The sequence below is a fragment of the Siphateles boraxobius genome, unplaced genomic scaffold (genome assembly GCF_051911475.1).
Source record: "Siphateles boraxobius isolate OS27281-9 unplaced genomic scaffold, OSU_SipBor_1 130, whole genome shotgun sequence".
In the NCBI taxonomy this organism is placed as follows: Eukaryota; Metazoa; Chordata; class Actinopteri; order Cypriniformes; family Leuciscidae; genus Siphateles; species Siphateles boraxobius.
The window spans coordinates 21923079-22211436 of record NW_027508734.1 but is presented as its reverse complement, the minus strand read 5'-3'; the positions used below and the strand labels follow the sequence as shown (position 1 = coordinate 22211436).

The 288358-nt window shown below is 40.3% G+C and overlaps 5 protein-coding genes and 2 long non-coding RNA genes across 11 annotated transcripts; 6 read left to right on the top strand and 1 right to left on the bottom strand.

The window, feature by feature from the left end:
• The first annotated feature begins 75185 nt into the window (after positions 1-75185).
• On the top strand, positions 75186-82686 carry LOC143737347 (uncharacterized). The gene is made up of 3 exons (XR_013203647.1): positions 75186-75619; positions 75691-75739; positions 82635-82686. It is a non-coding gene; the product is annotated as an uncharacterized LOC143737347 (long non-coding RNA).
• Positions 82687-93116: 10430 nt separating this feature from the next.
• Positions 93117-94058, top strand: LOC143736603 (uncharacterized). The gene is made up of 3 exons (XR_013203497.1): positions 93117-93224; positions 93584-93717; positions 93951-94058. It is a non-coding gene; the product is annotated as an uncharacterized LOC143736603 (long non-coding RNA).
• A 3649-nt stretch (positions 94059-97707) lies between these two features.
• On the top strand, positions 97708-100152 carry LOC143737849 (uncharacterized). The gene is made up of 4 exons (XM_077229709.1): positions 97708-97713; positions 98324-98521; positions 98613-98721; positions 99001-100152. Exons 1-4 carry the CDS (start codon positions 97708-97710, stop codon positions 99570-99572), a joined length of 885 nt encoding a protein of 294 aa, XP_077085824.1. The 3' UTR covers positions 99573-100152.
• Positions 100153-105957: 5805 nt separating this feature from the next.
• On the bottom strand, positions 105958-188897 carry mettl15 (methyltransferase 15, mitochondrial 12S rRNA N4-cytidine). 2 transcript variants are annotated; one of them, XM_077228681.1, is made up of 6 exons: positions 188763-188897; positions 187986-188253; positions 142203-142339; positions 124207-124398; positions 116741-116919; positions 105958-106525 (listed from the first exon to the last, which is right to left on the bottom strand). In XM_077228681.1, the coding sequence occupies exons 2-6, from the start codon at positions 188244-188246 to the stop codon at positions 106071-106073; spliced, it is 1224 nt and encodes a 407-aa protein (XP_077084796.1). In that variant the 5' UTR covers positions 188247-188253; positions 188763-188897; the 3' UTR covers positions 105958-106070. The 2 variants fall into 2 exon arrangements, with proteins under 2 accessions (XP_077084796.1, XP_077084797.1); XM_077228682.1 differs by lacking the exon at positions 188763-188897 and adding an exon at positions 188418-188651.
• A 763-nt stretch (positions 188898-189660) lies between these two features.
• kif18a (kinesin family member 18A) lies at positions 189661-228278 on the top strand. Its single transcript, XM_077228669.1, has 18 exons — positions 189661-189814; positions 190373-190746; positions 191244-191401; positions 200034-200138; positions 200403-200513; positions 202110-202307; positions 213513-213689; positions 213825-213899; positions 214054-214154; positions 216493-216655; positions 217311-217475; positions 220107-220228; positions 220410-220648; positions 221504-221563; positions 225829-226171; positions 226278-226370; positions 226481-226584; positions 227744-228278. The coding sequence occupies exons 2-18, from the start codon at positions 190428-190430 to the stop codon at positions 227881-227883; spliced, it is 2673 nt and encodes an 890-aa protein (XP_077084784.1). The 5' UTR covers positions 189661-189814; positions 190373-190427; the 3' UTR covers positions 227884-228278.
• A 31226-nt stretch (positions 228279-259504) lies between these two features.
• bdnf (brain-derived neurotrophic factor) lies at positions 259505-268642 on the top strand. Of its 4 annotated transcripts, none has more exons than XM_077228686.1 (2): positions 259505-259801; positions 267586-268642. In XM_077228686.1, the coding sequence occupies exon 2, from the start codon at positions 267607-267609 to the stop codon at positions 268417-268419; it is 813 nt and encodes a 270-aa protein (XP_077084801.1). In that variant the 5' UTR covers positions 259505-259801; positions 267586-267606; the 3' UTR covers positions 268420-268642. The 4 variants fall into 4 exon arrangements, with proteins under 4 accessions (XP_077084801.1, XP_077084802.1, XP_077084803.1 ...); XM_077228687.1 differs by lacking the exon at positions 259505-259801 and adding an exon at positions 262225-262357; XM_077228688.1 differs by lacking the exon at positions 259505-259801 and adding an exon at positions 266389-266448.
• A 3667-nt stretch (positions 268643-272309) lies between these two features.
• Positions 272310-287037, top strand: lin7c (lin-7 homolog C (C. elegans)). The gene is made up of 5 exons (XM_077228690.1): positions 272310-272453; positions 273420-273538; positions 282452-282523; positions 282888-283097; positions 284284-287037. Exons 1-5 carry the CDS (start codon positions 272417-272419, stop codon positions 284446-284448), a joined length of 603 nt encoding a protein of 200 aa, XP_077084805.1. The 5' UTR covers positions 272310-272416; the 3' UTR covers positions 284449-287037.
• The last annotated feature ends 1321 nt before the right edge of the window (positions 287038-288358 follow it).

The following is a 288358-nucleotide window of genomic DNA, read 5'->3' as shown; positions in this document are numbered from 1 at the left end:
GGGGCTCAGTAGCGCCACCTTTTGACAAAAGTGGGGGGGGTTAGTTTTATAGATTTACCTACAATCATAAAACTCGGTACGTATATTGTTCTCATCAAGCCGGACAACTTTCTAATTTACAGTCATTAGCTCCGACTAACAGGAAGTCAGATATTTTGGTTTGAATGTGGATTGATTGGTAAAGTCAAGAATTTTATCTCCCTCTCTCTCTGTCTCTCTCTCTGTGTCTGTCTGTAATTTATATAATTAGTTTATTAATTAAATTTACTTGGTCCCTAAACTTGGTCTGAAAACGTGGTCCATAAATCAAACACACTTGCATGTAATAATGTAAAACTCGGTACACATATAGATCTCATCGGGCCGAAAAACTTTCGTGCTCTAAGTTGTAAGCCAGCCCAACAAAATCGGCTATTTTGGTCTGAATGTGGATTATTTGATATTTCAGACTCTGAGTTTTTAGCTACTTCTCCTAAGTGATTTATTTTATGCACACCAAAATTTTTCAACATGATGAATATACATGAAAGATGCTAAATTGTGAACGGATATTGAATATCTCAAACGGTTTTGCTATGGAGAGGGATTAAAGTCATGTCAAAAAGAGAACAGGAAAAGCTTCATAACTTTTAAAAATTGAGTGCTATTTGGTTAAACAAAAAAATCATACATAGGGCTATACTGCCCTCTTGTGTCCAAAATAATGTCAAAATAGTACATAAAACTCAGGTAGACCTATTGTATTTATATATAAATATATTCCCCTGATCAATCAACGTGTGACACCAGCGATCGCTAATATAAAAGTGAAAGTATAATACGGATCAATGGACATTGATCATGGTGGCGCTCGCAGAGCGCTCGAATGACTTCCTATGGAAGTAGGAATGAACTAAAAAACGCTCGCTCTGTTCTGCTCGCTCCTCACCGTGGACGCGCACCGTTATGAATGCCCGTGCAACAGTGAACTTTTTAGTTTCATTTTAAAATTAGCGCCATTTCGGGGGCCGAATTGTGAGTTCAATAGCCAATTATTCTTCTTGGAAAACTCAACAGCAAAAGAGTATAATGGCAGATTCGCTTAAATTGGCACTTTTACACAAAATATTCTGTTATCATCTTTTCAGTCAGCTCTTCACTCTCATGATTAATGCAATTTGATTTATCAAATCGACAGTGGGGGGCAATGATATATTTAAATCTGCATATTGTAATATCGGCAGGGCACCCTCTAGTCTAGTCTTATTAAATGTATGCTTCATCTTTCATTTTTAATTTCTGAATTTGATCAATAAATTCAATTATTTAGATAAGACACTCTAGGGCTGTTAACATAGGTAGGGCTGATCAAATTAAATCTTTTACACTGAAAAATAACAATGCATTAAATAATGGTATAAGATTGTTTTAAATATATGTTAATTAACAATCGTTGGAAAGAGTGATACTTTTAAACATAACACTAAACCGCCATTAGGTGTCGCCAGGCAACCGTCTTAATGAGCGAGTCATTGATTCATTCGTTCAAACGATTCGTTCAAGTTATTCATAAATGAGACAGTTTACGGATTGATCATTGAATCTTTGAGTCAACCGATTCATTCAAAATGCTGAATCATTCAGTAATGAGAAAACGCGTTGCTCTGAGATGCGCAATGGTTCTGCTCCGATCTTTGTTTAACAATTTTCGCTGCTGAAACAGAACAAAAACAGTCAATATTGCATCTAAAATGTAAGTGACTTAATTGTAATTGTTTATTGTTGTATCAAATCAATGTCACAGTTTCAATCGTGATGGTATTCAGGAAAGAGCACTGGTCATGTGAGGTTGCTTAACTGTATCATGTTAAAATTATAAAAACTCCATATTTTTAATTTTGATAGGCAGTGTATTGCGGCACCTCAGATAAATTTTTAAAATAAATAGATTAATTAATCTCAACGAATCTTGCTGGTCCCGAGATGGACCGACTGGCCGACCAACCTCCCTTTCTCCCCGCTGAACGCGAGTGATTATAAATGCGTGGAAAGCCTCAAGGTGGTTGAGCGCGGTAAAGTTAGTTTAATGTTCGATATTCCGCCGGACATTGCTTTCCCTTGCCACTGTTCGGGTCGGCAGTCTTACAAAGATATCAATAGCAGGATTAGTTTTAACATTATGTAACCATTATCGACATTAAATATTCGTTCGAAATCACCGTGCGTTAATGCTGCATATTTATACCCGAGAATGCTCTTTGACGCGTTTCCACAACGCATGCCTAAGGGAACGTCTGCCAATTCCACTAACTGCGTTAAACGTAGCCTATAATTTGTATTATTTAAAATTACTTTTCAAATTCCAAAGCTTGTAGAAGGTTCCAATTGGCAATGCTGATCTTGTAGCCTTGAGTAAATTAACTTATCTAAGAAAATGATTCATAAAACTCATCAGTTGAGCCTATGTTTACTTTCTTCACTGACACAGACGGAAATGAAAAGACTATCAGTCAAAGTTCAGCTTTCAATATTATCTGTTAACTTCCCCAATAACCGATTAGTGCAGGCTACCGTTGTAGTCATGGTTTTCATGTCATCCATGTATGCTCTGATTGGTGGTAGTCGCATCCCAGAAGCCAAGCGCTCTCCTCCTACTACCCATTTTGATGCCCTAATGATTACTTCCATTGCCATGGTAAAAGCCAGTGGAGAAATGGTGCATCCTGCCATTATTCCAACCTCTAAGCATTGCCATGTAGTGCTGAATTCTGGAGTTTAGAAACTAAATTGCAAATCTCCAAAATAGGCTTTCACTAAATTTGTTATCGACATCGGTACCCTGAAAAAATCAAATGATGCCCAAAGAAGCTCATGTGGCACTGAACCATATGCATTAGCCAAATCCAGGAATGTCACGTGGAGCTCCTTCCTCTCCTTTTTAGCTGATTGTATTCATTGCCAGATAACACTGATATGTTCTAAGCATCCTGAGAATCCTGGAATGCCCGCTTTTTGAACTGAAGTGCCAATGAAGCCATTCTTTATTAGGTAGGTTGACAATCTCTGAGCAATAATGCTGAAGAAAATTTTGCCTTCGACGTTTAATAGTGAAATAGGGCGAAACTGACTGATGCTTGTAGCATCTTTTCTTTGGGTATAAAGACTCCCCCTGCTCGGCGCCATGATCTAGGTACAACCTGCTTTTCCCAAGCCACTTTTATCAATTTCCACAGAATCCTTAGAACTCCTGAAGCACTCTTGTACACTCTGTACGGAACTCCATTAGGCCCTGGAGATGATGAAGCCCTTGCCTTTCTCACAACCTGCTCTATCTCTTTCCACTTAGGTGCACAGACCTCCATTTGGTATTCTGGTGGATTGACAGGTGGGATGTCTGACGGAATTGACATAGGCTCATGCCTTTTTGCATCTGTATGCGTTTCCTCCAAATATCTCTCTAGCTCAACCCTAGATGCTTTTAAAGTGCCATTCTTCTCACTGGTGAATAACTTCTTTATGAATTTGAATGGATCTTTATAGAAATTAGCCCTCGCACGTTCCTTCTTTTTGTAGCGTTTCCGTAGGCGCTCAGCTCTGCGTAATGTTGCAAGCTTATCTTTTATGGCCCTTTGTAAGAGATTGAGTCCATCCTTCTGACTTTGTTCCGCTCTTTTCCATTGCTTCCTCAGCTGTCTCCTTTCTCTAACTAACCCTTCAATTTTCTGCTGCCGTCTAGACAATCCAGGAGTAGTTTGTACTTTTTCCTTCCTTTTTTCCACACCAAACCTCTCACTTCCATATGCGTAAATGATGTCCCCAAATTTATCCAGCTTCTTTTCAACTGTACCAGTTAATCTTTCCAATGCAAAGCATAGATCTGTGTTTACCGTGTCCCATGCAGTTTTCTCACTAGCTCTTGGCCATCTAACTCCAGGCCTATGCCCGTTGAGGTTCTTTTCTCTCTTATGCTGGTTAGTCTGACCAGGTTCACAAGAATCAATGTGTTCATCATTAACTGTGCAAACCCTCATCTCCTCTATGACAGGGGTGCTGATATCCTGCGAACTGTGGTTTGCTTCCTGTCGCTGGATTTCATTCGACTGACTTGACAGACTCCGTAAGAAGTACTGATCAATGCGAGGCCCTTGTCCCTTGTCCCTCAAGCATTTCATTTTCCCTTGATGAATCTTCAAACCCCTGACCGTTGTCGCCTTGCTCCAGCCACAGACACAAGCTTGGAGTTCAATGGCTTTGCTAACTGCTGAACCTGAACTAGTCTTTTGTGAAGTACTCTCCATACTCATATCCGTTTCCATTCCAAAGTCGTTAACCATGTTGTCCACCATTGAGTCATCTTCCGCCCCTGCTCTCGCAGACTCTAGGGGTATTTTCCTCTTTAATTTTTCAGAAGCCTTTGGCGGGTGTCTCCAGCATCCTGTAAACACAGAGCTGGATACTGCCGACAAGGGTAGCTAACCATTACCAGCCCCATTGGGGTCTCTTTCCTCCTGTCAGCTGTCTCTCCAGGCTGTCACAAGGTCTTTCCCTTGTTGCCAGCAGCACTATTCACCGCAGTCACTGGACGTATCCAGATCTTCATGATTTCCATTATACGAGAGTAGATGTTAAAACTTCATGCTGATTTGTACTCGGCTTTCGCCAAGATAAGCACCAACTAAGATGTAGCTTTACAGTAACCTATGCTTCTCCATCCATTTACGCTTCTTTCCATCAGGATACGTGAATCTCCTTCTGTCTGGTGTTAATAGTGTATTTGCGCGTCAGCACACACAACGGCTGCAACCACAGTGCGGTCCCCCCATAACAACCCTCTGGATTGAGCGGAGTAGGGAACATCTCTAGGGTCTTCAAGTGGGCACCTTCCGTCCTCAGTGTTTCGTCGACTAGCCCACGACACCTCAAGAGGGCTCGACAGTGACTCTGGCGTCCCAGAGTCACCCCCCTCCGTCCCCCACTCAACTCAGCCCAGCTTACTGACCTCTACTTCCCTCTTGCTGCTGAGACCTAACCACAATCTCACAATCTCTCCGCAACCCAACCATACGCGCCAACCCGTTTGACTAAGGCTGTCGAGCCCCACTGGTGCGTTAATATGCAGTTTCAGTGGCAACGGTAGGATTATTTATTATTATTATTATTAGGGCCCAAGCCTTGAAAAGGCGAAGCCTTGAACTCTGCACACGGGTCAGAACCCGCGGCCATCAGGGCCGGGCTTTGCACACGGGTCAGAACCCGCGGCCATCAGGGCCGGGCTGAAGCTAGTACCCGGGCGTGGCAGGGGGGCTCGACAGCGCCCCCTGGAATGGGGTTTGAACACTTGTCCATATATCAAACACGCTTGCATGTAATAATCTGAAACTCGGTACACATATAGATCTCATCGGGCCAAACAACTTTCGTGCTCTAAGTTTTATGTCACCCAAACAGGAAGTCGGCTATTTAGGGTTGTTTGGAAACGCACGCTCAGGAATTTGAAACACTTCTCCTAGTGAATTCACCCGATCATCACCAAACTCGGTGTGCATGAAGTCAAGACATTGAGGATGAAAAATTGCCAGGGGATTTTTGATATCTCTAACGGTTTGGCCGTGGCGAGGAAACAAATTTATGGCGAATAATGGAAAAAGAAAGTGTGTTTTAACTTCTTTATACATTAATTGATCTTGATCAAACTTCAGCAGTGTGTTCGTTGTAAGAGGCCGGTCACATGGATGTGACTATTGTGAGTAAAAGTTATAGCGCCACCAACTGGCAGCAGGAAGTGTGTCACTTTCAAAATGCTTTTAAATCACCCTCTTATTTTTACCCGATTTGCTTCAAACTTTATGTGTATAATGTAAACACACGCCAGATGTAGACCTGTGAAAGGATTATTGATATCTTAAATACTGTTGCCATGGCAACGCATCAAACTTTAATATTCTTTTGGATGCTTTTGAGACTCTTAACATTCTTCAGATTGTGTGAAACTCGACAGACACATCTCATTTATTACCTAGTAGACATGAGCAAAGTTTCAGAAACGGGCGTGGTACAGGGGCTCAGTAGCGCCCCCTTTTGACAAAAGTGGGGGGGTTTGTCTTATCTGCAGTAACAAAACTCGGTATGTATATTGTACTCTACAAGCCGGACAACTTTCTAATTTAAAGTCATTAGCTCCGACCAACAGGAAGTCAGATATTTTGTTTTGAATGTGGATTTTTCAAGCATTTTCTATCCCTCTCTGTCTCTCTCTGTCTCTGCCTCTGCGTCTCTGTGTGTGTGTCCGTGAGATTTGCTTTTATTTTTGTTTTTCAAGGTTTCGGGGGCTTTTGGGGCCCTTAACGTGCTCGAAAACTCTTGAAAATTTGCAAACAGGTCAGAACCCGCGGCCTTCAGGGACAGGATGATGCTGGTACCCGGGCGTGGCAGGGGGGCTCAACAGCGCCCCCTGGAACGGGGTTTGAAAACTTGGACCATATATCAAACACGCTTGCATGCATTAATATGAAACTCGGTACACATATAGATCTTATCGAGCCGAACAACTTTCGTGCTCAAAGTTTTACGCCAGCCCAACAGGAAGTCGGCTATTTAGGGTTGTTTGGAAACGCATGCTATGGAATTTTAAATACTCCTCCAAGAGAATTTATCCGATCGCCACCAAACTCGGTGTGCATGAAGTCAAGACACTGAAGATGAAAAATTGACAGCGGATTTTTGATAACTCGAATGGGTCGGCCGTGGCGAGGAAACGAATTTATGGCGAAAAAGAGAAACAGAAAGTGTGTTATAGCTTCTGCATACATTAACTGATCTTGATGAAACTTCAGATGTGTGTTCGTTCGTTGTAAGTTTATCACTTTCTAAAGGCTTTGAAATCACCCTCTTATTTTTTCCCGATATTCTTCAAACTTCACTACTATAATGTAAACACACGGCAGATGTAGACCTGTGTATGGATTATTGATATCTTAGATAATGTTGCCATGGCAACGCATCAAACTTTAATATTCTTTTTGGATGCTTTTGAGACTCTTTGCATGCTTGAAATTGCTTGAAATTGCATGAAACTCAACAGATAGATCACATTTATTAGCCAGTAGACATGTACAAAGTTTCGGAAACGGGTGTGGTGCAGGGGCTCAGTAGCGCCACCTTTTGACAAAAGTGGGGGGGGTTAGTTTTATAGATTTACCTACAATCATAAAACTCGGTACGTATATTGTTCTCATCAAGCCGGACAACTTTCTAATTTACAGTCATTAGCTCCGACTAACAGGAAGTCAGATATTTTGGTTTGAATGTGGATTGATTGGTAAAGTCAAGAATTTTATCTCCCTCTCTCTCTGTCTCTCTCTCTGTGTCTGTCTGTAATTTATATAATTAGTTTATTAATTAAATTTACTTGGTCCCTAAACTTGGTCTGAAAACGTGGTCCATAAATCAAACACACTTGCATGTAATAATGTAAAACTCGGTACACATATAGATCTCATCGGGCCGAAAAACTTTCGTGCTCTAAGTTGTAAGCCAGCCCAACAAAATCGGCTATTTTGGTCTGAATGTGGATTATTTGATATTTCAGACTCTGAGTTTTTAGCTACTTCTCCTAAGTGATTTATTTTATGCACACCAAAATTTTTCAACATGATGAATATACATGAAAGATGCTAAATTGTGAACGGATATTGAATATCTCAAACGGTTTTGCTATGGAGAGGGATTAAAGTCATGTCAAAAAGAGAACAGGAAAAGCTTCATAACTTTTAAAAATTGAGTGCTATTTGGTTAAACAAAAAAATCATACATAGGGCTATACTGCCCTCTTGTGTCCAAAATAATGTCAAAATAGTACATAAAACTCAGGTAGACCTATTGTATTTATATATAAATATATTCCCCTGATCAATCAACGTGTGACACCAGCGATCGCTAATATAAAAGTGAAAGTATAATACGGATCAATGGACATTGATCATGGTGGCGCTCGCAGAGCGCTCGAATGACTTCCTATGGAAGTAGGAATGAACTAAAAAACGCTCGCTCTGTTCTGCTCGCTCCTCACCGTGGACGCGCACCGTTATGAATGCCCGTGCAACAGTGAACTTTTTAGTTTCATTTTAAAATTAGCGCCATTTCGGGGGCCGAATTGTGAGTTCAATAGCCAATTATTCTTCTTGGAAAACTCAACAGCAAAAGAGTATAATGGCAGATTCGCTTAAATTGGCACTTTTACACAAAATATTCTGTTATCATCTTTTCAGTCAGCTCTTCACTCTCATGATTAATGCAATTTGATTTATCAAATCGACAGTGGGGGGCAATGATATATTTAAATCTGCATATTGTAATATCGGCAGGGCACCCTCTAGTCTAGTCTTATTAAATGTATGCTTCATCTTTCATTTTTAATTTCTGAATTTGATCAATAAATTCAATTATTTAGATAAGACACTCTAGGGCTGTTAACATAGGTAGGGCTGATCAAATTAAATCTTTTACACTGAAAAATAACAATGCATTAAATAATGGTATAAGATTGTTTTAAATATATGTTAATTAACAATCGTTGGAAAGAGTGATACTTTTAAACATAACACTAAACCGCCATTAGGTGTCGCCAGGCAACCGTCTTAATGAGCGAGTCATTGATTCATTCGTTCAAACGATTCGTTCAAGTTATTCATAAATGAGACAGTTTACGGATTGATCATTGAATCTTTGAGTCAACCGATTCATTCAAAATGCTGAATCATTCAGTAATGAGAAAACGCGTTGCTCTGAGATGCGCAATGGTTCTGCTCCGATCTTTGTTTAACAATTTTCGCTGCTGAAACAGAACAAAAACAGTCAATATTGCATCTAAAATGTAAGTGACTTAATTGTAATTGTTTATTGTTGTATCAAATCAATGTCACAGTTTCAATCGTGATGGTATTCAGGAAAGAGCACTGGTCATGTGAGGTTGCTTAACTGTATCATGTTAAAATTATAAAAACTCCATATTTTTAATTTTGATAGGCAGTGTATTGCGGCACCTCAGATAAATTTTTAAAATAAATAGATTAATTAATCTCAACGAATCTTGCTGGTCCCGAGATGGACCGACTGGCCGACCAACCTCCCTTTCTCCCCGCTGAACGCGAGTGATTATAAATGCGTGGAAAGCCTCAAGGTGGTTGAGCGCGGTAAAGTTAGTTTAATGTTCGATATTCCGCCGGACATTGCTTTCCCTTGCCACTGTTCGGGTCGGCAGTCTTACAAAGATATCAATAGCAGGATTAGTTTTAACATTATGTAACCATTATCGACATTAAATATTCGTTCGAAATCACCGTGCGTTAATGCTGCATATTTATACCCGAGAATGCTCTTTGACGCGTTTCCACAACGCATGCCTAAGGGAACGTCTGCCAATTCCACTAACTGCGTTAAACGTAGCCTATAATTTGTATTATTTAAAATTACTTTTCAAATTCCAAAGCTTGTAGAAGGTTCCAATTGGCAATGCTGATCTTGTAGCCTTGAGTAAATTAACTTATCTAAGAAAATGATTCATAAAACTCATCAGTTGAGCCTATGTTTACTTTCTTCACTGACACAGACGGAAATGAAAAGACTATCAGTCAAAGTTCAGCTTTAGGATGGGAAGAAATACGGCAGGATAAGGAGACAGAGAAAAAGAAAGATTAAGATGAGAGAGGAGGTATTGACAAATAATCTAATGCACACTGACATGGTTTTAAATGTATTATCCTTTTTTTTTTTGGCCTTCAAAAGTCTTAAATTGCACATATGTAGGTCAGAGAAAACAACATTTTCTCGCGGGGAGCATGCCCCCGAACCCCCTAACTACCTCACATTTAAATGCACATGTCTGTGTCTGTGGGTGGGGCTGTGCTAATGTGGGCTGAGGTGGCTACAATGCCAGGGCTAAATTTTTGGCCACGTGTTCAGCAATTTTAACATAGTATCGTCATCATATCAGTGTTGATGGACCAAAATAAAACCATTAAAATATCAAGTAAATAAGTATTGTGATATGTGGTGCCACAGTGAGTGACACTCTTGTCCCAAAAAGTATTACTATACCACGATACTCAATATGTTGTCCCACGGTGAGTCATTTTTCCCTGTTGCACCTACACAAAATTTGAGGGTTCCCCCACGTACCAAATCCCACTTTAACCACTGTGTATATATATATATATATATATATATATATATATATATATATATATATATATATATATAAGCTATACGCTTTGGAATTTGAAAATATCTGTTTTTAAATATTAAAAGTAATTTTAATAAAACAAATTATACATTTTAACAAAGTTAGTGGAATCGGCAGAGGGTCCCTAATGCATCATGTGCCGTGACGTCAAAGTATTCTCATGTATAAATATGCAGCCATAGGCTACTACACACTTAGGGCCTAGGTGATTTTCAATTAATTTTTCATGTCGATATACAATGGTTTTATATTGTTAAAACTTATCGTGCTGCTATTAGTGTATTTGTAAGACTCTATAACAGTGGCAAGGGCAAGGGTCAAGGGAAAACAAATATCTTGCGAAAATCGACTTTCGACAGGAAGGAAAATGCGTGAAACTTTGCACGTCGCGTTCATATAGGCTCTTGTCTGTAGGCTATATTTTCCCCCCATAGAGCCTATTATTATAAAGAAAAAGCTTAACGTCAATGCAGTAAGACGGTGATATTAAAACTCAGTATCCTACACCTTATTGAAGATGCAACGCGCTATTGCACGTTAAGCGTTTTATAATGGTTTTCTATGGGTGTTGTTCATAATCTGATTTAATCTGTTTGCCTCTACAAAGTATGGTTTATTAATAAGGTAGGCCTATATTGTGTACTAAATTTGGTGCTTCAATATCTCTCACATTAAGCGTCTTAAATGGGGAAGAACCATAGGGAAGAACGCTCGATTACGGTGCCGTTGTCTTTTTTATCAGACTACTGCCATCTATTGTAGCAGGTTTTCTCAGACAGTGTGTGTGGAGCATGCAAAGCTAAACCGGCTAAATGAAAGTCTCAAAATCCAAATGAATCAAATTGGATCGACTCAGAAACGAGTCAATGAATGCACGCGTGTCACCTGATCCACAAATGCACAACTTACTTACAAATTCTGAGCTACATTAAAGCTCCAGTCGACAAGTCTAGCAGATTGAGTGGACTTAGGCAAAATTTTGAATGATTACAACTCTCATGCCCCTCCCCCACTATCAACGAATACCCTCCCACCGAGTTCGTGGCTTCGTGCTCGTCAGTGCCTGTGCACCAGATTTTCTGTGAACGCGCCCGTCTCATCAGCATCCATCAACACCATGGAGTATTTTGTTATTGTTGTTTTGTCATTTTGGAGTAGATTGTTACGAAATGGATTACCCACCAATTAAACGTAAATAAACACCATTGTCTGTCTGAAACGCTATTATTGCTGTATGTGGCAGACATGGTCATTGTACATGTTTCTATTGGTTATATATCAGAGCTAGTAAGATAGCACATACAATAACAGTAGCTTTACTACTGTTCTTACTCTCGTAAGAAAGATAGAGTAGCAATGATTCTTCCAAAAAGCCTAACTTTATCCCTTCATCTGGACATGTTTATCCACCTAACGTTACGTTCACAAGGATTTCAGTGTAAACAAACGAACCTGCCCAACAAGTGCTAACGTTAGCTATCCATACCAACACATTTGGGCAAACATACTTAGATTACTAACATAACACTAAGAAATAAAGTAACTGGTTGATAAAGCACAATTACCTGTGGAGATTACTAACATAACACTAAGAAATAAAGTAACTGGTTGATAAAGCACAATTACCTGTGGAGAAGAAATGTTGCAAGCTCTGCATCCACCTTGAACCCAATTAAATCACGTAAATCTCTCCACCTTTCAAATGCCGATTCGATGTTTATCCTGGTTTATTTACGCGCTTTCTTTCTTTACTTCTTTCTTTTCAGCAGGTGTTCTCTTTTCCTGTGTTGTTTTCGACCTCCTAGCTCTTGAGGTTAACCGAGGAATTGGAATCTTTTCCGCCATCACTCTTCATTACTGCGCGAACTTCAGGCATGTGCATGTGATTGTAACGTGCGTGAGGGGCGGCGTGTGCACGACCTGTGATTGACAGTCAGATCTCACACCCCCCTGCGCTGATTGGACCCGATGATCCGGGACGGGTGGATTTTTCCAAAACAAATAACACGCTCCAGGTGGAGTTAGAAGCTCGGGTTTTTTTCTAAAACCATAACACTCTATAGCCTTCTATAATTCAATATTAGGCTGCTTAGATTAGGTCAGCCGGAACTGGGAACACTTCCCTCATATCCTAATGTACTTGTTACATCATAAGAAGAATGGCATCTACGCTAATTTTAGTTTCTTTGTTTATCCCGAGGTTTTCCCGCAGCCTGCTGGATCCAGGCCGTTTCCAGATCTGACGAAGGACTTTCGCCTCGACCTGATGACAATGCAGTGCTGAAGTGCCAACTAGCCTCTCCCTATGGAGGATCCCTATACCACTCTACAGATAAAGCGTTGTGGAATTTTTCGGTTCGCGTACCTACCCAAAGTGATAAGATAAAATAAAAATTCTGCATCAAAATTTATAGACAAGTAGTTTGTTAGGCATGGTTTGTAAGGAATTACAAACCTGCGCACATATATTCAAACGCACAAAACTATAGAATCAATTCTTAATGCACATGTGAACGCCATCAGCGTCTATCACAGGTTCACGTTTAAAGTCTGTTTAGAGAGAACGGTGTCGTCTTAGCGGCCCCTAATTTAATAACAAATGATCATTTAGACGGAAGTGAATCAATCAAAACTAACTTTAGCTGGAAAAAACATTTTTCAAGAGCCACTATAAAACCAAACCAATCTCTGTTACCTTAAATTATATGTTTATCTCTGTAAAGCTGCTTTGAAACTATCTACATTGTTAAAAGCGCTATATAAATGAGGATGACTTGACTTGACTTGACTTAAACCACTTTATTTATGTTGTTCTGTCGGAATATAGTGTCGATTTCACTGAATATGATCAAAAAAAATTGTCGACGGCAGCTTTAATACAAAATCGAGGTTTTGTATTAACAACTATGTCTCTATTTGTACAAAATGAATCAGAATCTGAATCAGAATCAGAAAGAGCTTTATTGCCAAGTGTGCTTGCACACACAAGGAATTTGTTTTGGTGCTGAGGCTTCCAATGGACTATACAAATACAACAAGAAACATGAAACATAATACTACAAATTATAAGAATAAAGAATAAAAATATAAATATATGAGAATAAAAAGTATCACAGTTAGGTTTAGTCAGAATAGACATTTCCAGATTTACAGATTATGAACATATTTACAGTGTTTTGAATATTATAATAAATAAATCTAAATATAAGTATAAGTATCACCTGAGCTGTAGGATATTGCACTATACAGTGGGAGTATTGCACTTAAAGGCATATGCCTTGGGAGGTGTGTTAACCGTTCAGAAGGGAAATGGCCTGTGGGAAGAAACTGTTCCTGTGCCGAGATGTTCTTGTGGCCAGTGATCTAAGTCTCCGTCTTGACGGTAACCGTTCAAACAGGTGGTGTCCTGGGTGAGTGGAGTCTGTGATGATTTTACCTGCTCTCTTCCTCACTCTGGAAGAGTACAGGTCCTGGAGGGATGGCAGGCGGGCGCAAATGATCCTCTCCGCAGTCCGGACTGTCCGTTGTAGTCTCCTGATGTCTGATTTGGTAGCTGAACCAAACCAGACAGTGATGGATGTGCATAAGACAGACTCGATGACGGCTGAGTAGAACTGAATCAGCAGCTCCTGTGGCAAGTTGAACTTCCTCAGCTGGCGAAGGAAGTACAGTCTCTGCTGGGCTTTTTTTACAATGGAGTCAATGTGATTGTCCCACTTCAGATCCTGAGAGATGGCAGTGCCCAGGAACCTGAATGACTCCACTGCTTCCACAGTGCTGTTCATGATGGTGAGTGGGGGGAGTGCTGAGCTGTTCCTCCTGAAGTCCACGATCATCTCCACTGTTTTGAGCGTGTTCAGCTCAAGGTTGTTGTAACTGCACCAGACAGCCAGCTGTTCAACCTCCAGTCTGTAAGCAGACTCGTCAACGTTCCGGATGAGACCGATGACAGTGGTTTCGTCTGCAAATTTCAGGAGCTTGACAGTGGGGTCTTTAGAAGTGCAGTCATTAGTGTACAGGGAGAAGAGCAGTGGGGAGAGAACGCACCCTTGAGGGGCGCCAGTGCTGGTGGTGAGAGTCCTTGATGTGTGTTTCCCCAGTCTCACTCGCTGCTGCCGGTCCGTCAGGAAGCTGGAGATCCACGAACAGATCGAGGATGGTATGGAGAGCTGGGTCAGTTTGGCTGTGAGAAAATGCTGCACATTCACGTGATTCTGGATTTTCACACACAAGTTGTATTGTATTAGTTTAAATGTAGTGAGGCACATTTGTGAATTTGTTCAATAGATGGGTAGTTGTGCACACATTAATAATTAGCACCAGGCCTATTCATTTGTAGATGTTTGTGTGTGGGTTGTGAAATGCTTAAAAACAGCGAAAAGAAAGTCTCAAAATCCAAATGAATCAAATGAGATTGACTCAGAAAAGATGTCAATGAATGCACGCGGGTCACCTGATCCACACATGCACATCTTCTTTGTTGCATGCGCAAATTATGATACACTAATACAAAAGAAAAAATTTGTATTCACAAAAATGTCTCTATTTTTACAAATTGCTACACATTCATTAAAATATGAACTTTGCACACGCACGTTGAAAGGCATTTGGTTGGGGATAGTAAAACCTCTGCAACATTAATCAAGTTTATTGATAATTGTGCTTGCATGTGTTAATCATTTTGATACTATATTCATCCCATACATTTCGAGTCTGCCAGATAAACCTTCTTTTTATTTAAAAAAAATTTTGAATCAGTTTTGAATAATAACACAAATTATATTACACTATCACTAAAAATAATGCTTTATGTATATTTAGGGGGAAAAAATATGCAAAAGATTAACTAAATGACTCCCACTCCACCTATTATAGACTGTCTCTGCTTCCTGATTTATACATTCAACTTGAATTATCATGAAACCATTAAGTCTAATTTTCAAATATTTTTTGTGTTTACTCTATTAAGTTATATAAACAATTGCATAGAATATATATTTTCTGTATTATTTGTCATTTTATTAATAAAAAAATAGATTTTGTGTCTGTCCCTACGTTCTGGTCAACTCTGTTACCTCTGTTATAAAACAACAACAACAAAAAACTCCAAAGCATTTGTAGAAAAAGCATGTGACTTGCACCAAGTTATGTCACTTCCTCTGGCGGGAAACTCTGAAAAGCAATGATGACAGTCATTATTCATCTCTCATTAATTTGAACAATATGTTTAGGATACACCAATAGTAGATTAATTATTTGTCAATTCTATTATTGTGATATTGCAGTGAATCTCTCATTCACGTTTTAAACAATGATAATATGGCGAAAACCCATAAAATTCATTTTTTAGACATGCCATGTGGTATCTGGTTTGAGGTTAGCATTTGAGCTAAAGCACAAAATGGTGGAAAATGTCAACTCTGTTATCGTCAACCGAATTTGTCTATAACAGAGTTGGCAGATTTTTCTGTTAGTACATTGATGTTCAGTATTAATATTTTAAATCTTACACGTTTAAGATCAGCACATAATGAAAATGTTGCATTTAAAGTGCATTCTATGAAAATAAAAAAGTTTAACATAAAAAAAATCCTATTTTTTGTTTTCTTTCTCTACTTGAAATGTACCCTCAATTCTAGAATGAGTCATATATATATATATACAGGGTGCAATTTGCTGGGGGGGGGGGGGGTTCCCCCTTTCTGGTCAATGTATCCCTGCCTCTGCTTAATTATTTTGGATAGGGTGCTGTGCCACCGGCTTGGGCCCATCATGCTCGCAGCTATATCTACAATTAAAATCATAGAGGACATTTATACATACAGAAGTCACTGTATCTACGAATTGCATTTTAATGCATTTTTGAATAAATTAACAGATAAAACTACAAATGGGCCTGATGTCATTGACGCAAAATCAAGCAGAGGGAGTTGGAAAAGAGGACTTTGACAAAAGGAATATGGAAAAGGCGTAAGCAGTTGAGGCAGCTGTGAACTCAGGTCATGAGCAGCAGCTGACAGAAAAAGTCAACGTCAGAGTGATATATCACAAGTGATATATACCCTGTTCAGGCCTAAATATAAACCACATTAATGACAAATTATGTAGAATTTTCGAGCAAACATGAATCATACATTTGTTGCTACAAGAAAGTGTGCTTCGAGTTACAGACTTAACAAATGTAAAGGGTAATTCTTTCCTAAGGAACTGGGTTTTAAGGGATTCTTTGTACACAGCTTTATGCTCACAGCTGAAAAACAAGCTGTGTGAACACATTGCCATAAGAGCAGGTTGAATGTTTCATTTGCCATTCATAGTCAACACCCCCAGCTGTGAAACAACAGGTGGTCAGTCAAGAATTAATATGTGATTACTAATGAAATGTGACTCATTCCTCCAAAGCTGCTCGCAAAGTAACTTTTAAACCATCTCCCACTTGAATTTCAACTGTTTCCTCAAATGTTCTCTTCCCAAAAGTATCACATAATGAACTACACTCTCAGAGAGGAATCAAAAGGGGTCCAATTTTCGAAGCTTGAAATTGGAATACGCTGACATTGTGTGTTTGTGGTCTTTCCTGTAGCTTATTTCAATGGATGTAAACATCTCATTCACAGTATTCAATTCCCATAGTCAAGAGATGCTTTGAGTGCCTATCCTGAACCTTGTTGTTTATATTCTTTTTTTATTGTTTGTGTGATTGTTTCCCACCCCTTTATCTCCTCCTGTTTAGCAGAAAAGGTTGAATGAGCCATTCATGGGCCTGGCCAGCTTTATTGAGACACCTATTTGTGAGTAATAGCCTCTGTCACAGGGGTGAGAGCCTACGCGCTGCACTGACAGGATCATTGAGCTGTTGGGGCAATTTGTCCCACGATGCTGCACTTTTATCAGGAGATTGTTGGCCATGGTGGGGAGATAAAAATGAGGGGGGAAGCAAGAGAGAGAGAGATGTACTGTAGCCGAAAAGAGTGCTTTCTGGATAAGGCCCTGCAAAGTACAGGAGGTATAAAAGGAAGTATAACATACTATTTTAAAACTATGACTGGATGCCTGGTGAATCATCACATGTAACAATCATTTATGTATGTATACAGATGCATAATGAGGGACAACAACCATCTGCTGGATCTGTACATTTCCATTGCCATATATCAACAACTTGGAATGTCAAGTTTGTTCATGGATCATCATTGCCCTCTAAAAACAGTGGTGTCCTCAGCTGAGAGATGTCCTATAATCTTCCCATACAAGCTCATTCTCACATAACTCTATACGTGCTTTCCTGCCACCATAGAGTCTGTGAAGAGCTACAGAGAACAGCTACCCATTTCTGTGGCCTGTCTTAAGGAATTGTGATGGACATGATGTTGCACTTTACAATGCTAAGCCTTAATGCAATGCCCAGAAGTGGAGCTGATGGGGGCCGCTAGTCTGAAAATGAATGAAAAGTGTGAGGGCAGGACTGTTTTATATAGATGCTGCTGGTAAAGTAAGATCAATAGTAGTGCGTAGGTGGCTCAAGGTTGCCGTGAACGCATTGCATTCGATTTGATGTTTTTAATGTTGGTGTGGGAGCACCATTCACATCTTTGTTTATTTTCACATACAGTCACATTTTGGTTAGGGATGCACAACCAATGATTTCATTGTTTCTGCCTATTTTAAGATTTAGATAATCATCTGGTACTAAAAGGAATAGTGATATTGTCACGAAGTCTAAGCATTGGTGTGGTCAGACGACCGGACGATGAAGATGAATACAAACTAAACTTTATTAAACACTGAAACAAGAGAACTTATATACACTGACAAAGGAGAACTAATTGGACCACAGTTGAACTAGATGAATAATCAAACGAGTAACTATGGTGACAAATTAATTAAGTAACCCAGGTGGGGAGGCTGTGAAAACAGAAAGCACAGACAAAACAAAGTCCAAACACAACATGACAGATATATTATGGTAAATATTTAAAGGGATACTCCACCAGAAAAGAAAGGGAAATTCTCTCATCATATACTCACCCTCATGCCATCCCAAATGTATATGACTTTATTTCCTCTGCAGAACACAAAAACAGAGAACAATTATCCATTTCTGTGAGACCACATAATGCAATGTACGAATGCCCCAAAGTTGACACTTCAAAAACCACACAAAGTGAACATGATGGGAATCCAGAACTTAGTTGATGAGTCAATGTCTTCTGAAGCGAAAAAATACTGATATTTTAAACTGTTTTAAATATAAACCATAGTGTCATACATGGGTTTCTGAGTTAATACTTGACATAAGCATCAGCACATTGTGAAGTGTGATGAATGAGCATTGTGAAACTCGTACAAGAAGTGATGGCCCTCAATGATTATTGCTTGAACATTGAATGATTATTATAACATTCAATGATTCAATGATTATTGCTTGAACATACAAGAAGTGATGGCCCTCAATGATTATTGCTTGAACATTAGAACGCACTTACGTCAGGCTTTACAACATGCTGACGAAGCACTTCACATGAACCCATATTTTGGCCGGATGTGATAGTTTATAAACTTTAAAACGAAATATGTTGACCCAGGAACGCAGTGGCGTCATGCCCATTCAAAGTGAGGGGGCACGTGCCCCCTCAGATTTTTCCTCCCTGATAATTTTTTTGTCACAACTTTATTCCTATTATGCTCCATAATTACCAGAGCCTATAAAGACTCAAATGTATTCTCAGGGATGTGATTTTTCCGGATTAATTGGATTAAAATACATAAATTGGTTATGTCTAAACTGAAAGCAAACCGAGAAAATTGAGAGAAATCTGCTTGTCAAATGCGTGTATATTAAACGCGTCGCGTACAGGTCTTAAAGAGACAGTAGCCCTAATAATAAACATGCAGCCGCTTGTCCTTAAAGGGATAGTTCACCCAAAAATAAAAAAATTGTCATTATTTATTCACTGTAATGTTGTTCCAAACCTATATTAATTTATTTCTTGTGCTGAACACAAAAGAAGATATTTTGAAGAATGTGAGTAACCAGACAGTTGCTGTTCCCCATTGACTTCCATAGCGAAAAATATACTATGGAAATCACTGGGGTACATCAACTGTTTGGTTACCCACATTCTTCCAAATAACTTCAACAGAAGAAAGAAACTTATTCAGGTTTAAAACAACTTGAGAGAGTAAATGATGACAAGTAACATTTTTGGGAGATCTATTTAATGTTAATAAAACAACAAAATCGGTATATTTTCCTGCTTTTTTGTCCTTAGCCAATCACATGCCTGATTCTTCTGGATGTGTAATAAATCGGTCAGCATCAGCCTGCCCCTTTTTCCTAATATGGTGTCTGTGTATATCAAATCAGCGCTCTAGAATCTTTGCTGTGTATGTTCAAACAACTCACTCGTCTCGCACGTTGAGCTGGCAATGTTTTACAGATGGTCTTGAAGTGGTAAGTGGGCAAAGCAACAAATCGGCATTGAATTAGTTATCGGATGATATTAAAAGGTAGTGGGATTATTTGTGGTTGACCTGGAAATTTGATCTTGATCAAAAAGTTATGGATTTGATATTAGCCGCGAATTCAGAGCATTAACTTAAGTTGTGTCAGTGTAACGTTATCGATAGCTAGCCTAGTCTAACCTTCCGAAAACAATTGCCTCAGATTGTGCCCCCCCAGAATTTTGGCTTGCATGGAACGCAGGAACGCGTCTAACTCGGCAAAATCAGGAGTACTTACTAGGACGCAGCCGTCCTATATGCATGTGTGTATGCATGTGACGTCACCGTTGGCCTGATGTGACTGTGGTTACACCGTGGGTGGTAAAAAGACTGAGTGGCAACATTGGTTTTCAATGCGAATGCAGCGAAAAACACACAAAATACATCTAAAACGGGAAAGAGCTTTGATATTGACTACAAATATTTGAAAAAAAATCGGAGGGATATTTTACTCTACTGAAAAGAGAAGCAATGGATCGCTGCAATTCACAGAAACAACTGGACTATCATTTTGTGTCAATATGTTGAATTTATGGGTAAAAAAAACCCCAAACTATATATTATACTGTTATATTGTGTTGACAACTCATCAATTAAATATTTACCAGCTTATACATGTCACAGTGTCTGGTTTGTGTTTCCCTGGGTATCCACCAGAGTTCCTCTTCCACCACGGTGTACTTCACTCAGACTACACTTCCCATTATCCTGCTTGTCACTCATTGATTATTGCACACAGCTGTTTCCCATCACCTTGTTAGTATATGTGTGTATATATACCCTGTTTGTTTCTGTGATTGTCGTCGAGTCCTTGTTTTATGTCACTGGCACTTCGGAGAGCTGTTCATGTTTTGTTTCTTGTTTTTGACTGCTCTGTATGGATTTTGAACCTTTACCTGGCTGACTACGTTTTTGGATTACCCCAAATAAATACTGCACTTGGATCCTAACCTTTTATGCCTGTGTCGTGACAGAAGGACTCGACCATGAATGGATCCAGCAGTACGGGGTTTCGTATCCTTTCCCCCAACACCCCTACCTACAAACAGTCCTTTGAGGGAACACGTCTGGCCATATTCTCAGGGACTCGTGGAGGCCGCAGGAGAGGAGGTGGTCGTTGTGGACCCCATCGTCGTTTCCCACTGCAGCTTCTCTTCGACCCTGGACCGGTGCGGTCCAGCGGCCCCGAGTCTGAATCGGAGGCCGTCCCCAAGCAGCACGCTGTCATCCCGGAGGCCGTCCCCAAACAGCCCACTGTCGTCCCGGAGACCGTCCTGGAGACCATCTCTGAGCGCCCTGCTCATCAGGTCACGGTTGAAGAGATTACCCTCTCCTTCTATGTTGCTGCTGTAACGTGTGTCTGGGCCGCACATGCCTCCCTGTTGGCTACCTCAGCTCCATCCTCTCCGGTACCAACCATTGCCACCATCAGTCCCGCTATGGCCAAGAGGGCTGTCTTCACCTTTTATGCATTGTCTGTCTTGCATGCGTGGAAGAAGCACATGGTGTCTGCTGATCCAGAGACCGTTCAGGTCACCTTCGGCCTGGGAGAATGGGATCGCCAGCGCCCTCTCTGAGCCTTCCATAGACAGTAAAAGAAATGGACAGAGCGACCCCGTTGATTTCAACGGAGAGAGTTGAAGCCAAACATGGGTACTCACTTCCTGATAGCCAAGCGTTCTGCGCAGGCTCCAACTGAGCTTGATGACGTAGATGTCACGTGAGCAACCTGACTGGGAGTTGTAAATCTTCTAGTAGCTGTGCCAAGACAAATCTTAATCACCCGTAGACAGTCACCCAACCGCGACCTGCAGCAACTTTTGGTAAGTATTCTGATTAATTATTTTGTCATTTTGCTTAATATTTATTTATTTAAAATTTAACGTCAGTACGCCAGTTAATGCTTTATATTAATAAGTTATGTAAAATGATATTCAAGAACTTATTAATTCATACCCAATATGTATATGTAAGGAGATACTAGGCAAAGGCTAATTATATATATATATATATATATATATATATATATATACACACACACACACACATATATATAATACAATCAAAAATAACAGATAAATAAGTACATGTACATCTCAGCACAATCTTCCAAAATTATTAAAAGTGATTCAAATAGGCACATACATACATAAACGCACACATTTACAATTGTTCTTTTTCGTTTCCTTCTACATCAAACAGAATAATAACCCATCCAAAAAAGACTTATTAGTATATAAGCCCAGGAACCATACTATAAAATACTATCCCCTCGCGTCATTTTCGTATATTCAATGTGACCATATAATATTCCAAAATATAAATCATGTAGTTTTGGCTAATAAATCATGATCAAAAACACTTGAACAAAAACGTTTTTCTTTATTTCACGTTATGTAGGCTAGGAAATTTGTACATGGCTTCCGAACGGGATCACATTCATCTTCAAGCGTAGATCTATAAATAAATAAAGGAACAACGTTAACCGCGATAGACATTGAGATGGGTTTTTTCTTCTTCCATTGCATGTATAATTTCCTGATAATTTCCCCATCCCCCGTTAATATATATAGGTGAAGTAGATAAATAATTTAAAGTTTGTGGATATATGTTACTTCATATGTATTCACTTGCCACATATCAAATTATTTCGAATTATTTAAAATTCATCAAAAACGTTGTTGAAATATTTTGTCGCGTTGCTTTTATGGACTCTATCTATGCCATGGGCTGACTTTAGACAGTAAAAGATTGCCTGCGAGCTTCTCCTCCTGTCTATACGGTAATGTCTCTATTGTGCGACATAAAGTCGCGTGGTTATGACGCAATTTTTAGCCTATTTTTACAAGAATGGCTTCTACGGGGCCATAACGTAAGATACAAAGTAATGGAGCCTTTTATACATTGTCGTGTTTCTTTAGAAATAAATAATGGACAAATGGAGTCTTTGGACGCCTCAGATGTAAAGTTATTCGCTGTCAAAGTGACGCCAAAATGAATGGGAGTCAATGGGATGCTAACAGCAGGTGATAGCCAGCTACAATGGCGGCCCCCGGAGGCAGCTTCAACTTCCGGCTGATGGATTACCCCCTTGGAGCCTTCACCGCTGGTCCCGTCCAGCCCAGAGCCTTCAACGCTGGTCCCGTCCAGCCCAGAGCCTTCACCGCTAGTCCCGTCCAGCCCAGAACCTTCACCGCCATGGCCACCCGAAGGGTCTTCACCACCATGGCCGTCCGAAGGGTCTTCACCGACCTGGCCGGCCGAAGGGTCTTCACCGCCCTGACCGCCCGATGAACTGTCTGTTCCGCCCTTGCCGCCAGATGAACTGTCTGCTCCACCCTGGTCACCTGTTAAATCATCCATTCCTGTTCTTGTTCCCCTCCATGGACCTGGATTACATTATCCTGTTTGTCACTCATTGATTATTGCACACAGCTGTTACCCATCACCTTGTTAGTATCTGTGTGTATATATACCCTTTTTGTTTCTGTGATTTTCGTCGAGTCCTTGTTTTATGTCACTGGCACTTCGGAGAGCTGTTCATGTTTTGTTTCTTGTTTTTGAATGCTTTGTATGGATTTTGAACCTTTGCCTGGCTGTCTACGTTTTTGGATTGGCAATGACAATACAGGTGCTGGTCATATAATTAGAATATCATCAAAAAGTTGATTTATTTCAGTAATTCCATTCAAAAAGTGAAATTTGGATATCATATTCATTCATTACACACAGACTGATATATTTCAAGCGTTCATTCCTTTTAATTTTGATGATTATAACTGACAACTTATGAAACCCCCAAATCAGTATCTCAGAAAATTAGAATATTGTGAAAAGGTTCAATATTGAAGACACCTGGTGCCACACTCTAATCAGCTAATTAACCCTCTGGGGTCTAAGGTGTTTTTGGGGTCCTTGAGATGTTTTGACATGCCCTGACATTTGTGCTTGTTTCAGTTGCTTATAAACATATTAACGGCAAATGTGTAATTACACTCTATTTAGCACAAACAGGGCTACCATAATATGTGAGCAACATGTATGTACATGTTTGTATTTTTGAGAGAATATTGTTTATGCATGGTTATTGATAAAACTAAAAACTAAAGTTTCTGAAATAAGGCCACAAAACATATACTAAATATGTGTCCACAATACTTTTGACTAATGGCTTTTGTGCCCTTGCTTTTTTTTTTTTTTTTTGCTTCAAAATGATCTGAAAATCATCCTGCCTAATCATTCACATAAAACAATAAATTGATTTAAATTTTGTAAAACACTTTTTGTTTGGAAAGGCAATATGCGTGTGGGCATGAACGGCCCAACCCTTATCATGAATAATTCACACCTGAGAAGACAATGAATCACATAATCAGCCTTTCATTCAGGTGTGTCACACAAGAAATAATGTGAGGAGAAAAAAATAAAATTATATATATATATATATATATATATATATATATATATATATATATATATATATATATATATACATACATATATATATATATACATATATATATATCAATACTTTTATTCATCAAGTCATTCAAGAAGGAATTAAATTGATCAAAAGTGACAGTAAAGACATTTATAATGTTATAAAAGATTATATTTCAAATAAATGCTGTTGTTTTTAACTTTCTGTTCATCAAAGAATCCTAAAAAAAAGTGGTACACAACTGTTTTCAACATTGATCATAATCATAAATGTTTCTTGAGCATCAAATCCTTATTAGAATGATTTCTGAAGGATCATGTGACTGAAGACTGGAGTAATGATGCTGAAAATTCAGCTTTGATCACAGGAATAAATAATATTTTAAAATATATTAAAATCGAAAAAAGTTATTTTAAAATGTAATAATATTTCATTATATTACTGTTTTTTGTTGTATTTTTAATGAAATAAATACAGCATTAGTGAGCATAGTGACTTCTTTTAAAAACATCAAAAATCGTACTGACCCCAAACGTTTGAACGGCAGTGTATATATATAATCCAAATATAAATGAAAGTCAAAAGCACATTTTTATTCCTGGAAACAAATCCTGTTCAAATAGGCTATATGGGCCATTCTACAGAATTTTTTCAAAATTGTCATTTCCCATAAATTTCTTATAAAGTATTCTTTTTAAAAGTAGGCCAATACATTTTATCATACATATTTTAAAGTTAAGGATTCATTAGTTTGATATAGCTTACATTGGAGCAAACACTATCATAACATCTTAGTTGATGAGTTTATTTTTGACAGAACATACTATATATTTAACATATGAGCAGAAACTGGATAATAAACGCTTATTTGATATTTTAGAATAAAAACTTTATAATCTATCCAAAACTACGAAATGTTGTCTTTCATATTTCATCTGTAACATAGTAAACATAAACAACCGTGCCCATCTGTGCCGTTAATACATTCACACACAGAAACGTGATTCAAATTCAAACAGTCTTTTTGCCTTTACAGACACTATTCCATATCGCGATTAGAAAAAGCACAAGAATAAAAAACGTACTCACAATTCTCGGCTAGATCCGTCGCTCCTCGAAATGAAAATAAACCAGCACATGTTCTGAGGTAAATGTCCCAGGATTATTCCTCACAGCCTCGCAAGACGAAATAGTACATCAATCTGATGATTAAATTTGTTGTGTTATCGCGTTTATGAGGGGCGTTTACACGTTTGCATGTGTTGCTTCAGATCATTTGCAGTTGAATAGCGCGCGCTCTCCGTGGGCGTGTCACATTAGCAGAATAATGAGCTGAGAGAACGATAATGAGATCGGCTGACACCTCTCTTTTTTTATAGATTACATAAACAGAGAATATTTATTTTAGTTTTGAATTAGATATTTTAAAAGTACAAACTTAAATGATTATAAAGATATATTGCTCAAGCCTTGGTGAATAGAATTCGCTGAGTTTTGTTTGAGTTTAGAGACGTGCTCAAGAAAAAAAGGTTAACGGAGTTGGAGAGACAGGAAAATTATTTTCTTTATTTTACAAAAGCACAATGTTTTATTTTGATTGTAAGTGGACACATAAAAAAGTAGACATTCAACAGTTTATTTTTTTTATATTTCTTAAGTCTGTATGACCAAAAATGACAGAGTATTTTAAGTCTATTTTCCAGCTATGTGAAAAAAATCAAGCAAATGCGCCGACGCGTTTGTCGACCTCAGAGGGTTAACTCAAAACACCTGCAGAGGCCTTTAAATGGTCTCTCAGTCTAGTTCTGTAGGCTACACAATCATGGGGAAGACTACTGACTTGACAGACGACCATTGACATCTTGCACAAGGAGGGCAAGACACAAAAGTTCATTGCTAAAGAGGTTAGCTGTTCACAGAGCTCTGTGTCCAAGCACATTGATAGAGAGGTGAAGGGAAGGAAAAGATGTGGTAGAAAAAAGTGTATAAGCAATAGGGATAACGCCACCTTGGAGAGGATTGTGAAACAAAACCCATTCAAAAATGTGGGGGAGATTCACAAAGAGTGGACTGCAGCTGGAGTCAGTGCTTCAAGAACCCCCCCGCACAGACGTATGCAAGACATGGGTTTCAGCTGTCGCATTCCTTGTGTCAAGCCACTCTTGAACAAGACACAGCGTCAGAAGCGTCTCGCCTGGGCTAAAGACAAAAAAGACTGGACTGCTGCTGAATGGTCCAAAGTTATGTTCTCTGATGAAAGTAAATTTTGCATTTCCATTGGAAATCAAGGTCCCAGAGTCTGATGGAAGAGAGGAGAGGCACAGAATCCACGTTGCTTGAAGTCCAGTGTAAAGTTTCCATAGTCAGTGATGGTTTGGGGTGCCATGTAATCTGCTGGTGGTGGTCCACTGTGTTTTCTGAGGTCCAAGGTCAACGCAGCCGTCTACCAGGAAGTTTTAGAGCACTTCATGTTTCCTGCTGCTGACCAACTTTATGGAGATGCAGATTTAATTTTCCAACAGGGCTTGGCACCTGCACACAGTGCCAAAGCTACCAGTACCTGGTTTAAGACCATCCCTGTTCTTAATTGGCCGGCAAACTCAACTCACCTTAACCCTATAGAAAATCTATGGGGTATTGTGAAGAGGAAGATGCGATACGCCAGACCCAACAATGCAGAAGAGCTGAAGGCCACTATCAGAGCAACCTGGGCTCTCATAACACCCGAGCAGTTCCACAGACTGATCGACTCCATGCCACGCCACATTGCTGCAGTAATTCAGGCAAAAGGAGCCCCAACTAAGTATTGAGTGCTGTACATGCTCATACTTTTCATGTTCATACTTTTCAGTTGGCCAACATTTCTAAAAATCCTTTTTTTGTATTGGTCTTAAGTAATATTCTAATTTTCGGAGATACTGAATTTGGGATTTTCATTATTTGTCAGTTTTAATCATCACAATAAAATGAAATAAACATTTGAAATATATCAGTCTGTGTGTAATGAATGAATATAATTTCCAAATTTCACTTTTTGAATGGAATTATTGAAATAAATCAACTTTTTGATGATATTCTAATTATATGACCAGCACCAGTATTCTCCATAAATTGGATGCTTTAAACAAACACTGACAAAAATTATACAAGTTTTAGGGCTGGACGATATGATGATAACATTGATAAATCATCACCCTGATTTAGACTTACATATATTGTATTTATATAAAACGTTCAAAGGCAAATTTGCTTTATGTATTTCCACAGTGTCGAAATCGAAAATTCATGGGAGTGTGCGGGGCTAAACAGATCTTTTGGCATACTTTGCTTGATTCGATTCTCTAATTGGTCTTGTACATTTGTATTTTTGTCCGATTTTCCATTTTTTTTATATACAGTATTCTTTATATTATTTTTTTTATTTTTTTCTTCAAACCAAAGTTTGTAATGTTATGATTCACCATGTAGCTGGTTGACTTGGTTCACGGCTTATAACACTTTAACAAATAATTTTTTGAAATCCCTATAGGAGAAATTAATGGAAAAATATAGACTTTATGTAAATAGACCTATAGCCCCACCACTTTTCAGCGATGAGCTTCTTGTGTTCTGTTTTTCGGTCTGTATTTCCACAGCATGAAGGTAAGATCTTACAGATTTATGAATGAACTGCACATTTTGAAATCTTCCTGGTCCTCTGAAATTTGTTATGACATCCGATTCAAACATTACAATGTTCATAATAACTTTCATTACACTACAACAGTGGTCGTCAAACGTTTTAGAATTGTAGAATTTTGCAGTGCATTTTTTACCTTTATTATTACCTTTATAAAATAAATAATGATATCAATAAAAAATGTTAAACAGAGAAATATGCAATGGTGGTAAAAACGAAGTGATGCTTTTAAATATTAAATTAAATAAATGCCTCAGCTAATTTCTCTTCGACAGTGATGCCATAGAAATATACAGGGCTACCACAAAAATGGAAGTTCAAAAAAAAAAAATTCTCTGGCACATAAGGTCTATTGAGAAGCACTGTCTTAAGAGTCTTTACTAATAAGCTGATGAGATGAATCAAGTGTGTTTGATTAGGGAGACATCTAAAATGTGCAGTGCTGGGGGTACTCCAGGACCAGGATTGGGAACTACTGAACTTGTTTAAAAAAGTACTGTACACTGTTTCAGACCCCAAACACAAACTCTCATGTATACTATCCAACTAATCATTACTTCAGTGAAGTTGGCACCCATTAAACAAAATAATATCTAAAACTATGCCATTCGTTTGTGCAGGCCAGAATAACAGGCCAGAATAGCGCTTGAGAGTGCTTATAAGTGAGTGATTATAAACACATTAAACGGAGAGAGTAAAATCCTATCGATTCACTTTAATACATAATTTATTCCCAAATTTAAGTGTTTATTAAGGCTTTCAGACTGTATTTTTGGTGGCACTCAGCCTGATGGTTTTGGCTGTAGTGCTCATTGGTGGGAGAAAAAAATAAACAAAACAATTGGTCAAATTTGTTCTAAAACATTATTGATTATTTAACTTTTCAAACAAAATTTCGTTTAACTGTATAAGTTATATAACAGAGTTTGAGTTTGTATTCTTTTCTGCACTTTTTCTTACTCACATCTTACTCACTTTTTATTAGCTTATTACTGTTGCCTGTGTTTTTTTTACTTTTTACGCAGAGCTGGGTTGCCAAAATTACTAAAATGAATTGTTTTTACCTCACCATTTTTCAAGTGTAAATTGAAATAATCACAGAAATGTACTGCATGCATTATTTATTTATTTTACAGTATGGCTTTAAAGTAATTTTACGGTATTAATACCATAGAATGACAGTATATTGCTCAGTACAGTAAGTCTCAACAGTAGTCTCTGCTGCCTGTATTTTACGGTAAAATAATAAAAACACTGGAAAATACTGTATTTCATTTTACGGAAATACACTGTTAAGCTATTTCACAGTATTCATACCGTAGAATTACAACAGATTGCTGGCAACTCTGCTATTTTACAATTCTTTTAAAGATAACACAAGGTCATAGGTATGCTATTCACTGCATTTTTGACTAGGCTGCTCAAGGGGCCATCTGAAAATTCCATTCACAGTCCAAAAATATAGGCTAAACGTCCAATCATTCATTCAAATGAACGATATTTACAAAGTTATAGTATATGCCTAGTGGGCAGAATGACTTACTGTATAGGAGCTGTAAAAAGTGTTATAGCTATAATATTATTTTTCATGTTCCAAAGGTTGTAGTACGTTCTTAGTGAGCAGACTGTCTTACTACTACAGGTGAAATTTCCCCAATACCTCCCTTAATGTACGTACAGTAAACAATTATTCTTAGAAAAAATTACTGGAATTCACCAAAGGGTTTTTTGATGTGCCAATGGTTGTAGCTCGTTCCTAGTTACCAGACTGACTTACTACAGGTGAAATGCCCCCAGTACCTCCCTTAATGTATGTACAGTAAACAATTATTTTTAGAAAAAAAATACTGTAATTCACCAAAAGGGTTTTTTCATGTTCCAAAGCTTGTAATAGGATCCCATTGGTAAGACTGACTTACTTCAGGTGACAATTGCCAATACATCCCTTCATGTATGTACAATTCACACTTATTATTAGAAAAAAATACAGACTGCTTCACTGTAGGGGAAATTTTGCATTATTCACCTGTAGCAAGTCAGTCTGGTCACAAGGAACATACTACAACCATTAGAAAACATGAAGAAAACATGTTTTGGTGAAATATAGTAATATAATAGTATTTTTTCTAAAAATTATTGTTTACTGTAAATACTTGAACGGAAGTTTTGGAAAAATTTCACCTAGTAAGTTAGAGAGGTCACTGTGAACATACTACAAGCTTTGGAATTTGAACATGTCTGGTTTTAAATGTTAAAAGTCATTTTAATTAATACAATTATGCATTTTAATGTAGGCTACTTGGTGGAGTTGGGAGACGTTCCTTTAGGCATCATGTGCCGTCAAAGTATTCTCAGCAGTGGCGTAGCGCTAATCCACGTGTCAAATCGCGGGGCCCTCCAACAAGCGGTGACACTTATTCTCAGGTATAAATATGCAGCTATATGGTATTGATATCAGTGGCAAGAGAAAATGAATGTCTGACGAATATCAAACCTAAAACTAACTTTACTTAGTGGTCAAGAGCATTTCCCTTGTGTTGTGGCTTGATTTTGTTGTGTTGTGACTTATTTCTGTTGTTTTGTGGCTTGATTTTGTTGTGTTTTGAACTTATTTTTGCTTTTTAAATTTCGTTGTGTTGTGCAATGCTGGGCCACCGTAGCTTCCCGTTTCCGCAGACTGAACTGAAGAGTGCAGCACCCGGGGAATATACCATTGATCGAAGAAAGGGGGTTATACTAAATCTTTCTTATCAAATGCATACATTATATGGCAAGTGCAATTTAAATTTTCGATAAGCAGCAAGACTATTACATTAAATTGCAATTTTCATACTGCGTAAATTTAATTCTCCTAACCCCCTTTGATGAAATCATGGATCATCCCTTGCTCAATCTCAATGCACCTGGTTGAGAAACAACTTATCTATTTAACGAAGTTTGATGAATTATAACATTTTTACACCATTGCAAAAGGAACGGCACTGGTAACTATTTAGACTACATGAGGTGAGAAGTTCCGTAACTCTTTCTATTTTTTTCCGTTAAATTAAAATTTATTTTAAGTACAGGCAGGGTTTCTTTAAAGGGCTCAAATCGACACAAATAAAGCACAAACGAACAGCACCATTTTGGAACAATTTACATGAAATGGTGTGGAAAGTGGGGGTTTTCGTTAAGAAGGGTGGTTACAGGGTTTCATTTAACTGTTCCTAAAAATACATGTTTCCGTTATATTTAAGAAGGGATCGTAGTTACAGGGTTGTTTCAACGTCAAAACTGGCAATAATCGAGCACAAATCAATGGCACTGGTTTGGAGCAATTTGGACGGCATGGGGTGGAGAGTGACGTCATAGCTCCCGAATAATATTTGTTATTTCTAAGAAGGGGGGAAAGATACAGGGTTCACAAACCAAGCACAAACAAACGACACTGGTTTGGAACAATTTAGATCTAATGGGGTGGAGAGTGACGTAAAAACAAAAATAATTACAGACGGAATTACGGAAAAAAAAAATTACGGAAAGTAATTACAGTGTTTGTTTTTACGGCACAAACTTAGCACAAATGAATGGCACTGGTTTGGAGCGATTTGAACAACATCGGAGCATGGGTGGAGAATGATGCCACACAAGCAAATAAATTATGTTCAATATCTAAAACACTGAACCAGTACAAATGCTTTTTTTGTGCCACAAATCAGCACAAATGTAGCACAAATGGATGCCATAGTTATGGGAATTATTTTTTTTTATGGGGTGCCAACTTCATGGAGGTTATTCATATCCATTGGTGTCAGCCTCACCCATAGCATGAAAATAATTATCTTTTTGGCTTTTTGGTATCAGCCATAATTTCAATATCAGTGCATCCCTAATTGTGTTCATTATTACTTATCACATTTACACTTCAGACAAAGAGAAGCAGAATAATAATTCAATTTACTTAAATAAATCCTGCATACATATTCATGAATGAAACAATGGAAATAATTATATTTCATAATTTACATAGATTGCATTATATTACCTAGGCACAAAAATACATGCTATCAGAACACATATGTCATCAGCAGCCGACAGTTCTCAGAGGTAATTCCAGCAGTTATACTTTCCAATTTGAAGAATTCCACACCTCACTCTCACTTCCTCTGTCTCTATTTCTGTCCCTGTGTTGGGAACTGAATACAGATTTCCCATGAGAATGAGGAATGAAAGAGAGAACAAAATCTAGCAGAGGTTGGCCAGATGGCAGCTCTAATGGCCACTTGGCAAGTTCTTGCCTATGCCTTGCTTCCTCACTTCTTCCTACCATATGAGTCGGCACTTCACAAAACAACAACTCAACTGCTTAAATCAGACGTGCACTTTGACACAGCCTCAGGTACAGCTTACGCAAATGTGTCTAATGACAGTGACGTGAATAGAAAATTGCACTGCTTGCTTTTGTGGCCTCTCCGTGACGTCCTTTGTGAGCAAACAATCTTCTAACACATTATAGAAGAAAATATTATATGCAGCATTACTCATTTCATTATCCATAAAAAAAATAGGTAAACTGAACTGAGCAGATAAAAACTGGCCTTGGAGAATAACAAGGTGTGAATATGTGTAGGCAAGGCTTATATCATTGATGTATTCACTCATAATCTCCACAAACTTGAGGCTTGAGCCCGCTGATTAAAGCACTAATGTAGCATAGAAAGACACACAGGCAGATGGGCTGGGCTGTACGGAGGAATGTGAATGGGAATGTGTGTGTGTCTGTGCGCGACACTGGCAAAGCATTGCGGCCGCAGCCCTGTCTCTGACTCAGCCTCCTCCCTAGAGACCCCTCTACTGACGTCACTTCTGCTCAGCGCCAGGCCCGGCAAAGCTCTTGCCACCCAGACAAAAACAGGTAGACTAGCGGAAGATTTATCTCAGGATCTGAGCAGATCACATCCACACCCCAGATAATACAGCATATATGTTTGCAGTGTATGTTCCGTGCCGCGGTTAAAACAAACAAGTCACCAACGCATCATAGACCGCAGGACTATGACGTCAGCGGAAGCTTTCATAATGAGTGTTTAATTATTAATTTAATTTTCATAACAAATGAGGGCCTCGCTCACAAGACTCAGCCTGACAGATCATGACAAGCCTATGTTTAAATGAGATGGAATCAATACAAAAACATGTCTGTGCTCTTTAAACAGATATAAAGCCAGACTTGGTGCTACTGACTCATATTATGTCTCAATATCTGGACTGAGTGATGATGAAGCTGATCCACTGACGTGATAACACAGAATGTAATGGCTTGTCCCTCCCATAGGTATTAATACTCCTACAAAAATGATGCCCAGTGCTAGCAAGAATGGAGGAGAGGATAATACAGAAGATACATAAAGGCAGGGTTTATACTGAGTGCAATACAGTGGTCAACTTTATTGGCAAAAGCTAGCTACGCCCAACCATAGCTCAGACAATTTACCCTTATCCATACCCTTACCCTTACCCATATCACTTCTATTTACACTTCAGAATGGCATCTACAGTATCACTATTTTTACTTTATCTGAAATAATATTCCAATTCCTTTAATAGTAGCCTTGCTTACTATAGCCTGAATGTATGCAAGGAACAATTGATGTTGGGCTGTTAATTATTATAAAATAATGTACACTTGAGGTGGTAATGTGGCAACGAAGCGAAGCTTGGTTATGCATTATTTTCTAATACTGCAATGGCCCGTTGTCAATTATATATTTTTTATAATAGTTTTTTGTTCTTAAAATGCTCTTGTGTGTAAGACATTTTTTTACGCATCTCATCCCACGCCTCTGTTGCTAATTACGAAACTCCAAACATAATTTTAGAGCTAGAAATGGAGGCTTTAGCCATTGATAGCAGACTAATGCAGTAATTAGTGCTGTTACAGTTACTAGAGAGAGAGAGAGAGAGAGAGAGAGATAGAGAGAGAGAGAGAGAGAGAGAGGGGGGGGGGGGAGATTAAGTGTGTGTATAACCTGAGTCTGTGTGTCTCTCAACAGTGTTCAGCAGCAGCATCTCTACTAATAGCGAAACTGTAAGTTCCCTTTCGAATGGGACCTCGCACTGCATCCTAGGACACTATGGGGGACGCTTCCAGCATGACTGGTGTCTGAAGCACGTGTTTAAAACACGAAAAGTCATTGGCCAATGACAATCCATGACGGCACTCTCAGTGCAACTGTGTGTACAAGAGGGCACCTCTTGTTTATACCACCACAAGATCTGTGCCTCAAACCTCTGGGGGACCCGGGCCTGTATTTCTAGGAATACCTTTACCTTTAAAGCTCCTCCTCCTCCGAGGCATAGAGCTCAAAAGATCTGAGAGAGGTGACCCAGAGCGGTCTGGTCAGCAGCCTCATGGTTTCCAAGGGAAAATACATCTTCCCTCCTCTCTCACCCATTAAGTAGGCAGCTCCCATATGATTCGTGTTGTGGCTGCCTTCCTCAGGGATTGGGGTCCCCTAAGTAGGTGGCTCCTTCATAAGTTATTAGTTACCTATGTTTATTGAAGTTACTAACACCTCCCACTAAAGGTTGGGTTTTTAAGCAGGCAGCTCCTTCATGGATTTTTTATAACTCATCAAGGTTGATGTGCCTCCCCCTGATAGCGGATCCCTAGGCAGCTCCTTTATCTTGATCAAAGTTACAGGGCCTCCCCCTAAAGGTGGGGTTTTTAACCCTTTGGCATGTACGATCACACCAGTGTGATCAGTCTTAGCTGGTCCCTGGAGCGTACGATCACACCGGTGTGATTAGAACGGTCAGTGCATCACGTGATCAACTGCTAAATTCAAACGTGCTTTCGCGCGTTGACTGGCGCTGAGCCAGAGGCGGACGCACTAAGTGCTGTCATATATCTCAAATATTTAGTGTTTTCAACCACATAATGTTTATTTTAGGTTTCAGACACTTAAATACACATAAGCAGGGCCTGAAATTAACACCTGACCACGCGCCAAATGCGGGTGAATTTTGCAATTGGCCGGTAAAACTGTCAATCTACCTGCCACATTGGCGGGTAGCCAATGAGAATTGAGTGGTTCATTAGTTTTTGGGTTTTTTGCGTCTGTCCGATAACATCAGCAATTTTCATTCAAGCAGCTGATTTCTGTGAATGCATGTACAACTTAATGCAAACAGGGTGAAGTCAGTATATACATTAACGACGATTTGAGACAAATAAATGTACATTTAATGTAAAACTATGTAAACGGTGCTCTGTGGCACGGCAGGATTTTGAACAAGGTCCTGAGCCGTTGCTGGGCCCCGCGTACAGATGCCGAATGGCGCCGCGCTGCGCATCCGGTGTGCGACCCCCTTAAGAGTTATTATTACTTATAATGATTTCGTTAATAACTTGACAGCACTTAAATGTGTATTCTTACAAGTTAAAGAACAATGTTTGTGTGATTTCTATTTTTCACCTTTATGAGAAAAAAAAATTGGCTGGTAAAAAGTTACTGTGGCCAAAATTTTTTACTTCAGGCCCTGCACATAAGTACTACCAAAACAATGATTTTGAGTTTGTAAAATACACTGATGTCTATGGAAGCGGCAATAATAATCCTTTCCATTATAATAAGACGACACTTTTATTCATATCAGATACACATTATGTAAGTAGCTTTACATTTTACCTTATTCTTCTCCCAGTTCACCGGCCACTTACTTTCATGTATTTCGTGAGAAGTGGAGGAATTGACGTGTTGTAAATCCAACAGATCCGATTCTCTGAACTGGGAAACAATCTAACATGGCTCCGCCCATTGCGCATACAGCTCAACTAACGCGATCGTTATAAAGGTGTTTAAACAACAAAACACATCCACTTGCACATATTTGATAATCAGAATATCAGTGTTTCATGCTATAGCTAATACATTTGTATATATTTTTAATAAAAAAGGAAAAATTACATAAAGGCAGATCATCATTCATTCAGCGCTGTGTTGTGGTTGTGCTGTGTCACGTGACAAGTAATGACGCGTCACCATGGAAACATTAAAGTGACAAGTTCTAAATAACGGTCGCCTTGAAAAACTCACGCTGGGGGGTCAGTTAGAATATTTTAAACTTACGTGTGAAGTAGGCGGCTCCTTCATGTTTTCCAATTTCAACGCATTAAGGTTGACTGCCTCACCCTAACAGAGGGTCCCTAAGTAGGCAGTTCCCTTACATCATTTGAAGTGCAGCTGCCCCTGGGGCATCTGGTTCGACATTCATGAGTTCCCTTTCGAAAGGGAACGTCTACAGGTGCCCTCTTGTACTCACGGTCACACTGATATTGACGTCATGGACTGTCATCGGCCAATGACATTGTCGCATTTGAAATGTGCTTCAGACACCAGTCACGCTGGAAAGCGTTCCCTATTGAGTCCTATGATGCAGTGTATCATTCCCCTTCTCAGGGAAACATGGTTAGCCTACATTCATATCCTGAGTAGGGATGTGCGCATTGACTAATTTGACAGTCGTTTAAATGGAAGTTTTGTAACTGACTAGTTGACTAGTGTAAAAGTAAGACACCCTTTAAAGACATGTGTATCCATTTGAGCACTTAATCTATGAATCAAAAAGTCAAATCCCCAAATAAACGCAAACTATTGAACGCAAACTTGAACGATTCAGTCCGATTTGGTGAACTGGTTTGACCGGTTTAGTAAAAAGAACCGGTTCAAAAGAACGATTCGTTCATTAACTGGACATAACTAGGTCGTGGAGACTCGCAGTGCGGAGCCAGGCAAAAGTATTAGACGTCGCGGCTCTACAGTATGCAGCGAGCGAGGGGTATCTCAATCCAGAAGCCTTGGAATATCCATTACTTAAGCTTGATAAAAAATGATTCAACTCATGTGTCTGTTAATTATCACTCATCTAGTATTTAAATTGTGATTAAACTAATCAGAAAGTGAGCAATGAATAATCATTCGAGTTCCACCAGGCCCGGAGTGGCCATCGGGAGAATTCCCGGTGGGCAGCTCATGAATTGGTCCGGTTGTACCACCTCGACATAAAGGCAATTTCTCACAGGATGCTTTTAAATATAAATGTTACAAAGTTCAAGGCACAGGGAAGAAGGGGAAGGTAAACCGAAGTTTTAAATAAATAAATGAATGAAATAACTTAGTGTAGTTACGTCATTTCATCCAATGACGACTATTCAAAAGTGTTTTTAGAGTAAGACTAAATAAATGATTATGGAAGCAAAATAAATCGTAAATGTTGGTATTTTTTAAACACTAGGCTATATCAGTTTGTTGTTGTAAGGTTATTAAAAGTCTGAATCTCTGAAATGTATATTTTACCGTTTACTTTCATGATAGCCACTAGTGAAGGGAATAAGATTGTGTGTTTTTACAGTACCATCAGCCAATCAGCATAATTTACGTCATTTTATTTCCTGAGGTTCTGAAGTGATTACTCATGTAGCATTTAGATTTTTTGGATGCGCATGCGCGTGCGATCTGTGTTTGTGTTTGGAGCTCCGTCGAATTGATTCATTAATCCCTGATTTTCTTCTTTACCACTCATTTATAAACAAGCACTTTCTATTTTTATATCATGTGAACTTATCCTCGACACTATTCCTTATAAAAAACAATCGGATTGCTTTGATATCGCTACTTAGATCCAACTTTCCGAATCTCGGCTACTAGCCTTTAGCCCGCTAGCATTTCACGCGTGGCCTCGCGCCTATCGACCCTCTCATTTTACACCCGTTTGACTGAAAGGATACGGGTTATATCCATCATTTCAGTCCTAAATTAGTAGTGATATTGGTAGTATCACTACTAATTTACTGTTCATCTGTTATAATGGCGAACATATCGGATGTGTGTCTAACGTTACCTCTGAGTGCAGGTGAGGACACATTCGAGCTGGTTTCGGTACGATTGGAGCTGGAGTCGGTGGAGAAGCAGATCCGCGTTCTGCTGGTGAAGCAAGCTGAGCTGCGAGATCGGCGATCAACGCTTGAAACATCACGCGCCGATGCTCACAAGTCAGTGGTTAGTAACTTTTTGACTCCGACTTCGTCTACTCCGTGCGTTTCTCTGCCCAGGAGGACGCGATCATCTCTGCCTTCATTCACTCCGGCACCGAGGCAACACCATGGACCCTGGGTGATCCCACAGCGGAAGACACGAGCCAGGACCAGACCAAGGACTTCCCCGCCCCTCCCGGTCTTCGAGATCTCCACCCGGAACCGCTTCTCCCCTCTTCGCGAGCCGGAACGTGGCGCCGCCGTGATCATCGGCACTTCCATGGTCCGTCATGTCCGTGCTACCTCAGGTAAGCGTAAGGTGCGCACTCACTGCTTTCCTGGTGCTCGTGTTCTTGATGTCGCTGCACAGGTTCCCGAGATCCTGAACGGTGACGAGCGCGTCGGAGCTGTGGTACTACATGCGGGGACGAACGACATCAGGCTGCGGCAGACGGAGGTTCTGAAGAAGGACTACAGAAGCCTGATCGAGACGGTTCGCAGCACATCGCCTGAAGCAACGATCATCGTGTCTGGACCGCTTCCCACGTACCGACTAGGACAAGAAAGGTTCAGTAGATTATTTGCTCTAAATGAATGGTTAATGTCATGGTGTAATGAACAGAAACTGCTCTTTGTAAATAATTGGAATCTGTTCTGGGAGCGACCTAGGCTCTACCGTGCTGATGGCCTGCACCCCAGCAGAATCGGAGCGGCTGTTCTGTCGGACAACATCTCCAAGACGTTACACACCATATGACTAGTAAGTCAAAGTCCAAATCACAGTCTTTGCTGTCCCAACTCAATTGATATAAGTAGTGTAGAACATTATATAGAAACTGTGTCTATTCCTCTCTTAGTGAGGCCAAACAATAAATCTAGTGTAGGATCTAGCAAAAATCTTATTGTAATTAAACCAGAAAATCTAAATATCAGTGAACAAAAACAGTTTCTAAAGCTAGGTCTTCTAAACATTAGATCGCTCACACCTAAGGCGGTTATTGTAAATGAAATGGTCACAGATAATAGTTTCGATGTACTTTGCCTTACTGAAACCTGGCTTAAACCAAATGATTATTTCGGTCTAAATGAGTCTACTCCACCAGGATACTGTTATAAGCATGAGCCCCGTCTGATCGGTCGTGGCGGCGGTGTTGCAACAATCTATAGAGATATTCTTAATGTTACTCAGAAAACAGGTCACAGGTTTAATTCGTTTGAAGTACTTGTGCTAAATGTTACGCTCTTAGATGCAAGAAACAAATCCATATTATCTCTAGCCTTGGCTACCCTATATAGACCTCCAGGGCCCTATGCTGATTTCCTAAAAGAGTTTGCATACTTTCTCTCAGATCTATTGGTCAATGTCGATAAAGCAATAATTGTTGGAGACTTTAACATACACGTAGATAATACAAATGATGCGTTAGGGACTGCGTTTACAGATTTATTAAACTCCTTTGGGGTCACGCAAAACGTCAGTGGTCCCACTCATCGTCTAAATCATACACTAGATTTAATTATATCATATGGAACCAATCCAACTGATATAAATATTATACCGCAAAGTGATGATCTCACTGATCATTACATGGTAACTTGTATAATACGTACTGCTGAAATTTGTCATGTTGCGCCACGTTATAGACCAGGCAGAACAATCCTTCCAACCACTATAGATAGATTCTCAAATAGCTTACCTGATCTATCTCAGCTGCGCAGTGCACCCAAACAAACAGATGAACTAGAGGAAATGACTAGCAGTTTGAGCACCATGTTCTCTAGTACACTAGATATTGTTGCACCAATTAGATTAAAAAAGGTTAGAGAGAAAACTAAAGCACCATGGTACAACAGTGCTACGCATGCAATCAAGAGAGAAACTCGTAACTTAGAGCGTAAATGGAAACAAACTAATTTAGAGGTCTTTAGAATCGCGTGGAAAGACAGTATGTCACGTTATAAAAAGGCTCTAAAAGCAGCCAGGGCTGAGCATCTCCGCAAACTAATAGAAAATAACCAAAATAATCCAAGGTTTTTATTCAACACCGTGGCTAGACTAACAAATAAACAAACATCACCAGAGCAAAATATTCCATTACAATATAGTAGTAATGATTTTATGAATTACTTCAATGAGAAAATAGAAAGCATCCGAAACACAATTGTAAATATACAATCCTCTATGATGTCTTATGATTCAGCCTCTATTATCGCCCCTCCAGAACAACTACACCGCTTTACAACTATAGGACAGGAAGAGCTAAATAAACTTATCATTGCATCTAAACCAACAACATGTTTATTAGATCCAATACCCACTAAACTACTGAAAGAAGTGTTACCGGTAGTGGAAGAGCCTCTTCTTAATATTATTAACTCGTCTTTATTTTTAGGTCATGTACCAAAAATATTCAAGCTGGCAGTAATAAAACCTCTCATTAAGAAACCGCAATTAGATCAAAATAACTTAGCAAATTACAGACCCATCTCAAATCTTCCATTTATGTCTAAAATACTAGAAAAAATTGTGTCCGCTCAATTGTGCTCTTTCTTACAAGAAAATGATATCTATGAAAAATTCCAGTCGGGATTCAGACCGCATCATAGCACAGAAACTGCGCTAGTTAAAATAACAAATGATTTACTTTTAGCCTCTGACCAAGGCTGTATCTCAATACTAGTTCTACTCGATCTTAGTGCTGCGTTCGATACTATCGATCATAAAATACTCTTGGATCGACTACAAAACTACACTGGTGTTCAGGGACAGGCATTAAGCTGGTTTAGATCGTACTTATCAGACCGCTACTATTTTGTCTGTTTAAATGGGGAAAAATCAAAGATAACGTCAGTAGACTATGGAGTGCCGCAAGGATCGGTGTTAGGCCCTCTGCTATTCTCAATATATATGCTGCCACTTGGTAATATTATAAGAAAACATGGAATTAATTTCCACTGTTATGCTGATGACACTCAATTATACATCTCATCACGACCAGACGAAAACACTAACTTATCTAAATTGACAGAGTGTCTAAATGATATAAAATGCTGGATGACGTGTAATTTCCTGCTATTAAATTCAGATAAAACGGAGGTACTACTTATTGGTCCAAAAAACTACCCACAAAATCCCTTACAATACAACTTTAATTTAGAAGGATGTCCTGTTACTTTATCCACTACAGTAAAAGACCTGGGTGTTATACTAGACCGCAATTTGACTTTCGAAAATCATATTTCATATATTACAAGAACAGCCTTTTTCCACCTTAGAAACATTGCTAAGCTACGCAACATGCTATCTGTTTCTGATGCAGAAAAGTTAGTTCATGCATTCATGACCTCGAGACTAGATTACTGTAATGCTTTATTAGCTGGTTGTCCTGCATCCTCAATCAACAAGCTACAGTTAGTGCAAAATGCAGCTGCTAGAGTTCTTACTAGATCAAGAAAATATGATCATATAACACCTATTTTATCATCTCTACACTGGTTACCTATTAAGTTACGTATCAATTACAAAGTATTCCTACTGACCTATAAAGCCCTAAATGGTTTAGCTCCTGTGTATTTAACAGACCTTCTATCGCCATACAATCCATCGCGCTCTTTAAGATCACTAAATTCGAGGCTTCTGGTCATTCCTAGGATATCTAAGTCCACTAAAGGAGGGAGGGCGTTCTCGCATTTAGCTCCTAAACTCTGGAATAGCCTTCCTGATATTGTACGAGACTCAGACTCGCTGTCCCAGTTTAAAACTAGATTAAAGACGCATCTCTTTAACCAAGCATTCACTTAATCCTTAACCTTTGATACTACTGCTGAATCAGTTCGAATGCATTAACATTATGAACATCAGCTATGCTAATTATTTCCCATCTGCCTTTCTGCTGTTATCTCGGGACGCTAGTCCCGAGGTAAATAGCGTTCGTCAGCTCCAGTTTGTATCCAGCCTCTTGTATCCAGACTTCAGATGCCCCAACGCCTGTGAAGAGACGACTCGACGCCTGTGAAGAGACGACTCAAAGCCGGCGATATGTTATGCCATAAATTAATACTTGATTAACTAACTGTATTTTTCTATGTACATTTCCGAAATGCAATTTCTGTAAAGCTGCTTTGAGACAATGTGTATTGTGAAAAGCGCTATACAAATAAATTTGAATTGAATTGAATTGAATTTACAGTTTCGTTGGTTGGCTCAAAAAATGTCTATGTCCAGAACTGAGTGCCCATGAGCAAACATAGCCAATTTCAAATTGTGTACTTTCGAGGGGTCAGGTACCAGTCAGGCAAATGATGTTCCATTAACAAAGTTCAGGAGGAGCATGTTCAAATTATCTATCCAATAAACATGTCATCAGCAATTATCACGTCTATCCTATCAGCTTTAGAGGAGGCATATGCTCAGTAGACTCTCCTACATTCCTCGAGAGTTTTCAGCATCCCTCCACTACCCTCCTCATTCTTGGCTGTTTCCTACCACAGCCAGGAATACAGGGGGTGTACTCTAGGTTCAGGCCAAATACAGAGCCCGGAGCCCTCTCCTCAGACAGCACGCCAAATATGCATACCATTTACTCTATCTGACCTATTTGTAAGCGTGAACTTGTTAATGCCATTGAGATAAATGTGAACACTAATGGATTGCTCTATCCAAATGTAGTTCTCATCAAGTGTAGTAAATAAATTCTTAGTCTATTGCTGTTTTCATTAAGGGGGAGATCAGAGCAGCATTTTTTTTCAGGTTATGTAGACTATCCAACAGTGTGGATTGATTCAGCATTTGTTAATTGGACAAACCCACTCAATATGACAGAGGAATGGTCAGAGACCATTAGTAGGCAATTGAGCCAAGTAGACATGGACAGAATCATTTTGACATTTGCATTTAATAATCTAAGTAGCTCTTACTCCTTCAGAGTACAATCACTATGGAGCTTATAATATGACAAAATTATTTGAATTGGGTAAATTTGAATTATTGACTAGTGTAATCTAACAAAATTGAATATTATGGGGTATTTTAAATAGTTCTGAATTTGATTTCTTTAAGTGAATATTGAACATTTGAAATTTAACGAATTAAAATGTTTTTATGGCTGAATTTTATAGACTAAACAGTTGTTGTTTTTTTGTTCTGAATTCTTAGACTGTAAATGTCCAGTTTTGATAGATAGATAGATAGATAGATAGATAGATAGATAGATAGATAGATAGATAGATAGATAGATAGATAGATAGATATTCTTAATAACTAGAACTATTGGTGGAAGTACCCAGATTTTGGCGCATTCTCACCATAGACAGTAAAAGAAATGGACACAGCAACCCCCTTGATTTCAACGGAGAAAACTGAAGCCCATTAGAAGTACTCACTTCCTGATGGCTGAGCGTACTGTGCAGGCTCAAACTGAGCTTGACGACAGTCTGACAGTTGTAAATCTTCTAGTAGCTGTGCAAAGACAAATCTGAATCACCTAATTCCTCAAAAACTTTGTTGAAATATTTTGTCCCGTTGCTTTTATGGACTCTCTATCTATGGGCTTCTCCCTTGACTTTATGCCTCTATGTCCCCCCGACTGACTCATAGACAGTAAAAGATTGCCTGCGAGATTCTCATCCTGTCTATACGGTAATTTCTCTACAGTGCAACAGAGATTCGCGTGGTTATGACGCAATCGTTAGCCTATTTTTACAAAAACGGCTTCTACGGGGCCATAACATAAGATACAAAGTAATGGAGCATGCATTGTCGTGTTTCTTTAGAAATAAATAATGGACAAATAAAGTCTTTGGACGTCTCAGATCTAAAGTTATTCACTGTCAAAGTGACGCCAAAATGAATGGGAGTCAATGGAATGCTAACAGCAGGTTATGGTCTGCTACAATGGCGGCCCCGAGGGAGGCTTCAGTTTCCGGCTGATGGATTACCCCCTTGGTTCTCACTGCAGAAACTAGGAACTTTTGGAGGAACTAATTTAGCTCCTGCTTCAGAGTCAGTCTAAACCAGCGCTATAGGAACTAAGTTCCCTTTCAGTCGATAACGTCGGACATAGTCGACTCGACTGAAATGGGATCACGCCAGGGAGCCTATTGTCTTTGAGTATTATTGAACGAGCCAATGCACATTGGCGTGCGAGATTTGCATCTCACACTCCGCCCCGCGGCGCGGGTATAAATACGGAAGTAGATGCACGCACCATTTGCCTTTCGCTTCGGAGCCGAGCTTCATGTATGGTCTTCTGAAGAGTGTTGTTATACAAGGAGCGCGTGTGTCAGTGCTTCTTTGGGAAGTCTCTCCTGGTTTCTGTGTTTACAGCGCGAGTGCAGCGGTGACCATGAGCTTTCAAGCTCTCAACTGCTGTTTTCACAGCAACCAAATTTCTGTTAGTGTTTGTTTGTCTGACGGTCGGTTGAGGGCGAGAGAGTGAGTGCTTCACTGATACAGGCTGCACCATTCCTGTGTCAGTGTTGCCGCGGTCATTCCCCTGTGTGCTCCGGCACTGGTGAGAGGTTTTCACTTCCTAAAAGAGCAACTCGGGTGTGTTTGCGTCTTTTTCAAGATGTCATTCCACCTGTGCGTTTCTGGATGCGATCGTTTCCTTTTCCTCTCTGACGGTCACAATTGTTGCATCACGTGTTTGGGCTGTATGTTTATGTGTATATAAATATGTATGCATATGGATTTATATGTTCAGCATGCTGAGGCAGCTTTTGTGGATGGCTCATGTTCTCATTGCGGGAATATGACTGTCGCAGTGTTGAGATCAAGACTCGCCTTTGTCCGCGAAGCGCGAGTCCCCATTACCATGCCCCACCCCCGGGTGCCGTGTGGGATGTGTGATCGGAGGATAGTGATGGATGTCTCGCCCGGTAACCATTCCCTGTGGGCTCCTTACTCCTCCATCACACCTCCATCAGGTGGTGAACGGCACCTTTCTCTGCCAGAAACTGCCTGAATAGTTTTTCCCCCTCACTACCCTTGATGGAGGAACGGTGAAGGGTGGCGAGGTGTCCCTCCATTGGAGCGGTCTGTCATGACACAGGTGCACCTGTGTCTGGCGGCCGCTGCCTTTTGGGGGGATCCTCGTCCCCCCTTAAGGCCTGTGAATTCTCGTCCATTCCGACGGGCAGAGTTTACAAAGCCTCTGGGCAAGCCGCTTCCTTTTGCGTGCCATGGCGCTGCTACAGGTCTGTCAGGCCAAGGTACCCATGGCATGCACAAGGGTAGCCCAGACCGTGAGCTCATAGGTGAGCACCGCATCCGACCTCGCCCTCCGGGGCATGAGTGTCGTGGCATGTGCGATCGGTCTGGCGATGTCCACCTTAGTGGTCCAGGAGCGCCATTGTTGGCTCAGCCTGGTTGATATGGCGGTTGTGGACAAGGTTCGGTTCCTGGTCTCCCCAATTTCCCAGGTTGGGCTGGTCGGCGACGCGGCGGAGAACTGCTTCCTAGCTTCCTAGACCTAGTTTGGATCCATCAATTCTAAGCAACTATCGCCCAATTTCACATTTACCTTTTATTTCTAAAATTTTAGAAAAAGTGGTTTTGAGCCAACTCCAGTCTTTTTTAACTGATAGTCAGATTTACGAGAAATTTCAGTCTGGTTTTAAACAAATATGAGCGGAACCATTCCAACACCATGCCCCTAAAACCTGTAGATGCTTCAAGGCGAGAGATTAAAATATCATGGTCGACCAGGTCAAAAGAAGAGCTGAGGTCCAACAGGACCAGAGCCACAGATTGCCCTGTATCAGTACTGAGCAAAATGTCATTCATGACTTGTAGAAGTGCAGATTCTGTACTATGATGTAGTTTCACAGAAGTTATTCTTTTCGCATTGGGAAACAGTGCTCATCTAAAATGAAACTTGGGTCCGGCGTTCCGCAGGGTTCTATCCTTGGGCCAGAACTATTTAATCTTTATATGTTACCTTTGGATTCTATTTTTACTAAACATGGGGTTTCTTTTCACCTGTATGCCGATGATACCCAAATTTACTTGCCCCTAAAACGTGATGACAAGTCTGCCTTAAAGCCACTACTGGACTGTATAGATGTACTGAAACTATGGCTTACTGATAACCTTTTGAGTCTGAATGAAAACAAGACGGAAATTATCCTGTTTGGCCCCAGTGATCGTAGTACACATGCTTGTGACCTTCAAACGTTGCCACCTTATAGTACCACCTGTATTCGGAATCTGGGGGTTTGAATTGATAACAACATTAACCTTGAAAAGCAGATAAGTGCTGTGGTAAAATCCTGCTTCTTTCATCTTCGACTCTTAGCTAAAGTTAAGCCATTTTTGTCTGGTAAACACTTTGAGATAGCAATGCATGCATTGGTAACATCCAGATTGGACTAGAGTAATTCTTTATATATTGGAGTTTCTCAGAAACATATCACCCGTCTACAATTAGTCCAAAACGCAGCTGCACGCCTCCTCAAAGGAATTCGTAAATTTGAACATATTGTTCCGGTTCTCATCTCGCTTCACTGACTACCGATTAAATTTCGAATAGATTTTAAAGTTCTGCTTTTCGTTTTTAAATCTCTACAGAATCTAGCTCCCCAGTACCTATCTGAACTGCTTCACCCAGAATTTAAGTCAAGATCCCTAAGATCGGGGGATTCAAACTTACTTTCTGTCCCCAGGACCAGATTAAAAAACAGGGGTGACCGTGCTTTCGCAGCTTATGGACCCAAGCTATGGAATAGCCTACCCTCAAATATCAGATCTGCCCAAACTCTGACATTTTTAAAAGCAGCCTCCACCCAGGCCTCAGCATAGAGCCGGCCGTAGGAGAGACGCCCAGCCCGCTCCAGGCGCTGCCAAGCCAGGTGGCAAGCGACAGCGAAAGCATTCCGGAGTGGCCCAGGGATGGATGAGGATGCTTTAGGAGTTGGCAAAAGCGATCACTCCCTCCCCCCAGGTGGAGTCTTTGTTTGTGTGTGTGTCTGTTCCGCCGCTGGCTCCCTAAAAAAAAAAAAAAAAAAAGCGGAGCAATCTGTACCCACACTTCAAAGAAAGAGCAATTTCATCTGTTCCTGGGTCCCAAGAGGGCCAGTCTGGCGGGTGTTACCCTGTATAGCCTTACACCCGCTCCCCCTTGTATAGTTCCCCCTTGGTCGCCAGCAGGCAGCTTGGTGCGTTCGAGGACCTGGTCATCCGCCTTCTCACGCGCCCCTGCCAGTGGAGACAGGTAAGTGTTGCACAGCACACCTAAGGCTTTCCCGCTCAAGTCAGTGATAATCATCACATTCGGTGTTGAGCAGGTGTGCTCCTGAAATCCAGTGATATTCATCACACCTAGTGTTAAGCAGTGCTCCTGACTTGTGCGTGATTATCCTGGCGAAGGATTTGATATAGCCGCTCCTCCAGCCGGTATGAAGGCCAGTTGTAAACTCGTTCTTCATACTACTAGGTGGTGGGTCATGACCATCCTGGCCCAACATTGGTCTGCAGCTCCGACCTGAAAGACATGTCCTTCAGATCTCTACCTTCCGCGCCACAGGCCATCCTGTGTGTTGCGTGTGAGGGTTGAAGTATCAGTACAGAGTCCTTCCCTTCGAGTGCTCCAGAGCCCGTTGGGTCTTTAGGTCAACTGGGAGAGAGTAATCTCGCCCAAGGGTTGAGTATCTCTTTTTTATTTTTGGAGATGGACGCGGTCCAACACGTCTCTCCAATGAGAGTGTGTTCAGCTGGTGTTTGAAGTGAGAAAGGGTCCCACTGAAAGAATTTTCAGAGGCTCCTGGGGCATATGGTAGATGCATCCATTGGTTTCCTCCATATGGTGACCGCTTCAGCGCTGGCTTCAGGATCGGGTCCCGAGGTGACCGTGGCAGAGCAGCTCACCCTGTGTGACTATAGTTCATCCTGGTCTGCCGCCAAACCCTCCTCAACTGAGGGGTTATGTGAAAAGGGCGTGTTTTAACGGGGGCCTGGGCGAGCCTCGACTACACGGACATTCATGCTTCGAGTTGTTAGACATTGCGACCGCGGCGCAATCTTCCCTTGCATGTCACATCTCAGCCGTCACCTCCACCTTGGAGTCAGAAGCTTCTGAGGACGCTTTGTTCCACTCTTCCCGCTTTACTCAATCGTGCCACCAACGAGCCTCACGACAGTTATAGCCAGGGCAAGTGGAGACTCCATTCCCTGGGGTCCAGCTGGGTCATGACCATTCCGGGGCCGCTCAGTTGCCTCTCCGGTTTCGTCTCCCTGCCAGTTGTGTTTCTGTACAGACACTGGCTCTCAGCTGCCCCAGGGGCCCAAATAGTCCCCAGTGAGCCTTCCAAAAGCGACTGCGACTCATGGTTGTCTAGCGCCTGCTCAAGTCAGTGAATTCATCACACTCATGTTGAGCAGAAATGCTCCTGAATTTCAGTGAAGTTCATCGCACTCACGTGCTGAGCAGAAATGCTCCTGAAACTCAGTAATCTTCACATGTAATGTTGAGCAATGCTCCTGTCTTTTTGCGCCCTAGGAAAAGTCGCTTGCACTTACAGTGCCAAGTCAGGAGGGAACAGGTCTTCATAGTTGCCCCTTATTGGCCCAACTCGACCTAGTTCCCATCGACAGCCTTCCTGACTTCCCCTGAACACATTCTCAGGGACAGGCACGATGGCACCCGCGTCACTGAACGCGTAGGTTCAGATGGTTATCACAGGTACATGTGGTAGTTATCATCACTTCTGCTAGCACCCCCTAGAAATGGGTAGCGTGCTCATGCCTTTAGAAGTGGAACCTAGTCGTTGAGTGTGTCTTCTCTCCAGAGGAGATCCTGAAAGCTTTCGATCATTTCAGTGCTCTCTTTCCTGCAAGATGGGTTGGAGTAGGCTGTTTTCCTTCACCCTCAAAATGATTTTGCCTAAAACGACGCTCATCATGATCCAGAAGTATGGAGAAGCACGTCCTGATCGTCAGGTTCCTGAGGAACAAGGTAATGTAAATCCTTGCTTTATCCTCTTGGGCCTTATCTCTGGTGCAACTGCACTGCAGAGACCGCCCCTGAGCCACTGCAGGCAGTGAGTTAAAAATTCTGTTATATCAGTTCTCCTGCTCGCATGGTCTCTACTAGAGGGTAGGGACTTGCTCGCTTTCGGTCAACGTATTGTGCCTGGAGTTCGGGCCGGCTAACTCTCACAAGCTGAGACCCCGGCTTGAATTGTGCCCAAGGTTCCTACCTCTCCCATAATAGGAGTAGGTGGTGAGCCTGCAAGCGCTGCCCCGGAGGAGGCAGATCCAGCCCTGGCTTTCTCTGTCCATTCGCTTATAGCGGTTTGAGGTGTACAGAATGCAAGCCATAGACCTCAGACCAGCTCTTATCTGTTAGGAATTCAGCAGAGAGGGAAGGCTGTTTCCAAGCAAAGTTGGCCACTTACTGCCTACTTTCATTTCGGTAAAAAATTCCGAGATCCAACATGTCCACTTAGGTATTGAGCTCCTCGATGATGAATGTAAAGTGCTCCACCTGGGTGTTGACGATGTGCTTTGCTAAACAGATTCTAGAGTTGGGGGCTGGACGACATCTAGTTGAACCGCTGCTTCCCGTGGGCTCCCTTCTCATGAAGCCAGTTTCACCGTGAGCCCGGTTCAAGTGTCGGCTTGCTGCGCCATTCCCCTCCTATGGACTGGATACGTGCGCCTTTCTACTCCAGTTGAGTTCCCTTATATCTGAACCGGACGTGCGGAACGTCTGGTGTTAGGCCTACCAGTAAACAGTGTGGAACCTGTATTAGGCTGGGTCCATATGTTGCGGTCCCTACGGCGACCCAATATGTGTATTCTTCCACGATACGGCTCCCTACGGTCGATCCCGTGTCTTCCCTCGGCAGAGTCTCTCTGCCGTCACTGTCAGGTGAGTCTTCCCCCGTCTTAGGCTGGAGCCACCCCAGTGACATTCCATATGTCATACTGCCCGGTCATCCGCCTAGTTCATATGTATATTCTCCACGTTACCTCCCTCTGGGTAGGATGTGGCTTCCGCAGCGTCCCTTCCTTCCAATGTATGGGATCGCTTTCCCAGTGTTCCTGTAGGAACAGCAGTGACTTCCCTGGCCTAAGCCCTGTCCTTCCCTGCCTAAAATCTGCGGGGGCATCAGGTGGCTTTTGTCTAGGCACTGTAAGGTGGCAGCGTTAGTAGCGTTATCAATGGGTGATCCCATTTCAGTCGAGTCGACTACATCCGACGTTATCGACTGAAAGGGAACGTCCTGGTTGCGTATGCAGCCCACCGTTCCCTGAAGGAGGGAACGGAGGACGTAGTCCCCTTGCCACTACCGCTGGACCACCGCTGACTCCGAGTTACGCTCGGCTCCTCAGCGAAAAGCAAATGGTGCGTGCATCTACTTCCGTATTTATGTCTAGGCACTGGAAGGTGGCAGCGTTAGTAGCGTTATCAATGGGTGATCCCATTTCAGTCGAGTCGACTACATCCGACGTTATCGACTGAAAGGGAACGTCCTGGTTGCGTATGCAGCCCACAGGGAACGGAGGACGTAGTCCCCTTGCCACTACCGCTGGACCACCGCTGACTCCGAGTTACGCTCGGTTCCTCAGCGAAAAGCAAATGGTGCGTGCATCTACTTCCGTATTTATACCCTCGCCGCAGGGCGGAGTTTGAGATGCAAATCTCGCACGCCAATGTGCATTGGCTCGTTCAATAATACTTGAAGACAATAGGCTCCCTGGCATGATCCCACTTCAGTCGAGTCGACTACGTCCTCCGTTTCCTCCTTCAGGGAACGGTGGGTTGCATACGCAACCAGGACGTTATCCGTGACGTTAGTGTTCGCTGATTGGCCGAATGCATGCGAAACACGAGCACCTGGCATTTTTAAAAAGGCTGTGTAAACACACAGATTATAGCCTGTATATTTTCTCCAAAAACTAACTCTATGAACATTGAAAACAGTGATAGATGGACCTCTTAACATTTACGCGGAGAAGAAAATCCAAGCAACTTTGAGGGGACCAAGCAAAGCATGATTATATATTTCTGCTCAGCGAGCAACACTGTAGGCCTATATCAACCACACAGGATACGCTACTAACTTTTCATTACTGTCTACTTTCTATGTATAATAGATCTATCTAATAACATATTAGACAGGACTGTTAGATAGATCCAGATCGTAAACTAATTAACACGGAGAATGCGAGCACTGTTTGCTCAGGCTCTGGCGTTCTCAGCGCCGTCAAAATAAAAGTCACAACAACAAGCGCGGCTTACGTAATTTCAGAATTCCTACCAGCGGTGCAAATGCAACCAGAATACGTTCCTAGGGGAACTATTAGTTCTCTGGGAACCACCCTGATGGTTAGTTCCTAGAACTATCCAGTGTGAAAGCCCCTATAAACAGCAAGCCAACAAGCGCAAGGTTTCAACTGAACTAACCTATGCATTTTAAAATACTTACATTATGTGAGTGCTACGTCCAATTAATAAATGCAGGTTCTTAAATGAGCAAGGTTTTCTTGCTAATTTCATCTGAGTTTGAAATGAATAAAAAATCAAATCAGTGCAGTATATTAATATTTAAGTTTACATAGATGACAAGTAATTCTCACCTAGTAGCCTACGCAAATTTTTTTTTTGCCTGTTTGCAAAATGTATTTGCGTTTTGCCCGTTTTTGCGTGTTTGTCAGCCTCTGCTTTTCTGTTACAGATTGAAGCATGTGACGCAAATTTCTGGTGTTATTTTTGTGATTGTTTGAGGCATTCATTAAACCTTTTGATGCCCTTCAAAAGCATCAAATTAAACCTTTCACTTTTTTCACTTGTTTAACTTCAGCAATAATCTGCCAAGGGTCCTCTTAAAAATGAGACCACACTTAAGTCTTTGCACCCAAATATAACATTTTTATGACAGTTTTTTGACATGGACATTTTTGTCCTCTTTGTAGCTGTGTGTAACTTTTTTCTTTTTGTTAATGTTAACTGCATGCATTTTGGCACAGGTGTGTATTTTTATTGTAATTTTACTATTTCACCCCCATTTCCTTTAAAAAATCTTTTTTGCATTATGTCCACAAAATACTTCCCTCTCAGCGCCTTCTGGACAAAAATGTCCCCATTGAAACCCATTAAAACTGCAATTTTTAATCTCAGGGCCATTCAACTATAAAATGATGGAATCCTTGTTTAGAGGATTTCATTCTGTTGGCAAGGCTTCAAAATTTTAATTTTTACAATATTTTTCCTGTTTTCTGCTTCTGCATATTATAGAGCCAATTGGATAAATTATGTAACAATATTTGTGTGGGTGTGTTGGTATGGATGTCAGAGTGTGGTTAGTATGTGTGTTATTAAAAATATGTGTGTGTGTGTTTGTAATATTAAGAGAGAAAAACTCAACTGCAAATAACAAATCCAATCACTGTGTGCACCAGTGGAGTTTTGCTGGCACTCAATGGGGAAAATATGTTACTGCGCCCAAACAAACTCTTACCGAAAGCTAATTTTTTTAAGATATCATCCTCAAATTTGGAACACAATTTATTTAGATTTATGGCTTTTATTTTCTTGCCTTTTTAGAGTTCAACTTGATTTATAAAATATATATTTTGTATAAAATAATTTTCATAAATAATTTTCATAAACTTATACCTATATAACTTTATTTTGTATTTACTTATTACAATATTTTAACTTCAGCAATAATCTGCCACGGGTCTTCTTTAAAATGATACCAAACTTAAGTCTGTGCTCCCAAGCTTCACATTTTTATGACAGTTTTTAAACACGGACATTTTTGTCCTCTGTGTACCTATGTGTTACTTTTTTTCAAATGTTTAATAGCTTATTCATTTAAAGAATCAAATTCATAACTACTTAAAATACCCCATAATATTAAATTTTGTTAGATTACACTTGTCAATCATTCAAATTTACACAATTCAAATCATTTTGTCATATTATAAGCTTCATAAATGACTTAGCATCAGTCATCATAATGCAGATTGCAGGTAGATGCTGATAAATGAACAGCACAGTCAGCAGTCATTACTGAAAAATTCACCCTGACAAGGTGACCAGGCTATCACTTTGAAATGCTTTATTTTGGATCTAATTATATCACGATAGAAGATGCGGAAGCAGAATGCAAGTAAAACTCATTTAATTGTGTAACACACACACAGTCAGAGCACAAAACAGGCTGGTAACGCAGGGACAAGATGGTCAGTAATCCCGAGTGAAATTCCGTGGTGATGATGTGATGAATAATCCAAACGTGAAGAACCGAGGAACCAGACTGGAAACAGGACAAGACGATGATGGGGAAACATCAAACAACGATCTGACAAAGAGAGGAAAGTTCAGTGAGTATTTAAAGGTGAGATGATAGGTCGCAGCTGGGGAGGTGATTGCGATCAGATGGATTGCTAATCGACCTGATGAGAGTGGAGCCGCCCACTCACGCACACCCACACATCTAACAACAGAAACACGAGACTAAAAGGAGACAATGAATATATAAACCATGACAGTACCCCCTTCCCTAGGAACGCCTCCTGGTGGTCCCAGGCTCCCCTACCTGTCGATTGTAATCGTCAATAAGGGAGTGATGCTGGATGTCTCTAGCAGGTACCCAACTTCTCTCCTCCGGACCGTAACCTTCCCAATCCACCAAGTACTGGAATCCGCGTCCCATCCGCCTAGAGTCCAGAATACGGTTGACCGAATAAGTGGGTTCCCCTTCTACGAGACGGGACTGGCGGATTAACGTGAGATTGAAACACGGGTTTGATTTTAGATACATGAAAGGCGGGATGAATCCTCCTGTACACTGGAGGCAAGTTGAGGCGGACTGCCACCGGACTAATGATTTTGGTGACAGTAAATGGGACAATAAATTTGGGAGCAAGTTTATTAGAGACAGAGCGGAGAGGAATGTTCTTAGTAGAAAGCCACACTTTTTGACCGACGACATATACGGGAGGCTTCGACCGGTGGCGATCGGCCTTGGCCTTGATGCGCGCCCCCACCTGGAGTAGAGTCTCACGGGCTCCAGTCCATGTGCGGTGACACCTCTGGACGAAAGCGTGAGCGGAGGGAACCGCGACCTCGGACTCCAGACTGGGAAAAATAGGTGGCTGGTACCCTACACTACATTCAAACGGAGACAGACCTGTGGATGACACTGGTAATGTGTTGTGGGCGTACTCCACCATAGACAGTTGTTGACTCCATGAGGAAGGGTTCTTGGAAACCAAACATCGCAACACCCTTTGCAAATCCTGGTTGGCTCTCTCGGTTTGGCCATTGCTCTGGGGATGAAACCCTGAGACAGACCCATTCTCGGACAGACTATCAGTCGCTCCCAGTAGCCTACAAAACTCTCGCCAAAATTTGGACACAAATTGGGTTCCTCTGTCGGAGACCACGTCTATCGGGAGGCCATGTAAGCGAAAGACGTGATCAACGACTGTCAACGCTGTCTCCTTAGCTGAGGGCAATTTGGGTAAGGGAATAAAGTGTGCCGCCTTCAAGAATCGGTCCACCACAGTTAAAACAACCGTGTTACCCTGGGAGGGTGGGAGGGCGGTGATAAAATCTAGAGCGATATGGGACCAGGGTCTCGAAGGGACAGGCAGCGGTTGAAGTAACCCATCTGGGGGTCGATTGGAAGTCTTACCAGTGGCACAAACCGAGCAAGCCAAAACAAAACTGTGAATGTCACGAGCCATGAGTGGCCACCAGAACCGTTGCTTGACTAAAAAACTAGTGCGATTAACTCCTGGATGACAAGCCACGTTGGAGCAATGACCCCACTGAATAACGTCAGACCGTAATCCCTCCGGCACAAATAAACGATTCGGTGGGCCACCGGGCGGAGGCGTTACTCCTTCTAGGGCCGTTCTGACACTCGATTCGATCTCCTATACGAGTGTGGAGATGAATAGATTCTCCGGCAAAATGCACTCGGGAGTAGACGGGCGTTGGGAGCGATCAAAAATGCGCGACAAAGAATCAGGTTTGATGTTTTTAGAACCCGGGCGGTACGAGAGAGTAAAATCAAAACGTCCGAAAAAAAGTGCCTGCCTGGAGTTCAATCTTTTAGCAGTTCTGATGTATTCCAAATTCTTATGATCAGTCCAGACGATAAAAGGCACCCCTGACCCTCCTAGCCAGTGACGCCATTCCTCCAACGCTAACTTGACTGCCAACAACTCTCGGGGTTACCAATGTCATAATTACGTTCGGCAGGGGATAAGCGATGTGACAAAAACGCGCACGGAGGAATCCGGTCGTCTGTGGGAGAACGCTGGGATATCACTGCACCTACCCCCACCTCTGACGCATCAACCTCCACCACGAACTGACGTGATGTATCAGGGGCGGTGAGGATGGGAGCCGAAACGAAGCGGCTTTTTAGTTTGGCAAACGCTGCCTCAGCAGCGTCTGACCACCTGTACGTAGTTCTGGGGTAGGTCAAGGCGGTCAGAGGAGCGGCCAGTTGGCTGAAATTGCGAATAAACCGCCGGTAAAAATTGGCGAACCCCAGACACTTCTGTAGGGCCTTACGAGATTCTGGACTTGGCCAATCCACCACAGCCTTAACCCTCTCAGGATCCATGCGAATTCCCTCAGTCGACACAATGAATCCTAAAAACGGAACAGTCTGTGCATGAAAAACACATTTCTCGGCCTTGACAAAAAGCCCATTCTCTAGCAACCTCTGAAGCACTCGTCGGACATGCTGAACGTATTCCTGGAGAGAAGATGAAAATATCAATATGTCATCCAGGTAAACATATATGAACGGGTCAACCATATCTCTCAGCACGTCGTTGACGAGTGCCTGGAAGACTGCTGGGGAGTTGGACAACCCGAAAGGCATGACCAAGTATTCAAAGTGCCCCCTAGGGGTGTTAAAAGCAGGCTTCCATTCATCCCCCTCCCTGATGCGAACCAAATGATAAGCGTTTCTTGAGTCCAATTTAGTGAAGATAGATGCTCCCTGCAACCTCTCGAAGGCTGAAGACATCAACGGAAAAAGATAGGTATTCTTTACCGTGATGCTGTTCAACCCTCGGTAATCAATACAAGGTCGCAGTGATCCATCCTTCTTCCCCACAAAAAAGAACCCAGCCCCCGCTGGAGAAGAGGAAGGGCGGATAAACTTTGTTGCTAGAGAATCAGAAATAGATTTCTCCATAGCCTCCCTCTCCGGGACAGAGAGCGAATATAACTTGCCTTTAGGCGGAGACTTACCTGACAATAACTCTATGGCACAGTCATAGGGACGATGCAGAGGGAGAGAAGCAGCGCGAGACTTACTGAACACCTCCTTCAGGTCTGGATATTCTGCGGGCACTTTTGATGAATCCACTACCTCCTCCTGAAACATAGAGACAGAAACAGACGAACAAGCAGACACGAGACAGGACTCTGCACATTTACTACTCCACTCCATCACAGATCTTTGCTGCCAGTCAATTCTTGGGTTATGTTTAATGAGCCAGGGGTGTCCTAAGACAACAGGTGCGAGTGGAGAGTCCAGTATGTAGAAGGAAAGTGTCTCGGTGTGGGTGCCTGAAGTGGTAAGTGCGAATGGTCTGGTAATGAGGGAGATGGTGGGAAGGTCTTGACCGTTGAGTGCATGTACAGATATCCTACTGGTGAGAGGGAAAAGGGGAATCTGAAATTTGCGAGCAAATGAATGGTCCATAAAGTTCCCTTCTGCCCCTGAATTCACCAGTGCTTGACAGTCCTGCTTGTGTACTGACCATCTTAGTCTTACCGGGAGGAGCGTGGATGTAGATGAGGTCTTCTTGGCGGAGATCCCACCCGACAGTAGCCTCATACTTACTGCCGGGCTTGGCCTTTTACCGGACAACTATAGGCAAAGTGTCCCGCGGCCCCGCAGTAAAGGCAGAGGCCTTGGGATCTCCGCCTTTCCTTCTCCTCCCGGGAAAGCCGAGCTCACCCCACCTGCATGGGCTCGTGATCGTAGGTAGGGCTGACCGCGCTCCCGCCGCTGGACCGCTGGCTCTGAGTACCCTCCGGAACCTGGCTGTGTAGTGTCCGACGTTCGCTTCTGGTCAGTCGTGCGTCTACTTGAAGCGCTAGGTCCACAAGTCCATTCAAAGACGGGGGCAGGTCCAGGGCGTAGATCTCCTTTTGAACGCGGTCAGCCAGCCCATGCAGGAACATGTCCCACTGCGCCTCCTTGTTCCAGTGACACTCAGCCGCCAGGGTCCTGAACTGAATGGAGTAATCAGACACCGATCTCTCTTCCTGTTTGAGTTCCGCAAGCATCCTTGCCGCCTCTCTCCCCGCGACAGCGTGGTCAAATACTCTTTTCATCTCGGCGGCAAGTGTCAGGAATGAGGCGCAGCATGGCTCCTGGTTCACCCACACAGCCGTTCCCCAGAGAGCGCCTTCCCAGTCAGTAATGTCAGCACGAATGCCACCTTGGCGGGTTCGTTTGCAAAAGGCAGAGGCTGCAACGAGAAGTGCATAGTACAACGGTTCAAAAATGCTCTACAATAGCTGGGCTCACCGTCATAGGGTTGCGGGACTGGTAGTCGAGGCTCTGACTGGGATGCGCCCTCTGATGGTCCGGGGGGAACGGCTGTTGCGGGTGGCGCAGTGGGAGCTCGTAGCTGATGTACTTGCTGGGTGAGCTCGGACACCTGAACGGCGCGCGCCGTATCATTTAGGTTTCTTTCTTGACTGTCCATACGCTGAAGACTGGACTGGACGAATCCTTCCAACGTCGGAGATTCACCTGCTGCTTCCATCGTTGGTCAGATCGTTCTATCACGATAGAAGATGCGGAAGCAGAATGCAAGTAAATCTCATTTAATTGTGTAACACACACACATTCAGAGCACACACAGGCTGGTAACGCAGGGACAAGATGGTCAGTAATCCCGAGTGAAGTGCCGTGGTGATGATGTGATGAATAATCCAAACGTGAAGAACCGAGGAACCAGACTGGAAACAGGACAAGACGATGACGGGAACAGGATCACACACAGGGAAACATCAAACAACGATCTGACAAAGAGAGGAAAGTTCAGTGAGTATTTAAAGGTGAGATGATAGGTCGCAGCTGGGGAGGAGATTGCGATCAGCTGGATCGCTAATCGACCTGATGAGAGTGGAGCCGCCCACTCACGCACACCCACGCACACCCACACATCTAACAACAGAAACACGAGACTAAAAGGAGACAATGAATATATAAACCGTGACATATTATTGAGGATTGCATCATAAAATAAGTGCATGGAAAAAATGTGAATATTAAACCTTTAATTTAATCAATCCGAAACAGACTTTAGTCGTAATTATTATATTAGGCAAGGCAAGGCAAGGCAAGTTTATTTATATAGCACATTTCATACACAATGGTAATTCAAAGTGCTTTACATAGAAGAAATTAAAATAATCAAAAGAAATCAGAATAATTAAAACAGTTTAGAATAAAAGATAAAATACAGAAATCAGAATAATTAAAACATAAAATAAAATACAGTGCAAACAGTCGGACGAACAGTGGCACAGTGCTCTTTCAGTAAATGCACAGTTAAACAGAAGTGCTTTGAGTCTGGATTTGAATGTGACTACTGTAGGAGCACATCTGATCTCTTCTGGAAGCTGGTTCCAGCTGCAGCTGGCATAGTAGCTAAAAGCAGACTCGCCATGCTTAGAGTGAACCCTTGGTATTTCTAGCCGATGTGATCCTAATGATCTGAGTGATCTGTTGGGTTTATATTCACTGAGCATATCTGCAATGTATTGAGGTCCTAGGCCATTGAATGATTTATATACCAGTAATAACACTTTAAAATCAATTCTAAATGTAACTGGCAGCCAGTGTAAAGACCTGAGGGCTGGTGTGATGTGTTCATATTTTCTGGTTCTGCTCAGAATCCTAGCAGCAGAGTTCTGTATGAGCTGCAACTGTCTTATGGTCTTTTTGGGAAGGCCAGTGAGAAGTCCATTACAATAATCCACCCTACTGGTGATGAAAGCATGCACAAGTTTTTCTAAGTCTTGACTGGAAACAAAGCATCTAATTCTTGCAACATTTTTCAGGTGATAATATGCTGATTTAGTTATTGCTTTGACATGACTACTGAAACTAAGGTCTGACTCCAGAGACACACCCAGATTCCTGACTTGATTTTTAGTTGTTTGACCCCTAGACTGAAGGTATGCGTTCACCTTGAGAACTTCATCTTTGTTTCCAAACGCAATGACTTCAGTTTTGTCTTTGTTTAACTGAAGAAAGTTTTGGCACATCCAATTGTTTACTTCATCAATGCATTGGCAAAGGGAGTCAATGGGGCTGTAATCGTTAGGCGATAGGGATAAGTAGAGCTGTGTGTCGTCTGCATAGCTATGGTAAGCGATTTGGTTCTTTCTCATTATTTGGCTCATTGGGAGCATGTACAGGTTGAATAGGAGTGGCGCAAGAATTGAGCCTTGAGGGACTCCGCATGTCATGGATGTCCACTCAGACTTATGGTCTCCTATACTCACATAATAACCTCAGCCTCCTAAGTATGACCTGAACCATTTTAGGACTATCCCAGAAAGCCCGACCCAGTTTTCCAGCCTGTCAAGAAGTATTTTGTGATCGACAGTGTCAAATGCAGCACTGAGGTCGAGTAGTACCAGCACTGATAATTTGCCTGTATCAGTATTTAAGCGAATATCATTTATTATCTTTATGAGCGCGGTCTCTGTACTGTGGTGCGGTCGGAAACCAGATTGAAAATGGTCATAGTATCCATTCGAGCTTAAGAATTTGTTCAGCTGATTGAAGACAACTTTTTCAATGATCTTGCCTATGAAAGGAAGATTTGAGATCGGTCTATAGTTGTTTAATATGGTCTTATCCAGATTGCTCTTTTTCAGGAGGGGCTTGACAACAGCAGTTTTCAGGGAGGTCGGAAAACTCCCAGAGAGAAGTGAGCCATTTACCACTTCTAGGAGATCTGCTTCTAAGCTGTGTAACACATTTTTGAAAAAAGATGTGGGAAGTGCATCAAGGGCGCAGGTTGATGTTTTTAGTTGCTGTACGGTTTCTTCCAAAATTTTGCCATCAATTTCTTCGAAATCAGACATAGTGGCTACTTTCTCGCGCTGTTGTCTGATCTGCCTGACCCCGGCGCAACTCAAGGATGAGCTGATCACTTTTCTGATATTATTGATTTTCTCAGAGAAGAAAGAAGCAAACTCACTGCACTTTCTCACTGAGAGCATTTCACTGGGAATCTGGCTTGGGGGGTTTGTCAGTCTCTCTACAGTAGCAAAAAGAGTGCGCGTGTTGTTTATATTGCTGTTTATAATATTCGAGAAAAAAGTCTGTCTAGCTTTGCTTAGTTCCTTATTGAAAGCATGGATGCTGTCTTTGTAGATGTTATAATGGACTACAAGTTTTGTCTTCCGCCACATGCGCTCTGCTTTTCTGCATTTTCTTTTCATATTTTGCACTGCTGTTGAGTTTCTCCAAGGTGCTTTTTGTCTGCCACTCTTCTTCCTGACTTTCACAGGAGCAATATCATCAATTACACTCTTAACTTTTGAGTTAAAAGAATCAAGGAGAAAATCAACAGAGTCAGCAGATATGCTTGGTGTTAAAGATATAGCCTTCATAAATAGTACACTAGTGTTCTCATTTAAACATCTCTTCTTGACAGACACAGATCTAGCTTCAATGGCAGGAGAGATCAATATATCAAAGAAAATACAAAAATGATCAGACAGTGCTACATCCTTAATAGCAATTGATGAAATGTTTAGACCCTTACTGATAAGTAAATCTAGAGTGTGTCCACGATTATGTGTGGCTGCATGTACATGCTGAGTCAGATCAAAAGTTTTTAAAACAGTTTTGATTTCTTTTGCCATATTGTTTTCTGCATTATCTATGTGAATGTTAAAATCTCCAGCAATGGCAAAGCAGTCAAACTCTGAGGAAATTGTTGATAACAGTTCTGTTAAGTTCTCAGCAAAAGCTGGAGAGTATTTTGGAGGCCTGTAAACAATGATAAGTAAAATGCGTGGAGCACCTTTTAACACAATACCCAGATATTCGAAAGACGGGTAATTCCCAAATGATATTTGCTTACATTGATAGACATCTTTATAAAGAGCAGCTAAACCTCCGCCTCTTCTGACAGCTGTGCAGACACTCATAAAAGTAAAGTGAGGAGGGGCTGTTTCATTGAGGACTGTTGCACTGCAACTTTCTTCTAGCCAAGTTTCATTTAGCAACATAAAATCCAGGTTGTATGTGGTTATTAAGTCGTTGACTAAAAGTGATTTATTTTTAAGTGAGCGGATGTTTAAAAGTGCTAACTTAACAGTCTTACTTTTTGTCCCCACAGCAATCTTGGTATGTCGTGTAATAGGCACCAGATTAGATGGGTTTGCTGTACGGCTTTTGAAGGCCTTAGACTTTCTATCATGTAATCGAACAGCAATAGAAAAAGATACAGGCACACTGGGTTCCCGCTTGTTCTGTAAACATTTGAGAAAGTTATTGTTATCATAGCGGGGACCCGACACATATCACTGAGAGCTGGTATCAGTTGTTTTTGGTTCACCTCGAGCCGCTGGAGGAGGGTGTGGGCCCTGGTGCTGTGGCAGAGGCCGAAGAGCTCTCACAGGAGGAGGGGGAGGGCGAGCTGGGCCCGTAGGCTTTGGTGGTTGTGGGGCCTGGCGTTTTTTGGTTGGTATCTGGGGGCTCGCAGCAAAAGAGTGGGATAGTCTAGTTCCAGCATGCACCAGTTGTTCCATTTTCTCTGAGAAGCACAGAAGTGGAGATGCTGGAGAGAGTGATAATGTTTCCGGTGAGAGTGATTTTTGCTCTGGTGTTATTGGAGGCTGTAATATGCTGTCCTGGTTTCCCTGGCTGTTTTCCAGAAAGTCGTCCTTGGGTGCTGTATATTGGAGCAGTGCTGGTATGTCACAGTCTGTCTGTGGTGAGCTCTGTGGGCAGGGCTCAGCTGAGATTGTGTCCGTGAGCAGAGGTTGTTGTGGCTGAGTGGTGTTATCACTGTCCTTGTGTGATGTGTCAACCGCATGTCCATTCAGGGGCTGAAGTGAAATCCTGTGGTCATTCATACTGTGTCCAGGTGTGTGTGTGCCATTCAGGTTGAGTGGATTGGCACACATTGCAGAAGGATGACGGAGGGAGAAGTAGATATTGTCCCTTAGCACTCTTGAACCAAGTTTGTTTGGGTGGTGGCCATCCTGTTGAAACAGTTGCCTCTGACTCCAGAAAAGATTGAAGTTGTCAATAAAGTTCACTCCTTTTATATTGCAGGTTTTTTGCAGCCATGTATTAAGCCCAAGCAACCGTGAAAACCTGTTTGTTCCTCTTGCTGGGAGTAGTCCACTGATGAATGTTTGAACTTTCAGTCTTTTAAGTGTTTCAAAAAGTTCATTGAAATCCTTTTTAAGAAGTTCCGACTGCTCTTTATGAATATCATTCTTGCCCACATGAATGATGAGTCGATTTGCAGTCTTATGTTTCATCAGAATGTTCTGAAGTTCCCTGTTTACATCAGATGTTGTTGCTTGTGGAAGGCAGCACGTTGTTGTATCCCTGCTATTAATGTTTCTGATTACGGAGTCGCCCACTATCAGAGTCCTGGGCTCGGCTGCACTGTGAGCTGAGTGCCGCTGTCTGCTCGACCTTGAGCCCCAGTTAGCATCAGTGTTAGCTACTGGCTGATTCTGTCTGTGTGTGATCACATTCATCAAATTTGGGGATTCCTCATTCATTAATACTTCAAATCTGTTCTCAAGATGTATAGGCGGTGGTAGGAGACCAGTGTTTGCAGTCCTTGTCAGAGCCGTATCTGGGCTAGAGGATGCTACTGCAGTAATATGTGATGCTCGTGACAATCTGATGTCTCGAGTGCCTTTGGGTCTCGCACCCTGTTTGTGCCATCGATTAGTAAAACGATCGGCTTGTTTCTCTACACTCAGTATGGCCTGTCGAGAAGCACTAGTTTCATGGGACTCACCGGCTGTATGCTGAGGGCGTCCATGACGAAGCTCTGTTGTGTGTTCCGTCTGGTTTGGTGGTCCCGCAATTAACTTTGTTTCAAGAATTGCAATCCTTTGTAAAAGTCTGTGGCAGTTGGAGCAGCAAGTAGATTCCAGAGGAGGCATTTTCTTATCCTTATGAATGTAGGCAGTTTTGTTTTCTCTTCCCCGGAATGTAAGCTTTCAGTGGGAGGCTGGTTGAATAAAATAATTCAGCTTTTTTTTGTAGTAATCCAAACGTTTGAGCACTGTGCTGATTTGCTGAAGTTAAAATTAGGTGATAAAAGGAGATAAAATATAGAAATATAAAAGCGATAGAGCAAAGCGCGGAGCAGTAAGCGAGAGCGTCTGAACAGTAGCTGAGCAGGACATATTAAAGGTGCTCTAAGCGATGGCACAAGTTTTTTAGGCCAAACCATTTTTTGTCACATACAGCAAACATCTCCTCCCTATCCGCTAGCTGCCTGTCTCCTGAACACACTGTAAAAAAATGCGGTCTCTGCAGACACCCCAGGCTCCAAAAACTGCAACAAAAACAAACTGGGCTAACCCGCACCACAAAACATAACAAACTTTTCCAGCCAATAACCGACAAGAAGGATTTGGGGGTGGGGTTTGGGGGTTAGTGCGCGGATGAGGAGGAGGGAGGGTCTAGCTAGCCTCCGTTTTGTTTGACAATACTTCAAACGTCAACAAGAAGTGACGTCACCCAACATCGCTTAGAGTACCTTTAAGCTTTGTAATTGTAGTGCACTTTAATATGATCTGTTGTTTGTATCGTATTCTTGCAGACTCTGAAGTATTGCACATACATATACTGTACTGTACTGTACTGTACATATACACCACAGTCTGTGGTGGCAAACAATTTTGCATCACTGAATAAGAGACAAACATGTACCAATTGTCTTTAAAGGTTATTTATTTTCTTGCAAGAAAAGGCCAGCGGCCATACAGTCATACAGAATGTCTGCAGAGAATAGCAGCAGAATGGTCTTTTCTTGCAAGAAAATAAATAACCTTTAAAGACAATTGGTACATGTTTCTCTTATTCAGTGATGTAAAATTGTTTACCACCACAATTTGGCGTTATCGGCAGGATTCCTTGGATGTGCCTCTTGGACCTGAGAGCTGACGGTGTTTGGCCACCTTGACTGAGAAGTTTCAGCTCTACCTCGTAAGCTTGAGAGAGAGGGGCCGACCACCAGAGTCCAAGAGATACACCACTGGAATCATCAAAAGAACTGAAGTGGCGTAAGCTGAGACTGGTAAGAGACAAAGTCTAAATTGTTAAAGGGTACCTGGAGGGGATTGACAGATTATTAGTCTGGTGGGTTCAGTTAATCCACAGGAGTGTATTGGGGGAAACCCCGAAGGGGTCTGTTTGATCAAATTTGTGAGCAAGTTGTGAGTGCTCACCTTTTTCCATTGAAGTGAAAATTGATCTCTCTAGAGATGTCTAGACTTATATAGGGGCGCCAGGGGAAAAAACACAGAAAAGAGGGACCATCATGGGGAAATCTCAGAGTAAAATGCGCAAAAAGATCAATATGATGAACCAGTGTTTTGTCTGATGTCTGTTTTGTCTGTTGTGTGAGATGTGTTTGTAGATTGTAAGCAAACAATCATGTAATGGTTAGAGGAGGCAAAGTGCAAAGATAAAAAAAGTCGAACTGCCAGGAGAAATAAAGTTTTTACTTTTTCATCCAGTAAATGGATGCATGACATTAGAAATCAAGAAAACTTACATTTGTATAGTAAGGATTGAATTAGCAAGCAGTTATAAGGCTGTCTGTGTGAACTAGGGGATTGAGATATGTAATATGATATTTTGGTTTCTGCAAAACAGTAGAGATAAGTGGGACTGAGACAATAATGATAATACTTGTTGTATCTGCAGACTTACCATTTGATAAATGAAAAGAGATATAGCAGAATAAATTATTTTATGAAAACAAAATTTATGATAGAATTTATGGGACTATTTATGAATAACGTCTCGGTTACGTATGTAACCCTAGTTCCCTGATAGGGAACGAGACGCTGCGTCAAACGCTGCGGGAACGCCCCTGCGTTGTGCGTCATGAAGCACGTATGGAATCAGCCCAATGGAGAGATGAAACGTCATAGGCGGGTGACGTCATCGACCAGGAAACTATAAAGCACCCCAAAAACACAAGCGCATTAGCTTCTGATAGGCTTGAAGGAAGCGCTAACGGGAGTGCCGGGAGTATGGCGGAGCGACGCAGCGTCTCGTTCCCTATCAGGGAACTAGGGTTACATACGTAACCGAGACGTTCCCTTTCAAGGGAACTTCGAGCTGCGTCAAACGCTGCGGGAACGCGAATACCCACGTCGCCATAGGACCAAATGACCGTCATGTGAGACTAGCGCACAGAGGACGAGAGCACCTGTGCCCCAGGGGTAGAGCTTAAGTCTAGGTCATAGAACTTAATAAAAGTATGCGGTGAAGACCATCCAGCCGCATCACAAACATCACTCAGGGAAACCCCCGACAAAAGAGCTTTAGAAGCAGCCATACTCCTGGTAGAGTGAGCTCGGACAACCAAAGGTGAAGGCTGGCCAGCCGACTCATAAGCAAGTGAGATAGCCTCAACCACCCACTTGCTCATTCTCTGTTTAGACGCCGGACACCCTTTCCTGGGTGGCCCGAAACATACAAAAAGTTGTTCTGATTTCCTCCACAGGGCAGCTCTGTGGACATAAGCGTCTAATGCCCTAACAGGGCAGAGTGAATTAAGTTTCTCCTGGTCCGATGACATAAATGGAGGAGGACAGAAAGCCTGCAGAACCGTAGGTCTAACAATATTAGTAGGAACCTTAGGAACGTAACCTGGTCTAGGATGCAGAAAAGCTTTAACCATGCCAGGTGCAAATTCCAGGCACGAGGGTGAAACCGACAGAGCCTGCAAATCTCCGATTCTTTTTAGTGAAGAGATAGCAAGCAAAAAGATAGTCTTAAAAGTGAGAAACTTCTCGGGAACTTCTTCGATAGGTTCAAAAGGAGCTAGGGAAAGACCTTCTAATACAATGGCCAGATCCCAAGTCGGCACCCTCGTACGAACTGCTGGCCTCAGCCTCAAAGTGCCACGGAGGAAACGAGTTATAAGCGGGTGTCTCCCAAGAGAAACTCCACTGAAAGGGACGTGGTAAGCAGCTAGTGCCGCCACATACACCTTTAGTGTGGAGGGGGATAACCCTGTGGAGAAGCGCTCCTGCAGGAATTCCAGCACTGCACCCACTGGGCAGTTAACTGGGTCCTGCAGGTGTTCTCCACACCAAGAAGTGAAAAGTTTCCACTTCAAGGCATAAAGCTTCCTCGTGGATGGAGCTCTGGAGTTAAGAATGGTCTCAACAACCTCGGTTGAGAGACCGGAGTCTATGAGCTGGGCCCCCTCAGAGGCCAAGCCCACAGTTTCCACAATTCTGGGCGGGGGTGAAGTATCGTGCCCCCCGCCTGGGAGAGTAGATCCCTCCTGACCGGGAGCTCCAAAGGAGAACCGTCCAAGAGAGAAATCAGGTCCGCAAACCATACTCGGGCCGGCCAGAACGGGGCTACTAGTAGTAGACTGACCCCGTCCCGGCGGACCCTCTCCAGAACTCCTGGTAACAGAGCAATCGGGGGAAAGGCGTACAGACGTGACCTCGGCCACGGCTGCACCATAGCATCCAACCCCAGGGGGGCTGGAAGAGTGATGGAGAACCACCGATGACAATGAGTGGTCTCCTTGGAAGCGAATAGGTCCACCTCGGCGCGACCGAAACTCAACCAAAGGAGCTCCACCACCTCGGGGTGGAGTCTCCATTCCCCTGGCCTCGGCCCCTGCCTCGACAGGGAGTCTGCTACCACATTCAAATACCCAGGGAGATACATTGCTCTCAGAGATAGTAGCTTCCCTTGGGACCACAGGAGGATCTGACGGGCCAACTTGTAAAGCCGGCGAGACCGCAGGCCCCCCTGATGATTTATATAAGAGACCACCGACGTGTTGTCTGATTGAACTAACACATGATGGCCTCTCAGGTCTGTTAGGAAGTGTTTCAGAGCCTGAAACACAGCCAACATCTCTAGACAATTTATGTGCCACGAAAGATGATGATCCTGCCACAGACCTTGGGCTGGGCGACCACTCATGACCGCCCCCCACCCTGTGAGGGAAGCATCCGTCGTTAGCGTTATGCGACGACAAAGAGCCCCCAGCACAGGACCTTTGGATAGGAACCAAGTTTCTCTCCACATGACCAGAGCACGAAGGCAGCGCCGCGTGACTTTGAACGTGCGGAGCGGATTTCCCCTCGGGGAGAATCCCTTGGTCCTGAGCCACCACTGTAGCGGTCTCATGTACAACAGGCCGCAAGGTATAACGTTGGACGCTGCTGCCATCAGACCCAACAGTCTCTGAAACTGCTTGACAGTGAGTAGCTGGCCTAGCTTCACTTGTTTCACAGCTGAGAGAATCGAAGCGATGCGGGTCGGAGAGAGTCGCGCCCGCATCGATACCGAATCCCAAACGACACCCAGAAAAGTGGTCTTCTGGGAAGGAGATAATACACTTTTCTTTGCGTTCAGCCTCAACCCCAACTTTCTGATATGAGCGAGGACGACATCTCGATGCCGAACCGCCATCTGCTCGGTCTGAGCTAAAATCAACCAATCGTCGATGTAATTGAGAATACGAATGCCCTGAAGCCTCAGAGGCACTAGTGCTGCATCCATGCATTTCGTGAAAGTGCGGGGAGATAAAGCTAGGCCAAACGGAAGAACCCTGTACTGGTACGCCTCGCCCCCGAAGGCGAACCTCAGGAACTTCCTGTGTTGTGGAAGGATGGACACATGGAAGTATGCGTCCTTCAGATCTATCGTGACAAACCAGTCCTCGGACCTGATTTGAGACACGATCTGCTTGATAGTGAGCATCTTGAATTTTAGCTTCCCTACCGAGCGATTCAATATGCGCAGGTCTAAAATTGGACGCAACCCCCCATCCTTCTTTGGAACGATGAAATATCGGCTGTAATAACCTGACTCCAAACTGGGAGGAGGAACCCGTTCTATAGCCTCTTTTTGAAGGAGCGTTTTCACCTCTTGTTCCAATACCAGAGCCTGCTCGGGGCCCACCACTGTGTGCAGAACCCCTCTGAATTTTGGTGGACGACACCTGAACTGGATAGCATAACCCTTTTCTACTGTCTGCAGGACCCAATGAGATATTTTTGGAAGGCTTTTCCACTCTGCCAGAAATTCTACTAAGGGTACCAGCCTCTCGAGACTGGCCTCTGGTGTAACTTGAGCAGCAGACGCAGCGCCCTGTAACGGCGCACCGGCAGGGAACAACTGGTCTGACCGCTCTGAGACCCTCCTCAGAGGGAGCGAGCGTCCCTCGGGAAAGCGCTCGCTGGGATCGTCTGTGCCCCGGCATAAAGGCGGGGTTGGCAGAACGAGCCCCTGAGGGCACCGAGGAGGAATGGGCACCGTAAAAAGAGGTGAACACCTTTCCGCCTCGGTGGGGACCACCCTCAGCATCCTGAACGGCTTGGCGTCAGGACTTCTTCTTAGCCGAAGCCTTCTTAGCCAATATAACTGTCCTCAGATCAGTTCTACTGGGAGAAGGCTTCGGCTGAGAGTGTCGCGGCTGAGCCCACTGTCCAGCAGGGGGAGCACGAGACGCGACACTCTGCCTCTGCTGCGCTCTATGTGATGAGCTCGAAGACGGCCGGGGCTGCTCCCGCCCAGCAGCCCCAGGGACATGAACTTTAAGGGGAAGAAACTTTTTAAAAGCTGCAGTTTGTTTCTTTTCTTCTTGGAATTTATCGATAACTGAATTCACAGCATCACCAAACAACCCCATGGGAGAAAGAGGAGCATCTAAAAGAAAAGCTTTTTCTCTCTCTTTAATATTAGTCTGATTTAACCACAAATGTCTTTCTGCGGCCACCAGAGCTGCCATAGAACGACCCATTAATTTGGCCGATTCTCTGGTGGCACGCAGGGATAAATCAGCAGCCTGACGCAGTTCGCGAACTACGTCAGTACTGACCTCCTCACTCTCACTCATGTCCCTTAGCAGATCAGCCTGGTATGCCTGCAAGATTGACATAGTATGCAGACATGACGCAGCCTGACCTGCTGCCGAATATGCTTTACCCACCAAAGCCGAAGTGTTTCTTAAAGGCTTGGTGGGTAATGCCGGTGCCTTAAAAGATGATGCTGCTTCGGGGGAGAGATGGCTCGCAAGCGTCTCTTCCACACGAGGCAACGCACCATAACCATGAGCCTTGGCTCCCATAATATTAGCGTATGTTGAAGTCTGGGGACTAAACACTCTATATGACACCGGTTTTCTCCATGATTTCGACACCTCGGTGTGGAGATCATGGAAAAACGGCAGGCACCGGCGTGGAGGCTGCACACGTGACGGCAAAAATCTCTCATCCAACTTTGATTTAGAAACAGACTCCTGTCTAGTCACTGGCCATTCAATATTAAGTTTTTCAACAGCTCTTGTTAACACCTCCAAAAGCTCATCACTCTCAGGAGTGTGGGGTGGCGAATCCTCCACATCTCCCTCAACACTAACAACATCAAGTTCCTCAGAACTGGATAGCATAGGTGCCTCAGCCCGAGCGGAAGAAACCGCAGCGCGTGCTTCCGAACCCGGGACTGAGGCACTGGATCTCACAGGTGAAGGGAGAGATAAGGCAGAGCCCGTCTCAAACCCCGCTGTGAGATCCATCTGCGATCCCCACGATAAGCGCCGCCGCTCTGCCTCGGCAGAAGCGGGACCCGAACCGCGGGGAGCGCGCACCGAACCGCTCTCCTCAAAGAGCGACCGGCGGGAGCGGAGCGTCCTTAACGGCAAACGCTCGCAATGCTCACAGTCTGCTCCCTCGAGAGCAAACTGGGCATGCTGAACTCCCAAACAAACAACACAAAGATCATGTGTATCCCCGCTCGTTAAATAACGCGAGCAGGGAGGAACACACTTTCTAAACTGCTGTTCGTCCGCCATAATCTCTCAATATATATATATATAGGGATAAATTGTTTGTGTGGTGCAGGGTATGTAAGACAGACAATATCACACAGGGACAGATTCACATGTAGCGCGACTGAAAGCACAGAAGCTAATGCGCTTGTGTTTTTGGGGTGCTTTATAGTTTCCTGGTCGATGACGTCACCCGCCTATGACGTTTCATCTCTCCATTGGGCTGATTCCATACGTGCTTCATGACGCACAACGCAGGGGCGTTCCCGCAGCGTTTGACGCAGCTCGAAGTTCCCTTGAAAGGGAACTGTGCTTTACAAAAAAAGCAAGACAAGGAAATTATGGATCGGGGATCATTTCCTTGGACAAATGTGACTAAAGTTAAACAGTAACTTTGTGAAAACCGCTTAGAATATTTTGAGCATTTCTGTGCTGCTTTTGAAAATTAACGTGCTGCTAATGATAATGATGAAGATTATGATTCGGCTATTGTGATTGAATCCGCCACTGGTGGACTGTGAAAATAATACAGAGAACTGCTTATCAGTGGCTCTGTTTGCATTCCTGATTGGGACACACTGCTTCAATGGTGTGCAGTAAATTGGAGCCGTTTGCAAGCTCAAAATGATCAAACTATAGGCAAGGTGTGTGCTGCTGTGAGTTGAGGCTGAAACAAATTCACCAGATGAAAGAGAGTGTTTTAATTATGGTCAGCAGGGCCATTTAGCAAGTAATTTTAAATGCCCACTCAGAAATTTTGACAGAGACAAAAAATTCTGGTGTCAATGTGGGTTTGAAAGTATATCAGTGTTAAATATGATGATAATAATGGTTTCGTCTGAGAAAGAATAAGAGAAAAAAAGAAGGTCAAAATATTGAAGTCTTAAGGAAATCCTTTTCAAGGAAAAATCTATAATAATAATTTTTATAAATGAATTGATGAAATACAGGTTGATGTAAAATTAATAACTCCAACAAATGTGAGTTGCAAACATATATAAAAATTATTTTTGTATTGAAAACATATGTCATTTTTTTGACCCAGAAATGTGAGTTCCTCCATACCACTCACCAGAAACCGCATTCATTGTATGGCTTGTTTTTCATTGTGACAAGTATCTTCAACTATGCCAGGGGACAAGACCCTGAAGAAAACAAGATTATAGATAAAGAGCTAATGGGAATAGGCTTTCAGGAGCCAGCTGAGACCATGAGGTGATCGGCATTATTTGTTGTGGAGACAGTTACAAAACTTCTTAATTTATATCAGGAACATGATGTTGGTTGACTTATTGGCAAGACAAAATTTATAGAAGTGATGATATTGAACTAATATGTCTATAACATATTTTTAACTCCTGAAGGTCGTTCGACATGGTGGTGGCTAAAGATGAAGACAGCTTTGGTAGATTCGAGAAAAGTCTGTATAACAAAGGTAAATGATCAATGGTTATTTTAATGAATTTAATATTACATTCTGTATAATTTACAGTCTTAGGAGGCTTATAGTGAAAGAGACTGCTTGAGTGGAGGAAGGGTTGGTAATCTGTCTGTCTGTTATCGGCCTGGTAAAGCAAGCTTAAACAAAATAATTATTGATAATGAACCAAAACAACACAGCTGACTTTTCTAAAATCAAATGAATAATGAACAGACATGCTTTGAAACTGGTTAAGAGATTATGTAAAATTAGGTAAAACCTGAAGAAAATGTGAAGTAAATATTTTTAGAGCTAACTGCAATAAAAAACCTTGACTATGAGCAGTTTATAGTCATGCGTATCTAGTATGAGTGTGTGTGATGGTGACTGCACTGTATGTTTCGTATGTGGGTGTATATTGTGTCATTAACCTCTGGAATGAGTAATTATTTGAATTACTCTCTGAATTAATGTTTAAGTATTTATGTAAATTGGAATTGGGAAGTTGAAGATTGAGTCCATCATGGGTTAAAAACCCTTGTCTAGAAATATGAGGAAATATATAGTCTAAATTAAAATAGTCAACTATGTGTGATCAGAATGATAAATGTAAAATAATAGACTTGACTGCATAGAAAAAAGTGACAAATTGGCTAAGTCACCATAAAAATTATCAAGAGAGCCCCGTCAAATTTGTGAATAAAGGAGGAGGATGGGAACATCACTGTTGTGTGACTATCCTTGACTATGTCTGTAGTACCGGATAGACACATGATTGTAGTTGACTGTGCCTTCAGAGACAAAACAACAGGCCTGAATAGAGCAAGATAGACAGTGACCACTGAATTTGAAGTGTTAGTCTTAATGCCGTTGGCATTAATTATTATTAAGGAGCTGAGTTTGTGTCTTTAACTGAAGCCTGGAAATTAATGATAATAAACCTTTATTTAACCAGGAAAGAAAACTCACTGAGATTAAAATCTCTTTTACGCGAGTGTCCTGGCCAAGATAGGCAGCTGAGTTTACATAGACAATTTATATCAAAGTTACAACACACAAACATAAACAAACATCATTATATTAATATAAAAGATGCATGTTGTTAGAAACAATTACACATCATTAATTTACTCTGATGATTGTTTAATAAATATTTAATTTGACCACAAGATACTAGATTTTTTAACTTCATCTCAGTCAGGAGAAGATTCCACTCCGAGGCCGCAGCATATTTAAAAGAGGTTTTACCCATCTTGGTTCTGGCAAAAGGCACACAGAGATTGTGGGTCGATTTAGAGCGTAAAGAATAATTACCAGGCAACTTCTGTTTAATAAGACAGCAAAGATAAGAGGGCAGATAACCCAACATAGCTTTGTAAATCAAAAGATACCAGTGCTTTTTTCTTCTAATATTTAACGATCACCAACCAACCATTTTGTAAAGGTCACAATGGTGTGTTGAAAATCTACAATCAGTTATAAATCTCAAAGCACCATGGGACAAAGCATCCAGAGAGACAAGAAGATAAGAGGGCACGTGCTGATACACTACATCCCCGTAGTCAAAAACTGGGTAGCTGGGTAGTGTAGCAGACACTAGTTTCTTCCTCGCATTAAATTAAAAACATGATTTGTTTTCTAAAATAAAATCCTAATTTTTTGCCTCAGATATTTGATATGTGAACCAAAATCTAATGTGTTATCAATAATAATACCAAGATATTTGTACTCCGATACTGATGTAATCAAACTACCTGGAAAAGTCAAAAGAGAGACTGAATTTTCAGCAGAAATTTTAGAGTTTGAAAATAGCATACATTTAGTTTTTTTCTCATTTAATACCAGCTTCAATGCACAAATCCTATTTTGGATTATATCAAAAGCAGACTGTAATAAAGCCACAGATTGTTGCTTAGAGGAAGCTGAACAATATATAACAGTGTCATCAGCATAAAAATGAAACCTTGTATTTTCACTATTAAAATCCAGACAATTTATATATATGCTAAATAATAGCGGTCATAGCAAAGATCCTTGAGGGACTCCCTTAACGACCTCCAATGGATTTGACTGAATACCTTCCACCTGAACACATTGGGTTCTTTCCTTTAAATAAGAACTAAACCATAAAATAACATTTTCTGATAGTCCTACTGATAGAAGCCTTTTTAGTAACACATCATAATTCACAGTATCGAAGGCCCTTGATAAGTCAATAAAAAGACATGTACAGTGTTTCTTGTCATCTAAGGACTCCACTATATCATTTAAGACCTTTAAAACGTCTGTAGACGTACTGTATCCTTTATGGAATCCGGATTGGTTAACAGACAAAATATTATGAGTATTTAAATACTGTATCAATTGCTCACTAACTAATTTTTCCAAAAGTTTCGAGATAATACAAAGTCTAGATATAGGTCTATAATTGTCCATTAAAGAAGGATCACCCCCTTTGGACAAAGGAACAACAAATGCTGACTTCCAGATAATGAAAGGAAAATGTGTGACGATTTAGACAGATTATTGAAATTCATTTAGAGTTGCTTATGATTTTGGGGCTGTGGTCAGATGGTCGACCTATCTTTCATGCTGGGTTAATATCAAATTTGCTGGATGTTATTTTGTTGCCTAATCGAATTTCTATTTGTAAATGCACAGCGCATACTAACAAAAAAAATATTTTATTTTTATAGGTAATGCAGGGCAGACACAGCTGAAAAGCTGATGCCAAAGAAACAATGGAGATTGTGTAACATGTTATCTGAAAGTAACCGTGATTTTTCTGACTCCTTACAGAGCATGCAGTTTTTGATTAAAACACAGAGAAGTCTGTTTGGAGGAAATCTGGCTGCAGTGTTAAAGAAGCGTTTGGTTTAGTGTTGATGGCAAACCTTGTTTACCGAAATATTTCTTCAACCAATATGATAAATTGATGCACGGGTTGGACCCTGCATCAAAGGGGAGATGATAACTTTTGTTTGTAAAAAAAGAAAAAAAAAAGAAAAAAGGTTTTGTCACAAGGTGACAAATCCAGCGGAACCAATTTCCGCTGGGAGTGTGTTTCCCCCCCGGGACGATTTCACTGACACACCGTGCGGGTTTGCTTGTTGTCATTTGCCATGACAGTGGCAGCTGATTTAGCTAAGCGGTACCAGGTGCGGGCGTTTGGTGTGGGGATTTGTGATTGGGAAACACGGCCTAGAGAAGCAGTTAAAAGGAAAAGGCATTCGGGTGTGGTACTTCCCCGGGAGAAATCGATTCTTTTGGCAGTGGCTTGGATTTGCTGGGATTTTTGGAGCGGCTGTGAGGATCTGACTGGAAAGGGGTGCAACAGTGGTTGTGGGAGTACAAGCTGGAACGTGAATTGGATGTGAAGTGAGTGTACTTTGGAGATTGAGTCAAGATTGGAGAATGTCATCACTCGAGAGAGAAAGATAAGTAATGAAACACCGGATCCGTGTGAATGCATGTTGTGTATTGAACTGAATAAGGAATTGTGAAGTGTATTGATCACAAATATAATTACCATCAAGAGTGTGAACTGATTCATCTGTGAAACCCTGATATCTTCTGCTGAGTGTGAAAGAGTGTTGAAGACGCTGTGTTCCATGCGGTGTGAAGTCCTCTGCATCTCTTCAGCTTCTGAGTATTGATCCAGCGCAACAGTGGAGGGATTGAACAGTGGGTGAGTGCTGGCCTTATTGCACGAAGGTTTGAGAGTGGATTGCGGTGCCTGAATTGAAGTGTCACACAGTATTGGACTTGACGTGAAGTTGCAGTGTGTACACATTTACTTAACCGCCAGTACTCTCCAGTCCAAGTCCTCGCCCAGTGTTGCGGAGCAAAGCCCTCAGGTTGAATGTGTATGTTCCATTTCGGCCACCAGGTCCTGTGATATGAGAGAGGAGTGTGATTGTCCTGTTTAACTTGTCTTGTCTATTTAAATAGAACGTTCTTCTGCCGCCGCCTTCGTGTGTGCTGCCTGTTCGGAGGAGAAACACACCCCAGCCTTAGTGTTGCCGTGGGAACCACCCAGCCCAGCCGTAAGCCTGAGTCTCCATTATACGGAAGGATCATGTTTGCTCTTGTATCAAATGCTCCGTCTATTTAAGATTCTCCTGCCACCGCCTTCGTGTGTTCTGCCTAGTCGGAGGAGGGACACATGCCAGCCTTAGTGCCTGTGTGGAGCAACCCAGCCCAGCCATTCTCCTGCCACCGCCTTCGTGGGTGCTGCCTGGTCGGAGGAGAGACACATCCCAGCCCTAGTGCCTGTGTGGAGCAACCGAGTCCAGCTGTAAGCCGATTCTCCATTATACGAAAGGATCATGTTCGTTCTTGTATCAAAGGCTTTGTCTATTTAAATAGAAGATTCGTCTGCCTCGGCCTTCCTGTGTGCTGCCTGTTCAGAGGAGAGGTATATCCCCGCAGCAACGCTGCTTGTTCAGACCCACCCGCTCCAGCCGTAAGTCCTTACTTCACCGAAATAGAATTGAACCTAAAAACTTGTCTCTATCTTGGGTTAGAGGGGACCCTTGTCTCTGGGTGGAGCCGTCAAGGGCGGAAAGGCATCCGGAGGACCAAACACCTGCTGCTCAGCGACGCCACGGAGGAGAGCACCCTACACGGAGAGGATCTGCCTACCCGACTACCTACCTGGCCGGCAGCGAGTCCCCCTCCTGGACTCCATCGCCCCCTGTGCCGGACATCTACCGAATAGTTGACGCTTGGGAAAAACTTACCTGCTACCCACCTGTCCTGTGGAGAGAGTCCCCTCCTGGCCCGTGGCCCCGGCCCTGGTTTGCGCGGGTCGCTGCCCGCCTGTATTACGCCGAAAAGAGTCTACTTACCACGGTACTTGACTCCTTCGTTTGACTCCTTCCTCCTCTGTGGCGGCCAGTAACCCGGGCCCTCGCAGTGAACCCCTCGGCCTCCTACTACCTGGAATGAGAGACGAAGCCCGCGTTAAGACTTTTAATTCTTGCTTTTATTCAATAAAGATTGTTACTTTTAGAAATTCTTCTTGTCTGCCTGGTCTCTGGTACGCTCCTCGAGGTGGTCCTGGGTTTGAGGGGTGGGCGCAGTCTGGCTTGGCCCCCCCGACCTGTGACAGATTTGGCGTAGTCGGCAGGGTTTACCACCTTGAGTTGAGCGGCCAGAGACCAAGATGGCGGACGAAGAGGCACCTGTGGTGCGGCAGCCGGTCATGCCGATCTTTATGGGAGCCCCATGGGCCCAGAAGTATGGAGGCCCAGGATCGGAAGTGAGTTTGTCGGCCTGGAAGACCCAGGTTGAGTACCTGGTTGGACTCCAAGGTTTAAGTGCCCCCCAAGGAGTGCAGTTTGTTTTAAATTCACTAGAGGGAGAAGCGAGAAGAGAAGTGCAAGCGGCACCGGAAGCAACGAGAACCACGGTTCGGGCCATCTTTGATTTCCTTACGGAGCAATATGGAGACACCACCCCGGTTGCTGTGTTGCGAACACTGTTCTTTAATTGTAAGCAGGGGCCGCGACAAACTATCCGGGCATTTGCACTGCAGCTGAGGGAGCAGTTCTCCCGGTTGAAGAAGAGACAGGATCATGGCCTGGGAGGTGAGGAAGTTCTACTGAGGGATCAGTTCTTATTAGGATTGCTGGAAGGTCCCGTACGCCAAAGTTTACGGATACAGTTCCGACGAGAGCCAGACCTTACTTTTGAAGATCTACGGAGGGAAGCCTTAGCACTTGAGCAAGATCATGCCGAGAGTGTAGTTCCTCCCCACTGCATGGCCACGAATGCTGTGAGTAGACCTCCGTCCCCCGTCATGTCTGATTGGAAGCAGGCCTTCCGTGAAGAACTGAAGAGGGATGTTCGTGATGAAATGTCCTCACTGACCAAATCCTTTATGGAAGAACTTCGCAGAGAACATCTCCATTCCTTGTCTTTGCCGAGGGAGCGAGCCTATTCAGAGGGGAATCGACCTCCAGCACATCGTCCATTTCGGCCAGCCGGGACTCGATTCCAGTGGGACGAGTAAGGGCGTCCCATCTGCCATGGATGTAGGGAGCCAGGACACTACCTTCGCCAGTGCCACTCTCGCCGTGCCTCACAAGGGGGTTTTTAGTGTCACCGGCCACTGTGGGTCAAGTGGTCGGGACCTCCTCATCAGACCCATGTTCGTCTGGGACTTCCCAGGAGAGTTTGGGGGGGCGTTGCCCCGTGGTGATGGTCCAGGTAAATGGCCGGAAAGTACAATGCCTCCTGGACACCGGGTCGCAAGTCACTCTCTTCTCAGAAAGTTTGTCTCGGGAGTTGTTTGGTGCCCAGGGCCGGCCCATGACGGAAGCCCCATGGCTCACCTTGCGGGGAGCCAACGGCCTCGACATCCCGTACGTGGGATATCTAGTAACCGACCTGGAGATACATGGGATGGTTGTGCCTCAGAAAGGAGTGGTGATCGTACGGGATGCGTGCCTGGGGTCCCACCGCGCACTTCTGGGCATGAATGTTGTCTCGGAGTGTTGGGAGGAAATATTCCGGAATGGACCCAGTCAAGCAGCATCGACGTCGGAGGGCCGAGAATGGAGGCGTGTGAGAGCTGATTGTCGTCGAGTCTGCCTGGTGGAGTCACAGGGGAACCGCGAGGGCACCGGGAGAGTAGCTTGTCGGTATGCTCTGGAAATTCCAGCTCGGAGTGAGGCCGTAGTCTGGGCCAGGCTGCCTTCCCGACTTTATCGCCCAGAGGAGTGGGTCTTGGTGGAATCCCATCCAGATTGTTCCAAGGTAGAAGTCGCTTGAGGATTGGCATCTGCACGGAGAGGCCGGGTCTGTGTAAAAGTCAGAAACATGAACTCCTTCCCTGTCCACTTATATCGCCATCAGCGTTTAGCCCGAGTTACCTCGGTGAAGGCACAGCAAGTTCGAGAACCAGGGGAAATCAGGTTCAACCGGGTGAATCCGACAGTAGTAGAAGTGGCCCTGGCACAGGCAGATCAGCATGTGCAGGGAACCGGGGAGGGAGTCCCAGCCTATCTCAAGGGAGAGTCACTGTGGGGAGAAGGTCTGACAGGAGGTCAGATAAAACAGCTTCAAGGCTTCTTGTTGAAATGGCAGCACTTGTTTTCCACTCACGACGAGGACTACGGTCGTACCAACACAGTCAAACATCAGATCCCTACTGGAGATGCTGCACCCAGTAGAGAGCGCTACCGGCCTGTACCCCCAACCCTGTACTCTGAGGTCCGCACCCTCCTTCGGGGAATGCTGGACAAGGGAATCATTCGTGAGAGCAGTAGTCCCTGGGCTGCACCCATTGTCCTAGTAGGGAAAAAGACCGGTTCATGGAAGTTCTGTGTGGACTACCGGAAATTAAATCTGGTGACAAAAAGAGATGCTTTCCCGTTACCCCGAGTAGAGGACTCCCTCACGAGCTTGACACAAGCGGCCTGGTATTCCACTCTTGATCTGGCCAGTGGGTATTGGCAGGTGGAGGTGGATGAGCGGGACAGGGAGAAGACCGCGTTCACTTAGGGCTCTATGAGTGGGACCGGATGCTGTTCGGCCTGTGCAACGCCCCAGCCACCTTCCAACGGTTGATGCAGCGTTGCTTGGGCGGCCGCTTGATGGAGTCCACTTTAGTATACCTGGATGACGTGATTGTCTACTCCCCAGATTTCGAGTCCCACCTTCGGCACCTGGAACAAGTCTTTCGCTCTCTGGAGAAATACGGGCTGAAGCTCCAGCCAGATAAATGCCAGCTCTTCCGGAAGGAGGTGAAATTCCTGGGCCATATAGTGAGCGCTGCAGGGATTTTGGTGGACCCAGAGAAGGTATCGGCTGTCCAGGAGTGGGCCGCGCCTAAGACCGTACGCCAGGTCAGATCATTCCTGGGCTTCGTCGGGTACTACAGGCGGTTCATCGAAGGCTTCTCCCACATCGCCAAGCCTATCAACCAGCTGTTAGGGGGCACTGGACGGTCCCGGGGCCGGGGATCTCCCTCGGTCCAGTGGGACTCAGCCTGTGAGACTGCGTTTCAGTGACTCAAGCAGGAGTTACTGCAAGCACCAATTCTGGCCTACGCTGATTTCACTCAACCCTTCATCTTATACACCGATGCCAGCAATCTGGGTCTGGGAGCTGTACTGGCTCAGAAACAACAGGGCAAGGAAAGAGTCATTGCATACGCCAGCCGAAGTTTGCATCCGGCTGAGAAAAATGACGCCAATTACAGTTCCTTTAAGCTTGAGTTGCTGGCGATGAAATGGGCGCTCAGCGAGAAGTTTAAAGACTATCTGTGGGGAGCGAAGGTGCTCGTCGTGACTGACAATAACCCCCTGGTACATCTACAGACCGCCAAGCTGGGGGCGGTTGAGCAGAGGTGGGTGGCACAGTTGCCCAACTATGACTATCAGCTGCAGTATCGCCCAGGAAAAGAGCACACCAACGCTGATGTATTGTCCAGACTTCCTGAAGTGCGATCTGTGGGTCAAACATCAGCGCTGAACGAGGGACGCGAGGAGGGATTGATGGTGGGCATCGTGGAGGCACCGGGCCAACCATCCGTCGAACCCCCTGCAAATTGGGGTTGGGACCCCCAGCGTTGGAGGATGTGGCAGGAGGAGGATGAGGATTTGAGGCTGGTACGGACCTGGCTGGGTGAAGGGGCTTGGTCGAGGAACGCCGGGCCCAGACACGGGTGGTGCGGGGACTGCTGGGACAGAAAGAGAGGCTCATCCTGAAAGAAGGGGTGATGTGCAGGTCCCTCCAGGACTCAACTCTGGGTGAAGAGGTCTGCCAAGTGGTGGTCCCCGAAGGGAAATGTCATTCCCTGCTACAGGCTTACCATTCCAAGTTGGGACATCAAGGGCAGGAGAGGAGGTTGTCCCTGTTACGGCGGCACTTTTATTGGCCTGGGATGGAGGGAACTACGAGGACTTACCTGCAAGGATGTCCACGCTGCATGCTCTTCAAGGCGAGAAAAGAGGTGCGGGCCCCACTGGTGCCAATTCGGGCTAAGGCCCCACTGCACATCGTAGCTATGGACTATCTGACACTGGGACGACCGATGGATTGGATACAGAACATCCTTGTCGTCACAGACCTGTTCACTAAGTATGCTTGGGCCATTCCGACTTTGGACCAGACTGCCACCACCACCGCAAGTGCCTTATGGAAGTATGTCATTCAGCCATTCGGGTGTCCCGAAATACTCCATGCTGATCAGGGGCCCAACTTCGAGTCCCGAGTGATTCACGAATTGTGCCAGCTGTATGGGTGTAAGAAGACCCACACCACTCCTTACCACCCTCAGGGGAACGGGGGTTGCGAACAGCTGAACCAGACACTGTTGAGTCTCCTGGGGACCATGGAAGGAGAGCAGCAGGGACACTGGGTGGACAAGCTCCCAATGCTTGTCCAGGCATATAACAACTGCGTGCATAGCACCACCGGGTACGCTCCAACCTACCTGATGTTTGGGAGACACACAAGACTGCCTATCGACTTGCTGTTGGGAGCCACTCCAGCGGAGGAGGGGGGTAACTTGACAGAGTGGGTGGCAGGACACCACCAGCGCCTTCACACTGCCTACGAACAGGTCTCAGGCCGGATAAATCAAGCAGCAGTCAAGAATAAGAGGCTGTATGATCGAACAGCCCGGGAGGCACCATTACTACCGGGAGAAAGAGTACTGGTAAGGGACAATCGCCGCCAAGGGAAGGGTAAACTGAGAGACCGCTGGGAGTCCCAACCATACGTGGTACAGCGGCAACCTCGCCCAGACCAGCCTGTATATGCCATTCGTCCCGAAGGGAAGGCTGGCCCAGAGCGAGTGTTACATCGGAATTTGATCCGTCCGTGTCCCAATTACCCGAAACCAGTAGAGAGAAACCCCCCGGTTGAAACACCATCGATGCCCTTGCTGTTGGGTTGGGCAGTGGTCCCAAGGGGACTGGGCGCAGAGCCGCGCCAAGTAGATCCTGCCTCACCGCCGAGGCGATCACAGCGGGTTAATCGAGGCCAGCCCCCAACATGGTACGGAGACTGGGTGGCCGAGCCCCGTTCTAGGGACTAGAACGGTTTGGTGGGGGGCGTATGTCACAAGGTGACAAATCCAGCAGAACCAATTTCCGCTGGGAGTGTGTTTCCCCCCCGGGACGATTTCACTGACACACCGTGCGGGTTTGCTTGTTAGTTGCCATGACAGTGGCAGCTGATTTAGCTAAGCGGTACCAGGTGTGGGCGTTTGGTGTGGGGATTTGTGATTGGGAAACACGGCCTTGAGAAGCAGTTAAAAGGAAAAGGAAAAGGCATTCGGGTGTGGTACTTCCCCGGGAGAAATCGATTCTTTTGGCAGTGGCTTGGATTTGCTGGGATTTTTGGAGCGGCTGTGAGGATCTGACTGGAAAGGGGTGCAACAGTGGTTGTGGGAGTACAAGCTGGAACGTGAATTGGATGTGAAGTGAGTGTACTTTGGAGATTGAGTCAAGATTGGAGAATGTCATCACTTGAGAGAGAAAGATAAGTAATGAAACACCGGATCCGTGTGAATGCATGTTGTGTATTGAACTGAATAAGGAATTGTGAAGTGTATTGACCACAAATATAATTACCATCAAGAGTGTGAACTGATTCATCTGTGAAACCCTGATATCTTCTGCTGAGTGTCAAAGAGTGTTGAAGACGCTGTGTTCCATGCGGTGTGAAGTCCTCTGCATCTCTTCAGCTTCTGAGTATTTATCCAGCGCAACAGTGGAGGGATTGAACAGTGGGTGAGTGCTGGCCTTATTGCACGAAGGTTTGAGAGTGGATTGCGGTGCCCGAATTGAAGTGTCACACAGTATTGGAGTTGACGTGAAGTTGCAGTGTTTACACATTTACTTAACCGCCACTACTCTCCAGTCCACGTCCTCGCCCAGTGTTGCGGAGCAAAGCCCTCAGGTTGAATGTGTATGTTCCATTTCTGCCACCAGGTCCTGTGATATGAGAGAGGAGTGTGATTGTCCTGTTTAACTTGTCTTGTCTATTTAAATAGAACGTTCTTCTGCTGCCGCCTTCGTGTGTGCTGCCTGTTCGGAGGAGAAACACACCCCAGCCTTAGTGTTGCCGTGGGAACCACCCAGCCCAGCCGTAAGCCTGAGTCTCCATTATACGGAAGGATCATGTTTGCTCTTGTATCAAATGCTCCGTCTATTTAAGATTCTCCTGCCACCGCCTTCGTGTGTGCTGCCTGGTCGGAGGAGGGACACATGCCAGCCTTAGTACCTGTGTGGAGCAACCCAGCCCAGCCATTCTCCTGCCACCGCCTTCGTGGGTGCTGCCTGGTCGGAGGAGAGACACATCCCAGCCCTAGTGCCTGTGTGGAGCAACCCAGTCCAGCCGTAAGCCGATTCTACATTATACGAAAGGATCATGTTCGTTCTTGTATCAAAGGCTTTGTCTATTTAAATAGAAGATTCGTCTGCCTCGGCATAAAATCTGTCAAATGTATGTGGTGAGGACCAGCCTGCCTCATTACAAATGTCCTGAAGGGAAACCCCCGAAATTAAAGCCTAGAGGCAGCCATACTCCTTGTAGAATGGGCCTGAACAGCCATAGGTGAAGGCTGTCCGGCCGCTTCATAAGCAAGGAGATAGCCTCAACTACCCACTTGCTCATTATCTGTTTAGATGCAGGGCAACATATCTTAAGTTACCCGAAGCAGACAAATAATTGTTCTGATATACGCAACTGAGCAGCTCTTTGGACATACGCATCTAAAGCCCGGAAAGGGCATAACAGATTAAGTTTTTCCTGATCTGGGGTATTAAGGGTGGAGGACAGAAGGCCTGGAGCACAAATGACCCGCACATTTAGTAGGGAACTAAGAAATACAACCCGACCTGGGGTGAAGAAATACTACCACCAAACCAGGTGCAAATCCAAGTACGTGCAGGCCTCAGCCTCATGTACCATGGAGAAGACGAAATTAAAGATCTCTCCTCAGAAATAACCCAGCAAAGAAACATTCATTACAGAAATCAAGTACTGTACCAACAGGGCAGAAACAATATTCAGAAGGCGTTCTTTGCACCAGGCAGAGAAAAGTTTCCATGTCAATGCATATTTAGTCTTCTCGTGGAGGGAGCTCTGGACTGGAGTATGGTCTCCACGACCTCGGTCGAGAGACCTGAATCTATGAGCTGGGCCCCCTCAGAGGCCGAGCCCACAGTATCCATAACTCCAGAGCTCCCAGGAGCAAAGATATCGGGAATGCGTACATGTGTAGCGTCAACCACACCTAATACATCACGTCCAGTCCAAGCGGAGCTGGATGCGTGAGGGAGAACCACAAAGGGCAATGCATTGTACAAACGATGCGAAAGGTCGACTTGAGTTGACCGAAGTTCTCCCTAAGAAGCTCCACCACCTCGGGGTGCAGTCTCAATTCCCCGGGCCACAGCCCCTGCCTCAACAGGATATCTGCTCTGATATATGAGACCATCAGTGTGTTGTCCGGACCCTTTGCCGAACGACCACTCATGATTGCCCCCGACTTGTGAGGGAAGCATCCGTCGATAGCGTGACGCTTTGACAAGAAGCCCCCAGCACTGGGCCCTGGGCGAGGAACCAAGGTTTCTTCCACATGACCGAGGCACGAAGGCATAGCCGCGTGACCTTGATAATGCGAAAACGGATTTCCCCTCGGAGAAAACCCCTTGGTCCCGAGCCACCACTGCAGGGGGCTCATGTACAGAAGGCCAAAAGTAACTACGTTGGACGCAACTACCATGAGCCCCAACAGTCTCAGAGACTGTTTTGCAGTGAATGACTGACCGAGTTTACATTCTTTACGGCTGAGAAACGCAGAAGTACGTGCAGGAGACAGACGTGCTTGCATGTTGTCGAATCCCATATTACACATAGAAAAGTGGTCCTCTGAGCTGGGAGGAGTACACTTTTTGGTGTTGAGCTGCAACCCCAACCTCCTTATGTGGGACAGAACGACATCTCGATGTTGAACTGCCAAAAGCTCGGACTGAGCTAAAATCAACCAATCGTCGATATAATTTAATATGCGAATGCCCTGCAATCTCAGACGAGCCAGAGCTGCATCCACGCATATTGTAAAGGTGCGAGGTGATAACCTAGGCCGAATGGAAGAACCCGATACTGGTATGCTTCGCCCCTGAAAGCAAACCTCAAGAACCTCCTGTGATGAGGATGAATAGATAAGTAAGCGTCCTTTAAGTCTATTGTGACAAACCAGTCCTCGGACTGAGTCTGTGACACAATCATATTTAGCGTAAGCATACTTTGAACTTAAGATTCTGAAACATGCTGTTTAAATGATGCAGGTCTAGAGTAGGACGCAACCCCTCATCCTCTTTCGGAACAATGAAGTAATGGCTGTAAAACCCTGACTGTCTGCCGGGAGGAGGAACCCCTTCTACAGCTCCTTTTGCAGGAGTGTCAGTACTTCCTGCTCCATAACCAAAGCCTGCTCGGGGTCCACCGCAGTGGGGAGGACCCCTAGAAATCTGGGCGGACAAGAGCCGAATTCTGAACCGTTTCCTATAGTGTGCTGGTCCCACTGAGAAATATGTGGCAGTAGTTTCCACGCTGCCAGAAATTCTACTAGGGGAACCAGTCTCTCAAGACTGGCCTCTGGATTTGGTTGCACAGTCACTACGGTGCCCTGAAGCGGCGAACCGGCAGGGAACAACCGAACTGACCGTTCTATGACCCTCCTCGGAGGATCGTATGGAGACGTTGACACCTCGGTGCCCTGAACGGCAAACCGGCAGGGAACAACCGAACTGGCAGTGCTGTGACCCTCCTCAGAGAGTCGCACCCCAGAGGGCGCCGAGGAGAAACGATTTCTCAAAACCGTCCCTCCCCCGGAGGAGCCCTCAGAAGCCTGATAGCCTCGTTTTTTGCGACAGGACTTCCTGTCTAAGCTTTATTAGAGATGACGATAATCCTCAGATCTTGCCTACGTCTAAATAGCTTAGATCCTACAACCCTCCTCGGAGGATCATTGGAAAAAGCAGGCACCTCGGCACCCTGAAACGGTGAACCGGCAGGGAAACCGAACTGACTGCTCTACGACCCCCCTCGGAGGATCGTTTGGGGACACTGACACCTTGGTGCCCTGAACGGCGAACCGGCAGGAAAACCGAACTGGCAGCGCTGCGACCCTCCTCAGAGAGTCGCACTCCAGAGGGCGCCGAGGAGAAACGATTTCTCAAAACCCTACCCCGGAGGGGACCAATCTTAGTAGCCTGATAGCCTCGGCGTCAGGGCTTCCTCTTTTTTTCTGTTTTTAGATATATTTCATCTAATAAACTCTTTTTATTTTCACTCTCATAATGTTCAGCTGGCCAGTAAATATTTAACTAGCAACAGCACTAGATAAACTTCCTTGTAAAGCTCCTCTTTATTCAACAGAGTTATGAGCTGACTTATTTATTTATTTATTGAAAACTCAAACATCTACCTTTTTCTTAATATCTTTATTTGGTTTGTTCTCTTTTTTCTAAACAAAACACTAACGATACCAATTCCTCTGAACTGGAAATCGCTAGCACTGGATCTGACAGGTGAAAGCTGAGATAGGGCGGAGCCCGTCCCAACCCCCGCTGTAAGATCCGTCCCAAAATGGGAGTCGCCGCCGTGCCTCGGCAACCGCGGAACCCGCGCGGGGAGCGCGAACCGAACCGTCCTCCTCGAATAACGCCCGGCGGGAGCGGAGCGTCCTCACGGACAGCTTCTCGCAATGCTCACAGTCAGCTGACTGTGGCATGCTCCACTCCCAAATAGTAACAAAAAGCTGATGTGTGTGTCCCCACCCGTGATATAACGTGGGCAGGGAACAAAACAAAGCTGCTTGCTCTCTTTTGCCATAATATATATATATATATATATATATTGCAACTTGACAGACAATAATAAATATGACAAGAACAGAATACACAGATCGCTTGCTGAAGGCACAGAAGCTGTCGCGGTCTGTTTTCTGGTGTGCTTTATAGCTTCCTGGTCTATGACGTCACCCGCCTATGACGTCTCGCTCTTCCATTGGACTGATTATACACATGCTTCACGACGCAATCACGCAGAGCATTCCCACCGCGCCTCAAAGCAGCTCGAGTTCCCTTGAAAGGGAATCAAAATGTGTTCATATTTACAAAATACAATTATGTTGGTCAGTGAAAACATTGGAAAACGTTTCTTTGTACTTTTATCAGTTAATAAAAGGTTAAATAGAATGAACAAACCACAGATTCTTGATTTTATTGCATTATACAAAATGTCCCAACTTTTTCTGATTTGGGGTTGTACATTCCAGACTATAGTGACAACATAAACAATATTATTGAGAACATGATAATGACTGTAAAATAAGAAAAGTGATAACTTATTGGTTTGAATGGTTCACCAACCACTGGGGAGGGTGGGAATATTGGATATGACACACAGTGCTGCTGATAATGATAGGAGTTTTGGTGATGTATGTCGAAAACCAAAGAAATTTGATGATGATACGACTAGCGGAAGTTACAGTGAAACGTATTAATTGAATTAAGATAAGGTTTACCTATTTTGAACATCTGTTCTATTTCTTCTTTATACTGAGGTAACTGCGGGTCTGATTTTATGTCAGGAGTGCAATAACAGTGTTTATTCATTTAGCCCGGCTTCAGATAAAGTCTTTACTTGCCAGCTAAACACTTAAGGGACTATCCCCATAAAAAACAGCCTAACTTTCTTCTTTTAAAAACCTTATTTCACAAGTTTAATAGAGTGATCATGAGAAAATCAGAAATGAAGAGTATAAGTGTGATGTAATGATTTAAATTTGCTGTCTTATTGTTTTAGTTATCAATGAATGATAAAAAGAGGGGAATTGTGGGAGAAATTTAATGTTATATATGTATGACTTTCGTATACGTACAAATGTGTGACTAATGTACGACCGAGACAGAGGGCCTCCACTACAAGGGTAGCATATGATAAGCAAAGCTAACGAAGATAGTTATGGCTAAGACATATCTTCATTTGGCCTAGAGAAATAACCTTCGGGGGAAGTCAGGACTATAAGGAAGGAAGGATGCCCTCCTCTCATGTTCACACTCTGCAGCCATTCTGTATGACTGTATGACCGCTGGTCTTTTCTTGCAAGAAAATAAACAACCTTTAAAGACAATTGGTACATGTTTGTCTCTTATTCAGTGATGTAAAATTGTTTGCCACCAAAATTTTTCAACTGAAACAGTTGTGCACTCCCCTTTAAATCACGAAATATGATACTTGAAGCTTCCCCTTTTTGAACGCGGAAGTGTGATGAAGGCCTATAACCCCAGCAAGACCCGTCATAATGCAGCCACTGCAAATATTTAAAATGGGTGGGTGTCAATCAACTCCTTAGTTCAGTAATCAGTGTAATGATCAGGGAGACTGCCATTTAAAGGGCTGTCTCAATCTCAAAATCCTACCACTGACACGTGTAATCCCTAATAAAATAAATAAAAAAAAGTCCCACAATGCACATTGAAAACTATGAAGCATCTATGCTCAATATGGCTGCGTCTGAAATCTTAAAAATGCCTTTGGAGGATGCATTCTAAGGTAGGAAGGCATCAAGGCACGTCCGAATCCAAAGTTAACTTCACTTCCTGTCTCCTGAGATACCTTCATCTGGTTGATATTTTGATAGATGTATCCTTCACTGATTTTGATATCCTACAATCCTTTGTGTTGCATTCTTTGACAGTTAAGTTGGACCTGAAAGTTGTGGTTGGTGTTCAGGTCGTGTGCAAATGTACATTTCTGACCAATATTTATTTAATATAATATGTGAAATTATTATTGTAGTAATTAAATATTTGCTTAAGTATCACCACAGCTCTCTCTATTTCGCCGTAAATCATTGAACCGTTACACTTTCCGAATTCAGTTTTATGAAGTACCTTTGTGCGCAAACGCTGCCTGCAAAGTCATTGCCTGATAGGGCAATGAGGCAACAAGTCAGCTGCCTAAGTTTTAGGACGTAGCCTATGTTCCTTTTACGGAAGCTCTGAAGCATGAAACATAAATCGCGTGAGCCAACTCCATACACATAATGACACCTGATAGACATTTTTAAAGTACAAACCATTATTTAATTATACTTCAGCATAAACATACTTCACTAGACAGGTAATGAAAATAATGTAGCTAACATTAACAATTTATTTACAGTGGAAATGTTGCATGTATATGTAACAAGCAAACTATTTATCATTATGTACTTTAAACAACATTAAAAAAAATGTCAGAAAGATATTCATAAAATCCAGTGGTGATGTTGTAAAATGAGAATGTTAAAATGTCGATGGAAAGAGTCATCAGTAAGCTAGGGTCCTTTCTGTCCTTACCAGTGCCCAAATTTGTGTTCACATTCATGACCTAGGAAGCTAGGGAGCTGATTGAGATGTACCCAGTTAAACTTATTGGTCAGTTAACAGTTGCCGTACCCTTTCTCTTTTTTATTGGTTGTTTTTAACAACATGCAAGTGAAATATATTTGAATAAAATTTGCATTTTAATTCAATGGTTTCTTATTTATTTTTTTACTAACTTTATTTTTCTACTTTTGTTGCATATCATATATATTTGAATTAAAAACTAATTAATTTAATTAAATTAAAAATTAAAATTAATTTATTGTTTGCATTTATTGTTCATTGTCTGGGTTGTCTTACCCATAATGAATTGATGCCCCTGGGATAAATCATACATTTGAGTAAAAACATTACATTTATCCATAATGTTCTTTAACAGTCGTTCTCAAATGATAATACTATCATTGTCAGAAACTCGTATGCTTAATTGAGTACACAAAGATCTAATGCACTTAGATCATGTTCATAATGTATGGACTGGACGAGTATATTTGTGCATGGTAAATCTTACTAAAAGCATTTCCAAACATCCCCTATTAACACAGCACTACAGAAGGAGGGTAGAGGGTGCCTTTTCAGTGGCAGTATTATTATCAAATTCAATAAGTGAGCCCCTTCAGACAAGAAAAATGTATATAATTATCTTTCCTGTGAAATTACCCATTGGATGTTATTGGAATGGCACTTGCAACTTGTCTTCAGCATGCCAGATGCACAAAAAAACACTTTGATACGGCAGTAGCTTGTGATACTAAATAGTTGCAGTTGTTAATATGTAAAAATGTATTTCAGGGAGAAAAAAAAGAAACAAGGCTGAAAACATGAGATGAGAGACGTGGTTTCACTCAGCTAGCTAATTACATGATAAAAGGCTTATTTTAAAACAAACATGCCTAAGGTTTAGCTGGCTGCTAAAGGTTTGAAATAACATAAAGTCCCAAGTCAATAAGTCTAACTGATTCAATATGAACTAATTCTGGGAAAAAAAGGCAGTATTTCAGTTCTCTGAAAATCAATAAGCCGATGGCGAGCAATTTAATTTCTTTCAGAATGGCCAGCCTTTAATGTAAGTATGCAATGAAAAACTGATTGTAAATCCTTTATGATGGGGGGGGGGGGGGGGGGGGGGGGGGGGTAGGTACACCCCATTCACTGGAGGTGAATGAGGCCTAATGTCGCTCCTACACTCTTACTCACCCCATGCAATTTCCCCTCGCATACCTACAATTCCCATCCCCCCATCCCTCACTGCCCCGTCTTTGGCACACTCCCTGTTTCGAAATGTCAACCATGAGGTAAAATAACTGACTGGCTGACTGGATGGTAATTGTATTGCTTAATAATTGATAGGCTGAGTGTTGATGCTGCTGCTGGCCTGGCGGAAGGGGAGAGAGAGCACTATGCTGGCCTTTCACAGTCAAATTTCTATACAACACCACAATGACTACCATTTCACTACACTATCCCTGATGATACTGATGACGATATAATAAATAAAACGGCTTGAGGCATTAAATGTGAGTTAAATGACTTTACTTCACTATTCATAAAAACAACCCAAGGTTTTAGGCTTTATTTGTGGAGCTTTTGGAAGGCTTGTATTTATGTAGTCTTAACTGCTGGGAAACTGCAATGGAACACACTGGACATGCTAGACAAAATGGAAAACCGCATGACTTAGTTTAAGGAAATGTGAACCAGTGGAATCGCATGGTGCTCCACTGAATTTAGCATTCTTGAGAGCACAATTAGTCTATTAAATTACAAATTGAAAGACGCTGCATGAATAATTAAAACACTTTAATTATAACTGGCAGGTCTGCTTAATCAAAAAAATTATTTTATACAAAATAAAAAAGAAAGATTATATTCAATACAAGAAATGTTTTGGGGTTTTTTTTTGGAACAAGACACTATCCAGGAATTTTTTTTATAGGAACAGATCCATCATTTACTCTAAGAAGCTCTCTGCATCTAAATTCAAGGACTTCTCCTGATGACAGTCCCGCCGAAACTCAAAAAGAGAGTCTAGAAATTTAAATGAGTTTCCCATTAAATTAATTATTAATTTACAGCATTATATCTGAATGAGAATTGACCCATGAATTTCCATCTAGCACATGACTGGTCAGAGCCCTGGTAGCTGACTAACTATATGGATGACAAGCAATACAACATCCAAAGGGCTTAAATACCACAGTAACGATATCCATAAAGGATGAAGAGGGTATAGGAGAGATAGAGAGAGCGAGAGAGAAAGCAAGAGGGGTCCCGCTAGGTGAGTGGTTGACTTCCGGTTGGGCAGCTGTTTAATTGTGAAATGATTCAAACCTCTGATGATCTGAGGTCGGTTGACCATCTGTCCAAGCCAACAGAGTAAACAAGAGGGAAATGCTGGCCACTGTTTACGTCATTTTTCAACCTGACTGTCCGCACTGTCAGTCAGACCTTCTTTGTGGCAGCCTGTTTATTATTTTAGTAGTTAAAGGGCTTTTAGTTAGTTATCCTTTATTTTGTCTATATATAACAATTCATTTATCTGTCCATCCATCCATTCTTCTGGTTCATCGCCTTTTCATTTAGCAATCTGCCAAAAGGCGTTAAGTTTTCCAATACAGGTCAGGCCCGTTGATTGGTCACTGTCATTATGCAGCTTAATTTACAGAGGGAAGGAGACAATTACACTTATTATGACCAATTGATTGGAGGTACTTGCATGGCTGCCAAGAGCACCATACCTCTTTGAACAATGCAGGGTGGGTATAGAGAGAGGGTCAGGGGTTTAACAGCCTATAATGGGAGCCAGGTCAGCCATTAAAAACCCCTCTGGCCGTCAGCCAGGAGGAATCTGCCTGTTTCCGCTACTGCCCTCCAGTTCTGTCCCTGTCTGCAAAGCTTTAATGTGCTAATGCACAAACGCACAAATGGGCCTCAGGGTGGCACAGAGCAGTTTACCGGATCTAGGAGGTGGGTGGATGTGTACTGGAATACCACAGCAGACTGGGAAAGTATGGGATCCAGATTAGTGGAAAAGAGAGCCATAGTCAATACCCGGAAAGGTAATCGTGACAACTTTACCATAAGCATTGCATAATCATCTTTACTGAAAAAGAGGTCTTAGGTCTGACAGCATAAGCGGAAGAACCAACGAAATTATATCTGATTTGTGAACGAACAGTTGAATTGAGTCAGATCTTTTCAATGAATTGGCAGGTGCACACGAAGTGGAACAGATTTATCAACAGAAAGTACAGATTTGCATTTTAATAAAACATACAAAAACTTTTTTTTCATCACACAGATTAATACATTTTGTATGCAAAATAGGCTTTCATGTATATATTCATGTAAGTTGCTTTGGATAAAAGCCTCTGCCAAAAGAATAAATGTAAATCTTGTAAATTACTTCAAACTAAATCATGGCTGCAACTAACTGATCTGGGACACATTAAATTTCAATAACCAACTTTGTAAATAGAACTCAAAAACGTACGTAAAAATAATGTAAAAAAAAAACTTAATTTGTTTTATTTTTTATTTTTTATATACACTGGGATGTTAGGGAGCTTTATTAAATGTCCCGACTTAAATTAATCACTGAATCAATTTATTGAACTTTATAATTGAGTTAATCAAATCACTGCTGATCCAAAACAGGATAAGGGGAGTAATGACATTGCAATTAATGTTTCTACCTTTTTTAACTATTGATTTAAGCACTTGGTAAATATGCTTAATAGTTATTATAGTTTCACCAATTTACGATATTGGTGGTTATACTCGGGGTTCCTGACTACACTGTTCTGCAACCTGCTGAAATTCAGGAAAATGAGGTCAGCACAAATTAATAAATCAGTAGCTTGGCGATGTATCTTCAAATCTAGGTTCGTAAGTGTTGAACCCACCCTAATAATGCTTAACCCAAACAGTCCTAATTTTGTCAGTAGCCTCTATAGTCTGATCTACAGTCATCTCATCTAATGGCGAGGTTCATTTGCCACTGCCCTGGCTGTGTTTCAAATAGAGCTGTTACTACCCCCTCCTTCTCCTCAATTGCATTAGTGCTTAACCAGGCAAACCCTGAGAGGCAGCAGCGATAACCATTACAGACAGTCAACAGGCCCCTGCCTCAGTTCTGCCACACAAGCCGTCTGATAAAACAGACGTCCCCCCACTCCAGCGATGTGAAATACAGCGAGCGATGAAACCGCTTCATTCAGGCGGCCTGTTCTCATCCTTGGTTGAGTGAGCACAGCAATAGGAGGGGTAATTTACACCCCAGCCAAACCTGTTATTACCCGAGGGCACTTGTTATGGCTGCACCCGATGTTTTTCCAATTCACCTCCAACCCCTGTGACTGTCAATCTCCTGAGTGGATGTAGTCGGGGGGAGAGAGGCAGGGGAGCGGCACTGGGAATATTCCAGGCTCATGCGGACAGCGGGTAATTTTCCTCGGAGGGGATAATGGGAGTGGAAAGGCAAGAGGCAGGACTGCCACCGTAAGCAAAACGATTCTGATTGTCTAGCATGCCAGCCTTCCAAACATTCCAATGCCGGTGTTGTTTAAAGTCTTGCCAACTGCTTTTCAAATGTGCTTCCCCTACTAACACACACACAAGCTCTCAACACTCTTTATTCTTTTCCCACGAGTAATCCACTTTATTCATGTTTTTGCACAGCAGTTTATACAGAAGTGTCGCTAAAATTGCAAGATCCAAAATTGTGTTGCAGTATGTGCAACGTGACTCGGATGCTTACGCGGTTCTATTCGTTAAATTTACCATTTTAGGGATAGAAAAACAGGTGCACTTTCTTTTCCCTGCATTACACCCGCTGAATCTCCACCTGGGAAGTGCAGATGGTTGTGAAAATTTCTGTGCACTGTACTCTATGGATCCTGAGACAAACGCAGCACACACAGAGATAACTCAACACAGCACAGGTCTTCCTCTAATGTCGCTCTGGGACTCTTTGAGGTCCTGTCCTCCAGAGGTGGGTCCAGGCTGTATGCATTTCCCTACAACAATTGTCTATGAGTGTATGTGTGTCTCTCTAGCAGGCTGCTCTATCTATCTATCTATCTATCTATCTATCTATCTATCTATCTATCTATCTATCTATCTATCTATCTATCTATCCATCCATCTATCTATCTATCTATCTATCTATCTATCCATCCATCTATCTATCTATCTATTCTTCGATCGATCTATCCATGTTGACAGATAGCCCCGCCTCCCTGAGATTTGAAATCAGACATCCAGTAGAGACCTGCTGATAGCAAGGTGAGGCTTGTCTGATTTTAGAAAACCTGAAAACAACTGTTTTATCCACTCTATAACAAGAGTGAGAATGATCTTTCTGAATTATTTGGTTTAGGTACTGAAAAACAACCTCAATTGGTTGACTCCTTTTAATTTAACCATCTATGATAATCTATGACAATATTTCAATAATCTATAATTACTTAACTGACTGTCTGTCACAAGTGCACTCCCTCACTGCTGCACTCCCTCACTCACAATCAGAGCTACAATTCCCAGTATTCCACCTGCTCATCACCTTTTACTCAGCCATAATCTGCACCTGCACCTGATCAGCACGCTCATCACCACAGTATTTAAGCTCACACCTCAGCCTCAGTCATTTGACTGGTCAGTGACTTGGAATACTTTCCCCATCTACTCACCTGAGATATTTACCTCCTGCGGGTTCCTGTCTTCCTTGTCTGTTCCCCAGCTCCAGCATCCCTCCTTTGTTCCTGTAAGACAAAGACATTGACATTCAATCCTCTCTCTCTCTCTCTCTCTCTCTCTGTCTCTCTCTCTCTCTCTCTCTCTCTCTCTCTCTCTCTCTATCTCTCTCTCTATCACTCTATCTCTCTCTCTCTCTCTCGTCTGTTATCTGACAATGACTAAGTAAAATAGAGGAAATGAGCAACCAAACTGAAATATGAATATCCATTATTGATTGATAATAAAAATAGCATCAGCTCATCATTACCAATATAGTTCAGATTTATTGTGCATCCCTACACTTAAAATTTTTAGATTGTGATACGATGCAGAATAATTCCCATTGAGTTCTCAGTGCAGCAGAGGCTTCAGGATAAACTAGATCTAATGCTCATTACCCATTATAGAAAAATGAGCATTAAACAGCATGCATGTGCATATTAATACGTATAAAGAACTTAGGACATTCTGTTCTGTTTTATGAATGCGTCGGAGAGGTTATCTCCTCAAACTACACAGACGGATTGTTCCATAAAAGATCAGGAATATGCAGAGTGAGTCGGATATGTGCAAAGTCTTTTTTTAAAGCCTGTGTTTTGAGATTTATTTATTTATTATCTTCATATATTTTCCTCTCTTTGTTATCAAAGTTTTAATTGAAAGTCAGTGAAAGGTGGCAGAGCACCTAGCTGAGCTCTCAAAGCTGTCTTCTCCTCTGGGTTAGATATTCCTCCCATGAGGCTACGAGCCTCTGCGTCATTCACAAAAATCATTCAAATAGCTTCGACCTCAAAGCTTCGTCTTCATTCAGAAATCTTTTTATAGCACAGCCTGTGCCGGAGAAGGGCGGATGATGAGAACGGTTGGCCGGAGGGGGAATAGAGGTGGGTATGAGACTGTGTGTGTGCGCTAGGCTGTATTGGGCGGTGGCTGCTTACATAGCACCTGACACCAGCCCTGCTTCGCTGCCTCACCTGTCTGTCTCCTCTCCAACACGTGTGTGATTGGAAGAAGTGGGAGCCGTTGATGTGACGAACTGCTGTGAATGTGTGCTCCAGCAGCATGAAGGATCATTGGCTGAGAGTAAAGACGTCACAGCACCTTGTTAGTGAGATGCTGCAAACAGAGCAGCATTGCTGAGGAAACAGAACTCGTCACTGAGAGAAACCTTATTCACAGTATACGACACACCCACCAACAGCTCGAGCTGTAAATAACTTCAAATTATGCATGGAGAAAGCTGCAAAAAAACACTGAACTGAATGAACGAAAAGACCAAATCCTGAAACTATCCTAAAACAGGCTACATGCAAGCAGTAAATATAGCTTTTATATTCAAGGCTGCAACCAAATATCCAAATGTAGACAATTATAAAATGTATGGCAGTTATGACCATTCCTATATGTTTTAATAGCTCAATCTAATATATATTTAAAGGGATAGTTCACCCCAAAATGAAAATTGTATCATCATTTTGTTTTCAAAAATGTTGTTCCAAGCCTGTATGACTTTCTTATGCAGACCATATATGATGATGTTTTGAGAAATGTCTCCGGGTCCAATGTTGTTTTCTTCTTCAAAACATCTTATTTTGTGGTCCGCAGGAGCAAGAAAATCATACAGGTTTGGAATGACATGAGAAGACACATTATTAGTCTCCCTGCTCTGGTTAGTCTAAAGATGTCTGGAGAAATAAGAAACGAAAGCAAACATTTTCAAAACTTGAGTTATGCATGAACTCGAGTCTCTTAGACTATCTTAGACACTAAGTGTGGTTAACCATTGCTCAGAATCAGATCTATCAAAATCCAATCAAAGAACTTAGAAGCAATTTAGGTGTTGCTATAGTTACTGTGTTTTGCCTTTTTAGGACAGAACACCCCATGAGGCACTTAGACTACCTCTCCATCCATAAAACCTTGCCGTCCCAGTACATACTAGCTGATAAGCTTGGAAATCCATTGTAAGTGTTAGTGTATCGTTAGTGTACAGATCTGAGTGGATGGGAACAAGCACTGGGATGGGGATATGAACATATTCCCACAGAGGAGACTGCTGGGAAATTATTGAGGTGGCACTAATCAGCCCCTGTGTGTTTATTGGGGGCTGGTGGGCAACTGGAGTGCATTAAAAGCCATTAGTTGCCTCTAACATGTCCACGCTCACTTATTTTGACAGATTCATACAGCAGGCTGATTCTCTGCACAGAGGGGGTATCTGTATGCACGTGCTCACACACACACACACACACACACACACACACACACACACACACACACACCTCCCGATCCTTCACATCCTTTTCAGTGTGCGGCCCATCCAGCCGTGACTGCACACAGTCAAATTGGTTTGGGATGGGAGGGGAAACTGTAAATAAATATGTTTGTAGTCAAAAGCAGATCGACAATTGAGTGATGGGAAGAAAGAACAGAGGAGAAATGGTGGTGTGTAATACTCTTGATAAACAAGGTGATAACAGTACTTAGTGAAGATTTTCATATTCTTGAACCTGGTGTAATGCTTTTATAAAAATATAAGCATATTTATAAAAATTATATTATACATACAACCATGTGAAAAAGAAAGGACACCTATTTGAATCAGGGCATGATAAAAATCATGTCCCCAGGTTTCACAGACAAGGCTTAAGCCTAGTCAAAGACTAAATGCATGTTATGAGCTGTTTTAACTGAAAGCTACTTTCACATGTCTTAAAATAGGTCTGTGCCATTGTTTTGTCTCAAGATGCACACCAGTAATGTTTATTCTAAGGAAAATTAAAAACTACTTTAATGTCCTATTTAAGCTAAAGCTTAATCCTGGTTCAACTGAAGCCCTGTATGTGACACCAGGCCCTAGTCTTTAGCAGGTCTTAAAATTAGCTAAATACAACCTCACATGAACAACAACACATGACATATTACACTGTGTCATTATTTATTTAGAAAAAATAAAGCCAAAATGGAGAAACCATGTGTGACAAACTAAGTGCACCCTATGATTGAATTACCTGTAGAGCCAACTTTAGCAGCAATAGGCCCTTTTCACATGACGTCACACAACTTCCGTTCTGACTCGAAGCAGGGTATCTCTACTTCCGGAGCATGGAGTTTACACAGTCGCTACTACATCTGCCACAAATACGGTTTGATGATATACAACGACTTGCAGACAAGTTTTCACTGACAACGCGTTCAAAACTTGATAAAGGCTACAAATTCTTTATTGAATAGTACCTGTTTGATTATGGAGGTACGTGTTTTTGTCTTTTCTATCCGTTATGAATAGGATAGCAGTAGCTAGTTAACATTACGTGACGTTTCTGTTTTGCAAATATAACGTCTTTAGTCTCTAATCTTGATTAGGTTAATATAGTACAGACTGTAAATTATTTTTGCAACCACTTTCTATATTACTGCTTTTAGCTATTGAGTCTGGTTTGTAAGATAAAAGTCAGTAACGTTAATGAAATGTTCACCCAAATACTGTACTGGAACAGTCTCGATTGCAGTTGAGGGTGAGGTGTCAGTGAGAGGACGATGTCACAGGTCAATGAAGAAAAACGAGGAGGCTCATTACCTTCAGGTTTCTCAGAAGAATAGTTATCTAACGTTATGATTAGGGGGTTAAGTTTTCTTTTTGTTAGTTTTGCTGCGGTTGCAGACTTGGTAATATCCCACTGTAGTTACATGCGTTTCTCAGTCTGATGTAAATTACTTTGTGTAGCTAGCTAAAGTCTTTGTAAATATTTTTAAAACAGTATTTGGTTGTTTGAGGACAAAAGACTGACAGATTATGTGTGATAAAATAAAAATAAAAATAATAGAATGTTCAGCAATAATACTTATGTCCCTGTTAACAGTTTACACTTGATTCTGCAAAGGTTCCTGTGGACCTGAAGCGCATGTCATGTTCTTGCTCAGCTGGGAAAGCCCTGTGCAATCACATGGTGGCACTTCTGTTTCAAACTGCTCACTACAGTACTATGGGCTTCAAGACAGTGCCATTGCCTCTGTCGTGCACCAGCTCACTGCAGACCTGGCACCGGCCAAGGACACAGGTCAGATATTAATATTAGTTATACTTAGTGATGTTGGACTAAAAGTTTTTATCGACTTGTTTGTAAATTAATCGTTTATGATTCATTACAGGGAATTGCACCAGAGGCTACAAATGATATGGCGGTGTGTAAACCAGTGGCAAGGACAAAAAATAGGGTCAGGGCTGGTGTGAAATTTACACTGTACAGAGCATATGCTGGTGAGTGAATAAGCCCCCAGCTGTTCAAACATTGTAATGCATTTCTAACATATACAGGCCTTCTGTGAAATTATGTTTGACAATTTATGATACAATTTTAGTATTAAAGTTTGGGGCTGCTTAACATAACACTATTAAAGGAGTTATTAAAGGAGTTATTTTGGACATTTTGCATTACAAACATGCACAGGGAGGTGATTAGTATGACTGTGTTATAGTTTGAAAGGCCATGTGACAGAATTAAATCTAAATTAAACTTGATATATCTCACTTTGTCAGGTCCTCTTCCAGATCGTCACGTCATGGCCAGCGGGGAGAAACTAAAAGATATACGTCCACAACCGGGGATATGCAAATTGCTGCACGGGCTTGAGAACCTTACTTTGGTGGACTCTAAATTTGGCCCTGTGCCATTTGGATCTGTGCTTTCTTATCAGTGCCCTCCTGAAATAAGCAGAGACATTATTAAGCATCCAGGTGCCCCGGAATTTCCTCAGTTGCCTGTTGACGGTTACAACTTTAAGTTTCCACTAGATTTTGAGCCCAACTACAAGCAACATTGCCACTTGGAGAGCATAAAGGTATCACACAAAATTTGTGCTGCTATTGAAGCAGAAACCCGACAGCAATCAGAATGCCAACTGTGGACCCAGCTACGCAAACCCCGACTTACAGCCAGCAGATTCCGTGAAATATGCCATGTTCGCGGGGAGTCTTCCGCCAAAGCCTTGGCAGCCCGGATTCTGAGAGGAACTCCCCAGACAAGCGCTATGAAAAGAGGGTTGGATCTGGAACCTGAAATACTGAGGCAATATCCACCCCGATGCACCTCACCTCAGAGCCACTCCTGATGCTAAAGTCTTCAACCCGAAGGAAACACCGCCGTTTGGGTTAGCTGAGGTGAAGAGTTGTTATGTTGAAAATGTTGCACAAGTTAAACACCTGATCACACTTAAAGGCCAGACCTGCCTTAAGAAGAGCCACAAGTACTATTATCAGGTTCAAGGCCAACTGGCTGTAAGCGGACTTCAGTGGTGTGATTTTATTACTGATACCCGGACTGACTTCACAGTTGAGAGAATCTTTAGGGATGAGGAGATTATCCACTCAATGAGACAGAAGCTTGATCATTTCTATCATAACATCTACATGGATGTCTTCTTGAGTTGTAAACCCTGAGGAAAGTTTTAGGTTAATGCAGAAGGTGAAATTGATATTCCTTTTATAAATATTTTTTTTCTTTCAATGCAAAATGGACCAAATTTATAAATTGATGAGAATTTAATTTAGATGTGTGTGTATACACAGTATATACACACAGTATGCTTTTTATATCTGTATGTACAGCTTTTTTTGCTCACTGTTTCTTATGCTCCATGTACAATGCTTAACTGAATTATTAAATGTATGTTTGCAAGAAATTGCAACAAACCTTGTTTCTGCTTTGTTCCACAATGGAAGCTTTAATTTGGGTATTTCCTTAAATATATTCATTGCCAAATGTGTAAATACAAAAAGATGCAAGTTAAATGTAAATGATGTACAAATGCATTCTACTAAGGACAAGCTATTTACAAAAGTTTTTACAGAATGCGAAACCTTTACCCCAGTCATTCCAGAGGAATCTAGACGGCACTGTTCCTTGTTTAATCCGGATTCTTCCACTGGCTGACATACTTAGATCCTCTGGGGCAAAGTGCTGACTACACACATGGGTACTCCCACGAAGGATTTTGAAACTCGGCCCCTCATCTCTCCTGATCGCTCTCACCCAACGGGCACGTATTTCTGCATCCACAGGAAAATCGTGGAAACTCAAATATTTTTCAAGTATTTTTGTAGTCTTTTTCTTGCAGTACACACTTCCGAACGTAATGTTCTGGTATGCTATACTGCTTGGGTGGCAGAAGTCAACATCTACTTGTGTGTTCCCTGAGTATCCGTAGCGTTCCCCCTCTCAGATACTAAAAGTCAAGTCACGGATGGTTCTGAGATCTGAAGGAAAAGTTTTGTAAAGTGAATTATGCTACATGTCCATGTGACGGCATCAGTACTGCCAACGCACACCACAGCCAGAAGGGTCAGCCTGAAATAAACTGGCACCAGAGCCAAGAAATCCTCTTTAGCTCTCTCTCTCTCAGTGAGAGCTCCATCACAGTTCACAAAGTACTTGCTTTTGTTTTTGCAAAACTCTGCAAGTAAAAAAAGATAATGCATGTGAATGCAGTGCGATACAACCATAGCTGTCCATATTAACTTAGTTCACTTACTTTCAGGCCTCATTTTTACAATTCACACTTTAATATTAATTCCATTTTACAATGGAATTAAACCATTTTAACCATTTTACATTTGGATGTATTTAGAATTACCGTGCAACTATCTTAAATCTCAAACTTTCGATCATCACATAACATCTTTCAGCAGGATCAAGCTTCACAGTTGACACATTAGTATGCAGGCAGCTTGTGAGAGTGGCTGTGACGTCAGCAGGAGTAGAGAGGGTGGAAAAGGTGTCTGAGGGAGAGCAGAGGCTCTGGCTGATCGCACCATTATTAGAACAGCAAACACGCTTAAACACCATTAAGTTCTATGTTACATGTGCCATTTAGTTTCCACGGTAACGACAGGGAGGTGTATATTTAGAGCTGATGGAATAAGATCGTGAAGGAGAGGTAGAGTTTTGGTGGTGGAGTAAGAAGCAGATGCAATTTATCAAAAAGTAAAAAAGAAAATATCTTTGACATGATTTAGTCACAAAGTATTCAAAGCCTCTGCTGATTCATGCCAGGCTGACCAATCCAAACTTAATAAAAAGAGATCCTTTAATCTTCTCTTTTTCTCTCCAACAGTCATTCTGGTAAGAGATTACAATAAACTCACTGGAGAACAGCTTCTTTTTTTGTTTGAGAATTTGTTTTAGGTCTATAAATCTTGACCAGTTGGAGGCAGCACTGTCTTCAATCTGAACTCATGTTACTTTATTGAAAGGTCACTGTTCCTGGCAATATTTAGCATACTTTTCTGGGAAAATAAACATGAATGAATCAGCGTGTAGGTTTAAAGAAAGGATATTGATTGTAACATATTTGGCAAATAAACAGACTATTGTATATAAAAGCTAGTTTCTATTAATTGCATTAATCTAGTATTTCTGGTAACACTTTAAAATAAGGTCCCAATAGTTAACATTAGTTAATGCATTAACTAACACTTAACAATACATGTTTTATTAATGTTTGTTAATAAAAATACAACTGCTCACTGTAAGTTCATTTGAACTCAGCCCATTAATTAATATTAGCACATACAACTATTGATTTTAATAATGAAGTAAATGTTTAACAATTGGTAAATTATAAAGTTAGCATTAACTTAGATTGATAATGCTTTAGAGGTAATTTTCATTGTTAGTCCATGTTAACGAATGTTTTCAAAATCTGTATTTAAAATGTCATTAATTACCTTATTATTATAAATAAAGTAATATCAATATTTTTTATTATTCATAGTAATTAAAAAAATTAAACCATAAACATTTTCTTATTCATTGAAATGTAATTTTTGTTTGAAAAGTTAATTCTTATTTAGGACATAAGAGGTTCATACATTCTCATTCAGAGTGAAAGGATATAATGATGTGTTAAAATCAGAGGCTGTGAGCTCAGAGGAAATATTTTGACATCACACCTGTATCACACTGCTGGTGATGTGTTGGGGTAGATGCATGTGAATCAGATGTGAAGCAACTCAACGGCTGGAGTACAGTACACAAGGCGCTGAGTATTACCATGGCAGCTGAATCCCACCCGAGTCCTGCAGGTGTGTGACTCACCCCCACTAGCTCAACAAAGGGAGAGAGGCCACCGCATAGAGACACACTCTCTTAGTGTATCTCTCTCTCTCTCTCTCTCTCTCTCTCTCTCTCTCTCTCTCTCTCTCTCTCTCTCTCTCTCTCTCTCTCACTAAGTCACATGCTGCATTGCCAACTTGCATGTGGGCTGTACGCATCCCCATGATCGCAACCCAACACTTTCACATACCGTACCGATGCAAACGTTTCGACTGTGGCAAACTTTTTACGTACATTACATTTGAGATTAAATGTTTCTCTGTTTGTTCTGGAGAAAGAGTGTGTTATGTGGCTGATAATTTTCTTATTCTAGCTGTTAATGGGCTGCCGAATTTCATGAATGCAGCAGAAATGAGTCAGGAAAAGGTGAGAGTTGGGTTGAATCCATGTGTGAAGTGATCCTGAATCTGTCTATGAGCTGAAAAGATCCAGTTATGTTGTAAGGTCTATTATTTATTGGTGCAATGGGAAGAGGCGGCTCAGCAGGTATAAGATGGATAAAACCTTGAGTGCCTCCATACAGTTAGCTTTATCGAAAACTATACATGGAAAAAAAATTTCCGTTAGAAATAAAGTTAAAATTGTAGGAAATGGGTTTGATTTAAGCAGACTAAGTGATTGGAGAAGTCCAACATATGTCACCAGAGAGAAGTCTGACATATCACCGGAAGTTTGAGTTACGAAAGTTTTATGGGGTCCAAAAAAAAAGAAAAAATTAAATGTGCATAAATAAATTGTGCACAATGAACAACATGCATTTAGAAGATAGATGTGAATTTTCATTTAGTGCTGACTTTAATTTTGGTTTTAACGTTTGTATGTTATAAAACTTGAAACTTTACAACCCATCTTAAATTAAACATTAAAATATCGTTAGATAGCAATAACACTAGATAGTTCACCAAAAAATGTAAATTTTGTCATCATTTACTCACCCTCAAGTTGTTCCAAACCTGTATGAGTTTGTTTCTTCTGTTAAACACAAAAGAAAATTTAAAGAAAATTGGTAACCAGACAGTTATGGTAATGACGGTAGCCATTGACTTCCATAGTTTTTTTTTCCCCCTACTGGCAGTAAATGGCTACCATCAACTGTCTTGTTACCAAAATTCTTCAAAATAGCATTCCAACCAGAAAACAGGTTTAATCATTTCCGCTTTTCACTTCTGTACACATCTGCAGCGGTAGGTGATCTCTGAGGTAACTATTAATTTTCGCTTAATATAATAAAATTCTTATTACTGATCAAACTTTAGTGTATTTGTTTTAATTAAAATGTCACGAATGTTGAAATATCTGAAACGGGAAAATCCGAACAGCAATTTTTTGTTGTGTGCCGATCTGCTCTGTGTCGGGGAAAATTAACTCTGTGGTAAGTTTCCACCAGTTCCCAAAGTATGAGTCAGTCAGGGCGATAAGGGTCCGAAACATTAGGCGTGATAATTTCATTATGAGGAGACACACCATTATCTGCAGACGGCATATATATAATTGAAGATATAATTGAAGGGGGCCGATGCCGTTTGAAACCCGGGGCAATTCTGCATGGACCTGTGACAAGCTGCTCTGACACTGACAGTACCTATCAACCTGTCTTTGTTTGAAACTGGTGGACAAGAAGATACAATATTCATTCATTCATCACATTTGTCATTATTCTAACAATGTTTTAGAAATCCGAAACACTTGCCAGAACATCAGTCGACATTAGACCTACAGCCAGATGGATTACCTAACACTATTGAAGGTTGACAGCATAAACACACAGGACATCGTAGTAATTATACTGTTGGTACTATAACCCCATCACTGAAATGCAGTGTTCATTTGATTGTTTTAATCGTCTGCGAGCAAAAATAAAAGGCTAACTACTTATAGCATACAAGTCTAAACTAACTACTGGTAGTTAGCTAACGCTATATCGGTCGCCATTAGCAAAAGCTACATATACTACATACCTTCATAATTATGAATAAATGAGGCGGTGTAAAACTTAAATCCCTTGTCTAACAGAGACCTCGGGCTCTGGACGTCCGTTTGGCAATACTGTGTACATTGGAAATTGATATTAGGGGTAGCTCCTGTAAATACTGGCTATAGAAGGTCGCCATTACTACGCTGAGTTTACCTCATAGACAGTAAAAGAAATGGACACAGCGACCCCTTGATTTCAACGGACAAAAATTAAGCCCATCCGAAGCACTCACTTCCTGATGGCTGAGCGTACTGCGCAGGCTTAAACTGAGCTTGACGACGTAGATGTGACGTGAGCAACCTGTCTGACAGTTGTAAGTCTTCTAGTAACTGTGCCAAGACAAATCTGAATCACCTAATTATTTCCAATTCCTCAAAAACGTTGTTGAAATATTTTGTCCCGTTGCTTTTATGGACTCTCTATCTATGGGCTTCTCCCTTGACTTTACGCCTCCATGTCCCCCCGATGGCCTCATAGATAGACAGTAAAAGATTACCTGCAAGCTCATTTCTCTACGGTGCGACAGAGAGTCGCGTGGTTATGACACAATCGTTAGCCTATTTTTACGAAAACAGCGTCAAAGGGGCCATAACGTAAGATACAAAATAATGGAGCCTTTTATACATTTTCGTGTTTCTTTAGAAATAAATAATGGACAAATGAAGTCTTTGGACACCTCAGATGTAAAGTTATTCGCTGTCAAAGTGACGCCAAAATGAATGGGAGTCAATGGAATGCTAACAGCAGGTGAAGTTCTGCTACAATGACGGCTCCCGCGAGGCTTCAGTTTCCGGCTGATGGATTACCCCCTTGGTTTTTACCTCAGTAGTTGACGGCCGGAAGTAGTCAAATCTGTTTTGTAAAACCCGGAACAATGTTGCGCATAACCCGCATTATCACTTTAAATAATTTGAAATGATGCCAGTTAGCACATTAACTTTGGCACCCCTAAACTAGTAAAACTAAATAACTAAATACATCTAAACAACAACTAACTATATACTAAAGATACTAAAGGTCCAACTAAAGATATACTCAAATATATTTGATTGTGCTAAAGTGGAACTATTGCAGGTACACTTTAAATATCTTGCATTTAAAGAATGATATTAGACAGAGATCAAACTATCCTTACTAATAGGGATATTAAAACACATTTTAGGCTTAATATTAAGAAATGTGCATTGTACAATAAAAAAGTACTCCAAATAAACTTAATTATAATATTTACATCAGTAAGCCTCAAGCGATATGTCAGTAAATATGTTAATGGATTTGTAGTATACTTAGTATGAAATAAATGTATTTTAAACACTTTGGTATAGTTTTTTTTCACTACCCTCTGCCAGATATGCTGTCCAGTATTCATGGCCACGCCACCAACATTTTCAACAAGTCACAAAAACAATTTCTGGAGATCTAATATTTATTTTGTACTGAAACTACACATGAAAAAAGTTAAATGAGCAATCTAGTAAAAATTGTCAGTTTCAGTTACTCTGGTTGAATTTTCACCACTGTCTATCGTCTTACTGCTGTTCTGAGTTTAGCTGATCGAGCTCTTGGGTTCTCCTGCACCTCTTCCTCACATGGCTTTGTCACTTTCTTCAGACTGACCCAATGTGCGGTCTCTCGCCCCCTCTCCCCTTCTTCATTCTCTTCCTCCTCCTCGTGCTCCTCTCTCCCCAATCCATGCTGGGCTTTGGCTCGCTGGCGAATGCTGCGGCGTGGTGGGGCAGCCAGGTCCTCTCCACGAAGAAAACGCTTGGTCAGCCGGTCCTCCAAGGAATGGAAGGTGAGAACACAGAGTCGCCCCTTGGGACGGAGCAGAGTTTGCGCCACATGCAGGCCGGCGTGCAACTCATTGAGCTCGTTGTTTACAAATATCCGCAAGGCCTGGAAGGTTTTGGTGGCAACGTGTGAAGGCCGCTGCAGGCGGTCACGCCGGGCGTACAGCGCACTGGCTGGAAATGCTCCTAAAATAAGAGAGGCAGTTGGTTAAGTTAGTTATTAACGCTTTTTCAACATTATTTATTAACACAGTGTCTTGCAAGGTTCTTTTAAAAAATCCCAAATTTGAATTGTTTACTTGCATTAGTCTATTGTTTTATTGATATTGAAGATATTTAAGATATTGATTCACATATATTTTCCAATTTGTTGCCTATTTAGTTCAAATATCTGTCAGAGCAGTGTTTCTACACCTTTTTGCCTTACATATCCCCTGGCCCCATCAAAATGCTCAAGTACCCCTTCATCAACCCCAAACCCATTTTATTAATTATCAGTTAGATCAGATGTTCTTCACTTTGGCCAAACCTTGATCAAACTCAACTGCCTGTAACTTTCTATGGAACCTTTTCACATTACCAGAGTTCTCAGAAGCAGAATTCCCCATAGTCCGGTGCGACAGCAAATATCCTTTTAGTATTTCGCTCCAATAGCAAAAGAAAAATCTGTGATAGAGTTTCCACGACTTTCCAAAAGAGGGAGAAAATATAGAGAGGCTGATTACGCTGGTCAGAAGAGAGAAAGATATCAAATTTGTCGCAAATCCCTAAGCTGTTGTACTAGAAACACCCTCGCACCAGTGTTAATTTGTTTTTTTTTTGTCATTTACTGACAAGGTAATATAACATATAGAGTTTTAAAAAAATGAAAATATATAAAACTTTACTAGTGTCGTAAGGTATGCTGTTAGGGACCAATGGAGGTGATAGGAAAGCATAGGTGTAAACCAGGATAATTCAAAGAGAGTGAATTTTATTAATCAAATATCAAAAATTGGGGTACAAATTTCAAGTCTGTGAATACGAATTAAGAAAAAGAAAATTGAAAAAACATTTTTTTTACAAACGCTTTACTCAAAGAAACGCTTTTCTAACAAAGAACAAAGTAAATTTGCTTTAAAAAGCACAAACGCAACCTCAGCTTAACTCACTGACCCCCTTCTCCCTCAAAGGCTGAGAAGGTCTGGTTTAATGGGATAGTTCACCCAAAAATGAAAATTACCTAATGATTTACTCACCCTCAAGCCATCCTAGGAGTATATGACATTCTTCTTTCAGACGAATACAGTCGGAGTTATATTAAAGGGGTGGTAAAACACGATTTCACTTTTCCCGGAACCCGGAAACCATCCGACCGTTTTTACAAGGAGGGACAGAGCAGTTTAGAATAAAGGTAAAATATTGAAAAATAGTGATTTTTTTTTAAAACAAAGCATGAACACGTTACAGTGCACCCTACAAGCACAATCAAGCCTTCGAAAAAATGTGTTTTACCACCCCTATAAAAAATGTCCTGAATAGTGACTGGACTCAACCAACTCTGTATCCAGATAGCGTGAGAAAAAACATTGATCTCTTGCTTAAGGCAGAACTAGACATTTATGGCAACAGAAAATATACAGATAACAGATACTGAATATACAATTATTAAATAATCATTGAAAAGTTTTCTTAAACAATACATTTGGTACAAAATACAAAAACACTTGATAATTTCCAGATATTAAAATACACGACACTGGAAGTGCCCACCCCTTTGGGAAATCCGCGATCTAACCCAGAAGTAAACGCTAGAGCCATGGCAGCCGACAAAGGAGGTATTAAGTGTATAGTAAAAAACAAACAAATGTGTAATGTCTTTATTTCATGAAAAATGAAAACTGTATTAGTAAGTTGATATGTGCACACCAAACATACACAACAACACTGCCTTCATTCATCCTTTAATTTACTCTTACCAAAACAATATAGCGAATGACAAAAACAATTAAACCTCTTGAAAAATACACTGCATTATTGTAGAAACAACTATAACAAAAAAATGTTTACCCTGCCGCTATAAACAAACATATAAACAAAGAGACAAACACACTGAAAGATGAACACAACTGGGGACACACAGGGGCTTATTCCAGATCAGTATGTGCGACGATAGTGGTTTTGAAAATAAACAGGCTGTTCTACAAAGCTCCCAAAGCTCATGGAGAGATCCATGCTGTATATTGTGCTGAGATGAATTTGCTCAGTCTGAGCAAGGGGAGGTGACGTTGTTCCCTGAACTGACAACATGCAGAGCTTTAAGTTGCAGATAGAAAGGACACAGAGACTCTGCTCATGGTGTACACAAGTTGTCTTATTAGAGGGTATTGAACATAAAAAAATATGGGCATACACTATATAGTATTTATTCACTGTAAATACAGCCATGAAAATAAACATATGATAATGCTTTAATGGTCCAGATAATCATATGGATATTGTTTAACATTATTTGAGCTAAAAAGTGGTCAAAATCAAACATTAGGAACATTGTAGACAACTACTGGTTGCACATTGCAATAATACAGTACACTTGACATTGGCTTATTATTAGATATTTTTTATACATTTTTAACTATTACCTAACATTTAATATATTTAATATATTAATATCATTTAATACATTAAAATGAGAATAGGTGACTAAAAATAGTCACATCTACAGCACTTACTGTGATTCACATTTCATGCTATATGTTAGCATTAGCAAGTTGGTCATTGATAATGTTTATTTCTTCAACCTCGCCCTTCATGGCTTCTGATAAACATGTTTTCCTAATATTTTTTAGTAGTTTACCAAAATGTAAAATTTCTGTCATAATTTATTCACATTCATTTCTCCTCAAAATCATCAATATATTTTGAAATTGTACTTTCAAAAATGAGACTTTTGAAGAAACAGTCATACAGGTTTGCAACAAAGAAAATGTTGGCAGAATTTTGGGGTGAACTAGAACTATCCCTTTAAAGGGCATCTGTATGCAAAAAAGGTATATATAAAAAATCTGAAATTATTCAGAAAAAAGATTGTTACACACAGCAGTTTTTAAACCTTGCCCTTCAGAGTTTCAATATGAAACATTTTATTGAAAAAAAAGGTTAACGATTTATAAAATTATTTCAAGTAAAATGTACCCACTTATGTTTGTGCCATATAGCTTCACGCTGACGAAATGAGTTGAGAAGATGGAGAGACACAACTAAAGAAAAAGAGAGGTGTTGCATCTCTCAAGTCCTGCGCTTCTAGGCTTGGAGGAGCGAAACACTGGCCAATCAATAAGACCACATGCCTCTGCCCAGCCTTCCACCCCCCTTATTTTAAAATCCAGTCATAAGGGAGTGAGTGAGGAAGAGCTAAATGAAAAGGAATAAAAAATGAGCAGAGAATAAATAGATGTATAGACAGAAAGAGAGGTCTGGAAACAGGCAGCTAAAAAAGCAGCTTAAAAGATGGCTATAGTTTATTTGTATAAAAAGTGAAAAGAGTAATGCACAAACAAATAAAAACAAGATCAGGTTTGGCAGGCAGTAAACATTAATCATTAAATACAATGTTTATTGCAGCAATGTAAAAAACATAAAAATAATTAAATCTCAATAGCCTAACAGATACAAAGAGAATAAATAGACCAATCAGTCTGTTCCTGTTACCTCAATGGGTGCTCTCCTCACATTCCAAGCAGCAATCGCTATTGATTATACATAATTGGCCATGAATCCTGATGGGTGTGACAATGAGAACAGCCTCTGCCTAATTGCCTCTACATTTAAAATTAACTTACTTTTTTTAAAACAATGTTTACACAGAAGCCTAATGGGCTGTACCCCCCTCCCCTCCCCTCCCATCCCCTCTCCTACTTTTAAACTTCATTTAAAGCTAATTTTAAAACATTAAATCATTTAAACAATTTGAATAATTCCCTTAATAGGTCATATTTATATTATAATAAACACTGGCTATTAGAAAGTCAAGTCAAATGTAGTGAAAATGAGACTTTGTTTAAATGGAAATGTAATTGGTTGTCAGTCTTTTATGAGAGAGCAGGGTTTAGAGGGTAGCACCCAGCTGCTCATGGTTCTGATAATTGGCAGTATCTCTTTATTTGGATCAAACTGATTACTGCATGACATCCTTCTGTAATGAAGGAAGGGGAAAAAAGATCTCTCTGCACAAGCACATTTCAGCTTGAATAGAGGGCTTATTCTTTGTCTGAGTGTGAATTGAATTACGGATTCCCTTTTGTAATTCCTCTCTATTAATCACTAGCTTGAGTTGCTTTAAGGAATGAGCAACGGGCAGCACTATCATTCTGAAATTCAAAGCTGTGTTATTCAGAAAATAATTTGACTGATTGAACAAAGAATAAAAACAAAGGCAAATACTTAAAAGATGCATTAAGAGCATTGTTCTGATTTTCCAGTCATAAGCGGAAAACATTTTAATTTAACTTGTATGTACAGTATATAATGTATAAACACTGCCCGGCCCAAAAATAAAGTTGCGGTTTGGATTTAAAAAGGCAAATACTTAAGAGTCTATGATTGGATAATTATTGCAGTGATTATTATGTTTCTAGATCTTCTAACCCTAATTGATGGATTGTGTAGCTTTTAATTTCTTAAACAACCATGTAGGAAGACACATCATGCCATTATTCCAAGATAACAATCAGTATGTTTACATGGACAACAATATTCCGATATTAAGCCGATTAAGACAATACTTTGATTAAGAAACTACCATGTAAACAGGGATTTCTGATTACCTTAATCTGTCAAAGTCATACTCGAATAAGACACCTTAATCACATTATTAAAGTCGTGTGGGAATTTTTGCCACATTTTGTGACAGGACACACACATGCCAGTGGTCAACCATTTGATGGCAAACAAGATGGCTTCAGAATTTGTATCTGCCCTCGTCTAATTGCACGTATAGCATGACAAGTAATTAACTACACTTGAAGCTTTCATAAAATTAATCATGAAACACCCAAAACTGTATACAGTATGTTACCATAACGAAGACGAACTGTGTGTTGATATGGAGGGAACGTTGGACGGCGTGGCATGGTGACGTAATGACATGTGCCATTAATCGATTTATGTTCTATAACATGTAAAATGGGAACATGAAAGGAATATTCTAAAAGTAATTCATGTAAACACCTTAATCAGAATATTGTCTTATTCAGAATAAGGTCAATAATTAGATTACTAATTACTAATTAGTAGACTTCACAGAGTGCTCGACTCTTGCTTTGTCAATACAAGATCTTGACCAAAAATGTATGTTCCTCTTAATGGAAATAAAATCACAACACTCACTGTAGGTACACACCACCGCCGACATGAGCGGCAAAGAAGCTCTGGCCGCCCTGTCAAGGACGCTTGTCAAAAAGTATGAGGAAACTTGTTGACGCTTTGGTCATTCTGATGTAGCAGGGAGAAGAGAAGTGTCACAACATGAAATATCACATGAGATTGGTGTTTTTGCATTCCACTTCACTGCTTTTCTATTTAACTATGTAAACACGCGTCTTGCGCCTTGTAAAAGACATGTGACAATGTAAAGTGACAACTATATTTTTTTGCTGATGGAGTGAGCATGGGGTTCTAGGGTGGGGGGAGGATTTTTCTCTTTTTTTTCTTTTTTTTGTATGTTTGAAAAACATTTAAAAATTAATAAAGATATTTGTGAAAAAACTATATAAACACGTGCTAGACTGCGCTTAAATATGTAAGTCTTGTTTCAGTACAACAGAGATTCAGAGTGAACTACCATGATATGTAGGCCTGATCCTGTTAAAAAAGTATATGTCCAAATGTCATCAAACTCCCAAAGATGAATTGATTAAAACGTTCCTCACATTTGACTCATCCACCGCTTCTAGCTTGAGAAAAGGAACAGAAAAAGAACATAGGTCATGTGAACACATGGGTCTGGCCAAGACACACTTAGCATTTAAATGTTAGGTTGTACACCCAAGCACTTGATTGATTTTCTATGCGCCATGTTTGAAAACACAGATATGGCTAAAGGGTGAATATGTTTGTTGAAAAGACTAAATCCTGCATATGCTATGACAACACACTGATGACTCATTTCCAGCAAATGTGTCTCACGGACACTTACATATTTCTCCTTGTTCACCTCTGGGAAGAAAAGAGCAATAAGTGAAAGAGAGAGACATAACTGAAATTAAAGCCTTCCATCTTCTTGTTTACCCCGAAGAGTTAACTAAAATCTGCACAACATTTCCTAATCTATGCTGATCACATCATGTTTCCAGTAAGAACGGAGATGAAGGGTCTTATATTTGTCTGTAGTGTCAATTTACGCTGCTTTTTTGACAGCTCAGAAAGGGCCATTACAAGTGCCTTGTTCCTGGGTGAGGCTGGCAGTAGCTGTTATGCACAAGACTTTCAAAGAGTATGCTTCCTTATTACCTAGTAAATCGCCCTCTATATAAGCAACAGGCTGCATAGGGACACAGAACCTCATGAATGTTATTTAAGGCTGAAAGGGCAGCACTGCTATTGGCTGCTAGGGAACTCTCTAGAGACAATGGTTTGATTTTGTTAACGGTCCAGAAAAATTACTGTTATTGGAAAGTTATCAAGAAGATCACAATTATTACATATAGCTGCAAGCAGAAATTAACGGGGTTTGAGTGTTTTAAGACCAACAAAATGTTTACTGCAAGATTCCTCTGTAGGAAACTGAACACCATTTTCAGGTTTCACAATCATAATGTGGCACAATTTTTTGTACTGTTCTCAGTACAAATTAAGTGATAAACTATGACAAGATGTGATTGCATTATAATAGTGTATTTTATAATGTCTAAATATGAATGCAAAAGCAAAACATGTGAAAAGAACTGTATTAGTGAATATAATGAAAAAAATATGATTATAACTAGCAGATGGCAGAAGATATTAATGGGCTCACTTTCATTTTAAAAGTGTTTGTTTCCAACAGTACACACACACACACATTTTCAATGTTATTGGGATATATTGTGAAATTATCTTTTAATGGTCTATATACATTTCACATATTTCTTTGTAAACTTATTTACAACTATATTACCAGTGCATCGTAATAAAACAAAAATGGTTTTAAACATTTATTTATCAGTCAATGCTATAAATTGACAGAAACATTAGATTTAAAAGATGTCATGTTCTCAATATGGTCACAGTTTTGATAAGTTTCTACTTTCTGCACACAACATATAGACAAATTACTCATAATGGGCCATACAAGACATGCCTATATATATATATATATATATATATATATATATATATATATATATATATATATATATATACATATACGTGTGTCTGCTAAATGGTTTAATAGATCAAAATTCTTTTGATAACTTTTTGCCATGAGGTTGCGGGCAAATCGGACAAACGACCTATGGGGAGATCAAAAAAGTCAATTTTTCAAATAATTTAACCAATGCTTTTATTGACAGCAGTGGTTCTAGAGGCAAAGTCATTCAGAATGAAGAGATTTAACATATGATATGAATATTGTGTGTATGTGTGGTACGTTATAAACTGTGATGTGTAATATATAGGGTCTAAAATGTGATAGCGCCACCCGGTGGCCGTTTTCTTTCAAACTTCGCACAGACTTATAGGACCATGAGTCAAACAGGCCCACAGAGTTTCGTTCCGATCGGCTTTATAAATCATTATGGCAACTTGGACAAAGACACTGCATGCCAATTTTTCAAGTCAATCGGACCACCCAGCACATTCATTTAAAATATACAGTGAGGTCCAAAAGTCAAGTGGATATATTATTTTTTATATCACACTATATTATCAGTGTAACAATTTGAGCGGAAAGTTGAATTTAAAAATAAATAAAACAAATTTCATAATTGTGCTTCAAAGAAAGAACAGATGGTCAGTGTCACAATCCTAAAACATGGCTTTTATATCTATGTTAGAAATTACTTTTTGAATCCCAGATCTTTAATGTGTTCTCAGATATTTGAACCGAAGTGTCCATTACTTATTTGTGGCAATCAGTGCAGCCAATTGTGTTTGTTGTTTACAGTCTCTTGCAACATGTCGAGACGCATTGTGATATTGTTCCTTGTATTTTCATCTTGCAGTCTCAATGCCAGAAATATGTCTGAAATTGAATGAGACACTAAATCCCAAGTTAATCAAAGACAACAATTGACTGCTTTGAATAAAACGATTCCGCTAAATACTAATTGAATAGCTAAATGCTAAGCTACACCAGGAAGCATTATCCGCATTCTTAATGCAAAGGAGGTAGCAGTCCTCAAAAGATACTACAGGGATTGTTCAGCCAAATATGACAATTCTGAGATCATTTACTCCCCCTTATGTCATTCCAAAGTTAACACAAATGAAAATATTTTGTGCAATTTTTTTTTCTTTTGTCCATACAAAGAATGTCAGTGGGGTCTTATTTTGGGGTCTAAAAACTGAGACATTTTTCAAAATGCATGTTTTTTTGTGTGTGTTCCACAGAAAACAGAAAGTCCAACAGATTTGGAATGACATGTAAATTATGACATATATTTCATTTTAGGGTGAACTATTCCTTTAGGTTGAAATAAAACTAGATTTTGTGTAAAATAGCCAGTAAACATACAAACGAATAAGCAAAGAGAAAATTTTTTCCTGTTTTACAAAAGTAGCATCATGGAGAGCGAACTCCAGCTAACACGAATATAAACATTAAGGGCTTCCTTAATTCCAAAACTATGATGTAGGCCTCAGAAAACTTGGGAGTACACAAAAGATCAATTTTCATCAGTGCTCCAACAAGTCTGCTTCTCAACAAATGATCAATAGTGGGCTGATTAGCCTCTCTTACAGTGATATTAAAGCATGACCAGCAGCTTAGACAACTGTTTAACCATGCTGTCAAAACCTGTGAGCTGCTACAAATGAGTCTGAACGTTTTATGGTAAAGCTGGATAGATGGCTTCAAGGTGTATGAAAGGGGTTGGTGCGGCTGTCTGGGGTCAGTGAGGGTGCGATTTACTGGCTCTAAGCCAGTTTTGTTCTGACGCTCATTATGATTCAAAGTGGTCTGATATGTAGAAAGCTGATCTGAGCATTGGGATTGAGGGACACTTTCCTTAGGGAATCTGGATAATCTTCTGTCACGCCAGCTGGGTTCATACTGATGAGAATATTACACTGCCGTGACCTCGTCTCTTCTCTAATGTGTTACACTAAATAGAGCGGATTCCCCGTTTTAACATGGAATAAACCGTTCCATCCAGTGATAAATGATGCTAAACAAAGGAAACATGTTTATCAAAAGGACTGTGACTAGTGACTATTACGATACACCGTAACCAACGTGGAGACAGGTTCTTGAACTCGCCTCCAAAAGCAAGGGCAGAGAGGTATTGTGGTGCTTTGGTTGCTCATGTAAGGAAACAAAGAGCTCATAAGAGGGAGAACTCCCATGATGCCCATTGTTATGGTGTCTAAACCCCTCCCTTAACTCCATCATCAGCACTGAGAAATATACACGTATACAAATGCACACATCATCCCACCTCCTGGTCCCTGAATTGCTTCCCTTGGCAACGGTAATGCCAGCAGCCCACCGCTGACCCCCAGGGACCCTCGGGAGTCAGAAGCTTCCAGATTGATTGGAATAAACATTGTTGTTGACTCGCTCTACTCTTCAAAGAAGATCAAACAACTGCCCTTAGTCACACCTGTTCTCCTGGCGTGACGCATGTGCTTGCCTCGTGCTACCGTCATCTTCTGAAGTGACTATCTATCTCGTCGCCAGCGTCGGGCTATGGAAACAGCACCGGCAAAAAAAGCAGACGATAAATATAATATCAAAAAGCATCGAGCTGCCGCAATGTGGTGCGTGTGACGCGTGCGTTTGGAGAAGTGTGTTGGTGGGGGTGCAGTGAAGGGCACGAAAAGGGAGGGAGCGAGTGTGAGAAACAAATCAAATGGTACAAGGAGGGGGGAGTCTGGGGGAGGAGAGGATGGGAGTGCGAGTCTAAATACGAATTAAGAAAAGGCGCTAAAAAACGCATTGAACCTCACCTGCAGGTTTTCCCTACTGCTCCCTAAATCGCTTCGGTTTTTATTAATAAGAGCCTTGTCAATCACAAGGCATGTGTTGCTGATGGATACTCAGACAGTGAGAAACAGGCAGCAGAGTGGGGGGAAGGAGAACGGCAGAGATTTCGGATTAGAAAATGCCATCTTTTCTCCCCTTCTCTTTTTCCAGGACAAATAGGTCCCATAGGGAGAGTTTGCATTAATATCGCTCTCTCTCCTATTCTCCCACTAGTGTAGGGAATTAATGAGGGGGGGTACCTGCTATGATGCTGGCCAGTTGCAGGGTCCGGCCGATGGGGTAGATGCTGCGTGCCTGTGCGATGGCCGCCACAATTTTCCTGGTGTGCCGCTCCTCCCCATACGCAGCCAATATGGACGCAAGCGCCTGTTGATCTAAGGCGTTGACCACGTCAGCAGCGCAGGGCATGTCGGGGTACCTACGCACAAAGAGGAGCCCAATTAAGCAGCTTGACGTCACAAGTTCCTGGCTGACAGAAGCCAAGCCTGACAGCTCTAAGACACCAGTGAAAACCCCTCCCACCCTTCCCACTCTGGGAGATGTGGGCTTGAGATCTATAATAAGAGAGAGAGCCTGTGTGTACATGAGAGAGAACAGGAGGGAGAAATATAAAAAAAATTGTCGGTTAGCGACAAATATAAAAATATCAAATCATGATCTGAATTATGCATTCGCTTTTGCTTTCTTTAGGAAAATGTGTGTGCACACTCGGGGAAGAACAAAGAAACCAGGGTAAATGAGAAAAAATTACACACCTACATAAAGGGGACATATATCAGTTATATATATATCAGATAATATTTCATCTAGTCAGTTTCATTCGGCAGCTGTTCAGCACACTTGTACGTACACATTGTACTGTGATTCATATACTCACAGTAATTATTATATTCCCTAAACATCTTGACTCAGATGTTCAAGTCATGTTCATATTTGTACTTATGTAATTATTTCCTGAGATTTAGGTTTGATACGTTGGATTCTGAATGACACATCTCTTTGTCTCTGTACTGATTGTAAGGGAAACAAAGAAAAACTGAGCTCTCAGGTACACAAAAACAAAATGGTGTAAGATTTACTTTCAATCAATTTTCACCCAGAAATTGATCTGACAAGTAACACAATGAATTTAAATGCGAAAATTTTGAGGTAGAAATACTCAAACAGTATTTTCTTATAAAACATACTGAAATTAATTTTTGTTTTATTTACAAATTCAAAATATATTTTTTGTGTTTAATCTCACTGACACTGGAAAGTGAGCATGGGCAAAAACTGTTTCAATCATTAGTCACTTGGAGTCAAATTTATCCATAAAAGGCAACACACTGAAAGATGCATGATGAACCTATCATAACCTTTCTTTTGGAACCAACCTCGTTCTGAATCTCACAGTATCCTTGAAGGTTTTCTCTCCTATTTAGTTTGTCATTCATGTGGACACAACTAAAAGCACAGAATGAGTAACTCAAACAGGGAGACATGCTGATTAATGCAAGGTATGCTCTGTTCTTCTTGAAGGCCAGCTAGATTCGTCTGACAGCGTCATGCTTTCGTAAAGTTTAATTCTCACGTAAATAAAGTGTATCCAGATACCGTGGGCAGGACCTGGAACGACCTGCACTATATCTTGCCCTTTCTCTTTTTCCTTTGGGTGTCTCTCTTTTTTCAACCATTTCATCTCGCCCCCAGAAAAAAAAGTTCAGAGTCAGTTACAGGGGGTGGGATTTCCACCTCATTATCACAGTAAAAACTTTGACAAAACTTCCTAATAAGAGAGGAAGGTTTCTTGCTCTTCTTCAAATCAGAAGGAAATGGCTTTGCATGTGAGGTGTAATAGATGATGTCGATGTCAAAACCACTCTAGGGCTGTGTCTGAAATCGCCCCCAATATCCTTAAATAGGGCACTAGGGGTCACTAAATTGAGGGGACAGCAATTTGTAGTTGTGTCCAAAACCATAGTGGACGTTATCAAGTGCACTCATTCAATCCAACAATGCACTGCAATAACGAGTGTACAAACCGATGTACGCTAAGTGACTAGAGAATACCAATAATGCACTGTGTGAGAGTCGCGAGCTGGATGAATTCCCATGTCTGGCTAGAAGATGGCGCCTGAAGCTGAATCATCCATCAATCCATTTTCCCAACCACTGGTCCAATGTGGGTACAGCGTAATACCATACAGGTATAAATTACTTTTTAATTGATTTAGAATTGTTTAATTAAGGTTTATACATAGTTTCCATGACAGAGTTCAAGATAAATCTTTTCATCTTACTACTGGAGATGTCAGTTTGCCAATTTTCAAATAATTATTCAACAGCAAGCACAAACTATGCAAAAGAGGCAGCCCTTCCGGCGCACTCAGTATCCAAATTCACTCCCTAAAGTGAACTATATTAGTGGACTTATGTAGGGAATGGTGAATGAGGGTAAAAGGGATGATTTCAGATACAGCATAGTCCAGTGTTTCCCAACCCTGGTATTCCCTGGAAGCCTGCAAAGTCTGTGTGTCTCCCTAATCAAACACACCTGATTAAACTGCTCTGCTCATTGGTAGAGACTCCTTGACATGAAATGCGTTTGTCAGAACTCTTTTTTTATTAAAGGGAAGGTTTTATTAAAGATAGCAGATCAAACTGTTGACATGTGGTTCCCAAGCCTAAATAGTGATACCACAGATTATAATACAAGAGTATTATTTATTTAAAAATAATAACAAGTCTATATAGTTGAACAATTATTCTGCGTAACACATGAGAATGAATCTCATTGGTTCTTGCGTTGGTGATTTGATGAAAGTTTATTAATAAAAGCCTAAATTTAATCTGTTCATCATTTAAAGTGACCGAGTCTCTTCAGAAAATTTGGACTAAACCGCTCAATGTTCATTAGTTTACAATCAATCTTTTCATGAACTTTTTAAAGCATCAAATTGGTAGTTGTGTAGCGGTCAATGAAGGGACAGAAATCTCTCAGATTGAACTCGAAAGATGTTTGGAATGACGAGGGTGAGTATTTAATGACAGAATTTTCATTTTTGGATGAACTATCCCTTTAATAATTGTTAAACTAAAATTGCTCACTTGTATTGGATTATGGGTATAATAAATATATAAAAAGTATATAAATCACAAAACAATTATAAACAATCTTTACTGAAAGAGGCAGACGAGACGATTTGTTTCATTAAAATATTTTAGAGCTCTTTAGAGAAACTGGGGGGTGACTATTGCGTCAGAAATATGTCACTTTGCTCACAGCTGATCTATTATTGGTTTGAGATCTTTTACCCAAGTCATAACCTGCCCCGAGCAGGTTAGCCATTGAGTGCAAGTTACTATGGTGATGAACAACGAGCCACTTTCATGGAGCCATTTTCACCAAACTAAACAGAAGCATATCTGGCTAGCCACCTAAATTGGCTTATTGTAAAGGCCCCAGGATTGAAAACCACTTTCCAAAGAAATACCTGATCTTTGGGGGTACTTCTTGCTACCTAAATTAGTTCTGTTCATTCACCTACAATCTTAAAGCTAACATTCCATGTGTTCCACAAAGCTCAGTCTCTGAATAACCAGGCTCTGCAGTGCTTAGTAATCTTTTCATTATATTAAGCTGTAATTAGGTTATGCCTTACACCTGTTCAGAAACAGTTTTGAATAGCTATAATAGAGAAGCATGGAGAGTGAGACTCTGTAGATGTAATCAATAGCTGTGTCCCAATGTGAAGGCTGCATCCTCCGAAGGCCGTATTTGAAGGCCGATTGGCCGCATTTGAAGGCCGATTGCGTGACAGCGGCGCGACGAAGGCTGTCCCAATTCAAAGGCTACATTCTTCGAAGGCCGCATTTGAAGGCCGATTGCGTCACCGCGGCGCGATGAAGGCTGTCACAATTCAATAGGGCTTGGGTGCCGCGTTGCCTTCTGGGACGTGGCGGCCATGTTGATGGCCTCGCGAATGTAAACATAGAGCAAGTGGAACGAAGAGAAGAAGCAGAGTTGGGAGAAAGAAAAGAAAGAAAAAAGATGTTAAAACCCCTAAAAGGATGTGGAATTTACCAGGATACGTTAAATAGGGAAGCCAGGGACCGGTATGTGGACAAAATCGGCACTATTAACGGTTTGGATCCATATGAAATTTCCAACAAAAGTGGAGCACCGACGACGACTCGCTGCCGCAGTTTTGCAAAACAGACATCTTTGGGTACCTTGTTTGTGGTGTGAGCGCCTACACTTTAGAACAGTTCTGAAGCTACAAGTCATTGGAGTCTCATGTGCAGTTCACAAATGGATGGGTTCAGAAGCTGCAGATCATAAAGCCAGCAAACAGTGGGAACACAGTAATCTGGACAAAGGTAAGCTGCGCTCCACCTAGCTGCTAGTTTAGTAACAGTTAGTGCTAACAGCCATTCACACATGTACTTTTAACTATGTGTTTCAAAAGTGTAGTTAGTAGCTGGCAACCCTGCAGTTTTTTATGGTTTTCTCACGTATTTGAGCTCTTTTCCTGCTGTCTCCCCGTTTTAGTATTTTCCTGTAAAATATCTCGTATTTTAATACTCTCATTACATTAACGTTAGCCCTTCCATCGGACCTGTCAGTCTCTGTACTGTTGTCCAATTCAACAGTACAGAGTCCTGCTACTCGGACTACTGTGCACTGTTTATAGACGTACTCCCTCAAGACACACGACTGAGAGGGAGTACGTCTATAAACAGTGCACAGTAGTCCGAGTAGCAGTAAAGGAGGCAATCAACATGGGGGCTACACCAAAGTAATGACGTCAAGACGCCGAAGCCCTATTCTCCACCATTCGAAGGCCGCATTCGAAAGTCGGTTGCGTCATCGCGGCGCGACGAAGACTACCCTGATTCAAAAGTGCACCCTTCGTTTCCCCCGTGAAAGGAAGGATACATAAATGCATCCTTAGCGGCCTATCCTACCCCATAAGTCATTGCACGCCAGTGACGACAGCATTTTTATTTTATTTTTATGTTACAGCTACCGATGACGAGCCGGAGTAACATTTGAACTGCACTTTTTTATATTCAACTGGGTTTTATATTCCCGTAGTACGGAGCCCCGGAAGTCACACCTGTGGGGGAAAAAAACAATCCGTGGCGACGGTTCTGCAATACGTCCCCTCAGTTTATAAACTGTAATTCTTAAACTGTTCCCTCGGTTTAACAAATCATGCCCACGATGATTCAACCAGGCCACCTGTTTAGGTGCGGGAGATCATGAAAGCACGCCTGATTGTTTTATTTTATTTTACAAAAGCACAAAGTTTTCTTGTTATTGTGAGTTTACACAGATAAAATTGTGTATTTTTATACATTTATGTTTACACATAAAAAATATTGTGAGTAGGCTACAGTTTATAAACTACCTGAGGGGACGGATTGCACAACCGTCGCCACGGATTGTTTTGTTTGTTTTCCCACAGGTGATTTCCCGGGCTCCATAATACAGGGTTGAAAGATATATTCACCATATTCATATTCATCATTTATATTGTCCATTTATGCTACATAATAAAAAGAATACACTAACCTACAAAATCGCATCAAGGTAAGATATAAGTGAACATTTGAACCTTTATATGCCTATTTATGTTTTCTTTTCTTTACATTATTTACGTAAGTGTCAGGTGGAGAACAGAGAACCCAAGTGCGAAGTGCAGGTAAATAATGTCTCTTTAATGTAACAAAGGTAATTGGCCACTTAACGGGCAAAAGGCAGTTCAACAAAAATATTCTTCTTGAAATAGTAACAAAGGTAGATAGAAGACCCTGGACTGGACAGCAGAGGTCAGCGGGCAGTCACTGTTACAGTAGCGGGCAGCGGGAGACTGGACCAGCCTTCAGCAACAGGGTAACTGGGCAGAACACAGATCAAGTAGATAAAGAGCTGTTAATGAGAAAAGGCATCACCAAACGGGGATCCGGCAGGACACAGACAGGACTCAGACTGGGTTTGAGAAAGTGGGTCTCAGACATCAGGTTGATACGAAATAATCTCGCAAGGAAGCAGACAGAGAGAAGGCAAGAAGTAGCAAACAAAATCAAGAGGAAAGGGAGGACAGGTGTGAGAGAATCAGAGCAATTGCTGGTAATTATGAGGAACAGCTGAAGTAGATGAAAAAGGGCATGAGGAAGAATGTGTGTGTGAGTGACTAATTAGGAGAGCGAGAGAAAAGGAAAGGACAGAAACCTGGTTCATGACAGTAAGTTAACACCCAATACTTGAACAGTTTAAAGTGTAATCTGGCAATTCAGGAAGCAGTAGGGATGGGACGATTGCCGGTTTTACTATAAACCACGATAAAATGTACTGACGGTCAGTATTACCGTTTAAATTTAATTATCATTAAAACCGTGTTTGATTATCGCGATTTTAATAACATTACTCCTGTCCAGCCAGCAACAGTTTGACACAGGCGCGCAGCGTGCAATGTTGTTTTTTTTTGTTTTTTTATTCGAGAAGGAATTTACGGAAGGCAGTGACCGTGCTCGGGAGATTTTTCAGCCTTTTAAGAGGACCAAATTTGAGGTGTGGTCATATTTTTGCTTTTACAAAAGACCTGAGGGAAACTTAATCGAGGATGGTCACCCTGTCTGCAGAACATGCACAAAAAATTTGCTGCAATAGTGGGAAACACCGAGTCGTCCTGTGTGTCCATCACACACTGTTGTAGCTAAGCGAACGCAAGGCAACTTAACTTTGACCTCAATACCAAAACTACGTCTGGGAAATAATTGGGCACAAAATGTTGTTTTGAGTTGAAATATTTTCTCACTCACTTGACATAAACGTGAAGCTTCCGTGAAGAAAAGTTTGCAGCAAGTGGCTTTGAGCCAAAGACGAACAAACAAGTTCAAACAAGACTATTAAGAGTGACATTTAAGAGATAATAATCTATATTCATTGTACACTTATTACACAGATTTTTTTTTTTACCACATAATTTCGGGACATATTGAATTGAGATTAATGTTTTAAATCTTACCTGTTAACGTTAAATCCATTTTGTACAGTGGACAAAACTCATCCAGACAAGATGATCGCAACAATATTATCAAACTCTGTAAACAATAAATCAACTCTGTTTTCATTTTCAAAACAATCAAAAATGGTGACGCAAGACGGCAAGATGTATTTTAATGAGAGCGCGCGTCCGTTGTGTGATATACATGGATGTGCGCTGAGTTATAATGCGTTGCTATTGACGACGGTCATTATAAGGAAGGAAATGCCTCAGAATCTTGCTTTAAAAAGTGCATAGAGCTGCTTGTTTTATTTGTTGTTTGTTGATTTTCAAATATAAAACTTGTTGAAATGTTTCCAGTGTGAGCATCAGTTCTTTTTGAACACTTTCATCTCGTTTTAACAAAACCGTGATAATACTGATAATCACAATAATTTTGGTGATAATTAATTATCAGGATGGCAGCTGTACTCTCGCACCATTGCTTGGTGCCAGGAGCGGTAATCGGGAACACCTGATTGCGCAATTAGGAAATCCTACAAAGGCTACATGGTACGTCCTTCGAAGGACGAATAGGCTGCATCCTTCGAAGTCCGCGGGCCTTCGGAGGATGCAGCCTTCACATTGGGACCCAGCTAATAAAGCGTGTTAGCCAAGAATAATAACTTTTACTTTAACTGAAAAGAAGTGAGCCAAGGTAGTAGTCGAACCTGTCTCTGTCCATCCTCATGTCTAGCGGTCCATCCTTGCTGAGGGAGAAGCCCCTTTCTGCTGAATCCATCTGCATGGAAGAGCAACCAGCATCCAGAAGAGCAGCATCCACACTTCCTGGACCCAATCCCAACACTGGGAGCAGGTTATTCACCTCACTGAACCTTCCTAGTACTGGCTTCACCTGGCCCCTTAACAAAAGAGAAAATAAGATGGAGATGACAAGGAGTCACAATTTTACTTTTCATACGCTCTTATGCTCACCAAGGCTGCATTTATTTGATATTGTGAAAAAATAAAATAACTTTATTTTATTCCAGTCTTCAGTGTCTGTAACATGATCCTTCAGAAATCATTCTAATATGCTGATTTGATGCTCAAGCACACATTTCTTATTATTATCATCAATGTTGAAAACAGTTAGGCCATGCTGCTTTATATAGAAAGTAATGTATATATATATATATATATATATATATATATATATATATATATATATATTTAGAGAGAGAGAGAGTTCAGCATTTATTTTTAAATAGAAATTATAAAAGCATTTGCTGTCAATTTTGAATTTTGCTGTTTCAATTTTCCCAAATTGTTGAAAGGTAGTGTATTTTCTTTCTTGAGGTCCAGATATAAAGTTACTCAAGGTTTCCAACACAAGAACAGTCATAACATACAACATCATTTAGTTCTCCATGATAATTTTTCACTCTCTCTCTGCTAAACATTCTGATTTCTGCTGAAGTACCTTCAAGACTTAAAGCGTGAAGTGAGTGTTCACTTCATGTGAAATGAGTAACAGTGCTTATGGGTTGTGTTTGCTGTCAGATCTGACATAATTTGTGGTGCTGCATCTTTCAGTAACATTGTTTGCAAAGCCTGCATTCATTGTGACACTGATATGTACCTCACAAACTGTTAAGGTCAGACTAACATGGGGCCTTGTTAAAAATAAACATAAGCCACTCATTTATAATGCTGGAAGCCAGAAACAACAAAACCTTTGGTGAACTTTCTCCATATCTGATTCTTATCATTAGTTACAAAATAGAAAAACGGCTTCTGGTGTTTAGAATAACAGTATCTGTTCTGATTCTTCTTTATAAATTCACATTGGGCCAAGCAGTTGAATAATAACTCAGTGGCGTACCGCAAATGCTTGAGTGATAGTATTGGAGATAAAGCATGGGTCTTACACCATGTCTACACCACTACACAGCTTCAGGCTGTCAACACAGGATGCGACAAAGCACCGTTGCAAAATCCATTTGTTCTTCATGTCAGAAGTAGCGTATAAAGTATGTCAAAAATAAAACAGGGCATCGGTTTACTGTCAGGAATTTGTTGTGCCGCTTTCTGTCACGCCGCATCTAATGGAGACAGCATCACAGATTTTAATGGGTTATATTTGCTTTTGTCGAGTGTTCTGTTCGTTTCTGGTGTAACTGATTCATATATGGTAACTGAAACTAAAACTAATAAAATATTTTTTTTAAATAACTGAAATATAGCTGAAATAAAATACATATATTAGAAGAACAATTTACATTAATAAAACATTAGATTAAAATATTTGAAAAATTAAAATATTTGACAAATTAGAATATGTTGTCTTGGCAAGTTGAAGTACTAAAATTATTAAAAATAAAATAAACTAAAGCTAAATAGAAATATTTAAACAAAATCTAATAAAAATGATAAAAGAACAAAATTACTGAAAGTAAAATTAAATGACAACTAAAATGAAGTAAAAGCCAATTCAAAATTTTCATAAATACTGTAATAGTATATAAATAATACTAAATGATAATAATACCAATAACAAATACTAAACACTAATAACCCAGATATGGTGTATGGTACACTTTTTGCAATAAAAAATATTTGCTGCAAATTTGAAGCAAACAAAACTTTGAAAAAAGATGAAGAAAGTGAAAATGTAATTTAAAAATGTGTAAGAAACACATGTGATCATATATTACTGAACATACAAAATTCATAGTATATTCTTTTAGTATTCTGACTTACAAAGGCAACCAATATTAAACAGAAATGTTGTAAGTTTCCTATAATTTTCTATGTTTAAATTCTTAAATGTTATAATTTTGTCTTCTTTACATACTGTGAGGGAAAAAACAGGAGGATGCAATATGCAAGTAAAATCAGATGTTTGACACAGGTCGGGGCAAACACTCAGGTGGTAGGTGAAGCAGGGACGAGATGGCAATCCGGTGGTGGTTCTGCGGTGAGCGTGCTCGAGTGAAACCCAGGAACCGTGGAACATCCAGACGACACAAGGAACTGACGAAATCCAGAAGAAGAACTCTACAGACGAGGCACGAGAAGAGGAACCGCACCGAGGAACAACCACAACGATCTGACAACAAGAGAGAGAAAATGCTGGGCATATAAAGGAACTGGAATTGATGACAGCTGGTGACACTAATCAACACAACGAGTAACCACACCCACACAATTACACTTACGCAGACACTTCAGCATGAGACAGCCGATTCATGAACCGTGACAGTACCCCTCCTCCTAAGAACGCCTCCTGGCGTTCTCAGACTCCCTTACCTGTCGATTGTAATCATCGATAAGGGAGTGATCCAGGATCTCTCTAGCAGGTACCCAACTTCTCTCCTCCGGACCGTAACCTTCCCAGTCCAACAAGTACTGAAATCCGCGTCCCCGGGCTTGAAAACACGGGCTTGATCCTTGATAAGTGAAAGCGGGGTGAATTCTCCTGTACGCTGGAGGGAGTTTGAGTCGGACTGTCACCGGACTAATAATCTTGGTGACAGGGAACGGGCCGATAAATTTGGGAGCTAACTTGTTAGAAACGGAACGGAGCTGAATATTTCTGGTAGAAACCACACCTTTTGACCCACGACGTATACGGGAGGCCTTGACCGGTGGCGATCGGCCCTGGCCTTCATGCGCCCCCCCCGCTTGGAGTAGAGTCTCATGGGCTCTAGTCCAAGTGCGGCTGCACCTCTTGACGAAAGCGTGAGCGGAGGGGACCGCGACTTCGGATTCCAGACTCGGAAAAATTGGTGGCTGGTAACCTAAACTACAATTAAACGGAGAGAGGCCCGTAGATGACACTGGTAAGGAGTTATGGGCGTACTCCACCATAGAAAGTTGTTGACTTCAGGACGAAGGATTATTGGCTACCAAACATCGCAACATTCTCTCAAGATCTTGGTTGGCCCGCTCAGACTGACCATTGCTCTGGGGATGATAACCCGAAGACAGACTGACCGTAGCCCCCAATAACTTACAGAACTCCCATCAAAATTTGGACACAAATTGGGAACCCCTGTCAGAGACCACGTCCGTCGGGAGGCCATATAACCGAAAGACGTGATCAATGACGTGACCGCTGTCTCCTTGGCTGAAGGTAATTTGGGCAAGGGAATGAAATGTGCCGCCTTCGAGAACCGGTCCACAAAACAACCGTCATGCCATTGGAGGGCGGGAGGGCGGTGACAAAATCTAGCGCGATGTGGGACCAGGGTCTCGAAGGGACAGACAACGGTCGAAGTAACCCATCCAGATGTCTTACCAGTGGCACAGACTGAGCAGGCCAAGACAAAATCGTGAATATCGCGAGCCATTAACGGCCACCAGAATCGTTGCTTAACTAAATAACTGGTGCGAGTCACTCCTGGATGATAGGCCACGTTGGAGCAATGACCCCATCGAATAACGTCAGACCGTAACCCCTCCGGAACAAACAACCGATTCGGTGGGCAACCGGGCGGAGGCGTTACCCCTTCTAAGGCCATCTTGACCTTCGACTCGACCTCCCATACGAGTGTGGAGATAACTACTTTCTCAGGTAAAATACACTCGGGAGTCACCGGGCGTTCGGATGGATCAAAAATACGAGATAAAGAGTCGGGTTTGAAGTTTTTGGAACCCGGGCGGTACGAGAGAACAAAGTCAAAACGTCCGAAAAAAAGTGCCCACCGAGCCTGCCTGGAGTTGATACTCTTAGCAGATCTAATATATTCAAGGTTCTTGTGATCGGTCCAAACGATAAAGGGTACCCCTGAACCCTCTAACCAATGGCGCCACTCCTCCAACGCTTACTTGACCGCCAACAACTCTCTGTTACCAATGTCATAGTTACGTTCAGCAGACGATAATCGATGAGAAAAAAACGCGCAGGGATGCATCTTGTCGTCTGAGGAAGTGCGTTGTGAAAGGACTGCTCCTACTCCCACCTCTGACGCGTCGACCTCCACCACGAACTGACGTGTGGGATCAGGGGTGACAAGAATGGGAGCCGAAACGAAGCGACTCTTGAGGTTGGTGAACACTGCCTCGGTAGTGTTCGACCACCTGAACGTCGTTCGGGGGGAGGTCAAGGCAGTCAGAGGTGCGACTAATTGGGTGAAATTATGAATGAAACGCCGGTAAAAATTGGCGAACCCCAGAAACCGCTGTAGGGCCTTACGGGAATCTGGACTTGGCCAATCTACCATGATCTACCATGTCTCTCAACACGTCATTAATGAGTGCCTGGAAAACCGCTGGGGAGTTGGAAAGCCCGAAAGGCATAACCAAGTATTCAAAGTGCCCCCTAGGGGTATTAAAAGCGGTTTTTCCATTCATCCCCCTTCCTGATGCGAACCAAATGATATGCATTACGTAAGTCCAGTTTCGTGAAAATGGATGCTCCCTGCAACCTCTCGAAAGCTGAAGACATCAACGGCAAAGGATAGGAATTCTTTATCGTGATGTTGTTCAGTTCTCGGTAGTCAATGCAAGGTCACAGAGAACCATCCTTCTTCCCAACGAAAAAGAACCCCGCCCCCGCAGGAGAAGAGGAAGGCTGAATGAACCCAGAGGCCAGAGAATCAGAAATATATTTCTCCATGGCCTCCTTCTCGGGAACAGAAAGAGAGTAAAGTTTGCCCTTAGGCGGAGATTTACCTGGCAGTAGATCTATCGCACAGTCATAGGAACGATGCGGAGGGAGAGAAGCAGCACGAGACTTACTGAACACCTCCTTCAGGTCCAGGTACTCCGCGGGCACGTTAGACAAATCCGCTGCCTCACTCTGAAACACAGAACCAGACACAGAGGGACAGGCAGACACTAAACAGGACTCATGACAGTGGTTACTCCATGTGGAAACAGTGTTAGTGCACCAGTCGACACGAGGGTTGTGTCTGGAAAGCCACGGGTGTCCCAAAACCACTGGTGCAAGTGCTGAGTCCATGAGTAAAAATGAGATGAGTTCTGTGTGATTGCCAGAATTGATGAGAGTGATGTCTCCAGTAGCATGTGTAATCCGGGGAAGTTCTTGACCATTAAGTGGGTTGATGGTAATCTGGTGCGAGAGAGGAGTGACGGGGATCTGAAGTTTGAATGCAAGTTTGAAGTTACCCTCCGCTCCCGAATCCAGTAGTGCGTTGGTGCAGTGCGTCGACTGTCGCCATCTCAGTCTTACTGGGAGGAGGGTTGATGATGGTGATGAGGTCTTCTCGGCAGAGATCCCACCCGATAGTAGCCTCATACTTACTACCGGGCTTGCTTTTTTACCGGGCAGGAGTGGATTAAGTGGCCCGCCCGGCCACAGTATAGACAGAGTCCTTGGGATCTCCGCCTTTCCCTCTCCTCCCGGGAAAGGCGAGCTCTCCCAACCTGCATGGGCTCGTGGTCGAATGCGGGGCTGACCGCGCTCGCACCACCGGGCTGGAGGTCCTCCGTGCTGAACTGTGGACGGCTGGGGCGCGTCAATCTGGTCACACGATTCAGTCGAGCGTCTACTCTCAGCGCAAGTTCCACCAGTCCGTTCAGCGTCTCCGGTAAGTCCATCGCATGAATCTCCCTTTGAACGCGGTCAGCCAGCCCATGCAGGAACATATCCCACTGTGCCTCCTCGTTCCAACGGCACTCTGCGGCCAGGGTGCGGAACCAAATGGAAAAGTCCGCCACCGAGCCTTCTCCCTGTCGCAGTTCGGCGAGTAATCTGGCCGCCTCCTTACCCGCCACTGCACGATCGAACACTCTCTTCATCTCCTCGGAGAGTGCCTGGAACGAGGTGCAGCAGTTGTCTCCGTTCTCCCACACCGCCGTTCCCCAAAGCGCTGCTCTTCCTGACAGCAAGGTTAATACAAATGCCACCTTAGCCTGTTCGCTCTGGAAAGTGCGTGGCTGTAGAGCAAAATGCATGGAACACCTCGTGAGGAACGCTCTGCAAAACTCCGGTTCACCGGAATAACCCTCTGGTGTAGGTAGGCGTGGCTCTGGTCTCTCCGCTGCTGCAGACGCCGGTGGTGGGGTAACAGGCGGTGTGGGGGGCGCAGTGGGAGTCCGTAGAAGTTGTACCTGTTGGGTGAGCTCGGACACCTGCTTCACGAGTGCTTGCACCGCACGACCTGTGCCCAAGATGCTCTCCTCTTGTTGGTCCATACGTGAGATGCTGTGAGAAATAAAGTCGTTGAGCTGGGACGTGCTTGCTGCATCCATGGTTGTGGTCAGATCGTTCTGTGAGGGAAAAAACAGGAGGATGCAAGATGCAAGTAAAATCCAGTTTATTAAAGAGTAATCAGATGTATGACACAGGTCGGGGCAAACACTCAGGTGGTAGGTGAAGCAGGGACGAGATGGCAATCCATTGGTGGTGCTGCGGTGAGCGTGCTGGAGTGAAACCCAGGAACCGTGGAACATCCAGACGACACGAGGAACTGACGAAATCCAGAAGAAGAACTCGACATACGAGGCACGAGAACAGGACCCACACCGAGGAACAACCACAACGATCTGACAACAAGAGAGAGAAAATGCTGGCCATATAAAGGAACTGGAATTGATGACAGCTGGTGACACTAATCAACACAACGAGTAACCACACCCACTGTGGTTGGTTTACCCAATTAAACTCACGCAGACCCTTCAGCATGAGACAGCCGATTCATGAACCGTGACATATACATGATAGATATAATTAATATATGCCGCTAATCGTTTTAACATTTTATAATGGGCAAATTTCATAAAACAATTGTCATTAAACAAAACCGATCAGCAGTGATATCCATCATATATTTTTGTATATTTTCTTATGAGTAAACGTAATGGGTAAAATGTGAATTCATTTTCATTTTTCTTATTTAAAGTTGTATAGGACCACAATATAATTTTATAATCTTCTTTGTACATGGTAATTTCTGCTTTTATATATTTAGTTTCCACACAGAAACAAACTTCATATTTTACAGAGCTGAATAAACTGTGGCAGGTGTTCTGCCCCTGTAAGGCTGGTTACCAAGGCACTAAGTTCTTAGTGGGTGTCCAAAGACTACTGCAGCTCATAAGCTACACAGGGAAGGAAAGAGAGATAGACCAAATAATATGTGTCCCACAGGGAAGGTAACAAAATATCATTTATTTATCACCTTGGAGACCAGAAGATGAGAGTTGTGAGAAAGCACTGTCACAGCTTAAACTTAATTGAAACACACACAAACACACACACAAACCAATGAAAATGCAAGGGGAACTTGTACAAAAACGCCTGCATGCAAAGGCTACACGATTACTGTGACCATCGACGCACGCATTTGTAGGGGAGTATGAATGTTAGAGCATGTGCCTGTGACGTTTCATTTGACTTGAAGTGGAGGTGTTGGTTTGACGTGAGTATTGACGATGCCTCTTTAATCCTCAGTCTTTCAGATGGAATCGTGGGCGGGTTTTTTTTCCACTATTGCTTTAATTCACTTTCTTTGCTTTATCTGAAGGGACTACACAGTTATGAGTAACACAGGCACAGTCTCGTCTCAGACAACACACACACGCACACACATTATAGCTACAAATAAATGAATACAGTTTAAAAAGATGAAGCTCAAACATAACACATAAGCATTCAGTCCCTCCTGACTCTCTTTCTCCCTGCATCTCCTCCTGAGTTCCTTCCCCAGCACTGAAGAGCCATCCATTTTTCATGTGACCTTTAGACAGCCTGTGTGCAGAGAACAGCCCAGGTAGGCAACTATAAATCAGACAGGAGAGAAGCAAATGAGGTAGAGAACACTAGGGGTCCCATGCAGAGGCAGAGGTGGTTAATTTGACCGCGTTGGCTTTGCAGTTATGCTAAACGCGCGGATTCCCCTCCTTGACCCATGCTAAACTCTCTACAGATTAACAAAAAAAGTGCAAAGGATGGGGGAGAAAAATCACCTCCTCCACCTCGGAGGTCATCAAAGGTCTTCTTCACCCACTCACGCGGCCGGCTGAAGGCTTTACCCATAGGACTCTTGGGTGCCTGCGTCCACACACCCACGGCCAGCTGAAAGATCAAGGGTGAGGGAGCTGCTCGGCTCTCGCCCCCGCTGCAAGGGCTTCCCTCAGTTCTCTGTGAAGGGGCTTTCTATCTCTCTCTCGCTCTCGCTCCTTCCCTCCTCCTTGTTTGCTCAGTACCTTCATTAATTTGCTGGAAAATCTATAGTGAGGCATTCTCTTGCCCGCCCACACATACACATAGACTCCGCTAGAGCGGTAAGACCCCGTCCTCCCTCCCGGTCCATGGATTGGTGAGTTCGGAGGGAGAAAGAGAGAGGTTGTGACAGACAGAACGCTGCCACTGCTGTTGCTTCCCGTGTCAATACGCAGTCAATTTAGGGCCTCACAGGAGCCATACTTCACTGTAGTAGTTTATTTTCATTGTTAAGTGGTCTTCATAATATGTAGATGAAGTTCAGGCGTCTATATATGTACCAAAACAGATTTACCACATCGAACAACATAGCCTGAAACCACAGGCAATATGATCCTGAGCATTGAGTACAACCATTCTGAGTGGCCACTCAAGCTAATTAGGCTTCGGCACAGCAAGATTGTAATGTGAAATATACAAAACGCGAGCAACCAAATGTATTGTCTGAATGCATAGACCGGTAGCAGTGCTTCTGCAAGCAAGATTTTCATTACAGAATTTTCATACTATACTCAAGATTTCCACTGTTGTATCTTGAGAAGGCTTATGAATGTTCTGTTTGGGTTTGATGAAAGATACTTATTTCTTATAAAAGATCACAATATTTTGTGGACTAGTATACTTTATTTGCTGCTGGCAATGTACACTGTACTTTATTAGACACATTATAATGAATCTATACAAGATCTATTTTTAATAGATCGATAAACAATGTTTCATTTTTGTTGTTCATTTCACATGCAGAGTGAAAATGCAACAACATGGCTTTACACCGCCTGATCAATAATTGAGCAAAAACGCTGATTAAATTCCCTCGGCCCTTTCTCTATCCCCTGTCTTCAAATGCCAACCTTTTCCCTACGCTACACAACTAAATCCAACAGCAAGAAAAGTTGCATATCTCGATAAAATGGAACAAAACAAAAGATCTCACAAAAATTACTATACAACTCAAACATAATCACACAAATACATCATTTTTGATCATCAGATTTCTCTTTGCACACACACACACACACACACACACACACACACACACACACACACACACACACACACACACACACACACACACACACACACACACACACACACACACACACACACACACACACACACACACACACACACACACACACACTGTTCATACCCCTCCAGAGTCTGCAAGAAGTTCATCATGTACTGCCCTGATGAACCATATTTACTTGATATTCACATTTATATACACATTTTTATAGTTTGAAATATATGTAAATATCTGTTATGCCGCTTCTTCAGGCATATTCATGTTTTTAACTAAAAATATTGGTTAAACACAGGAATTGATTACTGAGGACAGATTGTTGTGACACAGACTGCATTGGCTGGTGTTGTTAATGACACATCAGCAGGAATTATGTCAAACGTTATTGAATGAAATGACAGATAAATTATCTGATGTGCTGACAACTTGAACAAGCCCGTTCTCTTTCTCTCTCTATCTCTCTCTCTCTCTCTCTCTCTCGCGCACTTGTCAGCATGTCAATGCCTCGTGTGAACAATCAACTAACAACCATCTCCCAGATCACCAGCATTCCAGTCACCATGACAACCTGATGCTTCACCAAGGACCAAAAGTCTTTACTAAATATTCAAAAGTGACCTTTAGTTTTAGAGTTTTTCTTTTTTTTATGAAAACAGAAATAACACATTTGAAAACGCAATTTTAGACCACAAATTATTACAAATCCTTTTCAATTATTTCATCAAGTATAGTGCAATAGGGAAGTTTCCTGAGTAACAACAGGCTAAAGTTTCATACTTGGGCCTTGCTTCCATATAAACAGCTAATGGTACAAAGGAGAGAAACTTTGCTGAACTGAAGGAGATATATCTTTGTGCATGACAATATGACAATAATGCCTAGCAACCTAGCCTGAGTGGGAGGTGCAATCTCAGAGTGTCATTAGGTGTAGAAGAGCCAACCACTTCTTGGTGGATGATTTGTCAAGTACTGCACGAGAATAAGGTTCAAACCTAATGGGTGACAAACCACAGGTGCTGAAGATGGGGAAAACACACCCTTATAATAGGTTCGAAAGAATCATTTTCAACATAATAAAAAGTTGTGCATTGACAGCATTGTGAACCCCTTCACTGAGGTAAAGTCATTATAATGCAGAACCCCGTTCTAGCTGTAAAATCGGATTAGCTAATCCATGTTTGAAGACATTGTAATATGACCAATATGCACACATCAGTCGAGTTTAAAATGATTGTGGGACGTTGTTATAAACCATTAAAACTATCTACATTACTCATTGGAAGCACTGTTTATTGATTGTTTAATTGATTATTAAAAGGTGAGGCAAATCATTTTTATTAGGTGAAGCAAACCATAATGTGTCTCTTCAGTTGTTCTGCTTCATTCCACTTGTGCCATAAACCAGTTTAGGCATCAGAGACCGTAAATCACAGAGCCCCCTTTTTTCTGAATTATTTTTTACATGCATCTAGAAACTTCTAAAGTCCATGTATCTAAAGTCATCAAAATATATGTTCATATATTGTTTCACAGACATAAGGGAGTTTCTTCAACTTGAGGCAATTTTATATCACAGGGGCTGACTATTATTACAACTAACAGATTTTAATAAAATAAAGACAACTTTTTATTTTTGTAATATAAAGATTATAAACTTGTAAACAATGTCACGTAACATTAAATTTACTTCAGAAATGCCATTCCATGTCCATAGCTTGATAATTAGCTAGGAAAAAAAAATTCTAGAGGGATATTTTACTAAAAATATGCACTGATGAATACACTAAATGAATCAATATCTAATCTAACTGAATCTACAACGGAATTTAATCGAGAGCTTGTAAATTGAAAAAATTGAATTGTTCAAAAGGTCACAAGGTCAGAAATGCCCATAACTGAATAGTTGTATCATTAGGATATGAAACACAATAGCTTTTTTGATACACCGTCTGGTGCACCTGGACATATCATCGGTGATGTAACCTAGGATCACGGGGGGTTTCGGGTCTTTCAACAATCAGACCCCCTCCCCTAGGCGACCCAGCCGGGGTGATCAAGTCCCAGCTTATGTCCAGGTAGCGCTACTACCCTACACGCCATGCCTCTCCTCTCCTGATCCACAGCCACCTTGATGCTACTTCTGCAGCATCAGTGGCCAACTTGATGGCCCTTCGCTGACTCGCCCCTGTGATGCCAAGCATTTTGTAGGCCCTGCAGAGGGAATGGCCGACAAACCCTCGACATCCCACTTCGACAGGTTGGCATATTGCCCGCCACCCATTGCTCCGGCAACCCTCCACAAGCTGGGAGTACTTTGCCCTTTTTCTTTCATTGGCCTCCTCCATACGGTCCTCCCAAGGCACTGTTAACTCTAAGAGGATTACCTGCTTGGAGGCCTCTGAGGTGAGTATAATGTCAGGCCTTAATGTTGTTATGGCAACTGCTTCAGGAAACTTCAGCTGCTTACCCAGATCAACTGCCAGCTCCCAGTCGCGCGCTGTTGCCAACAGGCCAGAGGAGGTGCCCCGGGCAGCTGGTGTTGACTTCTCCCCAGCTCTGACAATGGCTGTGGTCTTCACTGGGCGAAGGCTCTTGCTGTGGCTAATTCCACTGCAGATAGAATCCGCTACGGCTTTTAGGACCTGGTCATGCCGCCAGCGGTAACGCCCTTCACCCAGGGCTTTTGGACAGCAGCTCAGGATGTGTTCCAACGTTCCTCTCCTCTGGCAGAGGGGGCATGCTGGTGTCTCCACTTTTCCCCAGGAGAAGAGGTTGGATGGACTTGGCAACACGTCATAGACCGCCTGGATCAGGAATTTTATCCTGTGGGGTTCAGCCTTCCAAAGCTCAGTCCATGTGACTTTGCGCTCCACTGTTCCCTCCCATCTTGTCCAGGCGCCCTGTTGACGCATCCCAGCCATCTGGCAAGCTCGCTTCTCCTCAACTCCTGCACGCACTTCCTCCAGGATCAGGGACCTCCTCTCTTTCCCTTCTGCCTTGTCGTAACGAGGAGTTCTTCTGCTTCCCAGGCCAGCTCTCCCATGTGCCACTGCACCCACCAACACCCTTTGCCGTAGCCTTGACTCTGCGTCGTCCACTGCCACGGCAGCCCTCCACTTCCGCCCTGTCCTGACCTCAATCCCAGCCTGGGCAACCTTTGGATCACTGGAATCCCGATACTGTAGGACCTCCCTGGACCGTGTCACCATGAACTCCTCGCTCAGGCTGGTCATGGGAAGCTTCAGCTTGTTGTTCTGCCCATATAGTGCGATGCTGCTCAGGCTTCGAGGCAGTCCCAACCACCTGCGCAGAAACCTGCTAATCCTCATCTCAAAGCCTTCCACCGTTGAAATGGGGACTTCATATACCAGGAGGGGCCAGAGGATCCTAGGGAGGATGCCGTGCTGGTAAATCCAGGCCTTGAACTTGCCAGGAAGGCCAGACTTGTCCACCGCGGCCAGCCAGGTCTCCAGGTCTTGGTTGGTCGCTTTTGTGGAAGCTGCGTCTCTCAGGCTACAATTGAACACCTTCCCCAGGCTCTTCACAGGTTCCTCTGTCAGTGATGGTATCTTGATGGTGCCAAGTGAGAAGTGGAACTTATCAGTGACCTTCCCTTTCTTCAGCACGTGGGACCTTGACTTGGCCGGCTTGAACTTCATGCGAGCCCAGGACATCAGCTCCTGAAGGCCATTCAGGATCCACCTGCAGCCTGGGACAGATGTTGTGGTCACTGTCAGGTCATCCATGAAGGCTCGGATGGGTGGCTGTCTAACTCCAGACTTCGAGAGGGGCCCCCTACACTGCATCTCCGCAGATTTCACCAGCATGTTCATGGCGAGTGCAAAAAGGATGACTGAGATTGTACAGCCAGTGATGATTCCCTTCTCAAGCTTGTGCCAGTCTGAAGTTGTTGTTCCGGAGGAGACTCTCACATGGAAGTTGGTATAGTAGTCCAGGATGAGGTCTCTGAACTTCTTCGGGATATGATGCCGGTTCAGTGCCTCTTCGACCAGTTTATGGGGTATGGATCCATAGGCATTTGCGAGGTCCAGCCACAGCACAGCCAGGTCCCCCTTGTTCTCCCTGGCTTCCCTGATAAGCTGAGTGACCACCCCTGTATGCTCCAGACATCCAGGTACCTCTGGGATTCCTCCCTTCTGGACTGCTGTATCGATGTAGGAATTCTTCAGGAGGTAGTCTGTCAGTCTAACTGTCCTATCTTTTTGGTAACACTCTATTTCGATAGTCCACTTTAGACACTCTACCAATTATCTTTGCATATACGTGTCAACTACCATTCCTTAGAGTATTAGTAGACAGTCTGCTTAATATCTGCTAACACTTTATTTTGATGCTCCCCCAACAGACATTACTCATAGACTTTAAGTAATACTGTACGTCAACTAATTCTACTAACCCTAACCTTAACATAACAGTCAAGTTATACTGTAATGAGAGTTAGTTGACATATAGTTGTAAAGTTACTTATAGTTAGTAAAATGTCTAAAGTGGATTATCTTTTTAACAAAGTCCAAACTTGGTAAACAGACAACAGGTCAGTTATGGTATTTTTCTCTACTTGTCCATTCTGCTTGGATTGCTGCCTTTACGGCCATATTTAATAAATTCAATTATTTAATGAACATTAAGTGTCAAATACCACATTTATCAAATTACAGTACCATTTTTGTACAAAAGCACATTCATTACCCCTGCCTACATACAGTAATCCTCTCTCTTTCTGTCGGTCTTCTGTTATTCAGCACTCTTACTCCCGTCTATTTTGCCTCCTAAAGCACTGTGGGGGTTTCCTAAGCTTCTCTGTGGCTCTGCAACCCACAGAATGATTTGAGAATATGCAAAACACTTACATAACAATTTTAAATTATTAATGTCTTTATGTGGTTAAAACAGAGCATCAGAGGTAGCAATGCCTTATGTAAGATCTTACATTATTTAAAAAAGACATGCTTCATGGGTGTGTAGATATGTGTGAGCGAGTGAGCGTGCTCCAACTATGGCTTCATAATTGCTAAGAAACTGATCTATTTATAGTTTAGCAACCCACAATACTGACATCATCTAAACTTAAAAGGGTAAAGCAAAAAATATAAAGTTAACTGGCACACTCTGTTTCATAACAATAGAGATGGCCTCAGTTCCTTTAACTTCAGACTATAAAATTATTTAATGAAAAATGATCTGACGAAACCATCTAATTATATACTAGTTTCAGAGACACTCAGACTCTCAAGGCTCTGTTATTTAAGTAGGACAGGTAAACTGCCTGTTTCTGTGCAAACATTAGAGTCGACATGAAAGGGACTTTAAAATTACGCACAGGCTACTGATAAACACTTGCCTAGTATTTCATCCCAGAACTAGCTGTAAATGACGGGCAATGATGCTGAACACCCTGAAATCCCCCATGACGTAGTATGACGTGGACCAATGACAAAGCCAGTGAGCTTTATAACAAAGATGTACAATAGCACTTTCTTTTCAATGCAATATGAAGACCAGTAAAAGCCCCCCAAAATATATTTTATGTTGGTAAAATAGGTAATTATTATATATTAAATTATAATTATTCCAATGTAATATAAATAAAACACTCATGTAAAATAAAAATAAAAATTATGTAAATTTTTTTTTTTAAAGTTGAGTATCATTTCTCTTTTGTTTGTTGTTTAATAACAGTAATACGCTGAATTATTTATGAGCTTTTACTTTTTAAGCAAGACTGCTATTTAGCTAAACTTATAGCAAAGCTCACATAATCCTGCTACCTTTACTCTTGGTTTTTTTTCCGACTGTCTGTGATTGTTGTGTTCTATGTTAAAAGAATTGGAGGGAGAAATACTTTCTTTTCCTAACAATGTCCGTTTTCCTAACAATGTCCCGTTTCCTTTTATCACCTCTCTTTATCCAAGAATTCTTGGATACGCATTTTTTTTTCAAGATATATACTGTACATCAGATACAGATCAATCTGTCCACTAAATAGTGACTCTGTATGGATGAGGAAAAGTGGATTGATGCAGAAACTTGCTCAACTTAACTTCTAATCAAAGAGCAACATTTCCCCCCGGGTCGAAGAAGCCTGTGACCTTGTGATATGAATGAGTCCATAATGTCATGTTCAGATTGACCCTTTTCTTGAAAATACGGCACAAGAGGACACTGACAGATTAGTTATATGTGCAGAATGTGGATGTGACAGAATATGTGGTGAGGATGTGCTTAGACTCTGGCTGGATTACTGGTCACTAAAAATACCACATTTGGCTAAAAACAGAGACAATTTTTTGGAGATTAAAGCATAACCAATACTAATTTTAAAGTCGATAGTAGTAAAGGAAGAGAGAGAAAGAGTACACTGTGACCTGACATTTTCAAACAAATCAAGCCAGACATATTCCACAGCACCAAGCTGCCTGACTCCTGTATATACGTCACTGAGGTTCAAGGCAAGATGTTGATCGATTGCATTCAGCAGGGGAGCAAAGATGGAAATGTACAAGGGAAAAAATGCAGTCAGTCATACAAACACACAGAGAGTCAAGGTCTAAAACCTATCATGTACAATATGTGAGTTTGGTTTGGTGAAATGACCAATGCCACCTGGGCCTGGCCTCAAAAAATTTTATCAAGAAATTTTAACAAGACATTTTTACAACAAGAAAACTGAGATGAAAAAATATGATTATGTGTCCTCCAATGCGAGAGAAAAACAATGGCATTTCTCTTCTCTTTTATTAAATGCTCTATCTCTTTTTTTAGTATGTAGTGAAGTGGGAAAATGTTTCTTCAATGGGTAGTCACCCAGAGAAAGACTTTATTAGCAAACCTGGCAAACATCATAAATCGAATAGCTTGTTTAAGCACTAACAGATGCTGTAAATTATTACCAGACACAGTTAACATTTGTAAATCATTTTATCTTTCAGTTTCTACCATCAGAATCCAAAGGAAAAGTGGCAATCCTACAGTAAATGTGTTCATCAAGTCTTGAAGGACAAATGTCAAGCATATCACATGTTTGTAACACTGTTACGTGTCTCGCTCATGTGAGCTGAAACACAAAGATAGGACGACAGAAGGCCTGTATTCTGACAAAAGTAAAACATATCTAGATGTTATTCATTTATTTACTTAGTAAGTGTTAAAGTGACAAGGAGGTACTGAGGCAACAGAAGGTATTGAAATCATCAATGACGTGGTTGCCTTGGAGCATGACTGTAATTCTGTGTCTGATTAAGACTGTTTAAGGGAACAGATGCCAGTGTCTTAACACCTTTTCTATCCTCTAATAAGAACTCAGAAAAGCAAACATTCAACGAGAATGAGAGAAGAGTAAAAAGGATTCAGAGGGATGTGAGAAGATGAAAAAGAGAAAAAAGGAAAGGAGAAAAAGAAGAGGAGAATCAGAAATGAGAGAAAAACATACAAAAGACCAGAGGTGAGAAAAAGTGAGATGAGATATGAGAGAAAAGGAGAAAAGAAGAGAGATGACAAGAGAGTAGACACAATACGAGGTGAGACGAAGAGTAGAGAGGAGAGGAGAAGAGATGCGAGAAGATGAAATGAAAAGAGAGGAAAGGAGAGAAGAAAAGAACTATGAGGAGAATGAGAAATGAGAGGAGAGGATACAAAGTGAGACAAGAGGTTAGAATTAAGGAGACAGGAGAAGACGAAACAAGAGGAGGAGAAAGGAGAGAAGACAGGACGAGAGAAGAGGAGGGGAAAGAAGAGGAGCAGAGAGAGAAAGAGAGAAAGATGATTGCGTGGGCTGCCTGCTCCTCTTACACAGCCATCCAATAATATTGGCTAATTGCATGATTTCTTCAGCTTCTTCAGCCTCTCATCATGAGTGGGAGTCAAAGGCCTCATTGGTGGAGTATATAGCTGCTGACAGAATAACTTGTACTGATTCTCTCGCTCTCTCCCTCTCTTATTCCTCTCTCCGACGTTGGTTTCTGTAGCAGTGGTCCCTCTGAGACAGGTTTCCCCAGAATCCACGTAAAGAGGTATCTCTACCCACGCTGCAGAGTCAGGAACATCTCATTTGGAGCTTACTTCACTGCTGCCTCATGCACACGCGCACACACCGCAGAGCCCTCATGCTTTTTCCTCTGGTTCCCTTTTATTAAACACTAGCTCTATTTCTCCCTCTCTCTCTCTCGTCATCCTACACTCTCTCACGCAGGAAACAGGGGAACCTGCGTGGGCGGCAGCGTCTCTCCCTGTCATTGAAGCCTCAGGCCCCGTTGACAAATGAGACGCTGGGGCCTTTCGACTAAGCGTGGGTGAGAGCGGGGATTCTTTATCTGCACTGGAGGATCTCTCTCACACACACACAAATAAAAACCAAAGAGCCCCGTGACCGCCACCCACTTGATTGCAACAGAGACAGAGCAGGTCACAAGCAGGTATTAAGACACATGTCGAGTTCCTCTGGCAGTTTAGCCCTTGCACCATGTCCAAATTTGATTAAAGAGTAAACTCACGGGTATTCTTCAGCTAAACGCTGAGCCATTTGGAAAGCTGTGGGGTCACGATCTGCCGCCACCACCATTACATCAGGAACCGACTGCAGGATGGCCTTCGAGTGACCTCCGGCCCCAAAGGTCAAGTCCAGGACAACCTGTTGGAATACAAAAACAGAGCAGAAAGAGAAAAGTAAAATATTTTATCATGATGAAAACTACTTGCGGCTTGAACAAAGCTACTTAATGTTCAACCAAACATTGATTTTGCTCTAAGTATGAGGCCACTGTCCATAAAGTTTGTTGCTACTTTTCAAAGAGGAAACACATTTGCGCATTCTCCCTCTTTTTCTTCTCTACAAACACGCACACTCACACTAGAGACACTATCCTGTTCTCACTCAAAAGTCAATGCATGAGTCATCATCTCTCCTGTTGAAAGGGTCTCAGTAGTTTCTTAGAGCCACAGTAGCAGCTACACCTCGGGTCCATTTCCCAGAGCCATCCACCCACCCACACATCATACCCTAAACAATAGGAATCCATCCTTAATAGCAGTGATACAAAAAAGTTGTCATTAAAATGCCTGATAATCTCACCAAAACGACTGATTCATTCACATCTTTAACTCAAAAATATGTGTGAAGAAGAATCTCCTGAGGTCAGAACGTTCAAGGTTTTTTTTTGTTGGTTTTCAACCATTTTGTTTACCATTCTTTCATTTCGGTTACTCGTCTGAGAAGCGTAGAGCAGGGGTTCTCAAAGTGGGGTCCATGCCCGATAGCCAAGAGGTCCACAAAATAAACGTTGGGCCCTATGATTCCCACAATGCAGAAAACACGGACGGAATCGCCAAATTCAGTCATAAAAATTTAATTTTACAGTATAACTGTAATGTCACAGAATTTGGCCAATTTTGGATGAATATATCAAAAGTATATGCTATGCCCAAAAAGGCTGCTATTTAAATATGAAGTCTGCATGTTCTGCACATCTCTGTGTGAATGGGTGCTGCAGGCGAGCAGTTTGATCTGTTCACATATAGGGCTGGGTTTCGATTCAAATTTCAAGAATCGATTCGATTCCGATTCTCAAGATCCTGAATCGATTATCATTATTCGATTCGATCCGATCTGGTCCGATCTTCGAGATTTAGATAACTGTTTTTGGAAAAAGCATTTTTTTCCAGCTGTTACCTGAATTACAGGTATGCAACATATTGATACTATTATTATAGACTTTCAACTGCAAATTAATGGAGTCGGGGTTGCCAACTCTCACGCATCTGGCGTGACACTCACGCATTCAGCCTCAATCTCACGGTCTCACGCTCAACAAAGAAATCTCACGCTAAATTAAACATTCTTCTGTGCTGTATTTTTTTTCCACTCGTGCACTAATTTCCGAATTACTATAAGCAAGTTCAGGCTCTTAACTACTGATTGGACCACTGCATTTTCTCATGCAGAGAAAAATCGCGGACAAAGAGGACACTGACACCGACAGACTAGACAGAGAAGGTTACTTTTGATATGGAACAAATTCTCAGCTGTTAAATGTGACAGATCTCTGTAGCGCGTCAGTTCAAACGGCACGTGATACAGTAGCCTAGTAGTAAATAAAATTTTAACTTACAAAACCTTTAGAAAACACAAGTGTGTCACAGTTTTGTGAAAACCTTCAAGTAGTCCAGGTAAGACAGATCGCAGCTTTGAGCGTTTCTGGAGTTTTCAAAGCAACCGCTTGCTTAACGTTACTGACCGCCATGTTCATTGTTTTAATGTCCTTCCATCTTGCGCGCATGCGTGAATTCAATGACGCGGGAAGTTAAAGTTAACGGGGAAAATGTAGGCCTATTATTAAATCGATCCTCTGAGTTACGGATCGATCTTTAGAAATTAAAATGAAAATCGATTCAGAATTGGTGAATCGATTTTTTCAACACAGCCCTATTCACATACTGAAGCACGCGAGATACTCGTGGCATTTTTAGCATCTGCATTCTCATTATATGAGGACATGAACTTAATCTCCAGAGCTGCTCTGAGAGTCACTTAATCAGTATTTTACCATTTAGTTCGATAAAACTATCGTCATCATATCATATGTACACAGACACTCAAAGGTCTTCACGACAATAGGGGTGGGGGAAAAAATCGATTCTTAGATGCATCGCGATGCGGACGTGGACGATTCTGAATCGATTCACAAATGTCAAAAATCGATTTTCAAAAAAAAATTTTTTTTTTTTTTTAGATATGTAGCCTATTTATAATGACGTAATATTGACGGAACGCAAAAGACGGAACTCTGAAGCGCGGAAGTGCAGTGCCCGGACCGTCTGTCTGTGGCGTGCGCACATAACAGAGACGCGATGGCTGAGCGCAAAATCCAAACACCCTCCTCGTTAAAAGCTTACGTGTGGAAATATTTTGGCTTCTATGAAGTTGAAGGGGGAAAGGAGCTGGACAAGAGCCACACTAGTTGTAAGCTTTGTAGAATAAAACTAAAATATTTCGGCAACACGACAAATATGAGAAGCCATATGACACGTTTCCACCCAGAGGAGGAAAAACACTCGGCTGTACCAGAGCCGTTTCTCTCTATGGCTCTGGGCTGTACCGGTGTTCAGACGATTTCTCCTGCCTTGTCGAAAAATGCTACCCAAACGCGAATCGATCATAGATAATGTTGATTCATTCTCTATTGTTTCCATAATGGTATAAATCTCACAATATTATGACATTGTTATTTCATTTTAATCAGGGTAAGTGTATGGGGAGCATATTTGGATATTTTAAATGAACTAGCAATTATCACATTTGATATAACAAGTAAAAATGATATTATTATATGAAATAAAATTATAATAAAATTCGAAGTTAAGAGTACAGTATAATATACTGTTTTTATTTTTAAAACGGTGTGAAAAGTAAAAATTATCATCAAATATTCATCTTTGACCTGTCAAAGTTTCCTACAAGTATCCACAGCAAGGATGCATAGATTTATGGGCGTGTTAAGCATAAGAAAAATTAGTCTGCACATGCACCAGTAAGTAGCACATCTCGATGGGTAGCATGAATCGTCAGAACACCTGTTGTTGTTATATTATTAATTTACTACAAGTATGCTGCTAGTTCAGGCACTGAATCGTAATCGAATCGAATCGTGAGGGGCCTAGAGATTCCCACCCCTACACGACAACCAGTTAAACTAAAAGTTCTCTTTAACTTGAAGAAATTATAACAGAAATATATTACTATTGTACAGAAGAATGTACTCCTCACAGTAATAATACTAGTAGTAATAATTATTAATCACGCATTTTTCTTCCAATAATCAATAACCAATTTCTTCCTTACATATTAACAGTAAACCTCTGTTGTGCAACACTTTGCAAAAAAAATAAAAGGAGCTGTTTCATTTTCATTTGATTACATTTTAAAAGATTAGCCTTCATTTCATTACCGCATTTTTTGATAATAAATTTATATTAAAACGAAAAAAATTAATGTTTTATATTGTCCTGTTATTGCAAACATTTAAAAAATGGTTTAAGTTTGATGAATTCAATTGATTAGACATGCTTCTTGGGTAAAAAAATAAATTAAAATTAAAATTAAAAAAATAAATTGGTTTTCTATTTGGCCCTAAAATTCAGATTTCGTAAAGATATATACACTCACCTAAAGGATTATTAGGAACACCATACTAATACTGTGTTTGACCCCCTTTCGCCTTCAGAACTGCCTTAATTCTACGTGACATTGGTTCAACAAGGTGCTGATAGCATTCTTTAGAAATGTTGGCCCATATTGATAGGATAGCATCTTGCAGTTGATGGAGATTTGTGGGATGCACATCCAGGGCACGAAGCTCCCGTTCCACCACATCCCAAAGATGCTCTATTGGGTTGAGATCTGGTGACTCTGGGGGCCATTTTAGTACAGTGAACTCATTGTCATGTTCAAGAAACCAATTTGAAATGATTCGAGCTTTGTGACATGGTGCATTATCCTGCTGGAAGTAGCCATCAGAGGATGGGTACATGGTGGCCATAAAGGGATGGACATGCTCAGAAACAATGCTCAGGTAGGCCGTGGCATTTAAACGATGCCCAATTGGCACTAAGGGGCCTAAAGTGTGCCAAGAAAACATCCCCCACACCATTACACCACCACCACCAGCCTGCACAGTGGTAACAAGGCATGATGGATCCATGTTCTCATTCTGTTTACGCCAAATTCTGACTCTACCATCTGAATGTCTCAACAGAAATCGAGACTCATCAGACCAGGCAACATTTTTCCAGTATTCAACTGTCCAATTTTGGTGAGCTCTTGCAAATTGTAGCCTCTTTTTCCTATTTGTAGTGGAGATAAGTGGTACCTGGTGGGCTCTTCTACTATTGTAGCCCATCCGCCTTAAGGTTGTGCATGTTGTGGCTTCACAAATGCTTTGCTGCATACCTCAGTTGTAACGAGTGGTTATTTCAGTCAAAGTTGCTATTCTATCAGCTTGAATCAGTCGGCCCATTCTCCTCTGACCTCTAGCATCAACAAGGCATTTTCGCCCACAGGACTGCCGCATACTGGATATTTTTCCCTTTTTACACCATTCTTTGTAAACCCTAGAAATGGTTGTGCGTGAAAATCCCAGTAACTAAGCAGATTGTGAAATACTCAGACCAGCCCGTCTGGCAACAACAACCATGCCACACTCAAAACTCCTTAAATCACCTTTCTTTCCCATTCTGACATTCAGTTTGGAGTTCAGGAGATTGTCTTGACCAGGACCACACCCCTAAATGCATTGAAGCAACTGCCATGTGATTGGTTGATTAGATAATTACATTAATGAGAAATTGAACAGGTGTTCCTAATAATACCTTAGGTGAGTGTATAATATATATATATATATATATATATATATATATATAGCTTAGGGGTATATTAGGGGTGTAAAAATAAATCATTATATCGAGATATCGCGATATAAAAATGTGACAATATGTATCGTTAATCTAAACAATATGATTCACGACATAAGAGTTAGGCTACTTTCACACTGATTTACAACAAAATTTACTTACAAGTGAGTCTCGAAATGTCCAATTCACACAGCAACTTACAGTAACGTCTCGAAAATGTCTGTATGAACGTGCAACAAGAGCCAAGCCTGTATTCTCTTAACAGTAACCACACACACACACACACACACACACACACACACACACACACACACACACACACACACACACACACACACACACACGTATGTATGTATATATATATATATATATATATAATTTAAATTTCTGTATTCCAAATCAGAAAAAGTTGGGACATTTTGTAAAATGCAATAAAATCAAGAATCTGTGGTTTGTTCATTCTATTTAACCTTTTATTAACTGACAAAAGTACAAAGAAACGTTTTACAATGTTTTCACTGACCAACATAATTGTATTTTGTAAATATGAACAAAGTTTGATTTTGATGGCTGCAACACACCCCCAAAAAGTTGGGACAGAGACAAAATAAAAGTGAAAAGATTTTCCAAATTAGATTATCCAACTATTTTGAAACAGTCCACAATGAGCAGGTGAATTGGTAATAGTTGAGGGTATCATGTTTGGGTGTAAAAGTGCTTCTCAGTCTTTTTAAGCAAAGATGGGTCATGGCTCATCACTTTTAGCCAAATATCTTGAGAGAATTGTCAAACAATTAAAAAATCACATTTCTCAATGCAAGATTGCAAAGTATTTATGCCTTTCATCATCTTCCATACATAATATTGTCACAAGATTCAGGGAATCCAGAGAAATCTCAGTCTGTGTTGGGTAAGGCAGTAGACCTCTGTTGAATGTGCGTGACCTTTGAGCCCTCAGATGGCATTGCACAAAATACCATCACGCTACTCTGTTAAATACAGCCACATGTGCTCAGGAGTAATTTGGAAAACAGTTTTCACTGAACACAGTCTGACGCTGCATCAAGAAATGCCACTTGAATCTCTGTTACGCAAGGAGAAAGCTTTACATCAGTTCTATGTGGAGATGCCGGCGAGTTCTCTGGGCCTGAGCTCATCTCAGATGGTCTAGAAGACAGTGGAAATGTCTGCTGTGGTCAGATGAGTCCATGCTTCAGCTTGTTTTTGGGAGAAAATGGAAAATGGACCAACCAGACTTTCACAGGTGCAAAAGCAAACATCTGTCCTGGTATTGAGGTGCATCATTGCAAACGGTATGAGTAACTTGCATTATGTGAAGGTACCATTGACATGGAGGCATATATTTGGATTGTACAGAGACATAAACTGCCATCAAGATGACATCTTTCCTGGGAAGCAAGACAATGCCAGGCCTCATTCTGCACATGCTAGAACTGAGTGGTTTCTAGACACTCTGCACCATATAAGGGATGTGCCTGCCTCTCTTACTGCAGTCCAGATATGTCTCTTATGGAAAATGTATGACCCATCATGAAAAGGAGAATCAGGCAATGATGACCACAGACTGTTGAGCGGCTGTCTTGTATCAGACAAGATTGGGCAAATATTCCACTAGCAAAACACCAACAATTAGTATCCTCAACTCCCAAATGATTAAAAAGTGTAATTAAAATTAAAGGTGATGTGACACAGTGGTAAACATGTCTCTGTCTTTTTTGTTGCAGCCATCAAAATCAAAATTTGTTCATATTTACAAAAAACAATTATGTTGGTCAGTGAAAACTTTGGAAAACTTTTCTTTGTACTTTTGTCAGTTAAAAAAAGGTTTAAAAACAAATACTTAATTTTATTGCATTTTACAAAATGTCCCAACTTTTTTTGATTTGGGGTTGTAATTTATCATATTTTTTTACAATATTTTATACATTCATAACTTATGCAATAAATGTCATTTGTAATTTTGAGATTTATTCAAAGGATAGCTCACCCAAAAATGAAAAATGTCATTTATGCACCTACAGGTACTTCATAACTTGTATGGCCACAAAAATGAAAGTAAATGTTGACCAGAGCTATCAAGTAAGATTTTCAAGGCAAGGTTTTCCTTCAACAACAAAATTCCAGTCTATTCTAGACACAAGACTTGGGATATAGCATATTAGTTGTATTCGTATACTGACAGCTCCTGGTCATTGCTGGTTTGTTTGTAATGCAAAAAGCAGCTTCTTCAGAAAAATATTTCGGTAAAATATTATTATGCATAATTAAAATTCCTATTCAGCTACATATGAAACATTAGAAACACAGTGAATTCTGTGAAACAAAGAAATCTAAAACTACATTTGCTTCCTTGCTGGCACAAACAGGCAGTGTTTGTATTACAGCATGTGGGTTCTTTTTGTTCTTCCTTCATTCCACTGCACACTGATTAACTTCTGAGACAGAGACAACATGCTCTAAGGCAGACGTCATAGGCCTACAGTTCTAATCCACCGCTGGGCAGCACACCACAAAGACAGAGTAATTAGTAGCTTCTAATGGATACGTGTCATTAGAACTAGCTGGGAAAATACATTGGGGAGAGAAAGAGGAAGGGCCTGGCATCAGAATGTCACAAGGCATGATTTTCAATTTAATCTCATGCTAAGAACGAGAAATTTGGTTTCTGATCACCTCATGGGAGAGACGCCTGTGATAGCGCCTGAGTTCGTATGTGAGTCAGTCTCTTTTTCATCTTCATGAACATTCATCATGTTCCTATTTTATATTCCACTGCTTTTCAACATGTTTTTTTTTTCCATTTTCTTTTTATAGTTTTATCATTTACAAATTAAATAGCTGCAGATCGATACTTTTTGTGCACAATACCCTCAAGTACATGAGGTCAGAGCCTTTAAATAATGATGCACTATCAAGCTTTCACTCTATGTGTCCATAGCAACCACAAAAATCTTCATCCTTCATGCTCTTCTGTCACGAAAAGCCACAAATTAACTTATGGTTCGGAAAGAATTAGATACTGTAAGAAAACTGGATTAAAGAAAGGACTGCATGAGGAAATTCTTGCAATTGTAATTAATAAATCCAGTTTAATGACAGCAACTTTACCTGATTCAATGTCCAATTTTACATTATTAAATGAAAGTGGTTTTGATTATTTTATGCAGACATTTAACAAATTTAACAAATAGCTGAAACATTTAACAAATAGCTGAAAGAGTGAATGAGACATATTTTTAAATCATGTAATGGTTTAGAAGCACTTTGCCCTAGGATATACAAAATTATTTCCTGGCACACAGGCATCACTGTTTTCTCTGATTCAATTTCTTCCTGTGTTTTAGAGCTAAATCATTATTCCTCAGCTGATGACTCACTTTCAGCCCTCAAATTCAACTGCCCCCTTTTGATACTGACAGGAACAACAACAACATATGCTCTTGTGTGGCTCTAGCATACCATAATATTATAGTTGACTTGCCACATTATATTTCGACTGTAAAAACAAACATTTCAGAGGTCTCGTGTCTGTGTATTAGAACTGCTCGTTCTTTTGGTTTACCAAAAGAAGCAGGAAGAAAGCTCCAGTTGGTTAAAATGGATCATCTCCACCCTGAAACATCAGTACAGAGATGGGGCTTTTTGGGGGCAATCGGCTTAGAGAGAAGGAGACAGAAGCATGCGAATCGATAGTGACGTTGGTGGAGAAGTGCGAGCGTGCATGAGCAGAACAGGAGGTCATCAATGGTGGAGGGGCTGCGTCTCCCTCTCCCGTCTGAAAAACAGGCAGAGCTAAAGGGGAGGGAGAACAAGACGACACGATGAGTCACAACAACCAGCTTCAGTATGCCTGGTGTGCCATTCAATACCAGTGAGAGGTAGATACACAGAGAGCATGAAAACATGTAGATAAAGAAAAAGAATACAATACAAAACAGAAACCCTGTGTTAGGTTGGCCTTTGCTGAAAGGGCTCCTGAGGCTTTTGACTGCATTTAGTCCCACTTCAGTATTATCTGGCATCTAATGAGTTCAATAGATAATCATTACAACACTTCATCATGCCTATTTCTGTGATTATCTTTTATAAAATTGTTTTTAATATATTATAAACCCAGAGCAATCAAACTACAGTAATATTGAATACGAAACTTTATTTTTTAGCATTTAATTTTTCGCAAATTTTTAAATATGTTCTCCAATCCCAGGTAATATGAAATATGAATACGACATTGTGTTGTTTGTTTAAAGATCCAAAGCAGACCAATATAGCAACATCATTTTTGCAGTTCTTTTCGATGACGTAAGTCACACAGAAATTACACACTTCAGTGTTAACAACAAAATGGAAAAGTTTTGCTATTTTTAAAAGTCATAAAATAGTTGACTAATGAAATAAATGTAATTTTTTATAATAATTTATCATTAATTGTTTTGGTGCAAGTCAGGAGGCTATCATACAGTAAACATCGTGATTATGATTGTAGAAAGGAAACATGCTATACACTAAGTAGGTCTATGTATATAAAGATGCTTAATAATAATAAAAAAAAAAAACTTTTCCTCTTTTAGGCTAACAGTTTTTATTTATTTAATATTATTTCTAAAACAATGCTATTTCCCCACCATGTTTCTTTCTTTTTTAGAAGCATTAAATTATCAGTGATCAGATGATTTCTTCCTGAAAGAGTAAGATAAAATAAGTCACCTTACCATAATAGTGCATTTAGAATGGGCATTTCAGTCATTTCCACCCTTCGCATTGAAACAAGCCATTTCATGTTTACTGCTGTGCCTTAAAAGGGTTAGGTAACCCAAAAATTAAAATTCTGTCATCATTTACTCACCCTCTTTTTGTTACAAACCCAAAGAGTGGAACACTTATAGTTTTAAAGAAATCTGAGAGATTTCTGTCCCTTTATTGACAGTCTACACAACTATCACTCAATTCATATAGATTAGTGTTACGATCTCTTTATGAACTTTTTGAAGCGTTAAAGTGGTAGTTGACACCGTAATGTTGGATGGGGGGGGGGGGGTCATTTTTATCCAGACATCAGTATCAGTAATAGTATCAGTGATACTGACCTTCATTCATAAAAATATGCCATTAAACAAGTATTTTAAATTATACTGTCTTTATGTAGTCTCTACATTAATTTGGAGATTAAATTGAAATTATTACATTATAAAATATTTAAACTAATATAAACCTATAAAAATGTAAGCGTTTTTAATTGCGATTAATCTTATGGAGGACCAGCTCTACCATATTTAAAAAAAAATACAGAAATAAATAAATGCTCAATAAATAAATAAGCATACAATTAATTGTATGCTTAAATATGGTAGAGCTGGTCCTCCATATAATCTCAGAAAAAATGTGTGATTAATCGAGTAAATTTTTTTAATCGCTTGACAACACTAAAAAGAATACATTTTTGTACATAAATGATTAAATAAAAACGAAATATAAAATAAACAAAAAATAAAACAAAATAATTAGATATATTAAAATAAAAAATAAAACTAAACAAAAAATAGCATATACACATATGTAAATACTGTATATATGTAAAGTAACTGATTTCATAACTGATTTCCCCACCAGTGTGTGTGTAGTCACTTGATTATAGTAAAAATACAACTGAAAGCTCCAATTTATGGTGAGTCAGTAGAAATCAACTTGATTCAATCAGACCCTGGTGCACTTGCGTTCATCTTTTTTTATGTCATCACAAACGTTTGGTGCAATTATGTGCAGCTGAGTAAACAACACTTGGGTTTACTGTATGTCCGTGGCATAAGGTGAATTTCTGCTGCTTGCAAACAGATTTAATTGATTTCCATTCATTTACCGTTCCATTCCATTAATTTGCCATCCCGCCTGCACTTGCTATGCGCAAATAGACTGCAGGCTCACTTTCGCTCGTATCCACGGAAAATCATCAACACTTTCATCCCTTACATGAGTTTTATTGAACTAAATACATCGTAATTGGCTAAACCGTGTGCACTGCACAGGTTACTTTCCTTCCTGAAAATATACGCACCTGAGTCAGTGTTACTTTCACATTCTCGCGAATCGTGCCACAGTTCGAGTGCAACCAAACTCAGACCATCTCCGTCTCGGGTTCGATACCCAACGCACCAGGGTCCGCATGACAGCTTTCACATTACCAATTTTTATGCGAGATGTGCCCCGTTCCGAACTGAACTGCCAGTTTGAAAATGCCCTAAAAAGACCATTGACTACTTACAAGCTTCAATAGCTGAGATTGGAAAGCAAACAACAGTCTTTGGCTGGCATGTGGGAGACTCTGAAGCAAGCTAGAATAAGGTTCTATAGACTGATAAGACCAAAATTTAGATTTTTTGGTCTTATCAGTTTGGCATAAAAATCATCAGAAACACACCCTCCCTATGGTCAAACATAATGGTGGGAGCCTCACACTGTGGGAACGTTTCTCTCCAACAGGTCCTGGAAGGCTTGAGATGGTAGTGGGGAAAATAAAATGCAGCGATATACAGGGAAATCCTGAAGGAAAACCTGATGGAGTCTGCAAGACACCTGTGACTTGAGAGAAGATGATCTGCCAAAGCTTTAAAGGATTAAAATGTACAAGAGGGGCTAACTCAGAGTCCACAATCCAACTGAGAATTCATTGGTGGACAAGTTTTCAAATGATCTTCATGATATCTGACTGAGCTTGAGCAATTCTGCAAAGAAGAACGGAGACTAATTTCAGTGGTCAGATGTGCAAAGTTGTTCCACATAGGGTTAGTCCTATAATTGCAACCAATTACAAAACAGTGACAAGGAGGACATGAACACATATACAATTTGACCAATTTGTTGAGACTGAAACAAAATAAGAATTTTTCTGTGGAAAAAATGGCAAAATGAATCCACTCTGTTTCAGTGTTTTAGGAGCGAACACTTTTTAATAGGGACAGTGTGTAGGAAAAAGGTGAAAATAAAAATTGGCCTAAAGAATTGACCCTCACCGCCACTTCAGAGATTGTAAGGGTTTTTCAAGCCATTGAGCCGTTAAGTCATCTCTGCTCTTTGGCTTGGTTACAGTGCTGGAGTCATGAGCGGATGAGACAAGGGCGCAGTGTGCAACGATTGTGGGTTAAGTGCCTTCCTCCAGGGCAGAACCACAGGGACATCAGAACTAGCTGCTCTTCTGCGCCCTTAAACAGCGCTCAAAATGAAGGATGAAAGTAGCACTCAAATCGCATTCACAAATATTCAAACAGGGTACATAAAGATGGTTGCGCCAGGTTTGACATCAATGATGTGAAATGCCATTGGTTCTTGTGTACAATATGGTAAATGGTAAATGGACTGCATTTATATAGCGCTTTAACAGACCCAATGGCCACCAAAGCGCTTTACATATTGCCTCACATTCACCCATTCCAATATAATCTGATGAAACTCACCAAGTTCCAATATCTGGAACATTATTATTTTCAGTAATTTTTTCAGATAACATTTCAGTCTGTTCCTCACACAGAGTGGATGATACTTATATTGTGATTTTTGTCTGCTCAACAGCAGCAGTCCACACACACTTTCACGGAATGGATAAGAGCAGCGTAAACAATCTACCCAACATTTCCTTATGTGCTACACAGAAGAAAGTAACAGGTTTGGAAGGACATGGGGGTTAGTAAATGATGACAGAATTTTGCACGGACTGAATGTCATTTTTTCAAAGATCTTAATTTTTAATTTTTCTGTTATTAGTTAATCCATATGTCTAGCCAATGTCATAATGGCATATGCCTATGGGCCGAGACACTGGGATAGGATCAAGAATTCCTACAACACTACATAGGAAGAGTTGTTTGGAAAATGGAAGCAAATATATTGTGTAATATATATATAATGTAATATGCATATTATAGATGTCAAGGTCAAGGTCACTTCTCCGACAAGTGAACTAAATGTTATTTGTTACCAAGTTTTGTAAAACAACATAGGAGCCAACTGTCACGGTGGATACCCATCTTCACCCAATAAAAGTAAATACACAATTCTTATTTAACTTATGATTGTGTTTATACATTTGAGCTACTATAATTATTCTGTTTATACTTAACTGTCCCGTCCATACAAAATTACAATCTGCATATATTTTTCATTAAACTAACATTGAAAAGTGAAGCTGCTACTGTCCCTGATGTATTTACCACCAATGTAGGACGTAGGTTTACTCACCAAAGAGTAAATAAATGGGATGTAAATTATGTTTAGTGTTCTTATTTCATTATATTCAAGAGGGTCTACCTTTCCTCATTAGATAGCTTCATTAGACATCCAAAGATTTCACTGGATAGCCAATAGGATGAAATGGGACATTTCGCTGTACGCTAGGAGCATGACAGTAAAGGAGGCCGAAGGGACACAGAGATTTCCGTGGTGTCACTGCGCACAGTTAATTACCCACAAGTGACACCTTGTCAGCTCACCTGTGGATTTGTGTAAATCAGTGAAAGGTTTCTCAGTCACTTGGCTTGAGTAGGCAGCATCTCATTGTGCATTTGCCACAATGTTTCATTAACAACTCATATTGGTGATATGAGTGATATGTAAATTAATGGTGATTATTTATTATTATTATATTAGAACTTACACAACATTCTATGTGTCCAAAAATAACATTTTAAAATTAAGCTCTCACAATGGTTCAAACCATGCTTTTCAGCTATTTCTAAATTTAACACAGGAGCCATAAAGGTATTCTCCTCTTCGGGAGCCTGATCAAACAGTAACATCCTCCAGCTAAACTTTATAACCTTGATGGTTTTGAAAGAGTTGTCTCTTCTTCTAAAACCATAGTGACGCAAGATGCAACATCCCAGCATCAAATGCGACAACCTCTGACTACCTCTACCATGACGAAAGCACAGAGCAAGCCCAAAATAGCGTACCGGTCCCGTGGGACAACCACTGGGTGTTGGCTCGGAGCATCTCTGTTTTTTTTACCCAGTTTTCTGTGAAGCTTTCTTTTCTCTTGGTCACCGGTTTTGTTTATGTGCAGGGCTGACGGTTGAATGGGATTAATGCAAGAATCTGTTTTTAGCTGGATCAAATAAAACGTGACTAAAAAATTCATGACTCCTGCAGCATAGTCAGACAGCAACCTTTTTTTTTTGGAACGCTGCCCCTTTAAGAAACCATCTTTCTCCACGGCTGGAGATGGACGTAACAACTCCCTGAAGGATTTGGCTATAATGGGCTTGGCATTTGCAATGGTGATTGACACTGAAGACGAAGTGAGTCATCTGCATTGATATTTCATACAGAGTGGTGTTGAAGGCCGGGCTCCCTGGTCTTCCAGGACCAATGCAGCTTTGGGAAGAGAAGACAGGTGAGACGTATAGCAACAACATGAGAGACTGCAATGGAAGGGCACAGTGGTCTTTCACAAAGGGAAGAAATAATGATAGCAATAAATGAGAAAATAAATGAGAAAATAGAAACCTATCAATGAAAAAGCACGTTTTTGCAAGTTTTGCAAAGTTGCTTTGTATGCTAAAAAGATTAGGGATAAAACTAGGCCTTGCATTCTGCATTTTCTGCCTTTGCCAGCAGAGGGGACAGGAGAGTAAGGAGTTAGTCTGAATTTCAAAGTACACTCAGGAGGGTCACTGCCGCCAGACAAAGAGTTTCCAGTCAAGCACACTCTGTCACGGCCTGCCAAACTACTGTTTGTGTGAAAAGCGCAAGGCACGCATCAACAAGACAAAGCCGTTGCAAAGAACAGATGACCCACGTGTATTTGCAAACAGTGGCAGTCGAGTACCTCTTCCCGCCTTGGCATACAACACCGGCAAACATGGAGTAGGACCAGAGACAGATAGAGGAGTCAATAGACCTGTCTCTCAACTACTTGCTGCAATAAGTGAAGAAGGCCAGCAACCTGAGAGATGGTACAAATTCTACCCGTGTCTCCCATGCCCAGTTCAGTTACAGCAGGGGATCTAAAATGTCAACCAGGGGAAGTTTTGGAAATATCTCCTTACACCAACAGACGCACCATTAAGGAGAGAGACCGACTAGAACAGGATCGCTTTTCCTCATCATGTGGTTGCCATGGTGCAAGGGAGATGGGGGGGGGGGTTGGCTTGTTACTTTTTTTTCCATTCTGTGTTCAAGCTTGACACAAGATTCAGTTTACATGTAATTGTAGGTGCTCTAATGAAGCACATGTATCTGTAGGGCACCCCACTCGCAAGCTTGTGGTACAATATCTAGGTGGATCTAGCCTGGCTCCGCCCTCCTACGTACTTCCGCTCAATTTTCATTTTCCTTCAGTATTACATCTGGGATTGTGCTGTAGTCTTTAGTTTTCTCCGATCAATTTTTTACCGGGCCAAACAGCGAACAGAGGGAGTGACTGAGAACGATGACGCTGATGTCGTGGGTTATTTTGAGTTGTAGTTCAGTAATGACATACGTCACGACCAAACGTTAGCGATTGGTTATGACAGATCCAGAGTGACTCTGGGTAGATCCAATAGTTAATAGAGTAAATATATATATATATATATATTCAATAGAGTACCCGCCTACAAGGAAGTTAACGCTTGTCAATGGAGCGGTGCCAGACTCTATGTACAAATGAAATTTACGAGAGTCTGGTGGGACCAGGCTATCTCTGAACATGAATGTAGTATAAAAACTACAGGCATCAAAGAAATGCCCTCTCTGTCCATAACATGTCATTCTCACAGCACACTTTCATCAGCATAATCTCACACTTCAACCAAAGACTAGTTCATTGACCGGACTAGGCTTGAGAATGAAAAAAAAAGAAAAGTAAAACCACATGCATTCAGGCCTCCAGGCCTTAGAGAGGCTGTCAAACTCTAATGAAAAAAAGGGAGTTTCCTCTATAATTACCCCCCTTGTCACTAATTTGCATAACTAGCAGGATGATTGACGCCCACTGACAAAATTCTGCAATTTAATAACTATATGTCACGTTACAATTACGCAGACAGTCCATCGGGCGGCCAGGGCGAAGCAGACGACCCATCGGGCGGCCAGGGCGAAGCAGACGACCCATCGGGCGGCCAGGGCGGCGAAGACCCATCGGGCGGCCAGGGCGGCGAAGACCCATCGGGCGGCCAGGGCGGAGACGACACCTCGGGCGGCCAGGGCGGAGACGACACCTCGGGCGGCCAGGGCGGAGACGACCACTCGGGCGACCACGGCACAGGAACAGAAACCGGCCCAGGAGCAGACACCGGCACAGGAGCAGACACCGGCACAGGAGCAGACACCGGCACAGGAGCAGACACCGGCACAGGAGCAGACACCGGCACAGGAGCAGACACCGGCACAGGAGCAGACACCGGCACAGGAGCAGACACCGGCACAGGAACAGACACCGGCTCAGGAACAGACATCGGCTCAGGAACAGACACCGGCTCAGGAACAGACACCGGCTCAGGAACAGACACCGGCTCAGGAACAGACACCGGCTCAGGAACAGACACTGGCACTTGCTCCGGCTCTGGAGCAGACACTGGCACTGGCCCCGGCTCTGGAGCAGACACTGGCACTGGCTCCGGCTCAGGAACAGGCTCTGGCTCAGGAACAGCCACCAGAACAGCAACGGCCACTAGGACAGACACAAACACAGAAACAAACACTGGCTCCGGCTCAGGAACAGCAGGCACTGGCTCCGGCTCAGGAACAGCAGGCACTGGCTCCGGCTCAGGAACAGCAGGCACTGGCTCCGGCTCAGGAACAGCAGGCACTGGCTCCGGCTCAGGAACAGCAGGCACTGGCTCCGGCTCAGGAACAGCAGGCACTGGCTCCGGCTCAGGAACAGCAGGCACTGGCTCCGGCTCAGGAACAGCAGGCACTGGCTCCGGCTCAGGAACAGCAGGCACTGGCTCCGGCTCAGGAACAGCAGGCACTGGCTCCGGCTCAGGAACAGCAGGCACTGGCTCCGGCTCAGGAACAGCAGGCACTGGCTCCGGCTCAGGAACAGCAGACACTGGCTCCGGCTCAGGAACAGCCGACACTGGCACTGCCTCCGGTTCTGGAACAGCAGAGACTGGCATCTCCAAGATCCGAGCCAGACGCTCCAGATAGTCCGTCACAACCTTGGCGGCCACGCCAAAGGGGATCTCTGGCTCTGTCCCAGACTGGACAGACGGAACGTGATCAGTCTCTCGCTGGGCAGACGGGACGTGACCCGTCTCTCGGTGGGAAGACGGGACGTGAACAGTCTCTCGCTGGGCAGACGGGACGTGAACAGTCTCTCGCTGGGCAGACGGGACGTGAACAGTCTCTCGCTGGGCAGACGGGACGTGAACAGTCTCTCGCTGGGCAGACGGGACGTGAACAGTCTCTCGCTGGGCAGACGGGACGTGAACAGTCTCTCGCTGGGCAGACGGGACGTGAACAGTCTCTCGCTGGGCAGACGGGACGTGAACAGTCTCTCGCTGGGCAGACGGGACGTGAACAGTCTCTCGCTGGGCAGACGGGACGTGAACAGTCTCTCGCTGGGCAGATGGGCGTTTCCTCCTCCTTTTCCGTCCGTGACGGCGAGAAGTAGGCTCTAAGCTGTCCCTCACTGGCCCAGGATCGAAGGGGGGCCCGGATGGAGAGTGGTGTTGAGCCTCTTCTCGACCCTCTCCTCCTCCTCTACGACATCCACGGGTCCCCGAGAACCCGGCCAGACGCTCCGACTCCTCCCTTTGATGAACCATAAAAGCGAGGGCCTGAAAAATATTCATTCTGCCGGATTCGTTAGAGGAGGGAGTAATTCCATCATGAAAGATAGTGGAAAACTGGGTCGATCCAAATGTAGCGATTGTGTAGTCTGGACAATCCAAGTCATCGTCGTCCATGCAAGCGTCTTCATCCATCCAGTCAAAATCATCGTCATCCATGCTGCTGAGTCCTCAAATGGTCGGATCGTTCTGTCACGTTACAGTTACAAAAAGTGGAGAGGAGGACTCAAGTGCAGCAACGGATGATTTATTAACAAAACAAAACAAAACACAAAGCAAAAACCCACAAGGGGGAAAACACAATAAATGAGACATTAAACAAAAACTGAACCTGAAGAACAAACACTGACTCTGAACACGAAGACCATCACACAGAAACTGGGAAAACATATGACAACGATCCGACAAAGACTGCAAACAAGAGGGGACTTAAAAAGGGTACAAATCAAGAGGGAACAGGTGGAAGAACTCAAACACTAATCAGGTAACAAGGGGGAGGGATCAAACAATAACTAGAGCACATGGCCCAACATAACAAAGACACCCAAGTGCAATACAAGACAGGACAGACACGTGACACTATATGTGTACACCTCAATGTTGAATAGCTGTGTGTCTAGCATAGCAAATGTAGCTGTGAGCACACAATGTGGGTAATGAATAAAATAAAACAGTGCGAAGCACAGATATGCACGCTGAATTTTTATTTACACAGCATTACTTTGATTTGAATTATTATTACTTTTTTATTTCAATCAACAGGGATGCACTGATTACAATTTTGGCCAGTATGGACCATTTATTTATTTTGTGTAAATAAGTAAAACATTACTCAAAAATCAATCATTTCAAATGCTGGAAATGAATTTAGGCATTGCAATATAAGGTACAGTATCAAAAATATTTTCATTTTGCTAAAATAACACTAAACAGTGTCATTAAATTATGCGTGTTTTTAAAGATTAATTTCAAGGAAGCATTAAAGGTAAGGTAGGCAACTTCAGAGAGGCTTGCTTCCCATCCTCCCATAAGATCCCATCCTCCCTTCAGAGCGTATTTCAAAGAAATTTCAGTGTTAATAGTGTTGCAATAGAAATGCATTATTCCATGTCCGAGGTCATGAACAGCTCCGGGTAGAACGTCACAGGTTGCCATCTCTTAATTACGGTAGCTATGACGTGAACGCAGCACGTGAACGTTTTGGTTCCGGAGGAACTGTAAAAGGTGACTGCTGTTTGTTTGTGGTGCTCGGTAACTGTCTGTCTACAACTCTGCAGCATAGCATCATGAAACATGCTGATGAAGTGTGACGTCTGCAAAAGCAGGTTTGGAAATAGGTTGACAGGCAGGTAGGACCACCTACAGTGCCGGATTAAGAATTCAGAGGCCCCTGGGCATAAATTATTGTTCTTTCCCATAGGATTTTGTAAAACTCTGTCGGGTGGACCTCTGTCCCTCTAGGAAGGTTCGGGGACATGCTCCCCCGCAAGAATTTGTTTTACATTTTAAGGTTAAATGCATCAATCTGGTGCACTTTGAGAGCTCAAAATTAAGAGCTTCAACCGGCTTCAACCCATGAACTGTGCACATTGAACAAAGAAAAAGCATTGACTTGTACCTGAACATTAAAGAGGGCTCAAACATCTTTTTAGTTATGAGATAGAGTCTCAGTCTACATTTCATTAGCACTGTTTTTTTAGTATGCCAAACCATTATTATAATAATGTAATAATGATTTATATAATTATTCCTATGACGTATTGAATATTTCAAAAGTATATTTTACGTTACACTATTGTATAGGAAAATTACAATACGTTTGCCCTAAATTCAACACTTTCAAGAAATAAACCTTTGAGCTTTTATTTGAGAAAACAGCAGATTTCCATTCTGATTGCGTGAGCAAAGTGCCCACTTTTCTTTAAATCACACAGCACAAACAGAATGCCTATATGGGCTACTTAATTAAAGTCTTGTGCTGTTTTATAAAGGCACAAAGCCATATCACGGTTTCGATTTTCGTTTGTTGGAAAAATATAACACTAGAGACTTATATGTTAAGCTATACATTTTACATCTCATATGTGTCTCATAATCATAAGCACACTGGGTTATAGCGCAAATTTACCCTTTACTGCACTTTGTTATTATTCTAGTTATCTACCTATAATGGCTAACGAATAAGAAGTCATGCACATTCACAGGAAATAGCTTAAGGTGGATTGTGCATCCCTAAAATTCTATTTTAAAAAAATCAAACTATGAAACTATTAGGGATGGGCATGTTTAATCGACGATCGATTATTGATCATTAAGAATTTCGTCGATCACGTTAATTTGTTATCGATTATCATTAAACTAATGCTGCTGCGGAAAGTGAACGTGTTCCCCGGGCTGGTCAAGTTAGCGCGGAGGTACCTGTGCATCCCGGCAACGTCAGTCTCCTCAGAGCAGGTGTTTTCAGCGGCTGGACTGAAGCCTTGTTTACACTCGAGGCGTCCGCACGAGCGCGAAGGTTAGCGCGGCAAAAATGACGTCATTGCGGTATTCGGTGTTTCACAGGCGAGCGCGTCGAGTATAAACGCCTCGTCTGTTTGGGGAGGTGCGCGCGCAGTCTGCGGAGACTCGCGCTGCAGAGCCAGGCGAAAGTGTAAACGAGGCTTGACGGTCAGGTTGCGGTCGCGTCTGACCCCAAATCATGTAATCAACATGCTTATCTTTCTCAAAAAAAATCAGTAGACTGGTGTAGAAGTTGTATGTGAGTTACTAGTTATTTTTTATGAGGCTTTGTTAAGTAGCCTAGCCTAATTGATTGTTACAGTCATCTCTCTCACCCTCTTTCTCGACTTCGTTCTTGGATAGTTTTGAGTTACATTTTGACAAAACCGGTCAGATCTAAGTATTATTATGTTTTTGGTTAAGTTATTGTTTAACATGATTTTTTATTATTATTTATTATTTTGGAACAAACAAGGGTCTCTGTTTAAGAACGCCAACTCGCAGCTGCAGGTTCCGTTGCTTTCGAGCACCGCAGCGCATATATATCTTCAAGTTTAGCCTAACCGAACGTCCAGTTTTACTGCCACAAGTTGATCATCTTGTAATAAAGATCTAATCGAGGAAAAACACGCTGTATTTTTGTATTTTCATTGCCTTTTTAATTTATAAAAAGTTAAATAAATAATGAATTTGAATAAAAAAATATTAATGATTAATCGATAGTCGATCGTTAATTCTCCCGACGATCGACTAAGAAAATTTAATCGAATGCCCATCCCTAGAAACTATCAATCTCAAATTTACAAAACTGTCATGGTAGTTTTCACAGAAAGTCATTAGAGCACCTAAAACACTCAGGACAGAAATTCATGAAGTGGAATCCCCATTATGTTTTTCTCCTATCCATTTAATGTTAACCACTACATATTTATGTTGGTCTAAGCTACAAGAATGCATGTCAAAACATGGTCCAAAATGGCTTCCAGTAACATACTTGGCAAGCTGAAGGAATTTGAGTGATGGACGTAGACCAGGTGAATGCTCACAATCTCAGCCATGTTCTTGAGAGACAAAAGATTGACCCAGAAACTATTAATACTGGAGAGGGCCACTGGACTCCTGCCAAATACTATACCACAAAGATTCTGGGCCAAAGAGAAAAAGAGAAAGGGGCTAAGCAACCAATGAGGTGCCGGCCAAAGGACAGGAAAAGCTTCTGAAAATTACTCTGTCAAGTTGTGCAGTTTATTGTACCCATTGAAGTAGACTGCCAAGAAGCATGTGTTTTCTTGCTCTACAACGTTTGTTTGTATAGCATCCAAGAAGGACCAACCTGACATGCTTCCACGAGTCTACGAATGGACACGAGGAGGAGGAGGAGAGGGATAACAGTGGGAAAACACTGTTGCAGATGCAGCCCCTGCCTCCTTAACCACATGTTGTGTAACGGATTAGTCCAAACCCACACAGACAGAGTGCTTTGTGCCAAGGCTGTTTTTAGCTGCCTCTGTTATTTGTCGAGCTCATTTGTCTATTGTTAGTCTGACTAAATAGTAAAGAGCGACAAAAAACACACAACATTCCTTGCCTATTGAAGTCCTTACAGGAAGGCCTGATCCAGCAAAGAGCACAACAGAGGCCATGCAGTCAAAACAACACTTTCACGTGCCACCGTAAAGCCTCAGAAGCGAGGTTGATGTTTGCAGAGTGTCTCACCACCACCTTGAATGATGGCTTTAGAGATTGGTGTTGACGTTGGCTTGACTGGGCGTGTGTGGGCAGTTTAAGGTGACTATATCTACCTCGCAGAGGGATGAGAGAGAAAAAGCCTAAGGCTACCACGGCTAGAGAAACTAACCCAAGCTGTTAAAAGTTGTTCAGAGATATGTTGCCTGTCCCATGGACCACCCCCGTGTGAGTCTGAAGTAATGTATGCTGCTGTCAGTGGATGTTTTAATATGGATGTTTCTGTACTGTATGGCTGTGTAGTGTGCTCATTTGCTCCCAAGAACACTGTCAATGTTCTATCACACTGTGCCCGACAGCCTCCCTGCCCCCATGCCACCAGCTCTGCCCCCCATCTCTTGAACTTTTTATAAGGACGACAGGGACATGTGTTCATTGGAGGTCTGCAGTGATACGATAACAGCTCTTTGTGCGCTACAGTCTGGTTGCGTCCTATATCTTAAACTATTTTAAACCTTACTCTCTTGCAAACTTGGCCATTGTTTAGCTATTTTTTCCTGCTAGCTCATACCTGATTTAGCCTTGAATTAGTCTTTATGCCAAGCTTAAATCCTATAATAATTTAAAAAGTTGGTCTAATTCTGTTTGAACAGCCCAAATCATCAGCCATGATAAAAAATGGATAAAGACAAAAACAAACTAAAGCCATCTCCCTCCCCCGGGGAGGTGTTTAACACATTACCCTCGGCATTAGCCAGCATGTCTTATTCAGAAGCTTTGTCTGTGTTACAAGGATGTGAATATTCTAGCACCTCCTGGGTCGGAAGAAGGGGGAAAGAGGGAAAACATACAACACTTGGATTTCTGTTCTGTAATCAAACCACGAAGTGGCCGCAGATATCATTGTTTATTTATCTTTGAACCCAATTTAGAGCAAAAGGTCTTTACATATGAGACATTGAGTTATGAGGTAGGAAGGTTTGTACTTCTCCAAAATCTACCTTTCGTACTCCTGTCTGACTGGCATTGATAATAGATTTATCTCGAGTCACTGAGGCCTTGAAAAGGCCAAGATCCTTCACTCACGTCGGCGCGCTGTGAGAGAGAGAAAAGTGCGAGACAGGCAATAACAGAGATAACTTTTGAAAAATTAGCTCTATTGATTTCTACCACGCTTTAGCATCTGGTTAACTGCCTTGTCGGGTGGTAAAGACTTTAATAGGCCCGCAGTCAGTCATGCAGTGACAGATTGTGGGCTCGGGCCCATTGACTAAGCAGAGTTTGGGGAGGGAAGATCTGATGAAGGACCCATTCTATCCTGCAGGGAGGAGAGTTGGAGGGGGATAAAGATATGTGATGGATAGCCCAAGGAAGGGATTTATGTCTGGATGGACGCCTCCGCAAACGTCACAGGGTGTTAGCTATGGCACATGCAGCTCCTGTCTCTACCCACCCCTTTCTCTGACAAGTCCTGCAAAACTTTCCCCTGCTTTGACAGGCCTTTTTTATGCATTAGACAGGGAGTGAAATCTTTGCTCGTGTCTGGGAGAGAAAGCTCCTCAGAAAATGTCACTGTTGGGGTGTGTGGCAGGGTCTTTATTAATTAACCTTCATGTACCCTTATAACATATTTCCTGGCCAACATGTTCCCTTGTAATTATGACCAGGTCTCATCATGAGCTTGATAAAAATGTGTGACATAACAACAGGGTTTTTCATGTAGTACAGTCCAAAAACTCTGAATTTCAAGGATTTTTCAATGGGTAATGGAAGTATCAAAGGTCCTTGGTAAACATTACTTGTAAACAATAGGTTGTTTTGTTCTACAACATATATTACACACAGTCGACTCATAGCCTAAATGTTCATTTTGAATATTTGAATCGATAATTTAATAAATGGAGATATTAAAATTTTATACCATTTAAATAAAATTAATCATTTTAAATGCTACTTGTGAATTTAACCATCACAACATTCCAATGTAGTGTATGAAAAATGGATATCCATTTGGAGATTACATTTAACAGTGTTATTAAATCAAGATATAAAAAACAAAAATTTTCTCATAATATACACTGAAGCATCACCTCTTTTCTCACAATGTTAAAACAGTTCGATAAAGGGTTCTGTCTCTCTAAACCCCTTCATTCCGAGAACCTACTCTGCTCTGAATGGTGAGATGGTCCAGTCTGTTGTGATTGGTTTATTGCTTATAGCGCATGTCGGAAACAAAACTTCCATATCGGAAATTCAGCTCCGAAGAGTTCCCCGGCACTTGAATACACAGTGATACAAACATGTCAAAAAAAAAAAAAAAAACTCATACAGGCCTCAGCTTAAAACTACAGTGTTTGAGGGCAGGTCAAAGTGCACGTTGTAATTTGTTTCAATTGAACGTTCGCAAAGACCCGCCCCCTTTAGTTACTGTTGCTTTGTCCGACAAGCCATGGTTGCATTGGTTGTATGTTCTCACGAAGTGAAAAATACATGGCTGAGCAAAGAGGACACTGACAACGCGCTGACAGACAGGACAAACCAGGTTACTTTTGAAATGAAAAGAAACTTTCAATTTTGGTCCTTTTTTAAAGAAATTTAAACAATAAATACCACAGTGGCTCTTTGTTCAATTTGTGGCTCTTTAATGTGTCGTGACAGATCGCTGTAGCGCCTCAGTTAAAGCTGCTCGTGAAACGATCATCTCTTCCTTCTAGTCAATTTATAGCATCAAATAAACATGAATGAACATCAGAAGAAATGTTGATTCAACCGCGGAAAGATGTCAGTACACACCATTTTTCAAGTTCAAATCGACCGAAATTAATCTACTAACTCTCCTGACTGCTTTGTGGGACAAAATTTCAGATTCAGTAGATGGTGGATTATGATTGGTCAGATTGCCTGTCAATCAAACTCCCTGCAAACGGTGAATTTAAACCTACGTAGGTTCAAGCAGGAAATAAGACGACATACTGACGACTTGTTTCAGGCAGTTTATAATCGGTTCTTTATTTGGGAAACAATAACTCAATTTGTCCTGAACTTTGATCTTTGAATAACTTTTACATTCACAAACAGCTATAAAAAACATTATATGAAAAGTAATCCGAAAGAGCATAAAAGGGGCACTTTAAGTGAGTGGTAGATAATGGCAAAGTTAATCTATAAGTAAAAGTATAGGAAATTTGCATGTACAATTAAATACCTAGTATCTACCAATATTACAGATATCTATCAAGTATCTTCAGGTCATTTCTATCACAGACATTATTTTATTCATAAAAATTGAAGGAAATTCCAGAAGGAGTCATGGTGACTTAGCTCTTCAGGTTTGCCTACAATTTGACACCACAACTAAACGGCTCTACATATATGCAATGAAATTTAACATGTTAGCATCTTAGTCCAAACAAAACTTCAGAAAAGCACAGAGAGCGCGAGAGCAGATGTCTTCCTCACACAATAAAGTATGCTAACAAGCTAAATTTAGCCCAAACAAGACTTCCTTTGCCGCTGTCTTCCTCAGGTTTTTTTCAGATGTTTACTTTGGCTACTCAGTCACTAGGGGCGAAAAAAGGGACTGAAGGGACAAAATGTAATGAATACAAAGCCAGCAGACACAATCTGCACAGTATGTTCAAACACAGCATGCATCACGACAAATCAATATGCGCAGAACAGACCAATTGTGGAGCCCTCGGTGACATAGACTGTACACACACATACCCACACCGACCGTTTTAAATTATTGAGTATCACTGCGTGCGGCATTGGCAATAATGAAATGTTGGAGAAAGGATACAGCGGCGGTGTAGCTCTGACTCTGGCAGTAGAGAATGACAGCTGATAATGAGATGTTTTGATACTGAAGGTGAGGGAAAGCTGTAGAGAGCCTCTATGACTCACACACCTATCTGAGAAACTATAACACCTCTCTTCTTTCTTTCACCCTCTCTCTGTTCTTTCTCTCTCCGCAGGAACTTGGAAGCACTACCTTGGTTTCATCAAAACGCTTATTTATAAGCATGGCAGGCCAACTACATCCTTCAACATTGTTTTCATCAGAGATGAAAAAGGATGGTGCAGTACTGTGGTAGAGGTCTGCTACCCGACCCGAGCCTGACGGGCCCAAAAGAACTCACGGGTTTCGGGTCAGGTTCGGTTCATATTTTTAATCTGTGGTGAGAGATCATCGTTTTCTACATCAATGGTTTAACCATACAAACGTCTAGAAGATGGGCACGATTGTAAGGAGTCTGATTGTGTGAAACACTAAGAAAAGTAACATGCAACAAAACATTCTATGGTTTCAAAATGTTTTCTTGACCATGGTATTCTTTAAAAATACTATGTAAATAACGGTATGGAAACAGGATACATTTAACATGATGCAGTGAGAGTATCCGATGATGATACTGAAATTCATTTACCACGGTATTTACATGGTAGTACAATGGTATTTATTGTAACCCTAATCAATAAGTACCATGGTATATTATATATTACCATGGTATTATCATTTGATATCAGCACTGTACCACATCATCACTGCAGAAAGACAGACTAGCATTAAAGTTGCAATGTAATGGAAATAGAGGCAAAACTTTTCTTCTGTATATTTAAAGGTACAATATGTAAGAATTTTGCAGTAAAATATCCAAAAACCACTAGGCCAATGTCATATATTTTGTTTAGTTGATTACTTTCAATATCCCAAATATTTCCAACTATTTGTAAATTGTGAGAAAATTGCGATTTTAACCAAGGAAACGGGACGTGTGAGCAGGGGTGAGGAGTCGCCAGTCAATGACGTCATATCCGCATTACCCTCGGTTTCCGCCAGGTTTGACCTTGCACTGCCATAGTAACCATGGCGACAGACGTGGACAACTGAGTTATGCCCGATATGCCTAGCAGGACGCTCACGCTGTTGTTGTTTTGTTCAAACATTATGGACCATGGCAAGCAGACTTTGAGACAAAAAAAGGACTAAAATGAAGATCAGCATATTTCGAGATGCCGAGAGCTCCACGTCCGCGGCTAACTTCGACTTGACAGAGACGCGGGTGTTGCATGTACTTCATTAGACAGGTGAGCAAATGTACATAAAACTAATTAATGTTATTTAGTTCAACATGATGAAATGTTAGAATATGATCTGTATGTTACTCTAATGTTGATCTAGCTTAGTTAGTCTCATACAGCCAACAAACAACCTAACTAGCAACATTCAACACGTGTTAAAATTCCGTTTAGTGTGATAGTGTAACTATTAGAGCAAGTGAAACAGCGCTGCGTTACCTCAAGTTTAATTCGTCTAATATACTGACCTGTGTGAGTATTAATTCAGCACTTGCGTGTAGTTCGGTAGAATTAAATGTCCTTATTCGTTTATATCCGCGGGACTCGCGTTGTGAGTGGCACTGGTATACGTCTAGCAATCGTGCCCTGCTTCATACCACAGTCATGTTAAAACATTAATGTATTCACTCATCCATAAAAGATCCATAGGCTTGACGACAAGATCCATAATTACGCTTAATGTGGAATATACGTCATCATTATACGCCTTTGTTATTGAAAGAGGTTAGCGACCCCTGGTGGCGAAAAATCCTGCATATTGTACCTTTAAGTACATTTGAAACAGATTATCAAAAACAAAAATGTAACCTGGAGTCTTAGACTAAGTTCACAACCCGAGCCTTAGTGCTCAATTCCGATGTACTGCTCAGATCCAAATTTTTCACATTGTTGTTTTAAATGTGGCCAATATCAGATTCCAGTGCAAACAGATAATGGCCCTGAACTGACCAGCATGCGCAAAAGTATGATAAAAAGACGTCAAGCAGTCAAGCTAGTACGAACGTAGACACAGAGGACATTAGGTAAGCGACTATTTTTAAGCGAGCGTTTATTTATAACGTGATGTGCCAGCGGATGTATGCACAGGTAATATTTAAAAAAACAAAGACAAGGATGCGAAAAAGAAGAGAGCAGAGTTTTTGAACATTTATTATACAAACATTCATGTTTTGCTTGTATATAGAGCTGACACTGTGATACTTATGAGCTCTGACACATCACTGTCCTTCACTGACTACCTTTCGCAACTGTCTTGATAAGTTCGGGTATGTAAAATCTTTGAAGTGACTCCCATGAGCCCAGAATTGTGACGAACGTTGATCTACAATGACATAAAAGTCGCATGAATTCCGATATGACTGTTCAGACTACATTGCAAAACATCTGACCTCTATCAGATTTGGTGCCACATATGAAGGCTACGTTCACACTGTCAGTCCAAATCCGATTATTTGTGTATCCGATTGGAATCTGATCTAAAACTATTAACTGTCCACACTGTGTATCGCAACTGTTCAGATCCGATTTGTGTGTCCATGCAGCTCTTTCGTTTTCCAGAATATCTGCATTGGTTTCTATGGCAATGATAATGCAATGTTAGGCATACACCAACCACAACAACAACAACAACCACACCATGGAGGGGTTTGCATTGCAATACAAATGTTGTCTTATTTACAACATGACAATGTTAGCCAAAAAACAGATCTGGAATACTGTGTCTAATCAGGCAGCAGCAGAAACATAGGAGTCTCTGCCGGTTACAAAACATGTCTCCGTAAGGCTATATTGTCATTTTCTGCTCATCCGGCACTTTGCAACAAGACAACCTTGTTTCTGCAGCGACTTTCAGCATGTTTCCTATAACAACGTCTGACGTTTACGTTTTATGTGGCTTGAGACAGTCACATAAACCACACCAAATCCTTTCAGAGCAGTAAGACTGAAACAGATTTACAGAAATGCGATTTGAATAAGATTTCAAACCAAATATGGATGTAGCTTGAAACGGATTTGTAAAAATAGCATTTCATGTGATTTTTTGCCGTTCACACTTATTAAATCTGATCAGATTTCATTTGGATATGCATACAAATCGGATATGAACTGACAGTCTGAACGTAGCCAGTGTGAATGTATCTGAAGTGGCACAAATCGGAATTGATTCCCTTGCAATACATCAGATTCCATGTGGTTTGTGCTGTTCACACTGGCATGAAAAAAACAGAGTCCCATTTGGGCCATATTTGCCTCCAACCTAGCCTTAGTTCTGTCCATCGGTTGTTGATTGGATGGATGCAGATCTGACTACGAGCTTGCAATCAATTGCAAGAAAGGTGCAGGGTTAAAGTGGACTAAAGCATTGGAGAAGTTTGACATACACCACCAGAGAGAAGTCTTTCGTTTCACTACAAGATCGAGAAGACATTTTTATTAAAAATTACACGGTCATGGTAAAAAAAAAATAATAATTAATATGTGGATGAATCACTCACAATAAGATAAATAAGAAAATAGGGGGAATCTCAATTTATTGTTGACTAACATTTTAAAACAAAAGAAAAAGAAATTTAGAAAAACTGAGTCAGGCTATGAGTAAATCTCTTGTCCCACAAACAGAGCAAATTTTTTTTCCCGTATGTAGACAGGCGTGCTCTCTATTCAGAGTGGATAAGGTTTAAAGTCTAGCCGGCAAAACTGGGGTATGATTCAAAAGATCTGCCGATACCAGAGGGCCTCCTTTAATATGCCTAAATGAGAGCAAGACAAAAAAACAAGGTCATATCTGATCTAGCACCCTCTATTCAACAGCAGCCCTCGATAGAGCCGGCCCTGTATTTAAAGAGCTCTGCTCGCTTGGATGAAGCAGGGAGTATAACACTATTGTCAGTAAGCTATAGGACAGAAACAATACATGCTATATTTAAACTCTAGTGAAACAAAATTCAGAATAAATGCTCACGGTGGGAGGGGGGAAACAGCTGGAAGCCTGGAAGTAACTCTTAAAAGTAAGAGAGAGAGTGAAGGGAAAGAAAAATAGGGAGAGAGATGGAATCCATCCTGAAGGTGAATTTCATGCCAGTAGATGTGGACAAAGGAGGCGCTGATCTGTGACTATTAGGACCTGTAAAGAGAGGTCTAGTTAAATGAAGACAGTCTTGTAAAAGAGTGATGATAGAGTGAGAGAAAGAGAGACGTGAAGGATGGGATGAGGAGTTCAAGTCATTTGATTATGTTTTAGAGAAAGGAGGAGGGAGATGAAAGGAAAGAGAAGTATATAGGGATGGAAGGATGGATGGGTGGAGAGGGACAGATATTGCGAATTGTGCTGTGGATAAGGCCTCTGACAGAGGGAGCCCTGAGGCACAGCATTTTAAGACAGAGAAATTAGCAGTTCATAGAGGATTTTATACAGTAAAGGCCGCTGGATGGGGGAAGAGTGCACAAATGCAACCTACTTACAAAGAAATAGTTAAAGGCATGGTGTTAAATCGGGCTGGAACAATCCAGAGCGGCCCAACACCCAGAGTGCTGCAACTCTCAGTTCCATGTTCACCCCTACTTGTTTCCATATGGAGGAATAAAAAAAATCCCATTCCCATTGATTTCTAGCGATAACATATTAATCTTTTAAGACAGACCTACCAGGAGCTCCGTGATTGTAGGGCACAATGTGCTTCCGTATAAACCACAAGTCAGCATGTCTTCATTTAAAAAAAAAAATTTGTTCACAATTTACATTTTACCCAATACGCATAATCCCGAGAAGAGATTCACCAATCAAAGAAGTCTGTTTCTGTGGAAACAGGAATTTCTGCAATGGAGCTCAACAGTGACTACCCACTCCCATAAATCATTACGAATGACGTAATCGAGTCAGTCTCTCTCAAACTATAGATGTGTATATGTTTGGATATCTTCCAATAAACTTTAAATATATGGAATTTTATACTTACAATAAATTAAGGTGTTATATTGCACTGTCGTTTCTGATTTGATTACATCATTCGTAACGCTTCAAGGGATGGATGAGTATTTCAATGTCTCATAAAAGGCAGTCTAGTGCTTTTGTCTTTTTTCAGACTTTCAAAAAAAATTGGCTTTGAATGAAAGGTTTAATGTTGTGAATCATCTCAGAGCTGGTTGATTTGGTTCAAGAACGTTTTATTGAAAGATTTTAAAATGCCTATGGAGAAAATATTTACAGAACAAAGACCGCTTAAAAGTAGACAGTCACAGTTGAGCTACTTTACTACGAAGAACCAAAAATCAAACTTGATTGAGGGCCGTGGGCCAACAATACAGTAAAAGCTGCAATATATACAATTATGTATGCTTTGTTGCATTTTTTAATCAAGTCACTTCTCTACATTTCAATGCAAAAATAAAACAAACAAAAAGATAAATTAGAAATGAAGATACGTTTCAATGGTATCCCTCCCCCCATCCCCCCCACCCCCTATTATTTCCTGCCCAGTCATCACAGGATATTTTTAATTTATATATACATCGAAAGAAATACACTCTTTTAAAAAAAGTTTCAACCAATACAGTTTTTTTAGCCTGATTCTTGACTCCAAGAACCTTTTAAGCTCCACATAGAACTTTAGAAAATAATGTGTGTTTGGTGCTTTAAACAACATATAGCCATATAATCAAATCAACCCATCATAACGAACATCAATAATCTCTAAAGAGGATTATTTGCTAAATCTAAGATTCAAAAATGAACCATTATTTTTAAGAGTGTGTTTGTCAATTGACAGGATTTTCAGGATGTGATGGGTGTTTAAGTGTTTAAAAATAATAGTTAAGTGGAAAAAAGCCAGCAAACAACAATACAAATATTTTTAATACAAATTCTAATTTATGAATTACAAACGTTTCTTACTTTATTTTACCTACTTTTACATTAATTTCTTTCTGGGCTCTCTACAACAGCTGAAATATGACTCATCATTCATAGTGGAGTATATCCCCATTGGACCCCAAACATGATGTGCTGAGAGACTTCAGCCTTCCCTCCTGAGCTTACCACCTGTGCAGGTAATTCAGAGTAAATTTCCACTGCCTCTTCTGTTAAGAGTCCGTCATCAGCACCACCCGAGGAGTTTCTTTTTCTGACAAAGTGTTTCCTGACAATAGACAAGCCCAGCACCAGCACCAATGACACTGATGTGGGACATGCACAAAACTGAAAGCTAGACAAACTGCTTCAAAACTGGATCAAAATGGGCAATTATGCTAGCTACAAATAAAAAAAATAAAAAAAATTTGAATAGGGATGCACCGATATTAAAATTCTGGCCAATACAGATAATTGTTGTCATGTCATGGCCAATAACAAATAAATGGCCACTATTTAAATTCGTTATTATTTTGCATAAATAAATAAAATAACATAAAAAATTTAAATTAATAATTTAAAATGCTACAAGTGAAGCAGGCATCACAACATTATAATGTACATTATGAAAAACTGATATTTATTTTGATATCTGCTAAAGATGACATGTAACCGTGTTATTTAATTATTCATTTTTTTTAAAGATTAACTTTAAATGAGTGTAATGATGCCAAAAATAGGTGAAATATTCAATATCAGCTGATATATTTCCAAAACCATCTAATAACTGAAATGAAACGCATAAATTGTCCATCCCTGATTTCAAAATTCAAACATTTTAGCAATCAACATGTTTGCTTCTGTGAGCATTTACAGATCAAAATTCCTGATTGACTGAACCCAAGTCATTTTCTTTTTTCTTGTTTCTTTTTCCCCAGGTGAGGGCCATCAGGTGAAACCCTGCACTGCACAGGGTAATGCATACAGCCCACCTGACCCATGAGCTTCTATCGGTGTCTCTCGACTGCTTCCATTTCAGTCAAAGCAGATGAGAGCCCCAGCTCCGTTGTAACCCAAACACCCCTCACTTATAATACATAACCAGAGTCTTTTCACTGAAAAATGCATACACATGCCTGGTCTGGGTGTGTATATGCTTGTCAGACTGTGTAACAGATATGTACCTACATGTAGTCAGAGGCTATACAAACAACAGGGGTATGTTAGAGTTTCCAGGTTTTGCACATTTCACACTATGCTAGAACCTTTTTGACATTTTGTAATATTTGAAAGGAAACAGAAAAATCTAATAACCTAAAAGAAGATATAAATTAACAGTTGTGTGAAAAATTATTTAAGATGGATGTTTTAACACCCAAGAGGGGAAAAATAATCATTCATTGAAAAGAAAAGAGAAAATATTTAAATAACTTAACTTTAAATCTTTCATGTTAACACTAACCAGAAAAGTGACAAATCAACATTGTGATAAATGATCTAAACTGAATGTTGTAACAAATAAATCAAATCAAATATTATTAAATATGCATTTGTCTTATATGGAAAATGCTTAATCTTCTTAACTAAATACTTTTTTTTTGTGATCATCAAAGCTGAGATTGGCATAGTATTAGACCTTATGCACAGGATGAACCTATATTATTATTTTTTAATGCAAAAATCCACATGCAATGAATCCAAAAATATAACATTTTAGTTGGCGGGTTAAAAAAGGCTTTGGCTACGGCTCTGGCTCACCGTTCTGCCCTCAAGGCATTTATACATCTTATAGGCAACCATAAGCAACCAAGACACCTGCTTCACAACAGCAAAATGAAATGCCATACATTACAATTCCTGTCACTCATAAAACCAGAATGGGCCCTCATCACTATTACATCCATCCATTCAGGAATCAGCAGGAGCCGGTCACAAGCTACCTCAAAGCATGAGTCTGTGTCTCACAAGGACATCAACACATATAGACCTAAACATTTAGCATTACGTATATTATGTACCGGACTGCATTCATCAGTCTGATACATAAGGCCAAAGACAGCACTTTAATTAAATCAGAAACAGCTTTCAATTAGTTGGTCTAGGCTACAGCTGGGCAGTAAGGCTCTGTGTCTGGAAGTTGACTCATAAAGCACAAAAACTTTTTGTTTTTTTCCCTTTCTCCTTGCCTCTCCTGCCTTTAGGGGAAGATGTGTCTGCTGAATGAGATCTACCAGTGATTAAAAATGAAGAGAGGGAGCGGACGAAAAAAAAAAAAAAGTACAGGCCATCTGACCTTCTGTGAAGCGATTGCGCTTCCGGCCCTGGACACAACCAGTGGTGCCTATTGACACCTGGCTCCCCAGATGCCCCCTAAAAGACACTGAGGATCAGCAAGCGACTCTGAAAGCATCCCTACTCTGAAAACTTTGCCTTCATATTTTGCGTATAGTTTATTCAGTATGTGCATTTAATTTAGGAGTTAAATATTCAGATTCCAATCCCAAAATTAGCATTTGTTCAAATTTCAACATGCGCTCACCAGCAGAAAACAGCAGCAGCTGTTGCTGAAGCCTCACCTCCAAATCTCCACTTATGGTAAAGTTTGACATCAAAACCGCGAGTCGTGAGAGGGAGGCTAACAATCATGAATTCATTCTCAGAGCCTCGGTTTTACAAGCGAGAAAGCAACTGTCAAGGAGTTTACCAGAGAACAAGGATAACGGTGTCGTAACACAATATCTAGTGTTGCCCTTAACCCCAGTGCCCCTATTAGTGCACTTGCATTAAATGCGGTCATAATGTTTCACATCCCGACAAGTCAGGGGCCAGGCTTCAGCATGAAAATTTGGTGCAATAAATTATAGAGAATCATAATTCAAATGATAGCATGCCTGCGGTTTCTGAGCTTTCATGCAAACCCCAATCAAGGCCATGTTGCTGTGATGAGTCATCGCTCTATCCAGCTGTCCATGGGGCATACATCTGATTAGCAAGCCCACGCTCACCCGGTAGGCGCAAATGTAAATATTGTAATAAAACCCTTAGTAATAACTCCCGTGTCTTGGAGAGGCTTCACTTTATTTATTTTTCCCCACATTTCAGCAATATTGTTTGAAGGAGACTGCATACTTAAATATCAGTTATTTAAGCAAACGTTCAGGTGTGGGTTTCCAGAAACCATTCTTCAATTTCAGGCTTTTTTTAAATCTCCCATGAGGAGCTACTTGCATCATTAGTGTAATTATCCTTCACATCATTGTTGGAGTTATTTACCATCAAAGAAGTGGGTGTTTCGTTTCACCTACAGAGCTGCAGAGTGGCACACTGCTTGGTGACTAATACGCCGCAATATTTACAGTTTTTTTCCCCCGTGTCCCTGAAGCGAGAATAGAGATTTTTCAAAAAAGAAATACAAAGAAATAAAATAGCAAATGGCATGGAAATCAAAGTTCAAAGGCTGCTCTAGAGGTTACGTTTCCTGCAGTGGATCAGAACGATGCATTTCTTAAAAGATATCCAAACAGGAAGCGCAAGTGACCAGCATCGCCCTTTGGGGGGTGTTGCTGTGGCGACGCAGAATGCTTGAGGGCCTCAGCTGAGCTCCCACTTAGAGGCTGTCCCCTCTTTGCCAGCTTAGCCACCTGGTACAGCCATGATACATTTGGCTAATGATGTCACAGACTTCCTTTCATGCCGCGCCTCCACCACCATGGCCCAATTGTCTATTCATGAGAGTAATGAGAAGTCAGGGAGAGGGAGAGTGAGAGACAGACAGAGAGAGACTTTGCTCATGGCCACTGATAACCCCAGACTAAACTTGCAACCTTACGAGGCTCGGGCTTAATATCTGGCCGTCAATCAGCTCTGCCATCCCTTGCTGGAGTGTTTAATTACAGAGATCAATTATTCACCAGCCTCGTCTTTCAATGGGCCACACTCCTCGAAAAAAATACTGCCACAGGCTGAAGGAGGAGACAGCGGCTTGCCAGAACAGACCAGAAATATCCTCAGTACAACATGTCGACCAGGAGAATGCAGTCTGCACCTTACCTAAGCACACGGACCTATTTGCCATGCATGATCGGTGCGAGTGTAACATAACATGAAAATGTATTGAGGTCTGCCGCCTGTCCTACTGGCCCTGTCAATGCGCTGACGTCATGGCTTGTTGATAAAAACCACAGCGTCAGCATTACCGATTGCCGTCTTCGGGTCTTTCACGGCCGGCAGTTTTATACAAAGTATTAAAGGAGTAGTTCACCCATTCAAGAAAATTCATGTCATTCCAAACCTGTGGGGAACACAGAAGATGTCCATACAATTAAAGTCAGTGCGGTTCCATGTTGTTTTGGACCACATTGTCTTTCACTGTTTGAACAAAAACAGTTTAAACATCTTCAAAATATCTTCTTTTGTGTTCTGCAGAATAAACTAAATTCATACAGGTTTGGAACAACATGAGGGTGAGTAACTGAAGATAGAGTTTCCATTTCTGCCAAATCTATGTCTTTAATTGTTGGTGCCACCTGTTGCATTGGCAAAAAAAAAAAAAAAAGTAAATTCATGTTGGTGGTGTTAACAAAAGAGATGGTCGCATATGACAGCAGGTGATATTCTACCTCAGTGAAAGAGGAGAAAAGAAGGTGTGGCCAGGATGGGCATCTTGTCAGAGGGTCACTTATAGCAGGACCCCAACTCTAAGAGCTTAACATTCGCCATCTAATTCAGAATCACTGAAAGACTGTTCAACTGAACTCAGATCAGCCCGAAAGGTAACTTCAGCCAATTCCCGAATCCTCCCCCGTTCTCCAGACTGACAGCTCATTAATCTCCCTTGGCTGCAATCCTTCTTCCCTGGTGACAGAGCCTGAGCCAGTGCAGAGGATTCCCCTATGCCTGGCTGTGTCCATCCCCGCTGGTCCACCTGCCTGGATCAAACACTCTCCACAGGGAGGGGACAAGACAGTAAAGACTAGAAAAGGGGGGCGGTGGGGATTTCGACAGGCAATAAAACAAAACAAATCACTTCCTGTCAGGGTGTGTCTTTACTGAGTGGGTGTGCAAATGTGTGTAACCAGGCGCTAAGAGCAGGACCAATAAATGAGACAGGACATGAATAAAGCAGCGGCTGGCTTCGATTGTTCGTGGGCAGGCTCCAGGGGAAAGCCAGCACCGAGGTATCTATCACAGGAGATTGGCTAGGTCGTGGGTGGACGTCACCAAGTAAAAAGGCCCTTTGGTGAGATCTGAGAACGGCCCACCAGATCGCAGTGTATAAATCTAATAGACAATAACGTATGCCCCTTCACCAAGGAAACTGGAGAGAAATACACATTACAAACTGTCAATAAGAATGAGTCTTTTGTTTATAAAATCACCTTAGGACATTCTAACACCATTATGTTCCTCAGCTTGGGTTGAGGGGGGCGAGGTGAAGTTTAAAGTTGAAATACTTTCTCAGTCCGTTTAATGTGCAGACAACTTTAGAGACAACATTGCTCTATTTGTTTAAGCTGCCTGACGTAGCAACACTGACTCAACCAATAGTGTGATTTGGAAGGCGGGGCAGTCTGTTTGTCTAACCAGTCGCAGATAAGCTGAGTGTTCAGGGAATCCTGTTTAAAAACAAGCAAGCAATCATTTTAAATGATAAAAGTACATTTAGGCATCCCAGGATTATAATATAGAGTATAAAAATGAATGTTAAATTGGAGATTTGGTAAAGATTTAACAGTTTTATTAAATTTGTGGTTTTATAATATTTAAGTCAATGTTAGACGATGACAAAGGTAATGTAAATAAATGTAAATAAAATAAATTATTATGCACAATTAAAATCTCTAATATTGGAAAACTAGTCTGGTACAGATATATTGTGCTTCCCTAATATCATATGCATTACATTATATCCACATAATGCCCATTTGTCATGAAATGCCAAGCCTCTGTCCTGCCTATTATTCTTATATGCCTTTGAAAATTCAGTGTTCCGATGATGAGCAGTGACTAAATCCTGTTAGTGAAATGTGAATGAGAAGCAAGAGGACAAAACATAAATGTACACCTGCAACGATGGTATAATGAAAAGCCAGAGAGAAATTCATGGCAACACATGTATACAGGCCTTTTGGCCTTTCCAATTGGCTCTAACACTATGAGACAGCAATAGAATCATTCCTAAAGGGTCACATCTGGTTTTGAGATTGGTCTGAAATGGCAAGGAATGAAAAAGCTGAACCTGTGAACCTCCTCATATCAATCTGTTACACTCAGTTAAGCTCTATGTGCACTTGAAGATTCTGACAAAGAAGAAAAGGCGGAAAATGAAATGAAGAAAAAATGAAATCTCTCGCTTAATTTTTCATTTAACGCAAACTATGCACACGCTCGTCCAGAAAAACTAATCCAATTGAAAGAAACGTTTAAACCATTTTCAACTTATTTCCAAACAGAAGGGAGCAAGGCATCCATCGCTACCTGGTCAGGTCACGTACAGTGCAGTATTACACACGGCTGTAGGTCTAATGTGGACAAACATGTCTATTCCCCTTAGACAGATGGAAGTTCCACTCCCCCATCTCCTACTCCGCTGCTATTGTCATTCTCAAACGGCTTCCACATTACACCCCTGTAATCAAACTGTAGGATTTACACTGCTCATTATTCAATTAGCCAAATGCTACAATCGCATCCTGATGGTTAAGATAATTAGTGTAAAATGGTTATTCAGCCGGCAAAGTGGATTTGCAATTCAAGGTAAATAGAATATCCAGTTCTACCAAACGTAATTTTTTTCCAGGCTAATTTGGTGGCTAATGAGGCTGCTCTAGTTTGAGTAATTTATGGGCGAGTGGAAGGTGAAAAGGCCCAGAATGGGAGAGAATAGAGAGAATTCCATCTTTTCCTCAGCTCTTTCCCTCAGTCAATGGAAGCTTCTATAAGAAACAAAACAGGATAATGAAACACTGAAAGATTGAGAATGAAAAATCCCCAGTCACTTAATGTACCATAGTTCCCAGGTTTCATATATATATATATATATATATATATATATATATATATATATATAGTACCTACTTTTACACACTTTGATATCTATGCTGTAACATCTTCACATTTCAATAGAGCACACCAATTCCTTTTCTCCATACAAAAAGACTTGCTATTAACTTACATTTTGATTTACATTGTAACATTTTATTTAATTATGTAATTTGTAAAATTTAAGCAGACAGTACCTTTGTTGGATTTTCAAGTGTTTATTTATTTATTTATTTATTAATCAAATGTTGTAATGTTATGATTAATCTCAGAGCTGGTTGTTTTGGTTTAATGACTCTTTTCTTATTAAATATTTAAAACCAAATTGCCTAATGGAGAAAAATGAATGGGAATAAAAACATTTAAGAAGGAAACAAAATAAAATACTTCTAGAAACGAGACTGCAGAAAAAAAGTCAGTGGTCACTTTTATGCTCTATAGGAAGATGCTGAAGCAGTACAATGTCATGCTTGAAATCCCCAAAATATCACAAAAATCAGTTTTGCATTGGCTCTAGGTGGTAAGCTAAATATGGGTAACCTTCCCTCAACTGTTTCAACAGTTCCCATGGCAATAGGAAAGTTGGCGTGGGCCACCACTCACGTTGGTGACACCTGTAAGCAGAATGAGAAATGAAGTGTGCAGCCGTTCTTACTGGAATTTTTGCGCTAATTATGCTGTTGCAGGGACAGTAGCAGTTGTGAATTGGGTGCACAGGAGAATAAAAATGTAATACGTAATAAAAAAATAACGTGATTGTTGTCATAACCGGATGTATACAGGCAAAATGTGATTAAACAAGTAAAGCATCAGTCCCGCTTACAGAACCAATTTTGATAGTCTGGCTATCACCAGACCAAGCTCAATCTTTTAAGATTGAACATTAGTCTGGGGAGTCTGCTCTGTATTTTCTACTGCACAAGAGGCATAGTTCAAACGACTCAATTAGATAGTCCAATTGAGTGGTGTTGTGCCATCCTGCTTCAAGCATGCAGTGGTGCAACCCCTTTTAAAAATCCCAATTTGGACTCATCTGATTTAAAGAACAATCGGTCAATTAGAGAAGGCTGTCTTTCAACAGCTTTATACTTATTTAAATGGAAATGGTAGTTCCAATCGGGATTTAGGGTTCAACACAGTACAGAGACAGCCCTTCTCAAAGTGTCAAATGACTTGTTTTTGGCTGTCGATTCAGGAAAGTGTGCAATTTTAGTTTCAATCGATTTGACTGCTGCATTTGATACTATAGTGCATGCTATACTATTGGACTGTCTAAGAGAGTGGGCAGGGATTCAAAGAAAAGCTCTTAATTGGTTCAACTCATATCTTTCTGGGATAAAGTTTTCTGTGGAATTAGAAACATTTTCATCTCCTTCTGCTCTAATGAAGTGTGGGGTTCCACAAGGATCAATATTGGGTCCAGTCTTATTTTCTATTTACATGCTTCCATTGGCTGATATTTGTAAAAAAGAACCATAATGTATATTATCATCTTTATGCCGATGATACTTTATCGGACTTTATCTACCTACAAAAATGGGGGATAATTTAGCCCTGCAGTCTCTTTTTGATTGTTTTAATGATATTAAGGAGTGGATGTTAGCCAATTTCCTCCACTTCAATGAATCAAAGACTGAAGTGATAGTGTTTGGCCCTCCGAGTTCTACCAAACATATAATTAATCAATTAGACCTTTTTAAATCGAAGGTACATAATCAAGCTAGGAGTCTTGGAGTTATTTTTGATGCTGAGTTAAAGTTTGATAAATTCAGTGGTTAGAGGTGGCTTCTTCCAATTAAGGAACATAGCGAAATTGAAACCTTTTTTGTCTTTTAATGATTTGGAAGTTGTTATGCATACTTTTATTACGTCCAGATTGGACTATTGTAATTCATTGTACTATGGTATTTCTCATTCATCACTTTCACGTCTGCAGTTGGTTCAAAATGCTGCTGCAAGGCTTTTAACCAGGACAAGGAAATATGAGAGTATAACACCTGTACTAGCATCCCTTCATTGGCTTCCAGTCAAATTTAGGATTAAGTTTACGATTTTATTATTTGTTTTTAAGGTCTTAAATGGGATGGCACCAAGTTACATTAGTGAACTTCTTCAGCAACATACATCCTCTAGGCTTTTAAGATCTGTTCAAGTCTCGACTAAAATCAAAAGGAGACAGAGCCTTCTCTGTTGCAGCTCCTTGTTTATGGAACAGTTTACCCCTCCATATTAGATATTGTGCCACCCTTGATGCATATAAATCTCTTTTAAAGACTTATCTCTTCTCTCTTGCATTTAACTGTAATTCAATTTTTGTAATTGTTTTATACTTTGTTTTATGATCTTAGATTACATGTGCTGGGCTATATGTAAAGCACTTTGGCCAACGTGTGTTGTGTTAAACGTGCTATATAAATAAATGTGATTGATCGATTGATTAATTGAGTCCTTCAACCAATCAGACCAACCTGGGTGACGCAAAAACTCCAGGCAGGAAACGTGTCAACAAACATGTTGGTTTGTAGCATTGATCAGCAGTTTGCAAAAGCAGCAATGGCATTGAGCAATTTTTGCAGGTTGTGCAAAAAAAACATGAAAGTGAGTGGTATTTACACCCACTCGAGCGATTTGTTTGCTAACTAAAGAAGCCATTGAGCATCGTCGAGAGGTTAAAAGGAATTTGATTGATGGTAGCTTCCCTATCGTCATTGTGTCAAACCCACCAATGGCAGGTGGATAAGCCAGTTTGTGATTGGTCCCCGCAGATTTGTATCGGAAGCAGGATAGAAAAATGTACAGGTTTCCAGCCTGAGCTGAAGGGCGAAATCAAATCGCCGGCAAATCTGGCTGGGTTACCCAGTCTACAATTTTGATAGATTATCAGTAAAATCTCTACTCTACAGCTGCCGTTCCAGGGGGTGACACGTGAAAACCCTTCAACTGTGCTACTATCCATTCCTGGATAACTGCGTGGGAGGTGACCGGCAGCAAGCCTACATTTACCCACTTTGGTGTAATTGCTGCGTTTACTCTTTGATTGCCTAAGAGCTCCATTCATACTCACTCCTGCCTCGTTGGACGAGAGCTTCTGCAGTGGGGTTGATTGCTTTACAATGGCAGATCAAAATATTGGAGTGATCCCTCTCAGCAGTCACAGTAAGCGTTTGACTAACAGTTATTATTACGCTGTCTGTCAGAGTAATAATAAAGGAGGCTAAATTGGTAATTATTAGAAGAGCATGAACCAGCTCTTGTTTTCCACATTGAACAATTTGCTGCTTGATTTTACATTTTGAGACTAAACACTTCAAGCAATAGAACAGATCTCTTCTGATTAGAAGACTAAAGTCATGGCAATAAAGGCGCATCTTGAATTTCTGCTGTAACTCCCACTTAGCATTAAAATGAGCACAGTACAGTATTTTAAATACATTAATACCCACATCATTTTTCCACATATCACTTTACTCTTATTGTCTAATCCCAAATTCATAAAAAGAAATTGCTTATTTTATATATACAGTCACCTAAAGGATTATTAGGAACACCTGTTCAATTTCTCATTAATGCAATTATCTAATCAACCAATCACATTGAAGTTGCTTCAATGCATTTAGGGGTGTGGTCCTGGTCAAGACAATCTCCTGAACTCCAAACTGAATGTCAGAATGGGAAAGAAAGGTGATTTAAGCCATTTTGAGCGTGGCATGGTTGTTGGTGCCAGACGGGCCGGTCTGAGTATTTCACAGTCTGCTCAGTTACTGGGATTTTCACGCACAACCATTTCTAGGGTTTACAAAGAATGGTGTGAAAAGGGAAAAACGTCCAGTATGCGGCAGTCCTGTGGGTGAAAATGCCTTGTTGATGCTAGAGGTCAGAGGAGAATGGGCCAAATGATTCAAGCTGATAGAAGAGCAACTTTGACTGAAATAACCACTCGTTACAACCGAGGTATGCAGCAAAGCATTTGTGAAGCCACAACACGCACAACCTTGAGGCGGATGGGCTACAACAGCAGAAGACCCCACCGGGTACCACTCATCTCCACTACAAATAGGAAAAAGAGGCTACAATTTATAAGAGCTCACCAAAATTGGACAGTTGAAGACTGGAAAAATGTTGCCTGGTCTGATGAGTCTCGATTTCTGTTGAGACATTCAGATGGTAGAGTCAGAATTTGGCGTAACAATGAGAACATGGATCCATCATGCCTTGTTACCACTGTGCAGGCTGGCGGTGATGGTGTAATGGTATGGGGGATATTTTCTTGGCACACTAAAGTGCCAATTGGGCATCGTTTAAATGCCACGGCCTACCTGAGCATTGTTTCTGAGCATGTCCATCCCTTTATGGCCACCATGTACCCATCCTCTGATGGTTACTTCCAGCAGGATAATGCACCATGTCACAAAGCTCGAATCATTTCAAATTGGTTTCTTGAACATGACAATGAGTTAACTGTACTAAAATGGCCCCCACAGTCACCAGATCTCAACCCAATAGAGCATCTTTGGGATGTGGTGGAACGGGAGCTTCGTGCCCTGGATGTGCATCCCACAAATCTCCATCAACTGCAAGATGCTATCCTATCAATATGGGCCAACATTTCTAAAGAATGCTTTCAGCACCTTGTTGAATCAATGCCACGTAGAATTAAGGCAGTTCTGAAGGCGAAAGGGGGTCAAACACAGTATTAGTATGGTGTTCCTAATAATCCTTTAGGTGAGTGTATATATGTAATTGCAATTCCTTATATACCGGGGTATAATATGCAATGTAAAACACAAATGAATTTAAAAGACTGTTCTGATATAAATAGTCAATATACTTTCACCATGTTCTCTGGGAGGAGCAATTTTGTTAGGAGCTCTTTTGCCAACAAACCAAGTGCCACTGCATTCCAGGGTAGGGCAAATTCAAAGTTGAAGAATAGGCTTCCTATCATTTCACGTATGTTTGAATTTGAATTTAACTGGCCATAAGTTGAAATGGATTTTGAATTGGAATGACAGGAAGATGAATTTACTCAATTGCAATTCAATGAAATTCAACAGGTAATTATGGGAAATTCTATTTAAAAGACATTTTTTTTACAGTTTTGAAGTTTTTGAAAACAATTTGTTGACATTTGTTAACATGCATCATTAATTAACAATGATCAGTACATTTTAGGGCTGTGAAAAGATTAATCGTGATTAATCGCATCCAAAATAAAAGTTTGTGTTTATATAATATATGTGTGTGCACTGTGTATAATTATTTTGTATATATATATATATATATATAAATAATCACACATGCATGTATACATTTAAGAAAAATGTGTTATTTATATATAAAATAATATAAATAAATATATACATGCAAATATTTCTTAAATATATACATGCACGTATGTGCATTTATAAATACAAAATAATTATACACAGTGCACGCAAATATATTATGTAAACACAAACTTTTATTTTGGATGCGATTAATCACGATTAATCTTTTCACAGCCCTAGTACATTTACATCATTTGATAATCAAGGCTAATGGTAATTTCTACACATATTAATTCATTTTAGAATATTATCAAATTGTACAAATTAACATTAATGAATGAAAAAACATGAATTACTAATGAATAATAGAATATTTGTAAACTAACATAAAACTAGATTAATAAATAATATAGAAAAAGTTGTTTATTGTTAGCTAATGCAATAAATAATGTTCACAAATTTACTTTATTGTAAAGTAAACATTTCTAAATTTTAGACACGGCTGTCATGCCAACATTCAAAGTTAATCTTAACAAACTTTCTTAAATTACACTTATTTGAGTTTTTATGAATTTCAATTAATTTGAATTCTACTTAAATTCAGTTTTCAATTCTAGTTCCTGTTTGCCACTTCAATTCAACTTCAAATTCAGAATATAAAAAGCATTCTCAATTCAATTCTAAATGCCGCACAACCCCATTGCATACATAAACACATCTGTGAGATGCATTCCTTATTGAAGCACAGACAGTCTCATTATTTTTTATTTGATTATTTGGTTAAACGCAGGCCTTTGGCAGGCTGTCTCTGCACCAGTTGGCCCATGGGCGGATAGTGAAGTTAAGAGGTGCAAACCTTAGTCAGGAGTGGTGCTGTACTGTGGTGCCCCACGATCTGCCAACAACCTAACAGTGGAGCCATCACTGACTCAGTCACTGACCCGGAGCCCCCACCTGCATAAGCACTGATTTGAGCGGTAGGACCCAGCGATGCCCATCTCAAGCTACCCACTAGAGCAGAAGGCCCTTTGACTCACGCCCATCTGGCCTGCTCGCACGTTAGAGTACGCCAAGGTCTGTGAGCACTCTGCTAACTTCCCTACCCTTCCCAAGAGGGGACAGTTAACAAATCGGGAGTCCTAAAAGTTTTGGTGACGAACAACTTTTTTTTTCTTGTCAAGACGGCATGTGGTTAACATGGCGATGACAAGTCAACATTCCGCCTCCAGGTTTTCCCACATACATACACAAATACACAAACACAAAAGTTCAATGTTGCACCCTGTGTAGGAGTTAAAAAGGATGCACGTTATGGTCTTCTTCATGAATTATTTCCATCTAAACGTGTCACAAATCATATGATATCTGATGATACTGCTATTCGAAAAGATATTTGGTAGAGGGTAAATAGTCGTCAATATCATGCATTTATTCATTAGGCAATTTGTAATCTTATCTCATGAAATCAGACTTAATAACTAAGCATACACTCTCAGAAAAAAAATTGCAAATATTGTACCTTTAGGGGTATAACAGCTTGTCAATGGGCAGTGCCATTATAGGGAAATACCTTATTTACCCCTAAAAGATTAATTCATAGTAGTACCGAAGGGTACATACATATTACTACTCTAATGTACTAATATGCACCTTTTAGTGCTAGATAAAGTACTATGTTGTACCACTAAACGTACAATTTTGCACTTTTTTTCTGACAGTGTAGTTTTTTTTTGCACGGAATCATTACAGATTCCGCCACAAAAAATATAAATCCAAGATGCAAATGACACAAATGTGACCTCACAAACTGCTAGATATACATCTATAGCCAGTGTAAACACTTTATTTAAGTGAAAGCTGACTTCAGATAAAGAACTGACTGACCTGCCTGGGTTTGATGTCCAGAAACTGCAACACTTCCTTCACCATGACTGGTGTGTGTAAGGGTTTCTCGCTTTGGGTTGACATCTCTGAATTTTTTAACTCAGAATCAGGGCTTGAAGGCACTGAGCCAGTATAGGGCCTCAATGGATGCCACAACTTCCTCCATCGTCTGAACATTCTGGAACCCTGGTCAGGAATCGCGTCTTTACACAGTCCCAATGTCCATTTGCAAGGTGTAACCATGAAACGATATATAGGCATTTGGGTTCTACACAGAAAAGAGGACAAAAAAGGTATGAGATATAATGAGAATAATACTGTCAAGCTATTTAATCCAAGAGATATAATTTTTTCAAACATGATATCTGTTTTTATCTACTTTGCAAGTGTCATTAAAGGTTTATTTAAATAACGGTATTGTTTTAAACTCACAATCAATTGGAAATGCAAATATGGTGTGAACAGTCGTAAGAAAAGTCATAAGATAAACTACTTTCTTATCAATTTAATATTACACATCATTTTTTAATTTGTAAATTTAGCAGCATTTAACATCTATTGAGATACTCCCGCCAATATGATACGAGACACAAGGACACGTGCAGGACGCCAGAGCAAGGGTTTTTCAGGGACGTGTGTTTGTGATCAGATTTTCAGATTTTAAAGGAAGTGCATGTATTTGTTGTCATGTCTGTCAACACGTGATGTATTTACATACGTCTCCGCACACCATACAGTATATAATATTCAAAGGTCATTCGTAAACATAGAACTTACTATGCAAACAGATAAAACAATACAGCAGGCTGTGAATGAATGATTAATCGCTATTATACTAATAAGCAAGGTTGCTTGGTCCTTTATTCAGCGTGGAGTTTCATGAGTGTAACAGTGACAGCTCCCGGAAGAAACAAGAACATACGATTTTGTGTTCCTCCTGCAACAGGACGAGCACAATACACATGCAGAATGTGACTAAATTCATATATGCGACACTTCAATTAATGTTCATCAGTTTAATCACAATTTCTCAAATTATACACATATATTTTACTTCATACATAGTTTAGTGATGCATGCATCTAAATAAGTATGTGTATGTGTTTTATTAACAACTGTGAGTCTCAAACTACAGAGTCAAAAAACGGTTGTTTATTTTATAGATCCAATAGAAAGATACAGCAGTAAATTAACATAATTGTATACATTTGCAGGCATAGTGTTCGGGAAAGTGAAATGTTTTTTTCATTTGTTTCGTTTAATATTACAATACAATTTAAAAATCTTGTTAAATCAAAATGGGGCTTAGGGTTTTTCCACATAGCATAAATGTGACCACTGCCATATTTACATGTTTCGAGATCATGAATATAATGAAAATTGGTAGTATTAGTATTATACAGTAATCAGTATTTTTTAAAACTCTTAAATCCTTAAAGCTGAGAAGCTAATTTTAGTCGCAGGATTAATGAGGAACCTAAATTACATTCCGCGACGTAACATTCAAAGTACGCTCATAACTATTACTTAACTTAAATCTGCTATATATATATAACATGTTTTCGAAATCATATTGTTCAATGTAATTACCGTATACATTTTATGCAATATTCCACCGTGATTACAATTCTCATTCGCCGATACGTCCCTGACGTAAGAACGCGCTCATCCAATCAGATGCAGGGACGGAACAGCAGCTTGTGTTTGAAATATTCGCGCTTAAGGTTTTGTATTTGTTTACTATCAGCTCAAATGTAGGCTTTAAACGTACAAAATTCTCTTAATACCATAGCCAAATCATTCAGCGTGGATTCCTATTGTATCAGATGGTAGGTTATACACATTTTATAGCGTTAACTTAATCTTATGTGATTGAAATGAAATGAATGAGCAGTTAGCTGCAGCTTTTAGCGCAACGCTAGCAGATGCTACTAACCGATGCTAATGCTAGTTTTAAAGTTACTGTAACTGGCCTTGTGTTTTTGTGCGATTAAATGAATTGGCACCAAATGTGGTTTGCAGTATGCTGGTTTGGTTTCAACTATGGCCTTATACTAAAACATCCTGCGTACGTTACAGTCTATGAGAGAATTGTATTGGCTGATATGCAGTATGAGGCTCAACGTTAGTTTTATTATGTTGAGCCCCCTTCTGTTAGAGTTTATTTATAATGGTACCAAGTCACAATAAAACAAACTAATGTATGTTTCCAGCATGTCTTGACACTTAAAAGTAAATAAGTGTCATAGGATTTGTTTTTGCTTTTCCCTACATAAGTACTGAATAATTATTTGTAACTTGCTCTTTTTCTTGTATTTTATTTCCATTACTGTTAGATTGTTTGAAATCACCCTGTTTATAAAAAATGATTATATTGTGTTGTACAGATACCACAAACATCAAGAAGTAGAGATTCTCAGTGGGAAGCTGTAAAACTAGACAATGTCAGATGTGGAGGTGTGCAGCCACGTGAAAGTGGTGGTTCGTGTTCGTCCTTTAAACAACAAAGAAAAGGATGGAAATTGCAAGAAGGTTGTCCACGTTGTGGACAACCACATGCTTGTATTTGATCCTAAAGAGGAAGAAGTGACATTTTTCCGGGGACAGCGGGTAGGCAACAGGGATGTGCGGAAGAGAGCCAATAAGGACCTCAAGTTTGTATTTGACAGCGTGTTTGGTGAGGACTCTTCACAGCTGGAGGTTTTTGAGAACACCACTAAAGCAATAGTGGATGGTGTCCTGAATGGCTACAATTGCACTGGTAAGACATTTTATTTCTCTTCACTCAAAGTAACTTTCTGTACTATGTACTTGGTTTCACAGTAAAACCAGGATTTATTATGCAATTTTGGGCTGACAGTCTTTGTCTTGCTAGAAGTTGATACAAAATGTGAATCCATGTCAATAGCATAAAAGTTTTTGAAGTGCCTGATGCCTTTCTCACATTTTGTTACTGCTACAAGAGCAAGGCCTGTGTTTTTTCCCATTCCACCATGCTAGTGGGATCTTTTTCTCAAAACCATCGTAAGCCTAAATAGATTGTAGAACTATTGACACCAATGGTCTCTACTCAACTCAGCATACGATATGTTTGAGAAACACACCCCTGGTCATTTATAAATCTGTCATTTTTAGAGCAATTTTTTTCACTATTTGATACTTCTCAAGATATCAGACTATTCAGATAGCTCATGTCATTATGCCAGTGGTATAGCTGATCAAGTTTATTCTTAAATTTGTGTCTTTTCATTTGGCCAGTGTTTGCTTATGGAGCTACTGGAGCAGGAAAAACGCACACCATGTTGGGCACATGTGATACCCCAGGAGTGATGTTTCTCACTATGAAGGAACTGTTTGCTCGTATGGACCTCATCAAGGAGGACAAAGTATTTAACATTGCTTTTTCTTATCTTGAGGTGAGGTTTCAAATTTCCACTGACTAGAAACAGTATTGTGCATTTATTAATTTTGATTTATTGTATTTTTTTTACTTCTTGATAGGTGGAGGATTTTAGTATTTTATGTCTCCTATCACTGATATACACTACCATTCAAAATGTGAAGTCTCTTATGCTCACTATCAGCAAGGCTGCATTTATTTGAACAAAAATCCAGAAAAAACAGTAATATTGTTACAATTTAAAGGGGACCTATTATGCCCCTTTTTATAAGATGTAATATAAGTCTCAGGTGTCCCCAGAATGTGTCTGAAGTTTCAGCTCAAAATACCCCACAGATCGTTTATTATACCATGTTGTAAATGCCTGTTTTGAGTGGAAGGAAAAATATGCTGTTTTCATGCCTGTATCATTAAATGCAAATGAAGTAGGCTACATCTCGTGCCTTGGATACTCTGCCAGAAACTAAAACATCTATTTGGTTTTGGTTATCATCTCTATCGCGTCACGCTCACGTGACATTGCAGTTCTGAAAGTTTATTATCTGCATGGCATGCGTTTTAAAGCTGTATCAATTTAATACGCACTTATTAAACTTAGCTCTCTTTCGCGTCTTATTGCGATTAAAGCCCATGTTGCAGGTTAACCACCACTGTCGATTAATGGGTACATAAATCCCTCAAGATATGTATATCATTTTTAAAATGTCTCAAAAATGGTCTTAAAGACCAGTTTTTTACGTTTTTGGTATTAACAGGGTTTTTTTTTTTACGCAATTCTGTGATGACGTCACGTTAGGGAGAAGTGGAGGAAATGTAGCCTCAGCCTAGTATTAGAACTATGGCGACTGACTGGGATTAGGAAGAGGTGGCAACAGCCAACATGTATGATAGCCCGCAGCCGTATAATTTCGAACCTGCCAGACGTGAGAGGCCATATGATGAATTGCCAAGAACTGATGGCCGTCAAAGCCAATTAAATGCATGGTCCTAGGAGAATGAGTGGAGAGTTGGTGAAGTGTCCTGGTGAGCTGCTATCATTTAGCAACGCAGCAATGAGCACTGGAGCTAGTCTACGAGCAGCAGTGCACAATAACGACACTTTTTTTTTTTTTACTGTCATTGAATAGCACCGAGTGAAAAATCAACGTTTTCTTTATATCTAGTGGCAATGATCATGACGTTAGTTCACATAAGTACCTGTAACCTTTGTCACATTGTCGTAGTACTGGTAAACTTTGTCTTTGTCATCTAGAAATAGAAGGCATCATGCTAGCTATATGGGCGTTTCTAAGCGTTTATCTCTTCCTCTGGTGAAAATGTTGTTGCAAACGTAGCCGTCGCGTGTGTGTCGCTGTGTTTGGCAGGTGCTTGTGTGGGCGGTATAGAGAGAGATAGGCAGATAGAAAAACATTAGCATAAATAGCTAGCAGCTAGATAGATAAATGGACAGAAATATACAGGTCCTTCTCAAAAAATTAGCATATTGTGATAAAGTTCCTTATTTTCCATAATGTAATGATAATAATTAAACTTTCATATATTTTAGATTCATTGCACACCAACTGAAATATTTCAGGTCTTTTATTGTTTTAATACTGATGATTTTGGCATACAGCTCATGAAAACCCAAAATTCCTATCTCAAAAAATTAGCATATCATGAAAAGGGTCTCTAAACAAGCTATTAACCTAATCATCTGAATCAACTAATTAACTCTGAACACCTGCAAAAGATTCGTGAGGCTTTTAAAAACTCCCAGCCTGTTTCATTACTCAAAACCGCAATCATGGGTAAGACTGCCGACCTGACTGCTGTCCAGAAGGCCATCATTGACACCCTCAAGCAAGAGGGTAAGACACAGAAAGAAATTTCTGCACAAATAGGCTGTTCCCAGAGTGCTGTATCAAGGCACCTCAGTGGGAAGTCTGTGGGAAGGACAAAGTGTTGCAAAAAACGCTGCACAACGAGAAGAGGTGACCGGACCCTGAGGAAGATTGTGGAGATGGACCGATTCCAGACCTTGGGGGACCTGCGGAAGCAGTGGACTGAGTCTGGAGTAGAAACATCCAGAGCCACCGTGCACAGGCGTGTGCAGGATATGGACTACAGGTGCCGCATTCCCCAGGTCAAGCCATTTTTGAACCAGAAACAGCGGCAGAAGCGCCTGACCTGGGCTACAGAGAAGCAGCACTGGACTGTTGCTCAGTGGTCCAAAGTACTTTTTTCGGATGAAAGCAAATTTTGCATGTCATTCGGAAATCAAGGTGCCAGAGTCTGGAGGAAGACTGGGGAGAAGGAAATGCCAAAATGCCTGAAGTCCAGTGTCAAGTACCCACAGTCAGTGATGGTCTGGGGTGCCATGTCAGCTGCTGGTGTTGGTCCACTGTGTTTTATCAAGGGCAGGGTCAATGCAGCTAGCTATCAGGAGATTTTGGAGCACTTCATGTTTCCATCTGCTGAAAAGCTTTATGGAGATGAAGATTTCATTTTTCAGCACGACCTGGCACCTGCTCACAGTGTCAAAACCACTGGTAAATGGTTTACTGACCATGGTATTACTGTGCTCAATTGGCCTGCCAACTCTCCTGACCTGAACCCCATAGAGAATCTGTGGGATGTTGTGAAGAGAAAGTTGAGAGACGCAAGACCCAACACTCTGGATGAGCTTAAGGCCGCTATCGAAGCATCCTGGGCCTCCATAACACCTCAGCAGTGCCACAGGCTGATTGCCTCCATGCCACGCCGCATTGAAGCAGTCATTTCTGCAAAAGGATTCCTGACCAAGTATTGAGTGCATAACTGAACATAATTAGGTTGACTTTTTTGTATTAAAAACACTTCTTTTATTGGTCGGATCAAATATGCTAATTCTTTGAGATAGGAATTTTGGGTTTTCATGAGCTGTATGCCAAAATCGTCAGTATTAAAACAATAAAAGACCTGAAATATTTCAGTTGGTGTGCAATGAATCTAAAATATATGAAAGTTTAATTTTTATCATTACATTATGGAAAATAATGAACTTTATCACAATATGCCAATTTTTTGAGAAGGACCTGTATAGTAGGTAGATTGACAACGTAGAGTTGGTCGCACGTCAGAGGCGCCCGTGCCATTGGATGTGCAGTTGCCGCATATACTAGCCTTTCTATCTATATCTATATATCTGTCTGTCTATCTATATATATAGTCTATCTATCTATCTATATCTATGTATTTATCTATAATCTGCGCTATCTGAATACTCTCGTCTACTACTCATCTCTCCAGTCACTCTCAATCATAAACATCATATAGATAGACGCCCTATCGACCGCTACTGCCTACTGGCACGGACGAGCCGTGGGGCCGCCATCTTAGACCGGTCACCCGCTCCACGGGACATTTTGACTATCAATCTGATTGAAAAACCTAATGTTGTTTCTTAAAAAACAAAACGGGGACAGAGGTAGTTTTTTTCTGTATTTAGCCAGGGACAGGCAACCAAAAACGGGGACTGTTCCCTGAAACCGGGGACGTCTGGTCGGATGCTCCGATCGATCGGCCGGAGATCGGTATCGGCCGATAATCACATTTTATGACTCGACCGGTACTCACTAAACTTGGCCGATCTCACAAACCGATCACAATTTGATTACGTCAAAACGTGAGAAGGTGCATGATGCGTGGGGACTTAAATGATTTGGCAGTCATGTCACCGCCGGTGTAGAATTACTATGATGTGTAGAGAAACAATGAAAAAAATGAGCTATTTGCCATGTATGTTTCAAAGGAATCTCATGTGGAGGAGAATTGTCCTCCAGAGACATCGCCTTTCTGAAGAGTTGCTTCGCTCGCTCAGTCCACACAGCGCCGCTCGCTCAGAACGCACGCAGCTGGTTAAGAAATATGTGAAATAAGTTGGGCTGCCTGTGCACGACTAATGTTTTTTTCTAGTTGACTAGTAGTAGTTAATTTAAGCCATTAGTCTAATCGCATATTTATATTAATTTAATTACTTAAATATATATGGGAGAAAATACTGAACCATAATGAGCGTTATCGTAATATTGCATATTCCGCATATCAAGCGCATGCATAAAGCTTGCTACAAAGAACTGGCAAAAGTAATGTTTATGCAGCATTATACATTTTAGTTGTTTATTAATAAACTAGTGTTTTCTGGCTGCAAAGATACAGTTGGCGATGTTGAAGCCATCTTTGCATGTAGTGAACGCGCCTATAGAGAGAAATGCACACTTCACGGATTAGCCTACATAAGCAGAGAGTACCCCATTTCTTTTATTAACGTTTTTTTTTTTTTTTTTTTTAGAAATTTCAAGCTTTCTATACGTTCTCAGGTCTGTGAGGCAAGTCGTTTATACTCTTTCGGTTCATTTATCAGACACGCTCCAGTTCAGTTCATCCAGTTCGCTGAAGTTCCATCAGATTTCTCTATTTTAGGTGATTAAATGTTTATGTTGTCCTCCAAAGTTTACTATTGGACAATGTTTAATTAAACCTTGGGAGCTGCATCAGACTGCTCCATTTTGTTTGTATTTATCTTGGTCTGATATTAAGGCCCCGTTTACAGGAATGAAAAACGCAGATATTTCCCTGCGGTTTGGCCTCCCATTTACACGAACACCCCGTAAATATTCGTTTCTCTAAATACCCGGCTATGTGTAAACGTAGCCTAAGTATATTAAGCATCGGGATCGGTATCGGCCGATCACCATGACAAGAAATCGGCTATCGGTATCGGCTGCAAAAATCCTGATCGGAGCATCCCTACTGGTCACCCTATGATATGTGATGTAGGCTATGATAACGTTATGTATTTTGCAAATCACACACTAAATATGAAAGAGAAGCAGAAAGAGATAGTGGCAGTAAAGTCAGATATTTTAATAAGTTGAATAAACAATATATGATTATATTATATTAGTCTACTTGAAGCTTTTTATATTTGTCTCTCTCTGTCACACACACACTGTACTACCGCGTTCTTCTGCATCCATCTCTTCCCAGCCCTTGACATTTAGCAGCCCGCCTCCCGAGTCCCAACACACACACACACACACACGTGAAATAGTGAAGCTACCACCAAAATACTAAATTACTAGTTAAGCTACAAGTATACTTACTATAGTGACTGCCCAACACTGATAATACAGTCTGTGCCACTTGTGTAAAATTCGCAGGCCAAAGTAATATTTGTTTTATTTCTACAATAGCATTATTGTGTCAGTCTAAGTCAGTGTTATGGAATATGACTTATCAAGTCTCAGTTCATAGCCGGATGAACACCGGTCGGTGCAGTAAACATAGCCTAGCTAGCTGGCCACGATTTCAGTACAGTAATATCAAAGATCCTTGCTCCTTCTTAACTCTCTGGTAATATTCTATTCACAAAATACAACCAATAGTATGGTAATGTTAAATTTTACTTGTGAAAAGTAATCCCCTGGGCCCTATTTGCGATGGTCCGCCAATTAGAACAGGAAAATGCTCCACAGTGCTCTGGCATCTTAACTGCTGCCACGCAACGAAACTAGGAGTAAGACCGTTTTAAGATGGCGGCCGTATTTCTCAGTGCCCAGCGGCCAATAGGGCATCTAGTCTCTATATAATATCTATGCTCTCAAGGCGGAATTTGGTAAATTCTCTCCCCAAGGTGACGTAATGCAATGCATTGTGGGGGAAAAGAGAATCGTTGCAAACCGTTGTAAGATAGTACCTACTTTTTTGTATTATATTATATTATATATGTGATACCCAACAACATAAAATACAATGGATAACAGTTTAAATGTTTATTACCAACAAGCAAATTGTACAAATTCGTTCAAAAATTAACCCTGCAAAATGGCCTTTAAACTGTCAAATGCACATAAGGTTATGTCACATGACTTATTGGGTGGTTGTGTACGTGCACTGCCGACACACATTTATGTTCAAACACCATGTAAAGGTGAATTTTGCATAATAGGTCCCCTTTAAAATAACATATTTTAATATTTAAAATGTAATTTATTCCTGTGATAGCAAAACTGAAATTTCAGCATCATTATTACAATTTAAGTCTTATTGTTATGATCATTCTGAAATTCATGAGCCAATGTCTGAATGATTTAGTTTAATTACCTCCCATTATCTTACACAATTGCGTTCCCAAACACCAGGCATCTGAACGCAACGTGTTTCGTCGTCTCCCCTGAGATGGAAGTCATTTATGATGTTGGAAAAAAGAGCAAAAATAGCTAAGTGTCCTTTACCCTTCAAATTGAAAATACGCCGAATGGAAACAATTTTTATTTTATTTTTTAAAGTCAAAGGTTTTTACGCTCACATGAGGTGGGTTTTCAGGCAATTTGAAAAAAGAATATTTCGGAAAACTGCAATGGAAACAATTTTTTCGAATTTACAGGTCACCTACAGATATCATGCCTACGTCTTCGATTAAAAATAATGGCTGGTGTGGTGGCTGAAATATACTGAAACCTACTAACACAGGGGTCTCCAACCTTTATTCATTTGAGAGCTACTTTTTAAAAAATATAGTGGCCGAGAGCTACTCATGTAGGCTAATACAATACTTAAATCTCTTAAATAATGTCTCATAACTCTCATATTAACAACTATCTAAACTGTTTTAGACCTAAAAGAGTTTTTGTAGGCCTATATGTCACCCTTAAATGTCAGAGAAAAGAACAGAATTAGAGATTCATTTTTTAAAAGAAAATTGTACTTTGCATATTATACTATAAAAACACATAATTATAGTTGATTTTATAGTGCATCTTAACTAGAGATGAAATGGCCTGAAAATTTCATTTCATGATTATAGTGACCAAAATGATCAGTTATCACAGAATCCTGTTCAAAAAGTACTAATACTACACAATAAAATCCATTCACCAAGGTTTATGTTGAAAACCAGCAAATAACAAATATAATTAGAATTCATTTGCACTTTTGGTTTACATAAACAAAATAACAACATTAAAAATAATGGTCAGATTTTAAAGGAGTGTCTTGCGACATGTTATCTACTAACATGTAGCCTACAAGTTCAAATAAAGTTTTGACAAAAAAAGATTTATAAAAAGCTCGCATATTTCAGCCATTAAATCATTTTTATAAAAAGAATGAGTCAAAAAAGATAGATTACTGACGTTCACAATGCACATTAGCTTATCTTTCATTATTAATAGTAAAATTCGTTCCGATTTTCCCGTGGCGTCTCTCATTGCTATGCAACCATGCACTGCGCTCTCCACAATGACAAAGAAGTTTTAGTAGCTAATGGATTTTTCATCTTGCTGCGCATGGAAAAAATGAGTCCGTCGCTTCAATTATGAGCTTCCTACACTTGAAATAACGAACTTGAGCGCGCAAAAGATGCGATATGTGAACGCCCCCTTGGTGAGCTACCTCCAATCAGGCCACGAGCTACTGGTAGCAGGCGAATGACGTGTTGGAGACCATTGGCAACCGCAATGCGTGCTCCACAGATGAGGCATACAGCTTTATCTTTAACATTAGTGAAGAGGAATTCTGTCTCCCACTCCTCTTTAAAATAATAAGTCTTCTTTTTTGCATGACCTGCATCGTCAGCCATAATTAATCTTTTTTTTATTTTTTATAGTTCAATTTATCTTATGTATAAATTTATCGGTCTGCGCGCGACCGCCTCAACTCACTGAAGTTACGTTACGTTTTTTTTTTTTTAAACGTGCTCGACGTGCAGATTCTAAATATTTTTAATTATTTTATTATGTTTTAATGGTATATGAAATGTTACCATTAGTTATTTTCTCATTTTATGCCATCATCATAAATAATAATAAAAAAAAACTAAATGAAAGACAATTCAGGCTATTTTTAGAACGTGCTCGGCAGGCGACTCAGAGACTCCATGCGGGCTACCAGGTGCCCGCGGGCACCATGTTGGAGACCACATCTTTTGTCATGATTTTTGGAATTAATTGTCACGAGAGGATAATTACGTTTTATTCACATAACATCTTTGAATGGAAACACCATCGTTTCACAATAGTTTTTTTTTTTTATCGACATTTCGAAAATTTTGCAAAAGTTTAGCGCAAATCTGTTATTGAAACCTGGCTAATGGCTTCCCTGATTGCAGCAATTTTTTTACAAATTTTATTTTACCGATATTATTTTTCATTTGCATTGCAGATATTTTTGTGCCAATTCCCCAGGAAGTCACAATTTTGTTCTCTTCCAAGACATGGAATGATAACGCTGCTTTATTTGCGAATGTTTTAATGTATATTCCAATTTTTGTAACAGTTTTGTTCAATTTAGTTAGATCTTGAATATATAGTCTTACTGACCTCAGCCTATTGAATGGTACTGTGCATGTTTTAAAGGTGCACTCTGTTTGTTTTTTGCACTAGTCAAAATATGGCAGTCATCTACTGACACTTAGCAGCGTGGATGCAGAATCACACAAAAGCAAAATATTTTCGTTACAATGCTTTTTTTTAAAGTACCTTTATAATAAAACTGAGTGCACCTCCGAGAGGAAAAACTGAGTGCACCTTACAAAAAGTGCTATATTTGTGTTAGCTCTAGTTCATTGTTCCTTGTGCAGTTTGAGTTAGTCAGCCCTTTTGTGTTCTGCACTGTCTCTGGAACAGGTTTATAATGAACAGATTCGGGATTTGCTTACTAACTCTGGTCCATTAGCGGTGAGAGAGGATGGCTCCAACGGAGTTGTGGTTCAAGGACTCACCCTGCACCAGGTGAAGTTGCATGTGTCATCTGTGCATTTTCTGTGACCCTGATTCATGTCACAATAGACCACAAAGAGTTGTCATTGGTTTGCTTCGTCTGATTGTGTGTGTGTGTGTGTGTGTGTGTGTGTGTGTGTGTGTGTGTGTGTGTGTGTGTGTGTGTGTGTGTGTGTGTGTGTGTGTGTGTGTGTGTGTGTGTGTGTGTGTGTGTGTGTGTGTGTGTGTGTGTGTGTGTGTGTGTGCGCGCGCGCGCGCGCGTGTGACACTTTGTAGCCCAAATCTGCAGAGAACATCCTTGAAGCTCTTGACTATGGCAACAGAAACAGGACGCAGCACCCCACTGACATGAACGCCTCGTCTTCCCGCTCCCACGCCGTATTCCAGGTAAAAGGCTTCTCGCTATTTTGGCTCTTTTCTCTGTAAATATCACATCCGGTTCTGTGTAACTGTTTTTATGCTGTTAGGCCTCATTTTGTGTGCGGGCACCCCTATGGGCCTGAGCAACTTTACATTAATCCTCTCGTTTTGATATTGAGTGTGAGCTATCAGTTGGCTTGCGTGAATGGACAATTTGATTTTTATGCTATTTGTGTATTTCCTGGAAGATTTGACAAGGCAATAACAAATCAAGCTGTTTGGCTTCTCTGATTATTTTATTCCTATGCTTAGGACTGTGCGATATAGCTAAAAAATGTGGCACGCACAATATAATGTTTCATATTGTTCGGTATTGATAAACTTTTTTATAATCTTTTTTTTTTTTTAAGACAAGTAGAAAAGTTTGAATTTAAACCACTGTTTTTATTTTATTTATCTTCATTTTTAAGGCAAACAACAAATGATATTACTTTTAGCTGTCAAAAATGTAAACAAAAAATCTTCTTTGTCTTATATTAAAATAAAAAAGTAAGTGTTAAAGAAACTCTTGAACTTAAATAAAATGTTACAAAAAGTGTATTTACACTAGAACAATCAAGGCAAACTTTGAGGTAGATCAACATCTGTAATAAGTAGGGGTGTAACGGTTCACAAAATTCACGGTTCGATGCGTCACAGTGGTGTCACGGTTAGAAATGTTTTCGATACAGCAAAAAGAAAAAAATGCCATTGAAATTTCCTTGATTTAATTATTATTATTTTTTATCAAAAGAAAATTTATTTTTAAATAAGTGTGTTTTCCTACATCTTGAAACTTTTAGTTTTATAAATGGGGTAATATTTGAAGGATGAACAAAAAAATTTTCGGTCATCACATTAAAAATAACATTAAAATATGATAATATTTGAGTTTTCAAGTGCTGGATAATGATGTGTGACGTACTTGAAAGCATTTACTATTCCTGCCAAACTTCCATGGTTACATTTAGTGTTACTACACTAAATTCATGGTGAATGTTGCTGATCTTAAAGCCTATAACTAGTTCATTCATGGGCATGGCACAATGTTTCTCCTGGTTTCCATGTCAGCGTTGTTTGATCCGTTTATAACGGAGAAATTTGAATGCTTCTCACTAGATCTCGATGTTATTACTTATGTGGCAAATTCAAATGCTTTCTTTACTGGATATCTTAGCGCTGTGTAGTAACTGTGTTGCTTGATTAAGATCGGCTCACGCTGCATTGGTCCAAACTGATAAACAGTCTGTGAAGCACGAAATAATGAGTAGCGCAGTTTCGTTCCGCTTTCATTACGTTTGCCATTTAACGTTACCGACAATGATGTACTGTTGATAAATACCGATACCGTTTTATCGCCCAGCCCTACCTATACTCATGAACATGTAGTTTGTGATTTTCTAAAGTAATAAAGCTTTGATCTTCTCTGCAATCCAACATCTCAGTCATCTATCAATTGATCTGGGTGTTTCAGAGATAACTGCAAAACTTAAACCAGTGTCAGCTGGCTTATAAAGTTGTCAGGTGAAAATATAAATATTCAGTCTGCCTGAGAAATGTTCTCGCTCCATCTTTTTTCTTCAGATCTACTTGAGACAGCAGGATAAAACAGCCAGTCTCAATCCAAATGTTCGTGTGGCCAAGATGAGCTTAATCGACCTGGCCGGCTCAGAAAGAGCCAGTGCGACCAACGCCAATGGGGCTCGTCTCAGAGAAGGGGCCAACATCAACCGCTCACTCCTCGCCCTGGGGAACGTCATCAACACGCTTGCCAACCCCAAAGTAGGTCTACACCTCCCATTAAGATTGAGGGATTACCCAGATCTTGCTGAAAAGAGATCTGTTTTTATTATTTCATAATTAAATTGAAAACATTTTATGCCATTTTGAGGTTGTAAAAATGGGCTGCAATTTAATGAAATGTGTACATTATTAGTTTTACTTTTTAGGTTTTTTTCTCACTATCTTAAGTCTTTTAATCAAAATTATATTAGTGTCCACATTAACACATGGCAGCGTTCTCTTTATTGCAAGTGCATGCTGCAGTTATGTCAACTTTAAATGATCAAGCTTGTCAAAGTCGGTTGGATTCTGATCGGCTGTCAATGTTTTTATCAGCTGGATAAAAATTCTGAAAGTGATTCCAATTATGTTGTTCCTCTGTATTGTTATCGTTATATTTGTGGTGTGGACTGCCCTTAGGGGTGGGGGGGAAAATCGATTCTTAGATGCATCGCGATGCGGACGTGGACGATTCTGAATCGATTCACAAATGTCAAAAATCGATTATTTAGATATGTAGACTTTTTATATTAACGGAACGCAAAAGACCGAACTCTGAAGCGCGGAAGTGCAGTGCCAAGACCGTCTGTCTGTGGCGTGCGCACATAACAGAGACGCGATGGCTGAGCGCGAAATCCAAACACCCTCGTTAAAAGCTGACGTGTGGAAATATTTTGGCTTCTATGAAGTTGAAGGGGGAAAGGAGCTGGACAAGAGCCACACTAGTTGTAAGCTTTGTAGAATAAAACTAACATATTTCGGCAACACGACAAATATGAGAAGCCAAATGACACGTTTCCACCCAGAGGAGGAAAAACACTCGGCTGTACCAGAGCCGTTTCTCTCTATGGCTCTGGGCTGTACCGGTGTTCAGACGATTTCTGCTGCGTTGTCGAAAAATGCTACCCAAACGCGAATCGATCACAGATAATGTTGATTCATTCTCTATTGTTTCCATAATGGTGTAAATCTCACAATATTATGACATCGTTATTTCATTTTAATCAGGGTAAGTGTATGGGGAGCATATTTTGATATTTTAAATGAACTAGCAATTATCACATTTGATATAACAAGTAAAAATGATATTATTATATGAAATAAAATTATAATAAAATTCGAAGTTAAGAGTACAGTATAATGTACTGTTTTTATTTTTAAAACGGTGTGAAAAGTAAAAATTATCATCAAATATTCATCTTTGACCTGTCAAAAGTTTCCTACAAGTCTCCACAGCAAGGATGCATAGATTTATGGGCGTGGTAAGCAGAAGAAAAATGAGTCTGCACATGCGCATAACCAGTAAGTATCACAGCACATCTCGATGGGTAGCATGAATCGTCAGAACACCTGTTGTTGTTATATTATTAATTTACTATAAGTATGCTGCTAGTTCAGGCACACATTTATTTTCCTGTTGGTTCTTTGCAATGTTAATAAAATATATTGTACGTTAATTCTTTATGGGTCACTACTTTGTACTTTTAAAGCAAAGTATTTATATTCACACACACACACAAAGATTCAGATAATCGCTTTAGAATCGAATCGCAGGCCTCTGAATCGTAATCGAATCGTGAGGTGCCTAGAGATTCCCACCCCTAACTGCCCTATTCTCCTAGAATCAAACTTTAATGTTTTGTCCTTGGTGTAAACTTTTCTGATTTAATTGTGTGGGGGGGGTTTAGGCTATAAAATTTGATAAAAATTGTGGCCTTGTATATATTTGTTTATCTTTTTTTTTGGTGTCTACGTTTTTTGGTGTCTAGGGTTGGGTAACGAGTTCGATTTAGGAACTGGTTGTAAAATTCCAAAAGCTTGGGGACTCGATAATATGTGCGCATTTCGATTCCTCTTTTTGATTCCTTTTATGTGCATTTTTTTTTTAACCTTCACAGGAAGATCCGTTCACTGTTTTCTGTGCTGCACACACATTCAAAGCACACTCACAAAAATGTATCTCATACTTTATACTGCGCAATACTGAACTAAGTTCTCTTCTGGTTCTTTTTGCACTTGAACGGAAAAATATGTCAAAATATCCTCGTAAACAGTCGGCTATGTCTTAAAGGGTCATGAAACCCCCCTCTTTCAGCTCAAGTCTGGCTCACAATCTTTTTGGAAAAATGCAACTTAAATGGGCGTGAATGGCTGTGAGAAGAAGGGAGGGAGTGGGTGTGGTATGGCACGGCAGGGGAGAGGGGGGGCACTGTCATTGCCAGTGGCCCATGCATATCGACTGTCACTAAAAATCAGTGGTAAAACGTGAGGAAATGCTCGATTTTTTTTATTTTTTTATAACTGGCAAAGTTAAAGTCTAATGAAATGCACTGCCACTTTATTACTGTCCTTTCAAAAGTAGCTGAATGCCCTGCTACGTAATTCTATTTAAAACATATTAATGTACATATATAATTATAATATCATTATAAAATATATAGTTTTTTTATATACACACTATAAATGCATATATTTGAATCATATATTTTACGCTTAAAAAATGTTCCATGCATAGCCTAGATCTACGCACCCCCTGAACCCCAATGACATGGGATATATTTAATTACACGAATTAAGCATACAATTGAGCTATTATCGAAATATCTAGAATTTTAATAACGAGAGCTTGTTTAACAAAAGGCAAGTAAAACGATTAGGGTAACATTTTAGACACACACATACCTCTGATGGGATAGAAAAGTCCTCGGGACTTGTTTTATGGTTTCATGACCCTTTAAGTGAACATAAACAGTTGAACATGAAAATGCATATGTAACAGTATGCGTGCAGCTCTTAAAGTGACAGCAGCCAACCAAATACAAAGAAAAAGTTAACTAGCTGTTCTTGACTGAATAACTTTTGTAACTATATTTGTAATGTATATTTTATAAAGTGCTGTTATTTTTCATTTAATTACAGTTTCTGTACCTGAATACCTGAAAATCTTATTACACTGTTTAAGTCATATCTTATGGTGTGTTCACACCGAACGCGAATAGAGCGCCAAATACGCGTCTATCGCGTTTAGTTAGATGCTTGAACATTCGCTCGTTCAAATTTTTCAACTTGCGCGAAAGACGTTTGCAGCAAATGCGTTGCGCGGGCGTCGCGAATGACGCGTCTATTCGCGTTTTTGCATTGACTTTGTATGTAATCTACACGCGCAAATAATTAAATTTTCGTTCGGTGTGAACACACCATTAATTCAGTTGTATTTATTTGTGCAATTGCTAGTTTGTTTATTTGTTCTTTTTTAATTACTGTTTACTTGTCTTTAATAATGCTTGAAATTTAAATTAGTTAGGCTAGTTGTTTTTGCTATGGTATTTTTAAACCATTGACAAAAGTTGCTTTTGTTTGTGTTCTTTAGCTTTTTATATTCGTTCACAGTATACAGCTACAATGAAATGTTTTGCAATAAGACTTAGAATAAATGTGAATGATATCTCAGTTCAGTTTGAGCAGCGCCACTTTTAGTCGAACACCTGAAAAAAAATTGTGGCAGTACATATGTCTCTGACCAATTGATAGCAACATTTGTTGTTCACTATCAATGTTTAATTAGTGTATGAAAGAGTTTATCAAAGAATGTCTTACTTTTAGCTTCATTTAACACAAACTTAAATGCGTACAATCGGCATGCAAATTCTGTGTGGGCCTACCTCAAAAGCAATTACTTGCACCCTGCTGTGATTTAAACAAATGTATTTACTGTATCAAACTACTATTACTTATCTTAACTTTAACCTTTCTTGGTCTTTATCCAGTCTGGGTCAGCTTGGTTCATAATGTGCTGTGGCACATTTCCTCTGATGGTATTAGTCTTCCCCTCTCTTTGCTTTTGGGACAAACCCAAATGTTTCACTGGTATAGTGGTTCAGGAACTGATGCTATCAGAGTTAGGAATCCTACTACTCAGACTCTGGTGTGTGTGTGTGTGTGTGTGTGTGTGTGTGTGTGTGTGTGTGTGTGTGTGTGTGTGTGTGTGTGTGTGTGTGTGTGTGTGTGTGTGTGTGTGTGTGTGTGTGTGTGTGTGTGTGTGTGTGTGTGTGTGTGTGTGTGTGTGTGTGTGTGACTTGTGCTGATTCCAGTAGGCCTCCACCAGAGACGCTGTGTGTGAACTGTATCCAGATTTTCCGTCTCTGAGGGTAATTTACCACCCAATCCCATTACCCCGTGACGGATATAGAATGTAGTCTTAGAAAATGGCTGTTAAATCTGCCTTGCGGTGTTTGTTTCATGCCATAAGCTATTATAAACCATCCTTTTATTATTGGGTGTTAGGTGGGAATTTGCTGCGGTGTATTCAGATTATTCAACTTTTAACTCACGTTGGTTATGAAAAATCATTGAATGAAAGCTGATGTTTCATGTCTGCTTTTTGAAATGTATTTCTTCAAATTTCTGCACTAAATTAAATGCATGGGTTTAGGTGATTTGAAAGGAGGAATCACAGTCAGTTTTGTGATTAACTATCATATTTACAGGTTTGACTCAAATTTTATTATAGGGTACAAATCAATTTGAGTTACACCTGTAAATACAGTTTAAAGTTTGGGTTCAGTAAAATATAAATTATATTATTATTATTATTAATTTCTTTTTTTATATAAGAAATGAATACTTGTAGTTAGCAAGGAGGCGTTAAATTGATCAAAAAAAGTAAAGCCTTTCTTAATCTTAAACAAGGTTTCTTTCGAACTTTCTGCTTATCAAAGAATCCTGAAAAAATTGATCAGTTCCACAGAAATATTAACAGTCACTGTTTTCAACATTGATAATAAGAAATTTTTCTTGAGCACCAAATTAGCAGCATTAGAATGATTTCTGAAGGATCATGTGACAATGCTGAATATTCACCTTTACCATCACAGGGTAGCTCCCTAGTTCAGTAGTCAGAGCACTGATCCCTTAACAGAAATTCTGAAGCGCAAAAAACAAATCGCATGAGTTGGTTCAGCGCACATAATTATATGCAATAGGTGTTTTGAAGAAAAAAAAACATTAAAGGGGTCATGAACTGCATTTTTTTATTTTAGAATGTTTCCTGAGGTGCATAAAATTAGTCACTTTAGAAATAAATGTCCATTTTCTACACTGATTTTATCCCTCTTATTTGAACACTCTGTTGAAAGGGGCGTGTCTGCTGTGATACTTCAGTGTAAAAAACGTTAGATTAAATAGCTGCACAGTACTTGTTAGCCTTATCCGACTAAATGAATTATAAATAAACATAAAAAACTAGTAGGCTATTAATTTGCAGTTTATTAAATCGTTTTTGACCTAATTATTTTGCACTGAAATGATACTCAAGTCTGTCGGCGCTGACAGCGTTGCATCACGTGCACCTGCGCAATATCATAGCCTATGATTTCTGAAAATAGTACACTTTAGTATGTCAATAGTATGTCAACTAGTGATGTCAGCACAAAAACTGTTGAGTAATATGCAACATAATTTTGACAACTGTTTTTGTTATATTTTATAATAACTGACAAACACACTCTCATTTCAGCCGCTCTGTGCATGTCCTTGCACAGAGCGAGGCTGAAGCTCAGCTTCGCGGCAGAGACACGAATAGACTATTAACATTAAAGCTTTTACTCTTAAACACACAAGGCACGTCCAATTTAATTAAAAAAAAGTCGACAGTTCCTTCCGTGATATTATTTTTGCGTTTGGATGAAAGAGGAGGCTTAACATCCAGCTTGGTCTGGGGGATGCTACCGTCTTTGCGGGCGGGTGCGCCTGCAGTTGTAAAACGATTATTAGACTAAAACATAGAAATATGCCAATTCTGATATGTTCATATAGTCTACTCAAAACAGACGGGGCAACCTAACGCAGACAAGTTAGCTTACCGTTTTTAGGTGATGTGCCATGTTTGTAGTCGAGCTGTGATATGCAAACTGTTGCTTGCAAACTTTGCATTCGACTTTTTTCCGTTATCTATTTTTGTAAAATGCTGCCACACTGCCGATGTCTTTGACATGGTAAAGGAGGACTTGACTGTAATTTAAACGCTCACAATTAAATCAATATTCAGCAAACCACCAGACCAATGCCTTCTAGTACTTTCTTCAATCTGTGTCCAGTCCAGTGTCTTGGGCTAATCCAAAAAAAGTGAAAACAAGGGGGGTGTTCTGAAGACAGTTACCTGTGAAGCAGGGGTGCTCTGAAAACACCCCCATTAGCAATTAGTGCTTTCCACCTGATGAAATTAACACGGCAAATAATCGACCAATCAGAATTTTGGTCGAGCCAGATCGTATTGACCAATAAATCGACTAGACGACTGAGAGATTACAGCCCTAGTAAATGGCTTTATTTACTGACACATAAACGATTTTGAGACAAAGAACTGATTCTGCATAGGTGTCCGTTCGTTGCGCTATTGCGTCATAATGTGACAAAATCTGAAACGAGTTGATCTTAGAGCTTGGTTTCAATAAAGGCTGTTTTTGGACTAACGAGGAAGTTTTGAGTTCTGAGACTTATAGGATGTTGTTATAGTACAATTAGGCTACCTCTTACATGTCAAAAGTTCAAAGTAAATTTGAATTCTCATTTCATGACCCCTAATAAACAGGTACTGAACACAATCTAGCTAACATTTAAAATTAAGTTATTACTGAAATATTTCAGGTATTTGTAACAATCAAAATATTTATCATAATGTACTTAATATAACATTTAAAAAAAAGTCTGAAAAATTTAACCATCAGTGTCCCAGTGTAGTGAGCCAGGGCCCTTGCTGTCCTTGCCTGAATTTGTGCTCACGATTTACTGATTCACAACCTAGTGAGCTGATAGAGACATGCCGTCAGTTATTGTAGATAGTAATAATAATATTTGACAATATTACTGAGAGATTGGAGAGATTGACAAACAATGGTGATAGTGTAACGAAGTGCATGTCTTATTCCGTACGCATGTCAACGACGCCACAGACAACTAGTTTTCGACTGCCTTTCTGTCCATGCAGAACACAAAATATGATTGTGGTGACTCAGGTCAACAGTGTCTCTGGCTGGGATTGATGGAACAAGAACATCTGCAAAGGGTATAAATATATTCATATATATATACTGATGTCATATATTCATATATATACTGAACAAAATTCTAAATGCAACTCTTTTGTTTTTGCCCCCATTTTTCGTGAGCTAAACTCAAAGATCTAAGACTTTCTATGTACACAAAAGCCCTATTTCTCTCAAATATTGTTCACAAATCTGTCTAAATCTGTGTTAGTGAGTCCGAAAACCAGTCAGTATCTGGTGTGACCACCATTTGCCTCACGCAGTGCAACACATCTCCTTCGCATAGATTTGATCAGGTTGTTGATTGTGGCCAGTGTAATGTTGGTCCACTCCTCTTCAATGGCTGTGCAAAGTTACTGGATATTGGCAGGACCTGGAACACGCTGTCGTATACGCCGATCCAGAGCATCCCAAACATGCTCAATGGGTGACATGTCCGGTGAGTATGCTGGCCATGCAAGAACTGGGATGTTTTCATGCTTCTAGGAATTGTGTACAGATCCTTGCAACATGGGGCCGTGCATTATCATGCTGCAACATGAGGTGATGGTCGTGAATGAATGGTACAACAATGGGCCTCAGGATCTCGTCACGGTATCTCTGAATTCAAAATGCCATCAATAAAATACACCTGTGTTCGTTGTCCATAACATACGCCTGCCCATACCATAACCCTACTGCCATCAGCAAACCGCTCACCCACACGACATGAAGACAACACCTCTCCAAAGTGCTAGACGCCATCGAATGTGAGCATTTGCCCACTCAAGTCGGTTGAAAGACGATCTTGGCAGTTGTGATGCTGGATGTGGAGGTCCTGGGCTGGTGTGGTTACACGTGGTCTGCGGTTGTGAGGCCGGTTGGATGTACTGCCAAATTTTCTGAAACGCCTTTGGAGACGGCTTATGGTAGAGAAATGAACATTCAATTCATGGCCAACAGCTCTAGTGGACATTCCTGCAGTCAGCATGCCAATTTCACGCTCCCCCAAAACTTGTGCAATAATCATGCTGTGTAATCAGCATCTTGATATCCCACACCTGTGAGGTGGATGGATTTATTTATTCTTATCAAAAATACGGTAATATTATAAAATATGAAATGTAATATTTTAATACATTTTAAAAATGTAATTTATTTCTGTGATGTCAAAGCTGGATTTGCTCCAAAGCATCCAAACTCCAGTCCTCAGTGTCACATGATCCTTCAGAAATCATTCTAATATGCTGATTTGGGGCTCCAAAAATATTTCTTAATATTATCAATGTTGAAAACAGTTGTGCTGCCATTTTTGTTGGAAGTTGGAACTGATAAATTTTTTCTAGGATTCTTTGATGAACCGAAAATTGAAAAGTATTTATTTGAAATAATGTTTTGTATTATTACAAATGTCTTTGCTGTCCCTTTTGCTCAATTTGATGTGGCCTTGCTACATGTGTTAATTTCTTACAGACTCCAAACTTTGCTTGTATGGGTTGACTGCTGTCACAACCATGTGCGTGTGTAACCGCATTGTAACTGTTGTTTCTCAAACGTTAGTTTTAAGTGATGAAGTACTGTAGAAGTTTACTTTTTCTAGCTCATATCCAAGTATCTAAATTGCTGGCTTTGTTTGTGTTTATTTTACTGAAGAGCAAAATGGAGAGAGCATTATTTAAACGTTAAGGCTGTTCTAGTTTTGTACTCGTTTGCTTTGTCTGGAGTTTTTCAGCATGCCTGTAGAACAGCCAACTTGAACAAGCCTGTGACCCATAAATATGGCAATGGTCAAAAAACTGAGTAAGATGTTCACTTGAGTTATTTTGGTGCTGGATAAGTGCAGGCCCGGTTTCTGTTAATTGTCTGTCTAAACAGCATCCATGTTCTTTTCATTTTCCTTGTAAATTGATTGTACTTATCGTCATGTCCCAAATATGTTGTTGTTCTGGCACTGTTTAAATATTGTCAAGGGATTGTTTGATTTGTTGATGTACTTTTATGTTTGTGTTGTCTTCTGTAGTTTTTGTATTTGCAGTTTGATGCCAGAGTGTTTTGGCTGGTGTGTGTGTAAGGTGAGGAGGTTTGTCCCTGTCTCTGGGCCCCTCCGCAGTGCAGCTTCATAGGTATTGTTTTCATGCCATCCGCATAAATTAACCTGTCACACAGACGGCTCTCCTTACCCACGTTCTCCTGGGAGGGCCCGAAACAGGCCACTCGCACTCTCACACACACTGCTAATGTTGTCGTGCCAACAGAGGGAACATGCTGCCTTCAGAAATGTGATTTTTCACAAACTTGCTATCATGATGGTGCAGCTTGTATGTTTTTCGGTTACATAATCTGGTGTTTTATCGCTAAAAATGACCATTTTTCTTCTTGGTGCAGCAGTTCCTACCAGAGAACGAGAAAATGGCTGAAAAGTGGGCCTAGGTCTTTATTTCACCCCTTTGCAATAGGATTTGTGAAGTTCCCAGCAGCCCACTACTTGTTTCAAAGCTATAATGAAAACATGGGCACATACACAGTCCAGATGTAGGCTATAGTTTGATACATAAGCTGGACCAGATCAGATATACAACGTTTCCACATTTCCATCCCCTGACTGCTGTTTTTTTTTTTTTCTTGGGTTTGTGTTGGCAAATTGTGCATATGTCAATCTCCATGTATGTTTTCACATCAGCTAAATGGAAACTTGACTTTGAAGTTTTTTGTGGATGCCGGTATATGGACTGTGTAGCAATCGCTGGATCCTGAGATTAATTAGAACATCGGTTTGTGAATGCTTTCCTTTCGGGTCAGACAGGCCAGCAAGATGAAAGCCACAGTGCTAACTGGCTGTTTCAACGCTTGTAACAGCATGAAGCTGTTGAGATTAGATAAATTTGAAGTTATTGTTAGGATGTGTAGAGAAGGTCAGTCAGCATCAGTGTTTTTTGCTGCCTTAAAAAGGGTTAATTCGCCTACAAATTAAAATTCTGTCATTTACTCATCCTCATGTCGTTCTAAACATGTATGAGTTTCTTTGTTCTGTTGAACACAAAAGAAGATATTTTGAGGAATTTTGGGGAGCAGCAACTGTTGGGTTACCCATATAATTTAAAATATCTTCTTTTAGGTTCTACAGAACAAAAAAACTTGCATACATGTTTAGAACAACTTGAGGGTGAGTAATGATGACAGAATTTTCATTTTTGGGTGAACTATCCCTTTAAATGTACTGAAGGAAATGAATATGTGGCTTTGCAAGTAATGGGCTTAGTCTTGTGAACAGCAAATTTTGAAACCAAAATCTAAAACCAAATCTAGTTTTGAAACCAATTTTTTTTTATTGAGAAGTATACTTTGAAATGCTCGGATTGCTGTTAATTTAAGGTAAACTTCACCCTCCCTGGTTACTGTTGCTAACTCTAACTCTGGTTGCTAGCTTCACAGAACATCCCATAGGAATGAACTGGAGATTTTAGATTGAAGAAAAGTAGATTTTTGTTTGTATGTGGTCAATTATAGGTCTTTGATCGGCAATTGAATGGTTCTGGAATTGGCCAAGAAAAATTGCAATCAGTGCATCTCTAGTTAAGTGGACTAAATGATTGAAGTCCTGTATACATCACCAGAGAGAAGTCTTTCATTTCACGTAAAATCTAGTTATGACATATTGATTAAAAAGGTCAAAAACAGTTGAAAATCAAACATGCACAAAATAATCATTTATAATAAGATTAATAACATGAATTTAGAACATTTTGTGAATTATTATTTCATGCTGACTTGAAACCACAGTGTGAATTTATTTATTTGTCTCTTACATGCTCCACGGGTACATTGTGTCACTATTATAAGTGACCCTCCAACAATGTTTTAGCCATCTAGTTATTTTTGAATGTTTTCCATTTAAAATGCTTTTAGAACTATCCAGACACAGGGATTCTTCATACACTTATATTAGAAAAGAGCAAAAGCTTGTCTTGTCAGTAACGTTTTTAAGGCAATGTTTAGCGAAAGATCTGTTGTAAATTAAATGTAAACTGATCTCAGAATAATGAAATTAAGCCTAATCATACAATCTCAGCCTAGTTTTAGAAAGCTGTATCTGGTTTGTTTTTAAGTCATTGTGTCTTATGTGTCATTGACATCCTTTTGTAATATTCTTGAATTTGATTTTTCTGTTTTTTGTTTTTTTCAGTGTAAGAAGACGCACATTCCTTACAGAGATAGCAAGCTGACACGGCTCCTCAAAGACTCTCTGGGTGGAAACTGCAGAACTGTGATGATCGCAAACGTCAGCCCATCCTCGCTCTCCTATGAAGATACACACAACACTCTCAAATATGCCAACCGCGCCAAGGAGATCAAATCTACTGTAAGTCCTACACATACACGCACAGCTTCAGCTGTCCCTCAGTCAACAACCCACAAGTTCACCACAAACAAAGATTGTATCAAAGTGTGATTATAATATAAATCGTATTTCTGATTCTCTCTCTCTGATTTTCAGCTGAGGAGTAACGTGATGAGCTTGGACAGTCACATTGGACAGTATGCCATCATTTGTGAAAAGCAGAAAGCAGAGGTAAAAAAAATAAGACTCGATGAATCTCATCCTTAATCACATCTTAATGTGGAATTATTTACTTTGTAAATCTGGTTTGCTTCTCTTATTAGGTGAAATGAGTCTTAACCACATGAGACTAGCTTTCCTAATGAGTATGTGTGTGTGCTTGCAGATTGTCATGCTGAAACAGAAACTCAAAGAGTACGAAGAGCGGAAGGTGGAGGTTTCTGCCTTTAATCCAATCCCCATCCAGAGGAGAGCAGAATTTGAGAAGTAAGCACTGTGTGTGTGCACGTGTTGTATGAGGACGGTTGCGTTCAGTCCGAGTGTGCTGTCATGCGACACAGCAAACTCTATTTGCAGGCATCAGCATGCAGCTTGAGACCTGTGTTTTTGTTTGTTTAGATGTTGTTTATTTTATGCCATGTGTGATGTGCAGCTCTTTAACGCTGTCCTTTGAAACTTTGAATGCGTCTCAATTATTCATAAGTAAGAGTACACAGGACAAAGCCAGACACCATTTCAGGTGGAGGTCTTCTTACATCTGCATTTTTCATCAGGCCCAGTAGAGAGTGGAGACTTGTGCTTTGTATTTTCCTCTTTCTTAAATTTTTCACATTTGTCGGTTTTTTCTTCTTTTTTTAACGCTTTGTTTTAGACAGAAAATGTATCACGGTTTTGCGATAGATCCCACCCCCTCAGCCTCTAGATGTGTGTGTGTGTGTGTGTGTGTGTGTGTGTGTGTGTGTGTGTGTGTGTGTGTGTGTGTGTGTGTCGTCAGCAAAAACCGCTGCAGCATCCGTAGATGGGAGGGAGAAAATGAAGGAGAGGCAGAGGGAAAATAGCAAGGGAGGGTGGGTGGGAGGAGGAGGGGGAAAAGCTGAATGAGTCTCACTCCTATGCGTTTCATTCACCGGCATCAGAATTCACAACTTGCCGAGTGAGCGAGAGAGGTGCTTAGAGGCAAGCAGGGGCGGTGTGCTCCTGCCCGCATTAATAATGCAGGAGTCTGGCAGTGTCGGCGCTGCACCAACATTATGGCCCCAAATACAGCCTCTGCACTCTCTCACAAATATTTATTTATTTATTTTTAATCAAAGCTAATACCGCCCACATTCAGTTCAGGTGATATCTCAGCGCATTCATTGAGGTGCCGTATGCTGTGTTGCAAAAGGCTGTGTGGAGTATTGAAGGCTCTCAGTGGAGAATGTGTTTGAATGAGAGCATGATGCCCTTTAGCGCTAGCCTGTATTAAATAGAAGAGTAAAGGATGCAGTAAGGTGAGATATCTTCTCAGTTATTATTGGATGCACTCCAATATTTAATGAAACAAATTAATGAAACGGAGATGGCTGTCTCAAGAAAACACAAATTTCCCAATGCATTTATGATATGAGGTTGCATGTCAGGTAAAGGACCAGGGTAAATGGCAATCATTACCTTAACAGTCAATTCACAGGTGTACATAGACATTTTTTACACTTTTCTCATTCCATCGATAGAAAATTGGTTTGGTGTTTAAGTCATTTTTCAGGATGATAATGCATCTTGCCACAGAGCAAAGAGTGTTAAAGCTTTTCTTCAGGAAAGGCATATCAACTCAATGACATGGCCAGCAAACATCTTAATGGTGAAGTCCATGCCTCAAAGAACTCAGGCTGATGTTTCCATAATATTTGTTTTGTTTGTTTGCTATAAAATAAAAAAACTGGGTGAACAACATCCTAAGTGTGGTGATTCCACAATTTTTACCAGAGGTGGTATGTTCACCAAAGCTGCATTTATTTGATTAAAAATAAATGTTTTATTTGACTATATTTATTTAGCAGTCATTATGCCAGTCTTCAGTATCACATGATCATTCAGAAATTCTAATATGCTCAGTCATTTTTGTGTTTTTATCAATGTTGAAAATCGATGTGCTGCTTAATATTTTTGTATTTCTTTGAAGAGCATCTTTTTTTTAAAATTATTATTATAATTCTCTTTGTATCAATCCTTATTGTCTTATTTGATCAATTTAAAGCATTCTTGCTGAATAAAAGTATTAGTTTAAAGAACATATAATCCTACTGACCCCAAGCTTTTGAATGATAGTGTATCGAGGAACCATCAATGAGGTGCCATCATTGTTTTATTGTGGCCAGGTCAATGTTTTTTTTTAGTTGTTTTTTTAAACCATGTTGTTGACTTTTCCACAGGCTATTATGTCAACTGCTGAGCTTTTATTGTAAACGTATTACTATGCACACGTCTGATTTTTAGTCAACATTATTTTCTGATAACCAGCAGCAGATGGCAGATGCTGTTTTGCACTAGTTTATTTAAACCACAATATTCTATAAATTTTATTTTAAGCTGCTTTTTGTATTTTAGTTTATTTTTTGGCTCTTTATTGGCGTTTATCACTCTGACGCAGTTCTGACATTTTTTATCATTATCACTTAATTTATACATATACTGCACAGAGGATTGGAAATCATGGTGAAATGCCACTTTTGTGTGTCAGAGAACATATGCATTAACCACCAGGCAACCTTTCCTACACAGAACCTATACAGCCAGTATAGGTGACTGTGTCTAAGGTCTGTGTGCTTTTGTGTTTGCGCAGGATGTCTGAGTCCTTGCAAAGTGTGTTTGCAGCACGTCTGCAGGTCCGTAAAGAGCATCTGGACATCGAGAAGCAGCTGAATGAAAGCAGGTTGACTATGAGACACAGGGAGTTGTGGCATCAGCAGAGCCTGATCTTCTTTCCTGACAACAGGGCCGAAAGGGTAAAAACACTGATTCATACACATAAACGGATGTTTAAAACTCAAGCAGCGGAATGACTAGATACACTACCTTTCATTAAGACATTGATTATAATAATGAAGGCTTCTTTAACCCCAAACCAGTATGTTAGAATGATTTCTGAAGGATCATGTGACACTGAAGACTGGAAAGGGTGCTGTAAATTCAACTTTGGAATCACAGGGATAAATTACATTTCAAACAGATATTTTAAGTCATATTAAAATTTAACAATATTACTGTTTTGATTCTATTTAATTAAATAAATGCAGCCTTTGTGAGCATAAGAGACTTTATTCAAAACATTAAGGGTCAGTAAGACTTTTTAAATGTTTTTTTTTTACGTGTTTTTTTTAAATTATAAACTTTAAAATGACCTTGATACTTGGTATTAAAAAACATTTAGCTGTGGAAAAGTAATTAAATGAGAAAAAAAATGTTATTTATTTATTAATTTCAAGTCATAGAAATGTTTGTAGTGGAAATATAATTTTCTAATTGCTTAATAAGAAATGGCTGTTTATAAAATGGATTCATTTTTATGAATCCTTTTTTTAGTAATCATGAACATTCTTAGAAATTCTTTGTTCAGTATGTGTGTCAACCCTGTTTTAGTCATTTGTTTGTTTGTTTTAGGCCACCTGTAAATATGAGCGTAAACTGGCCTCCATGAAGTCTCACCAGGAGCACTTGCAGAAACGCTTGTTGGAGAGTGAAAAGCACTTCCAGGAGAAGGAGGGATGGCTTCACCGCATCGAAAATGAGATGAAGCTGCTCGGACATGACGGTCACACTCCAGAGGTCAGGGCTCCACAGGTCACTTTTACTTCAGATTAGGGCTGCATGGGCGATATACATGCTGTTGTAGAAATGTCAACCAGTAGAGCTTCTACTATATTGGCCATACAGAACAGAAAACTATAGCATACACTTCAAACATGAGTGATGTGTTCTTTTAGAATACAGATTCATGCACAAACTGCTGCAAAATACCCATCAAACATGTCCGTCTAGCCCGTGTTTACAAAGAAACATAATGGACCCCTGACTGTAGGTTGATTTATGTTTTTAGCTTAATTTGAATCTGCTTGTGCATTAATGGAGAGATTTGTTATGAATTATCTTACCTTCAGAAGGTTTGTTTCCGGTTTTAAAAGTCAATCAAATGAGTTAAGTCTCTTTTTAAACTTTATCAAATTTCTAGACTTTTGAAAAATAGACATTTACTTCATGTTTATGTAATATTAAAACCATTTTGGGTTTGAATTTGCAGCAAAAATAGCTGTATCATATATTGTGATATAAGAATTTGTCATACCGCCTACTCCTGCAACAGATATGTTGTTTTTGTCTCCTTCAGCTTACCGTGATATTTCTTTGAGGGCTCATTTTAGCCTCAGAGTGGACAGCCTTGGTCTGTTATCCATTTCAAAATGCCATTATTGAATGTTTTCTACATGAGCAGTGAAGCTCTAGGGTGCCAGTCTGCAGTGTTGTGATGTCTGAGGCAGACAGACTTCTCTGAGGCCCTGTATAGCGGTGCTCTTCTGATGCACTTCTTTGAGCTCATCAGACAGCCAACTGCACTTAAAGAGGTTTAGAAGACCTGGTATAAATTGTATCTCTATATCTTCATGTACCTGAGCAGTGTCATTCTTCTGAAACAAATGAAATATTTTGCTGCAATGCTCACTGTTAATCAGTCTGCATGTAGGAGGCAGACATACATCAACAGACTATAAAAAAAATCGCCATTGGTTTTATTGGACAAGCGTAGAATATTGTGTAATCTTTGTCTTCTCCCTCATTTGTGGCCCTTTAATAGACACTGTGACCATCGCTGTGTCTCTTCACCCCCCTTTTAGCTCTTCTCTCTGTTTCCCCACCAGAGGATGTCTTAATAAAAGAAAAATCAATCCTTTTCCTTTATCACTCCCTACAGCTGCTTACCTAAATCCACACCTCTTTTCTTGCTCTCTTTTTGCTCTTCTGTTTTTTCTTTTTCTTTTTTTTTTCCTGGAAGTAGAACAGAGTAGTGACGCACCCGCCCATCAAATGTTCTGTGCTCTGCTGTTTTGCGTTTTCTTGCGTCAGAGGGGCTAGAAGACTCCTCAGAAGGTGCATTTTCAGTGAGACAGAAAGAAAACAAGGAGCTAGACTAAAAACAACATCTAAGCCGTTTCATCATTTTTGTAGTGTCTTGCCTTTGTTGTCTTTCTCATTATAGCGCATAGATGAGATGGTTTAATCTTGTCGTTCTCTTCACCCAGAAAGCCACGAGAGCCCCTCTCCTGAGCTTGACATTTTATTAAAATTTGTAATCTAATAGATGGGAGACTGCATATCCCTATCTGTGTCCTGATTGTTTTTAGCCATTTCTTAAATAGCTTTTCATTTGATTTGTATTATTCCCCCCTTTGTATTGTATTAATTATACAAAATTATTGCATTATTTGTGTGTGTATATATATATACACACACACACACACACATATATATATATATATATATATATATATATATATATATATATATAATATTTATTTATTTTATTTATTTCCCATATTGTAGAACACAAGCCTATAATTTTCCTTTAATTGCATAATTTAACATGTTAATTTTACATACCTTAATGTTTAGTAAAAAGATTAATACAAATATTGCTATTTATTGCTGTGTACTGTTATACTGGTGTATGTAAATCAAAATGATCAAATATAATTTTTCCTTGTTTTTAAGTAGATTGCGTTTTTTTATCTGCTTGGCTAAAATTGTAATTTGGTCAGAATGATGTGTGTGCGTTTGATGGCTATGTGCGTTCTCGACGCACCGATCACACATTGTATTTATGCACAGATTCATCCATTACAATCACATTGTTTCCACACACTTTCAGCATAATGTTTTGATTTGTCGTGTATGTTGCTGTGTTGAGCAATTGTTGGATCTGTGCACAGTAGTAGGTAAATGCGTTTGGTTTAGGGTTGTTGTTTTTGGGGGTTTTTTTGAAAACAAGCTCTTTGCTGTTGCACTGTACACATACTATACACTGTGAATTCTGAAAAGGTTTGTTCTGTAACGTTTTATTTTTTTTCGTGTGCTTTGGTGTGCATACAATTATTAATTATACTCCTTATATCATTTGGTTATTTGACTTCTTTTTGGAGTCTCCAAGTGTCTTCTTTTTTTTTTTGAAAGACACCTAATCTTACCTTGAAAACAGCTTGCAGAGATCTTCATCCGTCAATCTGATGATTTACTTTCCTGGATATAGCAAATTATGACTAAATTAACATGTTAAACAAGATAAATGGTGTATGCTTAATTTCATGATAAATGTGTGATTAATCATGTGTGTGTGTGTGTGTATGTATATATATATATGATTGTTGCATTTTTCTTCTTTATGTTAATATGTGTTTTTGCATACAGGAGCTGAAAAAAGAACTGCAGTGCCATCAGCTGCAGCTACAGATCTCTGACCTTCAGCAACACATCAAGCACATGGGCCACCTCATCAGTGTTCAAGACCAGGAAAACTCGCACACGCACAAGTATGAGTCAACACTTATGGAGGTTATGCACCAGGTTTCATGATTTTCAACTTAGTCACCCTGAATCTGAGTGTTTGTGGGAATGTTCTTTGTGTTCAGATTAATTTGTAATTTGCAATGTAAATGCCTCCATCTATATCATGTCAACTATATCACACTTGCTCTCCACCTGTACTGTCAGGTTGGTGAACGCCCTGCTGTCCACCTGCCGTCAACAGCACCTGGCATTGAAGGCTGCAAGCATTGCCACAGATGACGCTGAGTGGGAGGAGCTAGAGCGCCTGGTCCATAGGGAGAGAGGTGTGGTCTGGGCAGACCAGGAGAAAGCAGAGGAGAGGGATGATGGTGGTTCTGAAAGCACTCATCTACAGCCCATCCTGTCTTTCTCACACCTCGTGTCTCACCAGAACACGCCATGCAGTGAGTGAAATCTCTCATCATCGTACTTCAAACTGGTGTTATAAAGCGTTTCACCAAGCGTAAGGTGGTATAACGTTCACCAAAAGAGTAAGCTAACCCACAACGTCTGACTTAAAAGTACACTACAGTTCAGAAATTAATACTTTCATTCAGAAAGGACACATTAAATAGTAAAGATGCTAATCTTTTGAACTTTCTATTCATCAAAGAATCCTGAAAAAATGTATTACCGTTTCCACAAAAATATACAGCACAACTGTTTTCAACACTCATAATATGAAATGTTGGTTGGGCACCAAACCACCATTTAGAATGATTTTTGAAGGATCATGTGAAATAAATAGTTTCTATTTTAATATTTTAAATTGAAAAAACATTAAACCAAACTCAAAAAGAGACCCCAAACTTTTGAACGGTAGTGCATTTGTAAAAAATGCATGTGTGCATTTCAATAACATTTTGTTGACGCAGATAATCATAAAGAGCATTAGCATTCTTTTTAGCTGATAAACACCAGAACTATAACCCTCAGGCCAAACTACTGATTTTTTGTTTGTCTGTTTTTTTTATTTTTATTTTATTTTTTTATTATGTTGATTTTATTTCTATATAATTTTTTTTTTTTACAAAGCTTCTCATGATCTTATTTGTTTCATACAGCCACCTCATAGTGATCTCATTTTATGTCTGCCTTGTGATTTACTGTTTTCCGTGTCTATGTAATGTGATCTGCATTGTGTGAACGTTGACAGATGTATGTGTCTTGTTTTAAGATGTTTACTTCCTGTGTGATGTATGCTGGATTGAATAGAAAGGACCAGCTTAAATGAATAACAATGCATTCTCTTCACTCAGGCTCAGAGAAACACACACACCGAACCTCACAGCGTCTCAGACCAACACACTCATCTAAAGGTAAACTCCTCTCTGTCTCCCCCATTTTTCTCCATGGTCTGCTTCAACATACTCTGCTTAAGACATCAATCCAGCTGCCCATGTGTGTGTTTTACAATTTTTAAGGTTTTGTTAACTAGCTTTGTTTTAAATAGTCCCCTTTTTTTATGTTGATTCTTTATCGTTTTCCATGTAAGCATTAAAAGTCAAGTCATCCTCATTTATATAGCGCTTTTAACAATGTAGATTGTTTCAAAGCAGCTTTACAGAGATAAACATAATTTAAGGTAACAGAGATTGGTTTGGTTTTATAGTGGTTCTTGAAAAATGTTTTTTCCAGCTAAAGTTAGTTTTGATTGATTCACTTCCGTCTAAATGATCATTTGTTATTAAATTAGGGGCCCGCTAAGACGACACCGTTCTCTCTAAACAGACTTTAAACGTGAACCTGTGATAGACGCTGATGGCGTTCACATGCGCATTAAGAATTGATTCTATAGTTTAGTGCGTTTGAATATATGTGCGCAGGTTTGTAATTCCTTACAAACCATGCCTAAACAAACTACTTGTCTTGTCTATAAATTTTGATGCAGAATTTTATTTTATCTTATCACTTTGGGTAGGTACGCGAACCGAAAAATTCCACAACGCTTTATCTGTAGAGTGGTATAGGGATCCTCCATTTGGAGAGGCTAGTTGGCACTTCAGCACTGGATTGTCATCAGGTCGAGGCGAAAGTCCTTCGTCAGATCTGGAAACGGCCTGGATCCAGCAGGCTGCGGGAAAACCTCGGGATAAACAAAGACACTAAAATTAGCGTAGATGCCATTCTTCTTATGATGTAATGAGTACATCAGGATTTAAGGGAAGTGTTCCCAGTTCAAATAGTGCTTTACTAATAGCCAAATCATATCAGTGTCGGTTTTACAATTGACAGTTTTACAATAATTATGCAAATGATTTTATTTTAGCTACAGAACAGACAGAGTTGCTTGACATTCTCCATACTGACACAATGAAATACAAAAACAAGCTTTTAGGGGTGGGAGAAAGGGGAAAAGGAATAGAGAAAAGCTTTGGGAAATAGGAGTGGTGAGTTATTGCTCAGTAAATGGAGAGTAATGATATTTGCTGCAGAACAGGTGTTCCTCATTTGATTGAGACACGCTGTGGGAAATGCACACATTTCAGGAACATACAGAGACCTGCAAGAAAGAAAAAGAGGGAAATGGGGGAAAACAGACGGATACTGTTAAGAATTATGTTTAGAAAATATATTGTAAACTTCTGCATTGATGGTATTGGGTATATTTTGCATTGTCGAACATCATATTTATTAGAAACAAATTTCCTGTCTATAATTCTTCATTTTTGACAAGGAGATTGGGTTGTTTGTTTATTTTTTACCCCCCAACCCCCCTCCCCGTCCAATGGTTGTTTAAATTTGAATGATTAATTTCAAACACCATATGGGATTTGACCAGGTCAGGACTGTATAAAAAGTTCATTTTCAGTGGAAGGAAATGGAGCTTTTTGAAAATTATGAATAATTATTTGTTTGCTGCCTCAAAAGAAACGTAAAATATGATGCATATTTCAAGAAAAAATGGTGTGCAGGTTTTTATCAGTCCGCTGGGGGAAAAAATCGTTTACAAGTTCCTAGTCTGCTCCACTGAGCTATCCCAAGGACGAACTAGTCGCTGGCTCTGCAAGGTTTCATTTTCCGCACTTAGCAAATAAATGCAATATTCATGACCTCTACATTCCTTTATTGTTCTAAACATGAAATAAAGCATTTATTCCTTTCAGACAGATTTCAGTTTAGCCTACGTGTCCTACACAGGTTTTCCATTCATTTTTGTGTAACTGTTCTATCCTATTTTTGTGAATGTAATGCAATGTAATGTAATGCAATGTTTTCAGATTGGCATCCAAATAAATTTGCTGCCGTTTTAAAAAGAGATGCTTATTTTCAGGGTTCACACTGTTGAACAAGTTCTGCTGGCATTCACGCAGCAGTAAATAAAGCTGTTCAGTTAGTCCTGCTCTGCATCCTTGCTTAATGACAATAGAGATGGAGCCTTGTTTGCAGGAACTGAAAGAGACAGAGAGATTCAAAGAGAGGGTTATGAATGAATCTCCGCCCCACCCCCACCATCGACGTGCTTCATGACGATACTCTCTCTGCACTCGTGCTCAAGTGCTCGTGGAGAGAGGGAGTGTGAAAGGGTGGAAAATAGTGATGGAATAGAGGACAGAAGCAGGAGGGGTCACGTGTCAACACGCACGAGACTGCCGCCCCTGCCTCTCAGACTTAAGTCTGCAGTCTATTGTCTGTTTCTTTACATACTATTTCCTCTCTTCACTCTTTTCTTTCATGTTTCTGTATGTTTTTATCTGTGTGCTCCTTATTTTTTAACCAGTCTTTCCATCTCATTGTCTGTCTCCTCCTCACCTAGCCATCTACGTCTAGCCTCTTTCAGTAGCGCCGACCCTCCGCCCTTCTGAATTTCATTCATAAAATCATTGCTCGGTGCAGGGAGGGGGGAGCTATTACATATAGTCTGAAACGCGCCTGGATTGGGCGAGGACAATTCTGCAATAAAAAGAGAGCAAGCAATGAGAGAGCTAGAGCCAGGCGACCCTAATCCGCAGTGGCATCCTCCAGAAATAGCGCTTCATGCATGTTTTAATCCCACCAGCCAAAAATACACCACCCAGAGCACTCTGCCACCAATTACTGATCGCACCTATTCCTCTGCCTCCGCTCTGGGCCATACATCACTGTCTGCCGCCCATCCTTTTTTTTTTTTTCCCTCTATGCTTTGTCACCTGATCATCCCGTGCCTCTCAAATGAAGTTATATCGCCTGTGCGCTATAGCTGCTGGCTTCAAGAGGCAGTCAAAGCAAGACTGCATGCAGTAAGAGTTTCAGAAGAGGCGTTTATTAGTTCTCAAACTTTCTTTTGCTACAAAAGTCAGTATAGTTAGTCATTAACAGGATGTCAGGTCCTCTCCCATGCAATCCAGATTTCTGAGAATCAGCACTGACTCAGAGAGAAGGAGAGATGGCTGTGTGTCAACAGTTTAACCAGCAGGAGCTCTGAAGCATTGCGATTGGTCAAGAACGTTTAAGATGCAGCCGCAGTGTCTTTCTCTCCCTCGCTTTTCTGCATCGTGTGAGTCAGTGTGCGGCCAGACTGCGACGTGCTCCGGCATACTCCACCACTCAATATCCAACGTCAGACCCCTCCAACAGCTTCCTGGAGCCTCCCTTGCCTTCCCTACCCACACACACCCACCGGCACACACATACACATACTGTCTGTCTTGACTGAGTAAAAGAAACTGCTCTTTAACAACATACCGCTCTTGATGTGTTACAAACACACAAATGCTCGCTTGACAAGCTTGGGTTAAATTATCACTGTTTTTTGAGGAAATAATATTTGTGTAATTGTATCAGTCATGTAAAATTATTGTGTGTGTGAGCTTTGTGTCCAGGAATGCGCCTCATAAATCTGATTACTATAACTGAGTAATATTATAACATACCCAGTTACTTGTGTTGGTCAGGATTCATTCAAGCATTATTGGCCCCAACACTATGACCAATTTTGTACCCACCACTTTATGAAAAAATTGGTGACGGATTGTATTTCATACAAAAAAGGAAGCTCAGATTTAGAATGCGAGTTTTTTTTCATTACTGTTTTAATATAGTGCTATAATTTATTCTCCTTTAAACTTTCACGTTGCTTAAAATGTTGCATTTGTTATAATTTGTGGTAAGTGACAACAGGTCTGCCTATCTATCTTTATTCAACTGCATAGCTGTCTGTCTATTCTTCAGTTTATCTCTATCTGTCTGTCTATCTCTCGATATCAATCTATCCATCCAACTGTATAACTATCAGTCTAACCTCAGATAGTATCTCTATCTATCCAACTACAGTATGTCTGTTTGTTCCCTCTTTAATTTTCTTTACACTTTTTTTAGTCTAAAGGCTAAAACATAAGTAAAAAAAAATCCAAGGACTGACATTGGCAAATGTTGTAGTGAAGTTAATGTGTGTTAAATCAAACAAGTTTGAGCACTTGATTTTTTTCGATAAGAACAATTGTTACCTGTTTTTAAAATAGCAACTGTTTTAAACATTTATTATAATGTTGTTGACAATTCTTCTTTGACTTGGAAATAATGGAAATAATCAGTATATGGCCTTTTCCATTTGCTGATGTCTTTCGATAAAGCTGGTGAATTTTGGACTTCCTTTCTCTTTCAGGCTCTCAGGAGGCAGAGGCTGAATGTCCTCCTAAAAAAACAACCAGGAGGAAGCTTTCGGTGTCTTCTGAGAACCCAGATGAGGCTGGGCCCATTCCTGTGCTGTCCCATTATCCTCCTGCCCTTCAGGAGGTCTTAAGGCAGGAGGGCATGTTCCTGCTGCAGGACACTCCTGAGGGGCAACCGCACGCCTCCAGCTCCTTTGATCCAAACTCCACTATCGACATCGGTCACAATGAGGACCTGTCATGCAGTAATGCCACAGTCATCCTATCACCCGAACCCCCTGGCCACACAACACTCAAGGCACTACGTGCTAACAACGGGAATGAGCCAGCTAAAAGGTACCACATACTGTAATTTGCATGGTTGGATAATGCGGATGTTAAAGTGAACTAGGTTGTTCTGTTTTGGCTGCTGTAAATACGTTTCTCTCCAATTGGTTGCTAGGTTGCAGATCCCATCGTTATTAGACCTTCGAAGATCCAAACCGTCCTATATGGCCATGACCTCAGCTGCTCAGGTCAAGCGCAAGTTCAACTGGTGCGTGTTTATTGTTGGACCTGTTCACTACAGCCGTTTAAAATCTTGCCTTGTTGACATTTTGCACTCTTGGTGTTTTCCAAAATCTCACTTCTTGCCTTTTGTACCAGTTCCAACCTTGGAAAAGAAGAAAGTTCTCAGGCCGCAGAAGCCAAGCGCATAAAGAGAGATCCCTGCAACCCGTCTAAACCACTGCGAATTCGACGTTTTGGAGGTTAGTATGCTATTCTATATGTAGAAAAATAGTCAATAGTTATATTTACATTTATTCATTTAGCTGACGCTTTTATCCAAAGCTCAGGGACACATTGGTGTCTCACAGTGGATTCGAACCCGGGTCTCTCACACCAAAGGCATGTGTCTTATCCATTGCGCCATCAACACCCCAGCTACCCTCTATGGGCTCTCCAATTGTATCTTAGTGGTGGAACATAAGTGTCTCTTATTATATTCCATTTATGAAGTCCTCACATAATCCATTATGTTTGGTAAAGTATTGTAATAGTGTAATGGGTGGGCCGGCTGACAGCTGTGAAAGAATGTCAGGCGCATAGCCAAGAGCACACAATCTCCTCCTCCCACTCCCAATGGCTCTTGCGCTTTCTTTCTCCTTAGTAATATAATGCCATGATTTGGCTGAATTTATTTTTAAAGTAATAAGTCATTAGAGGCTGTGCATTAGTGTTTTTTGCCACATTTTTGGGAAGCTGCTTCTATTAACATTAGTGAAAAAATTCCATATTATTTCCTCAGGCTGTTAATGTGTTATTTCGCCAACACTTCGTGGCCTATGCATTCTAGCTTGCTTGATTTATGTTAGTTACGCACATTTACTTATTATGTTAAGTGTTTCCCACGGGAGGTACTTTGTGTTGTACATTGCCATGACGTTCAAGCGCACAAAACTACTACGATGGTACCTCAACATTTGTTGTTGGACAAAACAAATGTGTCCCCACATTAAGTCCTTGAATTTGAGGGTATTGGACCTGGAAAGTCCTTGAAAGGTCCTTGAATTTGAAGTTAACCAAAGTGTGGGAACCCTGTACTAAATTAAATGACCAAAGAAAATAAGGCACCAATGTTAAAAAATACTAAGCCTCTCATTCGACTAAAAATAAATTAAACTAATTGCATATGCTGATTAAGCAAATTAAGGGACTAAACACTGGCTTTTTTGTGTTAAACCACTGTTCAAAAGTTTGGAGGTGTTAAGATTGTTGGTGTTAAGAAAGTATTTTATGCTCACCAAGTCTGTATTTTTTATTTGATCAGAAATACAGTTAAGCATTATATTGTGAAATATTACAACTTAAAATAGTTTTTCTTAATATAATCTTTATACCCTCTCTGTTCTCTTTCTCTGCATCTAGTATCTTCGGAGAATGAGCCAAGCCGAAGAGTAGTACGGAGTGTATCTGAGGGAAACCTCCATCAGCTTGACCAGCGGAAGTCCAAGTTGAGCTCAATGGGGCCCACTGCACTCTTTAAAAAAGTCACCAAGAGGATGTGAGAAGTTTCCACCTGCTATTAAAGGCACCACTTTCTCATACTCCGGCCTCACAGACTTCATTCTCATTTTGAGTTGATGTACAAAATATGTAAAAAGGGAAAGATGAGTTTTAAAGTTGTTGGGAGTTGGAGGAGCAGGTATTTGGGCTTAATTATTTCTAGAAAACTGGATTTTTTTGTTGTTAATGTTTTAAAGTACGTATGTGTGTAGAAAACATGTCCAGCCTTAATGTCCAGTATTAATTCATGTGTGGGTCTTGTAAAGAAACCTGGTTTTATTATTGCCACTGAATTACTTTTTTTCTCCCCTTTTTAAATGTTTTAATTAAAAAAATTGCTCCATTTAGAGGTCAACTGTGTTTCTGTTTCGTGACTGATTAAAAATCAATTGAGAAATATTGACTGTATTTTATTGAACTAAACTTTAAATTATATTTTAAATTCATTGTCCTTATGCCCACAAAGCCAGAAAATTCAGGAACAATGGACAATATTTGGAAACACAGAAATTCTCTAAGCTAGCCAATCTTTTGGCCAACTGGTTACACTATTTGCTTTGTAATAGTTTTAAACTTACTTTGTAACAGTAATGTAGCTGTTGCTCTGACTGGTAACAACTCAAATTAAGAACAGGGTTTTTTATATTTCTAGGGAATTTACAACTGCTATAACTGACATTTTGCATTGTAACATTTTTAATTCAGCTGCACCGCTAAATCTATTAGTTCAGTCCAATTAACCAGTTTTTCATTCATCTTCACCTCCAACTGTCTTACAATGCTGTTCGGTCATCTTGTTTCTTGCTGATTTATATGCTTTTCAGTGTGTGCAGAGATTGGGTTTAGCCCACATAAGACATAAAGGGAGTCTGGTGGTTTGGGGTCCATTTCCTGCATACCATCGGTCTGAACCAAAGGAAAATTGAGCCTCCCGTCAGGAACGTGGCCCATTTAATTTTCAAACTCTTTAACTTATCCAATAATACAATGAGGTTCCATAGAAGTACTTCAATTTTACTTCAACCAGAACAGGATTCTGTGCCAATGTTTTGGTTTAGCCTAATGTTTGGAGTTGTCAATCCTTGCTGCAGGTAAGAGAGAAGAAAGCAGTCTTATAAAAATCGCTTTATCTGTCTATATAAATTGGTGGGGGTTTTTTATTAATATTTTTGTATGTTTGAGAGACAATCAGTTGTGCTGTGCATAGTTGCCCTGTTTCTAACATCATGCCTAAGGAATTATCAGTAATCAATTCTGTTAATGAAGCTATTATTAACAGATAATTATGTAATATTCCTACATGTAGATAAGTAATGGCCTCATGGCATACAGAGCAACACATCCATAAAATTTCACTTGTTTGGCCTTCCAGTGGGCTAGAAAAATAAATGTTTAAATATGTCCTTTTAGTTTTTTTATTAAATTGGACATTGAGACATGCCTTGAGAAACTGCATCATTCTGTAAAGAGTACAGGAATACATTTACATTTTAATATTCACATATGCTTACATAATTGAAGAATTAATTGTGAAAGACTGATCATTTTGACACAAGAAGAAATGTGGGACCTTTTCCTTAAATGTAATTTAGAATAAAACATTTCATGTTGATGGTATTTGCTGAATTGTCTCGCAGTGTGTGGCTGCTCTGCAAAGGAGAAGGAAACTTAATAGAATAACAGCAAAAAAGAAGTGACACCAGGAGCACCCAAACATGAAAAAATCGTCTGAATGGAAACTGATGTTCATGAGGCTGTTCCTGGCATCACTCTTCTCAACACCTGGAATGTTAGTACAGTTAGGCTCTGGACAGCTTTCATGCATTTTGGATTACATAATGCATTGTTTGTTAAAATATCTAGTGATGTAATGGGCGGACCACCTGACAGCTGTGAAGCAATGTCAAGCACACAGCCAAAACCACACAAACGACTACAACTCCCAATCTCTCTCTTGTCCATTTATGATAGTATGAAACGTTTTTTAGATTAAAGTCGCCATGAAACGAAAGTTGCTATAGTCTTTTCTTCCCTATTGTGATGTATATCCTAATGAAAGCTTCTCAAAAAAATGTAGAATGGGAATTGATTGGATGGTTAGATTATTATGGTTTGCTATTACTGTGATTTCATGTGCGTGACAGTTTGTTCCGCCCTTGTGCCGGTGAACACATGATCAGAGAAGAGATGTTGCAAGAGGAAGGGCAAGTTATTTTGATGAAATGACAAGAACATGAATTTAACAGAAAAAAAAAATATTGACTTAGTCAGATAAATCATTTATAAAAATGTGAATTGTCTATTTTGATTTCATGGTGACTTTGTGCAATTGATCTTTATTTTCTGCTAAAACTGTACTGTGTTTTCTGCTCCAAATTGACGGGGACCTGAAATTCAGACCAAAGACAGTCTTCAACAGGATTTGGGAGGGACTCACCACGTACTCAGCTATAGAAGGTGCACTACCTTCTGTACTGAAGTCACTGAAAAATAATAAAAAAAATGTAATCTTTAACGCAATTCAAATTACTTTTCAAAATGCATTTATCAGGTATATTAGTCTTATTCAGTATTTAACAGAATTATCACATTTACATCCAAAAATGTCTCTTCAGATCTTAAATTGCAGACTTTCCGTTCACACCAAGAACGATAACTACGCAGAATAATGTTCTGTTCATTATAAACACGCTGCAGTCTTGTCGCTATAAATGCTAGAGCTCTTTAAAGAAGGATGGATTCTGAATGGCTGTCAATGTTTTTATCGCTCATCAGCTGGAAAAAATCGATACCAACGATATCATTCCTCTGTGCCGTTATCATCAGTGCAGAGTAGATTACTTACAAACTGTAATCCATTACTGAACACAAATTACATGATGAAAATTGTAGTTAGTAACGTAATCTATTACATGACACATGTTAGGTAATGTAATCTGATTACTTTTGACCTAACTCATCACATTCATTTGAATAAAATAATCTTGTAGAGTGAAGTGAATTATGTGACAGTCTTTCTCAAATTGGGGTTTGTGTAGGAACTACAGGGGGTTCGTAAATTGACGAAAAGCTAGTAATTCATATAATCTTAATGTTCGATTAAAAGAAAAATAATTTTTATCATAATGGAATGCTTATTATTTGTTTACTTATTTATGCATTGCACCCTCTCAATTTCCCATGTAATTATAGCTGCCTAACTTAATTTTAAATTTAAAAGATAAAATTAGGAGGATATTAAGTAATTATATTCAATAAAAAGTAACTGATTATGAGTAGGCTATTTTAAAATGTAATCTAATTACAAGTATTTAATTTTAGGAATGTAAACCAGATTATAGTTACTACCCAGCTCTGGTTATTGTTATAGTTGTGGTGTGGTCTCTGCTATTCTTTTACATTTAAACTATATCTTTATCGTTATAGTTATCGTCTTTGGTGTGATCAGGAATTTTACTGTCCAATATTTGTATCTGAAGAGGCTGAGTCTTCTCAAAACTATACTCAGAATGAAGCTGTTTAACATCAATTAACAACACTGATGAAAGCGCTAGTTACGCATGTAACTGTGGTTCTGTGAATTCTGGATGACCGCCAGAGGCAGTGTAAACACTATGGATTATCGCAGCGCCAGCTAGAGAGGTCGAGAGAATATACCAACAAAGTCACATGGCGTGACGTATGCTGAGCCCTGGAGGGTAAAAGCTACAGTAGCTCAGCACTCTACCTCGGTACGCCTTTCTCGCACATTCCGAGTGACTGAAAACTCTGGCGGTCATACAGAATTCACAGAACCACAGTCACACTTGCGTAACTAGCGTTCTGTTTCATTCTTACCGACCGCCAGAGGCAGTGTAAACACTATGGATGACACATACCAACATAGTCATGAGGAATGCCACCCACTTGATGAAATTAAGGCTGCTCCACAAGAACCGCAGAACTAACAGCATGATGAGCAGCATAGTTGACCTTATAAAACCGGGCAAACGTGCATGGAGAAGCCCAGGTAGCAGCAGTGCAGATATCCACCAGGGAAACTCCTCTAAAAACAGCCCATGAAGATGAGATGGCCCTAGTGGAATGGCAAGTTAGTCTTCAGGGCAGGGGTCTCCCAGCTGCCCTGTAAGCTAGTGTAATGGTCTCTACTATCCAGTTCGACAACCTCTGCTTCGACACTGGAGCACCTTTCTTCACACCACCATGGCAAACAAATAACTGGTCTGACTGTCTAAACTGAACAGTAGAGTTCACATAACACTTCAAGGTCCGAACAGGACACAAAAGTTGGGCACTTGAATCGGACCCTGAAGAAGTCTGAAGCCAGTTCAATGTGCTGATTTATGAACTGAGGAAGAAGGACCTTCGGAAGAAAAGAAGGATTGAGTCGTAGAACCACCCCGGAGTCATCCGGTAACCAACGCAAGCACAGTTCACTAACAGACAACGCGTGCAACTCACTGACTCGTTTCGCAGTAGCAATAGCCAACAAAAAAAAAGTCTTCAAGGACAACCATTTAATGTCAATGCTTTGCAAGGGCTCAAACTGGGGTGAGCACAGGAATGTAAGCATGAGTGACAAATCCCACACAGGAAAATGAGGATTCCGAGCAGGGTTCAGACGGTGTGCACCCTTCAGAAAACTGCAGACAAGACTTTGAGAGCCAAGAGAAGAGCCACCAACTGGAACATGATATGCAGAAATTGCAGCAACGTACACATTACATACAACGTACACACAACGTGGAAGCTGCTTTTCCTTCCTCCAGTAAACGACAGTGGGTGGTCTCTGAAGCAAAAAGATCCACTTCTGCTCTTCCAAATTGTAGCCAGATCCCCTGCACTACATCTGGATGAAGCCTCCATTCTCCTGGATGTACTTGATCCCTGGAAAGAGCATCTGCTGTCTGGTTGCACGCTCCTGGAATATGAGCTGCCCTCAGTGAAGCCAGTCATGGCTGACACCATGTCAGGATCTCGTGAGTCAGCCGTAGAGACGTGAGGGATCTCATGCCGCCCTGGTGGTTCAGATGGAATACTGTTGAGGTATTGTCTGACTGAACGAGAACATGGCGGCCTGCCAGAACCGGCATGAAGTACTTTAGACCCAAGAACACTGCCCTTAGTTCTAGCAGGTTGATATGTTCTGTTGCCTGGATTGGTGTCCAGTGCCCGCAAATACCCCTCCAATTCCAAGTTGCCCCCCATCCTGTGAGGGAAGCGTCTGTCGTGACCAACTCCCGACGAGAGGGAACAACACCCAGGGGCACTCCTGCCTTCAGGAACTCTAATTGTCTCCACTACCTCAACTCACATTTGCAACGGTGAGAAATTATAACCAGTCGATGGTGATGTCTGGTGGGATCTAGCCGCAAACTGTTGTTCCATAACTGGAATGGTCTGAGGTGGAGTAAACCCAGGGGGATCAACACTGTAGCCGCTGTTAACATCCCTATCAGTCGTAGGACCACCTCGTACTGCAAAGACACACCCTGCCGAAAGCAAGCCAAAAGTTGCAGAATGTTTGTCACACATTCCTGAGGCAGGGAGGCATTAGGCAGGAATTCAGGGTCATTCCTATGAACGTAGTGGTCTGTGATGGAATCAGACAGCTTTTTTTCTCATTCACAGAAAACCCCAGCTTCTGCACATGTCTCAAAAGCAGTATGTAGTCTTGTACAGCCTGCCGCTCTGTGGGGGCACAGAGAAGCCATTCATCCAAATAAGGAAGAATACGCATACCTCTCATCCAAAGAGGAGACAGAGCTGACCTCACACACCTTGTGAAGACACGAGGAGCAAGGGAAATGCCGAAGGGTAGTACTTTGAACTGGTAAGCTTGATTCAGGAAACTGAAACGCAGAAACTTTCTGTAATGTACAGCAATTGGGACGTGAAAGTATGCATCTTTCAGGTTGACACTTACAAACCAATCGTCTGCTGTCACAGACCGGAGAACATTGGCTGTGTGCAGCATTTGAAAAGGAAGGACCTTCAGGAACAAATTCAGAAGCCTCAAATCGAGAATTGGGCGGAAACCACCGTCTTTCTTTGGAACAAGAGAATACGTTGAATAGAACCCGTCTCTCTGAAAGAGGGGATGAACTTTTTCTATGGCTCCCTTCTCTAACAGTGAACAAATTTCCAGAGAGAGAGCCACTGCGCGAACCGCGTCTCTGACAATCGTAGGAACAATTCTTGAAAATCTGGGAGGCCGGCGTCAAAACTATAGATTATATCCCCTGCTCAGAGTCGCCAACACCCAGGGGTCTGCTGTGTTGGATCTCCAGTACTCCACTTGATCTATAGAAAAAAGATATACCGCCGGCCTGACTGTCTCAGGCTTTATGTGTGCGATTTTTAGTGGTCGCGGGGGGGCGCTGACGGGGTCCTACCGGAAACTGTCGATGAGGTGGGCGAAAAACTCTCGAATGGCCTGTTGCCAACAGAGCAGTTTGCAGAAATTGTGAAATAGAGGGATCGACATTTGCAGATTCCAGCTTACTGGTGGCAGCAAGAAGTAACTGGCAGATTGTGTTTTCTGCTCGAGTAATGTAGGCAAGAGACTCATATCCATTTTTTATCAAGTAATCCATACGACCGCATTGCGCACTAGGACACCGGACATTCCCTCGTAGAGCCTCATCAGGAGACACCACCAAAGCTGCCACAGGCTGCTCTATTTCTGGAGCACGACCAACCCCGATATAATCTGCTTCAGCAATAGATGCTAGCGTTTGAGCAATCTTTGTGCGCCGCTTAGGCAGACCAGAACCAGTGAGAGCATTTGAGAATTTAGCCACAAAATCCTTACATGGTGGCATTGCAAAAGAAGTTGCAGCTGTGGTCTGTCTGAAAAACACATTCGTTTTGGTAGATTGGACAGGTGACTCATCAAGTCCTAGACGAGCAGCTGCCATTCGAAGCACAACCAAAGTATCATCGGAGGAGGACTGGGCTTGTCCAGACCACTGAACTGATCCCCCACTAGACCCCTCCGCTGCTGGGTAACCAGTGAAAACAGCCTGAGGTGATGGTTGCGCAGGAAAAAAGGAATCTGAAGCACTTGTAGAAAACACATCAAACTCTGAACCATGAGAAAAACAGCTCCTTGATTCCGAACATTCTCATCCTCCTGTGTCATCCTCACAGGTGTAGTAGATGTGACAGGCTGAAGTGAGTGAAGCAGGCGTTTTAGCTCTGCCATCTCTGAAGAAAGCACCAACACCGTCATAGAAAGTGAACCTTTCTCAACTTGTGAATGTTCATCACCTTGCGATTTGGCCTTCTTAGCTGGGAGGGGAGCACTACGTGCTGCCGACTCCCTGCGCTTCAGAGTGTGCGAAGAGGCTACATCTAACTGCCCAAGGTTCACTGTTGAATTAGGGTCTAACTCGGCAAGACGGAGCCATCGTTCCGACATAGGCAAAAGGCTGCAGTGCATGCACGGGTCCGTGAGAGCCTCTCGCAGATGTTGAATACCCAAACACGTCAAGGAGAAGATTATTAGGGCACAGCTTACAAGTCAGTGGAAAACTAGTGGCGATCAAGCTGTGAGCCATAGTTACTCGCTTTTAACACCCTCGGATAGCACCGTAAGGTTAAGTTAAGCGGGATGAAAAATAATAAAAAATAAAATAAAACGATTACCTCGGGTGGACCGACAGGTAATACCAACAAAGTGTAACATGGATTTGAGGAAAAAACACTCTAAGTAGATTTGTCAACGGGAGCCACAAGCCACCGGATTGCACCGAGAGGCACAGAGTGTTACTGACGAAGCAATATAAACTCACCAAAAACTAAATTTGTTGTTTTTTTAATTTATTTATTTATTTTCAATTTAAAGCAACTCTAAACCTGAGGATTTTTTTTCTCTGACAATTTATTAAGTTAATTATTTCATGTTTTTGAGAGGATTTATTCGCATAAAAATATGAATAAATATAAATTGATTAATAGATCTCTCTAATCTCATTTTGATTTCTCTTTAAAGAAGGTGAACGCCAGAATTGCTCCAGTGATTTGGGAAACTACCATAAACCATCTAGTATTGATCACTGGTGGGACTATGGTTGAGAATTTTGAATCGCAGATTAAACAGTAATGAGATACTACTTAATGCCCCTTCGGTTGCTGTTTTCATATTCCCACAGCCAAACATCACAAAAGACTGATATTGAACATGCAATTGGACACCTGCCTCCCTTTTGTTAGTGTCTCTTAAGCTCCAATCTCTTGGGTGAAACACAATGCCAGCTAAAATACTGGAAACGTCTCTTCTTTAACTTTGATATCAGTCTCATAACTGTCAGTTTGCAGCATGCTTTCATTGTCTGCTTTATTTTTAAGAGTTCGCTCAAGAACCTGCTTATGTTCCTCCTCTCTCATTCACAAAAATTGTACACTGAGCTTTTTTCCCCTTTTTTTCTGAAAGGGGAAGGCTGTGACTAAAGTTTATTAACTTCCTCTGAGCCAATGAGCTGACAGCTGTGTTTCCAAGATTGTCCAATAAGATGAAGTGAGAGGTTGGAGGTGGATGTTGCTTAGCAACTGCAGGTAGAATGAGATCACGTTGAAGTCATTGTCTTATCAGAGGGTCTCAAGAGACTTCACATGCATTGTTTTGCGATATAAATGGTTGAAAAAGATGTACGTGTAAAGTGCGTCAAAAAGCCCTAAAGTTTGACTTTGATGGGATTACAAACAAACTTTCTTTCTTTTTTTTTTAGTTGATAAAGAAATCCTTTCATGGAGATAGTTGATAATGATATATCTTAAAGGGAAGTAGTGTGGGGGGAACAGTGTATTATCACCATATATTGTTCAGCTTTAGGTTTACATGCACTTCTCTTTCTTTAAACATAATTTTAATATTGCCATGTATGAAGTTATAAGAAGAAGAAAAGGAGGACATGAGTGTGGTGTGGCCACGACTGAATCAGCAAGGAAAAAGCAGAGTTTTGGGTGGGCGTTCTCCAGAATTTCAAAGCAGATTGTTCCTGGCTGTTTTTGTGACAGGTGAGTGGCGTAACACAGGCTAACATGCCCCCGCCGCAATGTAAACAAACACACGCAGTACCTCCTACGGTGCAACGTAGCCAGCCGGCTCACATCACAGATGCCATGCTTTTGGTACCCAGATAATTACAGACTTCAGCACCATTGTACTTCCAACATGTGAGAGAGAAAGTGGAGTTTGCCAGCTAACACTTCAGAGATGATGCAGCCTTGATAACTTCTTGAACAAATCTGTGGTCGTGCATATCACTACATCTGACCTGAAGTTATATTGCACAGATTTACGTGTGGGTGTGCAGTGTCATAATGCATCATATTGACTAAATGTGTGGCTAATAGCAGATGAAAAAACACAATTTGAAGCAAGATTAACAGTAGTATTGAAGTTCATGAAATGGTTTAACATGGCTTGTCTTATTTGTGTCCATTATCCTTCCTATATTCCTTTATCTCTTGTTGTAACATTATCTTTTAAACTAATCCTCAACTTATAATCTTCTTTGATGTCCATGTCTTTTTAACAGAAAAAGCAATCATTTAAAAGGCCTTATCAGAAGATACTGCATGGTGGGGTGAAGCGGTGCAGGGACAATGATTGGCTCGAAAGGAACACAGTGTTTTAGAATTAAAAAGACAAATAGGCTGAATCTAAAAGCTGAGGGTGAGAGCGACAGAGAGGGAAAAAGAAACAGCAGGATGGTATAGTCGAATGCCTGAAAGGATGAAGATAATGAATAAGTGTGATTTGATTAGCAGGAACACCTGAGACGAACCCAGAAATAGATGCTGACTCAATGATGGCCTCAATATGAGTTGCAGAAAATGCCACTGATAGCCACAAGTCTTTAGAGAACAAGTAAGAAATTAGAAAAATAAAGATTTTGATTTATTTATGATAAAAAAAAGAACTTTAATTACATTAACAACAGTGTAATTTTTTCTCTCCCTCACACATACACACACACACACACACACCTACACACACACACACACACACGCTGGTCATATAATTAGAATATCATCAAAAAGTTGATTTATTTCAGTAATTCCATTCAAAAAGTGATGAATGAATATAATATCCAACTTTCACTTTTTGAATGGAATTACTGAAATAAATCAACTTTTTGATGATATTCTAATTATATGACCAGCACCTGTATATATATATATATATATATATATATATAGAGAGAGAGAGAGAGAGAGAGAGAGAGAGAGAGAGAGAGAGAGAGAGAGAGAGAGAGAGAGAGTGAGAGTGTGTATACAACAACAATTACCAAGTAATTAATGACTTTTCAATTGAAAAAGTAAATTAAAAGGTTTGTCTTAATTTTTCTGTATTTTAATTAGTTACTTCTGATGTAATTACATACAAAAGCAGACTATACAACAATTCATTTAACATCAAATTTTAATGTATGTTTTTAATGTAACCTCCATTTAAATACTTTGGTCAGTTTGATAATAATCTGCGATTTTAAATTATTTATATGTCAAAGAATTAAAAGAGCAGTTTCATGTCTATCCTTTTATTGTTCAACTGGTCGATGTTGTTATGGGATTTATATATATTTATCCCATTTAACTACTATTATTCAATAATTTTAAAGTGCCAGTACTGCCTCAAAACTGAGCGTAAAGAATATGCATTAGGTTAAAGGTCATCAAATTAAATGTTGGCCTTTGTCTGCGTGTAGCTCCTGCAGGGAAGGATTGATTATTATGCAAACCACAAGCAGGTGTGCCTGTAACAAGTCTTTGATGCATTATCTTTTAGAAACTGGGTGAGTAATGGATAATTATGAAATTGTTGCAAAAAAAAACGATGGCTTTCTATATAAAGACTATTGTAAAAGCTGGATGCAAACAGATTTTAGTGAAGATTAATCACATTTTATTATTATTATTATTATTTGTAACAACAATACAAACAATTTACTTTTGACTGAATTAAATTGTGGATAACAGCCCAGATAGATTATTCATAGACAAATTTGATTAAAAAAAAAAGTTTGAATTTATACTGAAATCATGCTAAAACCTTGACAAATATGAGAAGATGAGAACTTAAAAGTTTCTGTTTACTCTCCATTTATTCCCATTGCTCTCTAGGAGAAACAGTTGAGACATTAAGATCTCATGAATGATTTTCCTTTGTCGTGGGGATGACAGGCATCTATTATCACGAAGTTTGCAACTTTCATACGAAGGATTATAAAACAGGACTGTTTCAGCACACTAATTCCCAGCTTTCAGGGTGGAAAATATTCAAATAGATGGTATGGAAATCCTTGGATAAGCTAAGATTTGAAATGTAAAGCAGGGTACGTGGGAGATCGACCCGCTCCCTAATGCTCCCTGCAAGCTCCGCCACTCAGACGAATATCAGAATTCCTGGAGCAGGGAGAGAATCCGTGGATCTGGCGCGTTTTCCGAAATCAGACCCAGTCAAATGGGACCACCGGTCCGACACTACCTAGCAACACACCACAGCATTAAGGTAAGCCTGATGGCAATTAGCTTTCTGCTGCAATATTAGTTCCTTTAGAGGTCCCACAGAAACACAGCCCGACAGATACAGGAAAAAGATGTGCAGATAAGATGGCCCAACCTGAAGTATTTAGGTGAGCAGTAATTACAGAAGAAGAATAATGAGAATGTTCTTCTTTTAAATGCTGAGTCCATTGTTCGACTGAAATGAGTAGCTACGAACCTTGCAAACAAAAGGTGTGTCGTTACGTCACAGGGCAGCAAGAGGCCAAGCGCAGAGTGAAACAATGCAGCTTCCATTCAAATATATTCAAACCAAAATACAGGAACACCAGAATATCCCATCGCATGACAGCAGGTGATTGCATTTTGAGTATGGATCATGTGAAGGGCAAAGGTAGTGTGTGTAGTTATGGTTACATATGGACTTGATGAACCTAAGATTGGCTTTGCAGAATCATTTGTAGTAAATTGCAGGCAGAAATGCGTGATGAAACAAAATGAGGAATCATATTCTTTGCTTATTTCTATTATTCCTTCCCACCATACTCCTACGTATACTCAATTTCCCTTCAAATAAAATTGTTGTCGCTACCTTACCATTCAGTGGGTCAATAAATAGGACGATAGTAACTGACAATAGTGTTGATGAGTCAGTCCCTGACGACCTTGCTCTTATTGTGAGAACACCTAAAGGCCATCTATTCCCTTATCCTGAGGGTGAAAATGTCCTGAGGTTTGACAGTGAAATGAAAAATGGCACATAATGTGGACACTGGATTTGATTATTAGTGTGGAGATCCTCTCTGAGGATTTGATGTTTTGTTGTGGTGTTTTGCACCAATAAGTGTAATTTAGTTTCAGCCCTTTTTTTTAACTTCAGTTGACTGAGTCACAAAGGACCAGTGTTGATTAGGTAGCTCCTGGCGTCAGAATCCAAGGGCAAATGTACATCTCTTCATGACAAGCTGACATTTGAGAAGGTTTGACGATAAACATTATTTGGTCTCTTACGAGGAGGGAAGGAGGAACATGCGAGAAAGCGAGGGAGTGTCTTAATGCAAACGTTCTTATAGGCTTTATTTTGTCTCTCTCTTTTGCTTTCTCCTCCTTTACCAAATATAGCAGTAGAATAATGAAAACAATATCCAGTTTATATCTGCAAGTTAGTGAGACACCCACTCTCATTTGCAGCGAGAGCAAATGACCCTGGGGATGAGTCATAACATCACTTTAAGGCTGTTATATTCTCTCCACACAAACATGGCGGAATCCAGCATGCGCCCAGATTTCCTTACCAAATATAAATGGCCAGAGAGCTCTGTTACCTAGCAGGACCCCAAGCCCCACAGTCCAAATCTAGCCTCTCTTTGAACATTTCCATTGAAAGTCAGCACTTTACCCATGGGGAGTTGGATGAAGATCTAATGAGAGACTTGCGCAGCTCTTCTAGCTGATTAGACCTGCCATACATGAAGCGTCCGATAGTGTGATGTGATGGTATGTTCACATTGTGAAATAATATATATTCTGTCATCGTTTAATCACCCTCATGTCGATCCAAACCTGTATGACTTAACTTTCTTCTGTGGAACACAAAAGAATACACTTTGGAATTTTTTTTTTTCATGCAATTGCTATCAACCTTCAAAATATTTATGTGTGTGTTCCAATTAATGAAAAAAGTCATACAGATTTGGAACAACATTAGAATAATTAAATGATTTTAATTTATATTTCTGAGTGGATTATCCTTTAAGTTGGACTTGATATTACGGAGCATTTTAAATGAAGTATGTTGTTTTGCATTATTCATTTGGTGGTTTTGACCTACACATTCTTATGAGATTTATTTTGACCTAAAAATGCTAATGAAGTACTATAAAATCAGTAACATTCCACATGACTTAAGTGGGGGGAAAAAAAACTTGTCTACATCAAACTGTTGACTGAGGCCTGTAAATACTGCATTTGTCTTATATTTTCATTCACCGTGCCGCAGCATACTATATGTGGTTAAACACACATTATTTTATTCTATGTCAGATGACTGACATAAAATCATTTTTATTGTATTGAAACCATCTTTTGAATCTGTCTGACCACTTCCTCTACAGTACAGGCTTAAAACTAACAGTGATATATTTCAAAAGTGATAACAGTCTCTGTCTTATCAGACAGATATCAACATTGCTTAGTTTAAAGGAAGAAAAGAACCAAAGGGAGGTACAGAGTGTGTGTGTGGAGAGGGGGGGGGGTGACTGTAATCGGACCCTGTTTCCAGGAGTCTAAGAGGATTTCGATGCAGTAATATTATATGTCGGTCCGAGCTAAAGGGAGACAAAGGTGCGCAGCCAAGCACCAGAGCAGAGCATGTCATCTAAATAGTGCTGGGCTTCTTTTTGCAGTTTATTACATCCAACTGCTTAGTGTTGGTTGAGTTTGGCTGGGAGGCGGCACAAAGGAGGCAGTTTGTTCACCCTTGACAAGCATGCTTTTATTTGCGGCAGCTCTTTGATGTATAGAGAGAAGCATTTGGAGTAGGATATCCCTAACACACCAACAGGGAAAAAAAACACTCTTTTAGTATTGTCTTTAACAATTCCCAGCCTTTCAGCAACTCCCACCTTTATTCACTTTTATAGCCTTACTTTAGACCATTGAGTGAGCTGTCTATTATTATAGCGTTATGAGGAGGGTGGCATTTGTGTCTGCATGTTTAATTGTATGCATGCCAAACATGAGGGAATGGACATGTTGGAAATTGCCATACAGTGTAACAGAAACAAGTGGCATCACGCCAAGTGCACACATGTTCGCTCAGTGTCAAAACAGAATTACAGGCCCAATTACAACATTTAGTTTGCACCTGGTCCTTAAGACAAGGCTAAAATAACAAAGCTAGTCAAGAAAGTAACTAATATGCCACTAGCAAGATCTAGTCTTAATGGTTAGTTGCAAATGATGATGCAACAAAACTGCCAGACAATTTGCATTATAATACATTGCAAATTGTGTTGTTGTGACTCCACTTGAACAAAAACAATAGTTTAGTGGTTAATGAATGTGAAGAGGAAGCTCATGTCCTCAATTTTGTTTCAAAAGGACCATTCACCAAAAAGGACATTTCTGATGAAAGGACATGACTGATAATCTCTCTCAAGATCTTTGAATCTTGAACAGTTTGATGAATCATTCAGACTGGTTTTGTGAATCAAATAAAGTGATTCATTGAACAGATTTGACTAAAAAAATAAAAGAATTCCAGCAACAACTTCTCTAATGAACTGTCAAGAATGTGCCAAGGAGAGCTAAAATGTTTTTACCCGTATGGTGAATAACGGTTTGTCGAATTGTCATTTTTTTGGGACTCTTGCTTTTTAAAGTTTTGAATGTTCCAGTTTCTGTCTCCGTTTTTTGTGCATAGAAAAGAGTGACCAGTGCATTATTTAAAATGTGCTTTTTGTTCCACCAAAGAAAGTAAGCCATACAGCCTTGAAGCAACAGCAGAATTGTACATTTTGGATGAACTTTTTTTTTAAAGGAATGATAAATTATTATTTTCTATAGGTGAGGTTATCAGTACAATAAAAGAATAGTCTTTTATTTTATTTGTCTCTTTCACACTGTCAAGTCTTAATTTAAAAAAATGAACTCTATTAAGAAACTTTTTACAACTGCCAATAGTACCACAAGAGACCAAATGACTAAAATGGCCAACGAAAATGGCCACTGACTCATCAGATGAATAAAAACAGTGCAAGCGCATATGCTCTTGAGACTTGCAGCTTTCATGTCTCAGACCTTATAAAAAGAACAACGGTCTTTGATGTATTGGATGTCCACAGATTGTCTCATTTTGTGTTTGTCCTATTTTGTCCATTTAGCAAAGGGTTTTACTGATATAACTATGCACAGCGATACTTATGGCTGTATGATGAACAGATCAATATTAGATGTGCATGTACTCTGAGATGCAAATAAAAAAACCTCACTGTTGTTGGCCCTTACAAACCTCAACTATTGAAAAGCATGCAAATAACACTAGTCAAATAAACTGCAGCACCTATGGGTGAGGGAACATTGGTTGTAGTTAAAAAATATATTTTGCTTTAAATTATATGGATTATAATTTAAATTATAAATTATATAAATAAATAATGGATGGATAAAATTGTATGCCAAATTCATAAATGTACATAAACAATAATTTTAAAAAATCTACTTATTTTATTAGGCAGCATATGAATTTGTTATATGTAAGTGCATGTGAATGAATGTGCTTTATAGTTAATTTTAGCAATGTATAAAATTGACATTTCTATGATGATTCATGTTTGTTAGGCAGTGTATTTAATCACTTTTTATAATAAATAAATGGCATAAACAATGTTGTGCAAGTAAATTACTTTACGATGATATGAATGCAGGCATCAATGTAGCGAGAGAAAGATCAGACACAAGTATTTGTTATATTTAACAAATAATCCATAATATCTCTCATCCAAGCAAACCATGGACTAGAGTTAACTGCAACTAACACACAGGCAGAACCAGGTGTCCGGTTACAGGACACATTAAGACCGATAAGACTTTTTATGACCCAAAGGAATTTAGAGAGAGTTTTGACTTACTTAATTCTCGTTGACAAGGACAAATAAACCCTTTTAAACCTATATATTCTATATATAGTCACTTGAGAAAGTTGTAAACATGTATCCAATTTTCCCATCTCATGATTTTCCTTTTATAGGGTTTGGCCTAAATATTAATTCAAACTCTTTTGGATTAATTGTTTCAGAATTACATTCTATGGTCAACTAAAATCACATGTTGCATGTTTGGTATGAACTCCAATTTGTATCCCATATTTGTTAATTTACATCACATGTTGCTAAGTCTGTGACACATTAGTATTATAAGAGGCTTGAAGGTTCTTCTCTTAAACACCCAATCAAATTATGCAAATGCGCTACTAGAACAGAAAGGATTGTAAAGTTTCACTCCAAAGGAACCACTTCTTATTGGCTTACAGACTTCCAGAGGGTGTGAAAAGCTGACAACTTATATAAAAGATCACAAGATCAGGGCAGATTCTGAGAAATTCAAATGTGAAGATGATGCTGAGCTAGAAATCTTCTAAGGAGCCCTGAGTTTGTGCCAGGCTGCGGCCTTGTCTTTACATACACCAAAGATCCTCTTACTCCAACTTGTTCTCTCTCATCAAGACAACATCAGCAAAGATCAACTAGATATATAACAAATTGCATCAGGACAGTTTTTTTCAGTGGTGGGCTGTCAGAGCCAGCAAGGCCTTCTCTGCTGGCCTAAACACTATCAGAATCACTGACTTGCATTTTAATATATTTTTTCCATGAATGAGTAGTGGACAGCTATTAAAAAAATAATTTTCTTGAATTTGCACAGGTTTTGATGGCATAGTTGCACATCAACCTCTACAGTGGATCCTGGTGCATTATCCTATACATTGCTACCAAGTTGCAAGCCGTTGTGTGTCGGGGGTTTTTTTTCCCTCCAAACCAAGACGGCCAATGGTCAGTCAGAAATGCCAAGTTGCTCCGGAATATCCACCCATTCCTTCTATCCTAGGAGACTCTTGCAGGTAAAAAAAAATATTGTAGCATCAAGCAATATCTAATGAGTCATATCACAGTTAAATTTTTCAAGTTTTGATTTTAGATTGGGAGAAAATTCTGATTAATCATCTGTCCACTATAGTGGACCTCATGCATCAATGGCTTTATTTCAGCTAAATTCATATGTGACTTGTAATGCATTACTTTACTCATTTAATCGAAAAAGTAATCAGATTACGTAATGCACGTTACTTGTAATGCGTTTATATACAGTCAGTCAGTTCTGTTACGAGTAATGTATGCCATGACTGATTTTGAAGGCAAAAGTCCCACTGATCTCATTGATTTCATTCAAAAATATGTGTGAGAGCATGGGTCAGCTGTACACATCGTCATGTTTTGCGGTGACTATCCCTGTTTACTACTTCTGTCGAGCAGACACTCTCATCCCTAAAGCGAATTAAAACTTATGCCAGAAATACGACGGGACAGACTCGACTTTCAGCATTAGCCTCGATGGCGATAGAAAAGGTTGTTGGGATTGAAACACACAGATAACCTGTACAACCAAGTAATTGAAGTCTTTTTGAGGAAAGAAATTAGGATGGATATTGTGTAAAAAATAATCAGTAGGTTTTGTGAGCATAAAACTTTTTTTTGCCCCCGTTTTTTCCGTGTTGAATTTGATTTTCTTAATTTTCTTGTAAATGTATGATCGAAACTTAGAACTAAACTGATGGTTTTCTCAAGGCTGTTGATCTGCTGAATTTCAAACAATGCTACAACTTCTTGTTTTCCTGTATTCTGCTTCAGCTCTCTTTCCATTGCTAAACTATATGCATGTATGTATGCATGTATGTGTGTGTATGTTAGATTAGTCTACGTGTTTAGTCTAGTTGATAAAGTCTTGTTTGTGTCACATTTAAAGTTGTTTGTGGTTCGTGCTCATATACTGGAGTCCCTAATCATGCACATTTTGGCTACATGCTCTGAGTAGTAGGCTACTTTACAGTATGAAAGTTATTTTCCATACCCCGGAAATTAATTTCTTAGAATTAATAAATAATTAATACTAAGCGTTCACTGGATGAACAGGTTAGTTGATAGTGGTATTAGTTCTGCTACATCCAGTTAATTCTATTAACTGATCGCAATATTTATAATTAATTTTTATGAGTAATAATTAATTATTCATATTTCCCTTGAGCTAATTTAATACATCAGCTTACATAAACTAGTAGCCTAAATTAACTGTTATCATATGCAGTGCGCAAATGAATATGTGTTTGTACTTGTGTGTTTAAGCATATTTGCATGTGCATTTAGACATGTCTCTCTCAGTACATGTATGGTGACTCCTAGATCTTTCACATTTTAAATATATGTATCTAATGCTGTGCACTTACATTAATGCTAAGATTGTCTTTGTGTGCATCTGTGAAACCATATGAATGCTAATGATCAGAGCTTGTAAATAACTTAAAAGCCTATTATAATGGCCAGAATGATTGTATCTATTTAGGAAGCATATTGTAAAGGTAAAGAGCTCTACACCCTACCCTGTAACAGAAGCTCAACGCTCAAATTAAACATTTGATTTCTGTCACAAGCTCCAGTACTAGCAGTTTCTCAATTTACACGTGTGTGTGTGTGTGTGTGTGTGTGTGTGTGTGTGTGTGTGTGTGTGTGTGTGTGTGTGTGTGTGTGTGTGTGTGTGTGTGTGTGTGTGTGTGTGTGTGTGTGTGTGTGTGTGTGTGTGTGTGTGTGTGTGTGTGTGTGTCTTACAATTGCCAAGCAGCTTCGCAGCCGGCTGTTAGCCATGTCGTGTTGATATGTAAATTGTGTTGATGTGCTACTAGCTGGAAACTGTTGCCTGGTAGAGAGAATTACTAGTAAAATGCTGATTTGATTAATGACTGTTTTTCAGATCCACTTTAAGTATGATGTTAGAAAATATACAATAGAACAGAACAGAATAGAATAGAAAATAATAAAATATGTCCATCTCTGAAAGCATGTATATCAAAAGTTCACTAAGCAAAATGACAAAAAACTTTATCTAAAAAAAGATTGTTGATAAATGTTAGAGTGACTGCGATGGACTTTTTGTCATCAGTCTTATAGTCATAACAAGTTTGACATCATCATAAGTTTTAACACTGCATTATGACTCATTATAATATAAAGATCCACCTCCCCATGTGATTCAGTCACTGGCACTTCTTCATCGAAAACCACTAGATGCTTTACTATTTTAAATCATGAGGATTCTTGAGGTAAGATCTGCCACTGAAGAATTCCTGTGTGAGTATCAAATCCCAGATCTAAGCACTGGGAAACAATATGTAAGTCTTTTCACATTTTGCTGCTTAGATTTTAAAGCAATGGGTTTAAAGCATAATAGGATTCACCTGGGATATGTATAACTTTGTGAATCACAGGCATTCCAATTCTTCTGAAATCTTCAGAAAAGTTTGGTGTGTGCAGATTTGTTATAGGCCTGTACATGAAGTGAATATAAGATATAAGCAATAGTGTATGAACAATTTGAAAAAAAGTTGGATGGGGTGTCAGATTTACTTCACCCTTGCATTAAAATGTTACCTCACACGTGATGTTGCGCAATTCTGCCCACATTTTTCCTACCCCTTTCCTAGTGAAGAAAGGGGCTCAGAAATGCTGACATTGCAATTCTTTTGGCTGCCATACACTTCAGTTCTCATAATGATTTTGGAGACTAACGGAAACCCAAATGTAATTAGGCATGACAAACAAGCGAGCTCAGGTGACCTGGATAAAGACAACATTGGGTTCAAATAAAACCTGCCAGAGAAATTAATTTACATACTTTGACAGTATAAAGTAATAGGATAGACCTTTTCTACCCTCTCCTCACAAAGTTTCTTTTAATAAGGGACTTTTTACTTGTTAAACCTAAGTTTTGTGGTTTCTACAAAGATGCAAAGTATTTCTCACTTCCAGTGAAGATCTCCCATGCCACGCTAATATTTTTGTATATTTCATTTCATTCAAATTATTTGGAAAATCTACTAATTATTTCTACACAAAAATTTTCTTCAGGCAAGCCCCAAAATGTCTAACTAAAATTATTTTACAGTCATTATTAAAAATAAATGTAAGAGAACACATCTTGCGTCGAAGTAAAGTTCATAATTTGGGCTCAAACTGTTCACAACAGGATCTAAGAGTGTGTGTGTGTGTGTGTGTGTGTGTGTGTGTGTGTGTGTGTGTGTGTGTGTGTGTGTGTGTGTGTGTGTGTGTGTGTGTGTGTGTGTGTGTGTGTGTGTGTGTGTGTGTGGAATATAAATGGCAGTGGTTCAGATGTTTAAATATATTACTGTTCAAAAATGTAAGGTGTCAGATGAGAGTGGGTGCAGTCTTAGGTAGGAGACGGTGCTGGTGGTCTAACTGACCTGTAGTTTGAGGTTCCGGGTATCTCTTTAGGAGTTACGGGGGAGGGCAGAGGTGGTGCAGAGGGACGCATGTGAGTCATCCAGGGTGCCTGTGAAAACTGTGGGAGCGTGGAAAGAACGGAGGAGAGGAAAGGAAGACTGGAGTGATGAAGTGATTCGGCTTTGAGAAAGAAGAGGAAGCGATGACGGGTTATGAGGGAGGTTCTGGATGTGTTTAGACATTTAGAAGACAATTAGTGTGGCGTCCTCGGTACTGGCTCTGAACCCTCCACAAGAGTTGTGCTTTTTTAAGGCGGCATTTTATTCTGTTTAATCACTTCAAGGACCATGTCCCTAAGCAACATAGCCCTCCTTCATCCGTCTTGATGGTCTTCATTTGAAATCTCTATATACTCCACAAACTATACTCAACCGTTAAAGTGTTAACCTTGAGCCATTCATTCTTCAAAAAAATTCTTTCGTAATATCTATGGTCATTAATGTGTCCTGACAGAGCATTGTTGATCCTCAACGGATCACGGAGAACTAGAACGTGTTAGTCTGCAGTGCACCAAGACCTGCAAGAGAAAAACGAGTTACGCTGGGACTAATATGAGGCAGGAAACTCAGTAACAGACAAATGTTCAAATAAAAAAAGTAAATAAACCTTTAAAAGAAACACTCATACTTTGCTTAAGGTATGTAATGTCACACCCAAACATTGCGTATGGTATTCAATTGTTCTGTTTTTGCTTTAGTAAATAAGCAGATTCCGATATCATCGTAACTAATTTAATACTAAAAACATGGAAAATACATTAAAAGTGCATCTAAAAACTCTTGAAAAAAAAACTTTTAAAAACAATGTGAGATGGTCTGTAAAAAAAAAAAACAGTTGTGTGTAATCAGCTTTTTCTTGAACTAAAACAAACCCAAGATGAGAAACACAAAGCCAATCTGTTTGCATTAATTTCCTGTCTGATATGAAGGGATCAATTGCCATATTCTATAATACATAGTAATCCATGGCCCCATATATGAATGGTTGAATGAAGGAAGGAAGGAAGGAAGGAAGGAAGGAAGAAACGTGTAGAATCAAAGCAGCAACTTGGACTTTGAGGAAACAATTTATGTTAATGCTCACCAGAAAATAAGTTTATGTGAGAAAGGGGTCTGTCCTCTGATCTTTTGAACTTTTTCTCCATTTCTTTCCCCCTAGCTCGTTTACTGTGCATGTCTGCGTTGCCTCAGCATACTGTTTACTGTTGCTCTGAGTTATAAATACAATAGGGTTTCGTGTCTTTTACAACTCTCCGGCTCAAACGAATCGTGGATTATAAGCGGATAAATACCACCTATTACTCATGTTACTTTCCAGCACATTTGTAGGACACATCCAAGCATAGCGCCTCGTCACTGCATAACAATTAGATGTCTGAGTGTTCGCGCTCTGATGGAATTTTACTGATAACAGACAACGGTCGTACTTGGACTTCGTGACTTCCATTTCATTCTTCATGTTATGATAAAGGCGTACTGTGGGATAATAACGTTGTCATTTCTTTAAGTTGACAGCGTGCTTCAAGACTGACGAGGATTCAGCTTTTTTCTTTTCATATAGTACACACAAAACGAAGCTCAAAACTGTATTGCACAGATGTAAGTATGGTACTTAAAACCATGTTTTTCCTCTGGCTTTCAATACCACAGCTTTGCAGCAGCAGCAACAAGTCTCCGGAGAACTTAGTGCTACTTGGCAGAAAATAATATTGTGAAATGTGATCTTACCTGACTTCTCCCTCAGCTGGGAAAGCAGCCAGATTTAAAATGTCGTGAACTGTACCGGCTTTGCGTAATGTTGACATATCACGCGCAATGCACGCACAGACAAGCGAAAAAAAGTGCACATTGCTGTCTTGGATGCGCAACTTTTCTTATGGTCATTCATTTTCACTCAGCATCTCGTGGTTGTAGTTGCTGGTCAGTTTAATTCCCACATAAACTCGACCGCCTTCGCTTATTTCAAATCACGTAAGATTCACGTTTCTCTGAGCGAGGGCACTGCGTAAATCTGTACAGGGGTTTGGGTAAATCGCGACTGGTTGCTATTTGTCCTGTCGGCACAGTCACCAAGGTGTTAGAGAGTTTAAGCACGCGGATATTGCAAAGGGTTATTAGATTCATAAGTCACCCAAGTGGTGGGCGATCTTCTGAGCACGGCAGAAGTTCTCATATGATGACTTCAAACAAGACACATTACCTACCAGCATCTGTTGGAGTGTGTGGATATTAAAACACTTCTATCTCCAGGACAGCATAGGGGAAAATGGTAAGTAGCATGGAAATACTACACTTAAAGGAATAATTACTCCAAAAGGCATGACTTGTGTTTACACTGTAGTGTTGGTAATTAAAAGAACAGATTTTGATGTACGACATTTACGAGTGGTCTCGTGCTTATGGACCCTAACGCTGAAGGCTACTTAAACAAGGGTTCAGGTTTGCCAACATGAATGTAAAACTTTGTAATGCTGCTGTTTTCTGCGATTCGTATGTAGAGAAAAAAATCTGAGCGAGGCAAACGCAGACACATACACAGCCGTAGAGAATATTCTAATCGGGGTTTTGCCTTTGTGGCGCTGTGTGCCAATCTGCGCTTTGATGCCTATTGGGCTTTTAGCCTTTATTCTGAATATAATTTTTTTTACAAGTGCTCTCTGTCAATGAAAATGCAACATGTGTAGACATGTCCATCTGCCCTGCGGGACAAAAGCAGAGCACCAAGACGCTATTACTGTGTTATTTGGGGACATGGGTTTCAAGCCTTTTGAAGGGACTCCTTTTTAGAGGGTTATGAGCGACTTTTCAGATAAGTGATTCTTTTGATAAGAAAACCAACGACCAACATGTGATCAAATATTAACATGACGGGCTTGCCAAGGATATATTCACGTGACAAGGCGTGGGGAAGCAATAGAGTAAAGCAATATCAAGTGGCACTTAACGAAAGTATAGATTTTTGCCTCTAAGTAACCTTAGCTGTGCTATGATTTCAGCACTTTGGACAGAGGCACCGGAGTCGTTGAACGCTGAGGACTAACACGGAGTGAGTGGACATCGCCTTTTGTGTTTTGCAGGGGGGGTTTTTTTGCCAAAGCTAGGGAATTGTTCCACTTTTTCCTTCTTTTTTTCGCTTTCGGAGGGAGACCGGTGAAAAAAAAAAAGCTAACACGAGGAAACGAACCAGTCGATAGTGGGGCTGCTTTGCGCTTGGAGTTTTGTCGCCACTTAGATCATGTGAAAGTTGAAATGGTAATGGTAGAGCTGCTGTAGTGTACGCGTACTTTGCAAGCTCCACTTGGTGCACAGTGTTAACTTTGGGAAATGCAAGTATTGGTCTTGGAGATCTAACCACTGATAGTGGTTGTCAGCTCTTAAAAAGGTAAGACCTGTTTATTTTTTTCACCCCTTTCCTAGTAGCCGTTCTTGGGCAGATGTTTTACTTCCACATGACAATTTACACCACTTTACTATTTTAAGTTCGATTAGTGGTTACAGCTAAAATGTTACGCTGTGAGGAACAGCTTTGGGTAGTGATGGTAGAGGGAATTGTTAAACTTACGTTATCATTTTACATTTTCCCTCTACTTACTCGTATGATTTTACTCTGACTAAAACGTAGCGGTGATAAAGTTGTTTCAATTAACAGCGACAATTCTGTCACGAAATCATAACGGAATAATGCATGTATTTCTGTCTCACAATTCGCCCCTATAGAGATGTTCACAATTAGCAGTTATTTTATATGAGTTGCTATTTATAGCGCAACACAAAATGTAGAAAGTAAATTGTGCATGTAAGTGCGAAAACCAGCTGACTTTCTGTCCTCATCACAATCAAATACTTGCGAAATTTTTGTTGTCTTAAATGCGCAATTGTCTAGCACACGCTTTTCTTTGCTTGCTAAATGGGATATTTCTTTAATAAAATATACGACTCAGCACGACCTGCAATCTACCACCACATTGTCTTGCTGAAAACGAAAAGATCAATATCTATCTATCTATCTGTCTATCTATCTATCTATCTATCTATCTATCTATCTATCTATCTATCTATCTATCTATCTATCTATCTATCAAAATCTGTCCGTCTGTCTGTCTGTCTGTAGCAGTCATTCTCATCATCTTATCAGCTAAATGTTGTTTTCGTTAGCATGGAGGGATAATTTATTCGTTGAATCGATCATAAAGTGGTGCAACCAGCCCTATCAATGTAATCGCGTCTGTAGCATCTCCGCACTTCGTCATCGTGGACAGATTGCTAGTGTTTTTACTACGGACCGCTTCTCCGTTTCATTCATCCCGAGATTTCCACTCCTATCCTCCAGCATCACCTGCTCATCTCGCTCCCAAGCGCACAGGTCTGTCTGTGCACACGCCGAACTGTTGGGAACCACTTAGAGCTAAAAGCTTTTGACACAGATAACATATCATGTTAAAATATTTTGAATTGGCTCGCCAAAAATAGCCCGGTGGTCAAAACATTATGTGTGTGTGAGTGTGTTTGTGTTCATCTATATATTTTTAGTTAAACTGAAAAAGAATTTGGATAGGCGTGGTCAGATTTTGTGCAGACTGGGTTAGATGGAGCCACCGATAAGATTGCCTGATAAGGAAATGGCTGAGAGGGTGTCACGCGTATTGTGGAGAAAGCTGTGCAACACTGAGACGAAATTAGGACAGTCAGCGTTTTAAAGGAGCTTTTCGCTGATGATTTTCTGACTTTTATGCCGACTAAGTTTAGGAATTCGTCTTAGTTTCTGAGAGGGGTGAGCGGAGGATATTGGCTACGGTCGATTTTTTCTTTGTATCCAAGAATCTGATTAAAGGGTGAAGCGATTGAATGACAAACAGACAGATATGAAAGCCCACGGGCGCCTCAGCACTGCGTTAATCAAGAGTCGATCAGACGGAAGACATTCAGTGTCATTAAGCTGCTTTTAAATGATCCTTATGACTGTTTCTCTTTGTTCGGATTCATTAGCTTCTTTCATCACTGCTAAATCGGTAATTTCTCAATTAAACATTTATTTCCTTTTCATAATCGTACGAAACATGTTATCGAGAAAATCTCTGTTGTTACAAAAACAATGTATCAAACATCTGACTTTAAAGTGACAAATCAAGCGGGACAAGCAGCAGATGTTTTTTTGTACTGGTCCGAAAATAATAGCAGCTGATATTATAACTCGATTTTAGCTATTATATAGCTGTTTTATCATTGCGATCTTGGTAATACCCTTGTCATTAATGGGCAAATTTTATAAGCATCGTTATTGACATGCAACAAAATAGTCACGAGCGCCGTTTTTATGAGCAAATATTTCATGCATAATTTCATGTTTTTCAACGAAATAATGCCTGTTTTTGTTTATACAAATAATCCAGTGGTGAATGACTAAATACTTCTGCTTAAAATATTAAATGTATTTTTTCAAAGCTTTGACTAGAGTGAAATGTTATTATTAAATTGTTCATTTTTGTCATTTATTACACACCAAACGGCTCAGAGTAGTGTTTTCATTTATTGAATGCATACGTTTTATTATTTATAAAAATGTATTTATAATATAATTTTAGTTCATGAGACAGAGGGATAGAGATGTGGGTTGGTGGTGTGGGTGTGGGCATGTGGGGGGAGGCGGGCTGGAGGCGGATGCGGGGAGGGTGGGGGGGGTGCTGGGGGATGGCACGACACACTTTGTATGTACGGAAGGTTTTTTATAGAACTTTCTGCAATGTACGTCATCGGATCAGTCCATAAATGGGGTTGTGTTATCTAGCTGAGAATCTCCCTCTCCGCCCCCCTCCCCTCTCCTCTCCGATCGCTGCAGAGTTAAGGGTGGGCGTCAATAACAAATCTGAGCTTGGTAGATTTCAATTCAGACATCACATAATGCTATTATATTGGGCCATTATATTTCTACAGTTTAATCGGCGTTTACTTCGTCCTCGTTTGACTGACCGCCGCGGATGATCCGGGGATATTTATAAAATAAATAGGATTTTTTTTGTTTAAGTAGAGCGGCTTTCCTAATTAACTTTTATAGAGATGTAGCCTACCGACTTATTACGCCCTGCTTCACTCGCGGGAGGAATTTATTATAGGCCTACTGAATATGCAGAGTTCCTCTGGGAAATAAAAGCGTGTGCTCGTCACAATTGCGAAAAAGAAAAGGGTCCCGGTTTTTTTTTTTTTCATTTACTCCCAGAAAATATAATTTTTTGCGAACAACAATAGTCTCACAATTTTGCTAACAACATCAATAGGCTAACTATAACAACAATAATTATCATTTTCATATTAAGATTAATCAAAATTTCTATAAATTGCAAATATAAGCAGGCTAATTAACTATGGGTGCCAAAATAATTTGAGTGATACTTCCGATGCATTTAGTGTAATTATTCTGTGTTTGCGGGGCTATTTGGACAAGTGTAAAGCATTAGTCAATTAGGACCTCCGATCGCAGGTTTTGTGCGGAAGAAAACCTCAAGAGGCTTGAGGAATTGCGCGGGCGCTCAATAGCAAGAGCGTGACTTGCTCTAGCGCAAAGCGCTTATTCTGAAAGAGGTCGTGTGACATCTACACTTATGGTGTAATTCCTCAATAATATGCTTGCTAGATATGTAGGCTATATTTTTCTGTAATACTTTTGAAAATAACTAAATGGAACACCACAATTTAGTGTGTTGTGACCCATTGTATTTGTGTATATACAGGGTTGTTTGTGTGTCTGTGAATGTGTGTATGGTATATACGATATTTATATTCTTGACCTCTAGCATGTATCTGTATCCAAGTTTCTTTGATGGGGTCTGTATGATGTGCTTTGTTTGCCCCCACCTGTGTGCTTTACTCACTGATATAAAATGGAGTGAATAGCTACATAGCAGCATTAGTGCTGGTGCCTGGCAACTAAGGCTCCGCCAAGGAATCCTCTAATTATTTGCCAACGTCAATGCTTCTGTATGTATATGCAGGACTTATCTAACATGTTTGCAATTAGCGTCTGCGCATGTTGGTTAAGAATGGCATCCCAACTGTGTTTGTGTCTGAGCCTGACTTTGATATACTTGCTTAATGCTATTTCTTAGGTCTCTAAAACAAGGATGTTTAACAAAGCAAAGTTTTTTGTTTTGTTTTTCTCAAAATTTGAATGTTTAACATTTCTTAGAGGTCACTTAGACTGCACTTTCTCTGCTATTGCTTTGTAGAACAGTCCTTTTCATACTTCATAGACAGTTCTTCATTTCTCATCTTTACTCTCATCTGCGCTGTATCTCAAAGTACACTATAGGTTTATAGTGTTTTTTTAGATGCATTTGTTCATATATTAATATATCAATATTTCAAATGGATATCCAAACTATGAATCTAGTAACCACTAAATGTGTAAAAGACAAGAAATGTCTGCCTAATTATGTAAATATACTCACCCTTGACACATAAGGGTTTGTTGGGCAAGCAAAAGGCTAGATTACCAGAGGATGTGTGTACAAAAGGATAAAGTGAAGCAGAGGGCTTATACCCCACGGATACATTACCAGTGTAGTTGGTGTATGCTGCAAGGGATAGATTACAGTTACGTGGATTGTATAGCTCATTGTGCCTATGTGCTAAAGTGGATATCTGAGTGTGTAGTCCTATAATGTAGCTGCTATAAGTCAAGACTTTGAGATCTTTATCTTACATGGCTGCCCGCTGTTGACCATCTTCAGCCGTTTATTGATAACCGGGACCTGTTGCATATTTGCTATTGGAGAGATGAGCACTGCGCAATTCTTCAGTGTACAGAGTGGGTCTAGAATGAGAGACGGTGATGTGAGTCACACAAAGCACTGTCCAGACTCCCTTCACTAAAGACAGCAAGCTGAAGAACAGAGACAGGCACCCAGGAATGGGCAAACTTAAATTCCAAAAAGTGACTCACTCATTTCAATGCAATGACAAAATGGAAAGACAGAACCCACTTGAACAAGTGTACATTCTTAAATGTACACTCCACATTACAGTCTAAATAACACTAAATCATTGAATTGGACTGAGTTTTATAAGATATACTCTGCATGATTTAAACGTTTTTCACATTCATATTTTTGTTGACATTCATATTTAGTGTGGGAAATGTTTGTGAACACTTGGCTACGCTCTTAAAAAAAAAAGATTCAAAAGGATGTTTTCGCAGCGATGCCATATAGAACCTGCCATAGAAATTGCAAAAAGAACCACTTTAAAGAACTTTTTGTGCAATGAAAAGATGAATGTTAAAGGTTATTAATTCAACAATGTAAAGAACGTTTATTTTTGAAAGTGTATTTCTGTTTGAAAACTGGTGCCATGCTGACAAACATTTTGTGATTTTTGTTTTTCATTGCAGTGCTGATGGTCAAAAAGGGCATTGTTCACTTTCCTGTGCTCTGTGATGAATGTTATAAACTTTATTGTCCTGTCACACTAATATCTGGTCTAGTTTTCTAAGTTTCTACAGTGGCTCAAAACTCTTTTTTTTCTCAAAGTGACTTATGAAGAAGCCATCACCTCTGTTTTTACAACTATTTTTGATACTCTAAAAGTTTTATCTTGCCCTGAAATAGCGTAAACTATTCCACCATTTCAGGTTTGTATTAGACACCGATCACCTTCATTAGGTCTCACAATGCGACTTAAGAATCCTATTTTGCCATTATGTGGAAGACCTGTTCCAGGATGGAATATGCTACGATGGGTCAAGACAGCACACAAGACAACAGAGGGAGAGATTTTGAGAAAGCTGAGGTGACGTCATTAGCGACCCGACCTATTGGATAGAGACACGGCCATCGCTTCTGACGCCGCTCCGACTCTCTCAACATTCAACACTTTGAACATGTCGATCCTGATCATCAAGTTTCAACCAACCTTTCAGCTATAATGCCCACACTGTGTGTTTTGTCAATATTTTTATGGATCCTAAAGTTTTCACAAAGTTGCAGCGAATGAAAGTCAAGGTCTTCCCACAGTTCATCACTTGCTGTATTCTCATTAGTCCATATGTCCACTTTGTGGTTATCATAGTTCTTTCTGTGGTGGTGGTGTCAACTTTGTGCTGTATGTGCAGTTCTGATCCATGTTGTTTTTGTGCTCCTAATGAGAAGCAGAGTGATTTATTTATGGATTACCTAGCTGGAACAGCCCTAATGCACAGTGTGAGAGTGTACATGAGTGTGTGTGTGTGTGTGTGTGTGTGTGTGTGTGTGTGTGTGTGTGTGTGTGTGTGTGTGTGTGTGTGTGTGTGTGTGTGTGTGTGTGTGTTTTACCTCTCTTGGAGTCATGTCGCTCAGTAATTGCTGATGCAACTCTTTGTCATCCAGGGTTTGCCCTCTCCTCCTGTGAACCTATGGGATGAATTATATTCATCTTGGCTTGTCCCTATAGGAGAGAGGAAGGGAGCTGTAAGCATGAATATGTCAAAAGGAGTGAAGGAGAGGGTATATTTGTGAAAGTATGTAAGTTTACCAGTGCAAAATCATGGAAGATGAGAATGAGAGAAAGAAAGAGAAAGAGGGAGTTTTGTGTGTATGTATGTGAGAGGAGGCAGGTGTTAGCATCCACTCTCATGCTGGGAACAGCTAGGTTTGAAACCGCTCCACCTCATTACCTTATGCAGCGAAAAATCATCATCACTATACACGAAACTCATCAATATAAATCTTCCATTGGATGAGATCCAAAAGCACTTGGAGCTCAGAGTCTTGGTGAAAGTATGGGGCTAATGATGTGGTTCAGCATTGGGTGAAAGAGCAAAGAATGCTTTCCCTAAACTCTCCCTGGAAGGTCATTTTAAATTCTACATAGAATAAATGGCAAAGTTGAAGTTGAAGAGCAAAATTATATCACCCTGCTATTAGTCTAAACATCTTTGACCATTTACCTTACAAATATCAAACAAAGCGCTCCCATTATTGGAGGAATATAACTGACACTGGAAGAACAATGAATAGTTTTAAAAGCAGTCCAACATCTGGCACATAAGCTCCATTGGCAGACAGAGGGGCTCAAACTGACAATAGTTTAAAATATCACATACAAAGATGGCCAGGGAATAATAGATCCTTGATGTGGCGGGGACAAGGAATGAGCTCTTTACTTTGAAGCTACCTTTGTGGAGTCACAATTGCAAATATCAATTTCAGCAGATCGCATAAAGGTGTTTCATATTAACCTAACGGCTGTCCATTAGGAAGCTGTTGCAGCATTTGGTGGCAGCAAAGCCAATGAATTGAAAGTGCAATTAACTGATGAGATTTAGATAGCAAACGCAATAACTTAAAACCATCTTTTTAATTGAGAACAGCAAATGTAATAACTTTAAACCATAAATGATTATTGTACAGGTTTTACGAATTAAGCTAAAACTACAAAGATTTCAGGTGTTCACCTGTGGCCAATTTCTGATGTCTGAAACAAAACACTAGCCTACTCTGTATCAGCATACAAAGGAATCATTATATATATATATATATATATATATATATATATATATATATATATATACATACATACATACACAGAGAGAGAGAGAGAGAGAGAGAGAGAGAGAGAGAGAGAGAGAGAGAGAGAGAGAGAGAGAGAGAGAGAGAGAGAGAGAGAGAGAGAGAGAGAGAGAGAGAGAGACGAAAAGAAAAGAAAAGAAAAGAATGGGGACAAATATCAAAAACCCACATTGATTGTTGATTGATCAATTATCAGTTGAAGGACCGTTTAAGAGAAGAAAGCGATGACTTCAAAAACAAACAGAAAAACAAAACATTTTCAGGCTCAATATGTTCAGGAATTATGGGTTCCTGCTTCGGTTGAATTAACCCGTATACCAGGAATTATAAAGGTTTATGTCATATGCTGCTCTTTGGCCAAACGCCACAATAACATTCTTTCCGGTTATTTGTTAGGCATAAGTGTCTCACTCGGTTGGCGCTCGGTCGCGCTCTCGCTGGAGTCACATGTTGCAACGTCACGGCAGTAGTTAGTTACTGTAGTCGCGAGGAATGAAGCCGTCATTTCAAGCTGGAGAGCTCTCTCAATGCGCACTACACCGCGAGCGCTCACCATGCCATCCAATTGCTTCAACCCAACTCCAAAGGATCCGCTCAGTCATGGGAGTCCATTACCTCAACCATGCAATTTCCACTATCAATAATTTAATCTATTTGCTCAAAAGCTGAAGAGACTACTTGCAGCTGCTGCTTGGCGAAGAGCGGGTGAATATCGTAAACTAGTTACGCGGAGGGCTTATCCAAAACATCCCAGATGACACTATCCTCCTGAATGGTCTCCTTTACGACTGGACAGTAAAGGTATGTTTTTTTTTGTTTGTTTTTTTGTTTTGTTTTTTGTGCGGAAAAGAGTGAGAAATGCAGGTTTTGTACTGGCTGCGTCTGAATTGAGAAAGGGAGTTAGGAAAAAGTAATCAAGTGTTGGATCATGCAGCGGCAACATGAAACGGTATCCTCGCGTTCATTAACACGATACGGCGTTATTATGTTGATTGAATTTCTCATAGGGGTCAGTAAAACCAATAAGTTTTTTTTGCTTATTATACAGGGCTATTAGCTGTTTATCCTTGTAGCTTTTATCTGTTCAACTGTTTATTAGTTAGCTTTACTGATATCCTGTTTTACGTAGGAATTAAAGGCGTATTAAAGTTTCACCAAACTGCATAACATAGGCTATTTATTCATAAGGACAGATTGTTTAGACAGTTTAAGCGAAAACTAGGCTGTGTATAAGAACGTTCAGAGAATAAATGCGTTTGGTGAATTCAATGAGACTTGGAAGAACATGAAACTTGAGATCATCGTTTAGGTTTACCGTGTAGGAACAGATGAACTCCCAAAGCAAACATTAAGTTTTTGAATTAAAAACTAACAAATAAATTATAGTTCTAGACTGCTTTTTGGATGCTAACTGGACAACACTGCTTGAACAAAATTACACTTAAGTTGATTTTCAAACATTTTATCCAAATCCTAATTGACTCTAATGCGTGTTGTAATTTATGATGCTTATATACACACACTATTCTGTTTGTAATTTGTTTTAGATGAAAAGCATATAGATAATATAGGCTGCAGCAAAGAAAACATGCACATTTATTCTTATAGCTATCTGGTAGCCTCATTAATCTGCGTTCTCTTTGTGTGCGCGTATATGTTTATGTCACAGAAAGAGAAAGATGTTTCTCATGCTATGCTAATCTTCTTGCCTTCACTTCAAATGAGCTTTGTGTAGACGAATGCGCCATCTAGTGCAGAAGTGTTGTAAAGCCTATTAACAAGTAAAGGATGGATTGAGTGGATGTCGATGTTTTAAGAGAATCCTCTCTCTGATACCACTTTTCAAGTTTAGAAACTGTAATGTGACAAAGTTTGTGCTTCCAGCACCATCGCGGCTTGAGAAGTATGTGTACTTGGATATATTTTCAATTCCCCCTTTGAAAGTTCCCGGAAAAAACTCAAACTCTACTATATAATGGCAAATCTTAGATGATATTTCCCTCGCGGATCCTGTTCGCCAATGCGTTGCCCTTACTCCTGTTACGAGAAAAGACGAAACTTATACATAAATTATTACAGCACTAATGTTTAATTTGTCTTTGTCTTCTCCCTTTCAGCTTTAGAGACACATTTACAATCGAGCGAATTACATTGTCTTTCAATGGGGTTCTGTATTTTAAAGGGCTTTTAAAGGAATTTCAACTGTTCTGTGTATAATAGCCTAGGCCCTATTTAGTTTTAGCCAATGGGTGTAATAATCTGTTGAGGTTCGTTTTACGCAACTAAACGTGCCGCTAGTACAGTTAGCTAAACGTCAATAAAAACTTTTTAATAAAACATTTATTGTGATATATCTGTGAATATGTAAATCTATAGGCTAAAGAAGTGATATATAGTAGGCTTGTTCGACTTGAACTGGCGCTGCACAGACCGATCGGTTGATGACATCAAAGTACCGCGAGAGCGATTAGAGAGCAGACGGCTCCTTATGCTTTTGAATCGCTCTCGCGGTACTTTGATGTCATCAACCGATCGGTTTGTGCAGCGCCGGTTCAAGTCGAACAAGCCTAGTGACTTGCTTTTCTACTTACCGCCCGTAACTGATTGTATTGCGCTTGCGCAACGTTTTGTTGTCATGGCTACCTTTTCTAGCAAAAGCGACTTCCGGTGAAAGTGCAGGTGAAAATACGCGCTCTAATTGCAATCTAACTTTTATCACTGGTGAGGTGATGATAAAACACTGTTTAAAGCTGTATATCTTGTAATGGAAATATATATTTGACTAAGACCCCCACCCCATATCACATTATTGATGTGAACTCTCCAGTAGCACCTCAATGCAGTACATGAGATCGATGGGGAGGAGTCGGATCAAGATCCAAGGGGTGGAGATGGGTAGGATTAGGGGTGGGTCAAGATAGAGGCCTTGACATACTTAAAGGGGTGGTTCAGGATTTTGGACATCAGATTATTTCCAAGTTAGCCTGGGTGTTATTTATCAGTGGAGGCAGATTTCAAAAATTTTCATCCAGTCCTTCCAGTTGCATAGTTCTTCGGTGCTAGGCTAGCGCGATGTCTAAATGTCTGTTTAGAGAATAATGTTAGAAATCAAACTACTCTTGCATCTCAATGATCGCATTACATTAACAGGAACTATTTTCTCAGCAGCGGCGGAATTTTACTTTGCTCCGGGTACTGCACCGAAAAGAAAACACAGAACAGAAGCGCACTACAGTCGGGACGTCTAGCTAGCTAGTATTAGCCTTGAACAACGATATTGAAATATTCGATTGTAAACGAAGGAATTGGCAACATGGTGATATACTCTGCTTCTGTAGTGATGAGTGTCAGCGGCAGGTAAATAGAGTGCCGAAGTTATGACGTCACTTTGTAGGCCAAAACGCGGAAGTGAGTTAGCATTTTAGCACTTCCGGTTCCCTCGCCCTAAAGTCTTTGGGTTTTTTGAATGGGTTTTTGCTAAATCGCCTGAAATAAGGTCTGTGGTTAACAAAGCCTCTAAATATTTTTACGTTTTGATCTATGAGATAAAACACACCAGTTGTAACCTGCTTGTGTTTTTTTTTTTTTACTTTATTGTGTCTGCTTGTGGTTTTTTAAACTTTATATAGGCTTCAAAATGTATAAATTTTGGATTAACTTGTAAAGATTATCTTGATAGACTCAAGGTGTAAGGGTCACAACTCTTTGTTGAACACAGATCTTCCAAAAGTCTATGGGGAAAATGCATAGCTTTTCGATCGAGGGAACCCATGCACCGCTAACTTCCGAGTTGTCCTACAAAAGCCCCTTTTACACAGCGCGCCGATCCCGGGAAATTGCCGGGAAATTGCCAGAACGCCTTCTGTGTGAACGCAAACACGACCCGGGATTGATGCCGGGATCGATGCCGGGTTGGGGACCTAGTAACATTGCCGGGATCAGTCCCGGAACGCGCGCTGTGTGAACAAAAGCCGTAATCAATGCCGTGTCATAATGATGACGCTGAAGTGAAGTGAAAGCAGGCTAGTGAAACGGTACGTAATGCACTAGTTTATGCTCGAATCAGAGATAAAAATGTTCAAGCGTGGTTTCTCGAGAGAGAATCGCCACTCATAAGCAAACTATAAACGCTTCTGAGACATTACATGTCACATCGATGTCACGTGTCTTTACAGGATTTTTACGGGTTGTGTGTGAATGCACTCTCTTGATTCCGGAAAATCACTGGCAGTGTGAATGAACCAAAATCAAATGAACCCGGGTCAAATCCCGGGTCACTTTATCCGTGTATATTCCGGAATCTCTGTGTGAAAGGGGCTAAAGTGACGTCATCTTCGGCACTCTATACACTTGCGTGATTGTCATGTGGACCGGCTCTCTCGGTTGCCTAGGTAACTTAATATCACTCCGCTGCTGCTGTAGACTGTGCTAATAAATACAGGGAACAAAGTCTAACTATTGCAATGCGATGAAAGGGTAGTTTGATTTCTAACATTATTCTCTCAACAGACATTTACATCGATAGTCTGGCGTTATAATTTATTTGCTTTTGGTGTTCTGTGGAGTGGGTAAAACTGTTTTTAATTGCAGGCTAGCAGATACCGTTGACTTGCGTTAGCCTAACACCAGCGAACTATGCAACTGGAAGCACTGAATGAAAATTTTTGATTACTGTCTCCACTGATAAATAACACCCAGTCTAACTTGGAAGTGAGGTCCGATGTCCAAAATCCTGAACCACCCCTTTAAATCAGCTACAACTCAAACTCTTTGAAAAACCTTAAATTTGAAAACAAATATTTCACCACAGATAAGTTGAGTTATTTCACAGTTGTCCCTTTTTGTGTTAACAACTAATGCCAGATTGTAACTGTTATGAGTTTCACATTTTATTGTGTTCTCAAAGTCAGAATAATAATTAACAGCTGAGACACCTGTGTGAGCTTAGGTGATGCACGCTACAGTTCATTGAAACAAGTACACCAAAGCAATCTAAAATATTTTCTTGTGCTACAAGCATTTTCCCCTAACCTTTGTTCTTTTCAAATATTTAATCATGCATTGTTAAGGATCTTGCCCCAAGGAGTGAATGCTTCTTCTTTTTTTCTATTTTCCTTTAGAGTGCTAAGACCCACAAAAAAAGTGTCTGTTACCACAATACTTTTAAGTTGGAAGATTCTTATACATCTGTCATGAGTGCTTTTCTCTCCTAATCCTTCTATAGCATGGAGATTTAAGCAAATAAAGTTGTGGGGGAATCAGGATTATGTTAACCAATCTATCCTGTTCTACCTGCCCCTCTCCAAACAATTGAGCAGGTGCATGTAGACTTTTGCCAAAACTATAGAGCTGCCACTCATGCCCAATTAAAGTACAATCATGTTTTACTGTGAAAGGTGTTTGAACATGCTCCTATAAGCCCTGACCACAAGGATCAAATACAGCTGTGTGGATGAAGTATTTCATCAATATTACTTTGTAGATAGAGAGCTTGAAAGATCACTGCAGGCTGGATGATTTCTCATAAGAGCTTTGATGGAAGAGATTGATGGAACTTTGTTTGTAGTATTTTCAATGCCTCATAATGAATCTGGCTTCAAAGGTCCAACAAATGGGACTCGAATAGCATGAATTAGCAGCTTTGTTTACATGACAGTCTAACAGATTATCTCAGCATCAACCATGAAAGTCATCTCCTTCATTTTAGACATTTAAACACCTGAAACCGTGACTAGATTCTTTTCTTTTTTTGTGATAGCTACTACCACATAACCACTCTCTTTCTGTGACCCATCAAAACCACCTGTACTCTCTCTATACACAAACACACTTCATGTTTGCACATCGTTACATACGATGACAGGATATTGATATTTCATTATCATACGCAGTTCAAATACATATTAAAGCAGAACAAACATGTCCATCGAGGTTATCTTGTCTTCCCTCGCTGCTTTGAATGAGACAGAAGGTCTCGGTTATTGCCAACTCAATCCCAGAGCAATAAAGTGATTCATCGTCTAGATTACGTTTTAACAGGAAGTTGATTGAGAGTGTAATCCATATTGATTCTCTTGATGGAAACAGGAAATAGCAGAGTTAGAAATAAAATCGTGTGTTGTTCCTGGTGAGAACGGACCCCAGAGGGAAATGGAAAGCAATTGCGAGCTTATGAGTGGCACTGCCCCCTAGCACCACTCCTTCTAGCCCCACCGCCCTTTTCCTCTCATCCCCATTTGAGACCAGAGAGAGACGTCATCAGGGTTGTTGTGTTCTTGGCCTCCACCCCCTGCCACACAACTACACACGATGCGCTGGTCTAATTAGGAGGGAAATATAGTATTTAGTCAGCTTTTCGAAGTTCAGTAATCAACAATAACTGACCTTTTACATGATACTGCAAGCCAAGTAGCTCTGTAATATATTTATTGAGGTGATCTATTACCAGTTGGATTTGGTTGAGAGATGACATTGGTACTCCACCTGCTGTTAGGTAGGCGACAGAAGGGATTTGGGTGTCAGCATGACTGATGCTGGTATTTCATTCAGAAGCCTCCGCAATATATATATCCCACATCTGGAGGAATGAAATAAGACAGAATCATTGAATAATCCTCAGGCAGGCACTTTAAATTCTTCGCTATATTTAGCAGAGGTAATTGCTGACAATGTAAGAAGCTTTTTCCATTACGGGGAAAGCTGACTGACTGAAGTATCTTTTCGTGCCTGCAGAAGCAGCTTGTACACACATTTTGCGTGCTGCCTGATTTGATTAAGATTGATCTGTCCTCCACAGCTGTATCCTCGGGTCTGGGTTTTTCCATGCGTGTTTTTGACCATTTGAGAGGAGAGATTAAAGATGCTCCCATCTCATCTCCCTAGCTAAACACACACACATTGACGCACACACGCGCCCCTCGTGGACTGCAACGTCACTGAGCGAGGGGACTTTGAGCTCATTAAGTAGAGGGCTGTGATATTCTGAATCGAGACTGTGGGACTCCCAACCGGCCTATTTATAGATAGCACATCTCCATGGCAGTCATCTCTGCGCTAGCAAATCGCAGCCGTGGCCCCAGACACCAATTAAGAATGAAACAAAATGCCTTTTAGACAGGGCGTGTCCCTCCTTGTCTCCTGCTGGCCCGTACTGCCTTTTGCTCTGGGAGCGGATCCTCCCTCTGCCTCTTCCTGAGGCTGCGTGGGGCATCGGGAGGACAGCACGCAGAGAACTGGCGAAGCCTTGCTGCGGTGCTGGATATTTTTAAATGCACCCCCCTCCACCCCCCTTACCCCAGCCCTACCTCTCCTCCTTCTCCTTAGGAAAGTGCGAGTAATGGGTATCTTTTTTTTGTTGTTGTGTATGCATGTCCCCCTGTCTGTTCGTATGTGTCGGGATGCCGTTGGATGCAATGAATCACAGCGACTCATAGAGGGACTTCAGAGAGGTAAGAGAAAGCTGCAGAGAGGAAATGAGAGAGATGAGGAATCAAATAGGTTTCCTAGAATTGTAATTTATTTGCATTGATTTTGTTGCCAGGAAAAAAAATTCCATTGACTAAAAAACGGCAGTTTGTTTGTAGGTTTGAAAGATTGAATGAATGACTGGCATCTTTTCTCCTTATCTCCGTCTCGTTCCCTGATCACTTGATTTCAAATCTCTCTCTGATTTCTTACAGTGTCTTTCCATATCTCTCTCTGTTCCTTTGTCTCTCCGTTTCAGTGTTTAACTCTTATTTGGAAAGATAATCATCTGTTTGGCATCGTAGTGTGCAGGCTTGTTCTTCTTGCTCAGTTAATTCCAGAGAAGTTTAGATGTTTGTTTTACATTTAAGCAGTATGTATTGTTCATCCTTGACTTGACTTTTATAATAATAAATATAATAAATAATGATGATAATAATAATAAGACAATTATATTATTTGATAATACAAATATATAATTGTAATAATATCACATTTTAAAATACAATTATTTCAGCATTGGATTACTCATGCAAACTTTGATGATAGACACTGTTCTGTCATTTTTTTGGTGGGCTTTGACATGTCACCTATATCTGCTCCGTCTGAAAGTCGCACAAGCAGTTCACACACCTCTAAGGGAAGAGTGGAGGAGGAGGAAGGGAAGGGGAAGAGAGAGACGGAGGAGAGTGGGAGCAGTTCTCTGGTGTCCTCCTAATGATACTCCAGGGTCTCTGAATTTAGCCTGCTGCATTTGCTGCTAAGGGGGAAGGGGGCCGCCAAAGTGCAGGTGTGTGAGTGGGGATGGAGAAAATGTGCAGTGTTAGTTGCACTCCCATGGGCCAGTAACTAAAAATGAATTAAAGAAATAACAAGTTGGCATGTTGTGTTTGTGTCACGCTTTGTACATGCGTTACGGAAATTATTTGCGATCTCAGTTTCATTGTCCACAATAACCACACAAGACTATTCATTTTTCTTTGATTAGGGGAGAAGTGTTTCACGTAATGTTATATGCAGTATCTTGAATGAAAATGGTTTCTTTACGTTGTGTTTTCTCTTCCTCCCTCCCCTTTTTCACTCCCCCATCCCTCTTGTCTTTCCCCTTTTGCTGTCTCCAGTTCCAACAGGTTAGAAGAGTGATGACCATCCTGTTTGTTACTATGGTTATTTCATACATCAGTTGCATGAGAGCTGCGCCCGTGAGAGAGATCCCGGGCCTGCAGGGGGGCCATTGGGCCGAGAGCTACCTGGACGCCGCTGCCGCCTCCGCTGCTGCTGTCACCTCAGGCAGCCGAGGCCACGGGACTCCACAGAGTGGGGGCGGGCTGCCCTCGCTCACGGACACTTTCGAGCAGGTGATTGAGGAGTTGCTTGAGGGGGAAGGGGAGGCGACGCAGCAACTGGGTCCCGGGGCCGACCAAGGCAAAGGGGGGGGCGGTCCCGCAGCCACGGCAGACTCGAAGGACGTTGACCTGTATGCCTCGCGGGTGATGATCAGCAACCAAGTGCCTTTGGAGCCGCCGTTACTCTTTCTCTTGGAGGAATACAAAAACTACCTGGATGCCGCCAACATGTCGATGCGCGTGCGGCGGCACTCGGACCCCGCACGGCGAGGGGAACTCAGCGTTTGTGACAGTATTAGCCAGTGGGTGACGGCTGTGGACAAAAAGACGGCCATAGACATGTCGGGACAGACAGTCACTGTCCTGGAGAAGGTCCCTGTGACTAACGGTCAGCTGAAGCAATACTTTTACGAGACCAAATGCAACCCCTTGGGGTACACAAAGGAGGGCTGCCGAGGAATAGACAAGCGGCACTATAACTCGCAATGCCGGACAACCCAGTCTTACGTGCGTGCCCTTACCATGGATAGCAAAAGGAAGATCGGCTGGCGGTTTATACGGATAGACACTTCGTGTGTATGCACATTGACCATTAAAAGAGGCAGATAGTGTACACAATGTATAGATTTTATCGAGAGTTCTAAAAAAGAGAGAGAAAAGAGAAAATATCTATTTGTATATATACATAACAGGGTAAATTATTCCGTCAGATGAAAATTTTATGGACTGCATGTAAAAAAGATGAAGTTTATACAGTTAAAGTGATACTACAGTCTATTTATTGAACATATTCATGACCTTGTAAACAATTAAAAAAAGATCTGATCAGTCATTTGCGCCCAGTTCAAATTACTATATCACATTCCTCGAGACATTGTGTTTTTTACGTTGCCAAGATTTTGAGAGATGAGGAGAGGAGGGGGTAAGGAAGAATTACATTCAAGAAAAGAAAAGAAAAAACGAAAAGAAAAAAAACTTGCATGCTGCTTCAATTGTGAATTCAGAAACTGTCCACTTTGGGAAAACAAGGAAAAGATTTCCGACCAAAACATTCCGTTTACATTCTCAACCGTAACAGGATTTCCTCCTCTCAGTACTCTATCTGTTTACTATCCTCAACTTCTCAAGGTAATGTTGGAAATACATACTATGTCAAGGTGCTGTTGTCAAAGCTTTGCTGTTTATTTTTTTATCCCCACAAGATGAAAAAAGTATATATAAAATATATAAAAAATTTATTCATTGACATGTGTTCTGGATTAATATAATTCATTTTGTATGTTGTGAAGTTGTTTGCAATATTAAATTGAAATATTTGAAGAAATAAAATTACTATAGGCAACTGAAAAACAAAAGCAATGTCAATAAAGTTTGAGCTCTCGCTTTGCAGGTCTAAATTTGGCACAAGTTTGGTGAGAACATATTCTCTGGCAACGAACATACATTGGATCCTACATTCAAATGATTTCAGAAGGGTTAAAATTTTATTTTAGATTTATATCTTCTCATCATATATATCAGTATAATTGAGCAGATGAAATGCTAGTTTAAAATTTTGCATTGAAGAATTTTGCAAATGCAGATGAACACATATGCAATGTAGTTTTGACTCTCTTCCACGGAAGAACAAATAGTCCAGAGAGTTCTCAGGTAAGACTTATTCTAAACTTGGCATGTAAATTCTATTGAAACCAGTCCCTCATGTAATGTTGTCCAGTCAGTGAGTACAGGCCTTCATCGCTAGCACTAAGAGATTAGGATTTTCTTTTGTCTGAAAGATAGATCAATGGAGTCAACACTCCAATGCACTCTATGTGATAACTGATACACCTGAACACAGACCTATACACAAACCTGCTTTCCTTCAAAGGCTGTTATCCGACAACTAAACAGAAACTGTCTGATACCGATACACTGCCACAGATAAGGGGCGACATGGAGTTTCATCAGTTTATGGTAAGTATCTCACTGCATCATAAGTATGTGGACAGGGCAATAAAGAAATTATGCTCATGCAGAAAGTCAAAATGCCTGATCATGGGTGAATCCTTTCTCAGCAAACAAACCATTTTCAGGTCTCCCACAGTCAAAAATGAGTTTGGTATTGAAATAAATAATAGCTCTCATTATTGCATTATTAGAACAAATATATAAAAATATAGTATGAGCTCTTTTACTGCAAAATGCAACATATACAGCAATGGTGAATGGAATAGATAAGGAGACAATACAAAATTATCCTGGTGCATTTTACCCGAGAAAGAATTTGCATGATTGAGTTATTTTTGTGAGGCTCAGATTTTCCCCAGTTCAAAGTAGTCCTTGGTAAGACCCAGCAGGGCCCTGTCCCATTTGCAACAGAAGTAGGCCACTCTATTCTCTTTTTCCCTTTCTACAATACCAGCAACTAAACCCCTTGAATCACTGTTTTAACAAGCCAGTCCAGTTTGTTTTGTGGCTTTGATAAAATATGAGAATATGGAAGGAGTAAAAAACTAATCAAATGAATCTAATGAAAATATTATAAAATAATTGCAGAATTAAGTCAAATAATTACAGTAAAAATATTATTTTCAGTGTGTAGTTTGGTTATAAAAGTGTGTTCTTAGGATTGTATATTTCAAGGCACATATGTGTAGATTAGTCTTCTTTAAATGGTGTTCTTTAATTTAAAAAAGTTTATTTTTAAATAAAAGAAATTCAAATGAAATGTTTTCTCTTATTTATCTGTACATTTGTTATGTATAATAAACTATGAAACCCTGTGGTTTTAATATATAAAGCAAATTATCCTGGTTATGCAGATGTCCTGACACAAATGACAAAAACGGCTGTTGGCCATAAAAAAATATATAGTAGATCATTATTTTGTTGCATGGCACAGTTCTGGTAACCAGGGGCCAGTTGCACGAACATAGCCATTATATTTAGACAGTGTCTTAAGACAGATGACCATCTAGCAGTTAGTTAGGGGTAATCAGTCTTACTTTGTGGTATCAAACAATGCTGTATAACTGACTACATGTAATCTGGTTTACGTAATCAGAGTCCAAAAATTAAGTACTTGTAATTAGATTATATTACTTTTTAAAATACTTGTAATCAGACTATACAGTTAGGCCTACTTTTCTATTGATTACAATTAATGGCTGAAGATTATTAAATTAATTGATTCTACTTCTTTGTTATATCTTAATTCTACTTTTTATAATAGTCTACTGCTTAGGCTATTCTACATTCAAAAGGTCTTCCAGGTTTGTACATTTTGCACTGACGAACCGGCCGCTATGAGCCGATCACTGAAAACTGAGCATAAAAACACTAGATCTCTCCTTTGATCACTGGGTATACAGAAATCTTTTCACTTTTGACAAATCTTTTCTCAACATTGCATATCTCAACTTCTGACAAACACAATTATTATTTGAATTAACACTCAGTGACAGTGACTCATTTAACCATGTATGACTGTCTTTGGAAGGCTTTTTCCTTTCAAACAGGTTAAAATGTACAAATTCACATCATTTCATATTAATGCAGGGATTCCCTAACTTTTTTGTCAGCTGAACCTCTTTGCCCTAATATATTTACTTGAAGAAGGCCTAAGCCCTTAGATTTTAAGTTAATAAGTTAGGTCAATAAAGAAATTAAGTTAATATAATAATAATAATAAAATTATGTTCACGGTTCTCTGATGTTGGTTTATGGTCACATAACATGCGAGTAAACAAATATGTTTTTAAATCTTTTTTTCAGTAAATGTTTTATTTTTATTATTTATATTTTAAAATTACTATTTTTATATTATATGTTTTAATTACTTACTAGATTTTCATTAAACTCAAAAAACACAGTCTGGGAAACCCTGACCTATTATTTAATGCTTGATGATGTTGATAAAAAAGTGGGATATATTTTCTTTCTCTTTGTATTGTTATATCAATATGGTACAAGATTGTCCTATTCAAGTCAATGTGATAAATGAGTTAGGTAAAAAGTAATCTAAAAAGCAATCAAAAAGTAGTCAGAAGAATACATGACTACAGAATACATGGAGCTAGCCTGCATAAAATGCACAATGTTACGTTGCTACAATTTTTGTTATGTAATCAATAAATGACTTCAATTTGTAAGTAATCTACCCAGCACTGGTATCAAATTAGACTGATTTTAAATCCAAATGAATGTGATTAATTAAAATAGTATTTGCATGAAAATGTGTGTTAATATAGTAGGCTAACAATAATAACATAGCCTATAAACCAAACCTGATTCCCTGCTGTAATTGCACCTCTGTATAGAAGCTTGCCAAACAGTATTCTTAAACTGTAATTATATTTTTTATTACTCAAATATATTACATCATTCTAATATATAATATAAGCATTTTTCTTGGGCTGCTCATAATGAAATATTGTTTGTTGTGGTATGCAAAGTGTCTGCACAGAAGCAACGCAGGTATGATGCGCTTGACTCGTCCTCTAATCTCTTTGCATTAGCCACAGCGCTTAAACTGAGCAGCTAGCTAGCTAACAGCAACAAACACATAAGCGGAGCAGTGAGTCTGGAGCTTTCGCCAAACGCAAACTCAATAACCAGGGCTAAAATGGCCTCTTTAGGAGAACCTGTGCGTCTGGAAAGAGGTAAGCCGCTCGCTGAAACACTTTCTGTTGAATGTAATGCTCAGGAGGTTGAGTAAATCACGCCTTTTGCTCTAAACATCCCGCTGTCACTCCATGAAATGGATTAGTGCAGTGGACGACAGCGAGCTAACGTTAGCTCCCATTCATTGTATCAAATCATTCATAATATTCAATAAACACCGCGACGTATACGAAAACGTATCAAATTTGAAGTATGAACAATTTTTTTCATTGTCGTAAAGCGCGTGTTTACGTTCAATGAAAGCAAAAACACGAGGCTAGCTGTCAGAGGTAGTAATCTTTTGTGAGCAGCACTGTTAGCATGGTCATGCCAGGTCAGTGTTGAGTAATAGTATTAGACATCAGTATTTGATTGTTTCTGGTGGTTTAGTACAGTCTTTCAGGGAAATACTTAGGCATGCTAACAGTTTATGGGGCTTTATATTGTGAAGAGTTAACGTTGGCTAGTAACGTTAGTTTAGCAAAAGCGCTGATTTATGATGATAATCAGCTCTATTGTTATTTTGATATTCGTATCTGTACATGTCCCTACAAAGTTAGTTGGTGCATTCGTTGACTTATGTTAGTTATGTGACTGAATCTGAGAACTATGCAGAGTATTTATAGATCTCTTCCAACCAGAAGTTATTATTTTTCAGATTGATTAACAAAGGATATTCATTTTAGCTGTACAGAAATTTGATATTTGAATTTGAGTCCATGCAAAACACGCATATAATAATAAGAAAAAAAAACATATCAGGGCAACAGTTCTTATTTGATTTTGTGGAAAGAAAATTTCAGTGTAGCCTTTTGAAATACTCCAGTCCTGAAATATTACCTTTAAAGCGGTTAATTATTAGGCATAGTTGTTTAGCCAAACAAAACATCTCCAGATGGCATGATGCATATGATTGTCCATGGTCTTGGTCTTGCCCTCACTGTTTTGCATATGTTCTTCTACAGACATATCCCGTGCTATTGAGCTGCTGGACAAGCTCCAGAGAACAGGGGAAGTGCCTCCCCAGAAGCTGCAGGCACTGCAGAGGGTTTTGCAGAGCGAGTTCTGCAATGCTGTACGGGAGGTAAGTGTGCCAGCATCACATTCATGCATTCAAAATGAAATCAAGTCCTTATGTAATCTTTTAGCCCATGAGTGTAAGAAGTAGGGACTGTTTTGCTTCATTCATCTGTATAGAAGTTTTTGTTTCTGACCCTAGCAAATCTGTCTCATTATGTCAATTTACATTAAATTGTAAATTAATGTAATATGTCTAAATTAACGATTAATTGATTAATTAATCGATTAATCGTTAACCTTAATCTCTTAAATCCAAAGCGGGGAGGTTATCATGTTATTTACCAATCACTTTTTTAAGCAACACAACATAGGTGTTGTTTTAGAGCTTAGAAGCTTGGATTTACGGTGAGTATAGGGAATATGGCCATCACTTAACAAGTGCTTTTAAATTTGCTGACATTTAGAAGTACTCTAATTTCATAGTGTGAAAAAATAACTCCTTTAAATGAAGACGTGATTAGGGATGCACCGAAATGAAAATTCTTGGCCGAAGCCGAATAATAATGAAACCCTTGGCCGAAGGCCGAATACCGAATGCATTGTTTCACATTTTTTCCATTTTGCCAATTTTTTCACCATTGCATTTAATTAAATAGTAAAAATATGCTTTTTTACTAATTTGTCTTGCTTTTCAGAGAAAAAAATCATATTGCAAAAATACAATTTATTTAACACTGAATGTTTTTTAACATTCCAGCAGATATTATTTAAACAAAAGCACAATATAACTTAAAATAAATAAATTAAAATAATAAAATATAAAAATAAAATAGCTTATGTTAGGCCTATAACTGACTGCTGAAAGAATGTAACCAAAAAAGTGCATTGAAAAGTGCAAAAAAAATGTGGATGAACCCACAACAAATGAATAACTGACCTAGACATAAGCTTACTTTTGCAGTTCACATACACTTTATCGTGGGCGTTGACAGGTTTGCATGGATTGCCTCAGATCATTTAGGTTTCAATATAGCGCGCGCTCTCCGTGGCGATTAGCAGATAAGGAGTTGCCATGAGAACGACTGACATCTCTCTCTTTTCATACAGATTACATAAACAGAGAATATTTGTTTTCGTTTTGAATGAGATCATTTAAAAGTAGACAATTAAATGATTATAAAGCTATATTGCCTTTGCCTATGTTTCTAGTATTGGCTGAGTTTTGTTTACGTTTAGAGACGTGCTCCAGAAAAAAAGTTAACGTAGACGGAGGGGCAGAAAGCACACCCTGTTTATTTTCTTTATTTTACAAAAGCACAGTTTTGTTTCGATTGTAAGTGGACACAAATAGACATTTAACAGTTTTTTTCATATTTCTTAAGTCTGCATTTAAGTGACCATAAATGAGGGAGTATTTAAGTCTATTTTGCCGCTATGTGAAAAAAAATCCAGCAAAACGCGGCGTCGCGTTTGTCTACTACAGAGGGTTAAAAGACGCTTTAGTGCTGCACGTATAACGTCTGCCACAGATGCATCAGTTGAGCTTCTCTTTTGTTATCTGCTCAAAGGGGGCATGTTGGCTGTATTTATAAAGCGCGTGCCTCTCACTCTACTCTGGTTACTATTTGATCGCGTCATCAAAAACGTCATTGTTCGGTCAAATTTATTCTGTCTTTTTACTTATTCGGCCATTTTAATAATTTCGGTTGCCGAACATTCGGTGCATCCCTAGACGTGATCTGTTAAATCATCAAGCATAACAGATTGACTTGTCATATATCGTTGAAAAGATCTCAACGAGCAGAATGCAACAAGCAAATTTGTTTCAATTTGGGACCAAACTATACCAAATATTTGTATGAAAAAGCACCGCAGACGCACCTGTAAACAGTATACATATGATGCTTTTGTGCCACTTTTTTTTATTTGTAACTTTGGAAAACCTTAATAAACCATAGTAGATCACATATCTTTATTTAGAGCAGGTGGTCTCGAACAAGCCCAAACAAAACATAAGGCAATAATGCGTAGATCACAGAGTGACACGACATGCTGCTTTGCTTTGTGCCATGGAATGGGAGCACACAGCTAAAACAGCACTGGAGGTTTAACTTTTATTGTGGCATTTAAACAAGTAGTTCTTGTGTTAAGTAAAATCACTTGTTTGGAGGTTTTTTGGACCCTTTATGTTTCGAAATAAACGGCTAGCCTTGAATCCATTGCACGTCTTGTAGAATATCTTACTACGGCGCACCGTCTTAAATTTTTCTCGTGTGTCTGCACCGTGTGTTTTGCACATGAGCTACATGCACCTTAAAACTACGCACTCTAATGATGGACCTTGCTTTATCGACCATGGTTAAGTTTTATCGATTGAATTATTATCGACAATTAATCGGTCATCGATTAGTCTAATTTTAGGCCATTTGGTTGCCCTTGATGATTTATTAGGGATTTTAATAGTGATATTCAGAAGTGATGCAGTGATTCCTCACGCAAACACAGTAACATGGTGTCTTTACTTTGTTTTATTTATAGTTGGTTCAACAAGGCTTTACTTTTTAACTTGTCACACTGACACTCCTATATCTATACATACAAATTTGTCTGTGAAATCTGCGTACAAACATTTTCATAACAAATCCTTTCACACCTTTTCTACTGAGATTTAGTTTAAATTTATTAAAACATGTAGGAGCAACTGAAACCACACGTACTCACATACTTTGGGTGGCCTTCTAATCATGTTAAGATGAAATTTTATGGATTTCATCATATACGAGTAAGGAAAGCTGTTAAAGCTTGAGCTACAAGGTTTCTCTGTAACAACTAGGGCTGGACGATTTTGGCTAAAATCATAATCGCGATTAATCGAACAAGTTACCTCGATTACGATTATTGAACGATTATTTTAATTTTTTTCCTTTCTCATATGTCATTGGCAAGGCTTATACTGTAAATATGTTCACGGTTATATTTTCTAATGAAAGAGTGCATAATCCTATCTTTGTGATTCTAAAATAAGGAAACACACAGATAGCTTTTAATGCTTATTTATTAAATATTTCAAACAATTGAATCAAACAAAGCATACAATGCTTGATATAAAAACGTCTTATAAAAAAGTCATTAAGTTTTAGTCAAAGTTTCCTAAAAATGTAGAAAATAGTTCTTTTTGTAAACAAAATAAATCATTGTAAATATTGCCATCTTAAAACTAAAAAACTAATCCTTTTCATATTGTGTAGCATTTGTAAATGCTTGTGTTATCTGCTTTGTGGAGTGGAGGCACTTGTTGCTGGGCGTTTGTCAGTCTCTCTCTTTTTTCGCGTGTTTCTTTGGTACAAGCGGCTCCTGTTGCTGAGTTGACTCAGTGTTTGAGTTCCCTTTATTTCACACAGAGATTCCGGAAAATACACGGATAAAGTGACCTGGGATTTGACCCGGGTTCGTTTGACTTTGGTTCATTCACACTGCCAGTGATTATCCGGAATCAGAGAGTGCGTTCACACACAACCCGTAAAGACACGTGACATGTCTCAGTGGCGTCTATAGTTTGGTTATGAGCTACGATTTCTCTCTCGAGAAACCACGCTTGTGCATTTTTTTTCCTCTGATTCGATCATAAACGAGCGCATTACGTACCGTTTCACGCTGGCGAACGATTCCGGCTTAAGCGCCATCCTTACGACACGGCATTGATTACGGCTTTTGTTCACACAGCGCGCGTTCCGGTGTGGTGCCGAATTCTGACCTCCGCCAAATTATAAACCCCTAGTATGGTAGGTTTAAGATTAGTTGTGGGGGAGGGGTTAGGATTAGGGGCGGGGTTAGGATTAGGCAATCAGATACTGATTTCAACGAGGGGGGTAATAATTTGGCAGGGAGTCAAAATTCGGCACAACACCGGGACTGAACACGGCAATTTTACTATGTCGCCAACCCGGCATCGATCACGGGTCATGTTTGCGTTCACACAGAAGGTGTTTGTTCCGACAATTTCCCGGGATCAACGCGCTGTGTGAAAGGGGCTCATGTTGCTTCAATGTCACAGACTGGACGGTGTGGATTTACATGACTAGACACGCGGTAATATGTTTTAAGGGGAAAGTACATTAACACACAGTGGGCGGAAATATTAATAGGATTAAATAACGACATGTTAAAATTACGTCGGTTATAGGCTCTGAATTTCGGTTTCGATTATTTTTTGATGAATCATCCAGCCCTAGTAACAACTCAGATATGCACATGTTTTTTTATGTTTTATTGAAAGGATCCCCATTAGCTACAGCCATGCTGCAGCTATTCTTCCTGGGGTCCTGAAAAATATGTACATTAAAAATGCAACAAATAAATGGAAAAGGTAAATACACAAACATATACACATACATATACACATATCAACGTACATATGTACCCTCATACGGGCATGAAATATACACACAATATAAAAACACATTCTACACATACCCCATAAATATACCTACACATGTGCATGTACATACATATTCACACACATATATAAATAAATATAAACAGTCAGATGTATTATTTCGATAGATGCTGTTTTACATATAATTTAAATTTGTTGACATTATTAGTAAGCAGTATATGTTTTGGCCGTTTATTCCATTCCTTCATACCTCTAAACATAACAGTGTTTTTTATGGCATTTGTTCTTGCTATGGGTAAAGTGAAGTTGCCTTTAATTGCATGTCTGGTACTGTACTGATGATTGTCTACACTAAAAGAAAGATGCTTGAACAAAACAGAAGGCAATTTTGAGATGGAAATGTTTCTTATGAAAATTAACAGTGAATACAACAGTCTATCTTCGACCAACAACCAATTAAATTCTTTGTGGGAGCTGGCTAATGAGTAATCTGGGTCTTTATTGTGTTTGAAATAGTTTTGAGGAGAGCGTGACTTTAGAAAGAATCATGTTTGCTGAGAGTGACAAAATTCATGTGCGTATGGATGTTGTGAATTAGGCAGATTTTTGTTGTTGTTGTTGAAAATTTATCTTGTGCGCACAAATACAAAAATATCTACACAATTATTAATGAATAACAGCCACTGTGTTAAAAATGTGATGAACGTGGTGCATGACGCTGGAAAAATAGATGCCAAAGGAGCCAGGTGCCAAAGAATGACATAGACCAGCAAATAAAAAAGGAGCAGACAGAAGTTGTTTCATCCTCATCACCAACCCCCTTTTTCCTGGCCAAGAACACGGCTTATGAATGAAAATGCTCTCATCACTTATGACAAAGTGCTCAATGGTGTAGTACATGGGTAGTTAGTTATTGTTGTGCAGAAGGACTGGATATCGATTCTGAATTCTGGTCCACAAATAGCATCCATCCATTTGTCTGTTTCAGACTGGGCATAAAACTAGTGTTCTGTTGCCCATGTATGGAATCTTAAGACTGTTGGCACTTAACTGGTCTCCTCCCTGCTGCTTGGTCATCTGTTGTGCTCACCGAAGTCTCTGCACAAGTGATGCTCGCAGCAGAGATGCTGTTCACGCCTTGCGTGAAAGCCTAGAATAAAGCAGGGGTTTCTGAAGCAAAGATTTTTGGAAAGATTTGAAGAGGCTTTGTGAAAATCAGTTAATAAGGATCATTATACCCCTAATACTGTCTACGAGTCAAGACAGGCACTCATCTTAAATGATTTTGCCCATTTATAAACTGTATTTTCAGTTTTCAGTAGCAATCTAAGAGTGATTTTGTTATGGGTATGTTTAAGTATGTTCAGTTACGACAAAGTAATATCATTGTCATAAAGCAACTGCTTATTTATTTGTAGTGATGCACAGATAAGACAATTATTTTCATGTTATACCTGGTAACTGATGAATGTCAAATATTAAAATTCTATTCTAAGTAAAAATATTTGTTTTCAATTTGTAAATTTAGGCTTAATATTATAATGGATAGTATGAAAAATGGATACTCATTTTGAGATTTGCTAAACATGAAATGTAAAGTACTGTTTTTAACGATTTATATTTAAAATGCAAATCTTTTGTATCATTACTATCACTTTTAATCAATTTAATGCAAGGGATGCACTATATACAGGTACTTCTCAAAAAATTAGCATATTGTGATAAAGTTAATTATTTTCCATAATGTAATGATAAAAATTAAACTTTCATATATTTTAGATTCATTGCACACCAACTGAAATATTTCAGGTCTTTTATTGTTTTAATACAGATGATTTTGGCATACAGCTCATGAAAACCCAAAATTCCTATCTCAAAAAATTTGCATATCATGAAAAGGTTCTCTAAACGAGCTATTAACCTAATCATCCGAATCAACTAATTAACTCTAAACACCTGCAAAAGATTCCTGAGGCTTTTAAAAACTCCCAGCCTGTTTCATTACTCAACACCGCAATCATGGGTAAGACTGCCGACCTGACTACTGTCCAGAAGGCCATCATCGACACCCTCAAGCAAGAGGGTAAGACACAGAAAGAAATTTCTGCACAAATAGGCTGTTCCCAGAGTGCTGTATCAAGGCACCTCAGTGGGAAGTCTGTGGGAAGGAAAAAGTGTGGCAAAAAACGCTGCACAACGAGAAGAGGTGACCGGACCCTGAGGAAGATTGTGGAGAAGGACCGATTCCAGACCTTGGGGACCTGCGGAAGCAGTGGACTGAGTCTGGAGTAGAAACATCCAGAGCCACCGTGCACAGGCGTGTGCAGGAAATGGGCTACAGGTGCCGCATTCCCCAGGTCAAGCCACTTTTGAACCAGAAACAGCGGCAGAAGCGCCTGACCTGGGCTACAGAGAAGCAGCACTGGACTGTTGCTCAGTGGTCCAAAGTACTTTTTTCGGATGAAAGCAAATTTTGCTTGTCATTCGGAAATCAAGGTGCCAGAGTCTGGAGGAAGACTGGGGAGAAGGAAATGCCAAAATGCCTGAAGTCCAGTGTCAAGTACCCACAGTCAGTGATGGTCTGGGGTGCCATGTCAGCTGCTGGTGTTGGTCCACTGTGTTTTATCAAGGGCAGGGTCAATGCAGCTAGCTATCAGGAGATTTGGGAGCACTTCATGCTTCCATCTGCTGAAAAGCTTTATGGAGATGATTTCATTTTTCAGCACGACCTGGCACCTGCTCACAGTGCCAAAACCACTGGTAAATGGTTTACTGACGATGGTATTACTGTGCTCAATTGGCCTGCCAACTCTCCTGACCTGAACCCCATAGAGAATCTGTGGGATGTTGTGAAGAGAAAGTTGAGAGACGCAAGACGCAACACTCTGGATGAGGTTAAGGCCGCTATCGAAGCATCCTGGGCCTCCATAACACCTCAGCAGTGCCACAGGCTGATTGCCTCCATGCCACACCGCATTGAAGCAGTCATTTCTGCAAAAGGATTCCCGACCAAGTATTGAGTGCATAACTGAACATAATTATTTGAAGGTTGTCTTTTTTTGTATTAAAAACACTTCTTTTATTGGTCGGATGAAATATGCTAATTTTTTGAGATAGGAATTTTGGGTTTTCATGAGCTGTATGCCAAAATCATCAGTATTAAAACAATAAAAGACCTGAAATATTTCAGTTGGTGTGCAATGAATCTAACATATATGAAAGTTTAATTTTTATCATTACATTATGGAAAATAATTAACTTTAATCACAATATGCTAATTTTTTGAGAAGGACCTGTATATCGGCCACCATATCGGTATCGGCCAATATGTTCATTTTCATCGTTATCGGCCACATAAGGAAATTTGGCAGATATATCAAAGCCGATAAATAATGTATTATTTCCTTCAGCTGAGATACTTCAGATGTGCACTGTTCACCATGATAGTTGTGAATTGCTTGAAATATGATTGAAACAGTCAAGTGCAACATATAGGTCAATAAGTCTGTATATAGGCTATATAAAATAATGAGAACATGTAATTATTATTATTATATAAACAATATAACGGTTATCGGTATCAGCCAAAATGTTCATATCGGTGCATCACTATTAAATGCAAAAAATGAATATCGGCCAATTACTGATATCATGTGGATGACTTTTTTTTTTTTTATTACTTGAAAAAAACATTGTAAATTATTAGAGTCTGACTGTGTATTATAGTTCAAGCACCTAAATGTAGTTTTATAAAATGAGTTCTAGCATGTTTTATAGTCTCAACAGTTTTTTTTTCTCCTCCCTTGTGAGTGTGTAAGTCTTGAAAATGCATCATTAGTTCACTGAAACTCCAGGAAAGTTTAACTTGCTCCTGGGCCTTCACTTATCTACACAGTGCATACAGTTTTAATAAACCCAGTCTCTGGATGGACAAAACGGTCTGTTTTGCATGTTTTGTTTTCTCCAGAAATGCTTATTTAGGTTGTTGCATGTGATGGTGCTTGAGTTATGTGCTGTACAATTTGTGATTGACGTGTAAAGTGGTTGATTAGTAACTCAACAGCTTCATCCCTTAAACATTTACGCTTTGCACTGAACCTCTGAATGCTTGCTTGATTCTCAGATAATCATGCATGTTGAATGCTGAGGCATGAGTGTGGACTTATAACAGCGGCCCTTAATGGAAGATGGAATATAGGTTTAACGTGCTAAAGCATCAAGAGGCAAGCCATGTAAAGAGATTGATTTGATACTGTAGCCTCTTAATGGTGTGGCTTTCCAGTCACCGATTACACCCGGTCTAATACATAGTTGCTCTGTTAATGGTGGCTGTCCACTGAAGATCTGATACAGACTAATGTGATTCATTTAAACTGCTTTTTAAGGGTGAGTTACGATTCACAATTAATTTAGTTTGTAACTAAACTGAGAAGGATCTGGGAAACTGCCTCAGGTTCTGGAAATCTGGCTCAAATTGTACATCTGTGTTTGTTTACCTGGATAGTTTATCAGAGGAAGACCGTAGAGGTTCTATTCAATACTGTATTGGTGAAATTCTAGCATTTTTCCTGTTATTTTCAGGTATATGAGCATGTGTATGAAACAGTGGACATAAATAGCAGCCCAGAGGTGAGGGCGAATGCAACAGCAAAGGTAAGACACTGAATACCTCCTAATCGAATGGACAGAAGTTTTTCTGTAACTCCCATTAAATCCACACATTGACAGACAGTCAATCTCATTATCCGATTGGCTTGGTTGTAATGCCCTCTTTTAACACCACACTGATGGCCTAAAAATATATGAGTAACTTATTTGTGGCATGTAGCCATTTGCAGTTTTTACTATATAATGCATATATAATGTATTTATTTATTCACTACCATTGAAAAAATTGGGGAACTTTTGAAAAATGTTTTTGAAACAACTCTGTTCACCAATCCAGCATTTGAACAAAAATGCAGAAAAATGGTACTCATAAGTGGTTGATTTACATCCATCTTCGCTTCGTTCCCAGGCTACAGTTGCTGCATTTGCAGCCAGTGAGGGTCATTCTCACCCCCGTGTGGTGGAGCTCCCAAAAACAGAGGAGGGACTGGGGTTTAACATCATGGGTGGGAAGGAACAAAACTCACCCATCTACATCTCCCGTATCATTCCTGGAGGCATCGCTGATCGGCACGGCGGCCTAAAGAGAGGAGACCAGCTGCTTTCCGTTAATGGAGTGGTATGTACATAGCTAATGCCTTGCACACCCACATGATCCACAATAACGCTTTATATGTTGTAATTTTTAATAAGTCTGTTTAAAGCCACGCTATGTAAGATTTTTGGATTAAAATATCCAAAAACCACTAGAACAGTGTTATATATTTTGTTGATTTGTGTACTTACATTATCCCAAATGTTTAAATCCAGAGAAATAATTAGTTTTAATCAGGACATGGACCGGGTCTGTGCGTCGTCTATCAGTGACATCATACCCGCATTGCCCTCAATTTCCGTTTTTATTTTTTAGAAACAATGGAAATACCAAAGACGCTTTAATATATTATGTGTTTTATTAGACAGTTGAGCAACTGTTTGGATACATTCATCGACAGAAAACAAATCATTGTTATACAGCTCAACACAGGCTTTTTGTTTAAATCTCGTTTTCTTGATTTACCGCAAGTACCATTTTTAGCATGCCTATTATCGATCTAGATCAGTTGCAGTGTGCAACAAGTGTCTCATATAGTAGCCGCCGAGCGAACGCACAGAGTAGCATTATAACAATTTTCAACACACTCAAATGTATATGATAAAACAGCGCTGCGTTACCCCATGAAGAAGCGGAAGCGTCGTCTGCGGCATAATAAAGCTCCACTGCTCTCGACTCGAGCTGTGTCACGCTTGTCTCTCATTACCAATCGCTCCAGCGGCCTCGTTCCTCTCCCAACGGCTTTTGTAACGTTAATAAATCTTTAATACATTAGTGGTCATCAATGAATATGATTTCTGCCCAAGTCCATCGTATTCTCCACCGGGTGTAGAGGTGAAGACAACAACTCCCATGATTCCGCGAAATCAAGGCGTCATCAAGCTACGACTTTGTTTTGAATTAGCGGCGAAAAGTTACATTGTGTGGCTTTAACAATAGATTCATTGCATGATTTGTGATAGCTTATATTATTTGAAATGCCTCACAAAGTATGTTTACATGCATGGGAATGATCGAGCTTTGTCAAATTGAAGTCTGATTATTCCATACACTTTCTGGATGAAGTCGAGCTATAATCGCGTCATCTTGAACTTTTTGCAACAAGAAGAAAACGGACTGGTGCTATTTTAAGCATTAAATGACATTTCATAAAGATGAATTATTTCTTTTGTCTGACGGGGATTGAACTTTTAAAGTACATGTCTTTCAGAGTGTAGAAGGGGAGCACCATGAGAAAGCTGTGGAGCTGTTGAAGGCTGCTCAGGGGACAGTGAAGCTGGTGGTACGGTACACCCCTAAGGTCCTGGAAGAGATGGAATCGCGTTTTGAAAAGTTGAGATCTGCCAAACGCCGGCAACAGAACAATTTCCCTTAGTAGGGCGTCTCGCCTGTGTCCCCCAACCTGCCCCTCCCATCTCTCTCGCTCTCTCTCTGTCATTGTCTTTAATTCCTCTGCCATCTGTCTTCCTCGTTCACACTCATTCACCCCCTTTCTGCAGCCAGGGATTAGCCACATGTTTGGCACTCCTTTTTTTGAAATTTTCTAATTCCTCACCTCCTGAACAGTTTTTTAACAGTCTTTTCACACACTTCTTTCTCATAGCGTGAACACTACTACATGGGCTCTGGATGTTGTCACGTAGACATCACATACATGCACTATCGATGCATCATTACTAAGAATGTACTGTCATTTGGGATGTTGATTAGTCAGATATGCAAGGGGACCATTGCAATGTTCAAATCCTGAGGTCATTTGAATGAAAATGTCAAAAAAGTGCCTCGAGATTTACAAAAAAAAGAAAAGTCTGCAGCCCTAAGTATGTCCCATCGTAGGTTGTTTTATGGTCCAAGCACAACACTACCACCTTGTTAAAATGCTAAATGAGTGTAAAAGTTTCTTGATCTCGAAAGAGCAGTGTATCATTGAGTAAAGTGTTAATGGTGTATTGTTTGCCATAGAAGAAGGAAAAGTTCACCAGAAATATGTTAAAATCTTATTTTGAATCTCCGAAGAGTTAAATGGCAGAGTGGTGACATGAGCATCCTATCAGAATTGCTATATGCTTCAAACACAAAATGTCAGCTGTAAATATACTCCAGTACAAAAAATGCCAAGCCGATCCCGCTTGCTGACCCAAACTGATGGACTCCTCATGTTTACAGTACATGTCGAGCTGACACTTTTTTTTCTTTTATGAAGGAAAAAATGCTGTGAAAAAATACATTTATTAATATATCAGCTCTATTGAGTAAGCAAATCCATTTTTATCAACACAAATAGAGAAAAAATAACTGTTTGGGTCTGTTAAGACTCATTTAGAGTCGTAAAACGATACATACGGTCACGATCATGCTATTTAAACGGTCTGCTTTTGATTGAAAATGAGGTGTTTACAAATTGTTCAAGTGGCACTGTTTGGGTGTTAGATAACCAGAAAATTAATGAAAAATAAAACATTTTCATGGCATATGCAGAAACACAATGAAGCAGTTACTAGCTCTTATTCCAGCTCTCATTCCAGTTTTTATTTGTAGAATTTAAGATTTTAATTTAAAAGCAGAAACACTAAGTTTAAAATTGTAGTGGGAGATTGTTGTTTTATGGTTTTGTTTTATTGTCTGTTGTTTCATAATGCTTTCTGAACGTTAATGTGGCACTTGCCTTTCAGTCGGCTGTGGGTCCATATGTTCCGCCCAGTACATGCTGATTATTACAAACACCTGCATCATGTTTCAGAATTAATTCATTTAAATGATATTAGCATATCAAGAGGTAGCAAAACAGCAATGAATGCATAAATGAATGTTAAAGAATGTCAACCTTATTCACCATAAAGCATGTCTAAATGAAGTTCAAGTGAAATTGATTCAATCAATTGGTGCCGGGGTATTTTTTATACGTTTTTTTTATTTTTTTTACCTGATCCGTTGTTTTTCTGAAAAGTCAGTAATTCATTCACCCATATTAATGTCAGACTTTATGGGGAAAGATGCAGATCTGGAGATGTTTAAGTTTTATCAGGTCTTCTCCAGATATCTCAGTGGCTAAAGGATCAGTACCGTTACATTCGCTACTTAAGCTTCAGCTCTACTTCTTCATGTTGTAGCCAAATTTTAAGGATTTAACTGACACGTTTTTTGTTAAATCCTGATTTGTCAAGATTCATGTTTTAAAAGTAGTTTCACACTGCACTTTCTCTTTGTACTCGTTTTCACGTTTAAAAAATGCAACTCGCTTGATGTATTTTTAACCTCAAATGCAGGTATTTTCAGTGTCTGACAAGCTTGGAAAAAAACAATCTATTTTTCTCAGTCTCTCATAAAATATTTAACGTGTCTAATTATAGAGGCCCATGACTCACACTGAGCTGTGAGATACATAGGTGTTTTGGGGGTGAGAGATATAAGGGAGGTCTGATGTCTTGCATGAACGAATCATTTGTGTTATTGACAAAAAAAGAAGCATCAAGAATCAAGCGATCCCTTTCTTTCTTTGGTGTATTATGTGCTCAGGTTGGTTCTTTCTACTATATCATGAATTTTAAAGCATCATGTATAACAAGAGCAATAATAAGACATGATTCTGTCATCATCTCTAACCAGTTACTCACTCCCCATTATACTTAGGTTTTTCCACTGGGGGCTGACTAACTATTTTTATAACCATTTTCTTTTTATATTTTACCCATTTTGATAAAGTGATTTTTCTCTAGATTTTTTTCCAGGAATGTTTTGTATTGATTTATCTTGGCCACATTCTCCCTGTGATTCAAGTAACAAGACCAAACTTGCATCCTTTTTGGGAGCTCTTTCAGTGTCTGGTCAGCTAGTTTTTAAGTATCTGTTGTTTTAATGTATTGTTTGACATTTCTTACTTACTGTGTTACATTAATGTGGATGTATTAAGACTGATCAAAAAGGGATTTTTGAGGATAGAGTTTAAATATACTGTGGGTTTAAATCTTTTGTGTGCTTTGTTTTTTTTTTCCATTGCATGTGTGAAAGAGAAAGAAAAAAATAAAATGTTTAACAATTTAATTCCCAGGCAACAGTACAGTTACATCGGTTAGCCAGAGTAGTAGGCTACGCATTTACCTAAACAGTAGAGGGCGCTGTAGGACAACACATTTGTTATTACTGTTCTCTGATCTCGAGCTCTTTTTGCTCTGAAAATCTTGATCAGAAGAAATAATTGCAATTTAGTTGTTATATAATCCCTCTGTAACAGAAAACAAAGGTAGAAAAGAGCAAACAATATGGAATCACAACATCCTTATGTTTTTATTATTGAAGACCGAAGTAACAAACAGCATACAATATAGTACAAAACCAAGTGTGGCATTGGGGATCCGAAAATTACATCATATTTTAAACATGTTAATGACTTTTTTTACAATTTCCGAGAAGACATAAAACAATCAAATTTCACTATAAATACCTAACAAATTGTGGATGAGTTTACATGCTTTTATGTAGGCTTTACATGGATTTCTCGGCGACGTCATCAATGCTTGCACACGCAGACAGGGGGCAAAAGACCCGCGGTCTTCGTACGGTACCGGAGTAAAGTTCTGATGGCAGATACATTTTGATAGACGTACCCTGCCATGCATTTGCAGTTAGCCGTAAGGATGTAACCAAGGCCCTTATGGACATACACCCAGGCATCATAAGGCTTGGCTTTAATGCCTTGCCTTTGACCAGGGAGCACATCTGACCTCAACACGCAAAAATCCGGTGCAGCATCAAAGTATTTGATGAGCTGCACATGACCACATAGCACGTAGTTGTGCATCAAGGGATTTGTTCGCTCGAATCATTTCTCTTGTATACACACTTGGTGTCTGAATTAGATAATTATATATATCAGGCCATACAATTGCTGGCCACTTGTCATCCACAATCCAAAGATCGTCAGGTATTGCGTAGGGATCAGGTGTTGTGCCGAATTTCGACCCCCTGCCAAATTATTACCCCCCTCGTTGAAGTCAGTACCTGATTGCCTAATCCTAACCCCGCCCCTAATCCTAACCCCTCCCCCACAACTAATCCTAAACCTACCAATGCTAGGGGGGGTAGTAATTTGGCGGGGGTCAAAATTCGGCACAACACCTGCAAGATCTCACCATTGCTGAGAGTAAGTTTTTTAATATAATTGCCACGGTCTGAGGTAGGCTACTACTTCCCACACAATCCATCGTCAAATCTTTGATTTACAGTAAAGTAACGTTATATGTGTGCAGTCATGATATGTTGCAGGTCGTAAAGTAGGCCTAACGTAA

Bases quoted from the DNA above. Each gene is read 5' to 3' on its own strand.
- LOC143737849 (XM_077229709.1), top strand. The intron at 98,522-98,612 runs GTCAGATATTAA...GATTCATTACAG, and splicing joins GGCACCGGCCAAGGACACAG to GGAATTGCACCAGAGGCTAC. The intron at 98,722-99,000 runs GTGAGTGAATAA...TCACTTTGTCAG, and splicing joins ACTGTACAGAGCATATGCTG to GTCCTCTTCCAGATCGTCAC.
- mettl15 (XM_077228681.1), bottom strand. From the start codon at position 188,246: ATGCCTATATATCGTTTCATGGTTACACCTTGCAAATGGACATTGGGA. The intron at 116,920-124,206 runs GTTCGACTACTA...CTTTGTGCGTAG, and splicing joins ATGAGGATGGACAGAGACAG to GTACCCCGACATGCCCTGCG. The intron at 106,526-116,740 runs GTACCCCCCCTC...CTCTTATTTTAG, and splicing joins ACTGGCCAGCATCATAGCAG to GAGCATTTCCAGCCAGTGCG.
- kif18a (XM_077228669.1), top strand. From the start codon at position 190,428: ATGTCAGATGTGGAGGTGTGCAGCCACGTGAAAGTGGTGGTTCGTGTT. The intron at 217,476-220,106 runs GTCAGGGCTCCA...TTTTGCATACAG, and splicing joins ATGACGGTCACACTCCAGAG to GAGCTGAAAAAAGAACTGCA. The intron at 226,585-227,743 runs GTTAGTATGCTA...CTCTGCATCTAG, and splicing joins GCGAATTCGACGTTTTGGAG to TATCTTCGGAGAATGAGCCA.
- bdnf (XM_077228686.1), top strand. From the start codon at position 267,607: ATGACCATCCTGTTTGTTACTATGGTTATTTCATACATCAGTTGCATG.
- lin7c (XM_077228690.1), top strand. From the start codon at position 272,417: ATGGCCTCTTTAGGAGAACCTGTGCGTCTGGAAAGAG. The intron at 273,539-282,451 runs GTAAGTGTGCCA...TGTTATTTTCAG, and splicing joins TCTGCAATGCTGTACGGGAG to GTATATGAGCATGTGTATGA. The intron at 283,098-284,283 runs GTATGTACATAG...CATGTCTTTCAG, and splicing joins TGCTTTCCGTTAATGGAGTG to AGTGTAGAAGGGGAGCACCA.